The sequence below is a fragment of the Oncorhynchus nerka genome, linkage group LG21 (assembly GCF_034236695.1).
Source record: "Oncorhynchus nerka isolate Pitt River linkage group LG21, Oner_Uvic_2.0, whole genome shotgun sequence".
Classification (NCBI taxonomy): Eukaryota; Metazoa; Chordata; class Actinopteri; order Salmoniformes; family Salmonidae; genus Oncorhynchus; species Oncorhynchus nerka.
The window spans coordinates 7,332,012-7,620,369 of NC_088416.1; the positions used below are offsets into that span (position 1 = coordinate 7,332,012).

At 43.6% G+C, this 288,358-nt stretch overlaps 13 protein-coding genes, 1 non-coding gene and 2 pseudogenes across 25 annotated transcripts in view; 9 read left to right on the forward strand and 7 right to left on the reverse strand.

Moving 5' to 3' along the window:
• Positions 1-5,650: 5,650 nt before the first annotated feature.
• On the reverse strand, positions 5,651-16,449 carry si:ch211-69b7.6 (neuroblast differentiation-associated protein AHNAK). Its single transcript, XM_029624640.2, has 5 exons — positions 16,316-16,449; positions 14,443-14,476; positions 14,001-14,121; positions 13,423-13,595; positions 5,651-13,307 (listed from the first exon to the last, which is right to left on the reverse strand). The coding sequence occupies exons 2-5, from the start codon at positions 14,443-14,445 to the stop codon at positions 7,419-7,421; spliced, it is 6,186 nt and encodes a 2,061-aa protein (XP_029480500.2). The 5' UTR covers positions 14,446-14,476; positions 16,316-16,449; the 3' UTR covers positions 5,651-7,418.
• A 655-nt stretch (positions 16,450-17,104) lies between these two features.
• Positions 17,105-31,754, reverse strand: LOC115103743 (ATP-binding cassette sub-family C member 10-like). Of its 5 annotated transcripts, none has more exons than XM_029624642.2 (23): positions 31,663-31,742; positions 30,927-31,128; positions 29,275-30,643; positions 28,787-29,014; positions 28,403-28,559; positions 28,095-28,246; positions 27,909-27,988; positions 27,624-27,795; positions 27,281-27,379; positions 26,905-27,094; positions 26,714-26,791; positions 26,336-26,521; positions 26,108-26,240; positions 25,872-25,940; positions 25,211-25,400; positions 24,185-24,528; positions 23,776-23,945; positions 22,897-23,015; positions 22,319-22,572; positions 21,959-22,104; positions 18,701-18,798; positions 18,437-18,549; positions 17,105-18,272 (listed from the first exon to the last, which is right to left on the reverse strand). In XM_029624642.2, the coding sequence occupies exons 2-23, from the start codon at positions 31,115-31,117 to the stop codon at positions 18,113-18,115; spliced, it is 4,698 nt and encodes a 1,565-aa protein (XP_029480502.2). In that variant the 5' UTR covers positions 31,118-31,128; positions 31,663-31,742; the 3' UTR covers positions 17,105-18,112. The 5 variants fall into 5 exon arrangements, with proteins under 5 accessions (XP_029480502.2, XP_029480501.2, XP_029480504.2 ...); XM_029624641.2 differs by having other exon boundaries at positions 22,897-23,057; XM_029624644.2 differs by lacking the exon at positions 30,927-31,128 and having other exon boundaries at positions 22,897-23,057; positions 31,663-31,754.
• A 6,457-nt stretch (positions 31,755-38,211) lies between these two features.
• LOC115103745 (transcription factor Sp2-like) lies at positions 38,212-52,567 on the reverse strand. 2 transcript variants are annotated; one of them, XM_029624647.2, is made up of 8 exons: positions 52,489-52,567; positions 51,275-51,351; positions 44,699-45,400; positions 44,203-44,400; positions 43,185-43,470; positions 42,739-42,919; positions 41,089-41,282; positions 38,212-40,594 (listed from the first exon to the last, which is right to left on the reverse strand). In XM_029624647.2, exons 1-8 carry the CDS (start codon positions 52,556-52,558, stop codon positions 40,494-40,496), a joined length of 1,809 nt encoding a protein of 602 aa, XP_029480507.1. In that variant the 5' UTR covers positions 52,559-52,567; the 3' UTR covers positions 38,212-40,493. The 2 variants fall into 2 exon arrangements, with proteins under 2 accessions (XP_029480507.1, XP_029480509.1); XM_029624649.2 differs by having other exon boundaries at positions 52,467-52,529.
• Positions 52,568-56,241: 3,674 nt separating this feature from the next.
• LOC115103744 (suppressor of cytokine signaling 7-like) lies at positions 56,242-63,466 on the reverse strand. Of its 2 annotated transcripts, XM_029624645.2 has the most exons (9): positions 61,563-63,466; positions 61,273-61,334; positions 61,016-61,120; positions 60,169-60,300; positions 59,381-59,529; positions 58,877-59,045; positions 57,655-57,783; positions 57,319-57,454; positions 56,242-56,944 (listed from the first exon to the last, which is right to left on the reverse strand). In XM_029624645.2, exons 1-9 carry the CDS (start codon positions 63,092-63,094, stop codon positions 56,824-56,826), a joined length of 2,535 nt encoding a protein of 844 aa, XP_029480505.1. In that variant the 5' UTR covers positions 63,095-63,466; the 3' UTR covers positions 56,242-56,823. The 2 variants fall into 2 exon arrangements, with proteins under 2 accessions (XP_029480505.1, XP_029480506.1); XM_029624646.2 differs by lacking the exon at positions 60,169-60,300.
• A 2,141-nt stretch (positions 63,467-65,607) lies between these two features.
• On the forward strand, positions 65,608-84,905 carry gpr179 (G protein-coupled receptor 179). The gene is made up of 12 exons (XM_029624650.2): positions 65,608-66,838; positions 66,987-68,100; positions 68,797-68,905; positions 72,979-73,063; positions 73,370-73,596; positions 76,089-76,157; positions 77,625-77,734; positions 77,957-78,195; positions 78,529-78,667; positions 79,237-79,339; positions 79,425-79,574; positions 79,999-84,905. Exons 2-12 carry the CDS (start codon positions 67,073-67,075, stop codon positions 83,383-83,385), a joined length of 5,646 nt encoding a protein of 1,881 aa, XP_029480510.1. The 5' UTR covers positions 65,608-66,838; positions 66,987-67,072; the 3' UTR covers positions 83,386-84,905.
• mrpl45 (mitochondrial ribosomal protein L45) lies at positions 84,816-91,254 on the reverse strand. The gene is made up of 8 exons (XM_029624651.2): positions 91,003-91,254; positions 90,209-90,410; positions 89,784-89,901; positions 89,319-89,417; positions 87,038-87,086; positions 86,211-86,360; positions 85,533-85,706; positions 84,816-85,172 (listed from the first exon to the last, which is right to left on the reverse strand). Exons 1-8 carry the CDS (start codon positions 91,063-91,065, stop codon positions 85,074-85,076), a joined length of 954 nt encoding a protein of 317 aa, XP_029480511.2. The 5' UTR covers positions 91,066-91,254; the 3' UTR covers positions 84,816-85,073.
• A 1,263-nt stretch (positions 91,255-92,517) lies between these two features.
• Positions 92,518-112,099, forward strand: LOC115103749 (puromycin-sensitive aminopeptidase-like). 4 transcript variants are annotated; one of them, XM_029624652.2, is made up of 23 exons: positions 92,518-92,882; positions 96,001-96,091; positions 96,293-96,370; positions 96,575-96,696; positions 97,115-97,222; positions 97,548-97,748; positions 97,898-97,994; positions 98,093-98,126; positions 98,383-98,497; positions 98,634-98,798; positions 98,971-99,075; positions 99,260-99,320; positions 99,449-99,558; positions 99,691-99,754; positions 99,910-100,049; positions 101,194-101,328; positions 105,731-105,971; positions 106,443-106,585; positions 107,076-107,132; positions 107,568-107,675; positions 107,986-108,141; positions 109,571-109,618; positions 109,756-112,099. In XM_029624652.2, the coding sequence occupies exons 1-23, from the start codon at positions 92,589-92,591 to the stop codon at positions 109,900-109,902; spliced, it is 2,820 nt and encodes a 939-aa protein (XP_029480512.1). In that variant the 5' UTR covers positions 92,518-92,588; the 3' UTR covers positions 109,903-112,099. The 4 variants fall into 4 exon arrangements, with proteins under 4 accessions (XP_029480512.1, XP_029480514.1, XP_029480513.1 ...); XM_029624654.2 differs by having other exon boundaries at positions 105,731-105,950; XM_029624653.2 differs by having other exon boundaries at positions 96,001-96,085.
• Positions 112,100-112,269: 170 nt separating this feature from the next.
• LOC115103750 (UPF0669 protein C6orf120 homolog) lies at positions 112,270-116,650 on the forward strand. Of its 2 annotated transcripts, none has more exons than XM_029624657.2 (3): positions 112,270-112,354; positions 112,713-112,888; positions 113,682-116,650. In XM_029624657.2, exon 3 carries the CDS (start codon positions 113,746-113,748, stop codon positions 114,301-114,303), a length of 558 nt encoding a protein of 185 aa, XP_029480517.1. In that variant the 5' UTR covers positions 112,270-112,354; positions 112,713-112,888; positions 113,682-113,745; the 3' UTR covers positions 114,304-116,650. The 2 variants fall into 2 exon arrangements, with proteins under 2 accessions (XP_029480517.1, XP_029480516.1); XM_029624656.2 differs by having other exon boundaries at positions 112,271-112,354; positions 112,713-112,837.
• Positions 116,651-117,051: 401 nt separating this feature from the next.
• On the forward strand, positions 117,052-127,509 carry LOC115103753 (WAS/WASL-interacting protein family member 2-like; annotated as a pseudogene).
• A 2,579-nt stretch (positions 127,510-130,088) lies between these two features.
• On the forward strand, positions 130,089-134,768 carry cdc6 (cell division cycle 6 homolog (S. cerevisiae)). The gene is made up of 9 exons (XM_029624658.2): positions 130,089-130,201; positions 130,925-131,222; positions 131,442-131,696; positions 131,893-132,092; positions 132,371-132,525; positions 132,712-132,818; positions 133,093-133,333; positions 133,702-133,924; positions 134,283-134,768. Exons 2-9 carry the CDS (start codon positions 130,967-130,969, stop codon positions 134,511-134,513), a joined length of 1,668 nt encoding a protein of 555 aa, XP_029480518.1. The 5' UTR covers positions 130,089-130,201; positions 130,925-130,966; the 3' UTR covers positions 134,514-134,768.
• Positions 133,389-133,459, forward strand: LOC115104423 (small nucleolar RNA SNORD58). The gene has a single exon (XR_003859728.1). It is a non-coding gene; the product is annotated as a small nucleolar RNA SNORD58 (small nucleolar RNA).
• A 7,641-nt stretch (positions 134,769-142,409) lies between the features above and the next one.
• On the reverse strand, positions 142,410-171,492 carry LOC115103754 (junction plakoglobin-like). The gene is made up of 15 exons (XM_029624661.2): positions 171,359-171,492; positions 151,095-151,150; positions 150,497-150,667; positions 149,997-150,250; positions 148,003-148,241; positions 147,626-147,827; positions 147,106-147,250; positions 146,836-146,939; positions 146,302-146,640; positions 145,584-145,736; positions 145,332-145,451; positions 145,066-145,216; positions 144,041-144,162; positions 143,653-143,695; positions 142,410-143,337 (listed from the first exon to the last, which is right to left on the reverse strand). Exons 2-15 carry the CDS (start codon positions 151,105-151,107, stop codon positions 143,207-143,209), a joined length of 2,187 nt encoding a protein of 728 aa, XP_029480521.1. The 5' UTR covers positions 151,108-151,150; positions 171,359-171,492; the 3' UTR covers positions 142,410-143,206.
• A 6,363-nt stretch (positions 171,493-177,855) lies between these two features.
• On the forward strand, positions 177,856-222,388 carry LOC115103755 (trafficking kinesin-binding protein 1-like; annotated as a pseudogene).
• A 136-nt stretch (positions 222,389-222,524) lies between these two features.
• On the reverse strand, positions 222,525-223,566 carry LOC115103756 (cholecystokinin-like). 2 transcript variants are annotated; one of them, XM_029624668.2, is made up of 3 exons: positions 223,271-223,382; positions 222,893-223,168; positions 222,525-222,737 (listed from the first exon to the last, which is right to left on the reverse strand). In XM_029624668.2, exons 2-3 carry the CDS (start codon positions 223,164-223,166, stop codon positions 222,667-222,669), a joined length of 345 nt encoding a protein of 114 aa, XP_029480528.1. In that variant the 5' UTR covers positions 223,167-223,168; positions 223,271-223,382; the 3' UTR covers positions 222,525-222,666. The 2 variants fall into 2 exon arrangements, with proteins under 2 accessions (XP_029480528.1, XP_064862317.1); XM_065006245.1 differs by having other exon boundaries at positions 222,669-222,754; positions 223,271-223,566.
• A 7,263-nt stretch (positions 223,567-230,829) lies between these two features.
• On the forward strand, positions 230,830-241,029 carry LOC115103757 (keratin, type I cytoskeletal 19-like). The gene is made up of 9 exons (XM_029624669.2): positions 230,830-231,228; positions 232,381-232,509; positions 233,596-233,678; positions 233,908-234,064; positions 234,426-234,587; positions 234,842-234,967; positions 235,279-235,499; positions 236,159-236,247; positions 236,367-241,029. The coding sequence occupies exons 1-9, from the start codon at positions 230,920-230,922 to the stop codon at positions 236,471-236,473; spliced, it is 1,383 nt and encodes a 460-aa protein (XP_029480529.1). The 5' UTR covers positions 230,830-230,919; the 3' UTR covers positions 236,474-241,029.
• Positions 241,030-285,070: 44,041 nt separating this feature from the next.
• Positions 285,071-288,358, forward strand: part of LOC115103759 (keratin, type I cytoskeletal 13) — a 3,719-nt gene continuing 431 nt past the window's right edge. The window contains exons 1-7 of the mRNA XM_029624671.2: positions 285,071-285,664; positions 286,146-286,228; positions 286,552-286,708; positions 286,946-287,107; positions 287,232-287,357; positions 287,681-287,901; positions 288,163-288,358. The exon at positions 288,163-288,358 is cut by the window's right edge and continues 431 nt beyond it. Of these exons, the coding sequence (XP_029480531.1) occupies positions 285,140-285,664; positions 286,146-286,228; positions 286,552-286,708; positions 286,946-287,107; positions 287,232-287,357; positions 287,681-287,901; positions 288,163-288,334 (1,446 nt within the window). The 5' untranslated portion in view covers positions 285,071-285,139 and the 3' untranslated portion in view covers positions 288,335-288,358. The remainder of the gene's footprint in view (positions 285,665-286,145; positions 286,229-286,551; positions 286,709-286,945; positions 287,108-287,231; positions 287,358-287,680; positions 287,902-288,162) is intronic.

Below are 288,358 nucleotides of genomic sequence, written 5' to 3' on the forward strand. Positions count from 1 at the left end.
TCTCTCTGGGAATGGCTTTGATCACAGAAATAAACTCTCTCTGGGAATGGCTTTGATCACAGAAATAAAGTCTCTCGGAATGGCTTTGATCACAGAAATAAACTCTCTCAGGGAATGGCTTTGATCACAGAAATAAACTCTCTCTGGGAATGGCTTTTATCACAGAAATAAACTCTCTCTGGGAATGGCTTTGATCACAGAAATAAACTCTCTCTGGGAATGGCTTTGACCTCCGGCGCCGACAGAGATGGCCGCCTCGCTTCGCGTTCCTAGGAAACTATGCAGTTTTTTGTTTTTTTTACGTGTTATTTCTTACATTAGTACCCCAGGTCATCTTAGGTTTCATTACATACAGTCGAGAAGAACTACTGAATATAAGATCAGCGTCAACTCACCATCAGTACGACCAAGAATATGACTTTCACGGAGCGGACCCTGTGTTCTGCCTTTCAACCAGGACAACGGAATGGATCCCATTCGGCGACCCAAAAAAACGACTCCGTAAAAGAGGGAAACGAGGCGGTCTTCTGGTCAGACTCCGGAGACGGGCACATCGTGCACCACTCCCCAGCATTCTTCTCGCCAATGTCCAGTCTCTTGACAACAAGGTTGATGAAATCCGAGCAAGGGTAGCATTCCAGAGGGACATCAGAGACTGTAACGTTCCTTGCTTCACGGAAACATGGCTCACTGGAGAGACGCTATCGGAGGCGATGCAGCCAGCGGGTTTCTCCACGCATCGCGCCGACAGAAACAAACAACTTTCTGGTAAGAAGAGGGGCGGGGGCGTATGCCTTATGGCTAACGAGACGTGGTGTGATGACAGAAACATACAGGAACTCAAATCCTTCTGTTCACCTGATTTAGAATTCCTCACAATCAAATGTAGACCGCATTATCTACCAAGAGAATTCTCTTCGATTATAATCACAGCCGTAAATATTCCCCCCCAAGCAGACACATCGATGACTGAACAAACTTTATTTGACTCTTTGCAAACTGGAATCCATTTATCCGGAGGCTGCATTCATTGTAGCTGGGGATTTTAACAAGGCTAATCTGAAAACAAGACTCCCTAAATTGTATCAGCATATCGACTGCGCAACCAGGGCGGGAAAAACCTTGGATCATTGTTACTCTAACTTCCGTGACGCATATAAGGCCCTGCCCCGCCCTCCTTTCGGAAAAGCTGACCACGACTCCATTTTGTTGATCCCTGCCTACAAACAGAAGCTAAAACAAGAAGCTCCCACGCTGAGGTCTGTCCAACGCTGGTCCGACCAAGCTGATTCCACACTCCAAGACTGCTTCCGTCACGTAGACTGGGATATGTTTCGTATTGCGTCAGACAGCAACATTGACGAATACGCTGATTCGGTGTGCGAGTTCATTAGAACGTGCATTGAAGATGTCGTTCCCATAGCAACGATTAAAACATTCCCTAACCAGAAACCGTGGATTGATGGCAGCATTTGCGTGAAACTGAAAGCGCGAACCACTGCTTTTAATCAGGGCAAGGTGACTGGTAACATGACTGAATACAAACAAGTTATTCCCTCCGCAAGGCTATCAAACAAGCTAAGCGTCAGTATAGAGACAAAGTAGAATCTCAATTCAACGGCTCAGACACAAGAGGTATGTGGCAGGGTCTACAGTCAATTACGGACTACAAGAAGAAAACCAGCCCAGTCACGGACCAGGATGTCTTGCTCCCAGGCAGACTAAATAACTTTTTTGCCCGCTTTGAGGACAATACAGTGCCACTGACACGGCCTGCAACGAAAACATGCGGCCTCTCCTTCACTGCAGCCGAGGTGAGTAAAACATTTAAACGTGTTAACCCTCGCAAGGCTGCAGGCCCAGACGGCATCCCCAGCCGCGCCCTCAGAGCATGCGCAGACCAGCTGGCTGGTGTGTTTACGGACATATTCAATCAATCCCTATACCAGTCTGCTGTTCCCACATGCTTCAAGAGGGCCACCATTGTTCCTGTTCCCAAGAAAGCTAAGGTAACTGAGCTAAACGACTACCGCCCCGTAGCACTCACTTCCGTCATCATGAAGTGCTTTGAGAGACTAGTCAAGGACCATATCACCTCCACCCTACCTGACACCCTAGACCCACTCCAATTTGCTTACCGCCCAAATAGGTCCACAGACGATGCAATCTCAACCACACTGCACACTGCCCTAACCCATCTGGACAAGAGGAATACCTATGTGAGAATGCTGTTCATCGACTACAGCTCGGCATTTAACACCATAGTGCCCTCCAAGCTCGTCATCAAGCTCGAGACCCTGGGTCTCGACCCCGCCCTGTGCAACTGGGTACTGGACTTCCTGACGGGCCGCCCCCAGGTGGTGAGGGTAGGCAACAACATCTCCACCCCGCTGATCCTCAACACTGGGGTCCCACAAGGGTGCGTTCTGAGCCCTCTCCTGTACTCCCTGTTCACCCACGACTGCGTGGCCACGCACGCCTCCAACTCAATCATCAAGTTTGCGGACGACACAACAGTGGTAGGCTTGATTACCAACAACGACGAGACGACCTACAGGGAGGAGGTGAGGGCCCTCGGAGTGTGGTGTCAGGAAAATAACCTCACACTCAACGTCAACAAAACTAAGGAGATAATTGTGGACTTCAGGAAACAGCAGAGGGAACACCCCCCTATCCACATCGATGGAACAGTAGTGGAGAGGGTAGTAAGTTTTAAGTTCCTCGGCATACACATCACAGACAAACTGAATTGGTCCACTCACACAGACAGCATCGTGAAGAAGGCGCAGCAGCGCCTCTTCAACCTCAGGAGGCTGAAGAAATTTGGCTTGTCACCAAAAGCACTCACAAACTTCTACAGATGCACAATCGAGAGCATCCTGGCGGGCTGTATCACCGCCTGGTATGGCAACTGCTCCGCCCACAACCGTAAGGCTCTCCAGAGGGTAGTGAGGTCTGCACAACGCATCACCGGGGGCAAACTACCTGCCCTCCAGGACACCTACACCACCCGATGTTACAGGAAGGCCATAAAGATCATCAAGGACAACAACCACCCGAGCCACTGCCTGTTCACCCCGCTATCATCCAGAAGGCGAGGTCAGTACAGGTGCATCAAAGCTGGGACCGAGAGACTGAAAAACAGCTTCTATCTCAAGGCCATCAGACTGTTAAACAGCAACCACTAACACTGAGTGGCCGCTGCCAACACACTGACTCAACTCCAGCCACTTTAATAATGGGCATTGATGGGAAATTATGTAAAATATATCACTAGCCACTTTAAACAATGCTACCTAATATAATGTTTACATACCCTACATTATTCATCTCATATGAATATGTATATACTGTACTCTATATCATCTACTGCATCCTCATGTAATACATGTATCACTAGCCACTTTAACTATGCCACTTTGTTTATATACTCATCTCATATGTATATACTGTACTCGATACCATCTACTGTATCTTGCCTATGCTGCTCTTTACCATCACTCATTCATATATCTTTATGTACATATTCTTATCCCCTTACACTGTGCATAAGACAGTAGTTTTGGAATTGTTAGTTAGATTACTTGTTGGTTATTACTGCATTGTCGGAACTAGAAGCACAAGCATTTCGCTACACTCGCATTAACATCTGCTAACCATGTGTATGTGACAAATACATTTGATTTGATTTGATTTGATCACAAAAATAAACTCTCTCTGGGAATGGCTTTGATCACAGAAATAAACTCTCTCTGGGAATGGCTTTGATCACAAAGCAGAAGCAGAGCAGAAGTGACAACATTAAGATGGCGTGGAAGAGGATGGCTGACGTTTTACATACTACTAACCAATTGTGCTATTTTGTTAGTTTGTTTGCGTTATTTGTAACTTTTTTATTTTTTTATTTCACCTTTATTTAACCAGGTAAGCAAGTTGAGAACAAGTTCTCAATTACAATTGCGACCTGGCCAAGATAAAGCCAAGCAGTTCGACACATACAACAACACAGAGTTACACATGGAGTAAAACATACAGTCAATAATACAGTAGAAAAATAAGTCTATATACAATGTGAGCAAGTGAGGTGAGATAAGGGAGGTAAAGGCAAAAAAAGGCCATGGTGGCGAAGTAAATACAATATAGCAAGTAAAACACTGGAATGGTTGATTTGCAGTGGAAGAATGTGCAAAGTAGAGATAGACATAATGGGGTGCAAAGGAGCAAAATAAATAAATAAATAAAGTTATTTTGTACGTAACGTTGCTGCTACCATCTCTTTTGACCGAAAATAACTTCTGGACATCAGAACAGCGATTACTCACCATGAATGGGAAGAACCTTTTTCCTTTAACAAGTCCGATGAGAAGGATATACTGCTCTCCCGGGAACAGGCCCAAATCCCCATAATTTGCTTGAAGAAAAGACGGAGGAAAAGAGGATGCAGATCGGACTACCTTCTGAGAATCCGTAGGCAAGCGAGTAAACTCCCAGTGCCATCCATTCTACTTGCTAATATGCAATCATTGGAAAATAAAATTGATGACCTACAATTACGATTATCCTACCAACGGGACATGAAGAACTGTAATATCTTATGTTTCACGAGTCGTGGCTGAGCGACGACATGGATAATATAGAGCTGGTGGGATTTTCCATGCTCCGGCAGAACAGAGAAGCTACGTCTGGTAAGACGAGGGGTGGGAGTGTGTGTCTTTTTGTCAATAACAGCTGGTGCGCGTTGTCTAATATTAAAGAAGTCTCAAGGTATTGCTCGCCTGAGGTAGAGTACCTTATGATAAGCTGTAGACCACACTTTCTACCAAGAGAGTTCTCATCTATATTATTCGTCTATTTCCCACCACAGACCGAATCTGGCAGTAAGACCGCACTCAACCAACTCTATAAGGCCATAAGCAAACAAGAAAATGCTCACCCAGAAGCGGTTCTCCTAGTGGCCGGGGACTTTAATGCAGGCAAACAAATCAGTTTTACCAAATGTTTACCAGCATGTCACATGTGCAACCAGAGGAAAAACAACTCTAGACCACATTTACTCCACACACAGAGATGCATACAAAGCGCTTCCGCACCCTCCATTTGGCAAATCTGACCATAATTATATCCTCATGATTCCTGCTTTCAAGCAAAAACTAAAGCAGGAAGTACCAGTTTACGATTAGCCTCGTTATTTTTATGTTAATATGTTACTTTTTACTTTAGTTTATTTGGTAAATATTTTCTTAACTCTTCTTGAACTGCACTGTTGGTTAAGGGCTTGTAAAGTAAGCATTTCACGGTAACGTCTACACTTGTTGTATTCGGCGCATTTGACAAATAAAGTTTGATTTGATTTGATTAAAGCTTGTTGGGGAAACCTAGCCAATTTAGCAGGTAATCTTTCAGGAATATAATTACATTTCAGTAAAAATTGAAGACCTCCCAATTTATTAAACACATTATTTGGAATGAAATACCAGAAAGGTTGTGAGGTGGTGCAAAAGATACTGTACTGATGACGTTTATATTGTGTAAAGTCAAGCATGATAAGACTACCACCGAGCGGTGCGGAGGTGAAGATCTCTAATAGGTGAAGCAATACTATAATTTTTTAAATCAAACGAATAAAGAAATAGTTCTACAAAAATAGCAGTTGAGTTAAATGTTTTATCATACTTGACAGAATTAATTTTCCAGAGGTTATTTCAAATGCAAAAATATGGAAAATAAGGCCTACTGTTAATACATTAATATAAAGATAAAACAAATGAGTGTAAAACAGCAAGTGTACAGTAAAAACACATTTTCAAATAGCTTTTCATCCATTTTGTAAAACCAAAGACAAAATGAGAACCCTTTACACATACATTTTCAACATGTTCATAACAAACACCAATCAATTTACATAAAAAGTACAAATAAGTGCTAGTAACAGAAGTTTTCTGCATTATGTTTCAACAGAAGATTGTGATTCAAAGAAGCCTAAAACTAAATTTAGTCAGTTGTCTGAATGCTATATAAGCTTGGTAAGCTTTGACCCTTTTAAGTTCTCATCTTCTGGAACTTCAAGGTCCACATTTGATGCACTGAAATCGAGACATCTGAGTGTTTGAGATCTATGGTTTGACTCTTCCTTGTGCCGATTTCTCAGGCTCCCAGTTCCGTCTGGTACATCCCCTTTGACATGTTTGGGAAATACTGTACAGCGATGAAATATTATTGATCTTCAGAAATTTGGGGGTTTGAATCACGAGTCAAATTTGTCACAGACTACAATTTTAGACTGTTTTGGACTTTTCTTTTTATCTGCCGGTTTCACCAGTTGGGGCTTTCAGATTGAAACCACTAATCCACACTTTGGGGTGGGAATATAGGGATTGAGGTGTTAATACTGGAAAGACTTGAGTCTATATCTGGTATTCTTGTATAACTACCCAATTTAGAAGTCTTGGATTTGGGAATTTAGAATTTCACTGTGAGGTCGTCAAGGTTAAGGTCTGAACCTCTGATATCCACACCAAACACTTGGTAATCAACTTTTGGCAAGTCAATATCTGCAATGGGATAACTAGCCGTACCTTTGACCTTCCTAGACTTCCCAACAGGCACTTTTATATATACTCCACCTGGCATTCAAAATCTTTTATATGCGCTCTACCTGGGATATCAGATCTGCGTTTACTATGGGATGACACTTTGTATTCTGGGCCTCTGATATCAGCTTTGGGTAAGCTCAGGCTGACATCTGGGTGACTAACTTTCAAGTCTGGTGCTTTTAGATCCACTTTAGCTTTTGGAGGAGAAATGTCATTTGTTTTCATAAAGTCCATAGCTGATACTGCTCTTCAATTGGGACTTCCAAACTGAGGCAATTTTAACAACGGCAGTTTGAATTTTCGAGATTGTATAGCAACGTTACTGTCTGGCAAATTGAGATCAGCTTGGGGGCCTTTGAGGTTACCAGAGGGAACATTTATGTCTAAATCTGGACTACCAATCCCTGTGTTTACTTTCAGGGTTGACAAGCTCAGGTCCGGTCCCTCAATGTCTCCATCTATTCCAGCATCTGGACCTTTCAGACCAGAAAGGCCCGCATTTAGGCATTTGAGGTGAGGAATTTTGAATTTCCAAGACGGTGAGCCAATGTTAATATCTGGAGTGTTTAAATCTATGTTAGGGGCTTTTAAGTCAATTGTAGGTAGGTCCAGATCTGGTGAACCAATCCCACCTTTCATCTTTGACAATTTAACCTAGGTCAGCACTGATATCATGATCTGGTCATTTTGGTGTAGACAACCCAAATGTAGGCATTTTGAATGTAGGAGTGTTGATGTCAAAATCTGGGGCTTTGATGCTACCATTTGGCCTCTCTATGGTTGGAACTCTGAATCTACCCGAGGGCATATCTGGAGCATTGAGGTCTAGTTTGGGCTTTTGAGATGACCCTTAGATATTCTCAAATCCGGGGGACTGATTCCCCCTTTTAGCTTTGGGGCTGAGAGGTCAATATCAGGTAAGTCATAGTCAGATTCATCTACATTTGGCCCAGATAGCCCAAAATCAGGCATCTTCAAATCTGGAATTTTTAGACCTGTTTTGGGACCTTTGAGGTTAGCTGTGGGGGAATTTATATCTATATCTGGGCGGTCTAAGTTTCCAACAATGTCAACATCTGGTCTCTTTAGGTCGCTGAATTTAAGCATTTTATATTTGGGCATTTTGAATTTCCCAGAGGGTTCATTGATGTCAAGATCTGGGGCATTCACATCTAGTTCAGGGGCTTTGAGGTCAGCATCTGGTAAATTCATGTCTGGAACATCAATTCCCCCCTTAATGTTTGAAGCTTTGAGCCTCAAGACTGGGGATTTTGACATTGTACCAGGCAGCAAGAATGTGGGCATTTTCAGGTGACCAGAGGGGCCATCGATGTCCATATCAGGAGCATTCAGATCAACCTTTGGTTTCTTCAATGTAGGTACTTTGACTTTACCTGAGGGCATATTAAAGTTTACATCTGGTGCATTGAGGTCTAGTTTGGGGCCTTTGAGGGCAACATCTGGCAGATCCAAATCTGGGTGACTAATTCCCCCTTTAAACGTGGGGGCTGAAAGATCTAAGTCGGGCCCCTTAAACTTTGGTCCAGATAAACCCAAATCTGGCATCTTGAAAGTTGGCATTTTGAATTTTCCTGATGGACTGTCAATATCAGCATCTGGAATGTTGAGGTCTGCTTTGGGACCCTTGAGTTTGGGAGATGACAAATTCAAGTCTGGTCCCTCTATATCTCCATCTAGATCACTATTTGGCCCTTTCATTCCAAATTTAGGCATTTTCAGATTGGGCATTTTGAATTTCCCTGTGGGTGAATGAATGTCTATATCTGGAGTGTTTACATCTAATTTAGGGGCTTTGAGGTCATTGTCTGGTAGATCCACACCAGGGGCATCAATCCCACCTTTATTCTTTGGCATTTGTAGACTGAACTTTGGTGATTTCGCACCTGCATTTATGTCCACATTTGGTCCTTTTGGCATTGTACTTGAAAGCCCAAATTTGGGCATTTTCAGTTTACCAGATGGAGCATCAACATCAAAATCTTGAGCATTGAGATCTAATTTGGGCCCTTTGAGATTACCCTTAGGTAGTCTCAAATCTGTGGGATTGATGCCCCCTTTTAGCTTTGGGGCTGAGAAGTCAATATCAGGTAAATCATGGTCAGGTTTATCTACATAAGGGCCAGATAGCCTGAAATCAGGCATCTTCAAATCAGGCATTTTTAGACCTGTTTTGGGACCTTTGAGGTTAGCTGTGGGGGAATTGATATCTATATCTGGGCCCTCTAAGTCTCCATCTATGTCAACATCTGGTCCCTTTAGGCCTCTGAATTTAGGCATTTTCAATTTGGGCATTTTCAATTTCCCAGAAGGTGCATTGATGTCAAAATCGGGGGCATTTCCATCTAGTTTAGGGGCTTTGAGGTCAGCATCTGGTAAATTCAAGTCTGGGGAATCAATTCCCCCCTTTATCTTTGGGGCGTTGAGATTAAGTTTTGTGGATTTTGGCATTTTACCAGACAGCCCAAATTTGGGCATTTTCAGTTTACCAGAGGGGCCATCAATGTCCAGATCAGGAGCATTCAGATCAACCTTTGGTTTCTTCAATGTAGGTACTTTGATTTTACCTGAGGGCATATTACAGTTTACATCTGGTGCATTTAGGCCTAGTTTGGGGCCTTTGAGATCTGGCAGATTCAGATCTAGGGGACTGATTCCCCCTTTCAACTTGGGGGCTGAAAGATCCAAGTCAGTCCCCTTAACCTTTGGTCCAGAGGAACCTAAATCTGGCATCTTGAAAGTTGGCATTTTGAGTTTTCCTGATGGACTGCCAATATCAGCATCTGGAATGTTGAGGTCTGCTTTGGGACCCTTGAGTTTGGGAGATGACAAGTTCAGGTCTGGTCCCTCTATATCTCCAACTTTGTCAATGTGTGGCCCCTTCATTCCAAATGTAGACATTTTCAAATTCGGCATTTTGAATTTCCCTGTGGGTGAATCAATGTCAATATCTGGAGTGTTTACATCTAATTTAGAGGCTTTGAGGTCCATGTCTGGTAAATCCATGTCAGGCGCATCAATTCCAGCTTTTATCTTTGGCATATTTAGACTGAACTTTGGTGATTTCGCACCTGCATTTATGTCCAGATTTGGTCCTTTTGGCATAGTGCCTGAGTGTCCAAATTTGGGCATTTTCAGTTTTCCTGAGGGAGCGTCAACATCCAAATCTGGATCATTGAGGTCTAGTTTTAGGCCTTTGATTTTACCTTTAGGTAGTTTCAAATCTGGGTGATTGATGCCTCCCTTTAGCTTTGGGGCTGAGAGATCAATATCAGGTAAGTCATAGTTCGGTTTATCTACATTTGGCCCAGATAGCCTGAAATCAGGCATCTTCAAATCTGGCATTTTTAGACCTGTTTTGGGACCTTTGAGGTTAGCTGTGGGGGAATTGATATCTATATCTGGGCCCTCTAAGTCTCCATCAATGTCAACATCTGGTCTTTTTAGGCCTCTGAATTTAGACATTTTGAATTTAGGCATTTTGAATTTCCCAGAGGATGCATTGATGTCAAAATCGGGGGAATTTCTATCTAGTTTAGGGGCTTTGAGGTCAGCATCTGGTAAATTCAAGTCTGGGGAATCAATTCCCCCCTTTATCTTTGGGGCTTTGAGATTAAGTTTAGTGGATTTTGGCATTTTACCAGACAGACCAAATTTGGGCATTTTCAGTTTACCAGAGGGGCCATCAATGTCCAGATCAGGAGCATTCAGATCAACCTTTGGTTTCTTCAATGTAGGAACTTTGATTTTACCTGAGGGCATATTACAGTTTACATCTGGTGCATTTAGGCCTAGTTTGGGGCCTTTGAGATCTGGCAGATTCGGATCGAGGGGACTGATTCCCCCTTTAAACTTGGGGGCTGAAAGATCCAAGTCAGGCCCCTTAACTTTTGGTCCAGAGGAACCTAAATCTGGCATCTTGAAAGTTGGCATTTTGAATTTTCCTGATGGACTGCCAATATCAGCATCTGGAATGTTGAGGTCTGCTTTGGGACCCTTGAGTTTGGGAGATGACAAGTTCAGGTCTGGTCCCTCTATATCTCCATGTTTGTCAATATGTGGCCCCTTCATTCCAAATGTTGACATTTTCAATTTGGGCATTTTCAATTTCCCTGTGGGTGAATCAATGTCAATATCTGGAGTGTTTACATCTAATTTAGGGGCTTTGAGGTCCATGTCTGGTAAATCCATGTCAGGGGCATCAATCCCAGCGTTAAACTTGGGGGCTGAAAGATCCAAGCCAGACCCCTTAAACTTTGGTCCAGAGGAACCTAAATGTGGCATCTTGAAAGTTGGCATTTTGAATTTTCCTGATGGGCGGCCAATATCAGCATCTGGAATGTTGAGTTCTGCTTTGGGACCCTTGAGTTGAGGAGATGACAAGTTCAGGTCTGGTCCCTCTATATCTCCATGTTTGTCAATATGTGGCCCCTTCATTCCAAATGTTGACATTTTCAATTTGGGCATTTTCAATTTCCCTGTGGGTGAATCAATGTCAATATCTGGAGTGTTTACATCTAATTTAGGGGCTTTGAGGTCCATGTCTGGTAAATCCATGTCAGGGGCATCAATCCCAGCTTTAAACTTGGGGGCTGAAAGATCCAAGCCAGACCCCTTAAACTTTGGTCCAGAGGAACCTAAATGTGGCATCTTGAAAGTTGGCATTTTGAATTTTCCTGATGGGCGGCCAATATCAGCATCTGGAATGTTGAGTTCTGCTTTGGGACCCTTGAGTTGAGGAGATGACAAGTTCAGGTCTGGTCCCTCTATATCTCCATGTTTGTCAATATGTGGCCCCTTCATTCCAAATGTTGACATTTTCAATTTGGGCATTTTCAATTTCCCTGTGGGTGAATCAATGTCAATATCTGGAGTGTTTACATCTAATTTAGGGGCTTTGAGGTCCATGTCTGGTAAATCCATGTCAGGGGCATCAATCCCAGCTTTAAACTTGGGGGCTGAAAGATCAAAGCCAGGCCCCTTAACCTTTGGTCCAGAGGAACCTAAATCTGGCATCTTGAAAGTTGGCATTTTGAATTTTCCTGATGGGCGGCCAATATCAGCATCTGGAATGTTGAGTTCTGCTTTGGGACCCTTGAGTTGAGGAGATGACAAGTTCAGGTCTGGTCCCTCTATATCTCCATGTTTGTCAATATGTGGCCCCTTCATTCCAAATGTTGACATTTTCAATTTGGGCATTTTCAATTTCCCTGTGGGTGAATCAATGTCAATATCTGGAGTGTTTACATCTAATTTAGGGGCTTTGAGGTCCATGTCTGGTAAATCCATGTCAGGGGCATCAATCCCAGCTTTAAACTTGGGGGCTGAAAGATCAAAGCCAGGCCCCTTAACCTTTGGTCCAGAGGAACCTAAATCTGGCATCTTGAAAGTTGGCATTTTGAATTTTCCTGATGGGCGGCCAATATCAGCATCTGGAATGTTGAGTTCTGCTTTGGGACCCTTGAGTTGAGGAGATGACAAGTTCAGGTCTGGTCCCTCTATATCTCCATGTTTGTCAATATGTGGCCCCTTCATTCCAAATGTTGACATTTTCAATTTGGGCATTTTCAATTTCCCTGTGGGTGAATCAATGTCAATATCTGGAGTGTTTACATCTAATTTAGGGGCTTTGAGGTCCATGTCTGGTAAATCCATGTCAGGGGCATCAATCCCAGCTTTAAACTTGGGGGCTGAAAGATCAAAGCCAGGCCCCTTAACCTTTGGTCCAGAGGAACCTAAATCTGGCATCTTGAAAGTTGGCATTTTGAATTTTCCTGATGGGCGGCCAATATCAGCATCTGGAATGTTGAGGTCTGCTTTGGGACCCTTAAGTTGGGGAGATGACAAGTTCAGGTCTGGTCCCTCTATATCTCCATGTTTGTCAATATGTGGCCCCTTCATTCCAAATGTTGACATTTTCAAGTTGGGCATTTTCAATTTCCCTGTGGGTGAATCAATGTCAATATCTGGAGTGTTTACATCTAATTTAGGTGATTTCAGGTCGACTTTGGGTAAGTCCAAGTCAGGTGCATCAAGTCCACCTTTTATCTTGGGAGCTTTGAGATTTAGCTTTGGTGTTTTTACATCATTATCACATTTGGGCATCTTCAGTTTACCAGAGGGGGCATTCACATCAAAATCAGAAGCTTTGAGTTCTGCATGTGGTTTCGTTAGTTTGAATTTACCTGGGGGTATGTCAATATCTGGACTATTGAGGTCAGGCAAACTGATATCTGATACACACATCTCATCCACTGAGAGGTCCAGGTCTGGATTCCTAAATCTTGGTCCAGATATAGCAAAGTCAGCCGTACCAAGACTTGGTGTTTTGATCTTCCCAGATGGGATGCCAATGTCTGAATTTGGCAATTCTAGATCTATTTTGGAACCTTTAAGGTCTACTGAAGGTAAATTGGAGATATTGACATTAGGATCAGCCTCTATAGACCCATTAAATTGAGCTAGGAAGAGATCCCTTGTATTCATGTTGGCATTAGGCAACGAAAGTTCTCCACCAGGAGTATTGAGAGTCACTGTAGAGTCTGTTCCTCTGACATCAGGCTTGGCCCAGAGAGGTCTCGGTACCTGCGCGTTAGGAGAGCATCTTTCCCCAGAAGCTGTAGGTTGTCCAGAGCTGTCCTCCTTCATGAACCTCTTTATTTTGGCATTGAGTCTGTTATAGGAATCCTTCAACATCTGCAAAGAGAAGCAATCCAATAACAATGGATATAATTGATCTAACAACCTTTTGAAAATGGACTTAATTTGTTATTCAGCTAATTCTGTTTAACTTGAAATGTATTCCACAAACCTCCTCTGGTGCTTTGATGCTGTCCAAGGTCCCCATACTCCTGCGCAAATGATTTTTCGTCAGAACTTGAACCTTCTCATCAAATCCATTATCATCCATCAGCTTCAGTATTTTCAACACATCGTCTTTCGACAGTTGGTCAAAGTTGATTGTGGCACCCACAATTTCATCTCCTGAAAAAAACAGTTCAAAGTATAGTGACTGAACATTTCAATGATTCTAAATGTGTCTATGTATTTTATGTCATTTTTTCTTCACTGTTACACTGTGTTTTACTATTCAACAAAATTCAGACAACCCCAAATGTGAAACCTTACATTTTCTCAAAGAAACATAAGTACCTCAACAAAAATGGTATACATTACAAACATTTCTCAAAGTGAAACACAGTTAAAGCATGGTGACTGAATATGTCAATGATTCCAAATGTGTCCTTAAAAACAGCTATGTATTATACTTATGCACAAATGCCTGAGAAAAATTCCAAGAGTGAAATCTCTAGTTTTTTTGTTTTTTTTGGGGAGCTTTGAGACTCAACAACATTTGTATGTATTAAATAAGAGACTCAAAAGTCATACCTTCTTTCAGCCCCTGATTGGCCAAGGAGCCATCGACAACACTGGAAACGACCAATTGTCCTTTCTCTGATTGCTCCAGCATCAGCCCATCAGAGAGCCTCCTCCCGCTGCGGACACCAGGCTAAAAGCAGACATACAAACATAGTTATAAGAAATGTGCAGACAGGCGTGTGGCCTCAGTGTTGGTCATGTTTCAATAACCCGAACATCAAATGCCAACAATGAACAATAAACTTAAAAATACATGTTATTTACAATAACTTTCAAATCTATAATACAATCACCTTTCTAAATAGACGTTTTAAATGGCATACACTTCTAGAAAGTAATGCTGAGGCATAGGTGTTTTTCAAAAAGTACATTTCCTGTTGCTTAGCTTATTGTGCTGGAATATGCTTGTTATTACTATCATCATGGCTGATGGATGAATGATCTCACATACCATGATCCTTTATGAAAAGCTCTTCTGTCTAAATCTGTTGAGGAGGACAGAATCAGTTGAAAAGAAATGCTCAACTTGTTTTCATGCTATAATAATAAAATCATGTAGGCCTAAATACTGCAGCATACTTTCATAGCCTTCAAGAGTATCAAATGTAAAGAAAGAACATAATTAGACAATAATGCCACAGCTCATTTTACCCATTTGAACATAAAACACTAAATCAGCTGATACCATAACTAAAGGGGGGCTATGGGGGATAACTTGTTTACATATGTAAATTGGCAGATGGTTGACACCCAGGTAGCTGCCCATTTGAGGTATTCGAGGTATGGCCTTGGGACATGGAGGGAACAACAGGTTTGTCCAGATATATATATATATATATATATATATATATATATATATAAGTGCACTACAGTCGGGTGTAAACTCAGAAATGACCACACCCATCAGTTTCTATTATGAAAAGCTTGCCGTGGCAGGGGCTCAAATAAAGCGATTTGTAAAACAATCGCTTCTAGTATGTTCTTTCAAGTCCTGTAAGTGATTTGTGTCACATGCTTAGCGAGACTGCTGCTCTAAGAACAATAATTTGTTCCACAATTATCATAATCATCATCATTAACTTCATCATCAAATACTGTACATCCAAAACATGAACATGTACAAATATTAATCACTCAGACTTATTAAACGGCAGGGTAGCCTGGGGCGGGTAGGCTAGTAGCCTAGTGGTTAGAGCGTTGGACTAGTGACCGGAAGTTTGCAAGTTCAAACCCCCGAGCTGACAAGGTACAAATCTGTCGTTCTGCCCCTGAACAGGCAGTTAACCCACTGTTCCTAGGCCGTCATTGAAAATAAGAATTTGTTCTTAACTGACTTGCCTGGTTAAATAAAGGTTAAAACATTTTTTTTAAACTATGTGTTTCAGTATTCCCCTATTGCTTTTAAGTCCGCCATAATGTTTTGAATTAAATAACTTAAATCAGGAGCAGAGATTGAATGTAATTATGCCACACACCCAACAATAACTACAGGTAACTGCCAAAATAATTGAAACACTTGAATAAATAAGGGTATATTGATACAAAGTATGCTTTGTAGGCCATTAGTTTGCCCATTATTTTGGCTACCATGGCTATGCCCCCATTTTGGCTACGCACCCATAAGATGACAATGCCCCCATCCACAAGATGACAATGCCCCCATCCACAGGGCATGAGTGGTCACTGAATGGTTTGATGAGCATGAAAACAATGAAAACCAAATGCCATGAAGGGGCGCCTGAGACAGCATTTTACACCAACTTCAACAAAACCCCAAATTATGGAATTTCCAGTGGAAAACTGGTGTCGCATCCTTCCAACAGAGTTCCAGACACTTGTAGAATCTATGCCAAGGTGCATTGAAGCTGATGTGGCTCATGGTGGCCCAACGCCCTATTAAGACACTTTATGTTGGTGTTTCCTTTATTTTGTCAGTTACCTGTATATTCACTCATAAAGACGAGTGCACTGACAGTAAGCTAAATGCTGCAATCATATTTCATGAAACATGGCACGTTATTAACATTTACTCTGTTCAAATAATTCCTATTGTTTGACATTCATTTACATTGTGCAGAGCTGTAAGAGATTAGAGGCCGACTGAGATTTTCCCCAAGTCAGCCCCCTGCACCTCTCTGATTCAGAGGCGTTAGGTAACAAGCGGAAGACACATTCCAGTTGAATGCATTCAGTTGTACTGACCCTTACAATGACATCATTGTGGACTTTGTAAACACTACAATAGTACCTGGCACCATATAGTCTGGATGGAGTACTTCAGCAAAGGTTTCAAAATGTAAATAGACAACAAATCAAAATCTTACCTTAGTCTCCATTGGGTTGTTTTGACCGTGCAGTTTCTTGTTACTCCGCCACCGAGGAGTTTTACCAGCGATGTGAGAATGTTGTGACAGTGTTAGCAGTCCATGCTGTTCCGTACTCCTGTAGGACTGCCTACCCCTTGCCTCACTCAGCGAAAGCATACCCTCCCCAAAGCAAACAAACTGGTTCCACCTTCGGCATGCCTTCCAGGTGCCTCACTCAGTGAAAACAAACCCTCCCCAAAACAGACAAACTGGTTCCATCTTCAGCATCCCTTCCCAGCCACAAACCGTCACACACATTCTCCAGTCCAGGTAGGCAGGGCGATCACTGAAACCTGGCCTCCCGAGATTGGAACTGTGAGATGGAGAGTGCTCTGTTTTTCTCTGACATACCAAGACAGGTGGAAGATAATATTTGTCTGTTGATATAACAAAAATGCAGGTGTGCCAAAGAGTTGTCCTGTTTCAAGGGAGGGGCTGCTAGGCGTTCATTCATGACTCATGGTAATTATAAGGCACAACAATGAAGGTGTGGCATGATCTAGGGATTACGACTTGAATAGAACTGATTTATGAGACATCACATTCTTACTGTGTAACCATACCTTTAAGGTGGGGCTACTCCTTCCAATTACCATTAAATGACAATTATGTAATCGCACTGACATTTTGATCAACCCAAACTCAACAAAACAATAACATGAGATGTGTAAATCATAGAAATATGACGATTATCATAATGATGTTCAAGCAAACTCAATAAATCTAAAAAGTGACCAGACGTGTAAAACCAGTGCAGCCATTTTATTTTGAAAATGTTACACCTTCATATTACTGTACATGAGAGTACTGACCACTACTGAAAACGCTGCATGTAAAGGCGATTCTCCCTGAGATGTTCTCTCTTACAGTATATTACAAAACAGAAACATTCTCAAATGACTGATATACAGTAGTTCTGCTACAGAATGGCTTGAAATCCTCAGACGTAACAATACTATATTCCAAACAAATGTGCTCTGTGTGAATGGTAAACAAATAGAGAAATAGCTACTTTAAATTGTCTTTATTTATCACAAATTATATTCGTCTGTAGCATGTCCGTACAGAAAACAGTGTGTAAACATGTGTTTTATCTATGTGAAGAATGTCCATTATTGTGCACTCTAGCTATACAGATCATACTGCCAACAGACCAGGTGCAAAAGGAATCTCAGACATTCATAAATGATTGACGATGCTGCAAAGTGAATGACTGACTTGTCTAGGAAGACAACTTTTCAGTCCAAATCATTATAGCGCTATAAAATACTCACTTCATACAAAAGCAATTCAAGTACTTTTTCATTGTTTCTTCATTACCTCTGTGCCATTGACACATCGTCAGTTCTTTCGTACCACATTAACGTGTTTCATGAATAAAAAGCAGAGAAATTCCACATGATGCCCAGGTTAGAAAATTAACCTGACTTCCTAAAATGTAGTAAAAGAATAATCTCGCTCGGGTTGGACTATTCAGACCTTACTCTCTGAGGTCAAATGTCAGTCGGTGGACCTCAAGGCAGAAGTCGCCGCCCTTAACTACAGATCTAGGATCAAATGACCCTACACCAAATCCTAACCTTAACGATCATGGGGATAAAAAAATATATAATCTGACCCTGGACCAGTAATTATTATAGTGCCAACTTCTACCACCTCCATTGGACGGGTGGTTGGTTGGTCCACAGAGTCTGACCACCACTGGCCTCCTGTGGGGAAACAGAGAGAGATCCCCATTGACATTTCCCATTGTCATTAGTCCTCTGATAGCTTCTCTTCGTACTCTCCCCTCCCACCAACCAGCTTGCAGAAAATGGAGTCGTCTCTTTGGCACAGATCAGCAGGGGTATCAAACTCCACCACCTTCCCAGAATGCATCACCAGCACCCTGTCTGAGTCCATGATGGTGTTGATTCTGGTGACAGAGAAAGAGAAAATCAAGGTGTCACTTTATTAAACTAGGACATCAAATTACGTTAAAAATTGACCATAAAAACTCAAGTTATGTATAATTCAGTATAAATGTCTACTAAAGCACTTAAGATCATTATGTAAAGTTGTGTTCACTGAATAATTTACCTATGGGCAATGGTGAGGACGGTCTTGTCTTGAAACTTCTCTCTGATTGTCTGCTGTAGCAGTTTGTCAGTCTTTTGGTCAACGCTGGCTGTAGCTTCGTCAATGCACAGAATCTATAGAGAGGAAACAATGGTTGAGAAATAAAGCCATGCTAGTAATTGATACGGATGGTTGAGAATTCAAAGCCATGTTAGTAATTGGTATGGATGGATGAATTCAAAGCCATGTTAGCAATCGATATGGATGGTGTGGGCTGGTTCTTACATTAGCTTCAGTCAGCAGAGCCCTGGCCAGACACAGCAGCTGTCTCTGTCCCAGAGAGAGAGACTTGCCCCGCTCTCCCACCTCAGCACCTAGACCACCTAAGATACACAAATACACTCACAGAGGTTAGTGAGGCCATCTGACCCAACTCTTACAGACACAAACATGAACTAATTACTACCTTCACTCTCTTCCTTTCCTCACTCTCCTTTACTTCCTTGTTCTTTCACTCTCACTTGGTTTGATACCAGGAGTGAAAGTAGAATTCATTTCTTACCGCACAGGACATACCACGTTTTTAACATTTTTAAATGGGTCTAATCTAGGGCTGTGGCGGTCATGACATTTTGTGATTTTAAAGCAAATAACTGCCTGTCTCACAGTAATTGACCGTTATTAAACACATTTGGCATCTCCTGGCTTCCACACCGATGCAGACCTTTGGAACCTCTACATGTTCTAATAAGTCTATGTAATATAACCTACACCATCACAATAAATCCATTATTTATTTTAGACAGGTCTAAAGAGACATGGTATTAAGAAAATGTAGTCTATTTCAGAAGAACAGAATAGCATACTCTGAGTTGTCATTATGTTAGGCCCTGATCTGGCGATGCCATATGACTGTGGGCTACACTAGTTCATTTAGCAGACAAGATTTGCTTAGAATTCCGTGGCATTATTTTATAGTATGAAGAATTCAATTGAACATAGCTGAATAAAATAGAAAGGATGCTTTCTCCAAACGATTTCTAAAGGGAGTACACGGCAGTAGGCTATAAGCACGAATGTTCCAAAATGCAATCAATTAGCGGGAAAACGCCATTCTCAAAAGTGACCATAATGCGATTATGCATGTAATTCTTTATTAGAAAAGGTGCATTTTTATGGTGAAAATGATTTTCCCCAAATGTGTAACTCACGTACTGCCTATGTATGTACGTTAGGCTCTACACCGGTTGTAAAAACTGATTAATGAGCTTAAATTTTAAGACGTTATTTGGCCACTTTAGTTGTGATTCAAACCTTATCAAAACATATAGGCCTATGGGCTAGGCTACAGGAGTTGTTTCTTGCCTTAATGCACACAAGTGGGATCATTCACAAATGAAGGGCTAATAATGTCACCCATTAGACTATTCTTGAGTTAATCTTGCCTTTACCTATACTAAATAATATGTGTCAAATTAGTTTTCATTTATAATGGACCATTATCATGGACCTGTCTCGGAACAGGGGCAGGGGGAAAAATACATGTAATCTATGCGCTTAAATAGCGAATGGAGTTTTCCTGTGGTTAATTTTAATACCAGCCAGGTAGGCTATACTTCTGTTTTAAAGCAAAGCAATGTGTTTAATATTAGGAAAGCCTAGCCTATAGAAAGCTGATGGCCTCTATTAAAAAGAGGATCCCATCTGGTGGCCACACCAGATACTAAGTACTGCAGTCCATCTCCTCTTCATGGACTGCACCAGATTTGCCAGTTCTTGCTGTGAGATGTTACACCACTCTTCCACCAAGGCACCTGCAAGTTCCCGGACATTTCTGGGGGGAATGGCCCTAGCCCTCACCCTCCGATCCAACAGGCCCCAGACGTGCTCAATGGGATTGAGATCTGGGCTCTTCGCTGGCCATGGCAGAACACTGACATTCCGGTCTTGCAGGAAATCAGCCACCCTGCTCGTTCTGTGCGTGGTGGCATTGTCATGCTGGAGGGTCATGTCAGGATGAGCCTGCAAGAAGGGTACCACATGAGGGAGGAGGATGTCTTCCCTGTAACACACAGTGTTGAGATTGCCTGCAATTACAACAAGCTCAGTCCAATGATCCTGTGACACACCGCTCCAGACCATGACGGACCCTCCACCTCCAAATCGATCCCGCTCCAGAGTACAGGCCTCGGTGTAACGCTCATTCCTTCAACGATAAACACGAATCCGACCATCACCCCTGGTGAGACAAAACGTGACTCGTCAGTGAAGAGCACTTTTTGCCAGTCCTGTCTGGTCAACCGACGGTGGGTTTGTGCCCATAGGCGACGTTGTCTGGTGAGGACCTGCCTTACAACAGGCCTACAAGCCATCAGTCCAGCCTCTCTCAGCCTACTGCGGACAGTCTGAGCACTGATGAAGGGATTGTGAGTTCCTGGTGTAACTCGGGAAGTTGTTGTTGCCATCCTGTACCTGTCCCGTACCTGTCCCGTGTGATGTTCGGATGTACCGATCCTGTGCAGGTGTTCTTACACGTGGTCTGCCACTGTCTCTCCTGTCTCCCTGTAGCGGTCTTAGGCGTCTCACAGTACGAACATTGCACTTTATTGCCCTGGACACATCTGCAGTCCTCATGCCTCCTTGTAGCATGCCTAAGGCACGTTCACACAGATGAGCAGGGACCCTGTGCATCTTTCTTTTGGTGTTTTTCAGAGTCAGTAGAAAGGCCTCTTTAGTGTCCTAATTTTTCATAACTGTGACCTTAATTGCCTACCGTCTGTAAGCTGTTAGTGTCTTAACGACCGTTCCACAGGTGCATGCTCATTAATTGTTTATGGTTCTTCATGGTTCATTGAACAAGCATGGGAAACAGTGTTTAAACCTTTTACAATGAAGATCTGTGAAGTTATTTGGATTTTTACAAATTATCTTTGAAAGACAGGGTCCTGAAAAAGGGACGTTTCTTTTTTGCTGAGTTTAGATGCATAGATTACATATAGAATCCCTATTAACTTTGTTAACCAGTCATGAGGTTTTCATTTGATTGTGAAACAATCACTTCAAAAGGCACTCCTGTTGGCTACCCACGCACGTTTGGCCACTCACAATATAATTCCAGCATCCACAGTGCACCTGCAATTTGCTGAATGGAAAGACAAATCTGCTACAAAAAAACTAAACGTGTAATGACATTCGGCGATTGTCATTAGGCCCACTACACTTGTATCCCGAAATTATTTCCTTTAAATTATTGCGATGGGTCACGTTTTACTGGTACGGCGTACCACCACTATTTATTTTGTTGGTACCGGAATGTACCGGCTTACTTTCACCTCTGTTTGATACCCGTCTTCTCTCCATTGGGCTCTCATTCTGTTTGTCTGTTTAATTCAATTACTCTTCCTATTTCTCATCTGCTAGATCACCCTCTCATTTGCATGATTTTTCATCATCTCCCTTCTATCACCATCACAATCTCCCTCCTCTACTGTCCTCAATCCTCTCTTCCCCCTCTCTTTCTCTCCCACCCTCACTCTCTCTCACCGATGCGGTTGATGACAGGGCTGAGGTGACAGTGTTCCAGGGCCTCCAGTAGCCGGGGGTCAGGGTGACGTCCACATGGGTCCAGGTTCTCTCTCACTGTCCCGCTGAACAGGAAAGGGTCCTGGGGGATGATGGCCAGTTTGGACCTGAAGGGGGAGCCACAAATACAGAGTAAAAAAAATGGATCCGTCAACTACTCTAGAGTCATCGATTTTTTTGTAGTTCAAAATAAGCAGACATGCTTGATGAATGTCATCACCTATAAAGAGCTTTTATTACAGATGCACAGATCCCCATCATCATCAGTAAAAAAAAAAAAATTAAAATCATATCACCACCATCATCTCTTAATCCTCTCACCTGAGCTGGGCCAGTCCCACCTGGCTGGTGTCCACTCCATCCAGTAAGATCTGACCCTGGTTCAGCTCCACCATGCGGAAGAGGGCCAGGAACAGGGTCGACTTGCCTGAGCCCGTCCGGCCTACCACCCCCACCTTCTCCCCAGGCCGGACCACCAGGCTCACCCCGTCCAGGGCGTTGGGCAGCCCCTCTCTGTAGGACAGCACGGCCCCACGGAACTCCACCCAACCCTGCTCCGGCCACGAGGTGGGCACCTATGGTAAAGACGGAAGTAGATGGGTCCTCAGTCATGTAACAAACTTACTTGTTTTCTATTCCCCTGAATGGCCACTTCAGTAAGAAGTAACTGACCAGGCTAAAATACCCAAAGAACTTGAACAAATAGATTTAGTAATTTTAGAAATAACACCTATCCAACACCTCATAAAGACAACCACTGAAAACCTGCCACATAACCTTCTAAAAAGGTCTACAGAGTGGCGTACACTTCTGACATTGAAAAAAAGGAATTATGAAGCCTCAATGGGGTGCAACTGAGTAGCATGCTATAAGACACACGTCCTCACAGGACTCCTCACCTGTGGGTTGCTGTGTTGTGGCTCAGTGGGCAGGGTGGTGGAGTACTCCTCGGTGCGCTCCACACTCACCAGCTGCATCTCTGTCTGGGTAAAGTTGAAGATGAGGCCTGACAGCAGGCCTGTGATGGACAGAGCATAGGACAGGGACAGACCCACCAGACCTGGCAGGGAGAACAACCATAGGACAAACAGTTGTTATTAAGGCCTAGGCACAGCAAACAAGACATACACTGAGTATACTCTATACAAAACAATATTGCCCTCAGAACCGCCTCAATTCGTCGGGGCATGGACTCTACAAGGTGTCGATAGCATTCCACAGGGATGCTGGCCCATGTTGACTCCAATGCTTTCCACAGTTGTGTCAAGTTGGCTGGATGTCCTTTGGGTGGTGGACCATTCTTGATACACACAGGAAACTGTTGCGCGTAGAAAAACCCAGCAGCGTTGCAATTCTTGACACAAACGGAGCACCTGGCACCTACTACAGTACCCTGTTCAAAAGGCACTTAAATATTTTGTCTTGCCCATTCATCCTCTGAATGGCACACATACACAATCCATGTCTCAATTTTCTTAAGGCTTAAAAATCCTTCTTTAACCTGTCTCCTCCCATTCATCAACACTGATTGAAGTTGATTTAGTGACATTAATAAGGGATCATAGCTAACACCTGGATTCACCTGGTCAGTCTACATCATGGAAAGAGGTGTTCTTAATGTTTTGTATACTCAGAGTACATGTACTGATACTACTTCTAGATTCTCCTCTACAGCAGCCTCAACAACTAGTAGACATCAACAGTGTAATCGAGGCCTGTGTTGTGCTAAACCTGTGCTGACTATGGGACACATGTTAACATGCTAGCTGGGTGCTCACCCGGGTCGATGGATTTGAACTGGTGCTGGACGACGGCGATCACGCTGATGCCCGTCACCACGACAACGCCGATCATCTGCAGGCGGATGTCCAGCCACTGCATGGCGGCGTTGCTAAGGAACAGACAGCGCTGGTTCTGCTCCAGACGCCTCTCGTTCTCCTCCTCAAATCTAGAGCCACAACAGACAGACGGAGAACATGAACCTCCTTCCAAAAAATATATATATATATATATGTTTTGGGTTGGACCTTGGACTGGTCCTAGAGGTACAAGTTGAGCCGGCTTTTGTGCCAGCTCAGCACTAACCGCTAACACCCCTGATTCAACTAGCCAAATCAAGGTTGGTAACCACCAGATCTAGAGTGGGTCCAAAATATAAATTCCTCATTCTAACTTTACCGTCCTCACCTGGAGGCACTGGAACTTGCTCGGATGGTACCGAGGCCACTCAGCGTCTCAGAGAAATGTGAATACACCGGCGAGAGGGTGAGGCTGCACAGACGCTTCAGGTCTCTGGATGTGTGTCGGTAGAAGCGCTGTGTGAGGTGGTAGAGCAGGCCCAGGGGAAGCAGGGCCACTAGGAACCAGGGCAGGCCGTAGCTCATCACTACCAGCATGCCCAGCAGGCCGAAGATGCTAGCCAGCAGGATGTTGAGGAAGAAAGGGAGAGTGTCATCCACGCTGTACAGGTCGGAGGAGAAGCGGTTAAGGATACGGCCCAGCGGTGTAGTGTCGAAGAAGGTAACTGTAGCCTGGATTGATATAGAGAGAGGCGGGTCAGGGTTAGTTAGGTGTGTTTGTACTCCATCATGGCAATGTAAACAGTAAACACTACAAACACGTGTATTAAGGTAGTCTAGCAGTCTGAACCACTGCCTTCAGATCATATATATGGCTGCAGCATATATATGGCTGCAGCAAGACCAATGCCTTTTCAGCCTAAAACTATCTTTCCCACTGTCTCACCTCTATCCAATAAAGCATTTTTGTTTATGAACAAAAAAATATACCTTTAAAATAAATACTACAAAGTGTATAAAACATATATATTAGTTTTTTTTACAAACAGTACCCAACACTAGGAATGTGTGGACAAAACAAGTACACTGTAAATTATCTACAGAACATCAACTCTCACACAGTAGAGGCTGGAATGGATAATGGTTGGAATGGAGTGTTATCAACCACATGGAAACCACGTCTTTGAGATGTTTTATACCATTCCATTGACACCATTCCAGCCATTACTATGAGCCATCCTCCCCTCAGCAGCCTCCACTGCTCTCACAGCATGAGTTGAACCGTGATAATTTTTCCGAAAAATCATAATTATGCTATAAAATGTAAAATACATCTTTTACATGATTGAAACCATGACCATGGTCATGACTAAACCAGTTTCCCGAGGGGTCAACTGAACAGAAGACGCTCAACCTTGAGGACTGTGTCAAGCAGCCTGTTGTGGACGACCGATGCTGCACGGATGCCTCCAAAGGCGAAGAGGAAGGCTCGGAAGGCGGTGAAGACCGTGTTGGCACCCGCAATGGAACAGTAAACTGTCAGATAGAACTTCACCTCCGAGCTCATGTTGGCGAAAGCTGTCGTTTCAATATTGACAGGGAACCTGGGGATAAAACACACATTTGAATCAATCTTGTCATGAGTGTGTGCTGCATCATGGAAGTCTCTGCGATTTGACACCTAATCCTTTTACTGCACAATCTAAAGGATTTAGATTTAGAGGCTCTGTAATATCAATGGAGAGTACCTAAGTATGACTTAAAGCAGTGTGGAGTCATAAGTGGTGATGGGTTCTGACTCCTAAACTTGAAATATGGAGTACCATAGTCTGGTTTCTACACCAGAAGTAAATGGTTATCTGTAGCAGGAATGTATATGGTGGAATGTACTGAGTAAAGGAAAGGCAATCACATCGTTGCAGTCACTGATAAGGGTGGAGAGCTGTGGTTTAGTGAGGAATGTGGGGCAGAGGTCAGGTCAGATTAAGGGAGAAGGAACTGTTTATTGCCCGCATCACTTAACTTCCTGCCTAGCAATAAAGATGTCATGTTTAGAGAAGAGGAGGATACTTCACCCAAATTGGGGTATATATACTCGTGCTGGGGGAAACTCGTGCTGTTTTTGTCTGCTCAGCTGTCCAACCCTTTGGGTGAATAAACTTAGTTTGAGCTTTTATAGTTGTCCATCAGTTTTTGCCATGTTATTTAGAACCTAACAGTGGATTATATAAGAGGAATGACACTGCACATTCTGAGTAATTGAATCTAATCCAGTGTATCAGTCTCAACGTTGTAACAACCTCTAACTTACATTAGTCCTCCAGGAGAGAATAGCAGCAGGTGTGGTGAGCTGTAGGCAGGCATGAGAACACTCTGGGCGGAACCATTGTTCTTCAGGTTAGAGATCCAGTGGGACAGCCACCAATCAGACACATTCTTAGAGGCTGAGACAGAGACAGCAAAATGTAAAATTCATAAACAATCCAGCAAAGCCAACAGAAGTGTGATGTCATATTAAGGCGCCAGGTGGTAGCTGTACCTTGCATGAGGAGTAGGGACAGCAAGATGGAGACAGCCAAGGGCCCTCCTACCGCTCTCCAGTAGGTGTGGTAAACCTTCCAGGCCAGCCCGCCCACCGCCTTCTGCTCCTCCCTTGACAGTGTAGACTCCTCCTCCGCAAACAGCTCATTGGATGGACCCTGCTTCTCCTCTCGCTCAATGACATCTGTTTCAAGTTAGAACGGAAATAAAAACACCTGCCAATTTTTCCATGGAGTAGTCCATCACTCAATTCAACAACAAGGTGTAGAAAATAATCAAATGGACTTTCATTCCTCTGCATCAGTGATATTAGCACTGTGTTGCAAGCAATATATTCCAAAACATAACGCTAAGAGACATAAATGACTACTGGTACCTTTCTCCTTTGCATTACTGTCATTCTTCCGGTTCTTGGGCACTGCTTCTACCAAAGGAAGGACCTCTTCAGGTGTACCTATTTAAAACAAATGAGAAGGACAGAGAGTTTATTCAGACATATGCATTTACACAGAAATGTAATTCATTATTCCATTATCAGTTGACGAACGTAAGGCCAGAGTTCACTACCTGTTTTAATAATTGTTCCATTGTCCATGAGAATCACCACATCAGCTTTGTCCACAAACTCTATGCGGTGGGTGCATAGGATTCTGGTCTTGCTCCTGAGGATCCCCATGATGCATCTCTCCATGAGGTGATGGGCCACGTCAGAGTCTACTGCTGCCAGTGGATCGTCCAGGAGGAAAATGTCTTTCTCCTTGTTCGTTTAAAAGAGAGATTGACATTCAATACAAAAAGCAAATGATTTAATGTTTTCTGCCAACCATACTTCTAACCTGGCAAAAGTTTGCTTGTTAAATAAAGTTGGAGAGTCACTGATACACAGTCTCTGTCTTTTCTAGATGGCTGTTGTGTTACCATGGATTCTGGTGAGGACTCTTACCATGTAAACAGCTCTGGCCAAGGCCAGGCGAGCTTTCTGTCCTCCACTTAGAGTCACTCCGTTCTCTCCCACCTCGGTCCTGTCCCCATTAGGCAGAATCTGGACAAACAAGACAATTCAGTCAAATATTTTCAAATGCACTGAGTTTGGAATTTGTGTTTATTAACATTCGTTGGATATATAACAAATATATTAGAGGTTGGTCAAGTAAAGTTTGGACTTGGCCAAAATAAAAATGGAACAAGGGATAAAGCTAGCATTGAGGTTGTCTATGAGGATAAGAGAGATTGAAGCAGAGAGAGAGAAACAAATAAAGAAAGTGAAAAAGAGAGGTGAGTCTCACATTGAGGTCGTCCGTGAGCGCACAGGCCTCCACCACGGCCTGGTAAAAAGAACTGTTGTAGTCCTTGCCAAACAGGATGTTGTCCCGAACTGTTGCATGCTGGATCCACGGCTCCTGAGCGGCTAGACCAAACCCATCCTCCCTGCCCTGGACGTATACATCACCTCCACGCCTACAGAGGGAAGTAACAACTCAACGATAGATCCAAAAAGGTCATTGAAATAAACCAACAAAACAAATTTACTTGAGCTTTGTAAGCTTAGTAAATGAGGCGGTGAGCACTACCGGTTGAGTTCTCCAGTGATGGCTGCCAGTAAGGAGCTCTTCCCACAGCCCACCTTGCCCACCACAACAACTAGGGATCCCTGGCAGACAAGAAAAAAAAATACTACATCTTTGCTGTGATAAGATGGTTGACCCCATGATTTCCAAGCTGTATAGGTTACATAGTTTGTGATGCAGGGTACACACCTTAGTGATGGATAGGTTGAGGCTATGGAGCATCAGACTTCCTTTGGGGGATTCAGTATCAGAGCTTGTGGGGTGGTCTGGCCCCCCAGGCCCCTGCCATGAGAATATGCCCTGACTCATCACAATGGTGTCCTGGGGGTCCTCAGGGGCCACTGTAAGTTGGAGCCACAAAGTCAATGAAACACATTTCATGCACATATTTGCATATCTCACTTTCATAGACACAGTTATTGCACATGTATTAATTAATAATGTATGTACAAGCAAAATGTACTTTATTTATGCTGAGCACGCACACACACACCTACCGAGACTGAAATATGCATCGAGGTCCTGGTTGGGAAGCTTGAGGAAGCGTTGGATGCGGTCCAGGGACACCTTGGCCTCCAGGATGCCATTGAGGACCCAGGGGAAGCTGTTGAGGGGGACGATCAGCATGCCCACTAGGGCCAGAGTGGTGAACACCTGCAATGGAGGAGGGAAAGTGTCCCTATTCGAATTAGTCTCATGCAGCCACATCATCATTGTGTTCCTGGGTATCAGTTAGTAGATCTTTCAATAGCTAGTATGTCTGTTCCAATGTCCATTCAATGGAACAGATTGATTGCAAAATATTTTGCTCACTTTTAAGTGGTAACTACTATTGGATGAAGCACTCTAGTTTCACAAATTGAAATATGGACCATGCCTACCGTGGCTGCAGTGAGCTCATGGCCGAGCAGCACGTATGTGACAAAGGTGATGATAGATATGACTATGGGTAGAGATCCCCAGGTGTACACGCACACAGCATCCAGGTACTTAATGGCCTTGAGGTGGGACAGCTCTTGCCTCCGAAAATCTGCTATCTTCTGGGCAAAGTAGGCCTCCCAGTTGTAGAACTTGATGACTCGTATTCCAAAGAGGACCTCTGTCATTAGCTGGAAGGCAAGGACAGGGCAGACAGGCGACATTGTTGAGCTCACATCTTTAGGTGAAACGTCTGCAAGCAGTTTCGCAGCTTGACATCGAAGACTTCTAATATAAAAGCTATAGAAGTTGTATGTTGTAATTACTACTTCATTACTACTTAATAGCACTGCTCTAAACAATAAAAATAATAGCATTCATATAGGTGTTGCTATGGTTGGAGTGTTAAGATAAAAGTAAAAGATAGTCAAAGCCATAGAGAATTTCTCACCTTGACACGACTATCCTTATGTGTGAGCATGTGCTTGTTATTCTCCATGATCTTCGAGGCCAGCACCTTATTGAGCGGCACCAGCAGCAGAGCCACACCCAGTCCTCCTAGGAAGGCCACACCCACCTGCAGGTAGAGCAGGTAGAGGGCAATGGAGAACTGGAAGGGCAGACTCCACACCTCGTGGAAATTGTTGAAGAAGTTGATCACGTGGTCCGTGTCCGTGCTCATGAAGTTGACCACCTCGCCCAGGGTGAACCGCGCTGCCAGGCTGCCGCCGCTGACCCGCAGTGCTTTCCCGTAGATGGCTGAGATGAGGGCGGCGCGCGCTGAGAGTGAGACCTTCGAGACTTCGAAGGAAAAGATGTTCCGGATGAGGGCAGAGAAGAAGGTGCTGAAGAAGAGGCCCGTGGCACACCAGGCCCCCTGGCTGACGGGGGCCCCATCCTCTTCCATGTAGTGCACCAGGCTGCTGAGGAGCAGGGGTCCTGCGAAGCTCAGCATGTTGCCCGCTAGCTTCAGCACACCAAGCAGGTAGTAGCGTAGCCCGAAGGCTTTGTGCAACACTTTTAACAGTCCTACCTCCTCCACTGCTATACCCTCCTGGAGGGGTGAAGTCCATGTTCTGTTCTGTAGGCTCTTGTTTGCAGGCCTGGGTGTAGTGTTCCTTCTCTGTGTTGCTGCCCTCTGTTGGCAGTCCTCCCAGCAGCGGAGGAAGTGTCGGCGCACTGCGCTGGTGCGGAGCCTCCGGGGAAGGAGATAGACATTGCATGGCCTCTCCAGCTCCCCACGCCGGCCGCGCCTCAGTAGAGGGTTCAACCACAGGTACATCAGGCGGGAGATGAAGCTACTGCCATCCTCTGCCACCACCTCTCCAGTGTCCTGGTAGGAACTCTCTGGGATGAGGAGAGAGCTGTCTGCATCATTGACGGACATGGAGGTGTAACTCCCTTCACCGACACAGGGAGCAGCGAAGGCCAGGAGGTAGACAAGGAGAGAGAGTCCTCGGGTGACTGCGAGCACCAGCCGTGCCACTCTAAAGGGCTCCGCCAGGTCCAGGTAGGTGGCCTCATGGGCGTAAGCCAGCAGGGTGACCACCAGGTTAGGGATAGGCAGCAGGACCAGCAGTAGTAACACAGAGGGACCCCTGGTTCTTCTATAGATGGACCTCTGGAGGACAAGCAGGGCCCCAAAGTGGACCAGCCATGCCAGGATGGCACATCCATCAGCCAGGACGTCCAGGTACATGTCCCCCCGGTGGAGGAGGACCACCAGGACCAAGTCCACCACGAAGAGCAGGGTCACCAGCAGGGCTGAGGCCACCCTGAGGCCCCAACCACACGGGGGAGAGGACCGGAGGAGGCTGCATCTGTGTAATGCAAAAGGATAAAATGGTCGATGAACTGTCTGAAATATGGCCTGGCTAGATATAATAAAGATGCCAATCTACAGAAAGGGATCTAGTACAGACATGAACTTACTGTTCTGGAGGTAGAAATCAAACATCTTTATTTTACCTAGGTACACGTAGGTACAATATGTGGGTCTGTATCGCATACTACTGTATGTGCTGTAGGATTAATAGTGGCCAGAATGTTTTAGCCTATGCCTTGTGATTTTGTGAGGGGCCTGACTGTGTGACCTAACGTTACCTCTGAGCACTCAGGTAGACGGCACTGAAGACGGCCACTACAGCGTGAGCCAGGGCTCCCAGAACCAGCTGGTTAAAACAGGGGCTGATGGCTCCATCCCGCCACACTGGGAACGGGTCAAGGGTGTCCGTGTGGCACAGGCCAGAGAACAACTCACTGGGGCCAAAATCAGCCACCACACCTCTCCCCATTCTCCAAGCATCTAGGGAAACGTTTATAAACATTGCAGATATCTATACTACTTCTGTAATTCGTTTTTCAACCTGTCTGATCAAATCTGTCAGCAACACTTGCAGTTGACTACAACCAGGCCTACCGGTGTTTAGCTCGTCAAACAGGTTGGGCTTTTAAGGGTGAGTTCACATAGGCTACAACACAGTTCTGTACTAGCTAGTTACAGTACATATGTAGCTAAATGTTTTGTTTAGGCTGGTCATAAGAAATGTGTTTGTGTCTCTATAAGCAGTCTACATCTATGATTCAAGCAGTCTACATCTATGATTCAGTTGCACATGGTGTAGCTAGCTAGCTGTCACTGTCACTAGTCAGCCACACTCGCTTAGGGGGACATTTGTAAACATTGGAATGAGTGGCTAGCAAATCTCTCACCAGCGGCGTGTGTTATTGTTCGTCAAGTTAATGAAACATTTCCTTTTGCATGATATAAAGCGTATATATATAGCAAGACTCTCTCTGCAATTTGGGGTAACACAATTGTCAAGATAAATTGAAATACCTGTTCACAGCTTTGGATTCATGGGGGAACGTAACATCAGCAGTGTTACAACTTCCGGTCACGCGCCACATGTATGTTTTCTCCAAAGCACAGGGCGCATTGAATTCAATGCACTAAATATTGTATCTCTAAATGACAGGGGTTTACGAACTATAACTAAAAGAAAACCACTTTCTTATTTATTCTGTAAACACTCTAATGCAGATTTCATTCTACTCCAGAAGACTCGCTCCTGCGATTCAGATTCTAGTTTTTGGATATCACAATGGGGAAATACTGTTTATTATAGTCACGGGTCTTACCACTCAGCTGGTACTATGATATTGCCTCATAAATTTAGAGGTGATATTTCAGAGTCTTGTATGTCCAAAGATGGGAGATGGGTTATATTGATCTCCAAACTAGATACGTGTTTTTTATTATATGCAATGTGTATAGGTACAACTCTTACCTCAAATAAGACTGATAAGCTTACTGAGCTGCAAAACAAGTACACAAATGCATGGCTTATAATAGCTGGAGACTTTAATGAAACACCTTATAACTCTTTAGATATATTTCCACCTAGAATAGCGCAAAGATCTCAGAATAGTGACATCATAACCTAATTTTGCAATAAACTGACAGTGATTGATGCATGGCGCTTCTTTAATACACACTTAAGCGAACACACCTGTGTACTAGGTAAACGATGGTCAAATCCACAATCTCATTTCTCCCCCACTTTTACAGTAGGTACAAGAAGTAAGCCATAAAACCTGCTCCTTTGACTGATCATAAAATTATAGTATTTAAGTTAGAATGTTCAGGAAAATCCAGTGGCGTTCGAGGATACTGGAAATGTAATAATTCACTCCTAAATTATCCAGTCTTGAACAAGAGCTTAAAGAACTTGATCATAGACTCGTTTAATTTAAATGATTTTAGAACCAAAACATGGAAGTAGATGGGAAATATTTAAATTCAAAGTAAGATCTATCGCCATTACACGCAGTAAGGAATTCAAGTAGCAAAAATGTTTGAAAGAATATGAGTATATGAATAAATTGAATGTTCTTTTAGAAAAGCGTATCCCTTCAGAAAAGGAAGAAACAGATCTGAATACATCTCGAATAGAACTAGATCAAATGTAAACTGATTTAGCTAAAACCGACTTTATTAGATCAAGAGCAAAATGGGTTAGAGGGTGACAAAAAAGTAACTTTAAGAGAAAATATATTTCTGCCTTAAATATTGACAATACCTTGTGTAAAAACCCTAAGTATAAGGTTCTGTATTTATTTTCTTAGTCAACCGTGTGTTCTGTTTCTTTGTATTCTTGAAGGTAGCCCTGTCTTTAATTTGTGTTGATTGATTTCACCTGTGTTCGTTACTCACCTGGTCACATCAGCTCCTTATTTAGTTCAGTTGATTCTGTTTGTGCCTTTGTGAGGTATTGTTCGTTTTGACCCTACTAAGACATTTCCTAGCACGTGTGTGAACCAGTTATAGCCTTCAGTCCTACTTTTGATTCACCTGCCTGTTTGCCTACCTGTGTATGAACATTGCCTGCCTGTGACCACGATTCCTGCCTTCTGCAAGGGCGAAATATAAATTTATAATTTTAGCATATGCTAATAGACTTAAAATGGGCCTAAACCGGCGTATTATTGAAACCCAAACTGGTTTCATGAAAGGTCGCCACATCAGCTGTGACATTGGGTTAGTTTTAGGCTTGATTGATTCAGTTGACCCCGAGGCTATTATTTTATTCCTCGACTTTTGTGAAGCATTTGATACAATTCAACACAATGCTAATACTTTCGATGTGCACTTTTAGTTTCGGGACTAGTTTTGTCTCTATCAATATGTTTTATAAAGATATGAAGTTACGATTCATCGTAACACATCTCAAATATTTAATTCACCGCAGCCATGGTTGCCCTATTTCAGCTTTCTTATTCATTTTAGTTGTAGAATTACTATCTATTAGCATTTTAAACAACCCTGAATTAAAGGGTATTTCAATATTTGGAAAATAAATACATATCTCAATTAGCAGACGATAGTGCTCTGTTTCTAAAAGACAAGGGTCAAATTGCTTTTGCACTTAATGTTATCAAATCATTTCATTTTGCTTCTGGTCTGGAATTTAAATAATTGCAAAATATTGTCCCTGCATAACTCAAATGACCAATCTAATGAGAATATTCCAGTGAAAGATGCACATGGCGAAAAACCATATTGTCTGTCAACATCTCAATTTCTTTCAGAGATGAAAGAAAACGAAATCCATCTTTAATAACTGGCTCCAACATGACCTCTCTATTATTGGAAGGGTTTTATTGTTCAAAGCAGAGGGTATGTCACGTTTTGTCTACCTGCTGTATCCCTATTTGTAGCTGATCAAACCAGCAAGGATATCAAGAAAACTTTATATGGAAAAATAAACAACACAACCTTAAGAAGTCTGTAATATCAAACCAAAGAGCTGATGGTGGGTTGGAAGTACTAGATTGAATTGATATCAACAATATCTTCAAAGTAAACTGGATAAAAAGAGGTATGCTTAGCTCTGAATCTATATGGTACTTAATTCCCTGTCATATTTTTATGAAATTGGGTGGTCTTTAATTTTTTTGGAAGTGCAACTATTCTCCAGCAAAATTACCCATCAAACTGTCCAAATTTCATAAACAAGCCCTTTTAGCCTGTCCACAACTTCTCCCCACACAAGACACTTCTGTGGAACAACAAAGATATTTTTGTTAAAAACAAGTATTTGTTCTTTCCTAAGTGGTTTGAAATAAATATTAGATCTGTGCTTGATTTATTTGATAGAGAAGGAAATATACTCTCGTATAGAAAGTTATTACAAACATTTAACTTCCCAATACATTATAAATAATGTAATGCTATATGCAAAGCAATTACCTTCAGGACTTACTCAATTAATTCAATGTAATTTATGTTTTGGAGAACATGTCAAGATAGATACACAACTAATGTTCGAGGTTGCCCCCTGCTGGAAAATAAATGTAACATTCATAAAATAACTTTTTAACTCCAAGGACAAGATCTCTCCTAGAGCGAAATTCTTCTTGAATGCATATATTACTGAAATTGAATGGATGAATGCTTGGTTGCTCCCTCACAAATTTTGTATGTCAAAAAAGTAAAAGCAATCCACTTTAAAATCTTGCACAAGATATACCCTTGCAATAACTTGTCTAAATTCAAGGACTTAGAGGACTATGCCTTTTCTAAAGGGAAAACTTCTTTATATGTGTGACTGTGAAATTATTTTGGAGCGAGTTAAGTATTTACATTTTTTATTTAATCAATAAGACCCATGTATTTACAATTAATTATATAATATGTTATTATTCAAATGAAAACAAAACTACTGAGTAAGTCGTTAATTTCTTCATTCTCTCTGGTAAATTGTATATACACAAAAACAAATATTTTAAATCTGTCCCCAAATGCAATATATTTTTACTTGAAATCCAATATTTAATAAATCTCTAGAATTAGTCAATAACACAAAAAAAACACTGTATTCTTACAACTCTATCATAGGTTTGTACAACTGTAACCCCTGACCTTCTTACAACTCTATCATAGGTTTGTACAACTGTAACCCCTGACCTTCTTACAACTCTATCATAGGTTTGTACAACTGTAACCCCTGACCTTCTTACAGCTCTATCATAGGTTTGTACAACTTTAACCCCTGACCTTCTTACAACTCTATCATAGGTTTGTACAACTGTAACCCCTGACCTTCTTACAGCTCTATCATAGGTTTGTACAACTGTAACCCCTGACCTTCTTACAGCTCTATCATAGGTTTGTACAACTGTAACCCCTGACCTTCTTATTTTATTTAAGGTACTTTAACTTTTGAAAGTAAATTGTTGTGATTTAATTGTTTTACTTTTAATGTTATGTTATGTTTCTTCCGAGAAAATATACGTGTAGTGATGTCCTATGTTTTTTTGTTGTTATTGTATTGTAATTAGAAATGTTATGATACGATTTTTTTTAAATACCCCAAAAAGTATATATTTATTTACAAAAAAACAAGGAGCGTTCGCAATTGTATGCAGTTGGTGAAGTCTTCTTCTTCGGTGGGGTTTATAGGCGGTTGGCATCCAACGTTATGGTGCATTACCGCCGTTTACTGTACTGGAGTGTGGGCCAGGTACAGGAAGAAACTAAATCCTACCTGCCAGCTCCGTTGCTCTTGAAAAAAATAACATATTTGAGACTATATCTAACGATGTTCTACTCAATATACTCTTTAAACTAATTTCCTGTATCCCCTTCTACCTCATACTAGATCTCAGCCTCTTTCCCTCTGATAATATCCACACTGTGGCAAAACATGCTCCGCTGTCTGTTTCCGGGCAATAACCACACTTTCCTGTTGGATGCTTTCCTATCACATTTAAGGATTCTTTCGAACCTACTGTGTCCCAGCCTCTCTTCAGTCGGGGAAGTCGATATTATTGTAATAAATTAAATCTTTGTTTATATTGTTGTAAATTCATTAACTAATTAATCTGAATCATCTACTGTGTACTGGCTTCGTGAGATTATTGCAAAATTGCTACATTTTTTAAAGATTAGAATGAAGTTACAATATCTTTCTAGATTAGAAATCAAAATGAAAAACATATTTTCAGCAAATCAATTAACAAATGTAATCAAAAACAACATATTAAAACGCTTAGATTTTTCAGGCTACACCAAATCAAATCAAATTGTATTTGTCACATGCCAAATACAACAGGTGTAGTAGACCTTACAGTGAAATGCTTACTTACAAGCCCTTAACCAACAACTCAGTTTTAAGATAAAAAAATAAATACAAATAAATAAATAAAAGTAACAAATAATTAAAGAGCAGCAGCAAAATAACAATACCGAGGCTATATACAGGGGGTACCAGTAGAGTCAATGTGCGGGGACACCGGTTAGTCGAGATAATTGAGGTAATATGTACATATAGGTAGAGTTATTAAAGTGACCATGCATAGATAATAACAGAGAGTAGCAGCAGCGTAAAAGAGGGGGGAGTGGGGCAATGAAAATAGTCTGGGTAGCCATTTGATTACAGTGGTTCTTCCTGTAAAAGTTGCGTCATACTGCAGCACACCTTGCGGGCTGACGCAGAATTCTATGGCAAGTTATTTAACTGTCAGCCATTGTTGCCATTAATGCTAGTTAGTGCTAGTTTGACCACCAGAGGTCATCTTTGAGAAGCATTTGACAGTCTTCAAAATTGTCTGTACTAGAGAATTTAAAACCTTTTTTGTAAGAACATACTATATGGGATTAATTTTAAGTTTATCTTAATTAAATTGATTAATATTATGGTGTTTCTATTCCAGGAATAACAAAACCCTCAGGGTTTCCGTTAGGAAAATATGCTCTGTACAACGTGACCGGTCGGGAGTAGGCTACAGTACTAAGACCATAACATGTCCACACCCTAATTGTAGTCTAACCAATACCCAAACGGAGATTCAGTGATCATAAAAATCTCTGATTTATCAAGACCTGTCCCCATGCTTGTCTCAGAGCAGCACAAAATGGTGCTGAAATAGTTGACCACACGCAGGTAGGCTATTGTTTAAAATCCTATTACTTCTAACTTCAATATGCTTTAAATGCCACAAATAATTTAACACAAACAATTCTTAAAACTCTAATGCTTTACTATTTAATCATTTCTGCCCTCCAAATTGATATTCATTATTTAAACACTGAACCCCCTAAGCAACGGGACTGGAATTGGTCAAACTTTCAGTTTAATACATGTCAAAATGATCCTCTTTCCCTAAAAGCATAATGATCATTACTTTTTTATTTTATTTTTTATTTTACATGAAAGGGGGAGGTTAACTTGGCCCCGCAGACAATCGATCTGAACTAGACTTAAGTTTCCTTTAACCCTAAAGAACATTATATAGCAAACACACTTTTTTTCTGAAAACAACTGTCCAGACATCAAGCCATTGAAGGGGATACAGCACTGAGACCCTATAGCTCGGAATCACTCAATCTCTTCAAGAAATGATTTCATTTCCTCATTAGCCATGTACATTTGGCATAGGGTTTCCCAAGCTCGGCCAAAGTTTTTGTTTTTGCCCTAGCACTACACAGCTGATTCAAATAATCAAAGCTTGACGACGACTTGGATATTTGAAATCCGCTGTGCCGTCCTGCACTCAGGGCTGGGCCCCAGGGCCGAGTTTGGCAAACCCTGATTTAGCGGACCCTCTTATCCAGAGCAACTTACAGGAGCAATTAGGGTTAAGTGCCTTGCTCAAGGGCACATCAGATTTTTTCACCTGTCAGCTCAGGGATTCTAACCAGCAACCGTTCAGTTACTGGCCCAACGATCTAAGGCTTCCTATTGCCCTATGTAAAACAAATGACAGCCAGGTAAATACTTGTACACAAACACACCTTTTTCAAAAAAATTCATCCTATGGTTCTCATTGAGGGCAATCTCTTGTGAAGGCTGATGGGACCTGGACGAAGAAGGACAACCCAGAATACAGTTTGAATGCTTTATTGGAGGGTTGAGTGACTGTAAAAAAGGAGCAAGCACCTGTAGTAAGTGCCTTAATACAAGTTATAAAAGATGGGCAATAGCTGGATATCTGAGGACTCCTGTTAAACAAAGGAAGTCTGAAATGGCACCCTATTTCCTATATAGTGCACTACTTCTTACCAGAGACCATAGAGCTGTGGTTGAAAGTAGTGCACAATATAGGGATTAGGGTGCCATTTCAGACACACACAGGATCTGAATCTATTACTGTGGTAGATCAGGTTTAGAGAGGGAAAAGCACCTGGTTCACTGAGACCAACATTAGGACCTTTTCAGTTTAGGTAAAAACTCATCCACTGATCATTACTTAAAAATCAAATAAAAATCACACATTTTCAACCTGGGCTCAAGTCAGTGCACATAAACATCGACATTGTGTAACATAAGTTAGACAAAAATAAAAGGAACTCTACAAATGCCATTCCCTGGAAATTAGACAGAAATCTCTTTAAATACTGGGTGCAACTGTCTAAGGCAACTTTAAATTCGATAGAAAAGGGATCATCTAGAAGTAATGGTGTACAAAGCAGGAATGAAGCTATACAACGTCACATTACACATTTTCCTTTCACACTGTACAGAGTCCGCTTCCTTCAGCTCTGACCAGGCCGGCCAAAATACAAGGCAGTGTAACTTTTTTATCCTACATTTTACTGTGTCTCCCAGACACATTGTATATACACATTCAGGACATACAATACAAACATAAATATGAGCAGGACTTTCTTTCCGTCCCCAAGGCCCAGTTTAAGGCATCCAGACATACTGGACACGATTTTTCTATTGGCTATTCAATGAAATGTTGATCTCATTTTAAAATGCATGAGGACCATTTTTTTTTGGGGGGGGACATTTATAAATCTTTCCGATTAGTTATGCAGTTAGCTACATAAACAGTCAATATGTATTAATTGAACAGAACTTATTGTAATACTACGAGTAAAGGTTTAGCTCTGGTGTCCTTCCTTGAGTGTTCAAGGAATCGAAACACCAGAAACCTTAGATAAATAATAGTAGATAGCTTGTCAATTTTTTATGTCACACTAATCAGAAATGTTCTATCAAACATATTTGCCTCAGACGGATCTTAATGTAGATCATAATAAACAAGTTATGACAGGCCCGAGAAAGCATTTTAATGTTGATTATGTGCATCTTGTGGCATGATTGTCATGCCAGACCAATATTTGGAACATATTTAGTTAATATCATAATGATATACACATACCAATGCACTACATTTAAACTCATTAGGATGGGGTGTGTATTCAAAATAAATGTGTAACTCTTCACTCAAACAAAAAAAATGCCATCTTTGATATAAAAAAAAACTCCCGAAAAGGGTATTATGTCTGAACACCATAAATATCTATATTTGCCCATGTATGTGTGAATGTATGTTTGTACGCACATACACAAACTCTTTTGCCAACTTGGGTTTTCAGAGTCTGGAACTGTGTAAGGTTTCAAAGTGGTCACCAAGGCCTCACAGATATGTAGGTTCATTCCAACCAAATCATTTATTTGTTGAAAAATCCATAATAGTACTTTGATATTGAATAAGAATAGAATTACAAATACCATTCAAACCATGTAACATGATATGCATGTAGTGCAATTTACTGAATAGGATTTGTTTGACTGAAAAAAGTACCTTGGATACCCGTGGGGCTTGAGGATCAACTTTGAAATAAAACCTATTCTGGAGCTTCAACAACAATAATATTTGTTATTATTAACATTGAAAAGAATACAACATGGAAAAACAAGAAGGGGCAAGAGTGGCTGGAGTCTCCTTTGGGCTCGGGTACTTTGGTAGACTAAATCTATCCGTTTTTCTCTCATTCCTCCCTCAGGCCTCATGACTGGATATGGTGCTCAGAGCATGAGGTCATCAGAACACAGCAGCCACGCTTGCCTATCTTTCTGGGAGACCGCCTTTCGCTGTTCTACGCATTCTGCCTACGTAGGTAAGCCTGCTGTCCGTAATTATATATATATATATATATTTTATCATTAATAAATTGACTGGAACAGTTGAGTCTGTGGGGGGAGGATTGGTATGTACACCAGGCTACGAAGCCCCTGAGGGGGGAGTAAGGAGAACAGGGCGTATGGGGCCTTTTTGGGGTTTACCCATCATGAGACTACTCTCTTGGTATCCTCTCCTGCGGCCCTCTATGGGGTTTAGTTCATCAGGACATGTCTGTGTATACAACACAGCTCACAAGTTCTTGGTGTTTATGTGTGTTTTGTAATGCTTCGTGAGATGGTCGCTCCTCATGAACCGTTTCTGACACTGGTTGCACTCGAAGCGCTTGTCTCCTACAAGGAAAAGACAGAATAAAATCAGTGGTTTAATTTTCCTGCATAACACAAAACTATGAAAGAGCAATACCATCCTTCTCTGCTGCAAGGGAATCTCTGCTACAAATCTGAGTGCCTGCTTGAGTCCTGGAAACTTCAGCAAAACTTAACATACTGTATGTTAATGTACTGTTAAGAGTCCTGACATATGGTGAACACAATGGTGTATCAGAATGTTTTGGCATATGGAGTATTGTCGACTGACTTGTGCTAACCTTGCTGTGTACGTACCTCCTGTGTGTGTGTCCTGGGGTGTGTTCAGTAGGTGGAAAACATTTTGAAAACAGGGGCGGTACTATCTGAACTTGTCCAATAAGAACACAGGATTGTCATTATCCATTGCAAAACGTTTTGCTACGGTGCTCCTTACTGAGCATGACCCAGTGTGTGTTGCAGACTGACCTACATTCACGCTACAGTGTGTATCAGCGTGTCTCCTGCGGTGGACAGACCTGTGTGTGTCCTGGCGTGCCGCTGCAGCTCGTCGCTGCGCGTGAAGCGTTTGCCGCAGAAGACCCAGTTGCAGACGAAGGGCCGCTCGCCAGTGTGCAGGCGCACGTGGGCCCGGAGGAGGGACGTTTTCCGGAACGTCTTCTCGCAGCCTGGGATGTGACAGATGTGCTTCCTCTTCCCTACCTCGCCGGGCCTGCACAACACAGAAAACACAAACTTAACTACACTATATACACACAAATGTATGTGGTCACCCGTTCAAATTAGTGGATTTGGCCATTTCAGCCACACCTTTTATTGACAGATGTATAAAATCAAGCACACCGCCACGCAATCTCCATAGACAAACATTGGCAGTAGAATGACCTTACTGAAGAGCGCTGCGACTTTCAACGTACCACTGTCATAGAATGCCACCTTTCCAACAAGTCAGTTCGTCAAATTTCTGCCCTGCTAGAGCTTCCACGGTCAACTGTAAGTGCTGTTATTGTGAAGTGGAAACATCTAGGAGCAACAACGGCTCAGCCGGGTAGTGGTAGGCCTCACAAGCTCACAGAACGGGACCACCAAGTGCTGAAGTGCGTAAGAAAATCGTCTGTCCTCGTTTGCAACACTCACTACCAAGTTCCTCTGGAAGCAACGTCAGCCAAGAACTGTTAGTCGAGAGCTTCATGAAATGGGCTTCCATGGCCGAGCAGCCGCACACAAGCCTAAGATCACCATGCGCATTGCCAAGCGTTGACAGGAGTGGTGTAAAGCTCACCGCCATTGGACAATGGAAATGCATTCTCTGGAGTGATGAATCATGCTTTACTCTCTGGCAGTCCAACGGACGAATCTGGGTTTGGCGGATGCCAGGAGAACGTTACCTAACCCAATGCATAGTGCCAACTGTAAAGTTTGGTGGAGGAGGAATAATGTTCTGGGACTGTTTTTCATGGTTCAGGCTAGGCCCCTTAGTTCCAGTGAAGGGAAATCTTAACACTAGAGCATACAATGACATTCTAGACGATTCTGTGCTTCCAACTTTGTGGCAAAAGTTTGGGAAAGGCCCTTTCCTGTTTCAGCATGACAATGTCCCCATGCACAAAGCGAGGTCCATATAGAAATGGTTTGTCGAGATAGGTGTGGAAGAACTTGAGCCCTGATCTCAATCCCATCAAACACCCTGGGGATAAATAGTTACTCCGAATGCGAGTCAGGGCTAATCGCCCAACATCAGAGCCCGACCTAACTAATAATCGTGGGTGAATGGAAGTAAATCCCCGCAGCAATGTTCTAACATCTTGTAGAAAGCCTTCTGAGAAGAGTAGAGGCTGTTATATGAGAAAAGGGGGGGGGGGGAGACCAACTCAATATTAATGCCCATAATTTTGGAATGAGATGTTTGACGAACAGGTGTCCACATACTTTTGGTCATGTAGTGTATTCGCTTATATTTCTGAGGATGGAAAGTCGTTGCTTGCAATCGTGGTTGTTTCTCTGCCCCAATCTCACAAACGGGTACACTTTTGCCATACAGGTATCAGTTTGTATCAACCAAGACTTTCCATTCTGGCAAAATAATATATGGTTTAATACTGTATATAATGCTTTTTCCCCACCAGATGCTCAGGCCTGTCTCTAGTTTGCTAGTAAGAGCCACTTGCCTCTTCTCGGAGTCCTTACAGTTGGGGCAGGTGCAGGCCATGCGGCGTTTCTTCTCCCCAGGCTGGCCCTGCAGCTCCAGAGCCAGAGTCTGCTCCATCTGCACCTGGTGGCCCTGGGAGGTCACGCCGCCCAACTGGAGGGCCCCGCCCTGCACCGTCTGCACTGTCAGGTGCTGCTGCCCTGAAAGAACAGTAGAGACATTTTAACATCTTGCACATGTATAATAAACATATATTGTACATATATAAAGCTACTTTACACAGACATGCACACCCCAATCCACACACACATACTGACACATGACCACTGACACACACATGCAGGCCTCCATTAGCTTGCTAAAAGTCCATTTGAATGAAAAACGTTTTTAAAGGAAGACAGTATGGAAATAGAGTGGATATGGATATGGTCAAGCACTTTTTATATTTGTCACGAACACACACACCTCCTGCATTGGTGATGGTGACGGGCACTCCTTGCACCTGGACCCCGTTAATGTTTATAGTCTGCACGGCCTGGCCCGCCGAGGAGAGCTGGGCCGCGTTCAACGCTATCATCCCCCCCGCCGGAGCTATTTTTGGTAGGGTCCTCTCCTTCCTGCCCCCCGCCAGTGTTCTCTTGGTGGCCCCCACGGATGACAGGGTGGTGGTGACCATGCTGGAGGGCGTGGAAACTGTGGTTTCCTGGAGCTGCACAGTCTGCCATTCGCCTGATGCTGTTTTGATCAGCAGCTGAGAGGAGCACAGGGGTGTCAGACTAACATGGAACAAGTCTGATTAGGACACATTTCTGTATTAAAAGGCCCACTTCCACTTTTATGGTTTCATTACATTTCAGCTGTTTGGAAAGCGCATGTGCAATCAATCAAGACTCAATCATGGACACTCTTACTGACAGCTGTGGCTGCTTCCCGTGATGTACTGTTGTCTCTAACTTCTTGCCCTTTGTGCTGTTGTCTGTGCCCAATGTTTGTACCATGTTTTGTGCTGCTACCATGTTGTGATGCTACCATGCTGTTGTCATGTGATGTTGCTACCATGCTGTGTTGTTGTCTTAGCTCTTTCTTTATGTAGTGTTGTCTCATGTCGCGATGTGCGTTTTGTCCTTTACTTTTATTTTTAATCCCAGCCCCCGTCCCCGCAGGAGGCCTTTTGCCTTTTGGTAGGCCGTCATTGTAAATAAGAATTTGTTCTTAACGGACTTGCCTATTTAACAAGGTTACATACACATAAATGAAAAGAATAAACATGTGGGTAGCCTGGAGTGAGTGTAGAGAGGTGGTGTGCATGCAGCATCTGTAAGAGTACTGTGTATGTGGCCTGTGTGCATGACGACATTGGCAACTTCAGACTGACCTATCTACAAATCACCTCGCATCCTAACTAACTACTCTGAGTAACCCCTATATCTGTCAGTTTGCTGAGAGAGCTACATTGACGATCTATAACAACTTGTGTGTGTACCTGAGTGGGCTCTGGTTGCAGGCTGGGTGCAGGCTGTCTCTGGGGGACCTGAGGCAGGGTGGCGGAGGCGGCCTGCACCACCTTCAGGGCCTGCTGGGGAATCTGGACCATCTGCTGCTCCTGTTTCTGCTGCACCAATTGCACCAGCTGCTGCTGGCCTGACCCGGTGTTCTGCACGATCAGGAGCTGGTTACCCGCCTGGGGAGAACACCGGGAGGGCAGCAATGAGACACAGACCTAAATCTGTCCAACACTTACTCATACAGGGACCCCAATACTGGAGGTTGAAGGGTTGATAGAGTAGGATAATCCTCATGTAAAGCATAGCACTTTGAGTTTGAGAAATACAGATTAAATCATTACTCATTTACACTCACTCACAAGCATTTTAGACATATTCAGTAATTAGTACCCATTTGTAGCCCAATCAAGCAAGTGAACTAGTCCACAAGTCTTGGTTGACCCTACACCAAATGCAGCAGAACAACAAACATACCTGAATAATATTCTCCCCGGCTTCTAACAATATCGTCTCCATCTGCTCGGGGGGCGGAGAGGTGGTCTGTGGTGGAGGGGCTGCTGCCACCAGCTTCTTCCTTCCTCGTCTGCCCTTCGTTGGAGGGGGAGGAGCTGCCGCTGGCTCCTCTCCGGTGGCTACGTTGAGGGGCAGCGTGAGCCCGCTGGGCAGCCGCACCACGTTGGCTGCATTGGGTTTCCGCCCCCTGGGGGACGGCTTGATGGCCACAGTCTTCTGCGGGGTGATGGGCGCGGTAGCGGGCTGCGGCTGGGGGACCGTCATGGGCGTGGTGATGATGGCCTGGTTGGTACCCGGGATGAGCTGGATCTGTCCGCCCTGCTGCATCATCTGGATGGTCTGTGTGCCTCCCAGCTGCGGCATCACCTGGTACTGGATGTTGGATGTTTGATTCGAGCGGCCAGGGCTCTGCTGGATGGTGAGAACGATGGGGGTGCCGGGGCTGTTGGAGCCCAGGCCTGCTGGCAGCTGGATCACATTTCCTTTAGCGGACAGGAAGCCCAGGTTTTTGGGAGGGGCGGGGGCGATGGGGGCGGGCTTGATGGGGAGGAGACGGCGAGGTTGGGGTTGGGCAGGAGGGGCGCTGACAGGGGCCTGAGCGGCAGGGGGGCCGATCTTACTGCAGGTGGCGGCCAGGAGGGCCAGTGGGGAGGGCTGGGAGTCCTGTACAGGATGAGAGAGAGAGACAAATGGTTCAGGGTGGAACAAGTTGGACACAAAGGATTTACTGTTGATACCAGACCCGGGCGAAATCCCCGTCATTTGCATGAAGAAGCGACGCCGATACAGGGGACGCAGGTCCAGGTGCCTTGTGAGAATTCGCCGGTGAGTGGGTAACCCGCCTCTACCATCCGTCCTATTGGCCAACGTCCAGTCATTGAAGAATAAACTGGATGAGCTCAGTTCAAGACTATTCTACCAACGGGACATTAAAAACTGTAATATCTTATGTTTCATATGAGTCGTGGTAGATCGACGACATGGATAATATACAGCTGGCTGGGTTCTGTGCATCGGCAAGACTTAACAGCTGCCTCCGGTAAGACAAGGGGTGGCGGTCTGTCTATTTGTCAATAACAGCTGGTGCGCAAAATCTAATATTAAGGAAGACTTGAGGTTTTGCTCACTTGAGGGTAGAGTATCTCATGATAAGCTGTAGACCACACTATTTACCAAGAGTTTTCATTTATATTTTTCGTAGATGTCTATTTACCACAACAAACCGATGATGGCACTAAGACCGCACTTAACGAGCTGTATAAAGGCCATAAGCAAACAGGACAATGCTAATCGAGTGGCCGGGGACTTTCATGCAGGGAAACAAATCCTTTTTACCTCATTTCTACCAGCATGTTACATGTGCAACCAGAGGGGGGAAAAAATCTAGACCACCTTGACTCCAGACACAGAGACGCGTACGAAGCTCTCCTTCGCCCTTCATTTGGCAAATCTGACCATAATAATATCCTCCTGATTCCTGCTTACAAGCAAAAACTAAAGCAGGAAGGACCAGCGACGCGTACAATACGGAAGTAGTCAGATGACGCAAATTCTACGCTACAGGACTATTTTGCTAGCAGACTGGAATATGTTCCAGGATTCATCCAATGGCATTGAGGAGTATACCACCTCGGTAATCGGCTTCATCAATATGTGCATTGATGACGTCGTCCCCAGTAACCGTACGTACCTAGCCCAACCAGAAGCCATGGATTACAGGAAACATCCGCACTGAGCTAAAGGGTAGAGCTGCCGCTTTAAAGGGAGTGGGACTCTAACTCGGATGCTTATAAGACATCCCGCTATGCCCTCCAACAAACCATCAAACAGGCAAAGGGTCAATACAGGACTAAGATTGAATCCTACTACACCGGCTCCGACACTCGTTGGATCTGGCAGGGCTTGCAAACTATTACGGACTACAAAGGGAAGCCGCGAGCTGCCCAGTGACACAAGCCTACCAGACAAGCTAAATGACTTCTATGTGCACTTAGACACTGAAGCATGCATGAGAGCAACAACTGTTCCGGACGACTGTGATAGCCAATGTGAATAAGTCCTTTAAACAGGTCAACATTCACAAGGCTGCAAGGCCCGACGGATTACCAGGACGTGTACTACAAGCATGCGCTGCGCTGACCAACTGGCAATTGTATTCACTGACATTTTCAACCTCTCCCTGACCGAGTCTGTAATACCTACATGTTTCAAGCAGACCACCATAGTCCGTGCCCAAGAACACCAACGTAACCTGCCTAAATGACTACCAACCCGTAGCACTCACGTATGTAGCCATGAAGGGCAGTGAAAGGCTGGTCATGGCTCACATCAACACCATCATCCCAGAAACCCTAGACCCACTCCAATTTGCATACCACCCCAACCGATCCACAGGTGACGCAATCTATATTGCACTCCATACTGCCCTTTCCCACCTGGACAAAAGGAACACCTACGTGAGAATTCTGTTCATTGATTACAGGTCAGCGTTCAACACCATAGTGCCCTCAAAGCTCATCACTAAGCTAAAGACCCAGGGACTAAACACCTCTCTCTGCAACTCGATCCTGGACTTCCTGACGGGCCGCCCCCAGGTGGCAAGGGTAGGCAACAGCACATCTGCCACGCTGATCCTCAACACGGCGGCCCCTCGGGGGTGCGTGCTTAGTCCCCTCCTGTACTCCCCATTTACCCACTACTGCGTGGCTAAGCATGACTCCAACATCATCATTTTCCGAGGACACAACAGTGGTAGGTCTGATCACTGACAACAATGAGACAGCCTATAGGGAGGAGGTCAAAGACCTGGCAGTGTGGTTCCAGGACAACAATCTCTCCCTCAAGGTGATAAAGAAAAAGGAGATGATCGTGGACTACAGGAAAAGGAGGGCTGAGCACACCTCCATTCTCATCGACAGGGCTGTAGTGGAGCAGGTTGAGAGCTTCAAGTTGCTTGGTGTCCACATCAACAACAAACTAACATGGTCCAGTCACACCAAGACAGTCGTGAAGAGGGCACGACAAAACCTATTCCCCCTCAAGAGACTGAAAAGATTTGGCATGGGTCCTCAGAAGGTTCTACAGCTGCAACATCGAGAGCATCCTGATTGGTTGCATCACTGCCTGGTATGACAACTGCTCGGCCTCCGACCGCAAGGCACAAGGCGTGTAGTGCGAACGGCCCAGTACATCACTGGGGCCAAGCTTCCTGCCATCCAGGACCTCTATACCAGGCGTGTCAGAGGAACGCCCTAAAAATTGTCGAAGACTCCAGCCACCCTAGTCATAGACTGTTCTCTCTGCTATCGCACAGCAAGCGGTCTAGGACCAAGAGGCTTCTAAACAGCTTCTACCCCCAAGCCATTAGACTCCTGACCATCTAGTCAAATGGCAACCCAGACTAATTGCAGTGCACCCCCCACCCCCTCTTTACACCACTGCTACTCTCTGTTGTCATCTATGCATAGTCACTTTAATAACTCTACCTACATGTACATACTACCTCAACTATCCGGTGCCCCCACACATCGACTCTGTATTGGTACTCCCCGGTATATAGTCTCACTATTATTATTTTACTGCTGCTCTTTAATTACTTGTTACTTTTACCTCTTATAGTTATCCATATTTTTTTTCAAACCGCATTGTTGGTTAGGGGCTTGTAAGTAAGCATTTTACCCTAAGGTCTACCTACGCCTGTTGTATTCGGCGCATGTGACTAATAACATTTGATTTGAAACACAACAGACCAGCAAAATTGATAAAAAGTTGTGGTGGCAGTAGAAGGAACAGCGGCAACAGGAAAAACCTTGGTACTTTCACACTAATAGATGGTAAAGAATGCAAGCGACTTCAATGGCTAATTTCTCTGAACATACCTCTGAAAACACCTCACACACCTCCCACTCCTCTTTCTACTCAACTAGTCTAAAGGCCAGTTTTATTGCTTCTTTAAATCACAAGTTTTCAGCTGTGCTAACATAATTGCAAAAGGGGTTGCTAATGATCAATTAGCCCTTTAAAATTATAAACTTGGATTCGCTAACACAACGTGCCATTGGAACACAGGAGTGATGGTTGCTGATAATGGGACTCTGTATGCCTATGTAGATATTCCATAAAAATACAAATCAGCCGTTTCCAGCTACAATACAGTTGTGGCAAAAAGTTTTGAGAATGACACAAATTTTCACAAAGTCTGCTGCCTCAGTTTGTATGATGGCAATTTGCATATACTCCAGAATGTTAGATCAGATGAATTGCAAAGTCCCTCTTTGCCATGCAAATTAACTGAAACTCCAAAAAACATTTCCATTGCATTTCAGCTCTGCCACAAAAGGACCAGCTGACATCATGTCAGTGATTCTCTCGTTAACACATGTGAGTGTTGACGAGGACAAGCCTGGAGATCACTCTGTCATGCTGATTGAGTTCGAATAACAGACTGGAAGCTTCAAAATGAGGGTGGTGCTTGGAATCATTGTTCTTCCTCTGTCAACCATGATTACCTGAAAGGAAACACGTGCCATCATCATTGCTTTGCACAAAAAGGGCTTCACAGGCAAGGATTGCTGCCAGTAAGATTGCACCTAAATCAACCATTTATCAGATCATCAAGAACTTCAAGGAGAGCGGTTCAATTGTTGTGAAGAAGGCTTCAGGGCGCCCAAGAAAGTCCCGCAAGCACCAGGACCGTCTCCTAAAGTTGATTCAGCTGCAGGATCAGGGCACCACCAGTAGAGAGCTTGCTCAGTAATGGCAGCAGGCAGGTGTGAGTGCATCTGCATGCATAGTGAGGCGAAGACTTTTGGAGGATAGCCTGGTGTCAAGAAGGGCAGCAAAGAAGCCACTTCTCTCCAGGATAAACATCAGGGACAGACTGATATTCTACAAAATGTACAGGGATTGGACTGCTGAGGACTGGGGTAAAGTAATTTTCTCTGATGAATCCCCTTTCCGATTGTTTTGGGCATCCGGAAAAAAGCTTGTCCGGAGAAGACAAGGTGAGTGCTACCATCAGTCCCGTGTCATGCCAAGAGTAAAGCATCCTGAGACCATTCATGTGTGGGGTTGCTTCTCAGCCAAGGGAGTGGGCTCACTCACAATTTTGCCTAAGAACACAGCCATGAATAAAGAATGGTACCAACACATCCTCCGAGAGCAACTTCTCCCAACCACCCAGGAACAGTTTGGTGATGAACAATGCCTTTTCCAGCATGATGGAGCACCTTGCCATAAGGCAAAAGTGATAACTAAGTGGCTCGGGGAACAATACATCGATATTTTGGGTCCATGGCCAGGAAACTCGCCAGACCTTAATCCCATTGAGAACTTGTGGTCAATCCTCAAGAAGCGGGTGGACAAACAAAAACCCACAAATTCTGACCACCTCCAAGCATTGATTATGCAAGAGTGGGCTGCCATCAGTCAGGATGTGGCCCAAAAGTTAATTGACAGCGTGCCAGGGCAGATTGCAGAGGTCTTGAAAGGGAAGGGTCAACACTGCAAATATTGAGTCTTTGCATCAACTTCATGTAATTGTCAATAAAAGCCTTTGACACTTATGAAATACTTGTAATTATACTTCAGTATTCCATCTGGCAAAAATATCTAAAGACACTGAAGCAGCAAACTTTGTGGAAATTAATTTGTCATTCTCAAAACATTTGCCCACGACTGTATTCATTTACAACATTAACAATGTCTACACTGTATTTCTGATCAATTTGATGTCATTTTAATGGGGTAAAATTTTTTGTTTCTTCCAAAAACAAGGACATTTCTAAGTGACCCCAAACTTTTGAACGGTAATATTATATATTAGAAACGTTGAAGAAACAATACTCCAAGCAGCAGCTCCATACTACTTGTTAGAGCTAGAGAACTGATACCGTATACTGGTTGTTGGGGTGGGCTTGGCGTAGGGGGGTCCGTGGGTGGCTTTTGATCATTTTAATGGATTCCTCATGTCTTACTCATTGTTAGGTAGACTTAAGGTCCAAATTCAATGTTAGGTACTATAATTATTGAAGATATGAATCTTATAAATTAAAATGCCCAATTTGGGTGCCATCAAATCGGCTTTACATATCAGATATCAAATTATATTGCAACAAAACGTTTCAGGAATGCTAATCTTATCCGTTTCTAACTACAGAAATGATTTCTGAACAATCGGAGATGGTGGGTTTCAATGCTCTTTCTTGTGCTTTTTGAAGTAGAGTGACTCTTGTGCAACAAAGCTTGGAGAAAAGTTTTTTTTTTTTTTAACAAATAGAAAGTTATCATGAATTTCACACAGCCCTAGGTGGAACACATTTTACATACAGGAGGTTAAGCTACATCTCACCATTGGCAACCAATAAAATACATAAACTGCCAACTTCAAAATTCACAATAGGATGGCATTGCTGGACTCAGTATTCACGCTTTAGTCAAATAATGAACCCCTTGGTTACTTTTAAGACACCACTGGTTGATATTTACACATCCGAGAACCACCGAGTACAAGCAGGAAGTAGTCTAACTGTGACTCACTTGAGAGGAAGTGGCAGAGGGTTGGAGATACTCGCTGGGACTGACAGCAACAGTGGTGGCCATACTGTCCTGTTGATCTGCAACATACATGGAAACACACATTGCATATACTGTAAATAGTCTAACACATTTCAAGTACCAAAAATAATGCAGGTCACTGTCAATACGTCTGCTGCAGAGATTCTGGAAATTATTAAATCCGAGGGAGCTGTTTTGCCCTAAACGCATGCAAAGTCATTTAAATAAGACACAGTACACAAAGGAAAATGGACACTGCAACTCTAATAGATTAGTTGTGGCTGGCTAGCTACCACCCCGTGAATGCCAGTCACATCAGACTTTGGTGTAAATTGCGTGACCTTTAATCCGTACTAAAAGTGCGGGTCTGTGCCAATAAAAGATGGTCAGACTCATGCATTGCTAACTACAACTCCTAGTCTACAGAATACAGAATTAAAAGGCCCTAAAAAAATACAGTATGCTAGCTAGCAAATGGGCACAGCAGAGAGCTACTACTTGTGTACAGTGAGTTTGGTGGCTACTGTACCTGAATTCTCACGCAATCTCACAAATAGCTCAAGCATGATAATGTATCGCGAGAGTATTAATACAACAATTGGACTGTACAAATAATATGCACTGTGGATTATTGGGGTCAGTTGCAATCATGACCAATGTGACTGTCTCTTTAAAAACGGATATTTCATGCTTAGAATATTTTTGGAGCGCGGCCTGAAAATAGCGCCGCCATCAAACGTACACAGATAGCTTCTTGCAAGCGAAATGGTTTGCTGGCTAACTGGAAGTCAAAAATGAAACAATTTGCAAATACTTTCTCGTGCAGCTGACTTTTCAAAGTGAGTGGAACAAACAGCCCATTGCGATACATGCATGTGGAATTTGTTTTAATGTGAAATATAGAAAATGATTATCATCAATGTATAGCTAACAGTAGCTGGAATTACAAACAGGATTCAGCTTTTACTGGCTAGTATATGCTAAGCTAGATACGCGTAGCAAATCAAACTCTTTGATACTGGAAAAAAGGCAGCCCTTTTCCGGAAGTGCATAGCTGGCTTGCACAATGCTCCTACTCAACAACAAACATAAGGAATTTACAGCACAAACTGTTCGATGTGTTTTCTTTAACATAGACCAAATTGTTTTACGAAGTACAATGTAATATAAATACCAATGTTTTAATTCCTACCCACCGCTCATGACGACACTCGCTCTCCGTGAGCCTTCAAGAGCAAGCCCCTGGAAGATTCCGCCCACGCTCATGGACCAATCCACGCGCTATTGTTGAATGAAGGATGCCCAGGCCAGCCAATAGACACGAGCTCTCAATGTGATTGAAATTCAATTTTGCCAATGAAAAACATGAAACCTCACACAACCGTCGATGGACGCTATTTTAACCAATGGAGTATATCGATTATGGTCAATGGGGTGGGTTTTAAGGGAAAAGGTGGACCAGGCAAAGGGCCTATTATACTGGTTTTACATTTAAATGACGTCTATAATGTCCAATAAGAGCTCTATGGGACAAATCGGTCAAACTCAGAATGACATCCATTTTGATCAATGAGCTTGTTGTAAGCCATTTGAATCAGATACTACCTACGACAAAAGCACAGATACAGTATGTTATTAGAATGGATAGGCTATACTTAGTCTGTCATAGTCAACCCACAATAAGGCGTACGGATGACGAGGTATGAAGGCAGTGCTGATAAGGGCACAGGGCAAGCTGTTACAAACTCGTTTCTGTCACTCAAACTAAATTACAGCTGATCTGTAGTGATGTAGATCCTCAGGTAATCTATAGTAATAACATGTTTTCTAAATACTCACCTACACCTATGTGAATATCCCAGTCATTAGTCATCTTTTACAGGTGTAGTAGCGCGATCATTGAGTGCATGCATAATAGGCTTATTAATGCACGATTGTCAAGCTTGCAAAATTATGTCTAAGGGAACTATCAGACGTGTATTTCTGCTTATTAAAACATTATAGTACCACTTTGCACTAGCACCTGGTGGCCTACCATTTTAAGGCTGATTTGATATATGACATGGATAATACGCCTATAGAGAAGGTGTATTCAAGTCTTACCCTACAAGGTCCGGAAGCCTGCAAGTGCTCTGTTCTACCCGATCATTCATTTTACCACCTCATCTAAATCAGTCCCTGATTAGAGGTGAACGATGAAAACAAGCAGTGGAACTGGCTTCAAGGTCCAAAGTTGAGTTTGATGGGTATAGAGTATGGGCAAGAATTTGAAACCAGTCAGCAACAAGAGACCAGTTCATGGTTAGGGTCATTTCCATTTCAACACAATCAGTAAAATAATTACACAAAAAAATTCAGCTCAGAATTTAAAAGATCAAATCATTAAACCCTTAGTGTAGACCTGCTGGACCTTCTTATCCAATTTCCTATTCCAATATATAATCACAAACCCATTTACACAACTGGATTCTCTCTATAGAGGCAAATCACCAATACTGCTGGCATAGTTAGATGCCAAGTTCATGTGTTGTCCATCCATTAAGTTGGCCCCCAACAAGCATGTGTGTTTGAGCAGTCCTCATTCTCCTAAAATCATCCTTCCTGTGTGTGTGTGTGTGTGTGCGTGTGAATATGATCACAATGAAAAAGGGGCACAATGAAATAAGCATATGTTTGGTAGGGGGGGAACTAAAAAGCAAAGCAGTCAAAATTACAGGATGAGTTGATGTTTTTGTCAAGTGCAATCTTAAATATTCTGTGTTAAGATTGACATTGCCATTATGCTTTGCATGCCTCTTGTCCCGGAGATTATACAACAGGGTGTGTGTTGTCATTGGTAGTTTAGTTATTAAGAGTGTATGATGGAGTAAAAACATTTGACCTTGATGCTATTTACACTACTACTTAATTATTACATCAGTCTGTATGGATTGAAAGGGCCATGTTCATCATTACCGTAAAAAACGCCCACATGGGGAATTGACATACACTGAGTGTCCCAAACATTAGGATCAACTTCCTAAAATTGAGTTGTGCCGTCCCCTCCCCCCTCCCTCATGAAGGCCTGCATGAGTGTATCAGTGGTCATGTGTCACTATGTACAGTTGAAGTCGGAAGTTTACATACACTTAAATTGGAGTCATTAAAACTCGTTTTTCTACCACTCCACAGATTTCTCATTAACAAACTATAGTTTTGGCAAGTCAGTTAGGACATCTATTTTGTGCATGACACAAGTCATTTTTCCAACAATTGTTGACAGACAGATTATTATTTCACTTATAATTCACTGTATTACCATTCCAGTGGGTCTGAAGTTTACATACACTAAGCTGACTGTGCCTTTAAACAGCTTGGAAAATTCCATAAAATGATGTCATAGCTTTAGAAGCTTCTGACAGGCTAATTGACATCATTTGAGTCATTTGGAGGTGTACCCATGGATGTATTTCAAGGCCTACCTTCAAACTCAGTGCCTCTTTGCTTGACATCATGGGAAAATCAAAAGAAATAGACCTCCACAAGTCTGGTTCATCCTTGGGAGAAATTTCCAAACGCCCGAAGGTACCACGTTTATCTGTACAAACAATAGTATGCAAGTATAAACACCATGGGACCACACAACCATCATACTGCTCAGGAAGGAGACGCGTCCTAGAGATGAATGTATTTTTTCCCCCCGAAAAGTGCAAATCAATCCCAGAACAACAGCAAAGTATATTGTGAAGATGCTGGAGGAAACAGATACTAAAGTATCTATATTCACAGTCAAATGAGTCCTATATCAACATTTCCTGAAAGGCCGCTCAGCAAGGAAGAAGCCACTGCTCCAATACCGCCATAAAAAGCCATATTACGGTTTGCAACTGCACATGGGGACAAAGATCGTACTTTTTGGAGAAATGTCCTCTGGTCTGATGGAACAGAAATATAACTATTTGGCCATAATGCAAGCCAAAGAACACCATCCCAACCGTGAAGCACGGGGGTGGCAGCATCATGTTGTGGGGGTGCTTTGCTGCAGGAGGGACTGGTGCACTTCACAAAATAGATGGCATCATGAGGCTGGAAAATTAGGTGGATATATTGAAGCAACATCTCAAGACATCAGTCAGGAAGCTTGGACGCAAATGGGTCTTCCAAATGGACAATGACCCCAAGCATACTTCCAAAGTTGTAGCAAAATCACTTAAGGACAACAAAGTCAAAGTATTGGAGTGGCCATCAAAAAGCCCTGACCTCAATCCTATAGAAGATTTGTGGGCAGAACTGAAAAAGCGTGCGAGCACGGAGGCCTATAAACCTGACTCAGTTACACCAGCTCTGTCAGGAGGAATGGGCCAAAATTCACCCAACGTATTGTGGGAAGCTTGTGGAAGGCTACCTGAAACGTTTGACCCAAGTTAAACAATTTAAAGGCAACGCTACCAACTACTAATTGAGTGTATGTAAACTTCTGACTCACTGGGAATGTGATGAAAGAAATAAAAGCTGAAATAAATCACTCTCTACTATTATTCTGACATTTCACATTCTTAAAATAAAGTGGTGATCCTAACTGACCTAAAACAGGATTTTTTTACTCAGATTAAATGTCAGGAATTGTGAAAAACTGAGTTTAAATGTAAATTTCCGATTCAACTCTATGTGTGGATTGAGGTGTGCATTGCCCTCAGAACAGTCTCAATTCGTCGGGCCATGGACTCTACAAGGTGTGAAGCGTGTTCCACAGGGATGCTGGACCATGTTGACTCCAAAGCTTCCCACAGTTTTGTTAAGTTGGCTGGATGTCCTTTGGGGCGATGGACCATTGTTGATACACACAGGAAACTGTTGAGCGTGAAAAACCCAGCAGAGTTGCAGTTCTTGACACACTCAAACCGGTGCGCCTGGCACCTACTACCATTTTATTTCAGTCAATTAAAAATGATTGTGCAAAAGAGGGAAGCCATATTTTTTCTCTTTTACTGAAAATGCTGAGCCTGTGGCCAGCTTGGGGTACGGAGGAACAGAATGATGAGCAAGTTACAATCAGGGATTTTTTGACAATTAAAACCAACAAACAAAGATCAACCATGGCCTCCTGTGGGCCAGTCCACAACAACCCTCATAGCAACAGGAGGGAAGAAAACAAGGAAATTATGATAATTGGAAAAAATAGCAGTACAAATGGACCAGTGCATCAACTTCAGTTCATAGGTACAGTGAATATCTGTCTAGGGATCGATTCAAAGTCTAGGTTCAAGTTGTTGTTTTTTTGTTTTCAGGTTGTTTACAGACTAGAAGAGTCCGTTCTCCTGTCCGTTCTCAATGAGGCTGTGTCCTTTTTTGTCCCTGCCCCATGTGTGCCCGCCGTATGGACAATTTTCCAGCATTCCACTTCTGTCCCTTTCTACTCTCATTGGTCAAAGTCAAGAGAAGGCATGGTCATCTGGATCCCTTTGACTGCAGCTGACTGGATACAGAGGGTGCCCGAGGACTTTGATTGGCTGATGCTGGAAGACTGGCAGACCAGCAGACACCTCTTCCAGTTACGTCTGAGACTCGGCCTCTTGTTCTACTCCAGCCCCTGGTCGAATGCTCTTGATTGACAGGTACATCTCTTCCTCTGCATCGTAGTAGTAGAACTTCCTCAGGTACATGATCAGTGGTCTGGAGAGGGAGAGGTCAAATGCAGAAAGATGCCTTTACATTATGTTTAGCATGCGAGGTCGTATTCTCCCTGTGTATAACAATCTCCGTAAAAGAAAGGAAACTGATGAGGATGATGATGGATTGCATTAAAGTACAGCTGCTTTTTATAGCACTTTTCACTTGGTCTCAAAGCACATCATCCATGTCTAGTCTGTCAGCAATCAAGGATTATTTCCTTGATTTATTTATTTAGACTAAAATAATATGCTGAGGCATTTCTGTCAAAGCTCGGGAGAGAATGCTATTTCACTAACAACTATTTCCAAGAAAACAAATACAAGGTTAAAATGAATGACTAAATAAATATTTGGGTAAATTGAGTATGGCAGTACTTGGGCAGCGGCAGCTCCTGGATGTGGTCGATGCGGACCATTTGTCTGATACAGAAGCGGCAGAGGTGCTGCAGGGACTTGACGTTGCTGAACCGGGACACTGGGTAGAGCAGCTGCACCGGGGTAGGGGGGAGCCCTGGAACACACACACACATTCGATGCACACACACACACACACACACACACACGAATGAGCACAAACAACCAATACAGATGCTCGTAACCTCTCAGCAACCTTGTATGCTATGCTTACTGTCATTCCAACCACTACACTATGTGGTAGTTCACATAAACATCTAATTGGTTTGGCCGTGTAGGAATGGGGGCCGTTTTTACCTGGCACACGTGATCGCAGGAAGTAAAGGAATTTTCCATTCTTGGAGTGCATGATGGCTCGCTCGATAAACTCCACCACAGAATGACATCGGTCCTCAAACTTGGGGTGACACCACAAGCTGAATGTCCCTATAGATGGAGACATGGAAGGGACACACCACTGAAGGTTACACTGAACACTCACACATACATACCATTTAAAGGGGAATGAAATAGAACCTTGTGGTACCACTTTATTTAAAGTGTTCAGGTATAACGCTTTATTACTTGTTATAGGCACGTATTATATCATATATCACACTTGTTTTTCTCATCTAACCCATGGGTTGGGTGGCTGATATGTGCTGTATGTGTAAAAACATAAATAGAATTAACTGCATGCTTTCTGTCTGTCATATATTTACACTGCATGATGAATGTGTCTGTATGTGAGTAAATCCCGTTAGAAGTGCTTTATGCGTATGCCATGTATATATGCGAGCATGTCTTTGTCGTTCACCCAATTTGTGTGCGGGTGACTCACCATGTTGCTCTGTGTGCGTGTGTGTGTCTGTGTGAGTGCACGTGTGTGTGTGCCTGCCTTCGTGTGTGTGTATGTGTGTCAATAAACATACTGACTGAGTGAGTAGCTACAACATTTATATTTGTGTGATTGACTGACTGTGTGCGCGTTTCTGCGTATTTACAGCACACAGGACTCACCCCTGTAGTGCTCCATGCGCGTGTGGTGTGTGTAACTCACCCCTGTAGTGCTCCATGTGTGTGTGGTGTGTGTAACTCACCCCTGTAGTGCTCCATGCGCGTGTGGTGTGTGTAACTCACCCCTGTAGTGCTCCATGAGCGTGTGGTGTGTGTAACTCACCCCTGTAGTGCTCCATGAGCGTGTGGTGTGTGTAACTCACCTCTGTAGTGCTCCATGCGCGTGTGGTGTGTGTAATTCACCTCTGTAGTGCTCCATGAGCGTGTGGTGTGTGTAACTCACCCCGGTAGTGTTCCATGCGCGTGTGGTGTGTGTAACTCACCCCTGTAGTGCTCCATGAGCATGTGGTGTGTGTAATTCACCTCTGTAGTCCTCCATGCGTGTGTGGTGTGTGTAACTCACCCCTGTAGTGCTCCATGCGCGTGTGGTGTGTGTAACTCACCCCTGTAGTGCTCCATGCGCGTGTGTTGTGTGTAACTCACCTCTGTAGTGCTCCATGCGCGTGTGGTGTGTGTAACTCACCTCTGTAGTGCTCCATGCGCGTATGGTGGGTGACTCCCTGGGAGCGGAAGCTGAGGCTGAGGATGTAGCGGGGGTCAGAGCTGTCCCTCACCAGGAACGCCCCGTCAGGCTTCCCCTTCAACTTCATCTCTGCATCTTCCCAGTTCATAGGACCCCAGTACCAGCCACACTGGGGATAGACATGTAAGTGATTATGAACAAATATCATAGAAACATACACACAGGCGCACACACACCCACCCACACACAGGCGCACACACACCCACCCACACACACACACACACACCATCCGTAGAATCGAATATAAACGTAGAACTGAATGAATGTCATGAAGAAGTTTTCATCAATTAAAGGTTTGTTATCACACACCCACTAACACCAAGGCAGTTATCATCAATTAAATATTTGTACCTATTTGTTAGTATGTAACCCAATTGATTAGTAGTGAGTCTATATTCAGTCAGTATGTATGTGTATGTGTATCGTTGAGTGGGTCGCAATTACTTTTTCCAGCTCTCTCAGACTAGCAGTGAAGTTGCTGGCCTCAGGCCGCCTCAGAGGACAGAGCCTTGGGGGCGGGGCCAACCTGGAAGAGGGAGGAGCTGAGAGGAGCTGTGAAGAGGTGGAGTGAGGCAGGGCCCGGAGGAATGCATCTGAAACAAATAGAGAAATATTCAGCTAGACACAATGATATGAATGTGTAGCCCAAACCATTACATTTGGCATAAATGGGAGTTGCAAGAAAGTTCAAGTCACACGCATAGATCTCAAGTTAGGACTTGTTACTAATAGATGATAACGGTGTTCAATTTGAGCAAGACTGCTTAGACAGACCAGGTACCACAAATACTAATTCTCAAGACATATAATAAAAAGATCAGACAAGCATTGGTTCGCGACCGCACACCTTCACGATTCATTTCCACGCTGATTGGTCTGTATAGTCTTTCCTGAATACAAGCACTTACAGTATTTGACCTGAGGGCAAATATACAACCTTCACCCCAACACGCGAGTGTCACAACATATCACTCTACGAACTTAGGCATTGGCCGACAGGCATACAGGTTATATGTTACCTATATATTCATAACTGCAGATGTTATACATGTTTATGATTACTGATATATTCACACATGTTTATAAATACAGCATTATAAATATATCATATTGGTACTGTTTTGTATTATTATTGGTCTTTTCAGAGTCTTAGCTCTGGCCATTACGTGCTCTATTACGACACCGTCTGCCCGTTTGCCCCATGCACAGCTCCCAGCTCTCTGGTGTCTTACCATTGAGGCTGATACTATGCTGGATGGTGGCATGGGAGGGATGAGGAGGAGGAAGAGGCAGGGGGAGGGACTGTAGGGAGGCCCCCATAACACCCACTAGGAAAGGACCAGGCTGCGGCCCACCTATGTCATCTGGAACAGAGCAGGGGGGGAAGGGGAGGTTTCAGACCAGGGAGGGGTCTAGATCACAGGCTTTCTCAACTCCTCTCCTCTGGACCCACTGTGATGTGAAGTTTTCATCTCAACTTTTTTTGCACTGTTTGTTTTTTGATACATGTTTTTATTTATTGAAATGTACTCCTTGAAGTATTATAGGGTAATTAACTAATCAAAACGACATCCGCTGTAATTTTATATTTTTAGGTTGTCAGAAATGGGTGATTCAACGTGACATTCAGTAAATTGGTTTGTCCTTGTACCACTGCTTGGCTGAACATTCAATTCTGATAGGTCGAGAGGGTGGGTCCCCAGGATCGATGTTGAGAAACGCTGGTCTATAAAGGCCACAATACAACAGTCCCTCAGACTTATGGCTGTCGATGTGAGTGTTGCCGTGGGGATCAGAGATGGTGTAAAGCTATTAGGCTCTCCATCACCATAGAACAGAATGGGTATGTTTACATACTGTGATATTGCTTTCAGGGGAGGGAGGTAATACGGTGGCTATAGGACAGTAGGGTGATTGAGGGTGTGCAGGAATCATTTTTAGTGTTTGCGTTTGCCTTCAGGTAGAAACATAGGCAAAAGAGATGCGTGCAAGTAAGGGAGAGACACAGAGAAAGATAGACTACTCTACAGAGACACACATGGAGAGAAAGAACAGAGAGAAAGAAAGGAGGTAAAGTACCTAATAGACTGAGACTTCTGCGTGGCGGAGGTGGAGGCGTGGGAGGGTGCCGAGTGTTCGCTCCTCTCCTCGAAATATCCACATCCACCAATGAAACAGTCTCACCTGCACCCAGAAATGGAAAGAAGGAAAGAGAAAGAGAGAGAGAGGGAATGTGAGACAGGAAATGATAGAGGAAGAGAGTGATGCCACTAAAGAGACATGAGTTCTTGGACCAGAGTTTGCCTCTTCAGCCAAGAAATGGCAGAGCCCCTTACCAGTGAAAGGAGCAAAGGAAGCAGAAGAGAAGGCACTTTGGGCCCTGGTCATTCTGGGTTGGCTATGGCAAGAGAAAGACAGCAAAATAGGAATGAAATAAGTTATAGAGGGATGGAATATAGAGGTGATCGGGTGAAAAATAGATATTAGCTAGGTAGCCGAGATTTAGAAGAAACAAAAACAGATTTTGAAAATATTCTGACAGTTATGGGTCTATAATATCCTGATATAAATTATAGGCATATAATCAGTAATTACTAACGATGCTTAAAAGTGTTGAAGTCCTTACCTGTCCACGTCATGCTCCCCACCACCTCCACTGGCCATGTCCGTCAGACTTCCAGCGGAGGAGATTGAAAAGGCCACTGATGGCCTCTTATCCAGAAGGCTATTGGAACCACTACAGCTTTTAGTTCTGAAAAGTTTACTCAGGCGTATTTTAAGTGAGCCCTTTCTGGACTTCCCTGGAACTTTTAGTGTTTTCTCTCCGTCGCTTCCCCGACCGTTTGGAGTCCGGGGCGCACTGACGCACTTGTCTGCCCGCTTCCGGGGTGTTGATGCCTGGCTAGGGTTTGGACTGACAGGTCGGTCCGAGCTTGGTGTAGCCGCAGAGGCCCCAGGTAATTTCGACACCTCCGGATTCTGTTCTGTATCTCCCGGGCTCGGTTGAGTTGGGTTAGGTGCGTTTCCATGCAGGCTACATACTTGTGCGTCACCGTGCGCCGACGGACAAGGTTCTCCAGCCACCCCTTCCATCTGTCTGGTCAACTCTGCTTGAAAGCTACTGAGAGAAAATGCACCGGACATCTTTTGAACTCGACGTGCTCGACTTTCATCCGAATCGTCGTCCGGGCAGCCAGTGATACCCAGGCTGGCCACGTCCCCAGTCCCCAGCCCCTCCAGCACCAACAAAGCATCGCTAGTCTCAGTCGGGTCATCCCCATGCCCCATCCCCGCCGGTGCCGGCCCATGTGCACCCTGACACGAGCACTGGGGCATCTCCCCGTCCTTGAATAATATCTTGGGTACCGCGCCGAGCCCCAGCTCCCCGAACCTTCTGGCCAGGTCGAACACTGGGCCGTTGGGCAGTTCCCCGGTTGTGCACCCCCATTTCGACTCTATCATGGTGAGAGGATTGGATTTATCCGATAAGGGAGGCCAGTCTAATGGGTTGGTGATCAAACGGTGCCGATGACATAGCTCACCTCCCTCGATATCGGCAGCAACCGTGGATAATGCCACCCGGGGATGCAGACCCCAGCTCCGGGACAGATGGTTCTGCTGTTGCGTGTCGCCGGCGCTGAGCGTATTGTTATTGATGCCTCCGCTTATGTCGGAGACAGAGCCGGAGGTCTTGTCCAAACCAATATGTTCCCTCGACTGATTCCGACCGTCGGATTCACGGTCTAAAATCTCCTCACCATCCCTTAATATGTTAGGAAACACAAGGAGCTGAGGCCGTAAGCCGCCTCTGTGAGCGAACTCAAAGCCCTTGGCCTCCATAGCGCTCTGTGGAGGAAGAGTAATAGACATCGAAGGTCTAGTTGCCATCACCCCGGTGTCAGGTGCAGCCGTTCCGCAGCTCTGTTGTGCATTGTTCAGCGAAGAGAGATGCCCGGAATGCGCGAGGCCTGTCTTGGGATCTCGGGAGAATTCCAAGCCCCCTTTCATGTTGCTATGAGCCAAGACCTCTTTACCGAGTCCTGCCACCACTCCACCCGACGACAGATTCCCATTCTCCTCGTCTAAGCGGTCATCCTCGGCCGCGGAAACCAGGCGCATCAAGACAAAATCGGGAGACATATCTTGCGCGTTGTTCATAATTATTCCTCAATTCACGAAAGGGAATAAACGATTTCAACGCTTCACATAGCTACCGCCGTTTGATGGATCCCCGTTGTCATATAATGAAGAAAGGCCAAAGCGCTATCTACCATAAATAGGCTACGAGCGAATAAACTATTTAAAGCGTTCTTTCATTATCGCACAGATAAGCGCCTACAAAAAAACGACATCCATTTCTATTCTAACGAAGACCGAGCGAGTGGACGCATAAATATATCCAGCTTGCTGTTGTAAGCAGTCGAACCCCGGGGTCAAACATACGGTCTCATTTGTTAGAATAAAAAGCCTCACAAGTCTGACCACTCTCTTTCTCTCGCTATCTCTATCTCTCTCATGTTCACAGCGAAGCCCCACCCGCTCCCTCACTTCCGCAAATCCTATGCGTTCGTTCTGTGTTCAGTGTGTCCCTAGTCTCCCTCTCCCTCCCCCCATTTCTCTCTCCCTGTAGCGTGAAGTGATGAGAGAGAGAAATCAAATAAAAGTTTATTGGTCGCATACACAGATCTGCAGATGTTATCGCAGGTGCAGCGAAATGCTTGTGTGTTTCTAGCTCCAACAGTGCAGTAATATCTAGCGATACAAAAAAATACACACAAAATAACACAAATAATTAATCATTTCAGAATGCTGGGCTACTTTGCAATTAGTGACATGCATAGTAGCCTAAATATTACAACATCCAAATTGTTCCAATTATTGACATTGATTGGGGGAAATTAATTCAATACAAGACTACATTTGTTGTTGCTGAATTTTATTGATTGATGGCTGTATAATAGGCTGCGGATTGATTAGTTGCAAGAATCAGCATGGTAATAACACCCCTAATAGCTTAGGCAATAATAAACATTTAGTATTCAAGGCCTATTTTGAATTCACTGCACGTCTTAGGAAATGATAGGACGACTTCAACAAATTAGTCCATTATTTTCAATGGCTGTGGGCAGTGCTGGGCACCTGATCTGCTCAGTCTGTTCTTGGCATCTCACCGCCCAGTCTTCGCCAACTTAAAAGCTGTGTCAATTTCAGTTCAATTTGGCTCGGGAAGAAACAATCTAACATTGTGCTATTAAAGTGACTAAGGAAATAAGGGGAGGAAAAATAAGAAATAAAGATTCGGAATCTATTCTATTCCAGACTGTGCCACATCATCAACACTTCCTGGACGAGAGTCATCACACAGGCCCTCACACTCTGGGACTGCACTTGATGTGACTGCACTTACAAATATACATCTGGTGATTCAGCAATCCACGTGTCACTTATAAAATGTAATGTCATAAGAATAGAACAGGATATAATCTAAAGTCCATCAATTAATTTGCAAAAGATAAATCATCAATGCACAGGCATTTATAATTAGACCTCCCCTATATCATAACCATTTGACTTCCACTTGTAGCTTGCTAGATTCAGAGGAGTGGCCTCCTAGACTGCACTCATTGTTCCCCAATGAAAGTGATAAGACATGATTTGGGAATTCTAGAGCCTTCCATCAAGAGCGAGCAGCACTGTTCTGAGATTGACAACCTACATTTCAGCAATGCCTATCTGCCCTTGTTGGATACCCCATTTCGGATTTCAGGATGCTATCCATTTCCTCCACTTGTCATATACAATACATACCACCTTGCAGACAAAGGATGACAAAAGGTTTTCACCCATAAATCATGACTCATTCAATCCGTTGTAAAAAATATTGTATTTTTTATTTACATCTCTCAACCAGAAGGTGGTGCTACAGGCCACCAATGATGGTAAACCCACTGAAGCCCAGTTTAATACAAATGATCATCGTAGAATGGATGGACAGACATTTCATTCTTGATGGTGCTAGCTAGTATGTAAACACATATATTTAAGTCAATGAGATGGTGCAGGGTAATGCATTATCATGATCACAGATAATGTTTAATTCAAAAGCTGCTTATACAGGTAATGTTGGGCAGGGCTGGCAACACAAGGGGCTGAAAATGCACATATGCACAACGATGAAATGGCTTGCTTATCAAGGGTCATTTTAAACAATTGTGAGATTTGCATTGCCATTGAGTCCCAATTGTGAGATTTAAATGGATGTATACATAAACACAGACTATGCACGGATCATTTGGTATCAACATTTACAAGCAGGCTTAATTCTGTATTACTATGAACAAACTCCCAACTACCTACAGTAAAAGCACAGGCACATGTGAACACACAGACTATACACACTTAAATACACGCACACACACACACACACACACACACACACATCTGTGCAGCCTCATTGTCTTTCCCACACCACTGCAGAACCTCCCCTGCTCTGCAGTCCTGGGTGGGGGTAGGCGACCCACAGGAATGGATGAAAATTCTCAGAAGCCCGTTGCCATGGCACCGAAACAAGGATGTGCCTGCATCACCCAGAGCCTGGAGTTGTCTGCTCCATCACTGAGATATAAGAAGGAGTGGGAGGTGTCTCTCTCTCTCTCTCTCTCTCTCTCTCTCTCTCTCTCTCTCTCTCTCTCTCTCTCTCTCTCTCTCACTCCCTCTCACACACACAAACACTCCCTCTCTCTCTCCTTCTCTCCCACACACCCTCCTTCCCTCATTCTTAGTGATGATGAATACTGAATCGTATGATAAGGGAGATTCCCATTTTATAGCCACACATGACGACACTCAATGTGAATCTATCTCCACCTGTTCGCCAAATAGACACCGGTAATCTATTTGTGAACACACCTCATACAGCTGAAAGCATCATCATATCTATAGCATCCCTGACTTCCCTGGCAGTGTGTGTCACTGTGTACATATTCCTGGAGGATCAAAGAGCAGCCTGGTCCCTCGTCCACTCTCCTGGCTGACCCCGCTGGAACACCAGGGGTTAATCCATCGAGCGCACGATTTTGATGGATGCCCAAATACAGGCGGATTAACCCTCATCCCGCATCATCCTCTCTCCTCTTTGCGCTGCAGACACACACACACACTAAAACACACACAGAGACACACGCAGACATACACAGCAGTCCCTGCCGCCAACAGATGTGCACTCTCATCACTCCACAGGCACAACAGTTACATTAGCATCTCCAGCAGCATACCGAGGGGGAATCACAGAAAGAGAGAGAGGGAGAGAGAGGGGGTAGAGGTTGAGGAGCAGGGGTAATCACCGTCAGTCAGAAAGAGAGAGCGAGAGAGAGAGAGTGGACAGTGAGAGCGAGAGATGTTTTACAGAGGAACTGTGGAGCGAGCAAGAATGTAACAGGCAGACAGAAGGAGGAGTGCAGAAGAGAGAGAGAGAGACACAGAGGAAAGCCGCTCTTTTTCTTTCCCCTTCCACACACTACTACACCTGCTCTCTCTCACCGCCCCACCTTGCCTCAGACCCTCAATATTGGGCTGTTCCCTCACTCCCCTCCTCCCTCTCTGCCTCCTCCTGTCGTACACGCTAGCGCTTGTTTCGGGCTGGGAGTGTGGCGCACCTCTCTCTCTCTAATCTCGGTTGGTTTTGTCTCTCACTGCTCTGCTGCTGCTCTCACCGGGGACCCGTCGTCGGGAAACGGGAATACAAACATGGGAGTAACAGGCAGATTGACTGCGGACATGATGGGAATGGTAGTGGGATTGAGCGGGAACGCCACTGGATTTTCCCAACAATTCCCTCTCCCTCCCACTGACATGCAGGATTAACCAGGAACACAAGTTGGATTCCTCCAGTTCCCATCGGAGGTAGAGAGTATGATTTTTATCCGTGTGTGTGTGTGTTTGTGTTTGTGTGTGTGAGGAGTGTGTGATTATGAGGCACAAATGAGCACGGTGTGTTGTGTGTCTGACTGAGACAGTGCTACAGATGATCGACTCCCCCTTGTCGTTACAGTAGACACCTGCTGGAGCACCTCAGCCTGTACGACTACAACTGGAGAGAAGGAGAAGAGACATAAAGAGAGATGAGAGAAGAGGCTTATGAGGCTTTCCAAGCCTCGGCCAAAATGTGACATTTATTTGAGGATTTTGAAAAAGGTCAAGACTAGAGATTATAAAAGAGGGAGGTATTACTATATGGCCCCCCCAACGGGAGTGGATTTGAGAATGGGCCCTGTTTGGCTCCTCTTGTTGCTGCTCACACCCCTTCTTTCAGCACAGGTTAGCATAGTTTCTGAATTGGGGACTACAGCCGAGTCAGAGGACCCAACGTCATCCGTTGTGAGCGCTACAGGGGAGTCGGGCACCCCCTACAGCCCTGATCCCTCAGGGTCGGTCACGACCCCCTCGGAAGCCCCAGAGGAGGACTGGACGCCGGCAGAGGCCTTTCTCTACAGCGGGGACGACTCCGTCTTGGAGATAGTGGAGTGTGACCGGGCGTACAGTCTCACGGGCCAGAACGGCCCCCTGCCACGAGGGTTCTATGGCCCCCTCCGACCGTCCATGGACGCCCTGGCCAACACGGCCAACTTCCTCAACATGATCCTCCAGGCCAGCGACCTGCGAGAGAGCAGTGTGCGAGAGGACATGGAGTGGTACCACGCCATGGTGCGCGCCCTTCTGGAGGCCGACCCCCTCATCCGGCAGGCCCTCCTCACCTTTGACGCCGACCCAGCCTCCACCGCCCCCCAGCTCGTGCTCCGCGCCTCCCGGAACCCTGCACCCCCCAGGTACCAGAACATCCTCCTCCAGGACCTCTCTAGCCAATGGGAAAGTCTGCACCTCCCGGCCCCCGCACCCGACGACACCTGGTTCAGCAGTTTCAAGTTTCCCGCCTCTTCAAACCAGCCCACCTCAGCCCTATCTAAAAGAGTCCTCCTCAATGACCTCAGCACCCTGGACACACCCAAATGGGGGCAGGGCGATAGCTACGTGACCAATCGCAGCGGGGTGCGCTGGGCCAACGGGCCATTCCTAGAGTGTGAGGACGGCCGCTTCCTGCCGGGCTGGCTGCTCACCCTATCCACTTCCTTCTACGGCCTGAAGCCCGACCTCAGCCCTGAGTTCAGGTCAGTCAGGGCCCTGGCTGTGTCTAAAATGGCACTCTATTGCTTATATAGGTTTTGACCAAGTGTCACCCTATTCCCTATATAGTGCACTACTTTTGACCAGGGCGAGTTGGGCGAGGGCCCTGGTCAAAAATAGCACACGACATAGGGAATAGGCTGCCATTTGGACAAACCCATGTCTCTCTCTGTGTCTCATACTGATGACCTCATTTGAGGTAGATAGGTTTAGTACCATCATCAAGGACTATGATGGCTCCAACCCACTACTCCTTCCCCCAGTAGGCTATAATTCACGTTTCGTGCCTGGCTCTAAAAATATCTGGCCCCAGCAGTACTAGGGCCTATAGTAGTAACCAGAGAGCCACACTGGAGATACTTTGATAAGCATTTGAAATAGCAGATATGATTGAATTACCCATTGCTGGATACGATCTGACATTTCAAAGTAAGGCCCTTTTAAAGGCCAAAGAGGTTGATCTAGAGAAAATGTCAAGCTCCAGGCGATAGAGTTGAATACGGATGATTCAATTACAATAATAATATATTTGTTCCCATAAAAGGTCCTGTTGTTTATGTTGCTATTTGCTATTTGTTTGTGCCCAGTTAGTTTCCAGGATATTCTCTTTTACTGAAATGGATGTGTCTCTTTGTGTGTGTGTGTGTGTGTGTATGTGTGTGCGCGCGCTCTTGTGCCAGGGGTGTAATCCGTGTGGATGTAAACGTACAGGGCTTTGATGTGAACCAGTGTGCCACGGGGGACGCTTGGTTTGCCAACACACACCAGTGCAACCGCACCACCATGGAGGTAAAGAGACTCTCAAAACATTTAAGCCCTGGAAAAAAACGTAACTGGAACCTCAAACTGTTGTTGAAGAGTTACAGAACCTCTTGTCTCTGACCAAGGCCTAGATTCAATCAGATCAAGCGTTAGCCGGTGACAGCGTTGGAGCTGTCAAATCGGTGAGCAGCTGCTCTTGATCATTGCCACGAAGCCACACCCATCCCATCCGCATTACAGTGGGTTTTTGACCAAAGGCCACACCTTCTCTTGATAATGCTTCGCTTTGATTGAAGTTTTTATAAAGTAGAGCAGAGCTCAACTTTTTTCTACCGCTCGGCTAGCAGGGTTCTCGCCGCTCACCTTCTCACCATCCCCCGCCCGTTTCTCTGCATGCCCTCGGTGAAAATGAATGGGGGCACAACTTCTCCTGCTGAATTCGTCGTTGGTGAAACCCCTGCATTAGAAGTTGAGAACGAGAAAGTGTAGCCTACATATACATAATTACGTTCAAATTGAAAGTCGTTCAACAAAATTATGAGGATTTCTATCAGCCTAATCGAGGTGTAGAGCTCACATTCCACTTGTGGATTTGACCGCTCTAACGCACTTCCACCCCCGATAATGCCAAAACAACCGCTATGCGGATGTCTGCTAAAGCGGATCTGATTGAATTGAGCCCTAAATCTCCTAGAACCAAACATTGAGTGGGCTGGCCAGCTACTCTGTCACAAGAGACGGCAAAAACCCCTAACTGGCTAAACTCAACTCCACGATTTACATTGGAGTTGAGGGTACTGGAGCTCCGACGTCACATAAAATGTTGATTTGATTTGATTCAAAACTGCTGATTAAATCACCCAACGAATAGCCCACAGTTACACAGAACAATGTATTGTGTAATTGCGGGCTATTCTTTGGGGTCTAAAAACTGCCGTTTTTGAGCCATCCACACTAGTCACCGCGTAACTCCATCGTAAATGGTGGAGTTGAGTTGAATAAGCTACAATACTCCAAACCCTAACCTATACACTTTTGTAAGTCACCATATAGGCAGTATTTAAATAGTAGTAATGGGTATTGTGACATCATATGATTCATATAAATGCATTCATCAACCCGAAACGCTTTAAATAGCGTTACTCTCTCTCCATCTCCATCCTTCACCTGTTACTTCATTTACATTTTTATCCTCCACTCAACCCCTCATCCATTCATAGTTGTCCTCCTCTGCTCCTCCTTTACCTTCACCCCCAATTTATTCCCCTTCTCTTGTTTGATCATCATCTGTCCTTTCCGACACAATCCTCTCCCTCTCATCCCACCGTTCTGTTTAAAGATAGCTGTGCTGGGTGGTGGAGGGATGATCTGCAGGATTAAGATGATAATCCAGCCATGAACGACAACCTTCCCCCAATCCCCATGCACCCATCACTCATCTGACAGGCAGAAACAGAACACAGGAGCACGCCCATATCTCAATCTCATCAGCATCATCCCCTCTCTAGTCTCATCCTGTCCCCTCATGGAACATCCAGACACAGGTCAGAGGTGGAACAAGAGAGAGATTGATTTCCAGGTAGAAGGGGATGTTTTATTAGAGATTATTTAATTTCCTACAAAAGGAGTTCATTGATTCATGTTTAATTGCGGGCTAAGGCCTCTTTTAAAAGGGGAAGCGATGACTTGCATTAAAACCTATTTAAAAAAAAAAATGTAATACTGTATTTAATCTATATGATTTTATGATCTAGCTACACTTAAATCAAGTGATTTGATACCTTTATCAGTTTTTTTCAAAAGGCAAACAGATGTGTCTTTCACTTTCACTTTGTACTTGAAGGTAGGTAGACGTGTGTGTGTGTGTGTGTGTGTGTGTGTGTGTGTGTGTGTGTGTGTGTGTGTGTGTGTGTGTGTGTGTGTGTCGTCCTACGTGTGTGTGCATATGGGATTTCACTGGTAGAAAAGGGATAATGCTCTTGGTAGCGAAGCATTACATATCCATTTAGGATATGTACATCATGAGGCTTTAAAGTGCAGGTCCATGCTATGTCTACCAACCGGCTGACTTATTAATTACTTGTATGCCATCTCCATCTGAGAATGAAATTACCTTCATGCCTGAGTTCAGTTAAATCCATGGAACAAACAAATATTTAACCCTTTAAGTAGAAACGCGTTTACCCCGCCCACCTGAGAATTTGTCTTTTTCAGGCATCTATTTCCTGTGTTTGAGGGGTGCCCCGCCCACCTGAGGATTTGTCTTTTTCAGGCATCTATTTCCTGTGTTTGAGGGGTGAAAATCCACTTGTCACTTAATTCTCGCTGGATTGATACCTTTCATTTGAATCCCCCGACTCTTTCATACTCTTGCTTGTGCCTGTCGTTTTTTCCCCGTTAACGTTACGACCGTGGAAATGTTTGTTCTGACCTGTCAAACACACCCCGGCAATGGCTGTCATGGGCTCAATGGGATACATTGTCTTTCTGTTGAATCTAAATGAACGCTAAAGCTTCGTCAGGGATTTAACACACCGTCTCGACGCTTACATCACAAGAAAGAGAAGAAAAATAACCTTATTTTGATGGGTGTTAATTGTTTGTGGAATTGAAAAAAGTAATAATTTAATACAGTTGAAATGTTTACAAATTAGATGCGCTGAAGTGAAACCAACTTCAGAAAATGAAGACTCGAATTATAGTGATATTATGTCTGATCTCGCCAACAATGTAAAGTATGTTTAGATACTGTAGGTGTAATCTAGAGCCAAGCGTGTTTATTTTTCATCTACGGGTATCTTGCTATTATCACACTTGTTGAATTATGCAAGAGAACGTGACAACAACAGTAATAAATGAGGCGGACAGTGCAGGTAGGGTTGACAGAGCAAGTGTCTGGTGGTTGCAGCCCTGTTCCTCCCCTTTTGTGGTAATTTATTCATATCTGCAAATACGTCTGGTGTATTTATGCAAATTAGGTACATATAATAATAAAAAAATACCTGATACTATAAGTAAATGTATATGAATGAGTGCATTCTAAGAAAGAAAAGTGAAATTTGACAATAAAATGGAATACCTGAATTCCCACCAAAATCCCTGAACTCTAATTCAGTCAATATCTCACGGATTATACAAACTCAAAACATTAGGAGTATCTTCATCCATTGTCCAACTGTTGCATTTATTATAATAGTTTTGAAACCTTTTAACAGTTTAGATGACCGTTGCTACTTTGAGCAAGCAATTAGGTCTGTATTGACCTGATGTGGGATTGCACATGTACTTGAAGGTAGACGTGTGTGTGTGTGTGTGTGTGTGTGTGTGTGTGTGTGTGTGTGTGTGTGTGTGTGTGTGTGTGTGTGTGTGTGTGTGTGTGTGTGTGTGTCGTCCTACGTGTGTGTGCATATGGGATTTCACTGGTAGAAAAGGGATAATGCTCTTGGTAGCGAAGCATTACATATCCATTTAGGTTTTAACTTAGATTAACACGGAGGCGAGAGGCGAACGTCCAAATGGGTGTTTCCTTGACTGAGTGCAGCTGTGCTGGGAACCATCATGGTGGAGAAACTAACACCAGGCTGGCTGAGAGAACATGTGGAACACACTCCATCTCCATTAACTCGAGAACAGCCAAGCATGTCAGTCCAATCAGGCATAGGCAAATACAGTCACCTAACTGTAACAATTCATACCAACAAAGCCCTATTTATCATAACAAGAGAACAGTGTTTTTTGGGCCATTTTCACACAGAAATGCTGATATTACAGCAGCAGCAGATAATGATGCCTTGGTTGTGTTGGTTTTTCTGACGTCCACAGCTGTTTACAGATGGAAACATTGCAGATATGCCAAAGAAAAACTATTACTTGCAATTGAATTGTTTTTCATTCCTCTAGGAGCTCCCCTTTCAGGTGTGGAGTGGGGATATTGCAATAATGATAAAGTCCTCCTAATACAGACATGTCAAACTCGACACCTCACGGACCCTATTCATCCTTGGTATCAATCAGGGACAATGATTGAGCAAAATCCAAACTACCCTTGTCCTTGTACTATGATGTGAACTTTAATCCCCACTGCTTTTACTACCTTCCAGTGTGAGCCAATCACAGGCCAGGGATTCAGATTGGGCCAGTACTGCTGTCGCTGCAAAGAGGGATACTACAGCCCCCCAATGGACGGTAAAGTAGACACACAGGTTGCATCCCAAATTGCACCCTATTCTCTTTATAGTACACTACTTTTGACCAGAGTCCACAGGGTAGTGCACCCTGTGGGGAAATGGGTGCCATTTGGGATGTATTCAAATAATCAAGAACACTTCTATTCAATGTTTGTCTAAGAACTTTACTTTATATAAGACCCTGGTCAATGTGATGTAATCTTTTGACTTGTAAGCCAAAGACAGCTCTAAGACAATACTTAAAGATTCATTGTCGTCACTGTCCAGCTGTCTTTGTTTCTATCCCCGTTCGTGTCTAATACAGAAGGTGGTGCCCTGAACGGCAGCGGTGAGGAGGGGGGTGGCGTGTGTTACCCGGCCCTTCCCATCTGTCTCCCCTGTTGGCCGGGCTGCAGGCGCTGCGAGGACGGCTCTCCCTGTTGGGTAGAGGAGGACTGGTTCCTCAGAGCCGGGGTGCTGGCCGTCCAGGGCTTCTTCATGCTGCTGGTGTTCATCAGCATGCTGGTGGCCTACCAGTTCAGATGCAGCAAGGTGAGTGAGTTCTAGTGGGTGAGAGGGTCATATTCATTAGGGTACACTGTAGCAAAATGTATCGCAACGGAACATTTAAATGAGTGCTTCTTGTTGGACAAGTTAAGGTAATCCCTCGCTGTTGCATTATGCTTTCTTCCGTGTGGTGCCTAATCAATACACCTCTGGAGTAACTCTAACAGTTAAGGTTAATGGTAGAGAAATATGATTCTAGATCTGTGGTTAGGGGCAACTTCTACAACAAGCCATCATTGATGGTTAACTGTTTGTTTCATCATGAAGATCTCACTAGTCTTCAAGTTTCAATGTTTATTCGCAGTGCTACTTGAGTCGATAATTAGAAGGAAATTGATATGAAGCTCTGCTAAAAGTAACAATTAAGTTGTTCCCTCATTCTTTTGAAACACTGTCAGTGCTAGAATATTGCTTCCTTGCATATAGAATATGCTGAAACTCTGCTCTGTGGCTCTATCATAGCTAATCTAGTCATCTTGACGTCTTCTGTCATTACTCATCATAGTCGTTGTCACTCTAGATAAGAAACGTGGAAATACCTAACTCAGGGCTCTGAGCTTGAATTTAAAAAACGTCTCAAAGTAGGAGTGCTGATCTAGGATCAGGTCCTCCCTGTCCATATAATATTATTCACCACGATCTATAAGGCCAAATTGATTCTATATCAGCACTACTCTAAGAATCCTTCTGAATATGAGCCCTGAGTGTTAACATGAATTGAAAATCTTAAGCCATGTTCTATGTGACAGCTTACGAATGAATACATTTATCCAATATCAGATACAGTAAGGCCAACATACAGGTAACTGCCAAAATAAAGGGAATTGGCAACATAAAGTGTCTTAATAGGGTGTTGGGCCACCACGAGCCGCCAGAACAGCTTCAATGCACCTTGGCATAGATTCTACAAGTGTCTGAAACTCTATTGGAGGAATGCGACACCATTCTTCCATGAGACATTCCATAATTTGGTGTTTTGTTGATGGAAAACGCTGTCTCAGGCGCCGTGCCAGAATCTCCCATAAGTGTTCAATTGGGTTGAGATCTGGTGACTGAGACACACACACACACACACACACACACACACACACACACACACACACACACACACACACACACACACACACACACACACACACACACACTTTAAACCCCCTATACTCTTTTGATACCCCTCTTTCAAAGTCACTGAGATCTCTTCTCGCCATGGTAACCAAACTAATGGCCAACTGGGCATTTTATACAAGCATGATGGAATGCGGGTACTATTTAATGAAGCTGCCAGTTGAGGACCTGTGAGGAGTCTGTTTCTCAAACTAGACACTCTAATGTGCTTGTCCTCTTGCTCAGTTGTGCACCGGGGCCTCCCACTCCTCTTTCTATTCTGGTTAGAGCCAGTTTGCTCTGTTCTGTGAAGGGAGTGGTACACAGCGTTTTACGAGATCTTCAGTTTCTTGGCAATTTCTTACATGGAATAGCTTTCATTTTCAGAACAAGAATAGGCTGACGAGTTTCAGAAGAAAGTTATTTGTTTCTGGCCATTTTGAGCCTGTAATCGAACCCACAAATGCTAATGCTCCAGATGCTCAACTAGTCTAAAGAAGGCCAGTTTTATTGCTTCTTTAAACAGCACAATAGTTTTCAGCTGTGCTAACATAATTGCAAAAGGGTTTTCTAATGATCAATTAGCCTTTTTAAATGATAAACGTGGATTAGCTAGCTCAACGTGCCATTGGAACACAGGAATGATGGTTGCTGATAATGGGCCTCTGTACGCCTATATCCCATTAAAAATCAGCCGTTTCGAGCAACAATAGTCATTTACAACATTAACAACGTCTTCACTGTATTTCTGATCAATTTGATGTTATTTTAATGGACAAAAAATAAATGTGCTTTTATTTTAAAAAACAAGGACATTTCTAACTGACCCCAAATTGTTGAACAGTAATGTGCTTGTACCCCTCATTTGCTCAAGTGTTTCCTTTATTTTGTCAGTTACCTGTATAATCTTCATGTATCATCACATTACAGCAGGGGCATTAGTATAATTGTACCTCCCCCTGGCCATTCTTCCTCTCTAAGATAGTGCTCCACGGACCTAGTCTCTGCATACATCAACACATGTAGAGCTAAATGGTTAAACGTGGAGCAGCAATGGTCCACAGAGACATCGGAAATCAAAGCACTATAAGATAAGCACATCATACTGAACCAATCACGTTTCCTCAATTCCTCCCCCCCCCCCCCTCCCCTCACTTTCAATCTCCATTTCCACCTCTCTCTCCCTCATCCACCCCTTCCCTCTCCACCCTCATCAACTGCATCCTTCTCGCCATTGACCTCTACCTTCCCTCTTCTCTGCCCTCCCCCATCTCTCCCCCTCACCCTCCCTCTCCCCACATCCATCCCTCCTCTCTACCCCCCTCCATTTCACCTTTCCCCCTTCCCTCTGTCTATCTCACCTCCCCCTATAGAGGATTCGGGCATCGGGTCTCCTGCTTTTGGAGACCATCCTGTTTGGCTCTCTGCTCCTGTACTTCCCGGTGAGTGAGATAATATATGAGCGAGTGAGTGTGGAGATAAGAGCGCTCTTTTCAGATCACTGCGTTGGGTTGGGGATTATATCGTAATGGAGGATTTAGATTGGTGGTGGGGAGGGGGAAAGTTGCATCCCAAAGGCACCCGTATAGGCCCTGGTCATAAGTAGCGCACTATATAGGGAATAGGGTGCCAGTTGGGAAGCAGCCAATGTATTCATTGCATAATTCTGCTTTACTCGATGGCCGGCAATAGGTTATCAATCACTTGTGTGATTCATTATCCCAATTAAGTAGTCGTTGCTGTCAGAGTGTGCGCAACTGGTCGAAGGAAGTCAGGTGCAGGAGAGCAGAGATGAGTGAACAGGCACACTTTAATCAGGCAGAGGAAAACAGCCAGACGCAACTGTGTCACAACACTCCGGCCCAAGGAAAAAAAACGATAGCGCACAAATCACACAAATAGATACAAAATAACAAAACCACGGGTTACAATACCCGGCGCAAACCCAGCCTGTAGCGTCACGCATGTAACGAACTAACAAAACCACACTCAGACATGGGGGGAACAGAGGATAATCTACACATAGAGTAATGAGGGGATGTAAACCAGGTGTGCGGAAAAACACAACAAAACAAATGGAAAATGAAAGGTGGAGCGGCGACGGCTAGAAGACCGGTGACTTCGACCGCCAAACGTCGCCTGAAGAAGGAGAGGGACCAACTTCGGCGGGAGTACTTGACAGTTGCACAACTCACTCACACATGTATCTACCCTGAATCATTGATCAAAGTATCCCGTTCAAGCCAATGGTAAATGATGGGGGCATTGTGATCATATTACTTCGCTCGCTAGAACACAAGGTTGAGTTACATATGTGCGATATACACATATTAATGTGTTCCCTTCCTCCGTTCAAAACGGAGGAGCTTTGCTGTGTTCCCACTTCACTACGCTATCACAGATGCACTAAAGAAACACATATGGGGGATTCAGACGCTAAAAGGCCGACACAAAGGTGAAATTCCTTTCAATCTGCTGTAACTGTGGAGCGTTGGCCCAGACAAAAGGGCAACCGAGGGACAGGTTCTCTCATCTCTGTAGGGCATCACCTGGGGGGGGGGTCACACATCGCCCCCTTTAGCCCTCCAGCCATTTGATCTACTGTTGCGGCGGTCACCGACCTAGAGCACACATACAAATCCACTCATGTACACACACAGTCCTGTACACTGCGCATTTCTGTACACGTTCCTGATTACTAAGTGCATAAGTGCATAATGTGTCTCTCCACTGAGGAAGGTAGAAATGTTCTATTTAAACACATTCTAATCAATTATGGTCCTGTATTATTTTTATCCACAAAGCCTGTTACCTATTGTAACTACAACGACAAGGTAAACTAAGCTCACAGGGAGTGATTTTGCGCGATAGATCATCTGCTAATGCCTCTCTCTATCTCTCCCCCTCAGGTTTTCATCATGTACTTCAAGCCCAGCACCTTCCGATGCATCCTGCTTCGCTGGGTGCGACTTCTGGGCTTTGCCATCGTCTATGGAACGGTAACCCTGAAGATATATAGGTCTGTACTACCGCACTCTCTCACTACTACATTTCACGTATCGTCAGTATCACCGCACGGGTATCCCCTCTCTATAGTCAGGTCGCTCAATGTTATGAGCTCTTTCCCTGAACTCAGATCAGTTTGTATGCTGTAATGTCATTCAAAATGTGTCAAAAAAGTGTCTGTGTATGTTTATCTCTGAGGAACGAGTAACATCAAGTCAACTTCCCACACATACAGGGTTCTCAAGGTGTTCCTGTCGCGCACAGCCCAGAGAGTGCCCTACATGTCCAGCATACACCTGCTGAGGTTGCTGGGAGTCATGGTTGTGACCGTCAGCTGGTTCCTGTGTGCGTGGACCGCGGGCGTTCTTCAGAACCGTGACCGCAACGTTCCGTTACTGATCATGACGACCACGTCGGATGGTCAGGGCTTCAGCCTCTGTGACCTAGACCGCTGGGACTACATGATGGCCGTGGGTGAGTGGATAAATCTAATTGAAAAAGAGGGTTGTTGGTGTTTTCCAGGTGATACAGAGAAAATAATCTATATTTAAAAGATAAACTCCAGCACACGGGCATTCTTGTGTAGACCTAATGACCAAAACCAAAAATCCAGTGAATGTTACTGTTATCGATTTGGCTTTTTCTGTCTGGCTACAAATCACATTCCTGATTGAGGTCAGAGGTAAAAATCAATTTACAAACATGATTTTGAGCTCAACAACCCAGACAAAATAACACATTACTGCCTGACACTACTTGTGTATGAGAAGAGTATAAACGTTATGCCTGTCTCTTTGTCTGACTCAGCCGAGCTGATGTTTCTGTGCTGGGGCAGTTTACTGTGCAGTGCAGTGAAGCCAGTGCCCTCAGCCTTCCACGAGCCTCGCTACATAGGTATCGCCATACACAACGAGCTGCTGCTATCCTCCATGTTCCACCTGCTACGGTAACCAGCGTACATGATCCTCGGCTCTAAACAGAGGCAGTAAACCGGATAAAGCCAATGATTTATAGTATATAGGCCTACACTAGATGAGTCACAGGGGGCGCTGTTTTGAAGCCACTGCACCTCCATCTTGGCACTCCCCCACCGTTGTGAAAAATATTTTGAAAGCTGTAGAAATGTATTTATTCATGTCTTTTGTACAATACGTTTATTTTATTACAGACACAATGCATACTTTCAATTATATTATGTGAGCTAAACCTTTAAAAAATAAAATAAATAAATAACATGTTCCTTAATAAATTATCATTTTTGTAAAGTTCTGTTACTGTTCCCACTACAACAAAAAATACCTACATTCATGTAATTTTGTCCTTGAAACATTTAATTCCTATGGAGGACTGCTTCTTCTGGGGAGTGCCAATATGGCTGACCGGTGGCTTCAAAGCCTCTGATTGGCCAATACATAGCATCAGCAATCCGGGGTTTATATACATCATTGGATAAAACATGCTTATTCACCACGAGAAACGCATATTGTATGTCTTCCTGTTTTATATTTTCCTTAGGTTTGTCATGCCCTCTCTGCATCCTGACTGGATGCTGTTGCTGTTCTTCATCCATACGCACGTCACCATCACTGTGACACTTGCCCTGCTCTTCATACCCAAGGTACATGGCAATTTTCTTCCACAAGCAATGTAAGTATAAACCTGTGTCTGACACATAATAACTACTCTCTGTGTGTATTCTGTAGTTCCTCCATGTGTCGAGGGCGGGGAAAGAGGAGATTGCAGAGGAGGTGTATGAGGATGAGGTAGACTTGCGGCGATCCGGCTCGTACCTCAACAGCAGTTTTACCTCAGCAGTTTGGAGTGACCACAGCTTGGACCCCGATGACATTCGGGTAAACTCCCTTTCTGCCCTGGACCCTTACTAAGTGACCATTTCTATTCAGGCACTGTCTAGGCCAAGACGGGAAGAAATTATTAAATAGAATTTAAACCTTAGTAAAATAAAACAATTATAAACATTGAATTACTGCTATAACCATTTGTAGGATTACTTTATACTAATTTAAAACCAATTCGACTTTCATTATAAACTTATTATAAACCTGTGTGTATTTCACAATATATGGCCTGGCATAGACCTGACCTGTTTTCTCCTCCGCCTGCCCCTTCTCTTCTCCCTAAACTTGCTCTCCTTGTCCTTAACAATAACTCTTCCCCAACTTACTGTTCCCAATGGTTTTCCCTCTGCTCACTCATACCAATACCCTCCCTAATTCCCTTTATCCTTCCTTCTCTCTTCCTTTTGACCTGCACCAGGATGAGCTGAAGAAATTGTATGGTCAATTGGAGGTCCACAAGACCAAGAAGATGACAGCAAACAACCCCCACCTGCAGAAGAAGCGCATCTCTCGGCGCGGGCTGGGCCGGTCCATCATAAAGCGTATCACTGAGATCCCAGAGTCCATGAGCCGACAGTGCAGCCGTGACGGCAAAGAGGTCAACTTGGGCAGCAGGGATGTTACGCACTCCGAGTCCTGTAAGAGAGCGCCAGATACTTTTAGCATAAATTACAAAGATGAATCAGTAAAGCAGCCTTCACCGGTGCTGCGTAAATCTCAAAGTGACTATGACTATGTAACCGATAAAGACCCCTCCTTGCACGACACCATGTTAAGGGCGAATCTAGCTAAGAGATGCTCACAGCGCTCTGAGACAGACTCGCTGGACATCGCACCATTGGTCTGTAAGTCGGCCAGTGCCCAAAACCTTACAGTCGATAACAATCTCCTGCTTCCTGGACCTACAAAGCTACACAAGTCACAGAGTTTAGCGTCCAGTAAAGCCCACAGTCTGGAAGACACCTACCGGGTAGGCAGAAATACTCCAGGCGAGCAAAGGCAGTCCCAACAGGATATCGCTATCAAGGACCAGACCTCAAGTGCCCTTGTGCAATCCCAGTCTTATGACAAAGCCGAAGTGTGTCCCTGGGAGCTGACGGAGGAACGCCCTGCCAATAAGAACCAGCCACACGTTACCTTTGCTCCCTCCGAGGAAGAACCACAGAGCCCAGAGAGTATATCATCACCAATACTGAAACATATTTGCCCCTGGGACCATTTACCAGTTCCTAACCCAGCAGAAAGTCCTGCTGGGGATTCACAAGGGGGAGAGGCAGATTGCGAGTCCCCGAGACCCCAGGCTCCCATCTCCACTAGTGTACCTGGGTCCCCAAAGGCCGCAAACGACATGCGGGTCTTCTCCTTCCGCACTTCCACCCAGAAATGGCTCTCTGTCAAATCTTTCGTAGGATCTGTGGATACAAGCATCAAGGAAAAGGCCAAAAAGGAGACAGCAGGAGATACGGTAAAGAAACAGGACTCAATATCACGAAAGACCCAGGGGAGTGTTGCCGCCATCGCCGTCATCGCAGCATTAAAATTAAAAACTCCAAGCACTTCAAGCGCAGAAGCAAAATCGCGAAGTGTTTCAAACTTGGAGAAGAAATGTGGTGTTTCAAGCGTAGACAAGAGGACACAGCAAAAAAGAAGTATGACAACAGGAGATGTGAAACCTGTCCTCGTGAAACAGGCTGCAATCAGACTGTCCTCAATTGATTCCTCTGAAAGAAGTCCTAGGAGAATAGTGGTTGTACAGTCCACTGTCTATCCCTGGGACTCAGAGGACATGCAAAAGGACAGTGTGTATGAAAACGTGTTCATCTCAAGGGAAAACACTGCACATAGCACAGCTAAGACTCCTTCCACTCACAGAAGAGGTAGCCAAATTAGGCCTGCTCTGAGTTTTTCCCAATCAGAGATTTGCCCATGGGATGTTCCTGCTTCCTCCCAGCAGGCCCCACAGAGACAACAGAGCACCACAGCAGACATCTGCCCGTGGGAGGTGGAGGAACCAGAGGAGGATCCAAAGGCGCCTGCACGTGTCAGTGTATGTCCTTGGGAATCAGAAGGAGTATTTAAAAGACAGGAGAGTGTCCGGGGAGATGTATGCCCTTGGGAAGCTGATGTTTCCGCCATCCCAATTACCTCCAAACAGTCTGAGAAGAAACCAGAGGGTCTGAACAAGAAAGCAACAGATGTATGTCCTTGGGAAACTGATGAAACCCCACAGATTTCTCACGGCCTGAAACCCCAAAAGAGTGTACGGGTTGATGTCTGCCCTTGGGATGTGGGGGATTCCTTCCCTGAAAAAGTAAAGGTGCCGATAATTTATGAAAATGTTAATCCACAGGGGGACAAGGGATTACGTAATGCGCCACCAAAATGCCAGGAGTCAATACATGCCAATGTCTGTCCATGGGAATCTGAAGAGACACCAACATCCCAAGACGGTGAACGGGAGAATGTCTGTCCTTGGGAACCAACAGACACGGCAAGCATGGGGAAACAAGATGTACAAACAAAAAGCACAGAGCAAGCTAAATCTGCATCTGAAAAACTAAGTGTCCCCTTAGCAAAAGCATGTCCATGGGAATTCCCTGACCCACAGAAAGATTTGACAGTACTTTGTCCTTGGGAAGAGGAGAGTACAATGCCACCCATAACCATAAAGATCACCAAAAGATCATTTTCCCAGGAGACCACTGTGGCAAAAACAGACATTTGTCCATGGGACATTGGTGACCAAGAAAAGACAGATGGAAAAGACAGCCCTTGTACAAATGTTTGTCCTTGGGAAACTCAAGGCAGAACTCAAGCTGATCCAAAAAAGACTGACAGCGTCCGAGTAAATATTTGTCCTTGGGAGACTGAGAAACCAGAGAAAACAGAGCAGCAAGACAGCAGTCCGGCTATTGTCTCCATAGAAACAGGAAAGACTAAAAGACAAGACAGCCTTCTAGCAGATGTTTGTCCTTGGGAAACTGGGGCAAATGATGAGCCAGACAAGACAAAAAGACGAGATGGCACTCAAACGGACGTTGGTCCATGGGAAACTGAGGAGCCAAAAAAGACAGAGGAGAAAGATGGTGTCAAAGTTGATGTTTGTCCTTGGGAACCTGGTGAGACTGACAAGACAAATAGACAAGACAGTACTGAAGCAGATATCTCCAAGGAAACACAAAAAGAGAAAAGACGAGACAGTGTTCGAGTTAATATTTGTCCTTGGGAAACTGATGTCCCCGAAGAACCTGAAAAGATGAAAAAGCAAGACAGTGTTCGGGCAGATGTTTGTGTATGGGAAACTGGTCCAGCTGAAGAGTCAGAAAATACTCAAATCCAGGACAGCACCAAGGCAGACATTTGTCCATGGGAGACCAGGGATCCTATAGAACCAGAGAAGATAAAAAAGCAAGAAAGTGTCCGAGAAGACATTTGCTCATGGGAAACTGATGAACCAGAAAAGTCTGCAGAGAAAGAGGAAACTATCCTTGCCAGTGGCAGACAGGACGTCACAGAGACCCAGGGTGCACTCTCTATGGAACAGGGTGACGCTGCAGAACCTGCAGCCGGCAGCACGCAGGGGGCAGAGGCAGCCAAAGCTAACGTGCCCCTGGCTCGGCGTGACGCTATGTGCCCTTGGGAGATGGAAGAGACCAAACCACCATCATCCCCCTCATCCATCACAGAACACGACAATAACTCTGACATTTTTACATGGGATCCTGAAAACATTCCTGAAGAGGAAGAGGAGGAAGACGATGCCGAAAGTGCTGCAGAAGCCTTCGTCTTCCCATCCGACTTGTAAATGCCAGGCCTGTCAGTTACTGGCTGGAACAAGAATTTCTCAGTGGGTGGTTACACCTGATTCACTGACTGGGTCACTGTGCAAAGATGTCCTATAGCAGGGGGTAATGAATCGGACATGACCTCTGCACACCTGAATGTAGCAAAGGCGCCCTGGACTGTCCATCCATAACACTCCCCAGAAAGACACTGCTTCACAAGCAATACACCCCTGGGCCAGGATCTGCAAATGCTCTGCCCACCAGAGGTACACCCCCCCCCCCCCCTCCCAGGTTCTCAATCAGAGGAAGTATCTGGATGCAGTCCCTCTTCTTCTTTCCACTTTGACCAAATTTTAGATAATGAATATTGTTTTGTGTCTCTGTGTGTTTATAAGTGACAATGTGCTCTTCCGTAATCACACAGTTAAAACCCCATCGCCATGGCTGTAAAAGGTTGACAACGCGTTTTAAAAAATAACAGCCCGAACCTTACGATAACTCCTTATAGACACACGGGGAAATAATCTACACTAGACCAGTGCTCCATCAGCTTAACTGGGAAGCACATCCAGCATTTTTGGGAATCACCGATTACAATGGTGGTGATGCATGTCCTTTTTGTTGCCTGCTATAAACACATTCCAAACACGTTAAGGACAGCTTTCCAGCTGTAATATAAATCTGTGCTTTTTCAAAGTCAATTGTGTCAATTAGACAGTCGTGGCTACAAGGACATCAAATTTAATGTCAGTCCTGTAGATCAACAACATGATCACGTCCCCACAGGCACAGTGCTAATATTAATAATATAACACATCGAACTTTAACAGAGAACTTAAAATCTTTCTAATTCAATACTGATTGAGCTATAATCTGTTATTTTGAATAATTTACAATAGCAATTTTAGTGAAATAATAAATACATATTTAAAAAAAATACGTGTGTGCATTTTGAAGATGCACGACCCAAACTTTTTTCACATTCTTTTTTTAAAACATACAACTCAACTTGGAAACAGTTGCCCTAAAAACAACTGCACCTCAGTATAGTCCCATTAAAACTGTACATAAGGCCCTTGTCATTGATTTATTCACCATTTCCATGCTTTATTTACCAAATGTATCCATCCATCCATATATCTCCTCATTCAGTGAAAATGAAAATTTTGTGCAGTGGTAAGATCGTCTTCATGCTTTGCCTCGTGTTATCCGCAATGGACCAACTTCGTTTTGTGAGTGTTTTTTTTCTGCATGCAAGGTGTTTTTTGAATGGGTGTGCAATGTCTTTTTGTTAAATAGAATCAAATACCATCATCATTACACAATGCATCCTTTTTGTATGCATGTTGAAAAGTATTTCTGTTGATTTCAGTTATTTTTGTATGTATTGCCGATGAAAAATACAGATTATTCTGATATAAATGTACATTCACTGAAATCCAAAAAGGTATGAAAAAAGAGATGGGACATTTTATTTTTGTATTTTTTTAAATTAACATGTTATATATTCACCATTGAAATAAACCATACAATCTCTACAGATCTGGACAATGTGGATTATTTGAAGTGTTTGAGATATACAAGTGTAAGGTGTAACAAACAGTGTATTTTTATATAAAAAGGCAGAAAACTAAATGTAGCTTCATGGTTTCTGAAAAAAAAATGAGAACATATGTGTTGGCCCAGAATTACAGCTCCCAACTGTGGTCTATTTGTGCCACTGCACAGCCTTAGGCTTGGGCACTTCATAGTTGAGCTCTTCAAATTCCTCGCCTGGCTTGAGCTCCGGGCCAGGGATCATAACAGTCTGAAACAGAAGAAACAAAAGCCAGTGAGCAGGAATTACAACCACAGACAAATGGCCTCTCATATTCACTTTTGTGTACCATACAAGTTACTGAGAAATCTAAGGCCAGTTCTAAAACTGTCTTGAGACAAAACACAGATGGTAAATAACAGAGATTCAGTACATTAAAAATCATTTAAAATCCGTTCAAGTAATGAACTGAAAATGTACTCAGGAATTTCATTAGTCGTCTAATTATTTTCTAATCAACCCTTTGGTAAACAGTGTTAAAGGGGCACATCGCCACTTTTTAACCACATTAATTTGTGACATGCCCCTTTAAAATCAGTAAACTTGCTATAGACTCCTATGAAAGGTCACCTTGACGATGGGTTCCTTCACTGGGGCCCAGGCTGGTACTATCTTGCCATGTAACCTCCACATGCCGTATGGGTTGACGAGGTGCCTCTCCAGAACCAGGTACTCCAGCACATCCCTGGGCTCCTCTTCGCTCCCCATCATCAGTCTGCCGAAGCGGTCGTAGACAGCCAGGGTCTAACCACCAGAACACACAAGTTAACCATTTAGGAATGATGTTAATTCAGGTAACACAACAAGGTAACACAACCCTTACTGAGGATAATGGTGAAACGATGATGTAAACAGAGTGGTTACATTCAGCCATAAGAGTGGGACAGATTCAGGGGGCAGGAAAAGGTAGGGGGGGGGGAGAAAAGAGAATGAGTTAAGAGAGAATTGGTTCACTCATTACTAAATTGGTTCACTCATTAGTAATTGGTTCACTCATTAGTAATTGGTTCACTCATTACTACTATGCTAATGCAATGTGAATGTTTGAGTCTATAAATAAATGCAGACCCTTATAGCTAAAGCTAAGCGTAGCGCCATTGTCTCCTTTTAACGTTTCAAAATGTGGGATTCCATAGTACCCAACCTGTGTGTTATATACTTGTTTAAAGGCTCGTGGTGACAGTATTCCAACATGACGACGACCATTTGCGGAGTGACAGACCGTGTGTTTGCGACTGTCTGTCTCACCTGTCTGGAGTGCATGCGCACCGTAACCTGCCCATACAAGTTGCCTTTGCTGACCATGTCTGGGCAGCGGGCGTGCACCACCTTGGGCGGCTCCAGGGACTCCACGAAATGCCACCGCAGCGTCTTGTAGCGGTTCCCCCTCACCATCTCCTGCACAGGATGGACAGACAGCTTAGATGGCATTAGCTCACTAAAAGAGCATCCCAAAGACAAAACACAACAAGTAACTTGTAGGTTATAACATAGGTTACAAGTATAATTAACATTTGATCATACTATTTCTTTGTAAAATACCTGGTTAATTCTGTACCGTAAAATTAAGTACAATAGGCTTGGGCCCATGTGAGGTCGGTATGTGCTAGCCCACTACTTATAACTAAGAAATGTCAAAGAAATGATATCCAAGTCAGGGCTGCAGCTATGCATTTGGTTTGCTAACTGGCTAGATGTCATCAAGATCAAGCTTCTTGCTTACAGCAGAGACATTCAACTCCCTCCAGGATCAAGAGCCCTGTTGCCTAAATTGTTTTGAGCGTTTAAAAACAGAGCGTCATGTGTACACTTATGGTAACACCGCATACCCCAGTACGGTACAGAAACGGTATGACAATCTATATAGCGCACAACCCTAAAGTGCAACACACACACACACACACTATTTGCAGCAGCAGCAATTTTCATGACATGATAACACTGGGATTGTATCAGTGCAAATAGAACTGAGAATAAATATACATGGTGAAATAAATAGCCTGTGTATTGTATAAACAATAACAGTTAAGCAAGTGTACTGGTGATGATGACTGCCTGAAGGAGAGAGAACTCACAGGGTAACATCTTTCTGTCACAAGGGAGTGAAGTCTCTCCTTGTTAAACCTGAAAACACAGACAGAAGAAGGGTGATACACTTAAGAGCGACTGTCCCTAAAAAGCCACTTCCTGTTTTGATAGCGACCTGTGGCATCGATGGCAAAAACTTTATTCTGGTGTCAAAATTTACTACAAAGTGTAAATAGGATCATTTTGGTCATCAAGTAAGTCTCGACCAAAACGGAGATTTGCGAGATAGCATTTTTGCTATGTCATTGAATGAATGGGACTGTAACAGTTTTCCTTGGGTTGTGTTTACTTCAAACCTGCCCACATGCCAAAAGCTGGCAGCACCCAAAAGTAACCATCAATTTGGAGCGCAGCTGCACACGACCAGATATTAATGCCCATGGTAATTTCAAAAAACCATTTGATATACCTATGGGGCTAGTTAGGGACCATCGGTAAAATACACACTGTACAGTGCATTCGGAAAGTATTCCGCCCCCTTGACTTTTTCCACATTTTGTTACGTTGCAGCCTTATTCTAAAATGTATTAAATGCATTTTCCCCCATCAATCTCCACATAATGAGAAAGAAAAAACAGGTTTAGACAGTTTTGCAGATTTATTCAAAATAAAAACCTGAAATATCACATTTACATAAGTATTCAGACCTTTTACTCAGTACTTTGTTGAAGCACCTTTGGCAGTGATTACACCCTTGAGTCTTCTTGGGTATGATGCTACAAGCTTGGCAAAACTGTATTTGGGGAGTTTTTCCCCATTCTTCTCTGCAGATCCTCTCAAGCTCTGTCAGGTTGGATGGGGAACGTCGCTGCACAGCTATTTTCAGGTCTCTCCAGAGATGTTGGATCGGGTTCAAGTCCGGGCTCTGGCTGGGTCACTGAAGGACATGCAGAGACTTGTCCCGAAGCCACTCCTGAACTGTCTTGGCTGTGTGCTTAGGGTCGTTGTCCTTCTGGAAGGTTAACCTTCGCCCTAGTCTGAGGTTCTGAGCGCTCTGGAGAAGGTTTTCATCAAGGATCTCTCTGTACTTTCCTCCGTTCATCTTTCCCTCAATCTTGACTAGTTTCCCAGTCAGAGTGACCATCGGGTTCTTGGTCCTGACCAAGACCCTTCTCCCCCGATTCCTCAGTTTGGCCGGGAGGCCAGCTCTAGGAATAGTCTTGGTGGTTCCAAACTTCTTCCATTTAAGAATGATGGAATCCACTGTGTTCTTGGGGACCTTCAATGCTGCAGACATATTTTGGTACCATTCTCAGGTCTGTGCCTCGACACAATCTGGTCTCAGAGCTCTACAGACTATTCCTTCGACCTCATGGCTTGGTTTTTGCTCTGATATACACTGTCCACTGTGGGACCTTATATAGACATGTGTGTGCCTTTCCAAACCATGTCCAATCAATTGAATTTACCCCAGGTGGACTCCAATCAAGTTGTAGAAACATCTCAAGGATGATCAATGGAAACGGGATACACAGGAGCTCAATTTCAAGTCTCATAGCAAAGGGTCTGAATAAGGTATTTCTGCTTTTTATGTTTTTGCTTTGTCGTTATGGGGTATTGTGTGTAGATTGTTGAGAAAAAAAGAGTATATAATCCATTTTAGAATAAGGCTGTAACGTAACAAAATGTGGAAAAAGTCAAGGGGTCTGAATACTTTCTGAATGCAATGTCCATGGGACAATATTTTAAATGTCAATAGCTCCTTATTTCAATGACAAACTATAAATTGTAGAAATTGATACACAAATATTGAAAGCATTTATTGAGACAACTAAAAGATACACAAAATGAAAATATTGTCCCATTTACATTGTATAATTTATTGACGGTCACCAACTAGCCCCAGGCTATCCAATGTCAAACCAACTTCGCCACGGTCACACACTAATCAGCTGAAGCTAATTGGCGAAAGAAGGTGGCTAGCACTAGCTAGCCTAGGCAACTTCAAGACAAGACCTGGTTAGACTGTTTCAAGTTACCGTTGAATTTTCTTAATGAGCCACCCGAAAAACTAAGCCAAATCAGGTAGTTCAGATTTACAAACAAGATGAGCCTAAACAGACTTTCACAGCAAGCTATATCAGTGAAAGCAATATATCCATCATGAGCACAGTGAGTCACTATCTCACTTCCATTAGAAATGCCTCACTGGAATAACTGGGGACACCACTCACCCCTTTCACAGATCATCTTTGCCTGGTAGCCAAGAGTGTAAGCAGGATAGGGAGCAGTTGATTTGGGTCATATGAGAGTGAGTGTATCTCTTACTGTGTGAGAGCGTTGTGCGCGTCAACGAAGATCTCCTGAGCTTTCACTGGGAACGCCTTTGTGGTGAACTCAGCGTCATGCTCTTTGATCTTGCGTATCCTGCAGTGGAGAGAAGGTTTGGTGTTCCCACTTTAAATGAACTACAACTTTTAAGCCTTCATAAACCCTTTATTAGGCTTTCATGAATGGACTATAAAGCCTTTATAAAAGTTTGTTTAAAGTGTAACCGGGTTTGTTTCAATGCCAAAGACGTTAATGCAATATAAGAGACAAATAGGTACTCATTCTAAGTCTAATACTAACAGAGAGTAAGAATATCTAAGGAGTACATGACAGACAGTCTTTGCTAGCTGGGAGTATTTGAGTGTGTGTGAAAGATAAGGAAGGATCACTCAATATCCTACAAAAAGATAAACAATGGGGCGGCGGTCAATGTTAGAGTGGGACACAGGAAGACTGTCTCACGCTAGCTGGGAGGCAGCACCCTGTTTGATCTGCTCTGTGCGCTGTTTCAGACCCTCTTTGGACAGACTGGAGAGACGAGCATCACCTTCTGGGGGGATATAGGGGTCAAACACTCCCGCTGTGGTAGTGGAAAGGAGAGAGATGTTGTTTATTGTGACTATGTATATTATTTGCTTCATTGTAACAGTGGCAACCCTCATAACTTTGATTCTGTGTACAACAAACTGAAGGTTGGAACTTTAACATGACCATAATGTATATGCTAATACTGTACTGGTCTAGCTTGCTTTTAGAACAAGTCTGCAACATGTATTCTCAAAATGGCTCATAAGTCTTACACTACCGCTGATATGCAGTCATCAGCAGCAGTGCCAGACTGTCTGACATTTTGAAAAGTGTATGAATGCACATAAACAGGTCTGTACCAGTGCAGGCGATGTTGATGGCTCTCTCCATGTACTCCTGCCTCAGGACAACACCTGCCGCTCTGGCTTTGGCCTCCTGGTCTGCCGCGACTGCCGCCTTCCCTTTTATCCCCACCGCAGGGGGAATGAAGTAGCGCTTCTTGGTCCTTACCGGGACAACAAAGGGCAGGGGATACCGTACCTCCAGCGAAGCCTCTGCATTCTGCACGAGGGAAAAGCAGGTGGATTAGATAAGAAACTATGGAGTACCAGTCTATGCATAAAGGTTATAGCACACTTTGTTCATGTGGTTTGCAATTCATGGAGATAAGAGAATTGCACATCATTATCAATTGGTTATTATTGCATGGTTAATATCATACTGTGATGGCACATTCGAGAACATTTTCGTTTATGCATTTAGTATAAACAAACAACTTGGTTTTGGACATAAATACAAAAATCTGATGACGCTAGTCAAAGAGACTGAAGAAAACAGTGTTATAAAATGCAATTATGACATCTTATTGAGTTACACGCGTTTTAGGTTAGCTACGGTGATTGATGAATGAGTATAAACTAGCGAGGTAGCTAAACTGGTTTAAAACTTAGTCAGTTGAAAAATTGAGTGTTTTAGCAAGAGTTGCCTTCTAAAAAGATCTGCTTGCTGGGTTTAGCTAGGTTAGCTAGCTAGCTACTGCTGATTATAAACCTACAGCTTTTTTCGGTGCCATTTTCTGGGGCTGAGCAGTCAACATTTCAATGAATTATGTGTAATTTATAGCTAATGTAATCCACATTCTCTCAAATAATACCTTCAAATTGCTGAATCTCATCCGATGCAGAGGCAGTAATGCCCTCCTCATGGACATCGCCATATTTGCTGTCAGACTCAGTTTGAGGTGTGTTCAAGAACAATATATCTGCGCTGTGCTGCGTATTGTTACGATTCTTCTTGCAACGTTTTGGGGGTCACTTTGGCTATTCTGCCTTGCTCTGCATTTTAGAATAAACTATTACTTGTTTAGGTTTTTTTTAATCATGAGAATCTGCTTTCAGTTATTGTTGATTTATAGATCAAAGATGTTTAGATCAGAAGACAAAAAATCTACAAGGTGTGGCCAAATGTTTAACTGTTGTAACAAGGCAGAGGGCTCCATTTAGCTCTGCATTGACATGATTGGTTGATGGTAGGTGAGGGCGGGCGGTCCTGTATAAACACAAACTCACCTACTTGACAATTTCCTTCACAACAGCTCTACGCTGCCCCGTAAAGCACAAGAAGTATGACTGCCCTGACTTGCATAGCCGGTAAATGCTGATCGTAGTGCTGCGCTGCCAATGCAGACGTCAGAATGACCATGCAGCCAGCGCCTTTGATATGGCCTCTGCAGAAGTCAGTGCATTCATAGTTTTTGCGCTTCCCTAAGCATCTCAGAGCTGCTCTGAAATAAGTTGTCAAGTGAGTTTGTATTTATGCAGGACCTCATACCCGCACCTACCATCAACTAATCATGTCAATGCGAAGCTATATGGAGCCCTACTCATTGTTACAAAATTTGAGGCGCACAGTGCAGTACGGAGCGCAATTTGGCCACTGCTTGCCTCTTGAGGCTTCTCAATTGCATCACACCATCCATACGCCTCCGACCACATTTTTGGATCAAGCATAAGTTGGTTCTTATGGATGCAGGCTACAGCACCAGTTACTTAGCCGTTGGACACAGATAATAAAGAGTTACATGGGTTTAGATAGTGGAATTGTCTCTTAAATTGGTTGCTTTTTCATGACATGATCTGAAGATTTGAGCAGCAGCTACTTCGAACACCTTCAGTGGCTGTGCACGTCTTTTTGGCAGGAGGATTCTTAAGCAAACAAAATATAGTTGATAAAGAGATGTCTGCAATGACCTACATGAGTCATGTGAGTAGCTAAGCCCTCTACTTGTTTCCATAGGTGATTTACACACACTCACTACTAGGCAACAACATAGACAATCATCAACACTTTCACAACATAAAAAGGTAAACAACCTGTTTTTTTAATGCAAATTCTTACTTGTTTTCAGAGAGTGCAGAGATGACTTAATGCATTATTGTTTTTTTCTACTACTATATACTACTACTAATAAGGAATGCTACAAACAGAAAGCATGTAATTGTCAATTATGATTTATGTCAAATATTTGACATAACATAGCTATATTTTTGGAGAGAAAAAAGGTTACTGCAATTGACAAACTAATTCAAAACCAAACATATTGAACACACCCCCTTGTTCCAGTGTTCCTCCGCGATGACGCTGTTTCCTCGTCATACTGCGCAGCTACACACGTTGTTACGGTGGATTTGAAGTGAGAGGGGAGGACCCTAGCTGGTAACATTTCTAGCTAAGGATTTTATGTTGCTGGTTCTCGGCCGTCGGGTTTCGCTGTCATTCGTAAAACGAGTAATTCCCCAAGATCCAGTTTTGTTGTCGAAGCCCATTTTGCAGAACTTCAGAACTATCAAATTCCGAGTAATACACAGCAGCACCGTCTTCGCAATCGCCACCAGACAAAATACAGACACCATGCCTGAAAGGAGGCCCTTCGTAAGGTTGCCCACTGACGTCTACCCTGTCAACTACGGGTTGTGCTTGAAGCCCGACCTCATCGACTTCACTTTCGAGGGCAAGCTAGAGGCGATTGTGGAGGTAGGTGAAGTAATTGAAAGACAATTTGTATCGTACTTGGTGCATGGTTATGTAATCTATTTTGCCTAATGTACAACGTTCGAACGTCAAAATGCTAACTAGCTAGCTATCTTGCCAGCTAGCGAACCACAAACTAACGTTATCTACTAACCCATGATAGTAGTGGCAAATAGCTAGCCTAGCTCACTTTAGTTAGGTTGAACATATGTATTCAATGTAGAAAATATTGTCCTGAATGGTACTGTCCAGAGTAACTAGCTAGTTGGCTACCTACCTAGATGAACCGTCATTCGCTAGTTAACTGCTAATACTAGTTAGATAGCTAAGCACAATAACGTTAGCTCGCTGTAATTTTTGCAAATCGTTCACTGGCTGATAGTCACTACTACATACTTCTCACTTTAAATGAATGTATAGTATGATCAACGTCAATGTAAAGATGTTGATTTAGCTTCAATGCTAACGATAGTTGCATGTCAGCGCACCCAGTTAGCATGCGCGCTAGTGCTAACTGAGCTAATGTTTGCTAAATCATAGCTAGTAAATGTCTTCCTGCTAGACTTCCCAGCTTCCGTCTGTGTTAACCTATTTTGCAAGCGTGTTGCTAGCAGACCATTTCAATGATAAAACACTAGACATTCAACACCCATGATGTATAACATTCAGAACGGATCTTGTTTGATGATAATGACACTTTAAGAAATTTTGTTAAATGATTCATAATCTGTCAGTGATTGGGAAAATGGTGTGCAACCTTGCGTACTTCCCATTGCCTGTTGGTATGTTGATGGTGTAAACCAATTACTCCATACGGATGGGCATTAATTCTCAAACGGACGTCAAAGCTCGATCTAACTAGAGATGACTTTTATTTATTTTGTTATACTGTAAAACTATTTGGTGGAATGTGCCTTGGCTACCCGTACAGACAGTTTACATTTAGTCTTAAAGACAACTATCCTTTCACTTGCTGGGCACAACAAAAAAGAAACCAAGCCCCCCCCATTTTACCCCTAAATTCACTTTCCCCTCCATGCCTCATTAGCTCAATGGCCTTCTGACTGCTCCCTACACACACAGGCGTGCTGAGTGTGCATCACAAGCTCCCGTTAGGGCTACAGAAATAAATGCCTATAAAAACGTTATCTGGCTGATGGATACACAAACTACATTCCTTGCCAAATGATGACAGTTTTATCACAAATTATAAATGGACTGGTTGAAGTAGGAAAATGTGTTCCAACAACAAGCAGCAGTTTGGGAATAATTGTCTCCAGCCTATTTTCTGCTGGGTTCACCTAGACCTAGACTGACCAGGTTAAAAGCTATTATTCCTTATTGATGTCACTTGTTAAATCCACTTCAATCAGTGCAGAAGATGAAGAGACCGGTCAAAGAAGGATTGTGAAGCCTTGAGGCATGGCTTTTGTATGTGTGCGCCATTCATATTGTGAATAAGCAAGACAACATATTTAAGTGCCTTTTAAACGGGGTATAGTAGTAGGTGCCAGGCGCACCGGTTTGTGTCGAACTGCAAAACTGCTGGGTTTTTTGCGCTCAACTGTTTCCCGTGTGTATCAAGGATGGCCCACCACCCAAAGGACATCCAGCCAATTTGACACAACTGTAGGAAGAATTGGGGTCAACATGGACCAGCATCCCCATGGAACTCTTTCTACACCTTGTAGAATCCATTCCCTGTAGAATCTTGGCTGTTCTGAGTGCAAAAGGGGAGGGGGTTTAACTCCATATTAGGAATGTGTTCTTAATGTTTTGTACACTTTCTGTATGGGGCAATTAGTATTTGTTATCTGTAATACTTGAGTATGATTTAGTTTTTCCCCCAATACGAGTACTGCAACTGTCAAATGCCCATCCCAAATACTACACCACATGTGTATTACAGACTTGCTTGCTTCAATTGATTAGTTTCTAATGGATGTCATATTTGGTGACACGTGGTGCGTAGATTCCTCTCAGATGTTTGCATACACCATCTTCATCTCAGAACACAGGCTAGGAACACAAGTTACTCGTCAGCATGGGGACGTAACACTGGCTGTGTTACAATGACACTTAAAACGCCAGGCTAAACTATTTTAGTACTTTACACACAAACATTGTCTAAATCGAAAAGATTACGGTATGGGTTATCTATGTGCCGCTGATCTATGTTTGGTAGCCTATCCATAGGGGGATGGCACATTGTTTTACGCAGTTGGTGAACTGCATTTGCCAAAGAAATTAGGCTATATGAAAGGATTAGGCTACTCTTTGCATTTAAGTCACAAATACAGTTGTCAAGTATGGCATTTTTAACTGCAATACGTGGGCTATGTGTTGTTAGTTGCGTGGCTGCTATTTGTATGCACAATCTATAATTTCATTAGCCAAGTTAATGTCAACGCCAGCCCATGATTTAAAAGTGTACAGATAACCGCACAATAGCCAATAAGACTCATAGCGATGTGGCACTGTGCCATCACCTAGCACACTCTGATTACAGCCCTGCCTTCTTGGTTACAACCTCCCAGCTCTCTGAGTATCAAAATAAACAACGGCAGCACCCAACCGTCAATAAATGGGACTAGCCTACTCTCTCAGAAAGCCGCATCTGAGTGTGCCGCTGGGTTCCGCCCTCAATAGGTCGACCGTCGCATGAGCCGCTATCACATTGCATTCTAGTCAGAAGCCCTATAGGCTGTCTCTTTCTTTCCCCCTCTCCAAACCTTCTTTCACTCCCGTTCCGCTCTCCCTGTCAAGCCACAATTGTTTTTCACGGTGACACTGATTCACTGTAGGTTAAGCCTGCTTGGCCTACAGTAAGTTGTTTGATCCCTATTGCTGCTATCTGACACAGTTCAGATTAGATTCACCCTTAATGGTGGATTTGCTTATGGCAGAAAAACAAATATCCTAGTAAGTATTATTATATCCTGGAAGTATTATATCGAGGGAGTATTATCGTTGAGGGACTCTAGAATGACTGCCAAACATTTAAAAAACATTTTTTTACACTAATTAAAAATATGGTCTTCTTATGTCATCCCAGGGATTTATACAAGGGTGTGCTAGGCCCCGATTTGACTTAGTAGTCGTGTTTCTGTCATTTTCCCAGGTCAACCTGGCCACTAACCAGATTGTGATGAACTGTGCTGACATCGACATCATCACAGCATCCTTTGTACCAGAGGGAGGGGAAGGTGAGGGTGAGATTCTGTCAATTGTCTTTTCATATTTCTCTTAAATATAGACAAACTATTATATATATATTTTTTTAATTCGATATATTTCTTCTATTTCCTGATTAGACCTGCCTTTTTCAGGCCTGTAAGGCACATTTGTATATTATTTTCATTATTATGTTATGGCAGCGAATATCAGCCTTGCATTTTTTTCCTACTCTTTAGAAATTAACGCGACAGGATTCAACTATCAAAATGAGGATGAGAAAGTAACTCTATCATTCCCTAGTGCTCTACAGAAAGGTAAGTCAAAGGACTCGCCGTTAACCAGAATGGTCTCCAGGGTTTTTTAGGTTTATGCTAAACCCTCCACTCTCTGCCATTCACTATTCTTCCTGGTGTTTGACACCATGCCATGTCTTTTTGTTTGTAGTTGACATAAAAACAAACCTCTTGTTGTAGTAAAGGCTGAATAAACACACGTTGGTTTTTGCACCTGTTTCCCAGGATCTGGCACTTTGAAGATTGACTTTGTTGGGGAGCTGAATGACAAGATGAAAGGTTTCTACAGAAGTAAATATGCAACTCCTGCAGGAGAAATCCGCTATGCTGCTGTCACACAGTTCGAGGTACAGTAACTAGGCGCTCCTCCTGTCCTGCAACACTTCTTGGTACAGTAATGAGTACATTTTCTCTCGGCAGCAGAGTTGATTTGCTTAACCCGTGTTGCAATAGTGTTTGAGGGTTGTCACACCCTGGCTCTAGGCTGAATGTTTTAGAAACCTTTGTTGTGGATTCTTGATAATGCAACATTGTTATCTCTTAACTTTAGAAGAAAAAAAATGTGGGGAGGGGAACGACATGCCTAGCTGCTATATAAGGAATGTTGTTATTTTCAACTTTCGCTAGAGGTCATTGGAGTAGCTTTATTATAAAGCATCCCTCTGACACCCTCCAGGATGTTGGCCTGACATAACACGCTGTGAAATGTGTTGAAAGTATCTCGCCTAACCTCCCATGGTGTTCCCTCCTCTCTTCTCTCCTCAGGCCACGGATGCTCGCCGGGCCTTCCCCTGTTGGGACGAGCCAGCTATCAAAGCCACCTTTGACATCTCTCTGATAGTTCCCAAGGACCGAGTAGCCTTGTCAAATATGGTACGTGTCACACTCGAACTCTTCCGCCTGGGGACGCAAGACCCCAAACAGCTTGAGTCACATTTCGCCGCTCTGTTTGCGCTCTGCTAACATTGGCTTATGTAACATAAGACAGTGTTGTTGGGTCACTGCATTTCCCCCTCATCTAGCTACAAGAGTAAGTCTGCTGGCATTCAAAATGTAACCGAGTTAGTAGGTTTTTCCAAGATGGCTGCCCTGTGGACTGTTAAAGGCTATGAGCTCATTCTTCAAAAGCATTGCTGACTCTGACTTTCTGATTACATTTTCTGTCCATACTAATATGCCCTTGTCCTCAATGACACAGAATGTCATCGATCGAAAGCCACATCCAGAAGATGACAGCCTTTTGGAAGTGAAGTTCGCCACCACCCCTATCATGTCCACGTACCTTGTAGCGTTCGTCATCGGCGAATACGACTTTGTGGAAGGCCAATCGTCGGACGGCGTGACCGTACGCGTCTACACGCCTACCGGAAAGGCGGAACAAGGGAAATTTGCACTAGAGGTGAGTTGTTTTTACCCCTTTTTAAACCTGGATACTGGTTAGACCAGTACTAAACACTAGTCATGTGTCACATATTGATGAATGACAATTGGCATCAAGTGTAAAATAGAAAAAAAACTAGATATAATTTCCATCGACTTTTCTCACAGGTTGCTGTAAAGACCTTACCGTTCTACAACGACTACTTCAATGTTCCTTACCCACTGCCTAAAATTGATCTAATAGCGATCGCTGACTTTGCTGCTGGTAAGTACAATTCAAATGACTCTATTTCAACTATTATATTGTGACGAAAAATAGGAATTATAGTCCAGATCTAACACGCTTGGTGCTGCCCCCTCCAGGTGCCATGGAAAACTGGGGCCTTGTTACCTACAGGTAAATCTAAAGTAATGTTGCTAAATTTGCAACTAATGAGAGGATGCACAGTTAGCCTGCCAATCATGTTATTCCACACAGATTATTTTGTTACCACTGGTGGGAAATGTATGTGATTTAAAAAAAAAAAAAAAAAAAATATGCAATTTATGTTTTTGTGTTAATGCATATTACCACTAGGGGGAGTGTGAAATTATTCGCATTTTGCACTTGTTTTTCTTTGAGTTGACCTCGCTGTGTGACCTCATTGTCCTAGGGAGACAGCGCTGCTGATTGACCCGAAGAACTCGTGCTCGTCCTCACGGCAGTGGGTGGCCCTGGTGGTGGGACACGAGCTAGCTCACCAGTGGTTCGGAAACCTGGTCACCATGGTAAACAACCACTGCACTCTTTACTGCTCATGTAGAAACCAAAAACACTCTGCTGGTCAATGACCGAAGGACATTATCATGAAAGATATTACATTAATTGGCTTTAGTCAATAAGATCCCCCCCCATGCCTTGTAGGAATGGTGGACCCATCTGTGGCTTAACGAGGGCTTCGCATCATGGATCGAGTACCTCTGTGTGGACCACTGCTTCCCTGACTACGACATCTGGACACAGTTTGTGTCTGCCGACTACACCCGCGCCCTGGACCTGGATGCGCTGGACAACAGTCATCCCATCGAGGTGTGTTGGCTTTAAGTTTGTAAGATGATATATATATACATGCATACATACCATATGTTCTGGACCGAAGTTTTTCAAAAGATGTGAATGTACGTGAGGTATCTCTGTCAGATGAAAGCGAACCTCGCACTGTGTTTTGAAAGCATGAACTGATTGATCCCCTGGGCTGCAGGTGAATGTGGGCCACCCGTCGGAGGTGGATGAAATCTTTGATGCCATATCCTACAGCAAAGGAGCGTCTGTGATCCGTATGCTGCACAACTACATAGGAGACGAGGTGAGGAGCTGCCGCCTGGGCACGCTGCCATTGTTGTCCATTAATTAGTCAAGCTCTCTTTCATATGCTAGCTAAACGGGTATTGCCTGTGTCTCTGTTAACTATTTGTATGTTTTCATCTCCAATGTTTTTCTTGATTTTTCTAGCTTTCTTTGTAAACCTATTTTGTTTCTTCTGTCTCTAGGATTTTAGGAAAGGAATGCATTCCTATCTGTTGAAGTTCCAACATAAAAATGCAGCAACAGGTAACACTGTCAAGTCTCCTATAAATCTCCTGAATTTATAACGTCTTGTCTGGTCCATTTATAACAAGATGTATATTTGAGCATTGTAATTGGTTGGTGACCACCTCTCTCCCCACCACCAATCCCAGAGGACCTATGGGACTGTCTGGAACAGGCTAGCGGGAAACCCATCGCCCTGGTGATGAGCTCCTGGACTAAGCAGATGGGCTTCCCTATAATCGTAGTGGACCAGGAGCAGGTAAATAGACCACAATGGAAATAGTCTTTGGACAATATGAATGTTCTGTGTTTATCCTGTGAGAGGGGATCTCTCTGTTTTGGATATAGCTGTTTGTGTATTAAATAATCACATGCATTTTTTTGTTTGTAGCAAGGGGATGACCGCATCCTCAAGATATCTCAGAAGAAATTCTGTGCCAGTGGACCACATAATGGTAAGATAATATTTTCCAATAACTCAACACAAAAACAAACAAAAAAAGCCAGGTACAAATCGCTGGTTCCCTATTTGTCACTTATTAGCTACATGAGACACGCATCCTACTTTGCTTCATCTCATTGGGTCTTGCGTGTGTCAATCATCCACCAGGCGAGGACTGCCCTAACTGGATGGTACCAATCAGTATCTGTACGGGTGAGGACCCCGGCTGTACCAAGCTCAAGGTGCTGCTGGACAGCCCAGAGACCACCATCACGATCAACAACGTCAGCCCTGACCAGTGGGTCAAGGTGAGGAGAACCAAATTCCACCTATTACGTCTGTCTAATATAGAATTGAGTTGAAAACCAAGCCCTGGGGCCTTAAAATGTGTACTATAATCCTTATACAGAGTTGCATGTTTAGGGAAATAGAAAACTGTCTAATAATAGCGAAATGGATACAAAAATGCTCGCTTCAAGAGCCATGACCTTGAAGGTCTGCTTGCTTGGAGAATTATACATTTTTGTGAATGGGCCGTTACGTTCATGATTCTGAGACGGTAAATACTAAACAAACGGGTGGGGGATCATTGAGAGTTCAGTAAACCAATCACCTGACAAAAAGGGTCGACGAGAGGTTAAGCCAACCATGGCCCTTGAAGGTCTTTGAAAGGGGTCAAAAGGTCACACAGAGGGCTGTTGAGAGGGGTCACTAGATGGTAAGGATTTGTGAATGGACCATAGAAATTGCTGTTCACTGAAACAACATCATTAGTAATGTCAAAGTAAGTTCGGGGAACTGAGAACCATTCAAAAATAACCACTTGATTGGGACTAATGGTTGCTTGAGCAGGATTATAACCTGTCTAGTCCCTATCTAGTTAGCGATGCTAAAGAGGATCCACAAGGCCAGTGGTTCCCAATCAGGGGTACTTAGACCCATAGGGGTACTTGGCCTATCCACAGGGGGTACTTGTGAAGACTCATGAGACCATCGGCTCACTGGTAAAATGAACAAAGGGTTACTTCGGGGGTAGTCCGGGCAGAGCAGAATTCAATTGGTGGTACTGTAACCCAAAAAAGTTGGGAACCACTGCACAAGGCTATGGTAGGGAGAGTGAAACTACTTATGCGTGTGCCTTTCAGAACAGAATTATCCATGTACTGAGTTGATCAAAGGGTTAGAAAATATCTCTTCCTGTTTCCTTAATGCTAAGCTGTACTTTTTATGGCTAGAATAGAACGTTATTTTGTTCATTTGTTGGGTGGGGTCACTCAAGCATATAAGGGCTTTCTTCCACGCTTGTTAGGCAGATTTATTTCCGCTTTAGCTAACAAATTTGGAACAGCAAATGGTTTTGCATGACACCGACAAAGGAGTGGAAGAAAACAGATTGGCAACAAGGCTACGGTCTTTGGCTGCTGTTCAACTGTCCTCCTCCTCCCTCTATAGATCAACCCAGGAACAGTGGGCTTCTACAGGATCCAGTACAGCTCGGCCATGTTGGAGAGCCTTCTGCCTGGTATCAGAGACCTCACCCTGCTGCCTGTGGACCGTCTGGGCCTGCAGAATGACCTCTTCTCCCTGGTGAGAGAGAGACGACCGTCAACACTACACCAACATGCCCTTTAGCTTGACGCTAACGTTCAAGAATACATTTGATATTTATGATATTGGTGCTTGTTTTTAAAGTCAGTCATGAACAGGCAAATGGTCAGTTCCTGTAACAATCATATTCATAAAAAATAATTCCTTTCTGCCTCAACCCTTAGGTTCTTTCCCCTTCCATATAGCAAGGCCCCGTCTCTCTAGTCTAGCGCTACAGTGGCAAAGAAACAGAACCTTCAGTGTATAAACAGATACTTTTTGAGGAAGCCCAGGGTCAAAGCTTCCCCTAAAATAAACTCTAGCAGCTCAATGTTGTAGATGTGGAATCCACACAACATAAAGTTAAGGGAACCCCAACATAGTATCAAATGTTATTTGTCACATGCGCCAAATACAACAGGTACAATTTCACCTTACAGTGAAATGCTTACTTAAAAGCCCTTAATCAAGTTTTAAGAAAATAAAGTGTTGGGTAAAAAATAAAATTTTAATTTTGTAATTTTTTATATAACACCCAAATTGACGCGTGCGCTCCTATGGGGCAGAACAGACAGGGTTGGTTTAGACTGACATGAAAACTATATTTAGTCTCCAAATGTTTAATAGAAAACAAATACATTTTCACAATGAGCACTTGTTGTCTCTCAAATAGTTGTTGGTTAGATAGCTAGTGAATTTGAGCCATATTAGTATAGACATGACATCAGTCAAAACAAGATACAACTTGCTGAAACGAACCACCTACGATTCCCCACATGGTAGCTTCTTGTCATTGTTGCTAGCTATCTGACCGTTCAGAATCATAACAACGCATGCCTTCTTCCGGACTCATTGTTGCTAGCTATCTGACGGTTCAGAATCATAACAACGCATGCCTTCTTCCGGACTCATTGTTGCTAGCTATCTGACCGTTCAGAATCATAGCAACGCATGCCTTCTTCCGGACTCATTGTTGCTAGCTATCTGACGGTTCAGAATCATAACAACGCATGCCTTCTTCCGGACTCATTGTTGCTAGCTATCTGACCGTTCAGAATCATAACAACGCATGCCTTCCCGGACACATCGACACATGTTGTCAGCCAACCGGTCTATAGCTGTGGTAGCCAAAATAATTCTCTGCTCAGCATTTTTATACATTACCCTAATCATGATGATGTTAATTGCTTAATTTACTCAGGAACCACACCTGTGTGGTGGTGGTAAATGGGTCATCTGCAACCGCCCAACTATGTATTACAACAAAAAAACAAGAGGCCAGCACCTAACCCTAATCCGCAAATTTAGAGACTGAGGAATGTTTTTTTGACAGGGGTGCAGGATTTATTTTTCCCTAATTTAGATGCATTTCTGATAAATAATGTCTGATATTTTGGTAAGCTATTTCGAGAGCTTGACAGGGGTGCAGTCTGTACCCGACCAACAACAAAATAAATATTGGTCTACCGAGATTCAATTTTAATGTATTTTTTCATATAGACACACCGTTTGTTTTACTAAAATCAACTATGTTGGTTGCTGAGCTTGTCTGGTGCTTTAAGCTCTGCGATTTAAAAATTAAGACACAAATGATTTGAGGGAGCCAGAGATCAATATAGCCTAACCAGAATTGTTTTTTTTCATGTTCCCCCCTCCTCCCGCTGGGTTTGCAGATTCTGCCATTATGCTCCTGATGTTGCCGGTAATAGGCTACACCATTTGGAGTGCCAATTTATCGTACTATTTCTACTGATATCCGTGCCACTTATGATTTTCATATGCACATTTTAATCTACGGTAAATGAAATGAATGAAAATGATACAATTCTAAAAGTAACTTCTATTGCCAATATGTAAAAATTGCCTACATAAAGCCCAAAAAATTACATTGCAACCTGCAGGTAGAAAATATCATGATAAAAATAAATATCCTATAAATCCCATTGGCTTTGCCTGTCTGCAAGGATGTTGAAACATGGTCTAGCCAGAAGCGGGTGCTTACAACATATTCTGGGCCCTCAGTTTCCTGCACCAGTGAGCTCCTGACAGACACAGCTGTAGGCTATTTGCGCAAGGAATAAGAAGTAATCAGGAAGGCATGTTTTATGACGGTTCCACTGGATCGACACTTTACTTTTGTTCCCCTTTCATGCTGAGTGGTTATCGATATAGGTTACATTGAGGAATTAATGTGCGTCTCAATGGATGTAAAAACAGACTTTTGTTTAATTGCTGTTTTGAGGTGACGAAATTGCTTTGACAAGCTCCACAGTGATGGCGAGTTAAGACAATCAGAAATGGTCTCAGATCCTCAAATGGGCACACTTATAGGCTGACATTTGCAAGTAGGCCAGGTAGCCTAGTCCTACTTCTATGTGTAATCAGTTGCGTGTCCTTACTCCAGAATTAACAGGAGCGCTTCAAACAAAAGACAACGAATAGATTGACCACTTGTAAATGGAATGAAATAAACCCTAACTTTCTTACAAGTGTAGCCTAGGATGTGCGCTCTGCAAACAACGTGCCCACTCCTAGAATGCGAACGGTAAGACTGTAGTAATAATAATATTGAATGCATTATAACAGAAATAACCGTAACCAAACATTGTAGATTAGAAATTATGGGAATTAACGGTAAATGTACCACTGGTGATATTGGTATGCCATCCCCTCGGCCTCCTGCAATGGATTAGTCCACTGAGGCGTGAATCAGACATGTTTCTCGTGTGCCATAAAAAAATCTATGTATGTTTGTGTGCGACTGCTCGAGTACAAAAAAAATCTTGGTCGATCAACAGCCTGTCGACTAAATGTAGTCAGCCAAACCAGTTATTGACTTGTTTTGTTTAATGGTCTCTACCTATATAGTACTCTAAATACCCCAATTCATGTTAAGTTCAAAAGAATACAGGATCAAAAACGTACACCATTTAAACCAATGAAGGTTTGTAACTTTAAAGCCCTGTTATCTCAGAATCCTCTTTTTCCAGATGGAAACCTTGTAGACCCAAGCTCTCTGACGTCGTTTTGACCGGTTGTAAGAAAACTGAAAACTGTGAAATACGACCCAACATGTTTCTGATAAGATTTCAGTTCGGCTTGGACACATTTTATGTGGTTAGGAAATATGATCAGCTTTTATCATGCTGATTTTAAAGATGGCACCTCTACAGACTGTCCCCTAACTACATTCGCATTCTCTCAAGATGCTGAAAGAAATCCTATTATCCCATATATTTCAAAATGTGCATTTGGTGTATAATTTTGCTGAAAGAAATGCTTAATTCTGCAGGAGTTAATATTAAGGCTATGCGAGAGGATATAGACTAACAGTCGGTGTCCGGATTTCCCTTTCCATTTAATCCATCTGAACGGTAGGCTAAAGTTCCCGGTCTTGTGACTGTCGAATATCTATAGCGCCCCAAACATTACTTTTCTGGCCCTCCCTTCTCTTTATTTTCAACTCCATTTCGCAGCATTTCTCTTATTTAATTCAACTCCGACATTGTCCTTTTTTCCTCGGTGGATCGACATCCACTGTTTTCTGTCCGTTCCCAAAAGCATTTGGCGATTGGCATGTGGGCTATTTGGGGCTCTGTACAGTTAGGACAAATGCCAGAGAGCCTAAAAAGAATGAAAGAACCTCTGTAGCCTATAGATGTATGAATTAAACATTTATGGATTATTTTATGCATTTTCTCTTTATTCACCTGCTCTTCATCTACACACTATTTAACGAGCCGAAAACCCGCCCCGCGGATATACCCGCGGGGACTGCGCCTTCTGAGTCAACCTGCACATCACTACAGTGTGGAAGCACCTGCTTTCGATATACTTTGTATCCCTCATTTACTCAAGTGTTTACATTATTTTGGCAGTTACCTGTACATGTTATTGTTGTGTGTTTTGTGGCCATGTAAACGTAACTGTTACGGTTCGATAACGATACTTCTCCTTTCTCCCTCTGTACCCATGAGTATTAAGCTCTTTGACTAAGATATTGTCATGTGAATTGTTAAGCATAGATTCTTCAGCCTTTTTCTCACCAAAGCCTCTTTTTGAAGATGTTTACTGTAGATGTTGGATAAACAATGTGTAATCTAATCTGCTTGTTTTCCTGCTTTATCCTATTCCTCAAAAGCGTTGTTGTCCCATTCATTCAGGGCTCAATTACAAACACTGTAGATAACATCATAATACTGTGACTCTTAACCACATTTCCCCTGCTCTTACCGCTTCTATTCCTCTTACCTCTTCCCCCTCATTCTTCATATTCCTTCTCTTCCATTCCTCTTTTACCTCTCCTTTATTTTCCTCCTCTATTCTCCTTCTACCCCCCACCCCCATTCCTTCTCTTCTTGTCTCCCATGTTCATCCTATTAATCATCTTCATCTTCCTCAGTCGCGCGCTGGCATGATCAGCACGGTGGAGGTGCTGAAGCTGATGGAGGCCTTCGTCAACGAGCCCAACTACACTGTATGGAGCGACCTGAGCTGCAACCTGGGCGTGCTCTCCTCCCTGCTCTCCCACACCGACTTCCACGAGGAGATCCAGGAGTTCATCCGGGACCTGTTCACTCCCATCGGCCTCAAACTGGGCTGGGAATGCAAGCAGGGCGAAGGTGAGCCCCCTGGGGCCGGTGGTAAGCGTTACGAACTGAGCTGCCGAGTCATTCCGAGTCAATCCTCAGCTTTTAGCCCCAAGTCACTTGATGTAGCTCTGATTGGGTTGGATAGGTATAAGAGAGAGGGCAATCTGTCTACATTGCACTCTTGATAGGCTTGGGGGGATTTATTTTTTTGCTATATTGCTAACACCTACCTATACAATCCTTTCAGTTCTGCTCAAGTGGTTAGGGGCTACGGGTCAGGTTTGGAATTAGGCAAGTGTTTTGTGTAGTAGGGGTATCAGCCCAGAGCTGGTGATGTATGGATTTACTGGCTCCTGGATTGACTAGCAGTAGATAAATTCGGTCCTTTTGGATGAAGTTCAGTGTGTCAAAGCATTTGTGTTTTTAACGTGTTTGAGACTGACTGGTGTTTTCCTTTCTTTTTTTCCCCCTTCTGTTTTCTGGCCCCGGTTCTTTTATTCTCTCCCCCCCCCTCTCTCTCAGGTCACCTGGATGCCCTGCTGAGGGGCCTGGTTCTGGGGAAGCTGGGGAAGGCGGGACACAAGCCTACGCTGGAGGAGGCCCGGCGGAGATTCAAAGACCATGTGGAAGGCAAGCAGATCCTCTCTGCAGACCTCAGGAGCCCAGTAAGCTGTTCTGCGCGCCACACACACACACACACACATTTATTCATAGAGAAACACATGTGTTATTAACATGTAGTTACATAAACAAAGGCCCCATTCCAAACTAACCTTTGCCCTCTAACCCTAGGCTCTTGATGACTTTCCGTCATTAATGTTTAAAGGATTTGATTGGTCAGCAATTTGATAACGTCTCCACCTAGGCCTCTGGTTGGCTAGTTTGAAGCGTCGTCAGTACTGCTTTCACCTGTCCATTTATTTCAATCAGTTGTGGTCAACATTTCAACAATGGGCCTGCAATCATGTTATTGATCCTACTTTCCAGCAGTGACTTCTCATTTGTAGATCATTTCTAAGTGCTAATGATAGTTATTTAGTACCACCATGACTTGGAAGTAGATGCCATTTATGAGACGACGACATAAAATGATTGTAAAATCAAGTGATGAAACCGTGTTGAATGCCCATGTGTATGGTCTTTGTTTCTCTCCAGGTGTACTTAACAGTGCTGAAGCATGGCGACAGTGCCACGTTGGACACAATGCTGAAGGTAAGTCACACCAGCTAATGGTGTATTCACTAGTGCACACCGTAGAAAAATGTTTTGCAACGAAAACAAGCATTTCTTATTGGATAAATTCAGATTAGTCCCGCCCTGTTTCGTCACATTTGGTTCCTAGACAATACACCCCAGCCAGGCCAGCTGGTTGGTGATCAGTCTCCTCAATAAGCATGAGTCATATATTGTAAGCGTGAATGATTTCAATTACATTTCCTCAGTCAGATGAAGAGGATTACCAGCTCCTAGAGTCCTAGACTCTCGTTAGAGCCTCACCAATAATCTGTGACACATAAAGCTTTAATCACAGTCAACTGATGAGAATTGATATCATTTGATTTCATCCCATAAATGTCACACCAAAGGTAAAATATTAATATCTTTCTCTCACATTATCGCTCTCTTAATCTCTCCCACCCTTTTCAGCTTCACAAGCAGGCTGACATGCAGGAGGAGAAGAACCGCATAGAGAGAGTGCTGGGAGCCATCTCTGCCCCCGACCTCATCCAGAAAGTCCTCACCTTTGCCCTCTCGGTATGTACACACAACCATTCCTGCCCTGGCATCTGGAGTGTGTTTCTTGCTCCTGCTATTTTGTCAGGAGAATATGAAAGACGGAACAAAAATCCCTAGAAACATTCATATTTCCACCTCGTGTTCTTTTGGTCTCGCTTTTATGGTGTTCATTCTTGAAAATAACCGGTGCAATTGTTAACACTGGTGTTAACTAGCTTCGTAAATGTAGCCCTCCTAGTTCTTTTGGTCGTACGAGTTTACCTATAAGATGAGCATGATGAATTCATGGCAATTGGCAAAAACCAACCCCTCTGTCTCCCCTGCTCAGGAGGACGTGCGTCCCCAGGACACTGTGTCAGTAATCGGGGGCGTGGCCGGAAGCAGTAAGCATGGAAGGAAAGCCGCCTGGAAGTTTGTCAAAGACAACTGGGAGGAGCTTCACAACCGCTACCAGGGCGGCTTCCTCATATCACGGCTCATCAAGGTAAATGTTCCGCTCTGAAGGCTCTGAAGCATTGTCGTGGAACCGTTCTTATTCTCATGTTTTCCTCAGAGGGCACTGTATACGGTGCATTTAGACTTTTTCCACATTTTGTTACATTACCGCCTTATTCTAAAATGGATTAAATAAATTTTAAAAAATCCTCATCAATCTACACACAGTACCCCATAATGACAAAGCTGAAAAAGTTTAAATTTTTTAATATGTTTTTAATGTTTGCACATTTTATTAAAAACAACAAACAGAAATACCTTAATTTACTTAAGTATTCATACCCTTTGTTATAAGACTCAAAATTGAGCTCAGGTGCATTCTGTTTCCATTGATCATCCTTGAGATGTTTCTTCAACTTGGAGTCCACGTGGTAAATTCAATTGATTGAACATGATTTGGAAAGGCACAACTGTCTATATTAAGGTCCCACAGTTGACAGTGTATATCAGAGCAAAAACCAAGCCATGAGATCAAAGGAATTTTCCGTAGAGCTCAGCGACAGGATTGTGTCGAGGTACAGATCTGGGGAAGGACAACCATCTCTGGAGCACTCCACCAATCAGGCCTTTATGGTAGAGTGGCCAATCCTCAGTAAAAGCCACATGACAGACCGCTTGGAGTTTGCCAAAAGGCACCTAAAGGACTCTAACCATGAGAAACAAGACTCTCGGGTCTGATGAAACCAAGATTGAACCCTGACACCATCCCTACGGTGAAGCATTATGCTGTGGGGATGATTTTCAGCGGCAGGGACTAGGAGACTAGTCAGGATTGAGGCAAAGATGAACGGAGCAAAGTACAGAGATCCTAACGAAAACCTGCTCCAGAGCACTCAGTACCTTCGACTGGGGCGAAGGTTCACCTTCCAACAGGACAACGACCCTTAGCACACAGCCAAGACAGTCCAGGAGTGGCTTCGGGACAAGTGTGAATGTCCTTCAGTGGCCCGGCCAGAGCTCGGACTTGAACCCGATCGAACATCTCTGGAGAGACCTGAAAATAGCTGTGCAGCGACGCTCCCCATCCAACCTGACAGAGCTTGAGAGGATCTTCAGAGAAGAATAGGAGGAACTCTCAAAATACCTGGTGTGCCAAGCTTGTAGCGTCATACCTAAGAATACTTGAGGATGTATCGTGGCCAAAGGTGCTTTAACGAAGTTAAGATTTCTAAACCTGTTTTTGCTTTGTCATTATGGGGTATTGTGTGTAGATTGATGAGGGGGGGAGGACATTTAATCAATTTTAGAATAAGGCCGTAACGTAACAATGTGGAAAAATCAAGGGGTCTGAATATTTTCTGAATGCACTGTATATTCTGTATATATTATAAGAGGAATGTATTATGGAAGACTGGTAGCTTTTGCATGTGGCCCAATGACCTAAGCCAACTCACTTGTGTATTCACCCCTCTTCACAGCTCTCTGTGGATGGATTTGCCATTGACAAAATGGCTGCTGAAGTTAAGGTGAGCAATCATATTGGTTTATACCTCTTTTAATAGTGTTGTCTCACTCAATGAAACTGTTAAATGTTCACTAAAATAAGTATAGCCAACTTCTGTCGTTTTTAAAATTCTAAACGTGGCCATTTTGTATCTTCCAGAGTTTCTTCGAGAGCCACCACGCGCCGGCGGCCGAGCGCACGGTGCAGCAGTGCTGCGAGAACATTCTCCTGAATGCCGCCTGGCTCAAGCGCGACGCCGACGACATTCACCAGTATCTACTGAAGCGCAAAGCTCCCCCGGTCTGAACAACCCAATCTCCCTTCCAGCGCGGACCTCCCTGCATCATAGCTGCCTCGGCCCCCCCTTCTCAATCCATAGATGGAGAGCGAGCATACTCAAAGCAGGCTTAATGTCTCTAAAAGGAAAAAAATACATATGATGACGAAGTCGACAAACAAGCCAAGAATTTAACCAAGCGTTGAAAAAGAAAAGAGACTATTATACATAAATAACAAAGCAAATTCATTTGTCTGACAAAGAATGTAGTTACCCCCATTCTGCCCATTGGAAGATGATACATGAGTTAGGTTACTGGGGTTTAACACTCCCAGATATGATTTGCGGAATGGCTATCCCAGTGTGTCCCCCAAATGACACTTCTCTATTAGTGCACTATTTTTAACTTGAGCCAAATGGGCCCTAGTTAGTGCACTTTACAGGGAATAGGGTGCCATTTGAGATGCATACCCAATTCTGAGTGCATGCTCACACTCCCGTACAGTTACCACACGCAAAACATAAACACTTGCATACACACACAACCTTGCATTGTAGTTTGAAAACTGTGAATTTCTTTCTTTTTTTCTCATCTCACTCCTACTCTATGGAGAAAAAAAAAGCATGAATAATATAATATATCCTGTGTTGCTGTTTTTGTTCACTTTGTTTGTTTTCTGTACAAACAAATTATTTTCTTTCTTTTTTTTCCCCCGCCATCGGCGTTTCGTAGTTGCTGGTTTTTACCCAACAGGTGTTGTGATTGGGTAAGAGCTGGGCAGAATGGGGTTAATATAGCGTGTGATGTTTTGTTGGCGGTAGTTAAATGAACTCATGGCACTGATCTCCATCTCTACTAACGGTTAGGACAAAAGGCGAGCAGCGCTAGCATGGTACTACATGTATACTGTATAATGCAAGCATTCTTGCAAAGACGTTCCACAAATCTGAATAGCGATGTTCATCGTTACCTTACCCACCCCTCTCTTCCCCCTCAATCCCTCTCTTCCCCCTCAATCCATCATTCTACTCTGGCATTTGATACATACCGCCCCAGTCGCCTGTATTCTCAGCCCTCTGTAGTGTTACAGAATGATGTATAGTATGGCAAACGACAAACATGCATATTTAAATTGTTTCTTTATCTGCCACGTTATATACAAAATTACATCTTGTTTTCAAAAACCTGTTTTTATAAGATGCAGTGATTTTTATTTTAACGTTGAGGAAAAACTTTCATTTATTCTAAAGAATTAGTAAAACACTACTTGGGCCTTTTAGTGCAGTTAACACCAGGAAACTTTAGTGTAAGAACCTTAATGATGTACTGGCCCAGTTTGAACTTGGAAATGATAGGATTTACTTAACACTGCTATTGAACTCCAAAGCCTTAAATTGGTAAAGTGGTTTGCAATAATTACACTGAAGTGGGTGAAATTCCACTGCAAAGTAAAAAAAAAAAAAAAAAAATGTTTCTAACATGACCGATCTACACACACTTGTTGAACGAGTATATCTATATAGAATTTGATGTGGCTTTGAAAACATTTACCGGAGAAGATCATCAAAATAATTGTCCCTCTTTCCCTGGAACATTTGTTGTGCTTTTGTTTAAAAATACAGTTGGTGTTCATTAAAGTAAAGAAAAAAAAAGACTTAAACAATATGAAACTAGTACAGTTGATTTATGATTGTGGTGTGTGTGTGCATGCCTGGAAGTGGAAACCAGTTTGATATGTAATTGAACAATTACTAATACAATTTAATACAATTTTGTATGATCCTAATAAGCAAAAACATGATCATAAATAGATTACAAATGGTTCTAGTAAAACCTGCAATAGAAATGAACGCTGTACATAATTAAAGTTGACCTAAATGAGAATAAAGGAAATGGGTATGATGTGTCGATGGAGGGAAGTAAAATTAGACTGTACATGTTGTTTCACAAGGTGTCTGTAAACTTGCGGTGGTGGATTTTGGTATGTCTGAGATTTACCTGCTGTTATATTTTCATTGCAGTATTACGCTGCAGGCCAACGCGTTGTGGTAGTGGGTGGAAAAAATGACTCCGTTTTTCAAACACTGAATGATCAAACTTAGTGTTGAATGTCGCATTGCTGCCGAGAAAAATGGGGGGGGGGATGTATTGGCAGGACGGCTGTGACGCTGGTGTTGCCAAAGCAGAAATTAAGATGCAGTACAATAAAGTAACGTGGTAATTAATATCCTTCACTATGGGAGATTCTTTCACCTTGGTTTACAGTACCTTGATCTGATGATGCATTGATATACTGGTGAGTCTTCAATTCCAGTTTTTTTAAAACTTTTTTAAAACTGTTTTTTTTTTACACCTTTCTATAATCCTACGCACAGTGCTTGGGAACTGTAATACTACAAACCTGATCTTGTCGGCTGTATATAGCGAGGTTGGGGACCGCTGGTCTAAATGCACTTCGTGGATTGAGCAAACACTAATGTGTAGGTATATTCTACAAAGTAATAATGCTGACATAATTCGATTAATGTGTAGCCACATTTTTTCTCTTTGTAGGCTCCTAAAATGTTTTTTTTTGGGGGTGCAGAGCTCCTTTAGCAACTATATTACTGCTGTGTGAAGCGTACAACCAAGTCTCTTGAGGGGTGTGGGAGTGAACTTGACAATAAATGGATCGGGTTACTGTAAATAACTTATAGAGGACTGGTTAGGGTCACATTGTCTATTTATATATCAGTTCCCATATGTATATTTGTAGGATGATGTGATTTTAATATAGGCCCAGTGTTACTTGGTGGTTTGTGTTCAGTTAAAGAATGTGCTACTTTCTCTGTACTGTAGGCGGCGCCAGTGGATAAGTGTGAGAGACCCCGGAAAACGGAAGAAGTGAACTTGACACTGACTGGTTCGTTAGTTACTGGCAAAACAATAACCATTACTAAAGTTGTGCTCGGAACAATGTACAGGTGAGGAGCTAATGTTCTTGTTCCACAAACCTGCTAAATATTGTGATAACCGTAAGTGTTGCTTCTCGTAGCCCCGGAAAGTTATTTGTACTAGACTACCAACATTAGCCAGCTATGTAACGTTAATTTAGCGTAGCCAGTTAGCAAGCTAGCATGAACGCTGGCAGCAGTAGCTTGCTTCTTGCAAGGCTGATGAAATGTAGCTATGTTGTTCGTATCAATCAATCTATTTTCATATGTGTTTGTTAAATGTATGTATTTTGCATATAGTTAATAACGAGCCACCAGTACAATACTCGACGTTTCGCTATCTAGCTAAAGTGTCCACATCACGGCCACGCGCTGTCAAACAATTGCTTTAGGACTACATTCTGCGTTAGCGCATAACTGAGTCTAGCTTTATAAGCTATTTTGTTAATGGGATTAGCCAGTCTGTGGCTGCTCTAATAACTAATTCACAGGCCAGCGATTTAGACGGACATGTGTAAGTGAGCGGTTAGCCAGAAGTCAATGCAAGGCAGACAGACAGGGTGGGCGTAACGTCTTTACAGATGGGCTACTCAAGAAGAAGCTGCTAAACATGTGTAGTATATTACAAGGTTGCAGGGGTCACAATGCTAGTCTTTAGAAGAAGCTAGCTTGATACTGTATTTATAGAGCAGAGATATAGTGCAGGGCTTGTATCCAGATCAGTGATCTACAGGCAGGAGGTGTCCGTTTCTAAACATCCCTTAGAAGTCAACTGGCTGAAGACCATATTGCCCCCTTGAGGATTTGCCCAGTACAAGCTTTATCAGGCTTATACTGTACTGTAGGTAATGCATTTGTTTGTGTTGCCCTTCAGGTTATCAACAGATGGTAGACGGTGGGTGTTGTCCAGTCAGTGACTCTGACTATCCATCTCCATTATGGTGCTGTGCAGCAGCATGCTGGCTGTGGCATTCCTCTTGTCTCAGGCTGGGGGGTTCCTGCACTCTTTGGAAGAGGATGCCCTTCCTAAGGAGTGGGTGCTGCTCCACATGGTGCAGGGCCACATCGGGGCGGGCAACTACAGCTACCTTCGGCTCAACCACGATGGCAAGATCATCCTGCACATGCGCAGCCTCAAGGGTGATGCAGACCTGTACGTCTCAGACAAAACTCTGCGGCCCAGCTTCGACACCTACAAGCTGCAGTCGGTCACCTGCGGCCAGGACGTGGTCGTAGTGCCTGGAGACTTTGGGAGGCCCGTGGGGATTGGCATTTATGGCCACCCGTCGCACCAGGAGAGCGAGTTTGAGATGAGTGTGTTTTACGATCAGACTTCCCTCCAGGACCCGTTTGATAAAAGGTCGTACCCCTCAGAGGAGGACCGGGGGAAGCAGAAATACTCTCCAGCTCCAGAGGATGAATTCCAGGAAGAGGAGTCCATCTTCTGGACTATTTTAATTGGGATTCTGAAGATTATACTTGAAATTTTGTTCTAATAAATGTGTGCTGCTGCTCTCTGCCATGTGCATTTTTAGAATGAGGACACTTGTGGTGTAGTCGAGCTGAGCGCATGATGTTAATCTATCTGAGCCCGGTTTCCCAAAAACATTTTAAGGCTAAGTTCATCTTAGACCATAGGATGCTTTTGGGGAAACCTGGCATTGGTGATCTGAACATTGGACTGAAATTAACCTGAAGAAGCGGAAAAGCAAAGGGAATATTATTTTTTATTTTCGTAATTCAATTGAGTGATTATCTTTTGATTAATGACAAAGGCAATGCCTCAATATGTTGCTTGTCAATCAACCTCTTGGCTGAGGCTTACCTCTGGAAAAAATGATTGAATCAAACCACTAGTATTTGCATATCTATATCAATTATGCCATCTGATTAAATGACTGGGTTATGGTGAATGACCACTGCTCTCCAAGCCAATACCATGGCCTAACAAACAATGGAAGTTTATTTGATTGGTAGTGCCTCACTGGATGGACTGATAGCACTTCTTCATGGAAGTCGTGCAATGAGCCTGTTCACTTGAAGTCATGTAGAGTTTAGCCGACCTGGGCCTGGTTTCCTGATAGCAGAGACACTTAGGCTTACAAGTGTTTAAACAATGTATCTTTCCTACAACAGCCTAAGATGTAACATTTCAGTGATAATGCCAGTGAAGCTGGTGTTTGGAGGATATATTGGCACGGATGTCTCGGGCTGGCAAACAGTGCCAATATATCCTCCAAACACTGGCTTTGAGGACATTATCACTTTTATACAATGGGTTACCAAACAAATAATGATTGACATTTTCATAAACATTTTGAATTTATTCATACCATTTCATCCTTCCACAAGATTAATTCTATTGGTCATTAATTCTATCGGTTGCCAGAGACGCGACCTAGTCGTTCACTCTTTTTGTTCTGTATCTATGGACGCAACTCAGTTCTTTCTAAAAAGTTACCATACTGATTTCTTTCAGTTACCATACTGACTGGCAACATTATTTTCCCTCGCTTGCTAGCCAACTACGGCTAACTTAGTCACGTCAAACATTGCAGCCAGAATAACAGCAAAGTAGCTGCATTTGCGTTTGTTTAAGCTGTTTTCCAGAGACTTTTCTCGTCAGGACACTGTTCAGACGAATTAGCCAACAACACAGCTAACACAATCCCTCGAAAGACTGCAAACTAGCTGCGTTTCGTTTGACCTGTTTTCTATTGACATTTCATTGTGTAAATCCATAAAAATTATGCCATTTGATTCATGATTTCGACTGGCTGAGAAAAGCTGTCTGCCTTTCTTGTCCCAACTCCCCGAAACGTTCATTATTATAGGACAGCTAGAAATCGAATTTCAATTTTGAAACAATGTTGGAAATGTCGGAGACGGCAAGATTTAGACAAATCTCCGCTGTTGAATATCAAGTGTTTGTCGAAAATAAATGGGAGATGGGCATTTCAATGCCATAGCTTTAGCCGGTGGTCATTTTTAGAATAGACACTGGCTGGAATGCGGTTTTAACCAATCAGCATCTACGATTAGACCCACCCGTTGTATAATTCCCAAAACACTAGGCAGAGAGAACATTCGCCAAGTGTGTCGTTGAGGCCTGTGTCGATACAGACAGGATCGGAATAATGGCAACGCTGCTCTCTGATCAGCTTTCCGTTCAAATCTTACTTTAACATTCTAATTATTCCACGATACTGACGATGGATCAGCTCATAGAAAGATCACATGGCTAAAATATTAGGCAAATCAAGATTTGGCACATCATGAAATGACAAATTACAGACGGTATCATACAAGAAGCAAAATATAACTCAATTTCTTGAACATTAAACGTATTTCAATATGATTGAAATAGGCCTATAGCTTACTTACTCTAGGCTATATTTTAATGCAGTCATCTCTGTTTTATTTTGAAGCGTGTTTTTTTACGTCGCTCAAGTCCAACGATGGTTTTGGGAAACCGCTCAAATGATGCGCCTACAAAGGTTCTAACGATGAACTTTGCCTTCAGATGCTTTTGTGAAACCGGGCCCTGTTCAATAGGTTCTAAATGGGAACAAATTACTTGGAGGCGGCAGGCACTACCTGAAACTTGCGTTTCCATTTGAAAACGTTTGCTCCCATGTGTGCCTAATGAACAAGACCCAGGTCTAAATTGGTGTCCTGGGTCTGAATTATGCAACAACTAAATATCAGTACACCAGTGAGCAGAGATGTTCAACAGTGCCTTTTGATCTGTCATGTCTTGGGTGAATGGCAATGCAACATCTCATGCAAATGGAGTCATTTTATAAGATTTTCAAATAAAGATGTGATTATCTTTGCAAAATACCTAGTGTCTGATTGTCTATGTCTGGGATATCCACAATATTTTTGTAAAATTAATTCAGATTCACTAAGTGCAATGATTTCATCACAGTTTGTTTACTTGACTCTACAAGTATACGACTCATTGAAATGCATATATATGTGTTCATGCATGCATTCATGTAAAATATAAAAATATTGCTCTTACAAGCAATATTTTACATGCATGCCATGAATGCATGCATGAACACATCTAACATGAGGCAAAAGCAAGAAGAGGACCCTGCTCCACACACTCGATGGTGTTCTCACAAGAGTTTCTAAACTAATTATAGCTCGTTTCTCGCGAGTATCCTACAGGTTTCATTCCATTTGAGGTCGCTGTTTTCCCAGTTGATAAACTCGTCGGCGGTGATCCTGTTACCTGCCTGCCTCCATTTTGTGTTGGACGGCCCAGTTCCGGGTTTCCGAGAAGCGACAGAAACAGTTGTTAAGCGAGAGTCTCGCTTTACTTGCTGGTCAAGGGGAGAGCAGAATAAAAAGTATATGGAAATAGGATATAAACTGGAGTTACGCGTACCTCGAATTAGCTTTTGCACCGACATAACTTGTTTACAGCCATAGTTAAGACGCCAGCAAAATTTCACTTGACAGCTGTCGCGAGTAAACAGTAACTTAGCTAGCAAGCTAACTTTGGGTATTGGATTTAGTTGATTTCGCTAGCAAGCTAATTTAGCTGCTAGTGTCCCCCAGTTTTTATTAGATTTTCTTCGCAAGTAACCAAGAGAGCTGCCTGGGATTGTGTTGACTAGCAAACTTGCCACAACTGCAGTTTCCATTCATGTTGTTATTGAAGACGAGACACACAATCCTTCGAGACAGGGTAAGTCACTGCCAATCCACCCAGCTAGTTAGATCAACATGTTATCCAGATAATAACTAGTTGACTCACTTGATATACATTTTTACCTAGATTGTTACATTAATTCAAACAATGTCCAGTTAGGTAGTTCAACTTTTAGGCCAAGAGGAAGGAATTGCATTTTAATTTATTTTATTTTATAACTTACATGTTTTTGGGCTCGCTCACCTGGCACCTATTGTAGATTGACAGAGCGTGCGTAGACATTGGCTAGCGACCCGAGACCATTTCTGATTTGGAATGTTACCTTATCAAATCTGTGTGTACATTTTCTGCATATCAGAAAGTGAAATTCAAGTGACACTTCTGACTCGGGCCTGCTCGTTTTAGGGTTGCTAGTTTGTGTTTAATATGACGTTAGGCCCAAAATAGTTACTGACATCGGCACTTTTTTACTCCTAGTTTATTTCCCCGTCCACAAAACCATCAAACTAACTCAATTGGTCACATATTAGGTTAGAGAAGGAGCTGAACACCTCTCCTACCCTGCAAGAATGTCATAATCCTTTGTCTGAGGTTTTAACATTATAGTCCATTGGCAATTCTCCAAGTAGGCGCATGCACAGGTGGTAACTACCAAAATAATGAAAACACTACAGTAAATCAGGAATGCAAAGTATATTGAAAGCAAGTGCTTCCATACAGGTGTGGTTCCTGAGTTAAGCAATTAACGTCCCATCATGCTTAGTGATGTACAAAAATGCTGGGCATGCCATTATTTTGTTGACCATGGCTATGGATGGTCGACAAAGGATGACCATGCCCCGTGTGGAAGCATGAGTGGTCACTGAATGGTGTGATGAGCATGAAAATGATGTTAACCATATGCCATGCCTGCCTCAGTCATCAGATCTCAACACGATTGAACATTTATGGAAGATTCTAGAGACATTTTGATTGACATAAATGGTTGGCGCCGGTAGTGCAAAAAAACAATAACATCAAATCTTCTCAATGGATGAAATATGAAGTGGTGGGCTGTGCTGTCCACTCTTGGTTTCTCTCACTCGAGGTAGCAACTTACAATGGCTGCTGCATTTCTGTTCCTTATCGCCTCATTGGCAAGCTCACCTGATGACATTCCATTTGTTTTCCTCTTCTGTGAAAACCTGTTCAAACACTCTTAACAGGTAGCTTGTGGAATGGAGTTTAGGGTGAGTGAAGGAGGGTGGGGTTTGCTGCCTAGCTGAACGTGCTGTATGTCTGTATCCACAATGAGCTCAGCCCAGCCAACCAACTGGTTTTGGGAGCTCTACTGAGCTGAATCATTCTAGAGTGAGTATATGCATGTAGAATTAGAGAATAGTTGTTTTTAGTGTGGTCCATGCCACCATTGTAGTCAACAGCTACAAATAGAGGTGAATTTGTAATGGTCTTTGAACAGATGTTCCAATGATATCTTGACTCACCTGAATTCAATACAGTCCACCAATGTCAAACATGACACTACGAGGATGTACAATTTTACTCTGACCCCAGTTTAGTTCAGGAGTGTATATTTTTGACCTTGTTGTGTGTATTTGACTGAGCCCGAGTCTCTCCTCTGTCTTGTTTCGCAGGAGTTTGAGAGTGTACCCAGAGCTGAGACGGTGAACAAACCTCCTCCCCAAGGTGCCCACAGAGGGACAGGATGCCCGTTCCTCCTCCTCCCCCTCCTCCTCCAGGTCCCCCTCCTCCCCCCACCTTCAACCAGGTCAGTCCAGCTCCTAAACTGATGTTCAAAACATGACCAAACTCACAAGTCCTCTGAAGGGTTTCCAGAGATTCATAACTGCATGATAAAATAACTGAAGTCACTCATTATTTGCTGTTGTGTTGTTAATAAGGATGATTCGACACCAGCTGGTGTTAGATACTATGCCAAATATGTTATTATGCCCACATTTCCCAAAGTATGATTTCTAGGGTTGCTATGCCGTGTTTATAAAGGATGCTGTTTTTACATTTTAAACAAATCCAAACACAAACCAAAAAATGTCTGCACTGACCAAACACACACCCATGCAGGCACCATGTGGATTACTATCAACTTGCACCATAATGCTGCATTGCCATCTATTGTATCTGTTGCTATAACGGCGGTACCTTATGCAGTTCATGTTATTATCTTTGGCATGGTCAACCTAACTAACATGGTGGTTTGCTCATATCCTTTCCTCAGGCGAACACTACAGCACCTAAGTTGAATCGGGATGAGGCGAAGGGGAGAGGAGCGTTGCTCTCTGATATCTCCAAAGGAGCCAGGCTGAAGAAGGTTGGAGTGGTCCATGACAGAAGTGCACCTGTTATAGAGAGTAAGTAGCATAGGAAACCTATAGGGGATAGAAACTAACTTTTGCACTCTCCTCATTTCCTGCTGAGATGCGCACACACACACACACACACACACAGACTATACATGTACGTGTATGCATACATACAGTACCAGTAAAAAGTTTGGACACACCTACTCATTCCAGGGTTTTTTATTTTTACTATTTTCTACATTGTATAATAATAGTGAAGACATCAAAACTAAAATATAAATGTATTTCAAAGTAGCCACTGTTTGCCTTGACAGCTTTGTGCTCGCTTGGCATTCTCTCAACCAGCTGAGGTAGTCACCTGGAATGCATTTCAATTAACAGGTGTGCCTTGGCAAAAGTGAAGTTGTGGAATTTCTTTCCTTAATGTTTTTGTGCCAATCAGTTGTGTTGTGACAAGGTAGGGATGGTATACAGAAGATATCCATCTCTATTTGGTAAAAGCCCAAGTCCATATAATGGAAAAAACAGCTCAAATTAGCAAAGACAGTCCATTACTTTAAGACATGAAGGTCAGTCAATCCGGAAAATGTCAAGAACTTTGAAAGTTTATTCAAGTTCAGTCTCAAAAACCATCAAGTGCTATGATGAAACTGGCTCTCATGAGGACTGCAACAGGAAAGAAAGACCCAGAGGATAAGTTCATTAGAGTTACCAGCCTCAGAAATTACAGCCCAAGTAAATGCTTCACAGAGTTCAAACAACAGACACATCTCAACATCAACTGTTCAGAGGAGACTGTGTGAATCAGGTCTTCATGGTCGATTTGCTGCACAGAAACCACTACTAAAGGACACCAATAAGAAGAGACTTGCTCGGACCAAAAAACACAAGCAATGGATATTAGGCCGGTGGAAATGTGAGTCCAAATGTGAGATTTTTAGTTCCAACCGCCGTGTCTTTGTGAGATACATAGTAGGTGAATGGATGAGGACAATGACCCAACACACCTTCAGGCTGTGTAAGGGCTATTTGACCAAGAAGGGGAGTGATGGAGTGCTACATCAGATGACCTGGCCTCCACAATCACTCGACCTCAACCCAATTGAGATGGTTTGGGATGAGTTGAATTGCAGAGTGAAGGAAAGCTGCCATCAAGTGCTCCGCATGTGTGGGAACTCATTCAAGACTGTTAGAAAAGCATTCCAGGTGAAGCTGGTTGAGAGAATGCCTTGACAGCTTTGCACACTCTTGGCAAAGGCTGGCTACTTTGAGGTATCTCAAATATAAAATACTTATTTTTTTTATAAAACACTTTTTTGGTTACTTCATGATTTCATAGTTTTGATGTCTTCACTATTATTCTACAATGTAGAAAATTCAAAAAATAAAGAAAAACCCTTGAATGAGTAGTTGTCCAAACTTTTTTGACTGGTACTGTACATGCACAATTCTTTGCCACAAATGGCTTTCAACAATGTCAATGCAATCATTATCAGCACAACAGTGTAACAAGGACATTCGTACCTCTGCTTTCCCCAGAACCAAAGGAAAGTGGTGGAGGTGGTAGAGGAGGTGGAGGAGGGAGCAGTGGTGGGCCAGGGGGAGGCCTTTTCGCTGGGGGCATGCCAAAACTACGATCAGTTGGAGCTGGAGGTAAGCAGAACTCACTACATATGATTACAATGTAAATGGGGCCCTGTAAACTCAGCTTTATTTTTTGCCTGTTTCTGTTTAGTTTTTAAATGTGTTTCTCCAGGCCTCCCGAGTGGCACAGTGGTCTCAGGCACTGCATCGCAGTTGCTAACTGTGCCACTAGAGATCCTGGTTTGAGTCCAGGCTCTGTCGCAGCCGGCCGTGACCGGGAGACCCATGGGGCGGCAAACAATTGCCCCAGCGTGTCGTCTGCATTAGGGGAGGGTTTGGCCGGCAGGGATGTCCTTGTCCCATCGCGCTCTAGAAACTCCGGTGGCGGGTCGGGCTCAATGCACGCTGACACGGTCGCCAGGTGCATGGTGTTTCCTCCGAGACATCGGTGTGACTGGCTTCCGGGTTAAGCGGGCATTGTGTCAAGAAGCGGTGCGGCTTGGTTGGGTCGTGTTTCGGAGGGCGCTTGGCTCTCGACCTTCGCCTCTCCCGAATCCGTACGGGAGCGATGACACTGTAACTACCAATTGGAAATAGGGGAGAAAAAGGGGTAAAAAAATACTTTTTTCTTTTTCCACGTTTCTGTTTTTCCACATTTATTTTCAAGCTTTCACGCTCAAAATCACACTTTAAATGTGCACAATGCAGAAATAGGTCTGCCATTTCCCGCTTGCTACGATTCTAATAGTCAAATCTAATTTTATTTGTCACATGCGCGGAATACAACCTTATCGTGAAATGCTTACATACCAACAATTTAGTTCAATAAATAGTTAAGAAAATATTAACAAAATGATTGCCTAATTTCAAGCAAGTATAGTGTAGAGAATCATTGTACCATCTAAACTGCTGTGAAATCTTTTCCATTCCCAAAAAGATGGTGTTTGAAGCTGGTGTAAAATACTTAAGTTTTGTTTTTAAGAACAGGAAGCATAGAAAGATCTACCACTTCATAGACTTGCTTTCAATGAGAATGACATATCTATAACTCACATTTCTATGTGAATTTGGTCAGGTGGCCCCCAAAAAGTTACATATTGCAGATTCAATAGAAAAACAACCAAATTAAAATGTCTAAGTCCACAGCAATGCTTATTTAGATTTTTTGGTGTAGTTTAATGCAAGTTCGCACCAGCAAGAGAAGGTTAGCAGCTTTTCTGTTGTGCTCGTAATTTGAGTTTGCAAAACAAATGGCCACTGGATTGATGCAAATAATCATGATATCATTCTGCCAGATAGGCATAGGCTACTTTGTAGTTCACTTTTAATTGAGATCTCTACCAGAAGAAGGTTATCATTAGCATCATCGCTAACGGCTACACAAAGTGTAAACACTTACGGCCATTTCTGTGTCATTTCAGAAAGTTACATGAAAATACAAATCACTGGTGCATTTTTTTTTCAGGTCTTATGATTAACTTGGGTAAATTTATGACTAAGTTCAATACATTTAGTTTATTTCCAACTAAGTTCAATACATTTTTGAATATTGTTTAACTCCATTTTGTCTGGATTCCGTGATTCCGCCCGTGTTCTCTACAACATGGATTTCATTGGGCACTATATAAATATGCTACTATAAATATACTGCAGAAACAGACTGGCACCCAGGCTACTGGATGTTCTACATTTGCCATGAAGCTTGATGTGTGTGGGTGAAAGTATGTGAATGGGTGTATTTATGCATAGTGTTCTAAAATGTGTGTTTCTATGCTTTCCTTCCAGACGCCTCAGTGGGCAGATCCGCCCTGCGTCCCCCAGGCTCCAGACCTGCAGCCCCCCGGTCCACCCCAGGCCGATCTACCTCCCCCTCCCCAGGAGACAAACCCTCCCCAGGAGACAAACCCTCCCCAGGAGACAAACCCTCCCCAAGAGACAAACCCTCCCCCCCGGAGCCCCAGCGCTCACACCGCCCCTCTCTCCCCGACATCTCCCGCCCCCCAACCAGTGCCAGCTCATCCCACTCCTCCACTGGGGGCATGAAGCACAGTACTTCAGGCTCAGCTCCGCCCCCTCCTTCAGGCATGAAACACAGCACATCAGCCCCACCTGCTCCACCTTCTTTGACAGGGGGCTTGAAGCCCAGCACATCCGCCCCAGCTCCTCCCCCGCCGTTTAACCGAGGTGGTTACCGCAGCAATGCCCCGTCAACCCCGCAACAAAAGGCCCCAGTAGGCCCCAACAACAGCCGGGAGAAGCCCCTCCCCCCCGCCGCCGCAAAGAGGCCCAGCTCCGCCCAGCTCTGGTCCCCCTCCTTCATCGAGACCGCCTCCTTCCTCCACGCGGCCACCCACTGGGGGGTCCTCGGCGCCCCCTCCGCCCCCGCCTTACAGGCAACCCTCTGGGGGCTCCTCCAACGGCCCCATGGGGCACCCTGTTGGAGATGGGGCTCCGAAACTTCCCCAGAGGCACAACTCACTGCACAAGAAGAACTCCTCAGGCGGCAGCTACGGCGGACGCAATCATGCACCTCCTCCACCCCCCTCGCCATCTGCAGGACCTCCAGGGTTTGGCAGACCACCCCCACCTGCCAGGGAGCCCCCCAGCAAGAGATCAGGTACTAGAACACAGCTCAATGTTTGTATTGGGGAGCCATTAGTCTTATCAAGGGACTGCTGTCACAAAGGGTAATGACCTTTTCCAAACCAATCCTTTCTTCCACACACAAGTTCATGGTCTGAAAGGAAAGGATGGGTAGTAGCCATAGTCTTAGACATGTCAACATTGTATATTTCCCATTATGATGTCAGAGCATGGGCAGTGCCATTGAGTCAATTTTCTTCTACTACTTCTATGAGTTGGCAAACAAACTGAAAGGGGGCATACTGCTATCTTTAGTGTGTTGTTGGAACGGGTATGAAGCCAAGGTTGCTGATTTACTGCCACCTGCAGTTATGGAACGTTTGCTCACAAGTATGCAGTGCATTCGGAAAGTATTCAGACTCCTTGACTTTATCCACATTTTGTTATGTTACAGCCTTATTCTAAAATGGAATTGAATTGTTTTTCCCCCCCTCGTCAATCTACACACAATATCCCATAATGACAAAGCAAAAACAGGTTTTCAGAAATGTTTGAAAATTAATAAATTTAAATATCAAATTTACATAAGTATTCAGACCCTTTACTCCGTACTTTGTTGAAGCACCTTTGGCAGCGATTACAAAGTATTCAGACCCCTTAACTTTTTTCCACTGTTACATTACAGCCTTGTTCTAAAATTGATTCAATTACAATCTACACACAATCTACACGCAAATGTATTAATAATAAAAAACAGAACTACCTTATTTAAATAAGTATTCAGACCATTTGCTATGAGACTTGAAATTGCACTCCGGTGCATCCTGTTTCCATTGATCATCATTGAGATGTTTCTACAACTTGGAGTCCACATTTGGTAAATTCAATTGATTGGACATGATTTGGAAAGGCACACACACCTGTCTATATAAGGTCCCACAGTTGACAGTGCATGTCAATGCAAAAACCAAGCCATGAGGAATAGGAATTCAAAGGTATAGTCTGCAGAGCTCAGAGACAGGATTGTGTCAAGGCACAGATCTGGAGGAGGATACCAAAAAAACATGCGCAGTATTGGAGGTCCCCAAGAACACAGTGGCCTCCAATCATTCTTAAATGTAAGAAGTTTGGATCCACCAAGAATCTTCCTAGAGCTGGCAGCCCAGCCAAACTGAGCAATTGGGGGAGAAATGCCTTGGTCAGGGAAGTGACCAAGAACACAACGATCACTCTGTCAGAGTGATCTCTGTGGAGATGGGAGAACCTTCCAGAAGGACAACCATCTCTGCAGCATTACACCTATCAGGCCTTTATAGTAGAGTGGCTAGACTGATGCCACTCCTCAGTAAAAGGCACATGACAGCCCACTTGGAGTTTGCCAGAAGGCACTGAAAGACTCTGACCATGAGAAACAAGATTATCTGGTTTGATGATTCTTGGCTTGAGTGCCAAGCGTCACGTCTGGAGGAAACCTGGCACCATCCCTACGATGAAGCATGGTGGTGGCAGCATCATGCTGTGGGGATGTTTTCTGTGGCAGGGACTGGGAGACTAGTCAGAATCGAGGGAAAGATGAACGGAGCAAAGTACAGAGATCCTTGATGAAAACCTGCTCCAGAGCGCTCAGTACCTCAGACAGGACAACTAACCTAAGCACACAGCCAAGACAATGTAGGAGTGGCTTCGGAGCAAGTCTTTGAATGTCCTTGAGTGGCCCAGCCAGAGGCCGGACTTGATCCCGATCGAACATCTCTGGAGACCTGAAAATAGCTTGAGAGGATCTGCAGAGAAGAATGGGAGAAACTCCCCAAATACAGGTGCATCATTCCCAAGAAGTCTCGAGACTGTAATTCGCTGTCAAAGGTGTTTCAACAAAGTACTGAGTAAAGGGTCTGAATACATATTATATATTTTTTTACAAATTTGCAAAAATGTCGAAACCTGTTTTTGCTTTGTTGTTAGGGGGTATTGTGTGTAGATTGATGAGAGGTGGGGGGACAATTTTTAATACATTTTAGATTAAGGCTGTAACGTAACAAATGTGGAGAAAGTCAAGGGGTCTAAATACTTTTGAATGCGCTATACCACTTCCGTTTACTGTAGAGTACAGTACATACATTTTCAGAAAGCTACAGGTTGAAAGGGATATTTTTGCTCCTTAATTGCTGCTATGAGATTATTTTAATCAGGCATCATCATGGTCTTACTATTGCGTGTGTTTGTTTGCTACCGATGCAGCCCCTTCTGCACCCAATCCTGGGTCACGAAACGGGGGTGGTGGGCAAGCCCCTCTTCCCCCTCCCCCCTACCGGATCCACAGTGCTGTCACTCCCAACACCACCTCCTCTGAGCCACCCCACCACACCCGGGGGCCCAGGCCCCCTCCACCCCCTTCATCTTCCTCCCGCACCGGACCCCTGCCGCCTCCCCCGCCCATCCGCAACGGACATTCCTCTTCTTCCAAGTCCAATATAGGTGAGTCAGGACAGGCTCGTTTCCTCCCGTCTCCCAGTCCTGGTCGTCAATGTCCCCTGTACATTCTGGTTTTCATGCAAGTCCAGTTTTTGAGCAACTGTCACTTTGTTTGATTAATATGATGTGATTGCTGGCTTTTCATCACTTTAGAATCTATCTTGTGTTGAGTATTGGCCTCAACAGCCCTGAACACGGTCTACTTTGGAACACTATGGCCATTTGTTAGTTCTCAAACCAACAGACAGGTTGGAGACACTAGTAGCCTAGTTGTTGTTGGTAGTAGATTGTCAGGTATTATAGCCCCATATTCAAATGCCAGCTCAGTAATGCAAATGTTCCTCTTGTATTGTGACCAACCCAGAGCATTCATAGAGTTCATAGATTGCACAGTCAAATTAAAGTTTCCAGGAGAACTGACCATTGTGCATGGCATTTATTCATGGAAATGGAAATTACTAGAGCAAGCTCGAGAAGTCAAAAATACCTGACTTCTAATGAGTTTATATGCTGGACCAATGTTACTGTACTTTATTAATTCTAATACTGTACTAAGGTCTTGGCCTTCATTTTTTCCTAGTTTAGTGTTATCCTGATTTACAATGTTGTGTTGACCCTTTACCTTTCTGAACCCTCAGAGGATTTTGAGTCCAAGTTTGACTTCCACCCAGTGGAGGACTTCCCACCCCCTGAGGAATATAGGAATTTCACCAAGATCTACCCTAGCAAAAGCAATAAACCTGGACCAGGTACAGGCTTAGGCTTAATTAATTCTCCACACCACTGTTTTTGGAGTTAAGAACTGACCTGATGTACCCTTTTTGTTTCCTCTACGCCCTGTAGGCATGTTCCGGGGAGTACCTCCAGCGCCACCAGTGGCAAGGTGAACTATGGAATTCAGGACCAAAGGACTTTAATAAGTCACTCGGTCTAATCAGAGGACGTTCAGGGGAGTGGCACGACACTTGAAACACACACTAGCCTAAACATAGACACTTTATATGACTAGCCGGAAACAAGTCAACCCCCAAACACTATAGAAAGTTCACTAGTCTTGTTCGACGCTACTTTTTTTTTACAAAACCCTACACTACCAGTCGCTCTCTTTTCCACAAACACTTCAGACACTTCTGTTTCAGCATGATCGAACAAAACCACTGAGGTGCTGAGGAACTGACCTGTTTGACTGTGCTGTGGTCACAAGCCAATCTTTCTGCAAGATGGGGGGCGTTGATTATACTTTATAGCAGCAGGACCAACTGAATTCTGCATTCCATCTTTTGAAATGTGTGCATAATCCACGATGATGATGATGATTTCCTGCGATATATGAATGAATGTTTTTGTAAATGTTCTATCGTTAACCGCAGTAACTGTGTCGTCTGTAGGACAATATAGGGGACACACCAACATCTGCAAAAATGCGTTGGGTGTCAATTGGTATCTATACTATGTGGTGTGTTTTCTATAGTTTTTTTTTAAATGCCGTGCTTCCAAGTGCCCTGAGGAGAAGGTGTGGAATAGAATTCTCTCCTACCTTGATGTGCCAATAGTTGGGTGGAGTAGAATGAGGGGCCTCTCACACTTAGGGAAGCTGTTGTTTTCGTCACACAGAAATGGCTTAGTTTTTTTTTGGTATGAAACAGGGACAGGAGAAATTACTTGAATGCTTGTCATGTTATGAGAGGGCGAGTCTTGCTGACAGTGCGTGACACAGTGTAAAGACTGTGAGGGGCATTCCCAATTAGATCTTTTTTTGTTCTTCCTCATGGCATTGCTCTGTGGCAGCATAACAGCTTAACTGTGGCCCCTGTGAATACCATGTTTTTACACTAGAGGAGAACAGAAAGTGCTGCTCTGATCGGTTGCAGTCTAGATTTATCTGAAAAAAAAAAAAAATGCATCTTCGTTTCGTCAACGCTACGACATTTTTCAGGGATCCATAATGCCGCTCCTCTTTAATGATCGTTAGCTGCCAAAGCTCCTTTACTTTATTGATCAAGGAAGGCATTTGAGAGTAGTGTATGAAATTCTACTTTCACTTTATTCAATGCTGTTCCTGTTTCTTGCCACAAGGGGGGCGATCATGGCTAAATTATTACCCTCATTCCTTTCTTTGGACCAAGGGTAGCTTTGCAGGGCTGTCAGTCATTCAACCCTGTCTTTCTGAAGTTCCTTCAAAGAACAAAAAAAATGTAATGTATTTTTTTGAAACTAGAATATTTGATTTTACTGCTGGTGGCCCTTTGGAATGGACTGTATCCTGGCCAGAGGGAAACCATAATGCTTGAGTTTTTAATGCATTCCTATGCAAGGAACGATTTTGTTTGTATTCTCACTTCTCATTGGTAGCAACTAACCAAAAAGGAAACGCCTAAGTGCCAGAAGAAGGTTGTAGGGTGAAGATGCTCCTAGGTGCTGATTTGGGGTCAGTTTTGTATTTTCCCTACTCATGTTTTAAGGTTAGGATTGGGGAAGGGAATCTTATCCTAGATCTGTACCTAGGGGAAACATCACCTGGAGCACCAGGGAACTATTTGGGCAGAGTAGGCCCCAGAAATGTCATCATGGTGGATTTATATATATATATATTTTTTGACTTAGGAGCTTCTTAATGCGTGATACCTAAACTGTCATTACATTGTAGCTTTGTGATTTCTGTTATGATTCCACTACCGTGAAAGAGAACTACATAGACCAGCTACATGACAATAGATTCATTTTCTCTTCTCCATTCCTTTTATGTCGTCCTCAGGCTGGTTGTTGCCTTACACATCTATTGTCATACTTATCGGTACCAGTGCGTTTGATAAAAATAAAAGTGAGTCTATTAAAAATGCAATAAATAATGTATATTTACATAAAGTATGAGAAGTATGGTAATTGTAGTTATTGATATATTTTAATGTTTGTAAAAAGCTTGTAATATAGGGAGGAAATTGATTAAAAAGTTTAACAACAGTCCAGTTGTGGGCTTTGTCTGACAGCCAGAGAGACGGGTCTCTTTGCAGCACTTCTCTGTATGTCTGATCACAGGTGGTGACTCATTGACTGTGATTCTCATGTTCTCACCCTGTTCGTTCCTGCCATGGTCATTTCACTTGTTAATCAACCATGTTTTATCATTTGAAATAAATATATGCTTTTGGGGGGAAAAGGGATACGGGATTATTTTGGTGTCCATTGTATTTTACTCTTTATCACCATCTCTATCATCCATCTTTTAAGCTTCTTGCAGATGTAATTTATTGTGGAAGTTAACAATAATGATTGAAATAGCTTACACAGAAACATAAAGAACTAATTTAGTTATTCATATCATTAAAAAAATATATATTTCGATACGTATGCCAGAGCACATATGCAGAAGTTTTAGTAATTCTCTCAAACTGCAACCAAGTTACTAAGGACACCAGAGAATATTGTGTTAAATGTTTACACCAGACAATGCTGAATTTCCCGGGAGATTTCCAGTCCGCCAAAATATATATTATTGAAACTCCCGCCACCGTGTACTTGTGTGACGTAAACACTGACGCTACCTAACTTTCGAAGATGAACCAATGAGAGCCTGGGAAATAACAAAATGACACAAGAAGGACAAATCAGACCTTAGCTGCGGGAAGTCCAGCTGATTGGGGGAGGAGTTGTGGAGACATTTGGCGCAAGTTTTGTTTCTTAAGTCAGTCAGACTAGAGCGCGCCAGAGACCACATGAAATCCATCTAGACGACTAGCCGAATACCACTTAATCAATAACTGAAATAAGGTAACACTACCTTCAATACATGTTTAAAACGTGTGAACTTGTAGTATTACGTTGGATTTGACGAGATAGTTTAACATTTTTTTGTCAGAGTTGGGGGGGAGATATATTGCGAGCGAGTTTCCGTAGCATACTGGGGGGATTATTATCAGTCAAGTTTAACTAGTTAGTCAGATACAAAAAAAACAGTTTGTCGAAAACCGCAATACATATACTTCCTGTTTTCTTTGATTTGTGGTATTTTACGCCATTTCAGTGTTTTTAATCATATTTCTGCTGTTGGCGCCACAAATGAGGACACGTATAGTTGTCGCCATTGAGTCTGCAGATACAGTAGTTACTGAGAATTCACACCATTCTGATGGCCCCGGAAAATGACAAGTTGTTTGTTGCATTGTCAGTATACAATCGAACATTCGGGCTAACCTTTTGTAATGTTGATTTACAACAGTGCCACAACGGCACAAAGATCGCATACTCTTCTAAATCGTGGGAGTCATGCTTAGCAGTTATAACAGTAACTTGCGTGGAAAATACCGGAACTACTTCGATCAGGGTAGGCCTGATAGCTAGGATGGATGGTATCATTTACTATTAAGCGGTTCTGTACCTCTTCTGTGTTCACTCATTTCAAATCACTCTTGAACATAAGACAATTGTTTTTCTTGCAGTCTATCTATTCATGGGTGTTGTCACAATGGCTGACCTTATCTCTTCCCCCTTCAGTCTTTTGAAACCGGACTGGACTCTAAAGTGCTCACAGGGAAGATGCCCAGCACACGTTCCCAGGCTCAGCCTATCCTCCAGTTCCCCAGACGCAAGTCCTCTGGGGTTGACTCAAAAAGCACCCCCTCCAAGAGCACATCCCAGCTGAAGGAGACCAAGTCCCTCTGCTCCGTGGGGGCTTCTAAACCGCAGTCCCTTCCAGAGAGGGCCCAGCTAACGCCCCTCTCACATGGGCCCGTGGCCCTCAAAGACATAACTTTGTGCCCAAGAATACCCCTCAGCCCTCGCAAACGCACAGGTATGGGATTGCTATTATACATCACTTTGAAAGTGTTTCACTGTCTAAAACTTTAGGCAGTTTGTGATTTTTACATATTCTGTGCAAGGTTTAAGCTGATAAACCACCGTGCTCAAAATCAAGTAGTTATTTCAACTCTTGATGCGAACGTAAGGTGCTATCGAAAAGACCAGATATGTTGTTTCTAACCTAACCATCTGTCTTCTGTGTGTTTCTCAGGAGATGAAAATGGCTGTAACCTCAGTGCCACCCTACTGGGCTCTCCTCCCAAACAGCCCTGCCTTAACCTGGGCTCCCCCCGCAAGCTGGGCTTCGATGAGAACGCCCCCCTTCTATCCCCGAGGAGACTACTGACCCCCCTCTCCCCAACCTCCCGCCCCAGGGCCTCCCCCAGCAGACTGCACGAGACCCCCAGTGGGAGCCCATCATGTCCCCGATCAGAGAAGACCCCTGGGGTCCGCCTCTTTGCTGAAAGTAAGACATGTCTCTCACGCTCTCTTCTTTTCCCCTCCCTCATGTTCTCTTCCTCGTATCTTTTTCTCAAGTGCAAATGAAGAGCGTTAAACTCCAAAGACAAAATGTGTGCCTTTATTTGATTGGCTCATTATTCTAAATGTTCACGTCATAGACTTAAGGCAGAGTATTAACCCATCTTCCGGTCCCTCTCCAGAGTCTAAGTTCCACAGTGTGAAGCAGGCCCTCCACACTGCTGTCCCAGAGCGCCTGCTATCCCGGGAGGCCGAGAGGTCCTCCATCCGCTCCTTCCTGGAGGACAAGGCCCTGAAGGCCAGCCCGGCCAGCCTCTACATCTCTGGAGCCCCCGGCACCGGCAAGACTGCTTGCCTCAACTGTGTGTTGCAGGAGATGAAGGTTAGCGCCACTGTTTGCGCTTGCCTCCACTTTATTGGTGATGGGCTAATTGTTAGCCTTAGCCTAGCATTGGAGTTGTTGCCTTGACAGGATTCCAACATTCATTAGCCTAATGTTGGTCCTTGAGTGGAACCCAATACTCTAAAATGACCTTACAGCTCTACAATGAGGTGTAGAATCACTTAATTCCACCCTTTGTGTACAGCCCTGAACCCTGTGTAAATTGAACCTCATTGATTTCTCTTACATGAATTTAACTATTTCCTCTCTTGATCCAGGATGAGCTGAAGGAGATTCAGACGGTGGTGTTGAACTGTATGGCTCTACGTAGCTCCCACGCCATCTTCCCCTTGCTGGCAGAGAAGCTGGGGGCCTCCGGGGGCCACACCGACACCAAGCTGCAGAAACTGCTGACCAGCACAGGGCCCACTGTGTGAGTATCTATAGCCCTGAACTAAAACTTAAATAACTTTTGCAAAGTTGCGTTTCGCTCTGAAGTTTTCTTCATCCATATATTCTGAATTTACAGCCTAAAAAACAACATATATTTGAGAGAGGATTTACATTTTGCTGACTGATACGTTTTCTCGCTTAACCTCCTTTCTCCTTCTCTCCCCAGTCTTCTAGTCCTGGATGAAATGGACCAGTTGGACAGCAAGGCCCAAGATGTTCTCTACACCATCTTTGAGTGGCCCTACCTGCCCAAGTCCCGCCTCTGTCTCATCGGTAAGAACCCCCCGAATATACAGTGTTACACAATATACACTGTCTCTGTTATACACGTTTCATTGGCCGTTACAATTTCTATGTTAATATCTTAAGAATTAATCTGAAGATTTCACCCTAAAACCCTCATACACACACACACACACACACACGTCTACCCATTTCTATATTTAAATTCCATCCAGTCAACTCTCTCATAGCCACTTCCTCATACGGGCTGTCCTTAGTCCTCCTGTATGCAGGCAGGTGTAATGACGGTGTCGTCCCATTCTAGGTATCGCCAACGCTCTGGACCTGACCGACAGGATCCTCCCCCGGCTGCAGGCCCTGCCTCGCTGTCGCCCCCAGCTGTTACACTTCCCTCCCTACAGCCGCCAGGAGCTCGCCGCCATCGTGCAGGACCGACTCGCACAGGTGTCCGGAGAGGGGTTACTGGACGCATCGGCCGTGCAGTTTTGTGCCAGGAAGGTGTCTGCTGTGTCGGGAGACGCACGCAAAGCTCTGGATATCTGCCGGTGAGGGAACGACTTGACTAAATAAACACTGTGTTAATACTAAATAACATGTTGGTTGCAATGCTGATGACTCAGGACACCTTTGGCTTGGCCATGAAAATAAATGTAAGATCAAATATGAGCAACCCCCCAAAAAAATGTGTGTTTCACTATGGCTAGTTATAGGTGGTCTTGGGAAGGAAGATACCTCGTCAGTTGTTTAACTGAATGCATTCAACTGAAATGTCTTCTGCGTTTAACCTGACCCCTCTGAATCGGAGAGGTGCGGAGGGCTGCCTTAATCGCCGTCTGGGGAACAGTGTGTTAACTGGTTGAGGTTTTGTTTGAGAACAAAGTAGTGGCATGACGCCGGTTCCTCTGTGTTACAGGAGAGCTGTAGAGCTTGTGGAATCTGACGACCGAAAGAAGGCCGCAGAAACGACAGCGTCTCGTGTGAGCGTGCCCCAGGTGGCCAGGGTGCTGTCGGAGGTGTACGGGGACCGCATGTCCTCCTCCGAGGGAGAAAGCTTCCCCCTCCAGCAGAAACTCCTGGTCTGCTGTCTGCTACTGCTCACCCGCAACGGCAAGAACAAAGAGATCCCACTGGGCAAGGTGAGAGAGGGGCACTGCATTGGCGCGAACACGATACGACCACCCAAGTTTGTAAATTGAGAGCAAACATTTAGCTTTTTGTTTGTTGCTTTTAATCATTTTCTAATACACCTTGATATACACAGTGTACAAAACATGTTAGAACATTTGCTCTTTCTTTCCATGACAGACTGAAGGTGTTCCTAATGTTTTGTACACTCGGTGTGCATTTAACATAAGTCTAGGTAGCTAGTCAGAATGAAAAGTGAAATACAGTCAATGTTTTCTCTTACACTGACCTGGTTACCACTGAAGGTCATTGGGTTGCTGAAGGTCAGTACCAATTCTTTCTCAAGTCTGACTCTTCTCTAACCCTCAGCTCCACGAGGTGTACAGCCGCCTGTGTGCCAAGAGACAGGTGGGCGGCGTGGGCCAGGGCGAGTGCCTCTCCCTCTGCGGTCTGCTGGAGAGCCGGGGCATCTTTGCCCTGAAAAAAGCCAAGGAGGCTCGCCTCACCAAGGTTTCTCTGAAGATTGAGGAGAGGGACGTGGAGAATGCTCTGAAGGATCGCACCCTGCTGGGCAGCATCCTGACCTCTGGCCTACCATGACCTCTCACCCCAATGATATCAACTGACCCAGATTTTATGTTTTGGGATTCTTTTTTTTTTTTTTTCAGAACTGAAATGCAGCGATTTGTTACATTTTTATTAACAGATGATGAACATGGACTAAACATTTCAAATGGTCAGCCAAACTGACTAGCTGCTTTTAACTTGAGTTTAAAATGCTCATTTTATTTTTTGAGGGGGTGAAAACCGTATGTACATTTATGTTGTAATAAATGAATGTACAAACTTTTTAAACAGTTGTTGCTCTTATTTTAATTCGGCAAGAGGCCTACAGTTTTTGTTAAACATGGTGCATCGAAAAAGAAAGTCAGAAATAAAAACGATGCTCTTGTAAACTGTAGGCATACCCATCAAAATAATGAGGAAATATAGCCTTAGTCCTTTTTCCTTAGTCAAAATAAATTAAAGGTCTGCCTGCTGCCAATGAGCTTTCTGTGAAATGCAGTTCACAAAAACGGGTGCAATGACCACGCACGTGAAAGTCCAAATATCTCAGCCAGCAATAACACTGACAACCAAACAGCCGGAGGAAGCAAACAAGGTAAGTCCTTCGTTAACTAATTTAATACACTGTCCACGTTAATTGCAAGTGCACTTTCAATTGTTTAAGCCGAGGAGTTGCAATTTGGAAACTATCAACACACAGATCAAGTTGTCCAATATTGTGAGTATTTATGTACAGTTGAAGTCAGAAGTTTACATACACCTTAGCCAAATACATTTAAACTCCGTTTTTCATAATTCCTGACATTGTAATCAAAGTAAAAATTCCCTGTCTTAGGTCAGTTAAGATCACCACTTTATTTTAAGAATGTGACATTATTTATTTCATCATATTCCCAGTGGGTAAGAAGTTTCCACACTAATTGAGTGTATTTGGTAGCATTGCCTTTTAAAATTGTTTAACTTGTTTCAAATGTTTTGGTTAGCCTTCCACAAGCTTCCCAGAATAAGTTGGGGAATTTTGGCCCATTCCTCCTGACAGAGCTGGTGTAACCGAGTCAGGTTCGTAGGCCTCCTTGCTCGCTCACGCATTTTCAGTTCTGCCCACACATTTTCTATAGGATTGAGATCAGGGCTTTGTGATGGTCACTCCATTACCTTGACTTCGTTGTCCTTAAGCCATTTTGCCACAACTTTGGAAGTAAGCTTGCGGTCATTGTCCATTTGGAAGACTCATTTGTGACCAAGCTTTAACTTCCTGACTGATGTCTTGATGTTGCTTCAATTAATCCACAATTTGTTTTCCCTCATGATGCCATCTGTTTTGTGAAGTACACCATCCTGCAGCAAAGCACCCCCACAACATGATGCTGCCACCCCTGTGCTTCACGGTTGGTATAGTGTTCTTCAGCTTGCAAGCGTCCCCCTTTTTCCTCCAAACATAATGGTGGTCATTGTGGCCAAACAGTAATATTTTGGTTTCATCAGACCAAAAAGTACAATCTTTGTCCCCATAAGCAGTTGCAAACCGTAGTCTGGCTTTTTTTTAATGGCCATTTTGGAGCAGTGGCTTCTTTGAGCAGCCTTTCAGGTTATGTCGATATAGGACTCGGTTTACTGTGGATATAGATGCTTTTGTACCCGTTTCCTCCAGCCTCTTCATAAGGTCCTTTGTTGTTCTGGGATTGATTTGCACTTTTCACACCAGTTCTTTCATCTCTAGGAGACAGAGCGAGTCTCCTTCCTGAGCGGTATGACTGCTGCGTGGTCCCATGGTGTTCATACTTGTGTACTATTGTTTGTACAGATAAATGTGGTACCCAAGGATGAGCCAGACTTGTGGTGGTCTCCAATTATTTTTTCTGAGGTCTTGGCTGATTTCTTTTGATTTTCACAAGGTAGGCCTTGACATACATCTACAGGTACACCTCCAATAGACTCAAATGATGTCAATTAGCCTATCAGAAGCTTCTAAAGCCATGACATTGACTTGAATTTTCCAAGCTGTTTAAAGGCACAGTCAACTTAGTGTATGTAAACTTCTGACCCACTGGAATCGTAATACAGTGAATTATAACTGAAATAATCTGTAAACAATTGTTGAAGAAAAAAAACTCGTCATGCACAAGGTAGATGTCCTAACTGACTTGCCAAAACCTACAGTTTGTTAACAAGAAACTTGTGGAGTGGTTGAAAAACGAGTTTTATTGACTCCCAACCTAAGTGCATGTAAACTTCCGACCTCAACTGTATTTCCTCCTTTGTGGTCCTTGTGAATAGCATGCGGTTTTTGTAGTCAGTTACATAAGATGCCTACTATTGGAGGTGATGGTGTAAAGGGTGTTTTATTTCTTCTTCTGGATTCACACTTCAGCATTGGTACCTCAAGGCAGCCAAAGCCTATAGCCTGCAAAATGCAATGTCCTGTAACAGATCCATGGTTATTGGTAGGTTTCTGTCTGAACCAAATGTAGCCTAAATGCCTTTGTTCATGACCATCGGATCTGGATCGCGATACCTTTTACTGTATCCCACATGGCAGTCAAATGAAATGTAATGGTGAACGACATGTGTGTTTATAAAGCGGGTGAACATTGATGAATCACCGGACTGCGGAAAGCTGTCACGCAAAGTTGGTTGGCGATTTCCTGTAACGTGTTCTACGCGGTTCGTGTGACACGGCGGAAATTCCATTTCAACATGGGTGAAAACCGCCTGCTTGCCAACACTAAGAACAACTCAAATCTAATGCAGTGCAGCTTTTATTATTCTTAGCAGTTTTCATAAGCAATGCCATATGATTGAACGCCTCTGACTGTATTCGCTTGGATAGTTACACCGCTGAAATTCCCATTTGAACGTGATTTATTAAAGTAAACCAGGTGCTGAGCTGCCACAATGTTTTCCAAATAAAGTGGTGGGCCTGTAATTGTCTTCACAATTCTGTTCTCTGCACCGCATGAGCACACTGCCTCTAAAATGAGACTCTCTGGGGAGAGAGTAGAGGGGGGCAGTGCCTCCCCCAAAAATGGCACTCTGACGGAATTGACACAACACCTTCCAGCTTCATTGTATGTATGGGACTGAGACAGATATGCTGTTGGGAATCTATCACAAATGTTGATAATTGTAGAGCTCAAAAGTGATATTACATCATACGGCAGAAGTAGCCTGGGTTCCAATCTGTGCCATCATGTCACTCCTTGGCATGCAAGGAATGGCTTGATGGCACAAACAGATCGGAACCCAGGCTAAGGCAGAAGATATTCTAGACCGAAGATCTGTCTCTGTGTTGAAGCCAAATCCAGCAGGAGAGACCAGTCTCACCTGTACCCAGCTCTCTGTCCATGCGAACAGACATGTCTGTTGATCCTCCTTTCAACTTCCAAGACAGAAAAAATATCTACTGATCAATAGTTCTGCTCATTTGTTTCTAATCAATATTTTTGAAGCAAAGAGTAAATCACCAACTTCCTGTAGTTTTATGAGTTACACGGAACGTGCTTCTTTACAGGGCCCAGCATCAGAGACCATACACAGCTGTCTGTCCAAGAACAGGGACCAGTCAATGGAACTTCAAGAACACTTCAGGAATGGGAACCCTTGGGCATGCGTAAGAATTTATCACGGTTCCCTCTTTTATCGTCTTTATGTCTCCACATTAAAGCATGAAGTCGGGACTCACTTATGTTTGACTGTAGGTCTAAGTTGTCTGCTGACAGGATCCAACAGGAGACAATACCCCTGGACTTTAAGAGGGACTGATCAATGGCTCATCCTAAAACACAATTCAGGGAGGAAGGCATTTCTACCGATCAAAGGTGAGTGCTTTAGATCTTAGAGCTAGACAGACAATTGCTGTATTCCACCATGTGCCAGATGATCATCGATAAGGTAGCACTTGTGATGCGTGTTATGTCATGTGTGCAGAGATCAGAGTCAGACATTCCCCGTGGCCAGTCCACGGCAGACGTGTCCTCCATATTCAAGGTGAGCTGGCTCATGTCTTACAGTTAAAAGTGAATGGATAGTTGTTTGATATCTTTGTGACCTTTAACCTCTGTAGTATTTAAACCAAGGCTCAAGGTCCAACCAGGAAATACAAATGATTAAATGTTCAAATAAATAATGTTCTTTACATATTAAGACCTATTCCAGTTGGTTGAAGACCAAGTCATCACATTTGTAAAGAGTGAATTAAAGTCCAAATCACCCAGAATGCTCTGACAGTCAGGAGGTGGTGGTGTACAGTGAAGATGAGAACCAGGAGAGCAGTGCCAGAGAGGGGGCTCTGAAGATCACACTGCACATCCTGAGGAACATGAAACCAGAACGAGCTCGCTGAAACAGTGGAGAACAGTAAGATCTTTAATGTTCAATTTTAAAATGCCCACAAAGTTGGATACAAAAATACGTAGTGAAAGTACTATGCCTTTATTAGTATTCTTCAAAGTACATTTGTCATTTTCAGATCGTTTAGGTGAGCTTGTGGTGAGTAAACTTTAAAAAAGGAAGTTTGAATGTGTGTTTGAAGGAATGGCTACACAAGGAAACCCAACACTTCTCAATAAGATCTACACAGAGCTCTGCATTCAGAGGGTGGAAGTGGAGAGGTCAATAATGAACATGAGGTGAGACCGATTGAGACAGCATCCAGGAGATCAGCAATACAAAAGAGACACCGACCAAATGCCACGACATCTTTGAACCCTTACCTGAGCAAGACAAACGCATCAGAACTGTCCTGACCAAGGGAGTTGCTGACATTGGCAGAACAGTCTCTGCGCAGAAGTTCATTCTGGACTGGGCTGAAGGAAAAGCCATTCAAGATATCCAGATGATATTTTGACTTCCTTTTCGAGAGTGGAATTGGAGTCCAATCTCAGACTTCAACAAGTACAAAGTACTGTTTGTCTTTGATGGTCTGGATGAGTGTCGACTTCCAGAACAACGAGATCTGGTGTGATGTTACAAAGTCGACCTCAGTGGGCGTGCGGCTGACAAACCTCATTCGGGGGAATCTGCTTCCCTCTGCTCACATCTGGATAACCTCCCAGCCAGCAGCTGCTAGTCGCGTGTTGACCAGGTGACAGAGATGAGGCTTCAATGACCCACAGAAGGATTTACTCCAGGAAGAAAAATCAGTGACAAGAGACTAGCCAGCAAAATCATTACACGCCTGAAGTCTTTCAGGAAGCCTCTCCATCATGTGCCACATACCAGTCTTCAGTTGCATTTCAGCTACAGTTCTGGAGGCTGTTGCGTGAAACAGAGTCCAGAGATGCTGAAGGCCCTGACTCAAATGTATTCACACTTCCTGAACTGTAACATATGGCAAAAAAAAAAAAAAAAAAATATCCAAAGAGACCAGATAATGCTGAGACATATTCACAACTGGGAAAAGGGCAATCGGATCTCCTATGAAGGAGACCTGGAAGAATGTGGCATTGCTGTTACAGAAGCATCAGTGCACTCGGCCCTCCGGAGAGGGGTGCGCCCTCGGCCCTCCGGAGAGGGGTGCGCCCTCGGCCCTCCGGAGAGGGGTGTGGGTTGTTCCAGGAGAAGGTGTACTGCTTTGTGCATTTCAGCATCCGGAAGTTTCTTGCCACTGTCTGTGTTTGACATTCAACAACGAGAATGTCAACCTCGTGGTTGAACAGGAAACGAGCAGAAATCTTCTGACATCTGAAGAGACGCCTGCAACCATCGTCCACAAGAAAGCAGTGGACAAGGCCTCGGTGTAAAAATGGACACCTGGACTTGTTCTTCTGCCTCCTCCTCCGCCTCTCACTGGAACCCAACCAGACTCTCTTACGGTCCCTACTAACAAAGACTAGAATCGGGTCAGAACAATGGAGGAAACAGTCAAGTACATCAAGGAGAAGCATCAATCTGTTCCACTGTCTGAATGACCATTCTCTAGCGAAAGGAGATCCAAACCTACCTTAGCTCAGGAAGTCTTTCCGAGGCCAAACTCTCACCTGCCCAGTGGTCTGATTTGGCATTTGTGTTGCTGACATCAGAAGAAGAGCTGGATATGATTGACCTAAGGAAATACTGCAAATCAGGTCTTTTGAGGCGTTTTGACTATGATCAAAGCCTCCCGAACAGCTCTGAGTACCTGGTGATTTTAAAAGCTCTTCATTAGATATGATACATTTCCAACAAAACAAAAGGTACATTTTTATTGCATGGAGAGTGTACCACCTCACCTTCCAATGGATTAAAAACCTACAAATATTTTTGTTGATCATGTAAGTAATTCCTCTTCAAACTGAAAGGATGTAACCTCACGGAATGATGCTGTGAGACGCTGGCCTCCGCTCTCAGCTCAAACCTGAGATAGATGGATCTGAGTGACAATGACTTGCAGAATTCACGAGTGAAGCTGCTCTCTGCTGGATTGGAAAGTCCAGACTGCAAATTTGAGACACTCCGGTTTAGGAAATTCAGTTTGACGTTAAAATGACTAAAGTGAACTAACTCACATTTTAAGCATCAAATGGTTTGTTACCATCTTTTCACTCAGCGTGGATCGAGACGGACCTCGAATGGGTTTTGAGAAGGAGACGGTGTGGATCATGATGCAGAACACTGGATAAAATCTGGCCTAAGAAAATGTGTTGAATTTCTCTCTTGAAAGCTGCACACACACAAATTACTCAGTGAGAATACTTGAAAATGTTTTCGTTGGATAGAAAGATTAAATGACAGTGATTAAAAATACTAATCGTGTCCTTCGGTCTCTCCATTAGATGCCTGTGTAAAGAGGGTCTGAATAGACACAGTTATTGAGAAGAAATGGGAGTGACGGAAAAAAATCGTCAGGAGTGGAGCGGTTGGGGACTGTTGGCTTGGACGTAATGACAAATCCCGGAGTTTGCGATGCTTTGACAAGTTACGTCGCCTGCCATAATGCTAGTATTGCTTTCCCTGCTACCTCGTCTTATTTGAACAGAGTAGGAGTGTACCTGGACTGGCTGGCTGGCACGCTGTCCTTCTACAGCGTCTCCTCTGGTACACTGACCCATCTGCGTACATTTTCTGACCCTCTTTACCCAGGGTTTGGAATGACAGCGTGTGCGTGTCAGGTAGAGCAGCCTCCCATTTGTAACTCAGGCCAGAATTCCATCATTGCAGGTAGTTGATTTTTGCATTGCGGTTTTATAAGTAGATTTGCGTTGCAGAAATTATACAGAAATCAGTAGTCCCGTACTACCTAGTTTTAGCTGAAGCTCTGGTAGGATGTTTTGACCGTTACCACCCCTTCTATATTTATCTGGAGAATTCCTTTGGTCGTCATTGCTGTAACACAATTTCAGTGACCGTAACCAATTAAATAGCATTCATTTTTTTCTGCTCTGCTTCACCTACAGCAAATACAATATTTGGTTTTGTTCAATTTAGGAGTTAAGCGTCCTGAGTGAGACAATTGTAATAATGTTTATCTGGAATACAATTCTAAATTGTGCCCAGACCACAGCCTTAAATGACACCCGTAATTTAAGAAATCATTTAGGGTACATGTTGCACATTAATGTAGGCTAATTTAGTATTATAAAATCACGTGCTATAGCCAGGTCTCTGGGCTTGTTGAACATGTTGCATGGGCTCCGGGTTTCTCAGCAGACCACTAGATGGAGCCACAAACCATTTTATGCAGTGAAAATTCCTCAAAACAATGTGACCGTTTTAGGCTGAGAGACTACTGAAAATGTTCTCGCTAGATAGTGATGCAAGTAACTCCTACCGTCCCATGAAGAGTGGCGGTTCTGACTTCAGCAGAACTAGCTATGTATCATCATTGGATAAAGAGTACTTTCCCTAAATTTGGGTAGGAAAGATTTGCTGTACAGAGCAACAAAAAAACAGTATGGCATTGCCCCAGATATACAGTATTTCCCAGACAGTAAAATCAATACCCAGCCTGCCTGTACTTTAATATATTCTTTATTTTCTTAAACAAAAATTGAAGTAAAAACCTTTTCTGTAGAAAGACAAATTCCCTGTCAGTAGCGTTCCACCTAAGGTTCTTGATTTAGGGCCAGTAGACTCCCCCTATTGGCTTCCCTTCTACTGTGAGTCAATATAAGTATATTACACCACTGAGTCAGTATTAACTCCTTACTAGCTCATGAATTAACTCATGCAGACTTTCGAGAAACACAGTTGGAAAAACGTTAACAGCAAATAGTATTAAAAGAAACCGTTACACAGAAAGAAAGCATGTGAGCAGTACAATACACATTGTCCAGTCACCTCTGGCAGTGTTTTCAACTAGCTTTGAAAAAAACATTTAAAAAGGAAGCTACATGATTATCGTCACAAAATAAAATCTCTTTGGCATCGATTACCCACCGAAAAGCGCACAACAACCTTGAAGCGTCCTCGACTAAAAACCGGTGCATCATCAATATTATGCTTAGAAAACAGATGGCAAGCCCTGTTAGATTCGGAGTCCCACAAGTCAGTGATAATTGCATATACTACATCGAGGTGAGCGGAGACCGATTGACATCCCTCCATTTGAAGGTTCTGTGTGATTGCTTCTTCCTCCCTTCAGTGGTATGTAGAGAGAACAGCATCTTTATTTTTAAAAAGTGGTGTGACTTGTTTTTAGAATAATAGGTGCATGTAACTAAAGGCTGCTCGGTCTTTCGTGTATCTGCGCGCTTGACAATAAGGGCGCGTGTACATTTGTCTATTGGCTGTATGCACGGACCGTTGTCCTAATAGCGCTCAGCATATCCCGGTTGCCTCATGCCGCCGTTCTGGTACTCGACATCGGACATCCCCATCTCGCCTTCCATGGGCATGTCAGCAGGGTAGTCTACATAATGGGGGTAGCCTGCATCCAGCTCTGAAACACACACACACACACACACACACATACTTAGATCAACACTTTACAAAACATTAAGTTATCTGGAGATGATACTCTTATTTCAATCATAAAACAGGGGGGGGGCTCACTTTTAACATGGTTGAAGTTACATAGATCAATTGCTTTCTCTCTCCTTAATACAGTATAATCATGCCAGAAATTCAAATATAGCAAAGCAATACATTTAACTTTATAGTGACCATCTGGCACATGAACCCACAGAGCCACAGCCAGCGTTCTGTTCTGCCCCATGTCAGTATGAGCACCTTTCTGCCAGAGTGAGTTACTCACCGTCGGCTGCGTAGCCTGCCTCCATGGGGACAGCGTTGTGGGCCTGGGGAGGGGGTCACGAGAGGTGAAAGGTCAAAGTCAAGTCAGCGAGTTGCCCATATATGGACGACAGAAACCGTGTCAAACTGCCAACACTGTCACCTGTTTTCTTAACCTGCATTATCTACCTTTCTCTAAATACAAAATATTACACTGCCATTTTACAGAAACTAAAATACTTCACATGTAAGAATCGCCGAAAAATGTAATATATGCATTTTTATCAATGTTAAATTACCGCTCGAAGCAAAGCATTTTCTTCAGTTAAACCGCAATTTGTTATTAGATCCTGCAGTGGCTCCCTCCTCGCCACAGAGGGCGCTAGAGGCCGAGCATAGCTCCCACTCACCATTTCCCAAGCGGCGGGGTCGTGCTTGAACAGGGAGTGCGTGAGCTCCACGGACACACGCTTCTTGTAGTCGGAGTTCTTGTCCTCGGAGATGCGGAAGAGAACGGCGGCTGCGTAGGTGGCTGGGGGGGAGGAGCAAGGTTATCACACGGACATATTGATTGGCTGACACAGTAAGTCAATCTACTCCCAAGTTCTGAGAGGATGTATCAGGGGGAATCAAATGGCTGCAGTGTGCAATGCTACTTCTCAATCCTGGTGTCATTCAACAATTGAGTTAAGAGATCAGATATGACCCAGACTCAATAATGGGTCAATTAAGTGCGAGAGAGATGAAAACCAGCAGAGACTTACACCCGTTGAGGTTCCACTGGTTTATGGAAATGTAGCCCATTACACAGTCAGACAACAACAAAAAAAGCATTCTCTTCCAGGTAATAACTACCTCTCAAATGGAGCCAAACAACGACCTCTGAATCTATCTGCAAGGCCCTCCAGCGGGTGGTGATGACGGCCCAGTGCATCACTGGTACCGCGCTCCTACCTATTTAGGACATCTACTGGAAACGGTGCCCGAGGAAGGCATGCAGCGTCATCAAGGACGCCACAAATCCCATCACGAGCTGTTCTCTCCCTTTCTGTCCAGCAGACGGTATTGGATCACGAGGTCTGATGCCAACAGGCTCAGAGACAGTTTCTAACTACAAGCCATCAGACTGCTGAACACTTGAACTGGTCTGAGTCTCCGCACCCCCCCCATCCCCAAAACTTGTAAATATTGGACTATAGATTGCGCCTTCCTGTATTTTACTTACGCTAAAATGTTTATTCTACTGAACCATTTACTTTGTTTGTATTCGTATTGTTGCTGCATTGTAGAGAAGGAACCCACAAGTAGGCATTTCGCTGGACGATATCTGCCATTCGTGTACCGTACAACTAATAAAAATGTTAAAACGTGAAACTAGTGACGCATCTATTGCAAATCCTGATTTTTGATGTGGTTTTAAGAGAAGTGGTCTCACCGATGCCCTCGTTGTTGGAGTGCAGCAGCTCCATGAGCGGCGCGGAGGCTCCCTCTGCGTCGATCATCTCCGCAGACTGCTTGTCCAGGGCCAGCTCACACAGAGCCCCCGCTGACACGCGCTTCACGTTCTCCACTGGAGAGTACAGCAGCTAGGTAGGAGGAGGGAGACGATGGTTAACACACACAATCTACAGGAGACATAAGCAGCAACAGAGATATTGCCGTCTTAAAAGCAAGAAACGTATGAGATTAAAAAAAGCTTACCTGTACAAAGAGTGGGATGGTCTGCATGCTGGCGATCTCTCCCCTGTTGATGGGGTCTCTGGCCATGATGTGCAGGGCCCCTGTGCATCCCTCCACGATCTCCTCCATCCTCACGCCATCCTGAGAGAGTGCGAGAAAGCAAGAGTCAGTAACAAAAAGAGACTAGGGAGGTTAAGAATAACGGTTGGATACATTTATTTATATACATATATATTTATTTTTTAAAGTCAATAGATCTGTTTCTACATCTACCTGGTATGTCTGCTGTGCGGCGGAGCCGTGTTTCTGGGCGTCCTGGTGGGCTTTGAGCAGCAGATTGACCAGGCGTGGGATGGCCCCGGCGTCTCTCAGAGGGGTCTGGTTGTCTGGGCACAGTGCCAGGTTACGGATCAGACCAACCACAGCCTGAGGACAAGAGAGAGGCGGGGTTAGAGAGATGCCATTTTGATTAGTGAGCACAAAGAAAGCAAAAACAATTTTGGTTAGAGACTGTTAGTTTTACAAAGATCACCCATCTCATCATCGTTTACAGTTTCTCTCGCGATGCCATTTCTCTCCCTCTCCCCGTTCTCTATGTAGCTTCTTCCTCATCCCTCATTTTCCTTCTTCCATCACAACCTTGTCTTCCTCTTTCCATCTCTCCTTAAGCCTCCTACTTCTCACCTCATAGCGAATTAAGCAGCCGGTTATGTGAATGGTTAGCCCTCTCCCTGGGCAACCATCTGTCAACTATTCATCTCTCTATCCCACAACCCCTCACTCTTTCTCCCCCGCTCACCTTGGTGACAGGCCAGTAGTAGGGCTGGTTGTCCCTCTATACACCCCTCCATCCTGCCTCTCACCTTGATGACAGGCCAGTAGTAGGGCTGGTTGTCCCTCTATACACCCCTCCATCCTGCCTCTCACCTTGATGACAGGCCAGTAGTAGGGCTGGTTGTCCCTCTATACACCCCTCCATCCTGCCTCTCACCTTGATGACAGGCCAGTAGTAGGGCTGGTTGAGCAGCTTGACGATCGCGGGAATGCCATAATGCATGCGCACGGCATTCTGGGCCACCTCGGCGTCGGAGTGGCGCGACGTCAGGTGACGCAGGGCGCACACGGCCGGCTCCGCCACGTCCTCCTTCTCTCCCGCCCTCAGGACGGCGTGGATGAGCGCCTCGATGCCGTTGCCCTGGGTGACCATGGCCTTGTTGCGAGCGTTGTTGCAGGTGAGGTTGGAGAGGATGCCAGTGGAGCAGGTGAGCATGTTGACGTCGTCAGAGCTCAGGAGACCAACGAGAGTCTGAAGGAGACTGTCCAGACCCTCCTAGAGAGAGACAGAGAGTTTAGTTCATCTGTAGTATATTAGTGGTTCTTAAACACATGGCTGTTGCAATAAATAAGAACATTTACAGTAAATGCAAGTGAGGTTAAAAGGTCAAAGGTTAGGACAAGTGAGAGAAGCAGACAGCAGGGTGGAAACAGTCTATATGGCTCTAGGTTGGAAGGTAGGAGTTCTCACCTGTTTCGTGGCGGCGTCAGACAGGTTCCTCAGGGTCCACAGACAGTTCTGCATCAGACGCTGACTGGAGCCTGTCAGGTGCATCCCCAGAGCCTGCATCCCACCTGACAGAGGGAAACAGAGAGAGGGATAGATAATCTCTTTTCTAACTCCTTTAACTGCAAAATATGTACATCCTTCATAATCTCATAGCATTACAACTGAGGGGAAAAAAATACAATTTCTATTAATTAAAACCAGTGTCGCTCGTTGCAAATCTAATACACTTACCAGCATCCACGATGGCAGGTTTGTTGCTGGGGCAGACAGAGAGAACTTTGAGCACGCGGCTGGTGGTCCACAGGAGCTTCTCATAGCTGTAGTTCCTCATGATGTGGACCAGGCCCTCCGGACCACTGTTAGCCAGGATGATCAGCTGAGAGAGGGATGATGGGGAAAAATGGAGTTTAAACCATATGAATCAAGCAATAGCATTTCTATGAGCAGCAAAGTGTGGACATTCACTTTTAGTCCAGCTCGTGACATGTTTGGATGTGCCCAATTCCTCGTTTTTCCAGTAGGGGTTTAGGCATTACAAGGTTAACATCTTCAAAAGGGTCAAAATGTATCACTCCTGTCCAAACATGCACTTACCCATTAAACCACAGGCAAGACATCCCTACCGGGCCACACCTGTCTCATATCCACACATGCTCATAAGCGTGCAGTCACAGAATTACTATGGCAGCCACACCCATGCCAACACAGGGCAATCATTCAAACACACTGTCATTCACCCCCACACACACACCTTGCTCTCCTGGTTGCCGTAGGACAGCAGCTGCAGGCAGTCGGTGGTGATGGCCAGGAACTTGGGGTTGCTCTTCTTCAGCAGAGGCACCATTCGCTGCAGTCCGTCGGCCAGGCGCACCGCCATCTTGGCTCCCTCCTGGTGCAGTAGCAGGTTGTGGAGGGTGGTGATGGCATAGAACAGCACAGACTCCATGGGAGAACTGACAGAGGGTGAGAGTTACCGTAAGGATTTCCAGAGATGAACATAGTAAGACTCATAATGAACTGTTAAAATGCTTTGTCAATAGAAGGCCACAAAATAAAAAAAGGCCACAAAATAAGGGAGTTGCGAGAATGAGAGGATGCACTCCCACACGCAGTCCATCAGACTCTTACCTGAGCATGCGGACCAGGGCAGGGATGCCCCCGCACTTGAAGATGGAGAGCAGGCCCTCTCTCTGGTGGGACAGGTTGTGGAGGATGCTGGCTGTAGCCCGGGCTGTCTCCATGTCCCCGGTGTTCTGCATGGCCCGCACCACCGCCGCCACCATCTGGGGGGACGCCATCAGCGCCCGGCGAGACGCCTCCTTGCGGGTCAGCTGGTTGACGATCAGGGAGGCTTTGTTGACTACCACCTGGAAGACCGTAGAGGGGGGTTTGGTTCGTTTGAATGGAGGGAAAAATGCAGAGATATTGACTATTGGAGAAGTACAGCAATGTGAATGAATGACAGCCAGGTTGACTACCACCTGTGATTACTAGTGGTAAATAACATGAACGAATGAGTGATTGAACGAATCAATGTCTAAATGACAAGGGTGGATTGATGGCTAGATGCCGAGGGTAGATAAAAGAAACATGCATAGCAGGGTTGTGCTCTTTTCAGAATTGAAAATTCTTCAAATTCCAATTCAACTGAAGTAGTAAACATGGTTCAGAATTGCAATTCAAACGAATTCAAGGAAATTGAAATTAAATAATGGCTCTTCTATTCTATAATGGTGTAGTCAAATATACAGTTGAAGTCGGGAAGTTTACATACACCTTAGCCAAATACATTTAAACTCCGTTGGTCACAATTCCTGACATTTAATCCTAGTAAAAATTCCCCGTCTTAGGTCAGTTAGGATCACCACTTTATTTTAAGAATGAAACGTCAGAATTATTTATTTCAGCTTTTATTTCTTTCATCACATTCCCAGTGGGTCAGATGGTTTCGTACACTCAATTAGTATTTGGTAGCATTGCCTTTACATTGTTGATCTTGGGTCAAATGTCTTGGGTAGCCTTCCACAAGCTTCCTACAATAAGTTGGGTGAATTTTGGCCAATTCCTCCTGACAAAGCTGGTGTAACTGAGTCAGGTTTGTCAGCCTCCTTGCTCGCACACACTTTTTCAATTCTATTCACAGATTTTCTATAGGATTGAGGTCAGGGCTTTGTGTTGGCCACCGATACCTTGACTTTGTTGTCCTTAAGCCATTTTGCCACAACTTTGGAAGTATGCTTGGGGTCATTGTCCATTTGGAAGACCCATTTGTGACCAAGCTGTAACTTCCTGACAAATGTATTGAGTTGTTGCTTCAATATAGCCACATACTTTTCCTGCCTCATGATGCCATCTATTTGTGAAGTGCACCAGTCCCTTCTGCAGCAAAGCACCCCCACAACAGGATGCTGCCACCCCCGTGCTTCACGGTGTTCTTTGGCTTGCAAGCCTCCCCCTTTTCCTCCAAACATAACGATGGTCATTATGGCCAAACAGTTCTATTTTTGTTTCATCAGACCAGAGGACACTTCTCCAAAAAGTACAATCTTTGTCCCCATGTGCAGTTGCGAACCATAGTCTGGATTTTTATGGAGGTTTTGGAGCAGTGGCTTCTTCCTTGCTGAGCGGCCTTTTATGTCGATATAGGACTCATTTTTACTGTGGATATAGATTATTTTGTACCCGTTTCCTCCAGCATCTTCACAAGGTCTTTTGTTGTTGTTCTGGGATTGATTTGCACTTTTCGCACCAAAGTACTTCATCTCCAGGAGACAGAATGCGTCTCCTTCCTGAGCGGTATGACGTCCACGTGGTCCCATGGTGTTTATACTTGCTTACTATTGTTTGTACATATGAAAGTGATACCTCCAGGCTTTTGGAAATTGCTCCCAAGGTCTACAAAAACATTTCTGAGGTCTTGGCTGATTTTTGATGTCAAGCAAAGAGTTTGAAGGTAGGCCTTGAAATACATCCATTGGTCCACCTCCAATTGAGTCAAATTATGTCAATTAGCCTATTAGAAGCTTCTAAAGCCATGACATCATTTTCTGGAATTTTCCAAGCTGTTTAAAAGGCACAGTCAAAGACGCAAAGACAGACGTATCAAACAACCCGTACTGTACCTGGTCCTCATCATTGAGCAGCTTGGTGAGCTCGGGGATGGCGCGCGTGGCCAGCTCGGCGTCGTCCTGGTAGTTGATGAGGTGGACGATGGCCGTCTTGAGGAGCTGCGAGGGCTCAGCCAGCCGCTGGACATTGGTCATCTGGGACGGGTCAGTCTGGGTGGACAGGATGGTCGTGCCCTCCATCACAGTCTCTGGGAACATGGCCGCCCGGACACGCTGGGCCCGGGTCAGGGCATACTGAGACTCCACTTCTACAGGGAGGGGAGAATGCTGTGGTTTGTATTTTTAGATGTTGGGTTTGAATGATAGTTTAGTATTAAGCAGTAATAAGGTGTGTGTGTGTGTGTGTGTGTGTGTGTGGTGTGTGTGTGTGTGTGTGTTTTAACTCCATGGTCCTAAGTGACACAGTGCATGTTAGCAGCAGGTTGTATTTTTGAATGTTTGTTTATGTCAATTTGAGAGTGTGTATTCAAAGCACTAAACTGCGCGCGTCTCACCAGCAGGGTTCTCTGAGACGACGGTGGTGGTGACGGTGCTGTACTGCTTGGTGCTGTACTCGGTCCCGTCGTCATCGGTCCTCACTGTGGTGGCTCCTGACTGGATCCCAGAGTCCCCGGCGTAGTAGGTCTGCTGCCACTCTTTCACCTTCACCCTCCCGTCATTGCCCACTACGGAGGGAAGGAGGGCAGAGAGGTTAGACTGGAAGTGCACTTTGAAGTTATATATTATCCATGTTCAACACACTTGTTAGTGCCCTCAGGGCGCGCCCACTACAGAGGGAAAGAGGGGAGATCTGTGGGGTTATTATGGACTGCACTTAGAATAATAGCTGACACTCTTGTTAACGCACTAGGAGGGAGAGCACAGAGGGGTTACTAGAGACAACACTGCACTTGGAAGTTACCTATTATGCATCTAACATGCTTGTTAATTGCACTAAGGGGAAGACATTGTGTTCAGTTGAACAAAGGAGAGGAAGGAATATGAGGGAGAGGAGGAATTAAGAGAAGAGGAAGAAAACAAAGGAAGAAATCTAAAAAATAAAAATAAAGGTTGTGTAAGGGGGAGAACAATATAGTCAGATTATGAACCCACTCTGCATTTCCATGGTGGCCTCCTGGGCTCAAACCAACAACAATGGAGGAGAAGACCTGAAAGACAAAAAAAAAAAGAAGAGAACATTTAGGTAATTCTTTTATCTTCCACATTTTGCCTCAAATTACAATCATACCACTCAATTATTTTACAGTTTGCCATCTTTATTCTTCTAACCTGTCTTTAAAAAAAAAAAGAGGTAAATATGAATTATGCCGTTAGTTAAAATACATCTTATTTCATACTCTCTCCCCCAGGTAAGAGTACAGATAGGTGAATGAATGCCCTCCCTCTGAACAGTGCCAGAAATGACAACACCGAATCAAAGGCTGCTGGGATAGGAGCGGAGGGGGCAGAGAGACAGCTGCAGGACAGGAATGCCAACTGCTAAGCCCCCGCGGCCTTTAACCCCGGGCTGAGCCTCCGCCTATACATACGGCTGTGGGAGCTAGACACCTGCCTGCCTGCCGACTGACAGTACCAGCTCCCAGAACCCGCTAGACGGGTTTCTCATGTGTGAGAAAGTAAGTAGTCATTCATACACACCCTATTCCTCCTAAGACAACAACCTTTATGGTGAACACACACGCACACACAATTCCTCCTCAAAATGCCACACCTTCTTCACCTGTAAATACAGGCCCAATGGTTTATGGCCATTTATCACTGGCTGATTTAACCATTTCAAAACACTCCCACCTCAGTTCTTTTTCAACCCTTATCAAGTCATTTTTCCCGGCAGTACCTGTCTCTTATCTCCATTCTGCTCTCTCTCTCTCTCGTTGTGACCATCTATCATACACCTTGGCGCCGAAGAGGCGGATGCCCATTAATGCAGCCCTCCGCACCTCTCGGATTCAGAGGGGTTGGGTTAAATGCGGAAGACACAACTGACTAGGTATCCCCTGTTCCCCTGTTCCCTCCTGAAGTATCGTCATACGGATAAAGTGCATTCCTTCTGCCGTGTTGGTTTGGACCCTACCTACTCTTCCCCACTTAACTGATCCCTCAGTTGGCCCAACATGGTTTATCATTATGAAACCATTTAAATGCCGACTCATTCTGTTGCAGCCATGCTAGCTCTCCATTAACATTACATGGGGATATTAAAACCAATGCTATCTAACTGAATGTCTAGAATTAGACCAATAATCATAAAAGTTTCTTACAATTAAATGCATTTTTAAAAACTTTTTCTGTTTGGAGCCATTTTCCCAACGAGCAAAGGCCAAAGTGAGAGTGAGTGTGTCTCACATTGCACACATTCCTAATTCTGATGGTCTTCAGACTCAAAATAACCTCTGGTGCAGGAGAGAGCTGGTTGGAGGATGACCCACATCCACTCCTCAATATAAAACACTCAGTTTCACTGTGAACAAAACGTCACGACTTCTACACTCAACCCACCGCTCACTCAACACATGATCAATGATGGCTCGCTCATTGCAGTTAAATGCGATGGGAGTGGCACGTGATGTTAGTGGCCACTCTACAATGTCACCAGTGTGTGGTTCAGATGTTTGCGGTGATGGGAGTTACTGTGACTGAAGGGATGGGATTCTTTGCTGGGCACAGACATTACTGACATGCTGTGTGTGTGTAAACTGGATAGGATTGTGGGAGAGTCCGTGGGACGCATGCATGATACAAGAGTCAGGCTGTTTAGAGCCATTCTCCCAAAGAGCAAAAGCCAAGTGTGTGAGAGTGTGTCAACGTGTTCACACGTTTCTGTTTACGCGAATCTCATTTTTCATATGCATGAATGTAGCAGCTTGAGACGTCACACGATTCCACACGAATGCGCCATTCGTCCAAGATCAGCTAAGATGAATGATGCAGAAATCTTTTTTAAGTCGATGTTGCACTGCTATTTCTTACTCATACGAGAGTGGGTATTCATTTGACGCTTTTAAACCATTAGATTTACCTGCCTATTTCTAGACTCAGGCCGAAAATACATACAATATGAAATACTTCCTAAGGGAGGCATGACAGAGAGTCGCCTACAGATTCACTTGATATTGCCGTCACCGGAAAAGACTGACAAAATGTGTTTGTTTCCAAATATATGCAGCTATGGAAATGAGGTGGAGGGTTGAACTGACTACCGTACGGCAGGATGACAGGAATGAAGGAAAGCGGATCTACTTCCCACCTTGTAGTAGCTAGGAGAGAATGTGGCGAGCCGTGACAGCATGTTGTCCCCCGGGCGTGTTTGCACATGATGGGCGGATGCACTAACATTCCTGGCTACGGCTGCCTGTCCTCGTATGCAATCCAGGCATCTCCAGGTACTGCATTTGCATACATGTGATTATGACCTAATACAGTAAACAGTCAACATGTATCTATGAGCGTTACTATGCAAAAGCATATTCGTTTCATCTCATATAGGACTTTGTTTTAGACATCTAAATTGTCATCCCTCTGGAAATCACATTTAACTCATTGTTATTTTATGCCGCTCCGAAGTATTTTTTTTTGTACGTGCGAGAGAGTAGCACTACTGTACCAGCGTGCATAATAATCCTGGTCTGAAATGAGCCTGGAGCTGCTCTGTGGGTCTGTCAAGCCGTGAGCCTGTTACTGATGTGAGTGATCGTAGCACACCCTCCTGTGTTAGCCCCGGGGCTCAGAATGGGGGATGTGTGTGTGTGTGTTTAATGTTTCAATCTCTAGAACTGGAGAGTTGTCATGTGTTTCCCACAGAGACCAGGAGTGTAGTGGAGATGCCCGTATAATTGTGTATTTCTCACTAATGACCTTCCTGCGTTTTTCCCCCCAGGGTTCAGAGAGAAATTAGATTTTTGTGTGTGTCTGTTATTCTAGACCCTCCACCCAGAGAGCCCTCATGCATACTTATCTCACTAGCATTTGGAACAACAGACTGGTGAGTCACAGAAAAGTCACCACGTTGCCATGGGAGTGTCAGTGTGTGTGTAGTATGCATAGGTCTCACTCTAGGCCCTTAAGGAGGTACTGTGCCCATCTGAGCTCCATTGAGAACAGTCGAGTCACAGCCCAGTCAGCAAGCTACCTGACCTATGGGGGTTCACAGTGAACGGGGCGTTGGCCAAGAGGCATTTCTGTCTGAGCTTGCAGCTACACGTTACAGCTACAAGCTTACTCATCATGGACACAGAACATGTCTCCCACCTCTCCTACTCCCCATTTCTCTCTCGCTCTGTGTTAAAATAGAGGTGTGGCACGCATTTCTCCTTTTCCCAAGCTTGGGAGTGTCTTGTCTTTTCAACTGTACCAATTACCATTAGATAATAATGAATTAGATGACATTGAAAAAATAATGTCAAAATAGTAGGTATGCAGTCTATCCTGGTACCACACGCTTATATATATATATTTTTGTGTGAATCTGTGGCAGTGTTCTCCTGGGCAAGGCAGTGGGTTCAGACAATGAGTTCCGATTTAATTGTTGCGCTGTTGCGACACACCCCACATCGCCTTAGTAACAAAGACTTCAGTCACTCACACACACACTATACTGTTGACTATCTAGTCTATCAACTCTTCCTGGTTGTCCAATCAATCTTATTCTCACTTGCGTTTTTTGTAACACTGCAAACAGCCTCGGCAGTTTTGACCCTGACGGTACCAGACTGTAGATGGCTATGGTGATAAAGTTATGATATGATAGCAGAGAAGAACAGATAGGAGAGAGAGCGAGGGAGGCATGTTGAGTGTGTTTCTACAGTGTTCTGGGTGCTGGTAAAACATCAACAGACCTAGAACTTGTGGCTCCTTCACCAAATCCCCCCCATTAGGAAATGAAAAGTACAGATTCCTTGAGCTGTGTTGACCACAAGTTAAAAGTGGTAGTAGTATTGCAATATGTCGTCGGCTGACAGAACGACACTGTGTATACCTGAACACTGTTGCATCGTGGGTAGTGACCAGGAACTGCTGTTGGATTGCATGGTGTGTACATCGGGGTGGACTTTGCTCCTCGGCCCTGCATTCTAAGTAGTGTGGTTAGGTTAATGACCAATGGACTCACTCCCTCACTTCCTACTGTACCTTGATCCATTATTATTCAGCGCTGTACTAGGAGCTATTCTTTCCTTTTCCAAACCCCTGCCCTGGCCACCCCCTAACCAACTGGCAGGTGTCTTCACTGACATTTTCAACATGTCCCTGATTGAGTCTGTAATTCCAACATGTTTCAAGCAGACCACCATAGTCCCTGTGCCCAAGAAGGCAACCTGCCTAAATGACTACAGACCCGTAGCACTCACGTCCGTAGCCATGAAGTGCTTTGAAAGGCTGGTAATGGCTCACATCAACACCATTAACCCAGAAACCATAGTCCCACTCCAATTTGCATACCGCCCAAACAGATCCACAGATGATGCAATCTCTATTGCACTTCACACTGCCCTTTCCCACCTGGACAAAAGGAACACTTATGTGAGAATGCTATTCATTGACTACAGCTCAGCGTTCAACACCGTAGTGCCCTCAAAGCTCATCACTAAGCTAAGGATCCTGGGACTAAACAACTCCCTCTGCAACTGGATCCTGGACTTCCTAACGGGCCGCCCCCAGGTGGTGAGGGTAGGTAGCAACACATCTGCCACGCTGATCCTCAACACTGGAGCCCCCCAGGGGTACGTGCTCAGTCCCCACCTGTACTCCCTGTTCACCTACGACTGCATGGCCAGGCACGACTCCAACACCATCATTACGTTTGCAGACGACACAACAGTGGTAGGCCTGATCACCGACAAGGACGGGACAGCCTATAGGGAGGAGGTCAGAGACCTGGCCGGGTGGTGCCAGAATAACAACCTATCCCTCAATGTAACCAAGACTAAGGTGATGATTGTGGACTACAAGAAAAGGAGGACCGAGCATGCCCCCATTCTCATCGACGGCACTGTAGTGGAGCAGGTTGAGAGCTTCAATATCCTTGGTGTCCACATCACCAAACTAGAATGGTCCAAACACACCAAGACAGTCATGACAGTCTAATAAGATTTGGCATGGGTCCGGAGATCCTCAAAAAAGGTTCTACAGCTGCAACATCGAGAGCATCCTGACTAGAGGTTGGCCGATTAATTAGGGCCGATTTCAAGTTTATAACAATCGGTAATCTGCACTTTCGGACGTCAATTACATTGCATTCCATGAGGAAACTGCGTGGCAGGCTGACCACCTGTTATGCAAGTGCAGCAAGGAGCCAGGGTAAGTTGCTAGCTAGCATTAAACGTATCTTGTAAAAAAACAAATTAACCTTCACATAACTAGTGATTTAACTACACATGGTTGATCATATTACTAGGTTAACTAGCTTGTCCTGCATTGCATATAATCAATGCCGTGCCGGTTAATTTATCATCGAATCACAGCCTACTACGGCCATCTTTGGATGCTTTCACAAAAGCGCAAATGTTGCACGAATGTACCTGACCATAAACATCAATGCCTTTCTTAAAATCAATACACCGAAGTATATATTTTTAAACCTGCATATTTAGTTAAAATAAATTCATGTTAGCAGGCAATATTAACTAGGGAAAGTCGTCACTTCTCGTGTTCATTGCACGCAGAGTCAGGGTATATGCAACAGTTTGGGCCGCCTGGCTCGTTGCGAGCTAATTTGCAAGAATTTCACATAATTATGACCTAAAATTGAGGTTGTGCAATGTAACAGAAGTATTTAGACTTAGGTTTGCCACCCGTTCGATAAAATATGGAACAGTTCCGTATTTCAGAATAAGAGTTTTGTTTTCGAAATGATAGTTTCCAGATTTGACTATATTAATGACCAAAGGCTCGTATTTCTGTGTTTATTATATTATAATTAAGTCTATGATTTGACAGAGCAGTCTGACTGAGCGGTGGTAGGTGGCAGCAGGCTCGTAAGAATTCATTCAAACTTTACTGTGTTTGCCAGCAGCTCTTAGCAATGCTTGCTTCACACAGTGCTGTTTATGACTTCAAGCCTATCAACTCCTGAGATTAGGCTGGCAATACTAAAGTGCCTATTAGAACAAAATGGTGTAGAGATAAATAGTCGACGCGTCATAATTCCTATAATAACTACAACCTAAGACTTCTTAACTGGGAATATTGAACCACCAGCTTTCATATGTTCTCATGTTCTGAGCAAGGAACTTAAACGTCATCTTTTTTACATGGCACATATTGCACTTTTACTTTATTTAAACCTAATTGAGCATGTTTCATTATTTATTTTTGAGACTAAATAGATTTTATTTATGTATTATATTAAGTTAAAATAAGTGTTCATTAAGTATTGTTGTAATTGTCATTATTAAATTATATATATACACACACGGCCAAAATTTTGAAAATGACAAATATGAATTTTCAAAGTTTCCTGCTTCAGTGTCTTTAGATATTTTTGTCAGATGTTACTATGGAATACTGAAGTATAATTACAAGCATTTCATAAGTGTCAAAGGCTTTTATTGACAATTACTTGAAGTTGATGCAAAGACTCAATATTTGCAGTGTTGACCTTTCTTTTTCAAGACCTCTGCAATCCGCCCTGGCATGCTGTCAATTAAGTTCTGGGCCACATCCTGACTGATGGCAGCCCATTCTTGCATAATCAATGCTTGAAGTTTGTCACAATTTGTGGGTTTTTGTTTGTTCACCCGCCTCTTGAGGATTGACCACAAGTTCTCAATGGGAATAAGGTCTGGGGAGTTTCCTGGCCATGGACCCAAAATATGGGCCACTAAGTTATCACTTTTGCCTTATGGGAAGGTGCTCCATCATGCTGGAAAAGGCATTGTTCGTCACCAAACTGTTCCTGGATGGTTGGGAGAAGTTACTCTCTGAGGATGTGTTGGTACCATTCTTTATTCATGGCTGTGTTCTTAGGCAAAATTGTGAGTGAGCCCACTCCCTTGGCTCTTTTCTAGATGCCCCAAACAATCGGAAAGGGGATTCAGAGAAAAATGACTTTACCCCAGTCCTCAGCAGTCCAATCCCTGTACCTTTTGCAGAATATCAGCCTGTCCCTGATGTTTTTCCTGGAGAGAAGTGGCTTCTTTGCTGCCCTTCTAGACACCAGGCCATCCTCCAAAAGTCTTCACCTCACTGTGCGTGCAGATGCACTCACACCTGCCTGCTGCCATTCCTGAGCAAGCTCTGTACTGCCCCAATCCCGCAGCTGAATCAACTTTAGGAGACGTCCTGGCGCTTGCTGGACTTTCTTGGGCGCCCTAAAGCCTTCTCACAACAATTGAACCGCTCTCCTTGAAGTTCTTGATGATCCGATAAATGGTTGATTTAGGTGCAATCTTACTGGCAGCAATATCCTTGCCTGTGAAGCCCTTTATGTGCAAAGCAATGATGACAGCACATGTTTCCTTGCAGGTAACCATGTTTGACAGAGGAAGAACAATGATTCCAAGCACCACCCTCCTTTTGATGCTTCCAGTCTGTTATTCAAACTCAATCAGCATGACAGAGTGATCTCCTTGTCAACACGCACACCTGTGTTAACGAGAGAATCACTGACATGCCAGCTGGTCCTTTTGTGGCAGGGCTGAAATGCAGTGGAAATGTTTTTTGGGATTCAGGTCATTTGCATGACAAATAGGGACTTTGCAATTAATTGCAATTCATCTGATCACTCTTCATAACATTCTGGAGTATATGCAAATTGCCATCATACACACTGAGGCAGCAGACAGCAGAACATTTCCATTTGTGTCATTCTCAACTTTTGGCCACGACTGTATATATTTTTTAAATGGTCCTCCAATAATACTACCTCAATCAGCCTGACTAACCGGTGTCTGTGTGTAGCCTCGCTACTTTTATAGCCTCACTACTGTTTTTCACTGTCTTTTTACTGTTGTTTTTATTTCTTCACCTACCTATTGTTCACCGAATACCTTTTTTGCACTATTGGTTAGAGCCTGTAAGTAAGCATTTCACTGTAAGGTCTGCACCTGCTGTATTCAGCTCACATGACTAACTTTTGATTTGAACCCCACTATTCTTCCTGAGCTACTGGGATAGTTTGGAGGATTCTGATCTTGGGTCAGTTTTGCATTTCCCCCCACTAATGGTTAAGGTTAGGATTGGGGGAGGGGAATCTAACTCTAGAGCATTCTGGACTGATGGTCTGGCCTTCCAGGAAGCACAACACAATGAGGGTAGGAATGTCTGACTGTCAGAGTGCCCCCAGTAGACGAGAGTAAAAGAGTGAGATGAATGCGGTTTGGCGCCAATCGCTCGAATCCTGGTGTGACATTCCACACTAGTCCCATACATTTAGCCTCGTTCAACACACACTTTCCCGCTGCGAACATCAACCAAAATAGTCCTGAGCTGAAAACGCCGTTTCACCCTCTCGCTCTAACCATCTCATCCTGTACGGGCGAACAAACACCATCCCCTCCTCTCAGACAAACAGGTCTTAGCTATTGTCATACATCCAAACCATCCCTTCCTGACTAAACGGGCTCACATAGACGTTGTGAATACTGCTCATCATCTCCAGCCTCCACTCACAGGCATGTCAGACTGGGGAGTGTCCTCATAACCCTGGCAAGTTGTGGCACTGTGCAGTGTGTGTGTGTGTGTGTGTGTGTGTGTGTGTCTTTGGCTCCTATCTGGCAAAACACACCCATGGAGAGTATAAACCTTAGCATTGCTACATTTAAATTGGAACCTCTTGTTTATTTGACCATTATTTTAACAGGTAAGTTGACTGAGAACACATTCTCATTTACAGCAACGTCTCTTTACAGCCCCATCCATTTATACACCGACTTGAATCAAACCCTATCCATTCATTTTTTATTTTTTTATTTCACCTTTATTTAACCAGGTAGGCAAGTTGAGAACAAGTTCTCATTTACAATTGCGACCTGGCCAAGATAAAGCAAAGCAGTTCGACACATACAACGACAGAGTTACACATGGAGTAAAACAAACATACAGTCAATAATACAGTATAAACAAGTCTATATACGATGTGAGAAAATGAGGTGAGATAAGGGAGTTAAAGGCAAAAAAGGCCATGGTGGCAAAGTAAATACAATATAGCAAGTAAAACACTGGAATGGTAGTTTTGCAATGGAAGAATGTGCAAAGTAGAAATAAAAATAAATGGGGTGCAAAGGAGCAAAATAAATAAATAAATAAATAAAATACAGCAGGGAAAGAGGTAGTTGTTTGGGCTAAATTATAGGTGGGCTATGTACAGGTGCAGTAATCTGTGAGCTGCTCTGACAGCTGGTGCTTAAAGCTAGTGAGGGAGATAAGTGTTTCCAGTTTCAGAGATTTTTGTAGTTCGTTCCAGTCATTGGCAGCAGAGAACTGGAAGGAGAGGCGGCCAAAGAAAGAATTGGTTTTGGGGGTGACTAGAGAGATATACCTGCTGGAGCGCGTGCTACAGGTGGGAGATGCTATGGTGATTAGCGAGCTAAGATAAGAGGGGACTTTACCTAGCAGGGTCTGGTAGATGACATGGAGCCAGTGGGTTTGGCGACGAGTATGAAGTGAGGGCCAGCCAACGAGAGCGTACAGGTCGCAATGGTGGGTAGTATATGGGGCTTTGGTGACAAAACGGATTGCACTGAGATAGACTGCATCCAATTTGTTGAGTAGGGTATTGGAGGCTATTTTGTAAATGACATCGCCGAAGTCGAGGATTGGCAGGATGGTCAGTTTTACAAGGGTATGTTTGGCAGCATGAGTGAAGGATGCTTTGTTGCGAAATAGGAAGCCAATTCTAGATTTAATTTTGGATTGGAGATGATTGATGTGGGTCTGGAAGGAGAGTTTACAGTCTAACCAGACACCTAGGTATTTGTAGTTGTCCACATATAAGTCAGAGCCGTCCAGAGTAGTGATGTTGGACAGGCGGGCAGGTGCAGGCAGCGATCGGTTGAAGAGCATGCATTTAGTTTTACTTGTATTTAAGCGCAATTGGAGGCCAGGGAAGGAGAGTTGTATGGCATTGAAGCTTGCCTGGAGGGTTGTTAACACAGTGTCCAAAGAAGGGCCAGAAGTATACACTGACTTGAATCAAAAATGTCTATTAGCTTAAGCCTTGACACACTAAAAGAGATCCAGCGGACCTGGTTTACCAAGATAAGGTTGACTAAACCACGCTAGCCTAAGCTACACCCCAAAAGGAACGAAGAGGATAAATGACAGAGAGGAAGAACCCCAGATCTAAGGAGATAAAAAAAGAAGAGGCTTCAATCCGTTTCAAAAGCCTGATGGGGAAAAAACAGTGGTGGAGGTGTGGCTAGAGGCATCATAGAACCTTCACAGTCTAAAACCATTGTGGGTCTCGAAAGCCATACATCTACATCTGAGAGCAGCGATACAGCGTGCAGAATTGATTTCTGGTCTCGTAGACAGAGGTTTGTTTTCTTGATCCTGGCCACATGTGCTGCTAAACCAGAGTTAGACTTGTTCCACAGACAGCCATAAGAGACAGAGGGATCAAGAGACAAAAGACAGCTGTGACAGAGTGTGTGTGTGTGTGTGTGTGTGGGGGGGGGGGTATACAGATCAAGCAGATTTAAGTCCCATTAACCACACATCTGTAAAGCTGCGTTCACTATCTGTGTATAAGGCGGATCTGCCTCCCCCCACCAATGCACACACATCAACACGTACACGCTGAGGGAACTGGGTTAGCGAGATTAAGAGATTTTCCGTACAAACCTACTTCCTGTTTCCCGGGATAAATAACTGAGAACAGCATGATGTGAAACAGAACTGTTCATTTATAGTGTCATGCCTAAATCGGTCTTCTCTACAGACCCTTCTGCATGATTGATCAACACTCAGGCCGGTGACAGACGGCGCATTTTATGGAGAGCAATTCACAATGCAGGTCTTCACTCTTGCGCAATACTCACCGGCCCTCCGCTGGCCTCTCCCCTTAACTCTTGTGGAGTCCCGGGAAAAGCTAGACTAGAATGTATTATATTTGTGGACGAAGAGGGATGCAAGCGTGCTCTTGATTGCTGAATGTTTAATGCAATGGCAATAGACTACAGCAGTTATTTATTCAGACCCATAGCCATTCAATCTCGGCGAAGAGAAGCGAAATCCGTCTGCATCTTATTCTCGTATGTCATTACAATGAAGGCCAACGAAACATTTTATTTAACTGATGTGAGCAAGGAAGAAATTAAGCCACGAGAGGTAATACCCATTACTCACGTCGTACAACATTAAGGGAAATATTATGAAAGGTAGGCTAATGAGTCAGCCTACTAATTATGCAAATGTAAATAGGCCATAGGGGTGAGGATGGCGATTTTTTCAAATACTGTTAAATGTGTTAGGGTTTCAGGTGATTTCAGAAAAGATGGACGGGGACTCTGCTGTCCTAACTTCAGGGGGGTGGCTGGTTCTGCCATTGGGGTGCCAGGACAGAGACGAGCTTGGTCCTGCGGAGTCATAGCTGTTTGGAGTTGCTGAGAAATGCCGGGTTACCCAGGAGAAAAGTGATTTATTCTCAGGATGGAACATTTGTAAAAGACCCCCCCCCCAAAAAAAACCTCCACATCCCTGCCAATTCTCTAAATAGATTTGCAGCTCCGCTGCTAAGAGGCCATGGTCAGTAAGTGCTCCCTAGACACAGTTCACACACAGCTGTGTGACCCCTGTGTGCGTCTGGTAGGTGGTTTTGGTCCAGCTAGCCTGCTGAGAGAAAGCTTAAACCCCGCCAGGACCCGCTCACCACCACCTCCCCCTCTTATTCACACTCTCCCACTCACCCGTCACTTTGTCCACTGTGGGACTACTGGAAGAAATAGGGGTTAATTGGCCAACTGTGGAGTATAAAAACCGACACGGGAGGATGTGCAGCGGTGTGGAGCGTGATGCTAATCGATCGACTGTGTGGGCTACAGGAAGTTGTGGTTATTCTATGGTCAGACCAGGCTATGACTCAGCAGCACCGGGGGTCTGGATTGTCGTTTCCCCAGTCAGAGGGATAGGCTCAACGACATTTGCTACACAGAGATAATTGTTTCCCGTGTAGATACAACCACATCAAAAACTAGGTTGGGACAATATCTAGTTACAGTTATCAGTCAAACCTGAAGGTGCAGGAAACTATCTGTGAATGTTCACTTAGAAGGTGAATGCTTCCCACTTGAGCGTGGGCTACACTCCATTTAAACCAACTTCAGTGGCCCTCAACCTAGATCAAGACAACCTCTCCCTCAACTTGAGCAGGACAAAGGAGATGATCATGGGTTAGAGAAAAAGGAGGGCCGAACACACCCCCATTCACATTGATCAAGTTCCATCGTGTCCACATCACCAACAAACTATCATGGTCCAAACACACTAAGACAGCCGTGATGAGGACACAACACCGTCTCCCTCTCAGGATTTGGCATGGGGTCCCCACATCCTCAAAACGTTACACAGCTGCACCATTGAGAGCATCCTGTCCGGTTGCATCAGTGCCTGGTATAGCAGCTGTTTGGCAGCCGACCATAAAGTGCTACAGAGGGTAGTGCGTATGGCCCAGTACATCACTGGGGCCAAGTTTCCTGCCATCCAGGACCCATATACAAGGCAGTGTCAGAGGAAGGCCCAAAAAATTGTCAAAGACTCCAGTCACCCATGTCATAGACTGTTCTCTCTGCTACAGCACGGCAAGCGGTACCAGAGCACCAAGTCTAGTTCCAAAAGGCTCCTTAACAGATTCTACCCCCAAGCCATAAGACAAGATAAGAACAATCAAACTATACTAAACCCAAACTATTTGCATTGACACCACCCTCCCCCTTTTTGTTTTTACACTGCTGCTACTCGCTGATTATTATCTACACAGTCACTTTACCCCTACCTACATGTACAAATTACCTCGACTAACCTGTACCTCCGCACATTACTTGGTACCGGTACCCCCTGTATACAGCCTCATTAGTTATTTTATCAAGTCAAAGCCTCATTGTTCTTTAGTTTATTTAGTAAATATTTTCTTAACCAATAGCGCAGTTAAGAAAATGGAGTTATGGGGCTTGTAAGGAAGAATTTCACGGTAAGGTCAACATCTGCAGTATTCGGAGCATGTGACAAATAAAATTTTACTTGAGGTTAGAGTCCAGGTTGTGAGTTCGATCCCCGGCCGAGTGTGACCAAAGACTGCAAAAATGGGACCTGATGAGTGTCTGATTTGCACTCAGCACTAAGGAGATAGATTAGAGGTAAGGCCCTGCGATAGACCAGCATCCTGTCCAGAGGGTTCACTCATCTACGATAACCGATCATTTCAATAAGCATTTTTCTACGTCTGGCCACGCTTTCCACCTGGCTACCCTTATCCCGGCCAACAGCTCTGCACCCCCTGCAGCAACTTGCCCAAAATCTGGATCCCTTACAATCAGCTGGGCTAGACAATGGACCCTCTCTAAAATTAACCGCCAAAATTGTTGCAACCCCTATTACTAGCCTGCTCAACCTCTCGTTTCGTCTGAGATCCCCAAAGATTGGAAATCTGCCGCAGTCACCCCCCTCTTCAAAGGGGGAGACACTAGACCCAAACTGTTATAGACCTATATCCATCCTGCCCTGCCTTTCTAAAATCTTTGAAAGCCAAGTTAACAATCAGATCACCGACCATTTCAAATCCCACCGTACCTTCTCCACTATGCAATCTGGTTTCCGAGCTGGTCATGGGTGCACCTCAGCCACGCTCACGGTCCTAAACTATATCATAACCGCCATCGATAAAAGACAGTACTGTGCAGCCATCTTCATCGACATGGCCAAGGCTTGACTCTGTCAAATAACCGCATTCTTATCGGCAGACTCAATAGCCTTGGTTTCTCAAATGACTGCCTCACCTGGTTCACCAACTACTTGTCAGATAGAGTTCAGTTAGTCAAATCGGAGAGCCTGTTGTCCGGATCTCTGGCAGTCTCAGGGTTCATTTCTCGGGCCGACTCTTTTGTCTGTATATATCCATGATGTTGCTCTTGCTGCTGGTGAATCTCTGATCCACCTCTACGCAGATGACACCATGCTATATACATCTGGCCCTCCTTTGGACAAACCTCCAAACAAGCGTCAATGCCATACAACACTCCTTTAGTGGCCTCCAACTGCTTTTAAATGAAAGTAAAACTAAATGCTTGCTCTTCAACCGATTGCTGCCCGCACCCGCCCGCCCGACTAGCATCACTACTCTGGACGGTTCTGACTTAGAATATGTGGACAACTACAAATACCTAGGTGTCTGGTTAGACTGTAAACTCTCCTTCCAGACTCACATTAACCATCTCCAATCCAAAATTAAATCTAGAACCGGCTTCCTATTTCACAACAAAGCCTCCTTCACTCATGCTGCCAAACATACCCTCGTAAAACTGACTATCCTACCGATCCTTGACTTTGGCGATGTAATTTACCAAAAATCCTCCAACACTCTACTCAGCAAACTGGATGTAGTCTATCACAGTGCCATCTGTTCTGTCACTAAAGCCCCATATACTACCCACCACTGCAAACTGTATGCTCTCGTTGGCTGGCCCTCGCTACATATTCGTCGCCAAACCACTGGATCCAGGTCATCTATAAGTCTTTGCTAGGTAAAGCACCGCCTTATCTCAGCTCACTGGTCATCCCCAAAGCCAACACCCCCTTTGGTCGCCGTTCCTTCCAGTTCCCTGCTGCCAATGCCTGGAACGAATTGCATTTCTTTAAAAAATAAATAAAATAAAAAAGGCACTGAAGCTGGAGACAAATGTCCCTCTCTAAGCATCAGCTGTCAGAGCAGCGTACCGATCACTGTACACAGCCAATCTGTAAATAGCGCTCTATTGCCTTTACCTCCCTAATCTTCTACGTTTGCACACACACTGTACATAGATTTTTCTATTGTGTTATTGACTGTACGTTTGTTTATGTGTAACTCTGTTGTTGTTTTTGTCGCACTGCTTTGCTTTATGTTGGCCAGGTCGCAGTTGTAAATGAGAACTTGTTCTCAACTGGCCTACCTGGTTAAATAAAGGTGAAATACATGTTCAAAAATCAACTCATAGGCTCCTGTCCTACGAGCTGTTCCAGCTACTTTCTTACAGTCCATTTATCAGTCCACCGATAACAGCCAGTCGATGGAACTCCCCTCTCGGCTCCACTAGCATACCAAACCCCCACTACAGTCAGGCACATTGAAAGGCTTAAGTACACAAAGCAGGGCCCTGCTGGCAGGATCGCATGTGAAACAGAGCGCAAGCACACATTCTCCAACTTGAAAAGAGGGGACGATATCGGATTCTAGGAACATCCACGTCTAAGAGAACCCGCGTGTCAAAGACATTTTACGTCTGTTTATAATATGCTTTCAAGAGTCAAAGCATGAAGCCTCTCGGACTTTCAAATTGAGGATTAGGGCCTAGTCTTGAGTTTTAGAGTTTGGCTTACTGGACTTGACGAAATGATTCATTACCACCCTAGCTAAATACAGTGACAGCAGTAGAAAACAGTGGACAGTTCCAAGACGGTAACAGCATGGTTTTACATTACAGCAGCTACATGGTGTCATTAGCAGTGATTCATCGGGAGAAATGCAATGCCTTAGCTAATGTTATTGTGTTAATTGACAGCCTGGAAAACAGCCTGGAAAACAGCTAGCAGTCAACTGGCAAATAAAAAGAAACGATGACTTGCAAGTCATTCAACAAGTCAATGTAGGTTCTATTTGACCGTGTAACACAATAATGTCTAACCAGTAACTGATTAAATAACCATTAGATGTGTCGAAAGTGTATCACACCAGACCAGAGGGCATACAGTTGCCGCAGACTGGGACGAGCTAGTTGGGTAATTCATGTTTTCCCCCCTGTACGCTCCTCGCACTAGGAATTATAGGAGGTCAGTGTTGTCTCCGAGGTGTGGAAGTGCAGAGTTGGATCAGATTACACAGAGAAGGGAAGCAGGGAAGGAAGAAAGTGTGTAGCGGTAGAACTAGGCCTTCGTGTCTGCGTGGCTTCTCTGATGTAACAACGACAGTGTGTTTCCCCCGTCTCCATTGTTATAGAGCCCTCAAACTCAACTCTGGACCCGAAGCCAGTTCCACTGCCCCCCCCCCCCCCCCCCTCCATTGTTCCCCTCTAACCAAGGACCGATTTAGACCTGGGACACCAGGTGTGCGCAATTAATTATCAGGTAGAACGGAGAACCAGCAGGCTCCGGCTCTTGTAGGGAGTAACGGGAGGCTGTGTTGTCACTGCAAGGAAGGACGATGCTGCAGGAACTCTGATGTAACATGCTGGGCTGCTGTCCACAATTACTCTGTATGAAGGAAGAATGGACAAGGAGGCTTGTGTCACAATATCTAGGGTGAATGGGAGGACGTCAATGGGAGTGAATGGAAATAAGTATTTTTATAGTGAACTCAGTTTCTCAGTACATGAGGGGACTATACAAGAGTTTTGCACAGAGCAACTAGAATGGATGTCGTCTGTCATGGTCTGGACAGCGAGGTTCGCTTGGTCTAAAGCCCTCCTTTAGGGTTAGTGGGGAGGCTTCGCCTGCTGCAGCGTGGATACTGGATATATGCATGGCTGTACTGGTGAGCATTGAGGCGATACGACAGATGATGAATATTTCAGAAAGATCAGAGGCGCGAGGGGAGGCTAGGGAGAGCAGGGAGGATTCAATTTGAGGGGACGCTAAAGAATACCCCCCCCCCCCAGAAGAAGTTAGTCTGACTAAGCCTGTACCAGACATCTTTGGAGGGGAAGCTGGAGTATTTGCATTTACCTGCAGTGTTTAGGCTGCCACTTAAAAAAAAATGTTCTTCGTGTAAACCGTGACCAACACAAAAGACGTCAGGGGACTGAAGCACGGAGGGAAGAATTACAAATAACCTTCTTCTTTCTTTCCTTGGTGTAGTGAGGTTATTGTGAGGCGTTGCTTCCATAAAGGTCACCTACACGCCACACGTCAATCCTGGCAACAGACACTTCATATCTGTGTGTGAATTATAGTCACTCCTCTAGAGGAGGCTGATGATTCTCTTCTCTGATACGGCGTCTCGACGGGGAAGAATTCCCAGAGTCGCTAGCGTTGCTTTTCCACCGCACCCGCGCTTCCTCCATTCTCCTCTCCCTGCTCATTGGAGTGCAATTAAACGGATGAGTAGGAAGTGGGAGATGAGAGAGCAGGGTGAAGAGGGACACCACGGCAATGACGAGGAGTAATCATCCAAGTCGACTTACTGAGAAGCACTGCCGAGTGTAGGCTAAACGGACCTGAAAAACTGTAAAACCTGTGTTTAAGGCACCCATGGATTCAGGAATCCAGTCCACTCCCTCCCTCCCTTGTGAAACTGTGTCAGGAATGAAAAAAAAAAAAAAAAATCAAATGGTAATATATTCATAAAAGAAACAGACAGTAATGGATGCAGCTATTTCCAGCATGCCGTCAGCAGATGTGGCCTGGTGGTTTATGAAGAGCTGTCTGATAGGAGCCGACTTGAAAATAATACAGTTGGCAGAGTAGTACCAGACTTCCAGAGCACCGAGTGATGGGGAGAAACGGTTGTTAGGCCTCCCCGGGAAAAAAAATGTATTGAGTGAATAACTCATATTCATGATGGTAATAGGAGCACAGCTGTGTTGGTCGCCCGGGCGATGCCAGCTTGGATGGAGTCTTTCATATCGTGCCACCTCTGCCACTCCATTGATGACTGGGTTCCAAGACGCTTTGGGCCTCTCTTGCGTGCTTCAATCATAGCATTCTCCAAGTTAGAGGCTCAGGCGTCAGACCTACCTGCTGTTTTGCAGGTAGGTCTTCATATCTTCTGTTCTGCCCTTGTGTAAATGTCCTTGACATTTGCAACAGCCGTCCAATACGGAAGTCGCCTTAGTCTGGGGATAACATATCAAAAGATAGTGATTTTTGTCTTTGTTCTATGCCAATCTTTTTAAAATGGTGGCAAAGGGGAGGGTAGAAGTCAGAGTAAATCTGCTTTGGGTTGATAACAGCATTGTCTGAGAAGAGATCTTAAGCCCCTGTCCGGTTGATTTAACCCTTCGGAGATTAGGCCGCTATCGCCCCACCTCCTCTTTAACCCCAGATAGAAGACGAGTCCATATCATGGCTGACCAGAAAAATAATCCCAATCTTCCACCCCCATATGTAGCCTACACATGCACGCAAACACGCTCAACCTGGATACACACATTGGCACCGGGCCTGGTCCCCACGCGTGGTCCGATTAGGTTCTGCGGCGTAACGGAGCTCTCTGTGGTGCTCAGGCGCCACCGGGGAGGGAGGGCATGGGGTGAGGAGAGAGACTGAAGTCAAGAAGAGGGAGGAGAATTAGGCAGGGAAGGGTCACATTTGAGAAGTGGCAAACGTGGGACCAAGTTAGAGACGCATGGAACAAGACAACATGATGGGGGGAATAAGATAGGAAGGAAAAGAAAGACGAGGACAATATTGTTGGACAATATCAAGGAATTAAGCAAGGGGGAGGATTAGCGCCAGTATGACCCCAGCTGCAGCTGAAAATCTCAGCCCCCCCCCAGATTCAGGACGCTGTTGAATGCCAAAAAAATGTGGTTGTTTTGATGCCATTGTTCTTGGTTGTTTCTGGTCGTTGGAATGGCATGATCATGACTGGTGTGAGAGGAGGGAGCTCTCCATTTTGACAGACATCTGTCCAGCTCTAATGCCAGGCTGTGCCATGTCAAATATGACTTGGACAATTATTAAAAGTTGGTCTTGGGAGTCTTTGAAAAGACTAAACCGCGTAAGATGAGCGAACGAGATAATGTTATTTTGGGTTGCATGTTGAAAGTGGATTTACTTGTGAAATAAAAATGAGAGGATCTGTGCTCTGTTATCGCAGTGGCATAGAGTGGGGTAGTAAAGCTCCTGTAACTAATGGCATATGGTTCCCTTTGGTCAAGGATGAAGTATGAGGCAACAGAGGTTCACTGGTATGGATAATGTCATCAGCCTGAACACCTGGTTTGTGTCCAATGGGCCTTGATCAAAAGTAGTAGTGCACTATATAGGGAATAGGGTGCCAATTGGGACAAAGACCTGGACATTACTGGCACTGGTTCCCTTCTGGATCTTAACTGCCCTAAAAGAGAATGTATTGTAGGTGTGAAGGTCTTGTAAGGACATTTTGGTATCAATGCCTCATTGTTGATCAGTATTATTAATCCTAACCCATGATGCATGTATGAACCATGCAGGCACTCATCATGTCATGCCCCACCCCCAACTCACTGGGGTTGTCAAAGCCCCCAGCAGAACCCTTGAATAGAGATTACATACTAGGGGCTCCCGAGTGGCGCAGTGGTCTAAGTGCAAGAGGTGCCACTACAGTCCCTGGTTCAAATCCAAGCCGTATCACACCCGGCCGTGATTGGGAGTCCAATAGGGCGGCGCACAATTGGCCCAGTGTCGTCCGGGTTTGGCCGTCATTGTAAATAAGAATTTGTTCTTAACAGACTTGCCTACTTTAAAAAAACTTTTTTTTTTTTTAATGCTGTATAGCCTTCTGTATGACACAGCTTTGGCCCCGACTAGGGGGGCAGTGGATTTGACAATGGATGAGGGGTAGACAAACTTTGACCGTCTCTCACTCTCTGCTGTGTACTGTCACACCACGAATGACTTTCAGCTCTATTCTACTGAAGGATAAAGGAATCCGCACACTGCTCTTGTTAGTATCACTGATCTTTAATAAGCTTTATTCTATTGAAATTTGCATGATGTTAAGTTGATCAATAATAGTTTGCCCCAAAAAAATGTTGGCACATCTATTTGGCAGGAACAGAGTTGGACAAAACCTTGTAGCGGCAAACTAAAAACATTTGCTCTTAATCAGGCAGGAAGGAGTAAACAGTTTCTGTTGCATAACGTTTTGTAACAGAGGAAACGTTTTGCAACGGTATCGGCGTAATGAATACACCCACGATAACTAAATGTCCGACTTTAACGACGTTTGGGTGGCGACTAGACACTTGACAATATGAAAGGAACATTACGCTATTCTGCCATCAAGTTCAGAGACAAATACAAAAATTGAGGGGAGACAGAATGTCAGAGACAGGCTACATTGTATCCAGACCGGGAAGAACATTTATGGAACGCTGGAGAATCGTGTTTCCAGTTTAGAGACAAGCGCAACACAGGAATGGAGAAACTGTGACTATCCTATCTCACTCGACTCACTTGACACGAATTTACTCTCTCTCCGAAGACTGTCAATACACGGGAATGTGACAATAAATACAGATCTTTCTTACCTGTCAAAATACAATAAATTGTTTCGAATATTCCAAAGTCTACGCAGGTCCACAAACAGACTTTACCAACGATATACTTTGTCCTCTCTGCCTCACCTCAACTGCGGTAGGATGATACTCAGAACAATGAGTAAAAAGCCTAACACCAGCGACTCCGCCTCTCTTACCATAGTGTTGTCGACCCGACCCGACCCCACCCTTCACTTCTCCACAATTTGGAATGTAAACGCAATTGGCCAGAACAAAACAAATGTGGCGTTACATGGGTCTATACAGTAATATGAATATTAATGTTGTTTCCCAAACGTATTTTTGGTCAACTACATTACTAAAACATTGTTGTTTGTTTTCGAATTTACAACGAAGGATAAAATGTTAGTGGTTAGCATGGCCTGCTCACACACAGGGCATTAGTCTACCTGTGTGAGAAAGTAGCCCACAGAACGGCCACACCTTGGGCTACGTCATGAAACTTGCCAAGACAGAAAGGTGAGTCACATGGGTAGACTAGCTTTTATGTCGCGAAGTGGTGGCATAAAATCGTATCACATTTTTATAGAGAAGACAGCCCACAGCGGTGGAAAAAGTAAAGACACCTTAATAGAAAAATACTAAAGTAAAAGTGAAAGGCACCCAGTTAAATCACTACTTGAGTAAAGTCTAAATGTTTAGATATACTTAAGAATTCAAAGTAAAACTATTAATAATGTACAATTCCTTTTATTAAGCAAACCAGACGCCACCATTTTTTTGTTTTTAAAAATTGATTTACGGATAGCCTGGGCACACTCAAACACTCAGACGTAATTTACAAACAAAGCATGTGTGTGTCGTGAGTCCGTCAGATCAGAGGCAGTAGGGATGACAAGGGAGGTTACCTTGATAAGTGCATGAATTTGACAATTTCCCTGTCCTGCTATGTATTTAAAAATGTAACCAGTACTTTTGGGTTTCAGGGAAAATGTATGGAGTAAAAAGTACATTACTTTCTTTAAGAATGTAATGAAGTCATAGTAAAAGTTGTCAGAAATATAAATAGTGAAGTAAAGTACAAATTCCCCAAAAAGCTACTTAAGTAGTACTTTAAAGTATTTTACTTAAGTACTTTACACCACTGCACACAAATACACTCCACAAACGTCTGTGACTTTCACCATGGAGACAGCCCACACAAATACACTCATACAAACCACAAACATCTGTGACATTCACCATGGATTTAATGTAACCAGGCACTTTTGCTTTGTTTTTATTGTCAGCTTTTTCTGCTTTTTTTCCTGAGGAAAATCACACAGACTTCATCCAAGACCGTGAGGATGGGGTGTTGTTCCTGCTAGACACCCATCTAAGGTCATGAGATAGGGAGAAGGAGAAAGTGCAAGAGACCAGATAAATCTGGATCCATAATTTTAACTCACATTCGCGCTCTCTTTTGTCTTTTTGAAGAAAACAAACTTTCTCAGTGGGCACGGAGAGAGTTTTAGTAAGTTGTGGATAACAATTCAAAGTGACATCCTCCATGGTGTTAGGAGTCTCGAAAGGATAGAGTATTCGGTTACGTGAGGAAAGTGACAGAGAGAAGGTGAGCATGTGGAAAGTGTTTCTCTCTCCAATGCTGTATGACAGACTGAAATAGGTCAGTCCATATCCTGCCTCGGGGTGTATTGTTGTCAGGCTAGCAGCTAGCTGTCCATTGTGACAGCCATATTCTATACCCCTAGCCTGGATGAGACAGGGGCCAGGGCCGGTGGCACGGCATATTGGGTCAGTGCTGCTGATTATATAGGCCATGCGTCTGGGTGTAAAAGCATGTGTGTGGTTGACAGACGAATGTCTGAAAGCATTAGGGCTAATTGACACTTCTCGTCACAAGCTTATTTACTTTGTGTCTGTGTTGCCTAGCCTACTCTTAGTAAATTGCCGTTGTGAGTGAACCTATTAGAACCTAACATGTAAACCTATTAGGAAGAATGTATCGACAACTTTCTGGTTAGGGAACCTGCAATTTCTCCCAAAGTTGAGATCTGGCTTGACCGGTCCATTCGTGAATCAAAACTTAGACTTTGGCTCAAGAGTTCACATGATTGTTCATATCACAAGAACTCACTTTAAATTCATTCTGATGCTGTGTAACATGATTACAATTGTGTATTACAATAATAAAATGCCCTTCATTTGTTTCAAATCAGTTCTATATCATTAACTCTGCTAAGCTTTCTTTACAGATTACTGGATATTGTGGATAAGTGGCCGTAGGATTTTCAGTGAGATGAATGGTCCTATTGTTTAAACACTGCATGCCTTGTCCTTGAATATTAGCCAGGAGGAATTAAAGTGTGGGGTTCATGTGGGTTTCTGACTCTGTCTTGCCACCTGTTTTGGGGCCTTCAAATACGGGTATTGACTCTTTGTTAAAATGCGACCATTGAGGTAGAGTTTCAAAAGATTTTCTCCAGAATCAAAAACAGAACATCCATTTGGTTTTCTTGTATGGGCAAGCATAACACACCCTGTTCCTCTGTCCTTTTTCTCTCTCTCTCTCTTGCGTTCACACACGCATGCACACACACACACACACCACAATGCCTCCTTCTACGCGATATCACAGATGTATTCATTGGCTTGTAGTAGGGCTTGTAACTGCTCTGAACTTTCTACACAGGGGGTCATCTGAACATTCTGATGACTGCATTTGGGTGCCAGTGACCAATCAGCCCTCTCCGACCTCAAAGCAAATGGACCAATGAATCTCAGTGTATATGACTGAGTCAGTCTTTCACTCCAAGGTCATGGCTGGCTGATATGATGTCCTGCCTCACAATACTCCACTGTCTCTGCTTTTACACCCGACAGGAAATGGCCCCATTGTCCTTGGGAGAGGATGAGGCCGCCAGTCCAGGACCGGACCAGCCCCATCGGCTCACTGGCTGGATTGATGGAGAGTGTTGTAAATTATTAATGGCTGTTTCCCCAATGTGAGACACTGTAGTCTTGTGTTTAATGTGGAAGAATGGACAGTGGGAAGCGATATAGGATCTCACCCCACAAGACAGAATTAGGCTACTCTGCTACATTAAAACATGTTCAAGTGATTATAGTGTAGAGAGGTTCAAGTACCAATGATTTTTTGGGTGGATTAATATGGATAATAATATTGTCTATAAATCGGATTGTTTAACATGCAACAGCTATGACAGAGTACGTGTGATAAATCTGTAATGTCCTTTGTAACTCCGTTGGTAGAGCACGTTGCTGGTAAAGCCAGGGCAGTGGGGTTGATCCCAGTGCCAACCATATGTCAAATGTATGCATGCATGACTGTTGCTTTGGATAAAAGCATCTGCTAAATGGCATATTATACACTTCTCAAAAAAATAAAGGGAATAATACTCATCCTAGATCTGAATGAATTAAATCTTTTTATTAACTACTTTTTTCTTTACATAGTTGAATGTGCTGACAACAAAATCACACAAAAATGATCAATGGAAATCAAATTGATCAACCCATGGAGGTCTGGATTTGGAGTCACACTCAAAATTAATGTGGAAAACCACACTACAGGCTGATCCAACTTTGATGTAATGTCCTTAAAACAAGTCAAAATGAGGCTCAGTAGTGTGTGTGGCCTCCACGTGCCTGTATGACCTCCCTGCAACGCCTGGGCATTCTCCTGATGAGGTGGCGGATGGTCTCCTGAGGGATCTCCTCCCAGACCTGGACTAAAGCATTCGCCAACTCCTGGACAGTCTGTGGTGGATGGAGCGAGACATGATGTCCCAGATGTGCTCAATTGGATTCAGGTCTGGGGAACGGGCGGGCCAGTCCATAGTATCAATGCCTACCTCTTGCAGGAACTGCTGACACACTCCAGCCACATGAGGTCTAGCATTGTCTTGCATTAGGAGGAACCCAGGGCCAACCGCACCAGCATATGGTCTCACAAGGGGTCTGAGGATCTCATCTCGGTACCAAATGGCAGTCAGGCTACCTCTGGTGAGCACATGGAGGGCTGTGCGGCCCCCCAAAGAAATGCCACCCCACACCATGACTGACCCACCGCCAAACCGGTCATGCTGGAGGATGTTGCAGGCAGCAGAACGTTCTCCACGGCGTCTCCAGGCTGTCACGTCTGTCACATGTGCTCAGTGTGAACCTGCTTTCATCTGTGAAGAGCACAGGGCGCCAGTGGCGAATTTGCCAATCTTGGTGTTCTCTGGCAAATGCCAAACGTCCTGCACGGTGTTGGGCTGTAAGCACAACCCCCACCTGTGGACGTCAGGCCCTCATACCACCCTCATGGAGTCTGTTTCTGACCGTTTAAGCAGACACATGCACATTTGTGGCCTGCTGGAGGTAATTTTGCAGGGCTCTGGCAGTGCTCCTCCTTGCACAAAGGCGGAGGTAGCAGTCCTGCTGCCGGGTTGTTGCCCTCCTACGGCCTCCTCCACGTCTCCTGATGTACTGGCCTGTCTCCTGGTAGGGCCTCCATGCTCTGGACACTACGCTGACAGACACAGCAAACCTTCTTGCCACAGCTCGCATTGATGTGCCATCCTGGATGAGCTGCACTACCTGAGCCACTTGTGTGGGTTGTAGACTCCATCTCATGCTACCACTAGAGTGAAAGCACCGCCAGCATTCAAAAGTGACCAAAACATCAGCCAGGAAGCATAGGAACTGAGAAGTGGTCTGTAGTCACCACCTGCAGAACCACTCCTTTATTGGGGGTGTCTTGCTAATTGCCTATAATTTCCAACTGTTGTCTATTCCATTTGCACAACAGCATGTGAAATGTATTGTCAATCAGTGTTGCTTCCTAAGTGGACAGTTTGATTTCACAGAAGTGTGATTGACTTGGAGTTACATTGTGTTGTTTAAGTGTTCCCTTTATTTTGTTGAGCAGTGTATATATATATATATATATATATATATATATATATATATATATATATATATATACTGAGTGTACAAAACATTAAGGACACCAGCTCTTTCCCTAACAAAGACTATCCAGGTGAAAGCTATGATCACTTATTGATGTCACTTGTTAAATCAACTTCAATCAGTGTAGATGAAGGGGAGGAGACAGATTAAAGAAGTATTTTTAAGCCTTGAGACAATTAAGATATGGATTATGTATGTTTGCCATTCAGAGGGTAAATGGGCAAGACAAAAAAATCGAAGTGCCTTTGAACGGGCTATAGTAGTAGGTGCCAGGTGCACTGGTTTGTGTTAAGAACGGCAATGCTGCTGGGTTTTTCACTGTAGCTAATGGTAAGTTTCCCGTGTGTATCAAGAATAGTCAATGCATTGCTATGTGTTTTTACTGTACATTTCTGTACATGACTTTAGCCACTAGAGGTAGACAGTAGCCTACGCATCAAAACACTGCACATTCAAATACTGCTTTACTCCATATATCAGCGCCGCCGTGTGTGTGTCAGTGGAGGCTGCTGAGAGGAGGACGACTCATAATGGCTGGAATGGAGTCGATGGAATGGTATCAAACACAACAAACACGTGGTTCATTCCAATCCATTGACTGCATTCCAGCCATTATAAGGCGTCCTCCCCTCTGGTGTGCGTGTGTGTGTGTGTGTGTTGTTTAGGGTCAGATGGATGCATTCCCTAAGGGGTTTGGTGGTTCTCTCTGGGGGTTAAAATAGTCTATCATTTGTTGCTCCAACTCAGTGTAGGCATCTTAAGGAGTGTGGGAGAATCTAGATATAGAGTAGGAGAGAGATGAAGCCCATCTTCAGAATGGGAGAAACATCAAGCCCAAAAGTGTTCCTGCTGTTTTGGGAGGAGTGGTACAATTGCACAGCAAATGGGTCTTTTACAATATTCTCACAATATATATCTGTACCCATTTGTACCCTTGAATATGATTAAATCCTTCCAATCTTATCTTTCAAAAATAAGTATGAATATAACCATAAATCATATCTAAGAAAGTCAATAAACAGCATCAACATGTCATATAGGAAGTAGGTCAAGCTTATTCATAATCTTCATGCTTGTAATCTGCAGCCTTCAGGTTGACTGTCTCCTTTAACCACTAGATGAATGCCTGATATGTCAGATATATTATCACCAAAATGATCCATAGAGCAGCAGGACATGACTAAAATACATTTCATGTGACTGCTGGTTTGGACTGCCTCTAATTTGAACATGGCTGGGCTGCAAACTGCAGGGGGACTTTTTAGGTGTTGTGACACTGTCCTCAACTGGGTTGCTTTTCTATCATATTTTTTTGTCTGTTGAAATCAAACAACATGGTCTGTGTGTACATCATGTATTTACATTTGGGACACATTCTGAACACTGACATTTGTAATACATACAATTTCACAAAATATTTGTCAAATTTGCGCATGAATGCGGAATTGTTGTGGTGTTCATCATGTCTGTTAATGTTCCTGGGGGCCACTGGTTCAAAGTATTCTAGCTAAGCAAGGAGGTTACACGTGAGACTACATGTGCCATAATGCTTCGCTTCCAAGATGACCAAATACAGACGGACCCAGCGCTTTGACAGATCGAAGTCCGGAGGAAAAGTTCCTGTCAAGTTTTGCCGACAAACGACCTTGAAGAACTTGGGTAAAAGCAAATGCGTAAGTCTCTATAAACTTGTTAACTTGTTTATCTCATCTCTGTTGATAGTTGTATTTTGGTATTTATCTTCTTCTAAACAAAGGAAAGGGTGACCAACTTGATGAAGCGATGTTTCCATAGGCTCACACAGGGTGGGATCAAATGGTAGGATCCCTGCCCCTTTTGTTGTCGGTGGAAATGCAAAACGCCTGTGCTCTTTGCCAATGTTCTCAAAAGAAACACTTTATTTACCTCAATGAAGTAGGACAAATGAACTCATTGTACACGACTGTCACCATTTTCAGTTGCAGCATAGTGAATGAATTATCAGCAGAAAAGACGAAGAGAGATGTAACGTTAGCTGGTCAACTGGAAAATTGGCTGAGGCAGATCGGATCGTATCACGACAACAGTATCTAATCTTTGTTAGGCCTAATTGACAAATGAATCGCACCCATCCGGTTGCCGACAATTCAAGTCGATAATTAACGTTTCCCTTTTACCCCAAACGTGACATTTTTTTAGTTCACATGTAATTGATTCATAGTGGACGAAAAAATCACAACGGGATATAGGCAGAGGGCAGATAAATATTGACTAGGATAATAGTCTATAAACAGGACTGGTCATGTTTCTGTTTGCCACATTGTTACGGTTTGCGACACCATTTTTGCAACAATGTTTCAAACAAACAGTAACGTTGGTCTTTGAAAATCCCCTGCTGGTGTAACTATAGTGGGCTACAATTTGATGGGTACAGTCCATGTGTCCTGTAGCGGTGCTTCCCTACCAGTAAATGTGGTCATGTGGCCATGTTTTGAAAAAATGTGTTTATCAAAATAGGTGTATATGACCCTATTCTATCATCGACTGCATTTTGATCTTGTTAAACAACTGATGTTGGTCCTTGGAACCATCCAACACCACCCTTGACACTGACTATACCAACCCTTCATATTGATGGGTGTTTGGAATATACTATAGCACTTAGATACAGATACAATCAAAAAAGTCACTGTATGTCAGATCCAGTCACCTCACTCTTTGAACGTCATTGTCACTGTAGCCTAGGCTGGCTGCATCCTGTTGTATTAGCTCGGGGACACAACAGGAGGTGGTGCTCTCACCACAATTTTTGATGACTGAATAGAAATGCCCTTATATGGCAGCCCTTATTACTCAGAGCTGTAACTTAGAACATGCCTTTTCTAAGTTGTGATACTTTTCCATAAATAGCCTAACAGTTCATGACCAGACAACTGGTTTAGAGTCTGTGCCAAATAATGAAGCCTCTGTGTTCACAGATCTATGATGTATTCATGCATTTCATATTCAGTGCCTTCCTTTTATTGAGCATAGTCTGATGTTGGCCTACCATATGCCATCGGCATGTAGCCGAAGTGTCCTAGTTTTCCGGTTAGTTTAATTGTCAAACTACAATGGATAATTGTTTCTAAAAGCTATAAGCCGGATTTAGAGAGCATTTTGGGACCAAACAACAGGAGCTAAGTTTATCTGCTGACTGTTGGTTGCACGTCACCGGTTTGATTATGACCCGATTTGAGCATTATTGATTGTTAATCCGGTATCTTCTACTTTTTAGAAAAACACATTCATTATAATAGCTGTAGGTATGTTGAACTGTAGCGTAATAAACTAGTGCCTGAGTAAGGCATTTGATTTGGCTAGTGTACGGCTGTGTGTAAAGCAGAAAGTGAGATGTCTGATTTGACTGACGCAAATGAATGGCTCTGACCAGAGCACCAGACTGAGCCAGATAGTATGACAGAGAGAGAGAGGGGAGAGGGAATTCCTTGCCTGCAGCTGCAATACAACAGCGTGTACAAGTGCTGACTCACAGACTGTCTTCCACTCTCATTCTCCCTCTCTCTCTCACACACACACACACAATCTCTTTGTCTGTCACACACACCCTCTCTCGCTGTCCCTCCCCCACCTCTCTCTCCATTATAACCCCACCTCCTCCTGCCTTCCCTCCCTCCCTCTCCCTCTCTCTCTCTCTCCCTCTCAGCCAGGACACCACACTGGATGAGGGCTAAAGGTAGCTGACAGGAGAAGCAGCAGCTGTAGAGGCCATTGGTTTTTGACTCGGGCTCACTCACTCTCAAGGAGAGACTGTCCTAGCAACGGCACCTGCGTCCAATCAATGCAAGGATACTCCTAGCAGCACGGTAAGTAACTGTCATTTACAACAGTAAGTGTTATACTCAGTTAGTCAATAAAGCTAATAACCTAATGTCATCAGCATTATCAGCATGCCGTCTCTGTGTCTATTGCTGCTGTAGTTAGCCTCGGACTCAGTTTGCGTTCGTTATCCCTGAGAGAGCCGGCAACGAGGACTTCTGTGTTTGTTCTTCTCCCCTCCCTGCAACTTTGTAATGTCAATACATTCGGGGCAGACTAAACAAATTGACTGCAAACTAGAGAAGTGTGTGTGTGTGTTTCAGAATGCTTTCAGTCGAATGAAAACATTGCAAACATTGACCAGAAGCACAGTAAAGAGGTCTGTTATTTTGAAGATCATAGAGGTTCACTTCATAGCTGATGTATTGTGTCATCGTTTGTGTATTGTTGGCCTTAGCTAGGCTGTGTAAGAGCCCGTCAAAAGGCCTGTAGGCCTGTTGAACCACAGTACTTGCAAGATGGGGCTAACCTATACTAAGGTTCAATATTTCACTAACTGATGCTGTGGTTGTACTTTATCAACTGTTTAGATGTTATTATGATGGTATGGTTTATCTATCCTAATGTTGTGACTATGTTATTATAACGGCATGAGTTAGCTAATGTTGTGAGTATGTTATTATAACGACATGAGTTAGCTAATGTTGTGACTATGTTATTATAACGACATGAGTTAGCTAATGTTGTGACTATGTTATTATAACGACATGAGTTAGCTAATGTTGTGACTATGTTATTATAACGGCATGAGTTAGCTAATGTTGTGACTGTGTTATTATAACGACATGAGTTAGCTAATCTTGTGACTATTTTATTATAACGACATGAGTTAGCTAATGTTGTGACTATGTTATTATAACGACATGAGTTAGCTAATGTTGTGACTATGTTATTATAACGACATGAGTTAGCTAATGTTGTGACTATGTTATTATAACGACATGAGTTAGCTAATGTTGTGACTATGTTATTATAACGACATGAGTTAGCTAATGTTGTGACTATGTTATTATAACGACATGAGTTAGCTAATGTTGTGACTATGTTATTATAGTGACATGAATTAGCTAATGTTGTGACTGTACAGGTGCATGTCACCTGTTCTCTTTCCTTGGAAGGCCTATATAGAAAATATTCAATATATAGAAGTGTAGGGAAATATGTGTCTGGTGTGTGAGAGGGCAAATGTCTGAAAGGATTTATAGCTTACCTGGCGTGGTATGACTGACAAACAACTGAAGGAGCTTTTGGCCAGACAGGGCAGATGTGGATGGCAGCCATTGCAGAACATGAGGTGCTGTGTGTGTGCAACACATGCATTTCCATTTGTGTGTGGCCACTTTGGGTTGATTTATTGACCTGTGATAACTGTCTTGTGAGCTAGCAGAGTGGTTTCAATCAGTAATACCGTCTTCCTGCTTAAAAAAAAGGGCGAGAGAATGTAACACGGTGCAGTCGTCCAAGGTATTTGTGTAGAGGCAAGTTGACCTGAGTTGAATTGCATGTTGTGTGAAAGTCTCTTTTAGCCATGTCGCAACCGCAGCAATTCACACCACCGCAGACCAAATGTGTGCATGATAAAGGATACAGTGTGTGCATGATAAAGGATACAGTGTGTGCATGATAAAGGATACAGTGTGTGCATGATAAAGGATACAGTGTGTGCATGATAAAGGATACAGTGTGTGCATGATAAAGGATACAGTGTGTGCATGATAAAGGATACAGTGTGTGCATGATAAAGGATACAGTGTGTGCATGATAAAGGATACAGTGGGGGCATGATAAAGGATACAGTGTGTGCATGATAAAGGATACAGTGCGTGCATGATAAAGGATACAGTGCGTGCATGATAAAGGATACAGTGTGTGCATTGGCGACTCCCAACTACCCAAACCATCTGTGTACTCTCTTCAAATACAACCATATGGATACAATAGCAACTCTCTGTCTGTTAGCATATTAGAGGTAGAATGCCACTCTGTTAGGCTTGAACGGTCCTTACTTGTCTTCTTAATGCCGAGTTGTGAATGACATTACGTTTGATGAGAATTACCACTTGACAGACATAATGATGACAGTGTTCGACTCTCAATCCTTCAACCTCTCCTCACTTGTAGCTTTTGCTCACAGACTCTTGTGTCTATCTTACAGGGTGTGCAGGCTTTTGCTGCAGCCCAACATTTAAGTCAACTAATTCAACCGATCAAGGTCTTTGTGAGTAGTAGATTGGTCCGATCACAACAGCGGGTATGTTAGATCTGGGCTGGAACAAAAAATCCTGTACACCGTTTAGCACATTTGCTCTGTAGGAGCAGGGCTAGTAACCTCTGGTCTGCACAGAGAATCAGCTGAGACCGCGAGTGTGTTGGTATTTAGGTTTAGGTATATAAGGCCACTTTCTATTCATACTGTAGTTGGAGTCCAGATATAGCTGCTCCAGTTGTCTGGGTGACTAGTGGGTTGTAAAAATAACCGGTCTCTGTCCAAGTAAAGGTTCTCCTGATACAGTGCTGTTCTGTCTGTCTGTCTGTCTGTCTGTCTGTCTGTCTTTCCTCTTCCCCCCCCCTCTTTCTTTCTCCACTTTCCCATGCCCTATAACTGCCTCTGTATCATAGCTGTATTCATTAGCTTGTAACAAAACTTCTGGGCAGAGGTCATTTTAAAGATAGATGCTGGTGGCTGTGTAGTATCTCTCTCTAGCTTTCTTAAGATTTCTCTCTCTTTCTCTCTCTCATCCACTCTCCTGTTTTGTCTTTCTCTCATACTATACCAAGTGTTTCCATTTGCTTTGTGGAGTGTTTATCTCTCAGCTCATATCCTGCCTTTTGTCATGACTCATGACAGGCTTGGGGATTTGCATTTTGCCTTGGTTTGTACCTGATCGAGGCCCGATCAGGTACAATAGTACCCGTGGCTTCATCTCTAGATCCAGAGGCTTCAATGTTTTTATCCAGACTTTGGTTTCGTCTGTACCATCCATATGATCTAAAGGAGCCAAACTGTCATAACAACAGATGGCAAAAAGACATCACACGAGTCATTCTCAAAGCATCCAAATAGTGCGTATTGTTAGATAGGCAGAGCCACGAGAATAACTGAAATGTCACATTGGAAATGGACAAACGATGATCTTCGAAATGCTTTGTCGTACTCCTTTCCCCCTCTATTCCCGTGCCAGAGTTTAAACAATATACATTTAAGAGACGCCACACCTTTATCAGTGAGGTGGTTGATAGACTGGGTCTTTATGGGAAATAGTACAACAAGGAAGTTAATGGTTAACCAACCAGTGCTCCCAGTTTGAGTTAATGGTGACCGCAGGTTGCTTCATAGGAATGAGAGCGAAGTGTCTGTTAGAGGACCTATGTGGAGACAGGGTGTAATAGATGTGGTGTCTGTTGGGATGGTACCTGTCAGTGGGTCTTCAAAGGGCCAAAGACGTTCATTTATTTATGTTTGTTATTTAGCAGACGCACTCATCCAGCGCGACTTACAGTTGTGAGCTCAAACATTTTCACGCGGGTCCCCCGTTGGAATCGAACCCACAACCCTGGCGTTGCAAGTGCCACGCGCCACCAACTGAGCCACCCGGGACTATATGTCACGGCAGTCTGTTTCCAGGGTCGATGGCTTTGTCAGTGGTTTTGATCCGGTTCGCAATAGCAGGGGGAAGCTTCTTGCAGCCACGGCGGCTGATGACTGGGGAAAATATTAAGCTTTGAGGGGATTGGGAGGAATTTGGAACATATGTCACTTTCCTCGTCCTCTGAGAAGCTTGAATTTGTTTTATTCTGGACTCAGGAAACTCTGCTTACTTTAAAGGTAGACTCAGCGATATGACTGACGTACATGCAGAAAGTAAACAGCATAGTGGGCCAATTTCCGCAAACAACTGAGAGCGTTGAAGTATGAGGCTCAACTTCTCTGCTGTTTTGGTGCCCTGTCCACCACGCTTTAACAGCGCGAAGTGAACCCGTGCACATGCTCAGATACTGTGTGAGAGCGAAGTCTTGCGTCTCACTTATCTCAACATCTGCGGCGCTACTCGGCGGCGACGTCATTTCGCTGAGTCTGCCTTTTTTAAGTTGAGATATCATTTAGTCGTAATTGCCTTGTGACTTGATGAATCAGGTTTGTAGTGAAGGCAGTTCAGCCATGGTGTGTGCAGAAAGTCTCGTAGGCATTATTTATTGTTTGGGGAGTGAACACTGTGTCTAGATACTCAACTGATACAACACAGCAAGCTTATCTCTGAACATGAGACAGTGGCTAAGGTCATCGCATTAGCTCAGCTGTTTGAAATGAGACTGTAGTAGCTACATGTCTCCATACTCCTCACCGACTTCAACCCATGTTGTCTGGCTGCTTGGCTCCAGAGATGCTTATAGTATTTACATACTTACTCAGGCCTTTTACTCCTCCTGGATCATAGGCCATCAACTATTTTAATAGTTAATTTCCTGCTTTTTATTAGTATAGCGTGTTGCCTAATTCTTGTCTTTTCTTGGTGGGTTTTCAGTATCTTTCCGCAATTTAGTTTGAAGGCCTACCCAGTAGGAACTAATGTTACCTGTTCTATTTTGGGGGACCCCTCTCTATGGTCGTGTCTACACTTGACACTTTACATGCAACTTCTGCTATCAGAATACGAAGATCGTATTGAAAAGACGGGTCTAGATGCATTGTGGTCTGATAACTTCAGGAGGTGGTCAGGGATGCATTGTGTGTGTGTGTGTGTGTGGGGGGGGGGGGGGGGGGGGGGGGTTCGCCTCAGTCCGGATTCAGTCAGGCTACCAAAAGCGCACACAGTGGGTGACGTCATCAGCACTCCGCTATGAGTCTCCAGAGAATGTGTGTTTTGGGACCGAGATGCACATTTTCATTATAACGTCTGAGAAAATACATTCCTAGCGTGTGTGGAATATATTTTCTGGCCTCATAAATGCTATCCAGCTAGTTCATATTTAGAACAATTATTTTGTGTTTGGCTAGGGTTATGCTAACCCTTTTGCAATTTCATTTTGCTTGCTGGCTAGCTACAGAGGTTAGCCGGCTAGTTAGCTACAGTAGTTAGCTACTGCCATCAGTTGTTGTTGTGTTATTATCATATTTAGCCTATTCTATCGTTTGCAGAATGCATACTGGCATTTTAATATAGTGCCGGAAAAGGGAATCCGGACACAATGTGCACATGGTGGACACATTTTAAATGTAGGTGTAGACGCGTGATGTGTTCGGAATTCCATGATCAGAATACAACAACTACATTAACTGTCAAGTTTAGACACAGCCATATGGGAGCAACACTCTTATATGAGGCCACTATAATTAGCCTGAACCCCAATCATTAGAAAGGCTCTTTATCTCGTCACCCATAACTAAATCTAGTGTGCATGCTGGCCTGGTCAGCTCCTTGATTTAAGCCTATCAGGAGAGACCATATAGGCTGCTATCTCATGGTAGTGTTAAATAATGAAATGGAAGGTATCATTCAAGCACTAATTTATCTATCTGATCTCATTATCCCATAGTGCCTCGCTGCCCCTCCCTGGCCACCATAGTAGTGGACAGTGTGGCACCACTTGAAGTAAATGAGGCCAGTTATGGGGTCAGTTACACCCTCAGTGAAAGAACGCTGAAGTTGTTGGATGGAAGCCCTGTCTGGGTTCAGAAAACAAGTTTCATCACTGATGCATTGTATATTAGCTTGTGTGGGGCGTGATCTGGCTTAGATTTACTAAAGCGATCTTAAAGGTTTACTTTCCTCTTTCTTGTTGTTATGTGGATGTCTTATATTGTTTGACTTTGATTGTCCTAGCTCTTCCTGTTCCGTCTGGGAGGGGGGGGGGGGGGTGCAGATTTCGCTCTAGTGCAAAGGGTCTTGTAAATCTTGCCCAATTTTAGTACAGAGCTTTTCTCTGGTTTGTGGATAAAGTACAAGCTTCTACCTTGAAGTTGAATAATTATGTACTTACCATTTGAATAAAATCCCTACTGGCAGAGTCACATGACCAAACTGTTGCCCTGGCGACCATGGGTCCAGAGTCCTTGGCCCTCAGCCAATTAGAGGCGAGATTTTCATTTGACAAGCTTCTCCTCTCAGCCGGTTTGCAAATTCTGATTTGTTATTCAGTCTGGTGGTGACAGGCTAAATTGAGTGTGACCCATTCATCTCTTTCTTCCCTCTTTTCCTAAGTACCCTTCTCTCAAGGGCCCCTTTCCTCCCTCCTGTGCCCTCTCTCTCCAACTCAGTTTGCCCACTCTTTCCTACCCCCTCCCTTCCCACTTTCCTAAGTACTGTACCCTGCAAGTGTCCCTCCTCACTGTCTGTTTTCTACCCCTCCCGCCCTCCCTCGCTTCTTTCTGTAGCACTCTCGTCTGCCCTTCCTTCCTCTCTCGTTCCTGTGTGACTCCACACACGTACACACCCCTTCTGAACGGCCAAAGAGCACCTAAGACGGGCTCTTCCAACTCGGCATTGACGAGTTCAACGTTGAGTCCTCTGGAAGGTCAGTCAGCCTCAGAATGACATCCATTAGAGTTTGAGAGTTACACTTATACCTGACTTACTATTCCTTTACTTTTGGCACTGCTCATCTTGGATGAACGTGCCCTTTGCAACTATAACACATTAAGGTAACGTTTTAACTTCTCATTTACATTAGGAAAGTAGTTTGCGATCCTTGAAATTCAGATTGAAGTAACTTTCCTTGTTTGAGTTAAACCACGTAGCATACTGCTGTGCATTCCCACATTTCTCAAGAGCAACTTGTGTAGGCTACACAGAAAATAGCCTGCGTGTTTGATTATATCCTTATGGATGTACTGTACAGAACACATCCTCAGGGATGTTTTTGGCTTTGTCCTTAGTGGCCCAGCCTTCCGCACCCCACTGTGTGTTTGTCTAGGGAACCGGACAATTGTTTTCTCACAGCTCCTGTGGATTCTCTGGATTGTTAATTTGCTGGCTGATCTGGCGAGCGAGGGCCTGGTGGAGCCCAGGGTTGTACAGTGGGCACACTGGGCAGCGTAACGGGGTCTTTCTCTTGGCATTCTGCCTGGCCCAACGACAACCACACAGAGAAAGAGACAGGGGGAGATGGCCAATAACCATGCCTACTGGTGACCCCCTCTAAATGGGATTACAAGACTGCGCTTGGCTGGGTAGATAATAGACCCACAATGTGACGACAATACAATGCCTGCCAACTTGGCCTCGGAAGCATGTAAATATGACAGATAAAGAGATGATGTGTCTTTGTTTGTGTGTGTGCGCATGGGCACGCTCCATTTATTTTGTGTGTGAGACTGTGTGCTGCAGGTTAGTTTGTGTGCCATTACCAAATGCCAATTGATTCCCCTCAATATCTTTTTATTTGTCCTTTAAGGCGTGGTAGTAAGACATTTATAATTGTATAATAACATGATATTTTGGACTGCATCCACGCACCCTCATTTTGCATCCTAGTGAAAACACAAGTGCTACTTGTCATTCTAGTCAGTAAGCACGACATGCTACAGGACTACCAGACATTATGCATCATGGTGGTGGGGGGTGGATACAGTAAAAGCCAGACCTAGAGTATGTATACGACCCTGCTGCTCCCTCTGACAGCTGTAAGTGGCGAGAGTGGACGGATGGATGTGGCAGGAGTGACCAGAGCAATACACTCAGTTAATTAAGGGGGTTGGAGAGGGGGAGGAAGGAGGAGGAGAGATTGTCATTCTCATCTGTCTCATCTGTCTCTTGAGTGGGTGTGTGGCAAGCTGCGTGTGTGCGTGTGTGTGTGTGTGCGCGTGTCACATGTTTTGTCTACCCACATGCACGGTCAGTGCTTTGTTAACCCAATAGTCCTCATATAATATGTCCTTGACTCAGACTCCAATGCATAGCTAATGTATTGTATGATATCCACTGTCCTTTACTTACTGGCCTTGATACTGCGGAGGTCTGATGTATCCAAACACTAACAACCACAATATGACAAAACTGGATGTGACAATTGTTTAGAGTTCCATCAATAAACTAAGGCTACTTTGCTGCCCATTGTTAGAATGTCCTGAATCCCCCCCCCACCTAATTTTCTCTTTGGATTACGTCACTAGCCAGGCTATTCAGTTACAGAACGATGGCCCGCAGCATTTCCTGGCGGACATGTAGGTGAAAGTGATATGCCTTATGAAGAGGGACATCATTCTGTAACTGAATAGCCTGTCTAGTGACGTAATTCAAAGAGGAAATTAGGTGAGGCATAATAAAAGTACTGTACATTCCAACTAGGACCGTGTGCTAAGGCTAGCTGTTTCTCTTTGCTTTCGTAAACAGAAAGAATGAGCATTTACTCTAATACAGGTTGCAGCTAGCCTTAGCACACGGTCCTAGTTGGAATGTACAGTACTTTTACTATGCCTCGTAAAGCTTTGTTTAGTAACGGTGTTGGTTTAAATGTCATAAGGTGGTGTGTTGTGCTCCGGGTTGTAACTTGATCTGTGTGTAGCTAGGGTAACTAGCTTTCTGACCCTAAAATCTCTGGGGAAAGGCCAAGCCTAGTGAGACAATTGGGAGCATGCATGACACACTGTACATGGCTTTAAAAAGATGAATATGCTTGTAAAGTTGTGGTTCATGTGTCTAAAGTACAAAAATAATGATCTTAAACTTGACCTATATCTGTATGTCTTTTCACCAGGCTGTTATAGAAAACGAGAGCATCATTTCAGTATCTCACCTGGAAAAACTGGTGAAATACATTTCAGTAAAGGGATGAGAGTTTTCTTGATACGTTCATATTTGATGGCATTCCCATGTTCAAAACGTAAAACGGCATTTAATGTTATGCCATTTCGTACTAAAACGTCAAATACTATGATGATGATGAATTAAAGAAAGTCGGTTTGAATGAATCTTTCTAACCAGGTTTTCGTCCAACCTTTTTATGCGAGTAAAGTACATGTTGGATAAAAAAATAAATGTAATGACAAGACTGATGGAAACAGAAAATGTTTCAGTAAACTTTCCAAAAATAAACTAGACAAGGTGGGATCTTTTTGTGTCTGCAAAATTAATTATGCGCGAAATGTCGTTTGAAGCGCTTTTATGCAAATATTGATATAATAACCACAATGTCAAAGTAAATTTGGAGTCACGCATGGAGTTTATTAGGCTACAGATTAAACAAGGTATAATGAACTTCACAGGGTGGTGAAAGTGAAAAGAAATGAGCTTTCCAATAAATATCAAGGGTCTCATTCTGGTGACATGATCATCAATGCTTGACTTCCGTTTCACAAATAAAAATAATCTTACCCTTTTGTCGTAGATACAGTATCTGCGCCCTGTGCGGTGTTGGCTAGAGTGCACGTGCCAATACCAGAGTTGCCACATTCGCTATTTAACGCAATTTTGTTTAGTGATAAACCCATCAATAGAGTTGAAAATGCGATGGAAACTCATTTAACTGGTATTTTTTATTCAGTACATGGGAACTTAACTGCAAAATTTATTTTGATGTGCATTACGTCATCACACACCTATCATCTGCAACAAGTCAATTTGATGGAAACACATCTTTGCTGGGAACATGTTTTCATGCAGATTTTAGAATATTCGCATGAAAATCTGTCACAAATTGGATGGAAACCAAGCCACACTCACACTTTTTTTTTCTCACTCTCCCTCTCTCAGACCAGCCCTGGTACCAGATGTGCGATCAGCCAGCTGTTTCTCCCTGATCCACCAGGGGGCCTCAGTCCCTCACAGGGACCAGCCCTGAGTCCTCCACCCTCACCCTGAACACCCCGGCCCCAGTCAAGCTGTCCCACTCTCATCCCTCTCCCTCTCCTCCTCATCTTTTCTTCTGGCCCCCACATTCCCCACTGGACCCCCTGTCGACCCTCTCCCTTTATGGGGGGCAGGGGGAGGCGTCTGGGGGCCTCGATGCAGAGACCCTGCCCCTATATGAGGGCCTTAAAATGGAGTGCGACCTCCTGGAAAGAGTGGATAGGGGAAGCCATGATGTGTCCACCCTCACAGGTAGGTCACAGTTAATGAATGTAGTAGACGGTTTATAAGGGATTGGATAATGGATTCACTTTCATGTTGGACAGCACTTGTTAGAAGCTAGTGGGGAGATGGGTCTCTTAGAAGCATTGCAGGGACATTAGATTGGACTATCATCCTGCATCCAGGAACAGTGTTCAATTACATGTTTTTAATGTAATGCATTATAATGTGGTGAGTGGGAACTGTGTCATCCAGTCAGTGCCTCAGGGGGGCAGCAGAGACTTGTATATTTCAGAGCGCTCAATCCAATGGGATGAATGCTGTCTTTTTGTTCTCCCATATCTCCCCTGCCACACCCTCATACACCTCCCTCCCTCCCTCCTTTTCCACGGTCAGAACTTTGTTCAGGTGGCGACAGTGAGGTGGAGATAGTGAGCCTGCTGTCTGAGGGACTGCCTAACTACACTCTGCGGGCGGACTGCATGTTTGGCTACGACCACGACGACTGGCTCCACACCCCTCTGCTGCCCCCGGAGGTCGCCCTGGGACTCACGCACGATCAGATAGAAGAGACGCTCAAGTACTTCTGTAAGTTCACCACTCTGTCCACGCTAGGCATCGAACACAGGAGAAGACTCTGGTACTGGTGTGCCAAATGTACTGCACCTGTTTTACTAGTTAATCACCTCACCAACTTAGATTGGTGGGAATCAACTTCTTAAATACAATGATGAGTTGACTCATGTGGTGCAGCCGCTGGCTTGAGTTTTAGGTGGTCCGGTAGGGTGTCCCAGCAAAATAAATAGTGGGAGTACTTCTTACCGGTAAGAACATGAGCCTATTCAATAAAATGTCAAGAAAACTGTAGGCTATATTACACCATTATTTATCGTTACCACATGTCAGAGGCATGAAATATTTGCGGATGGACTTGAAAATGTCTGGAATAGCCTACGCTCCAAATTGCGATGTGATTTGACGAAAACATAGACATTTTTCCAAGGCAGTCATGAGTGGCTGACACCGAGACGCACGTGGACAGCAGTGGACGCTTAAATTCAGGCTAATGACAAACGCCAAATGTTATTATACTTTTTTGGTGTTTCTTGTAACAGATGTTTCTTCCAATTCACCACTGTTTGGAGCTGGAAATATGTTACCAGTGGATAAATGTTCACAGGTAGCCTAGAAAAACAGTCCTTTGAAGCAGGGCTGGATTAATGCAGGGGTTTACCAGGGCGGAAGCCCCAGGGCCCAGGACCATGGTTGGCCCAAGAGGCAAAACAAAAAATGTATTTCAAAAATTAAAATATATACAGTGCATTCGGAAAGTATTCAGACCACATCTCCTTTCCACATTTTGTAACATTACAGCCTTATTTTAAAAAATCTCATCAATCTACACACAATATCTCATAATGACAAAGCGTAAAAAGGTTGTTTGAAATTTTTGCAAATTTATAAAAAACAAAAAACATTTACCTTATATACATAAGTATTCTTCAGACACTTTGCGACGAGACTCAAAATAGAGCTCAGGTGCATCCTGTTTCCATTTATCATCCTTGAGATGTTTCTTCAACTTGATTGGAGTCCACCTGTGGTAAATTCAATTGATTGGCCATGATTTGGAAAGGCACAAGGTCTTGACAGTGCATGTCAGAGCAAAAATCAAGCCATGAGGTCAAAGGAATTGTCCGTAGAGCTCAGAGACAGGATTGTGTCGAGGCACAGATCTGGGGAAGGGTACCAAAAAATGTCTGCAGCATTAAAGGTCACTAAAAACACAGTGACCTCCATCATTCTTAAATGGAAGAAGTTTGGAACCACCAGTACTCTAACTAGAGCTGGCCGCCCGGCAAAACTGAGCAATCAGGGGAGAAGGGCCTTGGTCAGGCAGGTGACCAAGAACCCAATGGTCACGCTAACAGAGCTCCAGTGTTCCTCTGTGGAGTTGGGAGAACCTTCCACAAGGACAACCATCTCTGCAGCACTCCACCAACCAGGCCTTTATGGTAGAGTGGCCAGACAGAAGTCACTCCTTAGTCAAAGGCACATGACAGCCTTCTTGGAGTTTGACATAAGGCACCTAGGACTCTCAGACCATGAGAAACACGATTCTCTGGTCTGATGAACGGCAAACGTCACTTCTGGAGGAAACCAGGCACATCTCTACGGTGAAGCATGGGGGTGGCAGCATCATGCTGTGGGGGTGTTTTTCAGCAGCGGGGACTCGAAGACTAGTCAGAACCGAGGGAAAGATGAACGGAGCAAAGTACAGAGAGATCCTTGATGAAAACCTACTCCAGAGTGCTCAGGACCTCAGACTGGGGCGAATGTTCACCTTCCAGCAGGACAACGACCCTAAGCACACAGCCAAAACAATGCAGGATTGGCTTCGGGACAAGTCTCTGAATGTCCTTCAGTGGCCCAGCCAGAGCCAAGACTTGAACTCGATAGAACATCTCTGGAGAGACCTGAAAATAGCTGTGCAGTGACCCTCCCCATCCAACCTGACAGAGCCTGAGAGGATCTACAGAGAAGAATGGGAGAAACTCCCCAAATACAGGTGTGCAAAGCTTGTTGCATTCATTCCCAAGACTCAGGGCTGTAATCACTGCCAAAGGTGCTTCAACAAAGTACTGAGTAAAGGGTCTGAATACTATGTAAATGTGATATATACACTACCGGTCAAAAGTTTTAGAACACCTTCTTATTCAAGGGTTTTTCTTTATTTTTACTATTTTATACATTGTAGAATAATAACCAAAAACAAATCAAAATATATTTTATATTTGAGATTCTTCAAAGTAGCCACCCTTTGCCTTGATGACAGCTTTGCACACTCTTGGCATTCTCTCATCCAGCTTCACCTGGAATGCTTTTCCTACAGTCTTGAAGGAGTTCCCACATATGCTGAGCACTTGTTGGCTGCTTTTCTTTCACGCTGAGGTCCAACTCATCCCAAACCATCTCAATTTGTTTGAGGTCGGGGGATTGTGGAGGCCAGGTCATCTGATGCAGCACTCCATCACTCTCCTTCTTGGTAAAATAGCCCTTACACAGCCTGGAGGCGTGTTGGGTCATTGTCCTGTTGAAAAACAAATGAGAGTCCCACTAAGCCCAAACCAAATGGGATGGTGTATCGCTGCAGAATGCTGTGGTAGCCATGCTGGTTAAGTGTGCCTTGAATACTAAGTAAATCACAGACAGTGTCACCAACAAAGCACCCCCACACCATAATACCACCTCCTTCATGCTTTACGATGGGAAATACACATGCAGAGATCATGCATTCACCCACACTGCGTCTCACAAAGACACGGCGGTTGGAACAAAAAATCTCCAATTTGGACAATAGACCAAAGGACAAATTTCCACCGGTCTAATGTCCATTGCTCTTGTTTCTTGGCCCAAGCAAGTCTCTTCTTCTTATTGGTGTCCTTTAGTAGTGGTTTCTTTGCAGCAGTTCGACCAGGAAGGCCTGATTCTCAGTCTCCTCTGAACAGTTGATGTTGAGATGTGTCTGTTACTTGAACTCCGTGAAGCATTTATTTGGGCTGCAATTTCTGAGGCTGGTAACTCTAATGAACTTATCCTCTGCAGCAGAGGTGACTTAGGGTCTTTCGTTGCTGTGGCGGTCCTCATGAGAGCCACTTTCATCATAGTGCTTGATGGTTTTTGCGACTGCACTTGAAGAAACTTTCAAAGTTCTTGAAATGTTCTATATTGACTGACCTTCATGTCTTAAAGTAATGATACACTGTCGTTTCTCTTTGCTGATTTGAGCTGTTCTTGCCATAATATGGACTTGGTATTTTACCAAATGGGGCTATCTTGTATACCACCCCTACCTTGTCACAACACGACTGATTGGCTCAAACGCATTAAGAAGGAAAGAAATTCCACAAATGAACTTTAAGGTGGCACCTCTGTTAATTTAAATGCATTCCAGGTGACTACCTCATGAAGCTGGTTGAGAGAATGCCAAGACTGTGTAAAGCTGTCATCAAGGCAAAGGGTGGCTATTTGAAGAATCTGAAATAGATTTAGATTTGTTTAACAGTTTGTATGGTTACTATATGATTCCATATGTGCTATTTCATAGTTTTGATGTCTTCACTATTATTCTACAATGTATAAAATAGGGAAAAATAATTGGGTATTGTGTGTTGATTGATAAGTGGATTTTTTAAAAATAAATAATTTTAGAATAAGGCTGTAACGTAACAAAATGTGGAAAAAGTCAAGGGGTCTGAATACTTTCCGAATGCACTGTATATCTTTTTGTTTTTACTGCAACCGCCAACCAAAGGAGGACTCAGGAGCCCGCTGTCAATGAGTGTAGACTGCCTGCTGCTGCTCTGCTAATCGTCAGATGTGGGGAGGAGAAGGAGGTAGGGGGCCCATGTGGGTAACAGGGGGGGTCCTGTCTTGATTGGTTAACTGCTTAATCAACTTTTTTTTAAACTGCATAATAAATCAATGTTACTGGACAATTGTGTGAGTCAGGTGCTGGGCCGAACCCTGTTGGAAGCCCAAGAGGCAAACCATTTTTTACAATGTGCCTTGGCATAGATTTTTACAAGTGGACCTAAAACCATGTCAGAAAAATGCACCCGACAACACCATAACATACTGTTTAGTTTTTATGCCTCGTAAAAAAATACAAAATAGTCCCGTGGCTTTATGATTTCTTCCTCCAGCCCAGCTTTGAAGTCATTGTTTGACAATCAGATCAAAACATCATGACTGGTTGTGTTTATGCCACAATAAAAGGTCGTACATTTTTCAAGTTAAATTACAAATCTTTATGACTCGGCCCACAAAGATCATTTTAAATTGATTGGGATTCTATATTTAATTCTATGTTTAGGCCCATACATTTTTGGGGGACAAATGCAAATGCATGCACATATAGGAGGTCCCATACCGGGAAGAAATTAGTTCTACTTTCAGCCCTTACGGGAACTGATGCTTAAAAATACTCAACTTGATGTACTGTACCTGCGCCATTCAGCACCAGGGCTACCTACTCCCAAAGCTATTGCATGTACCTCTTTGGAGGCGTGTCTTATATTTCAGGGTTGAGAACATGCTGTCCTCTTATCTAAATCAAATCAAATTTATTTATATAGCCCTTTGTACATCAGCTGATATCTCAAAGTGCTGTACAGAAACCCAGCCTAAAACCCCAAACAGCAAGCAATGCAGGTGTAGAAGCACGGTGGCTAGGAAAAACTCCCTAGAAAGGCCAAAACCTAGGAAGAAACCTAGAGAGGAACCAGGCTATGTGGGGTGGCCAGTCCTCTTCTGGCTGTGCCGGGTGGAGATTATAACAGATCATGGCCAAGATGTTAAAATGTTCATAAATGACCAGCATGGTCGAATAATAATAATAAGGCAGAACAGTTGAAACTGGAGCAGCAGCACGTCCAGGTGGACTGGGGACAGCAAGGAGTCATCATGTCAGGTAGTCCTGGGGCATGGTCCTAGGGCTCAGGTCCTCCGAGAGAGAGAAAGAAAGAGAGAAGGAGAGAATTAGAGAACGCACACTTAGATTCACACAGGACACCGAATAGGACAGGAGAAGTACTCCAGATATAACAAACTGACCCTAGCCCCCCGACACAAACTACTGCGCATAAATACTGGAGGCTGAGACAGGAGGGGTCAGGAGACACTGTGGCCCCATCCGAGGACACCCCCGGACAGGGCCAAACAGGAAGGATATAACCCCACCCACTTTGCCAAAGCACAGCCCCCACACCACTAGAGGGATATCTTCAACCACCAACTTACCATCCTGAGACAAGGCCGAGTATTGCCCTCAAAGATCTCCGCCATGGCACAACCCAAGGGGGGGCACCAACCCAGACAGGATGACCACATCAGTGAATCAACCCACTCAGGTGACGCACCCCTTCCAGGGACGGCATGAGAGAGCCCCAGTAAGCCAGTGACTCAGCTCCTGTAATAGGGTTAGAGGCAGAGAATCCCAGTGGAAAGAGAGGAACCGGCCAGGCAGAGACAGCAAGGGCGGTTCGTTGCTCCAGAGCCTTTCCGTTCACCTTCCCACTCCTGGGCCAGACTACACTCAATCATATGACCCACTGAAGAGATGAGTCTTCAGTAAAGACTTAAAGGTTGAGACCGAGTTTGCGTCTCTGACATGGGTAGGCAGACCGTTCCATAAAAATGGAGCTCTATAGGAGAAAGCCCTGCCTCCAGCTGTTTGCTTAGAAATTCTAGGGACAATTAGGAGGCCTGTGTCTTGTGACCGTACGTAGCGTACGTGTAGGTATGTACGGCAGGACCAAATCAGAGAGATAGGTAGGAGCAAGCCCATGTAATGCTTTGTAGGTTAGCAGTAAAACCTTGAAATCAGCCCTCGCTTTGACAGGAAGCCAGTGTAGAGAGGCTAGCACTGGAGTAATATGATCAAATTTTTTGGTTCTAGTCACGATTCTAGCAGCCGTATTTAGCACCAACTGAAGTTTATTTAGTGCTTTATCCGTGTAGCCGGAAAGTAGAGCATTGCAGTAGTCTAACCTAGAAGTGACAAAAGCATGGATGAATTTTTCTGCATCATTTTTGGACAGAAAGTTTCTGATTTTTGCAATGTTACGTAGATGGAAAAAAGCTGTCCTTGAAATTGTCTTGATGTGTTCTTCAAAAGAGAGATCAGGGTCCAGAGTAACGCCGAGGTCCTTCACAGTTTTATTTGAGACGACTGTACAACCATTAAGATTAATTGTCGGATTCAACAGAAGATCTCTTTGTTTCTTGGGACCTAGAACAAGCATCTCTGTTTTGTCCGAGTTTAAAAGTAGAAAGTTTGCAGCCATCCACTTCCTTATGTCTGATACACATGCTTCTAGCAAGGGCCATTTTGGGGCTTCACCATGTTTCATTGAAATGTACAGCTGTGTGTCATCCGCATACACCAAAATTTACAGTGGATTTGTCAGAGGACAAACCATTCACAGAGACAAACTGATATCTTTCCGACAGATAAGATCTAAACCAGGCCAGAACTTGTCCGTGTAGACCAATTTGGGTTTCCAATCTCTCCAAAAGAATGTGGTGATCGATGGTATCAAAAGCAGCACTAAGGTCTAGGAGCACGAGGACAGATGCAGAGCCTCGGTCCGATGCCATTAAAATGTAATTTACCACCTTCACAAGTGCCGTCTCAGTGCTATGATGGGGTCTAAAACCAGACTGAAGCATTTCGTATACATTGTTTGTCTTCAGGAAGGCAGTAAGTTGCTGTGCAACAGCCTTTTCTAAAATTTTTGAGAGGAATGGAAGATTCGATATAGGCCGATAGTTTTTTATATTTTCTGGGTCAAGGTTTGGCTTTTTCAAGAGAGGCTTTATTACTGCCACTTTTAGTGAGTTTGGTACACATCCGGTGGATAGAGAGCCGTTTATTATGTTCAACATAGGAGGGCCAAGCACAGGAAGCAGCTCTTTCAGTAGTTTAGTTGGAATAGGGTCCAGTATGCAGCTTGAAGGTTTAGAGGCCATGATTATTTTCATCATTGTGTCAAGAGATATAGTACTAAAACACTTGAGCGTCTCTCTTGATCCTAGGTCCTGGGAGAGTTGTGCAGACTCAGGACAACTGAGCTTTGAAGGAATACGCAGATTTAAAGAGGAGTCCGTAATTTGCTTTCTAATAATCATAATCTTTTCCTCAAAGAAGTTCATGAATTTATCACTGCTAAAGTGAATGTCATCCTCTCTTGGGGAATGCTGCTTTTTAGTTAGCTTTGCGACAGTATCAAAAAGGAATTTCGGATTGTTCTTATTTTCCTCAATTAAGTTAGAAAAATAGGATGATCGAGCAGCAGTAAGGGCTCTTCGGTATGCACGGTACTGTCTTTCCAAGCTAGTCGGAAGTAACCTGGTGTCCTAACCTGGTAAAATGAAGTCAATACACGACCTCGGTTGAATATGAATGCCGCAGGGCTATTCCTGTAGGGCCGAAAACACTTCTGTTTTGCGCCCTCTCTTTCTAATTAGGGACTAATTCAGACCTGGGACACCAGGTGAGTGCAATTAACTACCAAGTTCAAACAAAAAAACAAAAAATGTTTCGGTCCTCCAGGACCGGAATTGAACAGCCCACTAGTGTTTTATCGTCAATGTTTTAGCATACAGCAATTCCATCTTAAAGTCCTACTGTGAATTGACCCCTCACATATGCTTTGGAATTGGTCAATGGAAACTTGTACACAGATTACACATATCCTTTAATCACTAGGCTTTATAGTACAACAATGATGGGATAATCTCTCTCTCTTTTGCCATTATCAGGTCATCCATATGGTGTGGATCTGAAGAGCTTGTGGTCTGACTCCTTGCCTGTGAGACAAACACAATTGGGAGAAATAAGACGTCTCAACACAGAGAAATGAATTAGTAGTGTCCACAAGTGAAGACATTGATTGTGAATGTAGCAATATGTCCCGCAATAATATATCTGATATTGTACCAATTTATCCTGGTGTGTTTAAGTCACACTTGAAAAGCACACTCATAATAGAACCACACAGGAGCGGTGACTAAATTATTGGAGTTGGATGGGGTGGAATGGGTCCAAAGGGCTTGGTTGGCGGCACGTTGCCAACAGGAAGTACCGTATATAACAACCATGGTAAACTCCTGCTAGTTTATCAAGAAACTCTAAATCTGAGGTGAACGTTCTTCCTATCGGTCTGACGCAGAATCCCGAGTTAAGGTCTGTCTGAAGATGATATCTGTTTCAATTGTCCTTTCAACAAAGTGTTTTCGCTTGACTCTCCTACGTAGATGTGGAAAAACAAATCTAATGAGATTTGTGAATGTTTTTGCAATAATATTGTGATTGTTTTAATGGGGTAATGTTATAAAAGGTAAATGCTCAAATATGAGCTGGAGACAGATATGGGTGAAATTGATCATAGTCACCAGATCGTCTGATTCTATGGAGAAACAATTGGTTCGGTACATGGAAGCCTGCATACTGTATCCCTCAATCTAACGTAACAAACACTGAGTTTACCCAAATCCAACACTGAACATGATCATGCTGCCGACTGTTACAATGCTACTCCACTTGTCATAATCACCTTAACGGGACACTATAATATCCGAATCTCCATTTATCAGTACAGTACAATAGTACACACATGTATGTATGGTCTGTTTAGTAGAGGAGCTAACAGAAGCTCCTCGCCCTCCTCCCTCTGGTGACTTTAGGGGAGGTGTCAAATCCTCTAGCCACATCCCTTCCCTTGATGCTTGGGGCCACAGATGCCAAATGCCAATAAACCGATTAGCCTCTTAGCTGTAATCAGTTTCCTTCTGCACCTCAGGTTCTGAACTGACTTTAACAGTAGCCTTTCACAAAGGGCTTGGCCCCGAGCACTGACTGCTCTTCAGACGTCGCGGCGGCAGTGACCGTACTCTCGTCACTGTGTAGGACTTGGTCGTCTTAGCCACCCACCAGTAGTGCACATTTGAAAGATATCTTTGTTAACGTAGTCGAGAGCAGAGAGGTGTAAGATAGGTGACAGGTTGAACGCGCAGAGATTGGGTTTGCTGTGTGTATTTGTGGCCTTTGGTGTAATCTTTAGAGAGACACCCCGAAGAGGTTATTAATTAGTGTGAAAGTCAGAGGTCTCAAATAGAGACGGGCGTTTAAGATTGGTTGAACATTTTGCCCAGGTTTTACCTCAATGAGACAGCCTGGTGACATAAAGGTTGAATAGATAAAAATATACGTTGCCATGCATTTGCAAAACAAAACAAGTGGGCGCCGGCTAAACAGGCGATATGCCAGTCTTGTCTGACATTATGATATCATCAAATATGGCATTTTCTTGTATCTGATGCGGGCTATGTTATTAGGAAAGCATACAGAGCTTGAGTTGGGCACAGCGACCGGATTTCACGTGTTGACATTCGTTTCACATTGGCACAGAAGTCTGAATTGGTGTTAACCTTTAGTGTTAGTTAAACATTTTCAACTTCTGACCTCATCAGTGCAGTACTAGGGTTGCCAGGTTTCCATAGGATTCCATGGCTAACTCCCCCATTAGGCAGGATAGGCTATACCGTCCTTTCACTAAAGTAGAGCTGGGACGATACCAGTATTGCAATATTTAAAAACCTGCTGTATGTAAAATATTGTGCTATAGCTTGGAAAATAAATACATGTGACTCTGGATGACACCATAATGATGTTTGTTTCCAACATTAGGACTGTTTTCCTAAATAAGTTAAATCCGCTCTGTGTTTTGTTTCCTTGCCAAGATACTAGATACTAACGAGTATCGCGAGACAGGTTTTGTCCCGGCCCTACGCTCAAGCCGATCGTGACTAGGGGTACGTTGCCATGTAGGTTCCCATAAGATTGAATGTAAGACAGGATAGACTGTACTCTCCTTCACTCAAGCCAATCGTAACTGGGGGTACACTGCCAGGGATACTAGGGTTGCCAGATTCCAATAAGATAGTGAGAATAATCCCCCATAAAGCAGGATAGACTACTCTCCTTTCATTCAAGGTGATCGTAACTGGGGGTACACTGCCAGGGATACTAGGGTTGCCAGATTCCAATAAGATAGTGAGAATAATCCCCCATAAAGCAGGATAGACTACTCTCCTTTCATTCAAGGTGATCGTAACTGGGGGTACACTGCCAGGGATACTAGGGTTGCCAGATTCCAATAAAATAGTGAGAATAATCCCCCATAAAGCAGGATAGACTACTCTCCTTCACTCAAGCCAATCGTAACTGGGGGTACACTGCCAGGGATACTAGGGTTGCCAGATTCATTACATTTACATTTAAGTCATTTAGCAGACGCTCTTATCCAGAGCGACTTACAAATTGGTGCATTCACCTTATGACATCCAGTGGAACAGTAGTGCATCTAAATCTTTTAAGGGGGGTGAGAGGGATTACTTTATCCTATCCTAGGTATTCCTTAAAGAGGTGGGGTTTCAGGTGTCTCCGGAAGGTGGTGATTGACTCCGCTGTCCTGGCGTCGTGAGGGAGTTTGTTCCACCATTGGGGGGCCAGAGCAGCGAACAGTTTTGACTGGGCTGAGCGGGAACTGTACTTCCTCAGTGGTAGGGAGGCGAGCAGGCCAGAGGTGGATGAATGCAGTGCCCTTGTTTGGGTGTAGGGCCTGATCAGAGCCTGGAGGTACTGAGGTGCCGTTCCCCTCACAGCTCCGTAGGCAAGCACCATGGTCTTGTAGCGGATGCGAGCTTCAACTGGAAGCCAGTGGAGAGAGCGGAGGAGCGGGGTGACGTGAGAGAACTTGGGAAGGTTGAACACCAGACGGGCTGCGGCGTTCTGGATGAGTTGTAGGGGTTTAATGGCACAGGCAGGGAGCCCAGCCAACAGCGAGTTGCAGTAATCCAGACGGGAGATGACAAGTGCCTGGATTAGGACCTGCGCCGCTTCCTGTGTGAGGCAGGGTCGTACTCTGCGGATGTTGTAGAGCATGAACCTACAGGAACGGGCCACCGCCTTGATGTTAGTTGAGAACGACAGGGTGTTGTCCAGGATCACGCCAAGGTTCTTAGCGCTCTGGGAGGAGGACACAATGGAGTTGTCAACCGTGATGGCGAGATCATCACGATTCCAATAAGATAGTGAGAATAATCCCCCATAAAGCAGGATAGACTACTCTCCTTTCATTCAAGGTGATCGTAACTGGGGGTACACTGCCAGGGACACTAGGGTTGCCAGATTCCAATAAGATAGTGAGAATAATCTCTCATAAAGCAGGATAGACTACTCTCCTTTCATTCAAGGTGATCGTAACTGGGGGAACAGTGCCAGGGATACTAGGGTTGCCAGATTCCAATAAGATAGTGAGAATAATCCCCCATAAAGCAGGATAGGCTGTACTCTCCTTTCATTCAAGCTGCTTTGGACTGGGGGTACAGTCAGTGCCAGAGTCGCAATGTCCCCATAGGATTGAATGGCTTACTCCTTCATAAGGCAGGATAGGCTGTACCCTCCTTTCACTCCGTCTTCTTTGCAGAGCACAGGTCAGACTGGTACACAGCCAGTCGGCCGACACACAGCTGTGCCTTAAAGCTGGTCCCGTGTTGACATTAGCTTCTTAGCCCGCGGCACGTGCCCTAAACCTCTGTACATCTCTTATTTGGTTGTCCTTCTTCTGGCAATCTACCTTGGTGCACACCTGTTCTGATCTAAGTCTGTTCCCTCCCTCCTGCTTTTGCTCCCTGTGCCATCTGTGGGTTGACCCATTCACTGCGTCTCTCACTTTCTACCCTCCTCTAGCTAGTCTCCTTTTATAGCAATTCAGTGTGTTTCTCTTACTCCCTTTTCTCTGTTATTTCCTGCTCTTTCATGCACCTTCTGTCTCCTGACTTATTTTTTTCCCCGCCTCTCTCTCCATCTCTGTCATCCTTTTTTAAGCGATTCAACTTCATTCCAGTTACAGACGTATTAGTAAGTAGTCCTTTGTATCTGGCTCCGTTGCGTAGAAATACCGGTTCAGCTTACAGTCTTAACATAACTGGCATGGATATGGGTGGGTGCCCATGGAAGTAAAGGAAGCTAACCCCTATGACAAACAACCCATATCTCTGGATGCATCTGAAATGGCATCCTATTCCCTGTGTAGTGCACTACTTTTGACCCGGGCTCTGTTCAAAAGTAGGGCACTAGACAGGGAGTGTGGGGGGTTCGGATGCAACCTTTGTGTTTTGCGGTTGCGCTGGACGGCTGACCACTTCAAAGAGCAGAACGGGACTGATTCCACTCTTCATATGTCGTTGTTGATCAATGCGTATCTAGCTATGGGATCACTTTGTAGTGTGCTTTACACTGGCTCAATCGCTCTTTATCTGATCAGTGATACCGAGCTTACGGTGTTGTTTTGCTCTGACTGTGATTCCACGTAAACCACAGGCGCCCATAAAACTATTTGGCCATTGACCTCTAAGGGGGTGTGTTCTTTCCATTGGTTGATTGCAAAGGAAGTGATATCAGTGCAAAGTGGTTTCTTGTGTCAATATTGATTAGGAACTTGTGTTTTTGTCCATATCTGCGGAGGCAGAACGGATTTGTCCTTGAATTAGTATAGCAGCTCTTGGTAACACTTTTCTTGATCCTTCCACTGTTATTAGCATGGTATTACATAAGTGACATCATTTTATGTCAATATAAGATTGTCAGGTTGCTTGCAGTGCTATTTTTATGCACACTAACAATGGCTAGGCTGGAGTGGAGTGTGTGGGGGGTCTCGGATGGTTGAGGGGCAGCACTTGGGGAACTGTGTGTGTGTGTGTGTGTGGGGGGTGGCTGACGGATCGCTGGTTCAGGTCCCCGTTTTTGATCTTGTGGGAGATCTGTCGACGTGCCCTTGAGCAGGGCGTTGACCCTGGTTGCTTCTGTGTGTCGCTCTGGATGGGAGTCTGTTAATTGACTAATGTGATGTGGTGTGTCGCTCTGGATGGGAGTCTGTTAATTGACTAATGTGATGTGGTGTGTCGCTCTGGATGGGAGTCTGTTAATTGACTCTGGATGTCGCTCTGGATGGGAGTCTGTTAATTGACTAATGTGATGTGGTGTGATGGGAGCTCTGGATGGGAGTCTGTTAATTGACTAATGTGATGTGGTGTGTCGCTCTGGATGGGAGTCTGTTAATTGACTAATGTGATGTGGTGTGTCGCTCTGGATGGGAGTCTGTTAATTGACTAATGTGATGTGGTGTGTCTCTGGATGGGAGTCTGTTAATTCTGTGATGGGAGATGGGAGTCTGTTAATTGACTAATGTGACTAATGATGTGGTGTGTCGCTCTGGATGGGAGTCTGTTAATTGACTAATGTGATGTGGTGTGTCGCTCTGGATGGGAGTCTGTTAATTGACTAATGTGATGTGGTGTGTCGCTCTGGATGGGAGTCTGTTAATTGACTAATGTGATGTGGTGTGTCGCTCTGGATGGGAGTCTGTTAATTGACTAATGTGATGTGGTGTGTCGCTCTGGATGGGAGTCTGTTAATTCTGGATGGGAGTCTGTTAATTGACTAATGTGATGTGGTGTGTCGCTCTGGATGGGAGTCTGTTAATTGACTAATGTGATGTGGTGTGTCGCTCTGGATGGGAGTCTGTTAATTGACTAATGTGATGTGGTGTGTCGCTCTGGATGGGAGTCTGTTAATTGACTAATGTGATGTGGTGTGTCGCTCTGGATGGGAGTCTGTTAATTGACTAATGTGATGTGGTGTGTCGCTCTGGATGGGAGTCTGTTAATTGACTAATGTGATGTGGTGTGTCGCTCTGGATGGGAGTCTGTTAATTGACTAATGTGATGTGGTTGTTGAGCGGCTTCACTGCGAGTATATTGGATGTTTTAAATATTGGATGAAAAAACAAAACAATGGCTAGGTTGGCAATAGTCATGACTGTGTCAATTTAGTCAGCTAAGTATGACTGCTTAGTGCTTATGGTATCTGTTATGTCATGCCTTTGCAAAAACCTCAGGTTTGAGATAGATGTTGTGAGGGAAATGTTACCCAACTTTACTACTACACACGTTTTAATGAGCTTTGTGTTGCTGCACTTTTTATTGGAGACAAAGGGGCTGACACTGTGTATTCTGTACTGTGGCCTTCTTTAGCCATCTTGGCCCTAGCTTCATCTAACTTTCCATTGTCTTTCTAATACTGTGACTCAACAAATCCTATTGTAGCAGCGACCTGTTTCTGTTAACGGAATTAATCGGCTAGGTTTGGAAGGCTAAGGAAGTCCAATTGTATTGGATGGGCTGGGCTGGTATTTTCAGGGAGCTGGCAGCCTCCGTTTTGTCCTGGCCGGCTAATGCGTTGCGTTGGGGCGCTCGCTAAACAACCCTGGTAGGAACGCGACGTGGATGGAGGGATGAAACGGGACGGGGGGGCGTAAAGAGAGGAAGGAAAAGAGAAGGGGGAGACGGTGAAAGTTGTGTCCCAGCCGCCCCTTGCCTGCCGCACTCGACCAGAAGGAAGCTGTCTGCGGGTGAAACATTTATGAAGGGGAGGTTAATATTTGATTTGGAGAGGCCACTTGCGTGCCAGGGTAGCAACAGGGAGGGGGCACTGGGTGGATGAAGTGATGATGATGATGGTGGTGATGAAGGCTAGACTTCAGGGGTGTGTTTTTCTCTATACTATGTTGTTATATGTCAATAAAGCATACCTGGCATATATCTGATATATTGTTTTGACACGTATCAGTTGATGTGAAATAAGCAGCCTGTACTTTGGGATAACTTTATTTGAACTCCGTCAATACAGACCATTAAATGGAAAACATGAAAACAATGGGCATCTCTCCAGTTTGTACGTTCGCTGTTCATGTGTATAAATTCATCAAGTGTATTTGCATTGAGGATTGAGGAACTATTGTGTTTGCATTATTTTACTGTGCATGTGAGGATTGTGCAGTGCTAATACACTAAAGAGTAAATCGAGAGGCCCTGCTGAAAACCCAGCTTGACATCAATTCATATATCACTTTCCCTCTCCGACACCTCCCCTCTCTCCACACAAACAGCAACAGTCCACACAAACATCAACAGTCGTTTTACAATCTCAGTCTGTGTGTACAGTGTCAGTGTTCCTCTCCCTCCAGAAGGGGGTGTGGCTCAGTCTGCACCAATATTATGTGTGCAGGGAGACAACAGTCATGGCCTTAGCTGGGAACGTACCATCTTACTCTGCTTCACGGGGGTGCAGGGACTAAGTGCATTCTCTTGCTAAACCAGATTATAATTGGAATTGAGTTTTATATTAAAGCCTTGCATTTCTATATGTATAGTTCTTAGGCAAAGTTAGGTATGATCTATTTGAGCTTTTATGCGTTGTTTTGGTCTCAAGCTACCTCCGACACCCCTCCTCCTCTTTCTGTGCTCCCACAGTCCAGTGTGGCCAGGTTGATATAAACAGGAGGGTAACGACAGATGGACCTCCCAGTCAGAGGGATTACGTATTAATACTAAGGACAGCTCAGTCTCCTCTCACACACGTAACACACGCCCACACAGTCACAGGGACACACAGAGGAGGATACTGTTTTGGACACGCAACAGAGCATCGGTTTATTGGGACGGGCGTAGAGCTGAAGCAGGGAACAGAAGAACAAGAATAAATAGAGAAATATAACAGAAGGAGGGATGGAAGAGGGCTTCTGTCCGGTCACCATGGAGGTGTGGAGTTCCTCTGCTTCCGAGGAGGAGGAAGAGAAGGAGAGTGGCCACGGGAGCCAGGAGGAGGAGGAAGAAGAAGAGGAGGTGGAGGAGGGAGGAAAGCCACACAGCAAAGAGAGTCTGTGCAGGGAACTGATGCAAGGTGAGGGAGTAAAGGGAGGATGAGAGACGGACAGAGAGAAGAGAGGGACTGAAGAGAGGAGCAAGGATCGAGGGAGCAATGGAGGAGGTTGAGAGAGGGGGGGGGGGGGGGGAGTTGCAGGCGATCAGGGTGATTCTGCAGCCATACATCTGTCTTGTTGGCAGCGTTGCTGCGCTGTAAACGTACTGTCGCGTCTGTGCAGCTTACAGTCAAGCTAAGTGAGTGATGGTATGGCTGGGAAGGTGCTTATGCATGGATTCGTTGTTGTATGAATGGTTCGTTCTGCTGTGATTTCATTCACGTACACTAACACGTGGTTAGGTTATTGACTGGCTGCACACGTGTGTGTATATGAATATCCGAAAGCCTGATCTGTGTCTCTACTTTTGAGTCATTGAAGTCACACATGCCAAGTGTATAACTTACCTCCAGTGAACACGGACTGAGCTTGCAGTTCTCCCCATTGAGTGTGAAGGTCACTGAGCCACAGTGTGTGTTCTTAGCAGCAGTTTGTGTGTTTTCCGTCAGCAGCTGCTGTGTTTTCTGTGGTGTATTGTCTCTGTGCCTTTTGAGTGTCATTGACTTTGGGCTGCAGGAGACAGACTGGCTGGAAAAGATTTGTGTGGACTTTTAGGACTCAATATGAAGGTCAAAAACATGGAGATACTGGCTACCCACTGGGCACAGATGTCAGTTCAACGTCTAGTTTTGATTTGCCTTTGGTTGAGTTGTTAACTAACGTGAATTCAACGTGAAATGAGAATGACGACATTTCACGTTATTGGATTTATGTTAAAGGTTGGGTGTCTAAATGCCCTTTACGCTGATGACTTTTTGCAAATCTAATTCATTTTCCACGTTGATTCAATGTCATCACATAGATTTGTTTGCGGTTGGAATTGCGGGGGAAAACGTTGACTCAACCAGTTTTTGCTCAGTGGGGATGTTCTCGTACTGTCCATTTGCCCTGATGAGAACGATGTTTCGTAAAGGTGGGATCTATCATATCATCTTAACTACATTGAATTAAGAAATTGAACCGACCCCTCATGTTTGAATTGGGTAATTGTCCATAATTGTTTCAGTGGGCATTTAATAGAATTTTCAATTCAAACCCTAAATTGGTGAAATGATAAGCTGGTCCCAACCATGCTGTTTTGTTATGGTCCTTCAATGTGGCAGGTATCATGATGATGCCCTAGATTCACATCCTAGTTAATTGTCTTCACTCAGTACCTCTAGCAATACTCCATATGCTGGGTTACAGTATAATATACACTCAGTGAGTGGCCCGTTTATTAGGTACACCCCCCATTCACGAAAATGGTTCTCTCCTACAGACAGTGAGTCACGTGGCCGTGGCTTGCTATATAAAGCAGGCATCGAGACATTCAGTTACTGTTTGATTGAATGTTAGAATGGGCAAAACGAGTGACCTAAGCCACTTTGAGCGTGGTATGATCGTCGGTGCCAGGCGCGCCGGTTCCAGTATCTTGGAACACACAACTCGTCGGTCCTTGTCGGGGATGGGCTATTGCAGCAGACGACCACATCGGGTTCCATTCCGTTCAGGCAAAAACAAGAATAACTCATCCTGCCTGGTGTCAACGGTACAGGCTGGTGGTGTAATGGTGTGGGGAAGGTTTTCCTGGTGCACGTTAGGTCCGTTGATACCAATTGAGCAACATGTCCATGCCCCAAATAATTCAGGCTGTTCTGGAGGCAAAGGGGGTCCGACTCAGTACTAGATGGGTATACCAAATAATCGGGCCACCGAGTGTATAATAGTGATACTACTATAGTATAATACTGAGTATATGAAATAAGAATACGGCAGATTATTCATTCTACCTCAGAATATTCTAGATTGATTCTTTGCAATGTAAATCAGAAATGATTGTACCCTATCAAGGGTTTAACTTGCAGATTAAAGTGGCACACTGCTTTGACACACAGATATATAGTTGCTAAGAAGCAACCTATTTCAGCTAGAGAATGTCTTTCTTTTCAGCCTCCATTTGGCCCTTTGTCTGAACGGGCAGCGTGCTGGCTGGCTGGCACCTTTTCTGTCAGTGTACTGCGACACTGGCATAGATGCTGGCACAGACCCAGAAAACGAACAGACTTTTCTAGAAAATCTCTGGCTATAGATGACTCTTACACGATGGCTAAATAAAATTGGACGAATTATAATATTTCATTACACAAATACAGTACAGCTGTAATCTGTAGGCACTGCTACTCAAGGGATTTGACGCAAAGGATTTGATGATTTGACGATGATGTTATCTGGGCTGCCTACACCACAGACGGGCAGAAACTTGAACCTGGGTGCAGTTTATGGCACAAATTATGATTTATTATCTCCCTTGTCATCATTTAGTATTACATGGAATTAACTAGGCTAATGCTGTAATCATAAATTATGTAACGCTAGAGGCTGGATATATTTGTCTCAGACTAATATTTCATACCAAATAGTCAATTGGGCATTTATTGTTTATAGACCCAAGTTCAATCTTGAGATTCACTGGCTCTTTACTGCCATTCTGCCTTAAAGCACATAGTAGGCCTCAATGACCCTATTGGTGTATTGGCTGTCTCTTTCTCCCTGACCCCTGCACCACACAGCAAAACGGATCAGGGCAGGAAGATGGAGGTATTGTGATGTCACGTGCAGGTACAATGGCCTGCCTTGTATTAGTAGCCTAATACCTCAGAATGGGCGTTCCAAGAAGATCGGTAGAAAGGCTTATGATAATGTCTGTAGGGATGCGAGAAGACTGACAGAGGACAGAGTTGAGCTTGTGGGTTTGATCCCTATGGATCCCTGTTAATTCCGTAGGCTGCTATGTACTGTACAGGATCTACTCTCAACCGTCTTGGTTAGGGTACAGTCAGCTAAGAGCCCCCATGAGACCATCTGTAGCGGGGTCTTAGACGGCAATATAGTAAGCCTTTTTATGTATTGCACACACAGTCAACTGTACTGTACTGTGGCATAGCTTTTAAAGGGATAGTCCTCTCCGATGTCATCATTCTAGAAACATTTTCTTTCCAAAGAAATCGATCAAGCTTTGCACTGTGAAAAAAAGAAAATAAGTTGACAGCTTGATACAAATTCAGCATTAGTTCTTCTCGATAGTCCAACGCAATATTCTGTCTGCAGTGTGTCTGTATTTAAATACCTTTTTCTTGTCTGGAAAGTAGTCCAGTCTATAATGTTTTATTTTTAGCCTGATTTCCAAAAAGGATAACTTCAGCTTATAAAGATTGAGAAGCTATTGGGGAAGCTAAATGGGGATTTAGCATTAGCATAGGTATGTACTCCCAGTAAATTACCATGCAACCGTCGGATTTTCAGGACGTTAGCCAGTTAGTTTGTTAGATTCACCCATAGAACAAAAGCTATTTTGATAATAGTACAATTAGGAATTGTTACATGGATAGAGCCAATTGTAGTGACCTGATTTTATAATGAGTCTTTGTTCTAGGAAGCTACTTTAATTGAAGTAGGCCTAGCCGTATTAGACAATGTGCCTTTTTGTTCTATGGAGGAAGCTATTTTAATTATAATTCCAGATGGGAACATTAGCAGTTAGCCCATCCCAGTTAGTTATTGAAAACTGGACACTCTTGCTCTGCTCTACCATTGATACTTTTACTGCAATGTATTGGCACTTCTTTTGGTGCATAAGTAGCAGATCTGTCTGTCTGCAGGGGTTAAGTTGGCACTGTAGCTGCAGTCTGCTAGTGCCCGTGCCCAGTGCTGCGGGAAGCCGTTGGATCCAACTCTCTTCTGTGGACCGGTCTCAGTATCCTAGAACAAGATGTTATTTCTCTTTCTCTCTCTCACTCTTTCTTTCCCCCTTTCTCCTTTTTATTTCATTCTCTGTTTCTCTCCTTCTCTATTTCTCTCCCTAAATCTCTTTTTTTCCACGCTGCAGACCCCCCCCCCCCCATCACCTCTGAACAAGGACACACACTATTTTGTTAAAGGGTTGAAAGGATTAATGACTGTAGGCATACAGTAGATCCGGCCCAGGACCATTTCATTCCATTAGATAATTGGCTCACGGATACTGTTACACAGTCACCCCGTTTTCAGCCAAATGCTGCCCCTCACTTTAATTATTTGAATCTATTGTACAATCTCCTTGGCGCCAGCCAGGTTTTTGATCAAAGGGGGGTCTGAGTGGCTGATTTGAACATAGGGGTATGTTACTGCATGGACCTGAGACTACGTCTGCAGGATGTATGCTGATGAAAATAGTCCCGGCTGGTCGGGATAGAAACATATGTTTGGATTATATGGAGATGAGGCCTTGCACAGAAACCATGGGTCCCACTTCTTTAGGTCACCGGAATGGTTACTATGATGAACAAAACATCAACTGTAACTCCATGATGGCTCGGCTTCCAAACAGGTTGAACACTATTCACCCACCCATCAGTTCTGAACAGGGTCGCAGTGTCCGTTCACCAACCAGTAATCTAACTGACCTGTTTAGAACCAGACCGCTCTAGAATCACTGCCATAGACATCCAGCCTAACGTCCTACTGGGGGTCAACTGTCCTCATTACAGTGTCCTACAGCAGCTTGTGCTGAGGTGTATTTCTATCAGAGGGGAAGAGCGAGATGGGTCTTATCCCTGTAATGAGGATCAGGCTAAGAGGATAAGCTCTGACTGACTTGGCTACGTGGTAATGTTGTGGCCAGCGCCCCGGGTCTGTTGCCTTTCAACTGCTGTTGACCGTGAGTCATTCACAGGAAGTGAGGGGATAAGAGAGGACATGGTTGCGGGACAATGATGACCTGGTCCCCCGGGCAGTTAGCTTTTACCTGTCCAAAGTTTTATTTCCCGATCTCGTGGTCAAATGAGCTGAATGGTGTAGTCCGTGTACGCCAGGAATGATCTTAGCTCCCGTGACCAATTAAGTCTCTAACCAGAAAGTTACTGTCTCTATACTGTCCGAATAATTCACTGTCCAATGGCCCTCTCCTACTTTCCAGTGAACTGTATATTAACCAGGTATTTTTCTTTTCTCCCTCCATTCCCCATCTCCCCCCTACAGTGCTGTGTTCAGAGAGAGTGGGCCAGGTCACTAAGACGTACCATGACATCGAGGCTGTCACCCACCTACTGGAAGAGGTAAGTAAATATAACGGGATTGTTTTCAAACGTAAACCCTTAATCACCCCCAGGGACGAATGAAGTTGTATTGAATAATGTGCAACTGGGTATATTATCCATTTTGTTTGAGCAAGTCACGATAGTCATCAGCCATACGCATGTTGCTAGAATGGTAAACAAGTCTTCTGCTAGAAACTAGACTGTAACTAGATTCACAGAATGAAGATCATCAAACCGTTTTGTCGTCTGGCAGAAAGAGCGGGACCTCGAGTTGGCGGCCCGGATCGGCCAATCACTGCTCAAGCAGAATCGGGATCTAACGGCACGGAATGAGTTAATGGACGAACAGCTGGAGATCGCTACGGAAGAGGTACGAGACCATCACTGTAGCCCTACTTTGATATATCTCACCTATTACAGACAGAATACAGTAGTACTGGAGCATATAGCATTTAGCGAGAGAAAATACACACTTATTTTGGTCCTGGAATATGAAATTTACAGTGTATGTAGTCTTTTGTTCCAGCCCGGCATTAACACAGCTGGTATCACACCTTGTATCATTGAATCATTGCATTAATGCTAGGCAGGATCAAAAGCCTGCGCACCCGGTAACTCTCGCCCAGACCAGGAATGGCGACCAATGTACATGATAGATCCTAGTTCAGTACTCTGACCCTGGTTCCTACTTCCTGGTTCCCATTCACCAGATAGCCCAGCTGCGACATGAGCTCTCCATGAGAGACGACCTGCTCCACTTGTACGCCAGCACAGAGGAGATCGAGAACGCCTCCGACTCACACACACTGTGAGTACACGCGCGCACACATACACTGCAGGGTACACATACACATCGTACATCCCCTCAGGCATATCAACACAACATTGGCAGGTAAACGTAAGGCTTAAAATCTGACCGCCTTCTCCCTCTCTCCTGGTTTTCAGAATGAAGAGGAACAAGTCGTCTAACTCCCTCAGTAACTTTGTCAATTATGACTTCATACAGCAGAAACTCAAAGGTCTGGAGGAGGAGAACCTCAAACTGCGCTGTGAGGTGTGGAACACTGACTACTTCGAAATACCTGAAGTCATTGAAGTGGGTTGGAAACTTGTTCATGCTAATGCCATCGATGTTGTCACTCCACAGGCCAATGAACTGACGTCAGAGACCGCTAACTATGAGGAACAAGAGCAGGAGCTGATGATGGTGTGTGTGGAGGAACTCAGTGAGTATACTACAATGTACTACAGTGTAATACTATACATATTTGTTCATGTATACGGTATTACTGTGTTCCTGAGGGGAGAGGTAATTGGTGAGTGGGTGAATACAGTGAAAACAGTATGTGTTCGTACTAACCCTCTCCGTCTCGCTCCCTCCTCTTTTTCCTCTCTCTCTCTCGTCTTCTCTCCCTCAAACTTTTTGTTCTACCTCCCTCCCCCAGCCTCTGTGAACAAGCAGGTGGTGGACCTGTCTGATGAGTTGGCCCGTAAGGTGGAGGACACTCTCAGGCAGCAGGAGGAGATCAGCTCCCTGCTCGCGCAAATAGTCGACCTGCAGGCACGCTGCAAAGCGGTGAGGGATCACAGACACAAGGAGGCAAACGCATACACACACCTAAATACATACACACACCTAAATACATACACACACCTAAATACATACACACACCTAAATACATACACACACCTAAATACATACACACACCTAAATACATACACACACCTAAATACATACCCACACACACACACACACACACACACACACAAACATGCAGTGCACGGACACAAAAACACATGGAGTTGACATGGCACTCTCATGCCTTGAGGTTCCACAAGGACAAAGAGACTCAAGACTCACCCACACCGAATGCTTCTATAATGGAGTACATTAAATATTTACACGTGCACTTAAGTTGGTATCTGCAGTATTAAGTTGGTATACAGTATCACTGACGCGATCATGGTATTAACTCTCCACTCTGTTCTTCTAGCTCACCACTGACAATGAAGAGCTGACCCAGCACCTGAGTGCCTCGCGGGAGAGCCAATCACAGCTCAAATCAGAGGTAAGACACGCCCTCAACACTCTTCCCACAATCCACAACTCATTACCCTCCAATGAGCTATCTATAACTAGTAGGATAAAGTTGCTCTTTAACACGGATCTAAGGTCGGTTTTGTTAATTGTTAATGCATTGATTTGGGGGAGGCTAAGCTGATCCTAGATCTGTCCCTCAAATGCAAGCTTGTACATAACCGCAGTAGCAGTGTGTATGTAACTGACCTCTGGCACTCCCCGGCTGCAGCTAAACTACCTGCAGGACAAGTACTCGGAGTGTGAGGACATGCTACGGGAGGCCAGAGAGGACATTAAGAACCTGCGCAACAAGAGCCTGCCCAACAGCACGGTGCAGCGCTACAGCGCCCTATCAGCCGTGTTCCCCATGGACTCCCTGGCAGCGGAGATTGAGGGCACCTTCCGCAAGGGCCTGGACGTCCCCGCCCCTACCGAGTACAAGTGAGTGAGGATGTCACTGTGAAAACATAAAACACCGGTGACAGTGTGCTTTTTCCAACCTGTTAAGCTCAGTTGAATGACAATACCGGTATGTATGTCTGTTATGTGCCAGAGGTGAAGTTGTTACCAAGTGTGTTTGATTGAACAAAGACAGCGTGACATAACAAAGCACATCTGTCAATGAAAAATATAGAGTAAGTCAAATACAACGTTTAAAATGTTTCCAGAATTACACTACAGAAGATCGAATATTCAAGCAGAAATACACTGACGTAAACATAAATGTTAGACTTGCTACCGGGCACTTTGTCACCATCCCTAATCTCTATGGTTTATCTATGGTTGCCAAAGGAACCACCCGTGGCGCGTGTTTGAGACTGTGAAGGTGGCGAAACAAGCGTCGAGGCTGCGGTCGCGGTGCCACTCCCCCGGCCAGGTGCCCGGCTCCAGCCCTGTGTCGCTGCGCTCCAGCTGCGCCTCCACCCCTCGTACCAGCTACTACGGCTCAGACAGCGCCAGCCTCACCTTGGAGGACAAACCACCTAGTGCCGTGTCGAGACTGGCAGAGGTGGCACACACTGAGGACAACAGGTGAGACTGGCAACAGTGTGTAAATATATACTACCGGTTAAAGGTTTTTTGAACACCTACTCATTCAAGGGTTTTTTCTTTATTTTTAGTATTTTCAACATCGTAGAATAATAGTGAAGACATCAAAACTATTCAGTAACACATATGGAATCATGTAGTAACCAAAAAATGTGTTAAACAAGTCAAATATATATTTTCTATTTGAGATTCTTCAAATAGCCACCCTTTGCCTTGATGACAGCTTTGCACACTCTTCGCGTTCTCTTAACCAGTTTCATGAGGTAGTCACCTGGAATGCATTTCAAATAATAGGTGTGCCTTCTTAAAAGTTAATTTGTGGAATTTATTTCCTTCTTAATGTGTTTGAGCCAATCAGTTGTGTTGTGACAAGGTAGGTGTAATATACATAAGATAGCGCTATTTGGTAAAAGACCAAGTCCATATTATGGCAAGAACAGCTCAAATAAGTAAAGAGAAACGACAGTCCATCATTACTTTAAGACATGAAGGTCAGTCAATCCGGAAAATGTCAAGAACTTTGAAAGTTAATTCAAGCCCAGTCTCAAAAACCATCAAGCGCTATGATGAAACTGGCTTTCATGCGGACCGGCACAGGAATGGAAGACCCAGAGTTACCTCTGCTGCAGAGGATAGGTTCAGTAGAGTTACCAGCCTCAAAAATTGCAGCCCAAATAAATGCTTCAAATTTCAAGTAACAGACACCTCTCAACATCAACTGTTCAGAGGAGACTGTGTGAATCAGGCCTTCATGGTCGAATTGATGCAAAGAAACCACTACTAAAGGACACCAATAAGAAGAAGAGACTTGCTTGGGCCAAGAAACACGAGCAATGGACATTAGACCGGTGGAAATCTGTCCTTTGGTCTATTGTCCAAATTGGAGATTTTTTGTTCCAACCCCGTGTCTTTCTGAGACGCAGTGTGGGTGTACAGATGATCTCTTTATGTGTATTTCTCACCGTAAAGCATGGAGGAGGAGGTGTTATGGTGTGGGGGTGTCACTCCCTGACCATAGAGTTTTATTCTCTATGTTAGTTAGGTCGGAGTGTGACTAGGGTGGATTATCTAGGTGATTTATACATCTATGTTGGCCTAGTATGGTTCCCAATCAGAGGCAGCTGTTTATCGTCGTCTCTGATTGGATATCATATTTAGGCAGCCATTTCCCGTTTGTGCTTTGTGGGATCTTGACTATGGATAGTTGCCTGTTAGCACTTTTGTTAGCTTCACATTTAGTTTGAGATGTATTGTTTTGCTGTGAGTTTCACTTAGTAATAAAAAGGTGTGGAACCCAGATCACGTTGCGCTTTGGTCCACTTATTATAACGAACTCCCTTGACAGAGGGTTCTTTCAAGTCACACTTAACCAGCATGGCTACCACTATCACGTTTCAGGTATGACCCAGATGCAGACGGTGTCGAAAGAAAACAAAAGTTTATTTCTGAAACGGGGGCAGGCAAATGACAGGTCAAAGAAAGGCAGGGGTCAAAAATCCAGAGAGGGTGCAAAGGTCCAGAATGGCAGACAGTCTCAGGGTCAGGGCAGGCAAGGGTCAATAATCCAGTAAGGTACAGAACGGCAGGCAGGCTCAGGGTCAAGGCAGGCAGAATGGTCAAAACCCGGGAAGGACTAGAAAACAGGAGCAAGAAACAGACAAGAGCAGGGGAACAAACGCTGGTAGGTTTCGCAAACAAAACGAACTGGCAACAGACACAGAGAACACAGGTGTAAATACACAGGGGATAATGGGGAAGATGGGCGACACCTGGAGGGGGGTGGAGACAAGCACAAAGACAGGTGAAACAGATCAGGGTGTGACAACCTTCAGCGATACGCCATCCCATCTGGTTTGAGCTTAGTGGCACTATCATTTGTTTTTCAACAGCACAATGACCCAACACACCTCCAGGCCGTTTAAGGGCAATTTTACCAAGAAGGAGAGTGATGGAGTGCTGAATCAGATGACCTGGCCTCCACAATCCCCCGACCTGAACCAAATTGAGATGCTTTAGGATGAGTCTGACCGCAGAGTGAAGGAAAAGCAGTCAACAAGTGCTCAGCATATGTGGGAACTCATTCAAGATGTGGGAACTCCTTCTCTCAGCCAGGTGAAACTGGTTGAGAGAATGCCAAGAGTGTGCAAAGCGGTCATCAAGGCAAAGGGTGGCTAGTTTGAAGAATCTAAAATCTAAAATATATTTTGATTTGTTTAACACTTTTTTGTTTACTACATAATTCCATGTGTGTTATTTCATAGTTTTGATGTCTTCACTATTATTCTACAATGTAGAAAATAGTAATACATTTTTTTTTTAAACGTTGCATGAGTAGGTGTTCTAAAACGTTTGACTGGCGGTGTACATGGGAATTTCTGGGTATATGTGTGAATTACATGAACTCTCATACAGAGTCTACAGACATCAGACACACAGAGTATTTACTTTTCAAATCAAATGAATTTGTATATGTCACATGCTTCGCAGACAACAGGCGTAGACTAACAGTGAAATGCTTTTCCATAGTATATTAATGGACTGTCCTTCATACATGTTCAAACATACAGCTTCCATTTCTCTGGTCTATGTGTACTAATAACAGCAGTGCATTTGTATTCCAAACCTATTCTACCTCCTCTACTCTGAGTGTTAGGGCATCAACAGTGTACAGTATATCATTAGCCTGCCTTTATTTCTGTCTGATCTCAGTGTGAGTGGCCGTAAGCGTCTGGGTATGCCAGGCATGCCTGGAGGCCAGGACCTTGCGGCCGCGCTCCGCTGTTTATCTGACCGCCAGCAGAGCCATGCCTCAGAGCGCCCCTTCTTTGAGGTGGAGCGTGAACGCAAACTCCGCACCCTGGCCACCGCCTGTCAGGGGTGCAGCGAGGAGGGTGAGGAGGTGGGCGAGCTGGGCTCCAGTGGTTTCCTTACGCCCAACGACAGCCTGGTGTCCAGCTCGGTGGCGTCGACAAGCACCAACTACTCCAATGGCAGCTCGCTGCACTCCTCGGCCGGATCGGGGGGCTCACGCTCCTACCTACCCGACCGCCTGCAGATTGTCAAGCCCCTGGAAGGTGAGGATTGACGGGGAGACCCTGTGTGTGTTCTTAGCTGAGATATTAGGTGTGTGGTAACTCGACTGTTAGTTTTACGGTAACTTGCCTAAGGTTTCTAGACTCAATTACAAGTGAAACTATGAATGTAGACTCTAAAAGCTGAAAATAGACACTCTTTACAATTGTTTTCTTCTTTCAATATGAAACATATGCATGATTAGAGAAATACAGGTTATTACATAAATAAACAAATGTGTTATTCCCAACATATATCGCCCTTCCTCTCCACCCCAGGCTCAGTGACCCTGCACCACTGGCAGCAGCTGGCCAAGCCCAACCTGGGTGGTATCCTGCACCCTCGCCCGGGGGTCCTCACCAAAGACTTCCGGGAGCTGGAGATCGACCTCCAACACGTCTACAGCCTCAATGACCTTGAGGAGGATGACCCTGACCTATCACAGCTCTCCCACGGCCTGGCTGCCGGAGCCCACGGCACCATGGGTAAGAAAAGAGGCCACAGAGTAGTGTTTAGTTGAGTTCAGTAGATACGGTTGATAGGGTCTCAATTGTGAGTGAAAACATTCACCCACAGTGCACACTCATTCCTCTGGTCCCTCTAGTCTGGTGTGGAAATCTGATCGTTTTCCCTTCTCTCTCCGACGGAACTCTTTAGGTCCGTCAGATTGGGTAAGGGAGAACGATCAGGCATTGACACTGGAACCTTCTATTTGGATAACGTGTCTACTGTGGTCCTTATCCCCTAAGTTCACCTGTGTGGTAGGTGTGATGTTACTAAACAGTTTGTGTCATTCCAACTCATACTGTCGTTGTGTACCGTACATTCTCCCATCCGTGGTGGGTGGCTCTGGGATTTTCCTCATCCATTGTGAGTAGTTATGTAATGTTGTTGTGTTTGTGTGTAGTTGTGTAAAGTGTGTCCATCACCCACAGTCACTCCTCCATCCTCCGGCCCCAACCTCCCCCAGACCCCTCCCACCCACACCGTCACCACCTGTCGGCGCCACCACCCCTCCCTCCTGCTCCCCTCCTTCTCCACCAGGTAAGATCTGCGAGTCCCTCACACACACCCATTCAATGGTTACACTTTATTTTACAGTCCGGTTTCACATTTTATTTTAGGTATGATTTATTTAACCTGGAAGGCCGTTGAGATATTTGTTTAGAAGGAGACATGGCCAAGAAAGCAGCGTACAGTCAAGTGCAGAAAGTGACATGTTTTTTTTGTCTGGTATTTACTAAGATCGTATTTATGGTGACAACGAATACTTCCTGGAAGGTTCGTCAAAGACGTCGAAATAATAGGAAACCTGGTACTAAATGGTATGGTACTAAATGGTATGGTACTAAATGGTGTTTGAAATGAATAAGTAATTACCAGGTAGTGGACTGTTGAAGGCAGACTGAACTAAATCTACTATTAAATTCAATTTGCATCTGAATGGAAGTGTGAAGAGACTTTTCCCTGTTTCTCCAGTTTTGGAATTTGCTTCCAGCACCATCACTAATCAGTTTTGTGTGTGCGATAGATTCTGCCTGTTATCCCCAGGTAGTGGACTGTAAAATAAAGTGAAATCCATTTATTTTGAATTAATTTGCCTTTTGGTATTCATTCATTCAATCAATCATTAATTAATTAATTAAACCAAATCCCAATATTAGTAATGACGTGAAAAGGTATTTACGATATGACTACAAAAGACCACACCACTCTCAAAACAACAGCAGCTTTGCTGTGCTGCCCCATTTTTCTCCTCAAAAGTACCTTGCTACTTTGTGTGTGTGTATAGCAGTCCTCCTCTCCTCCCTTACTCAATCCGTCTCCCCTTACCCCATGTCTCTCCCCTCAGTGGTAGGAAACGCTGGTCCAAGCACTTTCTCCAGCTCTAAAGTGGGCTTCCTAGGCAAAGTAAGAGCCAACAGGCATGGACAGAGTGGGAATGATGCCGGAAAATCCCATATTTATCCCCTAACTTTTCTAAAACATGCCCCTTCTAACTCTGACCCCACCCAACCCCTAAGTAAAACTATTGAGCATACCCCACACTAGAGCCTTAAACAAACACCACTACAAAGCAACGCAAATGAATGCACTCGCAGCTACGACAATGCTTCAACTTTCCATACATAAAACAAATGGATGTTCTTGTGTCTATTTAAATTACTTTGAGGTTTAGTATTAGTTTAATTGGGGCCAAATCCTAATCTAAGATAACACACACACATAACTCAAACTTTAATACACACAGGTCTCCCATTCCAACATCTTAATGCCTGCTTCTCTATTAAGGATTTGGTCGGTTATCTTGAATGTCACACACTTGCTTGGCATGCTAACTTGGACACCACGGCCCATGTGCACATCTTAACAGTTCTGATCCCTTCCAGATTCTTCCAGGTAAACTGTATGAACAAACAGAAATCCTATTTTCAGTTCTCAGGCTGACTAACTAACGGACTAACACATTCTCTAACCCACCCTTACAGGCGTAATCCATCACTGGGAGCAACTACACTAACTAACCACTCTTATTTAATGGTGCACTGTTACTAATGCTGCTAAGCTTCTAGCTATGTATTTATTACATATAACAGAACTCCTGAGTCTGATTGGTGTTTTTCTCTTTTCCTGTATATACAGCCTTTTCTCTCGCAGCCTGTCCCCTTGTGGGAGCTGTGAGCATCTGAGCACCACGTCGCCCTCCTCCTCCAATCAGCAGCACTGTGTGCCAACCTTTGACCCTAGCCAGGGTGGCGGCCACCACTCCACCTCCACCACAGCACCTCCACTATCACTGGGACTCCTGAGGCTGCTGGAGGAGCAGGGCATCTCTGCCTCCACCCTCCCCTACCCTTACCACCAACTGACCCCGCACACACCCCACACACACCCACAACGGCAGAGGAAGTGCGGGGTGGAGGAACTTGCACTATGGAGGAAGAAGGGAGAAGGAACATTTTCAGCTTCAACCTGGTAGAGAAGCTGAGGCGTCTGGGACTTCACAAGGTGGCAGACCGAGGCGTGGTGGACTGAAGAGAGAACGGAGAAGAGAGAGAAGCAATCAGGCATTACAGACATCCGCCTAGAGTCTGAGAAAGACTGGGAAAACTCCTTCTCCCCTTCCTCCTTTATCGTCATTGACTTCAATCCATATACTGACTATGCACCGTACCGCCATTTTGTGTTTTGGGCCCACAGCAATACATCGTAAAATGGAACCTCAGGAGAACCATAGAGCCATACGTTGAGTTTCTGTTATGTGTATAGTCACTCTTTTGTTTGTAATGGACTCATGTATTGTAGATACTAGGTCTCCACGACAATGTGTGACATCATGATCATTCTCAGGAGAGTCACCTGATCACTGGTCCGGCTGGCTTGAACACGCGCAAGGTTTTCTTTTTTTTCAATATAAAATTAAAAGATGAGGAACATCAAAGAAAAACATGCGTTTCTTTTTTATACCTGTGTTTCGTGGGTTTTACACGGTATGAAAGAAAGAGAAGGCTTCTCGTGGTGTTTATTTTAAATTTGTATTTTTGAAAGACCCCCACCACTATGCTTTTTTAATATATATTTTTTTACCATTAAATACAATCACATGACCTTTTCATTACTTTGGGAAAGGTTCAAGGTATGGTTATTTAAGAACCACCAAGCTGACCACAGTTTGTCACACTTAAAACACCCAAGATGCACTGGAATTCAGTATGTCCTTTTGCATATTAGCTGCTATTAGAAAATGAAGCATTTGTGGGAATTAACCACATTCACTTTACTGTGGTAAAACTACACTTCAATCACTCCCCATTACAGAATGGTAGAGAGATTGACACACTGACTGAACTTCCTGAAAGTTTGGGACATTATTGACATTCGCTGAGGTATACTAATCTGCTCTTTACCCAAACGTCCTCATTTAGCACTCGTGGTACTGTGCGATTGCATGGCATCACACATCACCTGCTGCAAGTCACTGTAAAATGCTTTACTTCGAAATGCTGTCAATTATGTCAGTCATTGTAAACGTGTGTATTTAGTCGTACCTCACCAAAACCATTCAGGTAGTCTACCATGCTGTATCAAAGACACCTGAAAGTGACTGTAAAAGGTCTCGGCACTAGTCTATTGTGCCGGATCTGTGTTAACAGACCTTAAACTAAAGTGTTGTTGGGACAAATGTAATTCATGTCATCAGGAATAATGAAAGTGAGCTGTACGAAATTGTTTAGATCAATTGATCATGGACTGCATGCTTTTTGTTGGATACTGGGTGTCGGGACAATCAACTGTAGATAAAAGGTGTAGGATACTGCAGATCAAAAGGGGAAACGATAGCAATTATGACCATTTGAATTCAGAAGAAAATGAACCAAACGGCACTACATATATTTCAGATGTTCAAATGGACGACTCTTTGCGGTATTTTATGTTATGATCACTGAGATGCATGTCTGTATAAATTGTACCGCCTGTACATTAAAACGTACATTTGTATTTCCATCAGCCACACATGCATGCGTGTTCTTTTTCTACTCAAAGGGCCGGTTTCCCGGGACACATTAAGCCATTAAGAACACTTAATGTAGATTCTACAACCGGCCCCTGTCCTAAATGAAGTCAAGAATTGTCCGTAGACATAGATACTGCAAACATGTTTATTTTGACACTTGGATAAAAATCAATATAAGCAAATTAAAATATATACAATCTATTTCAAATAGGGATGTATTCCTGAGTAACGCCAGTGCAGGCAGACGTTCCTCAGTTGGCCTTTGGTACGTCTCTACTCTGCACTCCGCCGTCCAAAGTCGACCCATCCTTGGTAGTCCCGGCCCGGACACTCGTTCATCAACTCTGCGAACAATACAAACCTACATGAACCAAACAGAAAAGTTCAATGTGCATTTAAAAGAGAACGACGATACACTTCACATTTGTCACGGTAGATGTTGGCATCTCTCTCTCTTTCTCGCACACACACAAGCACTTGACCCGACACCACCACATACCTGAGATGGCCTGCTTGATTTGCTTGGACATGAACTCGCGCTGGTCCTCCGACAGGTGCGCCGTCCTCGCCATCCGTGCCATGCTCATTTGAGTGTCTTGCTCCCGCTTAGCGACGTTCTCCGCAGCATTCCACACTGCCTCCCTCCTGGCCAGTAGCTGTGGCAGTATCCCACCCTGTTTGGTGTTGCCATCCGACTTGGATACGGGTGATGTCAAACCAACACCCACTAGCGCCGCCATGAGGACGCACACCAACAATCCACCCATTGCCATGCCTGGACGCAGAAGAAGAGTTTTCTTACAATATAGCTTTAGATTATTAAAAGTAGGGAATACAAAAAATGTTTTTTTTGCATGGAAGTGACAGTGGAAATTACCTTAAAAGAGAGGTGACCGTATGTGACAGTCTGTACAAAACGAAGTCCGCAAGTGCGAATGATATTGCCAGTTGTCTGTGTCAGGTCTTTTATACACCGAGGTCTATCTAACCAATATGGTCAAAGAGCAATGTCTGATAACAATGTCCCAGATAGATCCCTTGATTGATTAAAAGAGACGATGGAAACGCCATGCGTAATGGATGCTCGGTGCCAGAATGGGGCGCATCAATATTCTAATCGTTCACCTGGAAATGTGAGACAATAAAGTATAACTCAGACGTTCAATAGTGGTTGTGGTTACAGAAGTCTACAACCCTGTCATAACACCTGTATCCAAGGCCAAGGACCACCAACTCTAACTTCCACTTGCATTGACATGCAAGAAAAACCATGAATCGATCATTAAAAATGCCATGGGATAAAAATGGCAAGGTGTCGTCTATCACTGAGAATCACATTTGAAACACAAAGGCACCATATCATTACGGATGTTCTTAACTATAGAACTAGTTGTAAAAGGATTATGACAGCGATATCATTATGGCGTAACCTAAACAACGGATGAGGAAGGGTTTTAAGTGATGACGTACGTCCTCCACTCCACTTATCTGGACTAAAGAGAGAATCATTGACTGGAACCAACATTAGAGTTGTGTACCTATATATTTTATAAATGGTTAAGGAACTATCTTGTGTAAATATTATAGTCTTTAAAAGCTGTTAAAAAAAAGATATGATATCCATTTAGAATGTTGTAAATGAAGCTTGTTAATATATCTTTTTTTAAACACTGGAATTGTGGTCAGGATACCACAGCCAAAGTGACATGCTGTTATGGAAATAGGAAACAAGAGATAATGGTTTAACATGGACCTGATGTCTCTTTTCATTGTGCACTTCACAGTAATGTAAAGTATCAACTCATTTATATAGCAAAACTGGAAGCCAGTCTGTCAGTTTCTGGCAAGGATGATGAGAATGGATAGCGGGGCTCTTTCCTAGGAAGATTAGAGGTGTGTGTGTGGTAACTGGAGTAATTGGGTTGTGTGTGAGATGTTGTTCATTCAGTTCTGAGATGTGGGTGTGGAAGAGGGTGTATTGTAGAAACGGATCGTTAAAGGGAAATTAAAATGATAATTGAAAGCAAAAAAGCATGTAAGATTGTTGATGTCCTAGATTAGAAATAAACCCATTTCGTTAGGGTCCTTCCACTTCCAGCCCTCTAAATTGTGCTGGCCCAGTCGGTGCTGTGTCCATCTTCTTTACTAGGTGCATGTAACTTCCTGTAAAAGAGGTATACCACTCCCTTCCATACTTGCTTTATCATAATAGCCTAGACACACAGGCATTCCAGCTGACATTTGGAAGCAATCGCACATAGGCTAAAGACATATAGGACTCACCCTTTCGCTTTTGTTATTGTCTTACCTAATAGAGGCAGAACATCTCTACTTGTGACAATACAACCAAAGAAAACAGTAGAAATAACAGAATGCCTGCCAAGTGATTAGGCACGCAATGGTGTCTTGGTTTCCCAGACATACCTCGGACATACCTCTTGTCACACGGTGCCAAAGAATAGTCAAGTCAAACACTTCCTTTTAACCTTTAGTGTCACCAGAGACTACATAGATGCCATCAAGTGTGTGAATGATTTGTACTTTGGGAGGTAAAAAAAAATAAATAATTGTCTGCTTACAGGGCCTTAAGAAAGTATTCACACCCCTTGGCTTTCTACACATTTTGAGTTACAGACGGAATTGAAAATTGATGCAATGAACATTTTGTGTCACTGGCCTACACCAAATAAACCCATAATGTGAAAGTGGAATTATGTTTGTATTTTATAATAAAATGTGAAACGCTGAAACGTCTTGAGTCAATAAGTATTCAACCCCTTGTTATGGCCTGAATAAGTTCAGGAGTAAAAATAGCTTAAAAAGTCACATAATAAGTTACATGGACTCACCCTGTGTACAATAATAGTGTTCAATATCATTTTTGAATGACGACCTCATCTCTGTCCCAGACACATACAGTTATCTGTAAGGTTCCTCTGTCAAGCAGTGAATTTCATACACAGATTCAGCCACAGAGACCAGGGAGGTTTCCAATGCCTCGCATAGAAGGGCACCTATTGGTAGAAGGGTAGAAATTTAGAAAAGCTGAGCACGGTGAAGTTATTAATTACACTTTTTTATCAATATACCCAGACACTACAAAGATACAGGCATCCTTTCTAACTCAGTTGCCGGAGAGGAATGAATCTGCGCAGGGATTTCATGAGGCCAATGGTGACTTTAAAACAGTTACAGTTTAATGGTAGTAACAGGAGAAAAGTGAGGATGGGTCATTGTAGTTACTCCACAACATTAACCTAAATGACAGAGTGAAAAGAAGGAAGCTTGTACATAAAAAAATAATTCCAAAACATGCATCCTGCTTGCAATAAGGCACTAAAATAAAACTGCAAAAAATGTGTCAAAGAAATTAACTTTATGTCCTGAATACAAAGCATTATGTTTGTGGCAAATCCAACACAACACATCACTGACTACCACACTTCATATTTTCAAGCATGGTGGTGGCTGCATCATGTTATTGGTATGCTTGTCATCGGCAAGGACTAGGGATTTTTTTTAGGATAAAAAAAATAACTGAATAGAGCTAAGCACAGGCAAAATCCTAGAGTAAAACCTGGTTCAGTCTGATTTCGTTTCAGTCTGACACCGGGAGACAAATTCACCTTTCAGCAGGACAATAACCTAAAACACAAAGCCAAAAATATACTGGAGTTGCTTACCAAGACAAAATGGAATGTTCCAGAGTGGCCTAGTTAGTTTTTTTGTGTGCTTATTTTGGCTTGAAAATCTATGGCAAGACTTGAAAATGGCTGTCTAGCAATGATCAACAACCAACTCGACAGAGCTTGAAGATTTAAAAAAAGAATATGTGCAAATATTTTACAATCCATGTGTGTACAGCTCTTAGAGACTCTTAGAGCCAGAATGACTCATAGCTGCAATCGCTGCCAAAGGTGATTCTAACATGTATTGACTCAGAGGTGTGAATACTTATGTAAATGAGATATTTCTGTATGTCATTTTCAATAAATGTGCAAACATTTCATTCATTTTGTCATTATGGGGTATTGCGTGTATATGTGTGATATGTATTTTTTTAAATTCCATTTTGAAATCAGGCTGTGACACAAACATGTGGAATAAGTCAAGGGGTGTGAATACTTTCTGAAGGCACTGTATCTGTGTGCTATTCATCAGTGATGATATTTGTTCAGGTGAAATGGCCCTGTGGATGTGTCTGTTCATGCTCTGAAAAGGTCAAACTCATTTATCATCATTACATGAGAAGAGGCAGGGCTCAATTCAGTCTAACCTGCCTTGCAGTGCTTACACAGCAGCTCATTTCCCCCATGATCAAATAAAATCCTAGAATGGTTTTCACTACAGTCAAAATCCAACTACAGACTCCTCTAACAGGTTGATGCTTGATGGTTTCAAATCAAATCAAATCAAAAATGTATTTGTCACGTGTGCCGAATACAACAGGTGGAACCTTACAGTGAAATGCTTACGTAAGGCTCTAACCAATAGTGCAAGAAAGGTGTTAGGTGAACAATAGGTAAGTAAAGAAATAAAACAACAGTAAAAAGACAGGCTATATACAGTAGCGAGGCTATAAAAGTAGCGAGGCTACATACAGACACCGGTTATTCAGGCTGATTGAGGTAGTATGTACGTGTAGATATGGTTAAAGTGACTATGCATATATGATGAACAGAGAGTAGCAGTAGCGTAAAAGAGGGGTTAGCGGGTGGTGGGACACAATGCAGATAGCCCGGTTAGCCAATGTGCGGGAGCACTGGTTGGTCGGCCCAATTGAGGTAGTATGCACACGAATTTATAGTTAAAGTGACTATGCATATGTGATAAACAGACGTAGCAGGAGCGTAAAAAGAGGGGTTTGGGGGGGGCACACAATGCAAATTGTCCGAGTAGCCATTTGATTACCTGTTCAGGAGTCTTATGGCTTGGGGGTAAAAACTGTTGCGAAGCCTTTTTGTCCTTAGACTTGGCACTCCGGTACCGCTTAGGTCATAGGCCCAAAAAGTTTGGGAAGCCCTGTGTTATGAGAAGGTTGTATGCTAAATAGGCATAGGGCAACCACACTCTCACCAAACTCGAAGAAACATGTGGTTCTCAGAACGTTATGTGCTAGTTGGGATGTGGTTGTCTCACCTACCTAGTTTGAAATGAATGCACTTTCTGTAAATCGCTCCGGATTAGACTATCTGCTAATGACTAAAATGTAAAATGTAAACATTCACATATAGATGTCATATTACTATATTGACTAACTTTTTTGTAAATTTTTAAAAATATTGATGTCACAAATGTATCATTTTACATTTTTTATTTGTTACATTTGACTGTGTGAAACCGAACAGTAGTAACAAATACATGTCTGTCATTGAACAACCTCATTAGATAGTGAAAAAACTATTTTTGCTCGCGTTGAGGACAATACAGAGCCACTGACACGGCCCGCTCCTTCACTGCAGCCGACGTGAGCAAAACATTTAAACGTGTTAACCCTCGCAAGGCTGCCGGCCCAGACGGCATCCCCAGCCGCGTCCTCAGAGCATGCGCAGACCAGCTGGCTGGTGTGTTTACGGACATATTCAATCAATCCTTATCCCAATCTGCTGTTCCCACATGCTTCAAGTGGGCCACCATTGTTCCTGTTCCCAAGAAAGCCAAGGTAACTGAGCTAAACGACTACCGCCCCACCCCGTAGCACTCACTTCCGTCATCATGAAGTGCTTTGAGAGACTAGTCAAGGACCATATCACCTCCACCCTACCTGACACCCTAGACCCACTCCAATTTGCTTACCGCCCCAATAGGTCCACAGACGACGCAATTGCAACCACACTGCACACTGCCCTAACCCATCTGGACAAGAGGAATATCTATGTGAGAATGCTGTTCATTGACTACAGCTCAGCATTTAACACCATAGTACCCCCCAAACTCGTCATCAAGCTCGAGACCCTGGGTCTGGACCCCGCCCTGTGCAACTGGGTCCTGGAATCCCTAACGGGCCGCCCCCCAGGTGGTGAGGGTAGGTAACAACATCTCCACCCCGCTGATCCTCAACACTGGGGCCCCACAATGGTGCGTTCTGAGCCCTCTCCTGTACTCCCTGTTCACCCACGACTGCGTGGCCATGCACGCCTCCAACTCAATCATCAAGTTTGCGGACAACACTACAGTGGTAGGCTTGATTACCAACAACGACGAGACGGCCTACAGGGAGGAGGTGAGGGCCCTCGGAGTGTGGTGTCAGGAAAATAACCTCACACTCAACATCAACAAAACAAAGTAGATGATTGTGGACTTCAGGAAACAGCAGAGGGAGCACCCCCGTATCCACATCGACGCGACAGTAGTGGAGAGGGTAGTAAGTTTTAAGTTCCTCGGCGTACACATCACAGACAACCTGAATTGGTCCACCCACACAAACAGCGTTGTGAAGAAGCCGCAGCAGCGCCTCTTCAAACTCAGGAGGCTGAAGAAATTTGGCTTGTCACCAAAAGCACTCACATACTTCTACAGATGCACAATCGAGAGCATCCTGTCGGCCTGTATCACCGCCTGGTACGGCAACTGCTTCGCCCACAACCGTAAGGCTCTCCAGAGGGTAGTGAGGTCTGCACAACGCATCACCGGGGGCAAACTACCTGCCCTCCAGGACACCTACACCACCCGATGTCACAGGAAGGCCATAAAGATCATCAAGGACAATAACCACCCGAGCCACTGCCTGTTCACCCCGCTATCATCCAGAAGGCGAGGTCAGTACAGGTGCATCAAAGCAGGGACCGAGAGACTGAAAAACAGCTTCTATCTCAAGGCCATCAGACTGTTAAAACAGCCACCACTAACATTGAGTGGCTGCTGCCAACACACTGTCATTGACACTGACCCAACTCCAGCCACTTGGTGGAAATTGATGTAAAAAATGTATCACTAGCCACTTTAAACAATGCCACTTATTATAATGTTTACATACCCTACATTACTCATCTCATATGTAAATGTATATACTGTACTCTATATCATCTACTGCATCTTTATGTAATACATGTATCACTAGCCACTTTAAACAATGCCACTTATTATAATGTTACTTACCCTACATTACTCATCTCATATGTAAATGTATATACTGTACTCTATATCATCTACTGCATCTTTATGTAATACATGTATCACTAGCCACTTTAAACTATGCCACTTTGTTTACATACCCTTCATTACTCATCTCATATGTATATACTGTACTCGATACCATCTACTGCATCTTGCCTATGCCGTTCTGTACCATCACTCATTCATTTATCTTTATGTACATATTCTTTATCCCGTTACACTTGTGTGTATAAGGTAGTAGTTGTGGAATTGTTAGGTTAGATTACTCGTCGGTTATTACTGCATTGTCGGGACTAGAAGCACAAGCATTTCGCCACACTCGCATTAACATCTGCTAACCATGTGTATGTGACAAATACAATTAGATTTGATTTGATTTGAAAAACACCAATCTCTTTCATAATTTCTGGAAACAATAAAAGATAATTGACCAGCATTTCTGAAAATGGATATAGAGCATTTTGGAATGAAACTGTTCAATTGATTCAGGCTGTTGTGTGGCTGTTTTGCATATACACATGCCCCTTGAGTAAAACACACTATCCAAACCAACATCTGAGAGAAAGTACTGAGTAGGCTAAATGTGAGGAATGTGAGGAATTATGAGGTTTATTCATATTTCAAATAAGGGTATAGTTACTGAACAGGACATCTGTGAATTCAGAATCAAAGAATGAGAATATCATCAGAGTGACTGAGGGCAAAATAGTAAGAAAACCTAATACACATCTTTGACAATGATTGAACACACTATTCAAACCAACTAATCTGAGAGCAAGTAGACGGAGTAGACAAAGTAACAACATTGAATGTGTTGAATTTATGAACAGTTTATAGTGGTTCTACATCTACACTTCAAAAAAGGTGACTGTTAATGACCATCTTTTCAAATGGATAGAATGATGAAAAATCATCAAATGTAAGTGACGGAGTGACTTGGTGCAACATTTTAGTTTGGCAAAATAATAACACATACAATATTTAGCCTACAAATCCTTGAAAATAATATATTTTTAAAATATATAAAAAAAATATAGCCAATTTCAGTAAACAAACCAAAATGTAATTGAAAATGGATGTCTGCAACCATGGAATGCCAGCTTTTACAAAACACATTTAGTAAAGCTGTCTGACTTGCCAGTCTATACCTGTCAAACACACTGCCTTTCATAAGTCACAACATTTACTGAACCATTCATTTCCTTAGTTGTTGTAAGCCCTGTATCCACCCACTGAACAAAACAATTAGATATACCTTCATTCCAAGGAATAATGGTGACGCAGTCAATCATTCTTAACCCAACTGTATAAAACGCTCGAGGACACAAAAGGGGTTATTTTTACCTGATTCCTCAACTACGAAGAACGCACTTTAACCTCCCAGGACGCATCGCCAGACTATCTCTCGCCATGTCCATTGTAGCCAGTCGCAGTAGTAGCCTTAGATACAGCTCAGGTAGCGGTGTCGTTTCGAGTGGCCTCAGTTCGTCCGGTGGGATGCCGTTTTCCAGCGGTTTGGGATACGGTAGGTCCCGTATGAGCGTGTCCTCTGTTGGGAGCAGTCGCTCGCCGAGTGTATATGGAGGTGCCGGGGGATACGGCACCCGTATCTCTCAATCTTCTTTCTCTACGGACGGGCCAGGTCAGATCACTATCGGTGCCAACGAGAAGCATACCATGCAGAATCTGAACGATCGTTTGGCCCGCTACCTGGAAAAGGTAAGGAAGAATGATGGAGATGTGGATAGAGATTAGGCGCGCTGCGGGATATCACGCACAACCCAGATTATGGAGACCGAAAGACAAGGCCGAGTGATAACTCTTTTCAAAACACTACATAGTCGATGATACAGAATGGGTTTTATTAGAAAGTGAACTTTAATCTTTGTTAGAAAGCATTTTTGTTTTAAACAACCCCTTTCATCAATACTATCCACAATGTTCAGTTAAATGGGATAATACAGTAGGCTACAGTAATATGTACATATTTAAACAACGTTTACTTAACTTGTAACTTTTTAAAAACGATTTATTCCATCATTGTTTCTGATTGTAAAATTGCTATTGAGAAGAAACAGTAAGCTGTAATTTGCTGTAAAGCTCCAATGAAAGTCTCCAGTACAAGTCCAAGTCTTTGGTTGTATATATACTTCGGTATCAAAAGAAAATGAAATTGGTCAAATATACTTTAGTATCAAAATTAAAAGTGGAAATCCTTTCACATTCCTTATATTAAGCAACCCAGACGGCACAAATATTTATTTACATTCTTTGTACTGATCGTCAGGGGCACACTCCAACGCTCTGACATCATTTACAACCAAAGCATGTGTTTAGTGAGTCCACCAGTTCAGAGGCAGTAGGGATGACCAGGGATGTTCTCTTGATAAGAGTGTGAATTTGACCATCTTCCTTTCCTGCTTAGCATTCAAGGTGTAATGACTACTTTTGGGTGTCAGGGACAATCTATGGAGTAAAAAATACACTATTTTCTTTAGGAACGTAGTGGACTAAAAGCAACAGTTGTAAAAAATATAAATAGTAAACTAAAGTAAAGATACCCAAAATACCTACTTAGGTAGTACTTTAAAGTATTTTTACTTAAGCACTTTACACCACTGATAAGTACAATGACATAGCAGGATTTGATCATTTATTTTAAATTCCATTATGTTGGCGATTATCTAATGGGAGTGCACAGATTCACATAACGTGATGGGATGCGCCCCAAATGGCATCCTATTCCCCATGTAGTGCATAACAGGGCCCATAGGGCTCTGGACAAAAGTAATTCTCTATATAGGGAATATGGTGCCATTTTCGGATAGACCCATGAATTTAACTGATTCCTTCCACTCTCTGTGTACACAGGTGCGCTCTCTAGAGGCAGCCAATAGCAAGTTGGAGTTGCAGATCAAAGAGTTCTACGAGATGAGATCACCGACTCACAAGAAGGACCTCAGTGGGTTCTATGCCACCATCACAGACATCCGCAACAAGGTACTTCTGGGTAATGGGGCGGCAGGGTAGCCTAGTGGTTAGAGTGTTGGACTAGTAACCGGAAGGTTGCAAGTTCAAACCCCAAAGCTGACAAAGGTACAAATCTGTCGTTCTGCCCCTAAACAGCCATCACTGAAAATAAGAATTTGTTCTTATTGTTCTCATGAGGACTTGCCTAGTTAAATAAAGGTAAAAATTTAGTCTTAATGTAGCAACACACTGGTTGAATCAATATTGATTTCAATGTAATTATGTTGAATAGACGTTTAATTGACATCTGTGCCAGTGGGAAGGGAGGTGGGGATATGATTTAGAGGATGCCAACAGAATGAATTACAGTGCATTCGGAAAGTATTCAGACCCTTTGACTATTTCCACATTTTGTTACGTTACAGCCTTATTCTAGAATTGATTAAATCGTTTTCCCCCCTGTCATCAATATACACACAGTACCCCATAATGACAAAGCAAAAACAGGTTTGTAGATATTTTTGCAAATATATAAAAAAATAGAAAACTGAAATATTATATTTATATATGTATTCAGACTCTTTACTCAGTACTTTGTTGAAGCATCTTTGGCAGCGATTACAGCCTTGAGTCTTATTGGGTATGACGCTACAAGCTTGGCACACCTGTATTTGGGGAGTTTCTCCCATTCCTCGCTGCAGATCCTCTCAAGCTCTGTCAGGTTGGATGGGTAGCTTCGCTGAACAGCTATTTTCAGGTCTCTCCGGAGATGTTCGATCGGGTTCAAGTCTGGGCTCTGGCTGGGCCACTCAAAGACAGTCTGAGATCCTGAGCGCCCTGGAGATGGTTTTCATCAAGGATCTCTCTGTTCTTTGCTCTGTTCATCTTTACTTCGATCCTGACTAATCTCCCAGTCCTTGCCGGTGAAAAACATACCAAAGCATGATGCTGCCACCACCATGCTTCACTGTAGGGATGGTGATTTACAACCAAAATTGTTGTATATGAATGAACAGTAGACATGAACCTGATATGCTGATCTACACACATGATATCCCATACATAGTTGACTCTGATATTACATTCCATTGACTGTGGCTGTCCTCCTGTTCCTAGATCCATGCCAGGTCTGTGGAGAACGCTCAGATGATCCTGCGGGTGGATAATGCCAGAGTTGCAGCTGATGACTTCAAGATGAAGTAGGTGCACTTCCTGTTTGTACTGTACACAGCCTCTGTGAGTGTACTGTTTCTATTTGTAGCTTTGGCCTATAGGTTTGAGATTGAGTAGATCCAATCCTCCCAGATCTACAGAAATGCTTATAGGGGTATGCAGGAGCTATGGATCAGTTCATGGTTGGGCAAGTTGTATCTTGGTTTGTTGTGAGAAGGAACTAATCAAGCCCTCTGCTTTCCTCAACCCCTGTAGGTTCGAGATGGAGGTTAACATGCGTATGACCTTGGAAGGGGATGTTGCTCGTCTGAGAGGAGTGCTGGACAGCTTTACGCTCGCCAGAGGAGACCTAGACATGCAGATTGAGGGGCTGAAGGAGGAGCTGGTCTACATCAGGAAGAACCATGAGGAGGTAACCTCCTCATTTCTCCTCACACACTCAAGTCTTAACGCTTGTGCTGTTGGCTGAAGTGCCAATATGCCAGGACAGCCACATGTGATTTTTCATTTGGACACAATGGCTTCCCCTGTAGTTTTTGTAATATTTTTGCACTTGAATTTATTAATTAATTCTCAGCGAGTTTAAACATTTCCATGTTTGGCCCCAAGGGGGCAAAACCCACACACAACAAATCTAGGTCAACTTCTCTGTTATTTGTCCTCAAAGTTACAGTATCTGATTGTTTTCGGGTGCTTTTGCCCTTCCCTGTGTATACGTGAACTAGACATCCCAGGTATTATAGCTCAATTTGTCCCCCTTTTCCTGTTGTTAGGAGATGCATTTGATACGGACACAGCAGTGTGGTGCTGTGAATGTGGAGATGGACTGTGCTTGCTCAGTGGACATGAGCAAGGTGCTGGAGGAGATGAGGACCCAGTATGAGGGCATGGTGGCGAAGAACCAGAGAGATGCTGCCAAGTGGTTCGAGAGCAAGGTGAGACGACCTCTGAAAATAGGACAGGGGGCCTCGAAGGGTGTGGGCCTGGGTCCCTAAATGTGTTTTGTGGGAGGCACAATTGACATCTATTTTGTGAAGTGGTACTATACTTTTGACTAATAGGTTGTGTGTGTGTGTGTGTGTGTGTGTGTGTGTGTGTGTGTGTGTGTGTGTGTGTGTGTGTGTGTGTGTGTGTGTGTGTGTGTGTGTGTGTGTGTGTGTGTGTGTGTGTGTGTGTGTGTGTGTGTCAGGTGGAGGTGCTTCAGAGCCAGATCACCACCAGCACCACAGAGGTGAAGACCTCTCAGTCTCAGGTGACCGACCTGAAGAGGACCTTCCAGAGCCTGGAGATTGAACTGCATGGCCTGCTCACTCAGGTATGATGTCAAACCATCTTAGTGAATCAGCATCCCTAAACATATAGCATTTCTCTTTACCCTATGTCTGTTCCTAAAGTGTGGAATTCCATTAGGTTTTTAAAGGAACATTACACTCCAAAATCAAAGTTTCTTAGATGTTTTCCGACCTCCCCAGTGGTCTAATGTGAAGGTGTTCTAACACCTTCATGCACACCAGACTAACTATCTCTGCCCTTCATCTCCCTCTTTATACATTTCTACTACCCTCTCCTTCCTTCCTTCCTTCTCCATTTCCTTCATCCCTTACAAACATAAACACATTCCTGTAGAATGGGTACCTGGAGCAGAGCGTCGCTGATATAAATGGCCGCCACGGCTCCCAGCTCAGCCAGCTGCAGGTTTGTATCAACAGCATGGAGGAGGAGCTGCAGCAGCTCAACGTCAGCATCCAGCAGCAGGCCTCCGAGTACCAGATCCTCCTGGACATCAAGATGAGGCTGGAGATGGAGATCGCTGAGTACAGGAGGCTGCTGGACGGAGAGGGATTCAGGTGAGAGGGGATAATGGAGGGGCAGGAAAGAGAGGGAGGAGGAAGGGATGGGATGGGGGGGAAGACAGCTGTTTATTGACACCTCACTGCAAACAGTGGTGGAAAATTACCCAACTGTCATACTTGATTAAAAGTAAAGATACCTTAATAGAAAATGACTAAAATAAAAGTAAAAGGCACCCAGTAAAATTCTACTTGAGTAAAAGTCTAAAAGTATTTGGTTTAAAATATGCTTAAGTATTTAATTTTAAGCAAACTAGATGGCACCATTTTCTTGTTTTTTACATTTACGGAAGGCCCGGGGCACACTCCAACACTCAGACATCATTTACAACCAAAACATGTGTTTACTGAGTCCACCAGATCAGAGGCAGTAGGGATGACCAGGAATGTTTGTTTCATAAGTCTGTGAATCGTACTATTTTCCTGTCCTGCTAGGCATTCAAAATGTAACAAGCACTTTTAGGTGTCAAGGAAAAGTACAATATTTTCATAAGCAATGTAGTGAAGTAAAGGTAAAAGTAGTCAAAAATGTAAATCCTTCTGTACAGATACCCCCCAAAACTACTTAAGTTACACCACTGATTGCAAACTAGTAGATAAAGATGTGTGTTGGTGAGTTTAGCTGACCGTAAGTGTTCTTCCCGTGTGTCTTCCAGTAAGCATGTGGAGACCAGACAGGAGGTCAGGAAAGTGATCGTGGTCGAGAAGGTCCAGGAAGTACAACAAGTCCAGGAAGTGGTGGAAGGTGAGCAAGCAGAGAATAATTAATCAAATGAATGAATCAATGAATGAATCAAGTGTTGTTCCCCATAATACACACAATTAACGAATGAATGAATTCCTGTTTTGTGGCCCTTTCCACAGAGTATAACCCCCACATGCAGAAGCGGGTGAGGGTGATCGTGGAAGAGATGGTGGATGGGAAGGTGGTGTCCACCTCAGTTGATGAGAAGGTCCAGGATTTGAACTAACTGAGAAGGTCAGATAGTTCTGGAATCTGGTGAAGCAGTAACGGACCACACATACCCCTGGACCACACATACCCCTGGACCACACATACCCCTGGTGACGGGTGTTCAATCCCCATCTATATATATATATATAAATAATGTCATGGTTGCATACTGTAATATTTCCCTTCTTACAGGATTGCATCAGCTGAATGATAACTGATGTAATTTACTCGTGTTACCTTATAACTCTTATATGTCTCTATCATGTGGCAAATTGAATATTATTTCTCGTGTGCTTTTTTTCCATTTGTGGCCACCAGGTGACGTCTCTCATTTTAACATCTTTGGCCAGTGCAATTAAAAGTGAAAATGGTTGTGTGAAAAGTGGAAACAGATTATTCCAGTTACATAAGTGACATCAGGGAAAATATGACTCACGTCATCAGCCATTATAAAGCTATTTTAGCTCCATTATATCCTCCCAGGACCACAAGCCGTGTATGTTCTCTGGACTCTATGACAAGGTTAAAGTTCATGTTCTGTAGGCCTACGACACTGACACCACATGTTACATTTGGCTGTTGATTAAATATAGATGTCAATGCATTTCAGGGCGCTGATATCATAATTGAGGGTGCGTTGTTGTCCTCTAAAAAGCTGAGAAGAAACACCTTTACAGCAGTAGCAGCCGGTGCCGTTTAAGATGAGGGAGGACGACAATTGTTTTTATAAGCTTGGCCTTATTTCTATTGCACCATATTGGATGACTGTCATTCATATTCCATTCACCCAGTTCAATGTAACAATGACAGGTTTAGGCTTCCTCATGATTCTCACATTTTCCCTATAAACGTCATGAGGTAGCTACAAGATCGTCTATGAATGAAAGTTTACAACGTAGGTGCACGAGAGAGAACATTTGAGGGTACAGATAGTGGCACATTTAACTTGCACACTCTTGCCTGCATCTAGCTGATCTAGGGTGTAATCATTAGACCAACAGTTGCAAACAAGCGTTTCTACTGGCCAAATTCAGGTATGTTTATCCCCGTTTTGTTCGCTTCCGCTTAAGAAAGGTTTTTCAACAGAATCGGCAGAATGATTCCCGAGTGGCGCAGCGGTCTAAGGAACAGCATCACAATGCTAGCTGTGCCACTAGAGATCCCATACCTGATGGGTTTGAGTCTAGGCTCTGTCGCAGCCGGCTACGAACGTAAGACCCATGTGGCGGCGTACAATTGGCCAAGCGTCGTCCGGGTTAGGGGAGGGTTTGGCCGGCAGGGATGTCCTTATCCCATCGCGCACTAGCGACTCCTGTGGCGGGCTGGGCGTAGTGCACGCTGACACAGTCGCCAGGTGTACAGTGTTTCCTCTGACACATTGGTGTGGCTGGCTTCTGGGTTAAGTGGGCATTGTGTCAAGCAACAGTGCTGTTTTGTTGGGTTGTGTTTCGGAGGACTCTCGACATTTGTCTCTCTTGAGTCCATACGGCAGTTGCAGCAATGAGACAAGACTGTATGTAACAATTGGATATCATGAAATTGGGGCGAAAACAGGGTAAAAAAAAAAATTGTAATAAAAAGAAATTGGTGGAATGAATACACTCCTGATCATGTGAAAACACAGCTCAATTTCATAGCAGCCACATTGCATTCCTTCTCCTTTCCTCCTCTCACCTTTTCCCTTTGCTTGTGGACTTGTGGACTTCAATGCACAACACATCAGCTGTCTGGGACCAGGAATAAAAAAACAGCCTACATCGTAGTCACCATATTAGGTGAAGTAACATCATAGCCAACATAGCTAATAGAAGTAATGCGTTAGTAAACCCGCAAAAAAATAAGCATTTGGTCTTCCCCTCCCTCCTCTGAGGAGCCTCCACTGATTGAAACAAAGCATGTGCAGAGAATCAGTCGGTAAAGTTTCAGCAGAGAAAGTTTTAGTTACATATATATCAGTTTAAACAGCTAAGAGTATGACATGGAGTAGCTCTGGTCCAGGGCGTTTCATGCAGCTTGAGCCATCAAGGCTCAAACCACATATAAGGCCTTGGACCAGAGCTAGACAACCTAAAGGCAGGTTTGTCATGCAGAGATATATTGGGCTTTAGAATTTCCCCACAGTGGTAGTAATTGAATCCATAACTGCAAGGCTTGATTACTTATTCAATTTCCAGTGTTTCAACAATCTTTCCTCTCGGTCAACAGGTGATACATAAGCACAATTACATTTTCAGCTAACATCTGTATGTACCTGGTCCATTACTTCAAGCTTAAGTTAATTTAACAGAATGGTCCGTGGTCAAAAGTAGTGTACTATATAAAATAGGCTTTAATTTGTGATGTAGCCAATGAGGGTTGTCTGAAAGCAGAGGTGTCTTCTGGTCCTAGCTATATCTTCCTCATCTGAGCCATCAGCTCCTCTAGACTCTGTTCCATCTCCCCTAAGAGGAAAATGTTTTGTGGTCCAATACCCATTCTAGCATTCTAAATAGTAGGCATTTTGAGTATGCAAAAATAGAACGTTATATAAAATCAGCAAAAAAGAGAACGTCCCTTTTTCAGGACCCTGTCTTTCAAAGATAATTAGTAAAAATCTAATTAACTTCACAGATCTTCATTGTAAATTGTTTAAACACTGTTTCCCATACTTGTTCAATGACCCATAATGAACATGCACCTGTGGAACGGTCGTTAAGATGGTAACAGCTTACAGATGGTAGGCAATTAAGGTCACAGTTATGAAAACTTAGGACACTAAAAAGGCCTTTCTACTGACTCTGAAAAACACCAAAAGAAAGAAGCCCAGTGTCCCTGCTCATCTGCATGAATGTGCCTTAGGCATGCTGCAAGGAGGCATGAGGCCTGAAAATGTGGCCAGGGCAATAAATTGCAACGTCTGTACTTTGAGACGCCTAAGACAGCGCTACAGGGAGACAGGACGGACAGCTGATCGTCCTCGCAGTGGCAGACCATGTGTAACAACACCTGCACAGGATCGATACATCCGAACATCACACCTGCAGGACAGGTACAGGATGGCAACAACAACTGCCTGAGTTACTCCAGCAACGCACAATCCCTCCCTCAGTGCTCAGACTGTCCGCAATAGGCTGAGAGAGGCTTGTAGGTCTGTTGTATGGCAGGTCCTCTCCAGACATCACCAGCAACAATGTCGACTATGGGCACAAACCTACCGTCGCTGGACCAGACAGGACTGGCAAAAAGTGTTCTTCACTGACGAGTCATGGTTTTGGCTTACCAGGGGTGATGGTTGGATTTGCGTTTATCGTCGAAGGAATGAGTGTTACACCGAGACCTGTACTCTGGAGCGGGATCGATTTGGAGGTGGAGGGTCCGTCATAGTCTGGGGCGGTGTGTCACAGCATCATCGGACTGAGCTTGTTGTCATTGCAGGCAATCTCAACGCTGTGCGTTACAGGGAAGACATCCTGCTCCCTCATGTGGTACACTTCCTGCAGGCTCATCCTGATATGACCCTCCAGCAAGACAATGCCACCAGCCATACTGCTCGTTCTGTGCGTGTTTTCCTGCAAGACATTGTTCTGAAATGGCCAGCGAAAAGCCTGGATCTCAATCCCATTGAGCATGTCTGGGACCTGTTGGATCAGAGGGTGAGGGCTAGGGCCATTCCCCCCAGAAATGTCCGGGAACTTGCAGGGGCCTTGGTGGAAGAGTGGGGTAACATCTCACAGCAAGAACTGGCAAACCTGGTGCAATCCATGAGGAGGAGATGCACTGTAGTACTTAATGCAGCTGGTGGCCACACCAGATACTGATTGTTACTTTTGATTTTGACCCCCCCTTTGTTCAGAAACACATTATTCCATTTCTGTTAGTCACATGTCAGTGGAACTTGTTCAGTTTATCTCTCATACAAATATTTACACATGTTAAGTTTGCTAAAAATAAACGCAGTTGACAGCGAGACGACGTTTCATTTTTAGTATGTTAAATTTCAGAAATGTTGTATGCTTTAAATTCCAGGATGTACTGAATTTGGCTTTTCATCTAGTAGAATTTACTGCTCACTACACAAAAAAATAAACGTACTTTGAAACCTACATACTACAGCTGATAATCATAATGGCGGGACTCAACTTAATTGATCATTAGATACGCCTTTGCAGGATGGATGAGAATAGTATGTTGATATTTGTTGTGTACTTCATTTGTTTTTACTAAGCAGTGCATTCTAAATAATATGCAGTTTAAGTAAGTACCCAGCTACTCTAGCACAGTGGATCTGGGACGATTCCGGCTGAGAGTTGGGGCACTCGGCTGAGAGTCAAACTCGGTGAGGTCATGTGGCCCGAGTCTGGACCGCCTTTGGCAGTATTACTTATGGCTAAGACGCGGGATTGAGCTCGGGACGATTCTGGTGTGAGTTATCTGGCCTAAATGTATTACTTGGGGCAGGGCCGATTGTGGCTCCTCTCTGGCAGATGATTACATGGGCTGCTTCATATAATTAACATTATATTATTTATTTATTTTACACATATATTGTCATTGTTTCTGTGATCAAATAATAAAATGAACATTTATATTAAATTCTTTGAGTCTTAAGTAGTATTTTAGTATTTTGATACTTTGTGCAAATTGATCAGCATTAAAAACGTTATGTATGGGGCCTCCCGAGTGGCGTAGCGGTCTAAGACACTGCATCGCAGTGAAAACTGCGTTGCTACAGAAGCTGGTTCGATACCCGTGCCGGCTGCAACCTGGAGACCCACGAGGCGACGCACAATTGGCCCATTGTCGTCCGAGTTAGGGGAGGGTTTGGCCGGCATGTCCTTGTCCCATCGCGCTGTAGCGACAGCTGTGGTGGGCCAGGCGCATGCACGCTGACAAGGTCACTAGGTGTACGGTGTTTCCTCCGACACATTGGTGCTGCCGGTTTCCGGGTTAAGCGTGCATTGTGTCAAGAAGCAGTGAGGCTTGGTGGGGTTGTGTTTCGGAGGACGCACGACTCTCGAACTTCGCCTCTCCCGAGGCCATACAGGAATTGCAGCAATGGGACAAGACAACTGAGTATGACGAAAAGGGGTTAAAATAATAATCATAATTTAAAAAAAATTGTGGATGGGTATAATTTGTATGTATAAAATGTATAATAGTAATATTTAAAATTTCTAAATTGGGTAATTTTGTATGCATTTATTTAAAATTGCATCGCCGCTTCTGGGGGGGATTCTGGTAAGATGTCGGCTGAATTCTGGTTGATGGAAACGGGCCGATTCTGGGCAGTCATTCATGTTGATTCGGGGCCGAGTCAGACACCCGAATTCTAGGCCGATTCAATCGGTTTCTGGCCCCCCGGCAGAGGGAAGCTTCTGGGCCGATTCCTCATTGCTAGCTGGGAATTGGCATATCTCAAGCAGGTTCAATTAACAACAGCCTTACCTGAAATCTGGCTTTTCTACTACTGGGACAAGTCTCTGAATGTCCTTGAGTGGCCCGGACTTGAACCCGATCGAACATCTCTGGAGAGACCTGAAAAAAGCTGTGCAGCAACTGACAGAGCTTGAGTGGATCTGCAGAGAAGAATGGGAGAACCATGGAAAAAGTCAAGGGGTTTGAACACTTTCCGAATGCACAGTGCCATTTTTCGCATTTTGTTACGGTACAGCCTTATTCTAAATGTAATTTAATTGTTTTCCCCCCCTCATCAATCTACACACAATACCCCATAATGACAAAGCAAAAACAGGTTTTTAGAAATATTTGCAAATTTTTGAAAAGTAAAAACATAAATATTACATTAACATAAGCGTAGTGGCTAAATTGTCCAATATAATTGTCTCGATGCAAATTGCTTTCTAATCATTTAGCCACAATTGAGAGTGGTGAAATGTTAGTCTTGACACATACAAATCCAATGTCCAGAGTTTGATTCAAGTTGAAAAATAATAATACATTTGTTGTTCTTCTGGATACAAAAATGTATATCAATCTACCAAAACTAATTCTGATCATCTGGGGTCTGTTGTTTCAGGACGGAATGGAGCACCTGGCGAATCACCCGAAGAGCCTTTCCTAGACTCCTCCGTGGTGGGACGCCCCAGGGTGATTAAAACTCTGTTGTATTCCTTCCTGAAGTAGAGCATCCTGGATCTTGCCTTGGTTTAAAGCATATAGAGCTTCTCTGTGTTCTCTGTCAGTACCAACAAAGTTAGTTCCATTATCAGATCGTACGTGTTGTACTTGTCTTCTTCTGCACATAAATATTCTTATGGTGTTGATACACGAGTCCGTGTCAAGAGAGTAAGCAATTACAATGTGTATTGCTCTACTGGACATGTAAAGATCACTCCCTATCTTTTAACATTTCCTCTTCCTCTTTTGATTTCTATAGGACTAAAGCAATCCACAGGTATATTGGTAAATGGTGGGATGTCTGGCATGATCCTTTCAAGTAACTAATCTGCCATCTTCTGCTCACCAATCTGGCCTCTTTGACTTCTGCACACAACACACTCTGAGATGATCTTCCTAGCTGCAGAGTTTGAATTGGTGATCCAATACCTTTGACGGAGAAGTGAGAGCATGTGATTCCTTCCACCATGTCCTGTTTGTTGATGTATGTGGCGGAGGATAAGTGTAGATATGTCAAGGTCTTTGGAAAGAACGACAGGCTGCATAACTTCTTCAGACATCGCTGCCTTACACAGCCGTCCTCCGACTCGGAGAACTCCATCCACCAACACTGGACCCAACTCATAAGTGATACTTCCTTTGTTGACTGTAGATGGCGTCATTGTCAAAGTCAAGAGCTCCTCTGGGAATCTTTGTCTTTGGGTGAAGCAAATGATCGCCTCCTCTGCTTTCAACGGTTCGTCCAAACTTACAGTTTGACCACTGAATGTTGTCCTGTGGGCTCGACTCTTGTCTTTCACCATCTGGTTCCGTGAGCGTGTGTGTATGCTGGTGAGATTGAGATTTAACTGGATGTATTTTCTTTCCCGTACAAGTGACAAACACTTTTTTCACTTACAGGAACCAAGCAACTGCAATCTTCAACTACATCCAAGTGGAGAAATAAGATAGCAGCTTGTTGGTGGGATTTTCAATCTCATTGACAGTAGCACTGCACACAACAATAGCATTTTTAATCTCAGGGTCAGCAAATGTGAGGGAAACTGAGTTCATGTGTTCCAGGGGACACTGCACTTCTGGTTTCCAAAGAAACGTTGGGCCATGGATCCACCTTTTGCTCTCCAGAAACTTGATTCCACTCAGTCCTCTAGATGCATCATCAGCAGGATTTTGCCTAGTATCCACATACCTCCACTGTGATACAGATGTGCCTCTCTGATAACAGAGATCCTTGTGTCCACAAATGTTTGAAACCTTGTACGCTCATTGGCTATGCACTTGAGCATTGACTGGCTATCTGTCCAGAGCACAGAGTCGTCCAGCTTCTGCTGTAGCTCTGTACGCAGCATCTTGCCCACCTTTGCACTCAGTACTGCAGCAGCCAGCTCCATGCGTGGGATGGTTATCTCCTTCAGAGGTGCAACTCTGGCCTTCCCCATGACAAGAGATACACGAACATCACCCCGTTGATTCGTCAGTCTCACATAGCTTACTGTTCCATAACCTAGCTCACTGGCATCTGAGAAATGGTGCAGTTGAGCTTGAGTGGGTGACCCAAAGTTATTTGGCTTAAAACACCTTTCAATCTTAAAGTCTACAATTTTTCCCAGATCCCGAGTCCATTTCATCCCCTTTTCAGAGAAACACCTGGGGATATTCTTATCCCAGCCACAGCTTCTTCTACACAGCTCCTGTAAGGGGAGTGGGACTAAGTCAGGTAGGAGACCTGAGCCAACTCCCCGTGGCACCGTATTATGCTGTGAGGCGCACGCACGGTGTCCCCTGTGCGCAGCATTGCCAGGTGCGTTACATCGCAGCGCCTCGTATCGGCCGGGCTAGAGTACTTTTACTTTTACTTCACTACATTCCTAAAGAAAATAATGTGCTTTCTACTCCATACATTTTCCTTGACACCCAAAAGTACTCGTTACATGATATGCTTAGCAGGACAGGAAAATGGTCCAATTCACGCACTTATCAAGAGAACGGGTGGTCATCCCTACGGCTTCTGATCTGGCATACTCACTAAATACAAATGCATTGTTTGTAAATGATGTCTGAGTGTTGGAGTGTACCCCTGGCTATCCATACATTAAAAAAATACTGGTGCAATCTGCTTTTCTTAATATAAGGAATATGAAATTATTTATACTTTTGCTTTTGATACTTAAGTATATTTAGAACCAAATACTTTTAGACTTTTACTCAAGTAGAATTTTACTGTGTGACTTTTACTTGAGTAACTTTCTATTAATGTATCTTTACTTCTACTCAAGTATGACATGTGGGTACTTTTTCCACCGTCTCCAACTACACAGAAGTCACCTTTACTTCCCCCAGTCCTCTCCTGTGTGCTGCCCTTCTGGCAGCTTTGTGGGGCTTGTACACCTGGTGAGCAATCACGGTCTCCCCCTGGTGGCTGACCTGCTGTACACACACTATACGGTCAACTTTTACTTAACTTGTAACTTTTTAAAAGCGATTTATTCCATCATTGCTATTGAGAAGAAACAGCAACCTTTTGTTTGCCTGTAAATCTCCAAGGAAAGTCTCATTATTATTATTATTATTATTAAAAGACACACCTGTATTACTATTATAAACGCACGTTCCTAAATACATAATGAGGACCAGTGGTGTAAAAACTACCCATAAAGATACCTTAATAGAAAATGACAAGTAAAAGTGGAAGTCATGTAAAATACTACTTCAGTAAAAGTCCAATAGTCTTTGATTTTAAATATACTTAAGTATCAAAAGAACATGTAATTGCTCAATTATACTTAAGTATCAAAAGTAAAAGTGTAAATAATTTTACATTCCTTATATTAAGCAACCCAGACGGCACAATTATTTATTTACATTTTTTGTACTGATTGTCAGGGGCACACTCCAACACTGACATAATTTATAACCAAAGCATGTGTTTAGTGAGTCCGCCAGATCATAGGCAGTAGGGATGACCAGGGATGTTCTCTTGATAAGAATGTGAATTGGACCATTTTCCTGTCCTGCTAAGCATTCAAAGTGCAATGAGTACTTTTGGGTGCCAGGGAAATCTAAGGAGTAAAAGGTACACTATTTTCTTTAGGAATGTGGTGGAGTAAAAGTAACAATTGTCAAAAATATACATAGTGAAGTAAAGTACAGATACCCAAAAAACCTAATTATGTAGTACTTTAAAGTATTTTTACTTAAGTACTTTACACCACTGATGACTACAATGACATAGCAGGATTTGATAATATATTTAAAATTCCATTATGTTGGGGATTATCTAAATGGGAGTGTGCCCCAAATGGCATCCTATTCCCTATGTAGTGCATAACAGGGCCCATAGGGTGGGGTTATATCCTGCCTGTTTGGCCCTGTCCGGGGGTATCGTCATATGGGGCCACAGTGTCTCCCGGCCCCTCCTGTCTCAGCCTCCAGTATTTATGCTGCAGTATTTTGTGTCGGGGGCTAGGGTCAGTCTGTTATATCTGGAGTATTTCCCCTGTCTTATCCGGTGTCCCGTGTGAATTTAAGTATACTCTCTCTCACTCTCTTGCTCTCAGGACCTGAGCCCTAGGACCATGCCTCAAGACTGCCTGGCCTGATGACTCCTTGCTGTCCCCAGTCCACCTGGCCGTGCTGCTGCTCCAGTTTCAACTGTTCTACCTGCGGCTATGGAACACTGAACTGTTCACCAGACGTGCTACCTGTCCAAGACCTGCTGTTTTCAACTCTCTAGAGACAGCAGGAGCGGTAGAGATACTCTGAATGATCGGCTATCAAAAGCCAACTGACATTTACTCCCGAGGTGCTGATTTGTTGCACCCTCGACAACCACTGTGATTATTATTATTTGACCCTGCTGGTCATCTATGAACATTTGAACATCTTGGCCATGTTCTATTATAATCTCCACCCAGCACAGCCAGAATAGGACTGGCCACCCCTCATAGCCTGGTTCCTCTCTAGGTTTCTTCCTAGGTTCTGGCCTTTCTATGGAGTTTTTCCTAGCCACCGTGCTTCTACACCTGGATTGCTTGCTGTTTGGGGTTTTATGCTGGGTTTCTGTACAGCACTTTGAGATATCAGCTGATGTAAGAAGGGCTTTATAAATACATTTGATTGATTGATTGATAGGGCTCTGGTCAAAAGTAGTGCTCTATATAGGGAATAGGGTGCCATTTTGGATAGACCCATGAACTGAACGGATTCCTTCCACTCTGTGTACACAGGTGCGCTCTCTAGAGGGAGCCAATAGCAAGTTGGAGTTGCAGATCAAAGAGTTCTACGAGATGAGATCACCGACTCACAAGAAGGACCTCAGTGGTTGAATCAACATTGCTTCCATGTAATTTCAATGTAATTATGATGAACCAAAGTGGAATAAATGTTGAATTGACGTCTGTGCACAGTGGGAATGGAAGTGGGGATAGGATTGAGAAGATGCCAACAGGGTTGTGAAAGAAGAGAGCCACTAGAATTAAATAGATAAGCGCTAGATTAGAGGTGTAATTCCTATAGTCTTTCAGTATTTATCTTGTTGACTGTTGAAAAACGGTGTCCTGTTGTATATGAATGAACAGTAGACATGAACCTGATCTGCTGATCTACACACATGATATCCCATACATAGTTGACTCTGATATTACATTCCATTGACTGTGGCTGTCCTCCTGTTCCTAGATCCATGCCAGGTCTGTGGAGAACGCTCAGATGATCCTGCGGGTGGATAATGCCAGAGTTGCAGCTGATGACTTCAAGATGAAGTAGGTGCACTTCCTGTTTGTACTGTACACAGCCTCTGTGAGTGTACTGTTTCTGTTTGTAGCTTTGGCCTATAGGTTTGAGATTGAGTAGATCCAATCCTCCCAGATCTACAGAAATGCCTATGGTGGTATGCAGGGACTATGGATCAGTTCATGGTTGGGCAAGTTGTATCCAGTCTTTCCTGAACCCCTGTAGGTTAGCGACGGAGGCTAACATGAGTATAAAGATGGAAGGGGATGTGGCTCGTCTGAGAGGAGTCCTGGACAGCTTTACGCTCACCAGATCTGACCTGGACAGCTTTACGCTCACCAGAGGAGACCTGGACAGCTGTACGCTCACCAGAGGAGACCTGGACAGCTTTACGCTCACCAGAGGAGACCTGGACAGCTGTACGCTCACCAGAGGAGACCTGGACAGCTTTACGCTCACCAGATCTGACCTGGAGATGCAGATTGAGGGGCTGAAGTAGGAGCTGGTCTACCTCAGGAAGAACCATGAGGAGGTAACCTCCTCATTTCTCCTCACACACTCAAGTCTTAATGCTTGTGCTGTTGTCTGAAGTGTCAATAGGCCAGGACAGCCACATGGGTTTTTTCATTAGGACACAATGGCACCCCCTGTAGTTTTTGCACTGTTTTTGCACTTTGTTAATTCTCAGTGGGTTTGAGACCCTTCAATATTTGGCCACATGGGGGCAAAACTCACCCACAACAAATCTACGGCAACTTCACTGTTATAAGTACTCAAATATACAGTAACTCATTTTTTTCAGGTGCTTTTGCCATTCCCTGTGTGTGAGTAAACTACAAATCCCAGGTATTATAGCTCAATTTGTCCTCCTTTTCCTGTTGTTAGGAGATGCAGTTGATGCGGACACAGAAGTGTGGTGCTGTGAATGTGGAGATGGACTGTGCTTCCTCAGTGGACATGAGCAAGGTGCTGGAGGAGATGAGGACCCAGTCTGAGGGCATGGTGACAAAGAACCAGAGAGATGCTGCCAAGTGGTTCGAGAGCAAGGTGAGACAACCTCTGAAAATAGGACAGGGGGCCTCGAAGGGTGTGGGCCTGGCTTCCTAAATGCCTTTTGTAAAAGAGGCACAATTTACATGTATTTTGTGAAGTGGTACTATACTTGACTAATACAGTGTGTGTGTGTGTGTGTGTGTGTGTGTGTGTGTGTGTGTGTGTGTGTGTGTGTGTGTGTGTGTGTGTGTCAGGTAGAGGTGCTTCAGAGCCAGATCACCACCAGCACCACAGAGCTGAAGACCTCTCAGTCTCAGGTGACCGACCTGAAGAGGACCTTCCAGAGCCTGGAGATTGAACTGCATGGCCTGCTCACTCAGGTATGATGTCAAACCATCTTAGTGAATCAGCATCCCTAAACATATAGCATTTCTCTTTACCCTATCTCTGTTCCTAAAATATGGAATTCCTTTAGGTCTTTAAAGGTACATTACACTCCAAAATCAATGTTTGTTCGAAGTTTTCAGACCTCCACAGTGGTCTAATGTGAAGGTGTTCTAACACCTTCATGCACACCAGTCTAACTATCTCTGCCCTTCATCTCCATCTTTATACATTTCTACTACCCTCTCATTCCTTCCTTCTCCATTTCCTTCATCCCTTACAAACATAAACACATTCCTGTAGAAGGGGTACCTGGAGCAGAGTGCTGATATAAAGACAGCTGTTTATTGGAAAAAATACCCAACTGTCATACTTGAGTAAAAGTAAAGATACCTTAATAGAAAATTGCACAAATAAAAGTAAAAGTCACCCAGTAAAATTCTACTTGAGTAAAAGTCTAAATGTATTTGGTTTGAAATATGCTTAAGTATCAAAAGTAAAAGTGTAAATCATTTCAAATTGCTAATTTTAAGCAAAACAGACAGCACCATTTTCTTGTTTTTTATTTATTTACGGAAAGCCCGGGGCACACTCCAACACTCAGACATCATTTACAAACAAAGCATGTTGGTTTAGTGAGTCTGCCAGATCAGAGGCAGTAGGGATGACCAGGAATGTTCGGTTGATAAGTGCGTGAATTGGACTAGTTTCCTGTCCTGCTAAGCATTCAAAATGTAACGAGAACTTTCGGGTGTCAAGGAAAAGCACAATGTTGTCTTAATGAATGTAGTGAAGTAAAAGTAGTGAATAATATAAATAGAAAAGTTAAGTACCTTTGGAAATACCCGGACTTCTGCATAAATTGGTCATAAAATGCTATCTGATCTTCATCTAGGTCACAAAAATAGACAAACACAGTCTGCTTCAACTAATAAACACAGAAACAATTAGAGGTTTTCATGGCTTTATTAAACACACTGTGTAAACATTCACAGTGCAGGGCAGGAAATGTTTGTGAACCCATGGATTTTTACAACTGGTTGACCCTCCTTTGGTAGAAATAACATCAATCAAACATTTTCTGTAGTTGCGGATCTGACCTGCACAACGGTCAGGGGGAATTTTGGACCATTCCTCTTTACAAAACTGTTTCAGTTCAGCAATATTCTTGGGATGTCTGGTGTGAACTGCTCTCTTGAGGTCATGCCACAGCATCTCAAATCGGGTTGAGGTCAGGACTCTGACTGGGCCACTCCAGAAGGCATATTTTCTTCTGTTGAAGCCATTCTGTTGTTGATTTACTTCTGTGTTTTGGGTCGTTGTCATATTGCATCACCCAACTTCTGTTGAGCTTCAAATTGTGACCAGATAGCCTAACATTCTCCTGTTAAGTGTCTTGATAAATTTGGGAATTCATTTTCCCGTCCATGATAGCAAGCTGTCCAGGCCCTGAGGCAGCAAAGCAGCCCCAAACCATGATACTTCCTCCACCATACATTACAGTTGGGATGAGGTTTTGATGTTGATGTGCTGTGCCTTTTTTTCTCCACACATAGTGTTGTGTGTTCCTTCCAAACAACTCAACTGTAGTTTCATCTGTCCACAGAATATTTTTCCAGTTGCGCTGTGGAACATCTATGTGCACTTTTGCAAACTTCAGACGTGCAGCATATTTTTTTTGGACAGCAGTGGCTTCTTCCATGGTGTCCTCCCATGTACACCATTCTTGTTGAGTGTTTTTCGTATCATAGACTCGTCAACAGAGACGTTAGCATGTTCCAGAGATTTCTGTAAGTCTTTAGCTGACACTCTAGGAGTCTTCTTAACCTCATTGAGTATTCTGCGCTGTGCAGAACGGCCACTCCTAGGGAGAGTAGCAACAGTGCTGAACTTTCTCCATTTATAGACAATTTGTCTTATCGTGGACTGATGAACATCAAGGTTTTTAGAAATATTTTGTAACCCTTTCCAGCTTTATGCAAGTCAACAATTCTTAATCTTTGGTTTTCTGATATCTCTTTTGTTCGAGGCTGTCACGCCCTGGCTATAGAGAGGCGTTTATTCTCTATTTTGGTTGGACCAGGGTGTGACTAGGGTGGGCATTCTATGCTAATTTTCTATGTTTTGTTTTTCTTTGGTGTTTGGCCAGGTGTGGTTCTCAATCAGAGGCAGCTGTCTATCATTGTCTCTGAATTGAGAACCATACTTAGGTAGCCTTTTCCCACCTGTGTGGTGTGGGTATGTATTTTCTGTTTAGTGTGTTTTGCATCTGACGGAGCTGTTTCGGTTGTCCTTTTGTTGCTTGTTTAGTGTTCAGCTTTACCATTAAAATGACGAACACGTGCTGCGCTTTGGTCCTCACCTTCTTCCACCAACGGCCGTTACAGAGGCGTGGTTCACATCAGGCAATGCTTCTTGTGAATAGCAAACTCTTAGCAAACTCAGTTTTTTTATAGGGCAAGGCAGCTCTCCAATCGCGTCTCATTGCTTGTACTCCAGGTTAGCTGACTCCTGACTCCAATTAGCTTTTGGAGAAGTCATTAGTGTCATTAGTTTAAGCACACCATGTTTGTCTATTGTTGTGACTTCGATGAAGATCAGATCAAATTGATTTGATGACCCAATTTATGTAGTAATCCAGGCAATTCCAAAAGGGTTCACATACTTTTTCTTGCCACTGTAAGTAGTACTATAAAGTATTTTTACTTAAGTACTTTACACCGCTGATTGCAAACTAGTAGATAAAGATGTGTGTTGGTGAGTTTAGCTGACCGTAAGTGTTCTTCCCGTGTGTCTTCCAGTAAGCATGTGGAGACCAGACAGGAGGTCAGGAAAGTGATCGTGGTCCAGGAAGTACAAGTCCAGGAAGTGGTGGTAGGTGAGCAAGCAGAGAATAATTAATCAAATGAATGAATCAATGAATGAATCAAGTGTTGTTCCCCATAATACACACAATTAATGAATGAATGAATTCCTGTTTTGTGGTCCTTTCCACAGAGTACAACCCCCACATGCAGAATCAAATCAAATCAAATGTATTTATATAGCCCTTCGTACATCAGCTGATATCTCAAAGTGCTGTACAGAAACCCAGCCTAAAACCCCAAACAGCAAGCAATGCAGGTGTAGAAGCACGGTGGCTAGGAAAAACTCCCTAGAAAGGCCAAAACCTAGGAAGAAACCTAGAGAGGAACCAGGCTATGTGGGGTGGCCAGTCCTCTTCTGGCTGTGCCGGGTGGAGATTATAATAGAACATGGCCAAGATGTTCAAATGTTCATAAATGACCAGCATGGTCGAATAATAATAAGGCAGAACAGTTGAAACTGGAGCAGCAGCACGGTCAGGTGGAAGTTGAAACTGGAGCAGCAGCACGGCCAGGTGGACTGGGGACAGCAAGGAGTCATCATGTCAGGTAGTCCTGGGGCATGGTCCTAGGGCTCAGGTCCTCCGAGAGAGAGAAAGAAAGAGAGAAGGAGAGAATTAGAGAACGCACACTTAGATTCACACAGGACACCGAATAGGACAGGAGAAGTACTCCAGATATAACAAACTGACCCTAGCCCCCCGACACATAAACTACTGCAGCATAAATACTGGAGGCTGAGACAGGAGGGGTCAGGAGACACTGTGGCCCCATCCGAGGACACCCCCGGACAGGGCCAAAACAGGAAGGATATTACCCCACCCACTTTGCCAAAGCACAGCCCCCACACCACTAGAGGGATATCTTCAACCACCAACTTACCATCCTGAGACAAGGCTGAGTATAGCCCACAAAGATCTCCGCCATGGCACAACCCAAGGGGGGGCACCAACCCAGACAGGATGACCACATCAGTGAATCAACCCACTCAGGTGATGCACCCCTTCCAGGGACGGCATGAGAGAGTCCCAGTAAGCCAGTGACTCAGCCCCTGTAATAGGGTTAGAGGCAGAGAATCCCCGTGGAAAGAGGGGAACCGGCCAGGCAGAGACAGCAAGGGCGGTTCGTTGCTCCAGAGCCTTTCCGTTCACCTTCCCACTCCTGGGCCAGACTACACTCAATCATATGACCCACTGAAGAGATGAGTCTTCAGTGAAGACTTAAAGGTTGAGACCGAGTTTGCGTCTCTGACATGGGTAGGCAGATCGTTCCATAAAAATGGAGCTCTATAGGAAGAGGGTGATCGTGGAGGAGATGGTGGATGGGAAGGTGGTGTCCACCTCCGTTGATGAGAAGGTCCAGGATATGAACTAACTGAGAAGGTCAGATAGTTCTGGAATCTGGTGAAGCGGTAACGGACCACACATACCCCTGGACCACACATACCCCTGGACCCCTGATGATGGGGGTTCAAACCCTCTCTCTATATATATGTGTGTATATATATGCGTGTGTGTCTATATGTGTGTCATGGTCACATACTGTAATATTTCCCTTCTGACAGGATTGCATCAGCTGAATGATAACTGATTTACTCGTGTTACCTTATAACTCTTATATGGCTCGATCATATGGCGAATTGAATGTTATTTCTAGAATATGTATTTCCTGGTGTTCCATTCATTGCCACCAGGTGGCAGGTCTCATTTAAACATCTTTGGCCAGCCCAATTAAAAGTGAGTAAAGTGGAAACATAATATTACAGTTACATAACTGACATCAGAGAAAGTATTACTTGTGTCATCAGCCATTTATAAAAGCCATTTTACTCCCTGGACCACAAGCCATGTATGTTCTCTGGACTTGTCATAGAGTTCATGTTGGAGCGGCAGGTAGCCTAGTTGTTAGAGCGTTGGACTAGTAACTGAAAGGTTGCAAGATTGAATCCCTGAGCTGACAAGGTAATAATCTGTTGTTCTGCCCCTGAACAAGGCAGTTAACCCGCTGTTTCTAGGCTGTCATTGAAAATAAGAATTTGTTCTTTAACTGACTTGCCTAGTTAAATAAAGGAAACAAATGTTCTGCAGGCCTATGCCATGATACATGTTCTGTAGGCCTAATACATTTGGCTGTTGATTAAATACAGATGTCAATGCATTCCAGCACACTGATATCATAGTTGAGGGTCTGTTGCTGTCCTCTAAAAAGCTGAAAAGAAACACCTTTGCAGAGTGGATGAGGCCAACACACATACTGTGCCCTACATTACACTCATGGGAATTTCACTTACTCCAACATGTTCTCAGAGCAGAACGGATTATGATTGGTTGCATCAGACAACCAATGGAGGAGGTGGGAGGAGATGCAGTATCCCATCATTCAGGTCATGTGGGGCAGACCTGTTTTGTGACCCACATGTTTTGCTTGCTAGTAAACCATTTTGCTGCTCTAAGGGAAGTTTGAGTCAACTGGGTCTTCTGCTGCTCTAACAGCAGAACTGTCAGTACTGGCCATCAACACAGTCAGTACTCCACATTCCTCTTCCCCCATTTTCCTACATTATTTTATTCCCTATTTATGATGTTGTGAACTTGTGACCCATGTGAAATCCACTTAAAATAAAACTCTTAAAATAAACACGAGTACTAACATGTCATTATTTCCTGACTGTAAAACATTCATTATTGAGTTGGTGAAGATCAGATGATGTACGTTGGGTCATCTTTTTTCTCCTAGGCATGTAACGAGCTGGGTCAGATCTGGATGTAGTCAGGTGTGAGTGAGCACGCCGTGTTTGAATACATCCAGCTCATCATACAGAGGTTTTGTGTAGATATGGTGTAGTTGTGATCGGTAGTAATTCAGCAGCACTCTTTCATTAGGGAGACCGCCTGCTTCGACTGTATGTCACAACACACACTAACTCTATAAGCAATTGTTTTCTATTTAATCTGACAGATTTTCAGAGGATCTGCAGAGAACAATGGGAGTAGGATTCAATCTTAATCCTTTATTGACGTTTTGCCTGTTTGATGGTTCGTCTGAGGCCGTAACAGGATTTCTTATAAGCGTCCGGATTAGTATCTCGCTCCTTGAAAGTGGCAGCTCTAGCCTTTAACTCGACGCGGGTGCTGCCTCTAATCCATAGCTTCTGGTTGGGATATGTACGTACGGTCACTGTGGGGACGTTGTCATCAATACACTTATTGATGAGGCCGACGACTGAGCTGGTATACTCCTCAATGGCATTGGATGAATCCCGGAACATATTCCAGTCTGTGGTAGCAAAACAGTCCTGTAGTGTAGCATCCGCGTCATCTGACCACTTCGGTATTGAGCGAGTCACTGGCACTTCCTGCTTTAGTTAGGAGGATATAATTATGGTCAGATTTGCCAAATGGAGGAAGAGGGAGAGATTTGTATGCATCTCTGTACGTGGAGTAAAGGTGGTCTAGAGTTTTTTTCCCCTCTGGTTGCACATGTGACATGCTGGTAGAAATTAGTTCAAACGGATTTAAGTTTGCCTGCAATAATGTTCCCGGCCACTAGGTGCACCGCTTCTGGATGAGCATTTTCTTGTTTGCTTATGACCTTATACAGCTCGTTGAGTGCGGTCCTCTCCGGCGCCATACTCGCTACATCCAATGATCTTGATCATGTTGTTATGTTAAACTGTGTTTCCCTACTGTGTTTTCCATGGCAGCCAAAGTGTTCCTGACTGTGCCCCTCGAAAACCTAGCTGCCATTCACACTTACGAGATAGTAAGAGACTGCAGAGTACGAGATAGCCCTGAACAGCAGGATGAGAGCTTGGACCCCCCCCCCCTGGCCTACACCCTCAAACACCTGGGCCTGATGGTACATTTCAAATCAAGACGCCATGGGGATGTTGCATATAATCCCATTAAGGCATATCCTAGATGCATTTTTTTTACATGTTAAAGTAAAAGTTCACACAAATCTGTGTTTTGGATGTAAATGACATGCTATAGAAGTGAATAACAGAAATAGAAGTGTACAGACTGTTATAGAAGTGTAGAAGTGTTTTGAGAAGCTTACCCCAACCAGCGATGCACTTCCTCATCATCGTTGTGTGGTATGGGGGCACCGGAAAAAAAACATGAACAAAGGCTCAACATCTGCATTAGTTGCTGTTTGGGGTTTTAGGCTGGTTTTCCGTATTGCACTTCGTGACATTGGCTGATGTAAAAAGGGCTTTCTAAATACACTTGATTGATTAATAACACCCAAATATGTCCTCTTACAACGGAAACACTCTCACTATAGTGATGCAGGTCTTTAGATGTTGTACACATGAAATTGTGCCATTCTGAACTTAAACCGCAAAGTTACACCATTTTTTGTGACTTGAGCCATTTCTCCTGTCCAGCTGTTCTATTCTCAGTGTAGCCTGCTGCTAGAATGGACGGAGAAGTATCACTATAGTCGCAACATAATATTGCGGATAAAGTTCTGAATGACACCATTTCATGTGTACAACATCCAAAGACCTGTGTCAAAATACTGAGAGCTGGGCTTTCCGAGTGGCGCAGTGGTCACTAGAGATTCTGGGTTCGAGTCCAGGCTCTGTTGCAGCCGGTTGCGACCAGGAGACCCATGGGGTGGCGCACAATTGACCCAGCGTCGTCCGGGTTAGGGGAGGGTTTGGCCAGCAGGGATATTCTTGTCCCTTTGCGCACTAGAGACTCCTGTGGCGGGCCAGGTGCAGTGCAAGCTGACGCAGTCGCCAGGGGTACGGTGTTTCCACCGACAAATTGGTGCGGCTAGCTTCCGGGTTAAGTGGGCATTGTGTCAAGAAGCAGTGCGGCTTGGTTGGGTTGTGTTTCGGAGGACGCATGGCTCTCGATCTTTGCCTCTCCCGAGTCCGTATGGGAGTTGCAGCGATGAGATAAGACTGTAACTACCAATTGGATACCACAAAATTGGGGAGAAAAAGAGTTTTACCGTTTCGCAAAGGAAGTATTTGGGGGATTTTGGAGCATTTGTTTATGTTTATCCGCAGCCCCCATACTGCAGAGCGAGCAATGGGGAAGTGTGTCGCGGGTGGGGTACCAAGTGAAATCATAAAAAAGTGTCTGGACCCTTCTATAACATATCGTTTATATACAAAATAGAGATTTGGTTCAGAATACATGAACCACTCCTTTTAATATTGTTAATGATTTTACAGACCCAACAAACAAAGTGAACACCACACAATGCTCCATGCCATGATCAATTAAACACAAAAAATGTAAAGACAATGGAATAAATACTTTGGTCAAGTCCTCCTCTAAAGAGAGCATACGTTAAAATTGCTTTTAGTCCACTCCAGATGTTGGCTTAATCTGAGTCTGTGCAACCGTCCAATGTCTGGAAGTGTTATGGGTATTACTGTTTGGCAGTTAGCCTAGAGACCTTGAGTTCTATTAGCTTGTAGCGTGTGCTATCCTGATTTGTGAAGGTGACAGAGGAGATGTGTTGTCCAGGGGGAAACTGGAGAAGTCTGTTCCTTTGCATGAGCTGGCTTTGGACCCAAACACCCCAGTATGGTCACAGCATTGGTCAACCTGGCTGGCATCTGCTGCCAAGTGCTGAGAGGACCAGCAATGCTTCAGTTCAGTTCACTGCATACCAGACACGGGTTCAAATCCTTTCAAATTCTTGAGTTTTCTTGAGTTTGCCTGGAGTGCCGGGAAAACTCAAACAGGGTTTTCAGGTTTGGAACTTGTTTTGGTTTATTAAGCCAGGCAAGCTCAAACAGGCACAGATAAGGAGCTTGAAATGATTTTTCACATTAAACCCAGGTCTGCTGCATGCATATTAGGGAAAGATGGGAACTGCTGGAAAGCATACAGCATGTGTATGGTTTGATTTGATTTCCCAGCTTAATTGGACTTCAAATGGAAATTCAGACTGTTTCTCACAGATTCCGTCTGTACATTGGTCTGACTGTGTGTTATTGTGTGTCTGACAGAAGAAGCAGAGTGAGGCGCTGCCCCTGTATAAACAGGCTATGAGAGTGTATGAGGACAGTCTGGGATGCTCACGGGTCGGAGAGAATCTGAAGAACCTAGCTGTACTCTATTGAGTACACACACACCATCTTATTGTTAATATACATACAGTACTATAAGCTGAACGATTAGTTTAATCATCATTATCATCAACCCATTTGTTTTTGGTAGTTACAGTCTTGTCCCCTCGTTGAAACTCCCATGCGGACTCAGGAGAGGAGAAGGTCGAGAGCCGTGCGTCCTCCAGAACACAACCCAGCCAACCCGAGCTTCTTGACACAATGCCTGCTTAACCCGGAAGCCCGCCGCACCAATATGCCGGAGGAAACACCGTACACCTGCCGACCGTGTCAGCGTGCATGCGCCCGGCCCGCCACAGGAGTCACCGTTGCACGATGGGACAAGGACATTCTGGCTGGCCAAACCCTCCCCTAACTCGGACGACGCTGGGCCAATTGTGCGTCACCCCATGGATCTCCTGGTCGCGGCCAGCTGTGACACAGCCTGGAATCGAACCAGCATCTCTAGTGGCACAGCTAGCACTGCAATGCAGTGCCTTAGTCTACTGTGCCACTCGGGAGGCCCATATCTCTTTCTAAACCTTGTTTTCTCTCTTCTCTGTCCATCTTCCTCTCCTCCCTCTCTTTCCCCCAGCTGTGCGGAGGGGGTCTTTGAGAAAGCAGCGGAGCTTTACAAGCGATCCATGGAGATCAAAGAGTCGGAACAGTCTCTGGTTTGTGGAAGGCCCCGTGTCGACACTAGTCCTGTAGGGACATGTTTAGCCTGCGAGGGTCCACACCTCTCCCACATGCCCCCAGGTGACCCCTCCCTCTGCCGCCCCTTCAAAGAACACAGGTGGTGGATCTCATTTTGTCTTTCATTGATCCTGTGTGTCGATTTTCTTGTGTTCTTCTAGAAATGCATTGGTGGAGAAGGTCAGAGGGAGGGACCTTGCAGAGACTGGAAAACAGCTTCTATCTCAAGGCCATCAGACTGTTAAACAGCCATCACTAACATTGAGTAGCTTCTGCCAACATACAGACTCAATCTCTAGTCACTTCAATAATTAATAATTGGATGTAATAAATGTATCACTAGTCACTTAAACAGTGCCACTTTATATAATGTTTACATACCCTACATTACTCATCTCATATGTATATACTGTACTCTATACCATCTACTGCATCTTGCCTATGCCGTTCGGCCACTGCTCATCCATATATTCATATGTACATTAATCATTCCTTTACAGTTGTGTGTATAAGGTAGTTGATGTGAAATTGTTAAGATTACTTGTTAGATATTACTGCACGGTCGGAACTAGAAGCACAAGCATTTCGCTACACTCGCATTAGCATCTGCTAACCATGTGTATGCGACCGATACGTTTTTGATTTGATTTGCATCTTCTCCTCTAATGCATTTTGAGAAGGAGAAAGTGGAGAGGACATGAAGAATCAAGGAAGTACAATTGAAGGCCATCCAGGGTTCGCAGCCTGCATTCCTGAGAAGAACAACGTCCATCACACTCTGAATCGTTTGTTATGCTGCTTTGGGATGGAACAGTGTAGTGGTGTCACCTGTCAAGAGTACTGTAGCTATCTTTTGAAATATGAAATACACTTTATTTCATGTCTGTTCAATGGCTGTATTGTTAAGTGTTCAAAAAATAAATACATATTATTAATGTAATCATGAAATGATGTCAACACCGGTTTATGAAGGTTTTTGTTGCATATTCAAATGTTTCCAAATGACCACTGCTGTCTATGGAAGCATATATCTGTCAAAATTCAATTTCAATTGTATCATGATAATCTGATAATGATAAATCAGTATGACCAATATCACAATCGACTACAAATCGCTCTGGCTAAGAGTATCTGCTAAATTACCAAAATGTCAATGTAAGTTGCTTTTTGCAAATATATTTGCCGCAGACAGTGAGCTCCAAAAGTATTGGGACAGTGACACATTTTTGTTGTTGTTTTGGCTCTGTACTCCATTAATTGGGACAAATACAATTATATGTGTATTAAAGGGGTCAAAGGTTGAATATTTGGTTACCATGATGATTACGGATAACCCTGAATGAATGGTGAATAATGATGAGCGAGAAAGTTAGATGCACAAATATACTATCCGTAATCATGGTAGCATCCACATGAATGTAGAATTGTATAGAATCATATTCTATTCTTATGTACAATTAAAGGGATTCCAAAATGACACAATACATTATTTACCCTAAATTTCTATTGGGCACAAAATAATCTGAAACACAACCAAAACAAACAGCAAACAAGTTTGTAGAGTTACAGTAAAACCGCGATTTAATCATCGGGTACTAGGAAGGCGGGACCAAATACTAAATGTTTGACTTCTTTAATACACACTTGAATTTGTCCCAATACTTTTGGTCCCCTAAAATGGGGGGACTATGTACAAAAGTGCTCTAACTTCTAAATGGTTCACCCGATAGGGATGAAAATACCCTCAAATTATTATCATTGCTGGAGTACAGAGCCAAAACAACAAAATATGTGTCACTGTCCCAATACTTTGTCACTGTATATGCTTCCATAACTATTGGATGCATGATGATATAATACAATGAATCAGAGCTGTATTGATAGAGAATACTGAGGTACTGTGTTAATAATATAATCAGTGCCAAGTCTCCATGCAGTACAGGAATAGATATGAATGCATACTGTATTTCAGTCATGTAAACTATGACATACACCTGTTTCGAGATGGAACCTCAGTCTCATACATATAAAAATTTGTAAATCATTGAGCAGTGTTTCAAATCTATTTACATCACCAGGTCAAATATTGGGGTTCAAACCCCATTCCATAAGTTTGCCACCAGAACTGAAAGTGTTGGATCGCTCACAACATGATTTCACTGTTTATCACCGTTTCATTCCGTTTGCTTATGTTTAAGAAACGTTTTTCAACAGAATACACCCCCGATCACACGCAAATGCCTTTCACTTTCATAGCAGCCACATACAAACAGCATAATCCCTTTGATCGTTGTATAATTCCTTCTCGTATCTACACACTCACCCTTTCCCTTTGCACGTGGACTTCAGTGCACAATATATCAGCTGTCTGTGACCAGGTGAAAAAACCTTTCCAAGCCAAACCTTCATATCATAACCTCTAACCGCTACACACAGTCTACATTGTTGTCACCATATTAGCTAAAGCCATAATCAACAGAGCTACTCGAACTAACGCTCAAGTAAACCCGCTACAATCATGCAGTACAGCAAGCAGTTTAGCAGTTACACCTGCGGGCCCCACTGGTAATAAATTAATCAAACCAAAAGCTTACCTTCACTTGGAAGAGTTCCAGTGTTGGATAGCCATAGCCAGCTAGCTAACATTGCATCCCTCTCTGTTTGAGCCAGGTGCTTGAGTAGGCTAAACTAGTTAGCTGCATTTGCTAGCTAAGTAAGTGAAAAATAAAGTACTATGAAATATAGCTAGCTAGCTAGCTCCATTTTTTCTCCTGAAATTCACTGAGGAGGATGTTCCTCCCCTTCCTCCTCTGAGGAGCCTACACTGATTGAAACAAAGTGTGTACAGAGAATCCGTCAGTAGTTTCAGCAGAGAACGTTTCAGTTACATACAGTATGTCAGTAGTGGTACTTAGAAAGAATGACATACTATGTACAGCACATTGAGACAATATCAAAGCTGTAGCTCACCCCAATTGTACTCCTTGTGAACTACCTCCTCCTAAACCTCCTTCTACAACACTTTCTTCTGTGGGCCGCAAAGCACACAACACAATCAATTAAAACTGTACTTGATCATATACATCCCCTCACACAGAGAGTGAGACACAGAGAGAGAGATAAAGAGATAAAGAGACACTGTTTCCTGCAGTGGAGGTCATCACAGCTGGGGTTGGCCTTCATGGCCATAGCGGGGAAGAAGTCCTGCATAGTGTGGTCGCCCAGATCCAAACTAATGCCATTCAGATCTTACTTGATCCCTGAGCTGATGCCGACTCTAGCAGACTAGGCCATGCATGTGTGCCAGGGTCTGTGGCACTAACCACACAAGCCACCAAATCTTGTGTCGTGAGTGAGTTTACAGACATTTATTTAGATTAAACAGGAAACAACTGCTTAAAGAGTAAGTGTGTGTTGTAACATGTTGCAAAGCAGGCGGTCGGTCTCCCTCATGAAAAAGTACTACTGATCACTACTACACAATATCTAATCAAAACCTACTACCTACTACTTGACTGCTATTGAGATGTGTAGTAAACCAGTAGTGATTTATGTAGTGATTTAAGTAGTAATGTGTGATAAATTGGGACGTTTCACTACTGGTGAACACTAGAAACTGTCTTTCCTACTCAAATGTAGTGTTTGGTTATCTACTACGTAAAACCTCCACATTCCTGCACAATTCCTCCATGTTCATCAAAAAATAAATAAGCGTACACAAACATAAATGCATTTTTATTTTTTTAACATGAATTACATTCATTAATTAAACCTTTAATCCAGTTGAGGCCTTGTCCTCATTCAGCGTTGACTTAAATATCTTCATATCCTCTTTTGTTGTTGCAGACCCATTTCTCCACCACGTAACCTTGAAGAAAATAAAGACAAGCACAAGAGACAACCAATTATAACTTCAGCCATTACCAATCATCTGCAAACAGACTTACAGAAGACAAGGTAGAAAAATATTTGATAAACAATGTTTATCTTGCTGACAATGGTCTCCAGTCTTATGTTGAGGGCGGTTTTGAAGCCATGGGACATTTTCTTTTGCAACGTGACCCAAATGAACTCCCTTCCAGTGCATGCCTTATAATATTGGCTGAAATAGTACTCACACATGACTATTTAATATTTCTAAACAATTTCTGTATCCAAATCAAATCAAATTGTATTTGTCACATACACATGGTTAGCAGATGTTAATGCGAGTGTAGCGAAATGCTTGTGCTTCTAGTTCCGACAATGCAGTAATAACCAACAAGTAATCTAACTAACAATTCCAAAACTACTGTCTTATACACACAAGTGTAAGGGGATAAAGAATACGTACATAAAGATATATGAATGAGTGATGGTACAGAGCGGCATAGGCAAGATACAGTAGATGGTATCGAGTACAGTATATACATATGAGATGAGTATGTAAACAAAGTGGCATAGTTAAAGTGGCTAGTGATACATGTATTACATAAAGATGCAGTAGATGATATAGAGTACAGTATATACGTATACATATGAGATGAATAATGTAGGGTATGTAAACATTATATTAGGTAGTATTGTTTAAAGTGGCTAGTGATATATTTGACATAATTTCCCATCAATTCCCATTATTAAAGTGGCTGGAGTTGAGTCAGTGTGTTGGCAGCAGCCACTCAATGTTAGTGGTGGCTGTTTAACAGTCTGATGGCCTTGAGATAGAAGCTGTTTTTCAGTCTCTCGGTCCCAGCTTTGATGCACCTGTACTGACCTCGCCTTCTGGATGATAGCGGGGTGAACAGGCAGTGGCTCGGGTGGTTGTTGTCCTTGATGATCTTTATGGCCTTCCTGTGACATCGGGTGGTGTAGGTGTCCTGGAGGGCATGTAGTTTGCCCCCGGTGATGCGTTGTGCAGACCTCACTACCCTCTGGAGAGCCTTACGGTTGTGGGCGGAGCAGTTGCCGTACCAGGCGGTGATACAGCCCGACAGGATGCTCTCGATTGTGCATCTGTAGAAGTTTGTGAGTGCTTTTGGTGACAAGCCGAATTTCTTCAGCCTCCTGAGGTTGAAGAGGCGCTGCTGCACCTTCTTCACGATGCTGTCTGTGTGGGTGGACCAATTCAGTTTGTCTGTGATGTGTATGCTGAGGAACTTAAAACTTGTTCTTCACTACTGTTCCATCGATGTGGATAGGGGGGTGTTCCCTCTGCTGTTTCCTGAAGTCCACAATCATCTCCTTAGTTTTGTTGACGTTGAGTGCGAGGTATTATCCAGACAAAGTGTACTGCTATGGGATCCCTCTATGGCTCCTAACTATGCTCATTTGTATGTGGGTTACATGGAGAAACAGTCCATTCTCAATCCTCTCAAAAACATTTTTTTTTTACCTAACATTATTATTTGCAAATGGTATATTGATGATATTTTTTTTTCCACCTTTATTTAACCAGGTAGGCAAGTTGAGAACAAGTTCTCATTTACAATTGCGACCTGGCCAAGATAAAGCAAAGCAGTTCGACAGGTACAACGACACAGAGTTACACATGGAGTAAAACAAACATACAGTCAATAATACAGTATAATAATACAGTTTAATGGAGGGGTGATGCAAACCAGCTCCAGGTGTTCCATGCTTTCACTAACTCTTGTTCTGAGCACCTGAGGTTTACTATGTAATCTGACACACATCAAATCAGTTTCCATGATCTTCTGATTTTGTGTGAGGATAATGTTCTATACACTGATCTTTACAGGAAACCTACTGATCCTAACAGTTTGTTGAAGGCTGATAGCTGTCACCTGCTTCCCTTGAAAAACTGTTTGTCCCACCTCCAATTCTGTCGAATCAAAAGAATCTGCAAAAAAACAGATTTCGACAGAAATATTGGTGAGGTGCAAAGAAAGTTCAAGGAGAGGGGGTACAAAAATGGTCAGACCGATACTGCCATTGAGAAAATCCCAAACAAATTGAGACATGATCTAGCAAAAATAAGCATTATTGCTCTTTCACGACGCTCTATTCAAAATGCTCTGAACAAATGAAGGGAATCGTTCACAAACATTGGCACATTCTAAGATCTGATAACAGTATCGGCAATGTGTTTTTGGACCCTCCCTTGGTCGTATTCTTGCGGGGCAGAAATCTCAGCTACCAAAATACCCCTGCACAACTTCTATTGGAACCTCTACCGGATGGAAACTACAAGTGTGGTGGCTGTGCTCAATATAATGGCATTTACAAATGTGAATCCTTCAAACACCCTCAAACATGGAAACAGATCCCAATCAAAGGTGTCATCACGTGCTCCACTAAGGCAGTTATTTATCTTATAACTTGTCCTTGTAGTAAAAATTATGTGGATAGAATTAAGCGCAAATTAAAAGTAAGAATCTCTGAGCATTGTACAGTAGCACCATTAGGTGCAAAAACTCGACGTAACCTAATTGCGGGCCGGACACACGTTTTGGAAGCTAACCACTCTATTTCGTCCCTTCGCTACATCGGCATCGAACACGTCACTCTCCCCACCCTCCCTAAGGGGGTGACCTTGAGAAATTATTGTTAATTGTTCATTTAAAGACCCTTGCTCCCTTCGGTCTCAACGTATAATTTCGTTGTACTCCCTGACGAAGGCCATGCAGCCAAAATGCGTCTGAATTTTAAAACTTTGTTTCCATTGAACATGCCATACAAATAAACACATTTTAATTAATTATATGAAGAGTGCCTTGGTCCTCCTTTCTTTCTGAGGTCTCAACGTCGACTTTGATCTGAAGCCATTCATATCATTGTTGTGATTTTGCTATCCATTGTAAATGTTTGTTGGCCCATTTAGCTCAATTGTATCTATGATCGTATGTTATTCATTCATGCTTTTTACATTTGTAAATCAACCAATGAAATCAAGCCAAACCTGGACGTGATTACAGACACGTGTGTGTCCTTTGACACTATATAAACTAGTGACCCGCAGTGTTTGTCATTAAACACTGAGGAAGTCTGTTGAAACGTTGGTTATAAAATGATTGAATCTGAGCTCCTAGAGTGTGAGGCTCTCCTTTTCTTTTTCAGAGTCTCCTTGGCAACAGGTCAAAAGAGGTAAGAAGAATGGGTAAGTATACTAATATGAAAATACTGTACGTTTGCATAAAAACACATACTTTTTAGCTAGCATGATGAAAACAGAGGCTACATAAGTTACATCAACATTTCAATGACTTGAAATGACATAAAACGTAAAGCAAAGTTAAACTTCCAGATGGTGCCAGTATGTATAAGGGCTGTGAAAGACCGGATGATGAAGGGTGGAAGATGATTACATTCAGGATGGTCAAACAGTAGTTAACTAACAACAACCAACTACTTCCTCTTTTGTCTTTCTTCTGTGGTCACAAGCACAGGAAGTGCTGCCACAAGCTGCAAAACTCTACTGATCACTACTGCATTCCAAAACACTTAAAAGACACACCCTTTCCCCTCAGCCCTCAAATTAAGTGGACACTTCTGACACTTGCAGGGCAAGGGGTGGGAGAAGAATGAATTCATTTTAATTGGACTGCTCTTGCCTGGAGAGCAGTCTGGGCAGGAGCAGGGGCGGCAGGGTAGCCTAGTGGTTAGAGCGTTGGACTAGTAACCGGAAGGTTGCAAGTTCAAACCCCCGAGCTGACAAGTTTAAAATCTATCGTTCTGCCCCTGAACAGGCAGTTAACCCACAGTTCCTAGGCCGTCATTGAAAATAAGAGTTTGTTCTTAACTGACTTGCCTACGGTTGTGTCCTCAGTCCTCATGGAACTGTTGTGTGTGCCTTATATGCGCTACAGTCAATTATGATTCCATTTTATATCTTGGCTAGAAGACAACACATCCGCAGACATTGAATGTTAGCCATCCTACTATATCAGGTAAATCAAAAATGACAATGTATAAGTGTGATGTCAGGGAAAGTTTCCCTGACAAGTTAGCGTTTCCAAAAGCCAACCAAACAAAAACATCATTACTTTGATGATACATGTTTGAGTCGTCATGTGCATTAGTAGAACAATTTCTAACTTATTTACATTCATTTTTACTTACACTACTTACACATATGTTGACTTCTCAATATTAATGTTAGTTTTAAGTTTTGTCTGACTTTTCTTAGCGGATGTACAATCATCGCAAATTGAATTATGGGGCGTTTCAGGCCCAGAGTGAACATAACTGTACACTCCCAAACTCGATCAAAAACAAGGGCTGAGGTGCTTATGTTGCCAACTTCCCTTGCTTGGCTAATCATTTGGACCAACGGCAGAGATGGCCGCGGGGATTCCCACAAGGGCATAAGGCGAGAGGGTAAGTGGAGGAGGGTGTGTCTTTTATGAGTTTGAAACGCAGCCCTGGTGTAGTCTGCATGTACTTTTTCGGCAACTTATTCACTATACAAACAAGTAGTAAAAACTCTACCTGATTTCTACTGATAAGTCTGTATAGTAAAGCTGAAATGTTTTGACTACTTATTTACTACCAACATCAAGTAGTACAAAATCACTACCTGATTACTACACTCTTAGAAATAAGGGTTCAGAAAGACTGTTCCCTTAGGAGAACCCTTTTTGGGTCCAGGTAGAACCCTTTTTGGTTCCATGTAGAATCCCTCTGTGGAAAGGAACCAAAAAGGGTTCCTAAAAGGGTTCTCCTTTGGGGACAGCCGAAGAACCCCCTTTTAGGTTCTACATGGCACCTTTTTTTCCCAAGCGTGTACTGTAAACACTACTGTTTTCCTACTGAAAACTACAAAACTCTACTTGTCTATCTTTAGTAGTGCATAAACTACACATTGACTACATCATTTCTACAGCTGTCTACATAGTCACTACTGCACGAATAGGTTTTGTGTAGTAATTCAGCAGTACTTTTTCATGAGGGTCTCCCCCGATATGATGAGCTGGATGTGTCCAGACATGGCGTCCTCACTGACACCTGACTCCATCCAGATATGTCTCAGCTCGTAACACATCAAGGAGCAAAAATACGACCCAACATACGTCCTCTGATCTTCACTAACTCAATAATGTATGTTTTAAAGTCAGGAAATAATGAAATGTTAGTAGTAAAGTCAGGAAATAATGTTAGCAGTCAAGTCAGAGTTTATTTTAAGTACATTTCACATTGGTCACGAGTACACACTTTACATCATTAACAGGGAGTAATGTAGGAAAAGGGGGGGGAAGAGGAATGTGGAGTACTGACTGTGTTGATGGCCAGTACTGACAGTTCTGCTGTTAGAGCAGGATGGTCTAAGAGGGAAGAAGAATGGGTAAGTATACTAATAAGAAAATACTGTACGTTTGCATAAAAACACATACTTTTTAGCTAGCATGATGAAAACAGAGGCTACATAAGTTACATCAACGGCTAAACAATGACTTGAAACGTAAAGCAAAGTTAAACTTCCAGATAGTGCCAGTATAAGGGCTGTGAAAGACCAGATGATGAAGGATGGACGATGATTATATTCAGGATGGTCAAACAGTAGTTAACTAACAACAACCAACTACTTCCTCTTTTGTCTTTCTTCTGTGGTCACAAGCACAGGAAGTGCAGCCACAAGCTGCAAAACTATACTGATCACTACTGAAGAGCCGGGCTGCATTCCAAAACACTTAAAAGACACACCCTCTCCCCTCAGTCCTCAAATTAAGTGGACACCTCTGACACTTGCAGGGCAAGGGGTGGGAGAAGAATTAATTAATTTGAAATGGACTGCTCTTGCCTGGATTTTTGTCACTCGTTCATCCCACGGTTGTGTTATCAGTCCTCATGGAACTGTTGTGTGTGCCTTATATGCGCTACAGTCAATTATGATTCCATTTCATATCTTGGCTAGAAGACAACACATCCACAGACATTGAATGTTAGCCATCCTACTATATCAGGTAAATCAAAAATTACAATGTATAAGTGTGATGTCAGGGAAAGTTATGTGCACAAGTTAGCGTTTCCAAAAGCGAGGGCTGAGGGGCGGATGTTGCCAACTTCCCTTGCTTGGCTAATCATTTGGACCAACGACAGAGATGGCCGCGGGGATTCCCCCAAGGGCATAAGGCGAGAGGGTAAGTGGAGGAGGGCGTGTCTTTTATGAGTTTGAAACGCAGCCCTGGTGTAGTCTGCATGTACTTTTTCGGCAACTTATTCACTATACAAACAAGTAGTAAAAACTCTACCTGATTTCTACTGATAAGTCTGTATAGTAAAGCTGAAATGTTTTGACTACTTATTTACTACCAACATCAAGTCCACAAAATCTCTACCTGATTACTACACTCTTAGGAAAATGGGTTCAGAAAGACTGTCCCCATAGAAGAACCCTTTTTGGTTCCAGGTAGAACCCTTTTTGGTTCCATGTAGAAACCATCTGTGGAAAGGAACCCAAATGGGTTCTACCTGGACCCAAAAAGGGTTCCTAAATAGGGTTCTCCTATGGGGACAGCCGAAGAACCCTTTTAGGTTCTCCATGGCACCTTTTTTCCCAAGCGTGTACTGTAAACACTACTGTTTTCCTACTGAAAACTACAAAACTCTACTTGTCTATCTTTAGTAGTTCATAAACTACACATTCACTACATCATTTCTACAGCTCTCTACATAGTCACTACTGCACAAATAGGTTTTGTGTAGTAATTCAGTTGTACTTTTTCATGAGGGTCTCCCCCGATATGATGAGCTGGATGTGTCCAGACATGGCGTCCTCACTGACACCTGACTCCATCCAGATATGTCTCAGCTCGTTACACATCAAGGAGCAAAAATACGACCCAACATACGTCCTCTGATCTTCACCAACTCAATAATGTATGTTTTAAAGTCAGGAAATAATGTTAGCAGTCAAGTCAGAGTTTATTTTAAGTACATTTCACATTGGTCACGAGTACACACTTTACATCATTAAAAGGGAGTAATGTAGGAAAATGGGGGAAGAGGAATGTGGAGTACTGACTGTGTTGATGGCCAGTACTGACAGTTCTGCTGTTAGAGCAGGATGGTCTAAGAGGTAAGAAGAATGGGTAAGTATACTAATATGAAAATACTGTACGTTTGCATAAAAACACATACTTTTTAGCTAGCATGATGAAAACAGAGGCTACATAAGTTACATCAACGGCTAAACAATGACTTGAAACGTAAAGCAAAGTTAAACTTCCAGATGGTGCCAGTATGTATAAGGGCTGTGAAAGACCAGATGATGAAGGATGGACGATGATTATATTCAGGATGGTCAAACAGTAGTTAACTAACAACAACCAACTACTTCCTCTTTTGTCTTTCTTCTGTGGTCACAAGCACAGGAATTGCAGCCACAAGCTGCAAAACTCTACTGATCACTACTGCATTCCAAACACTTAAAAGACACACCCTTTCCCCTCAGCCCTCAGATTAAGTGGACACCTCTGACACTTGCAGGGCAAGGGGTGGGAGAAGAATGAATTCATTTTAAATGGACTGCTCTTGCCTGGATTTTTGTCACTCGTTCATCCCACGGTTGTGTTATCAGTCCTCATGGAACTGTTGTGTGTGCCTTATATGCGCTACAGTCAATTATGATTTCATATCTTGGCTAGAAGACAACACATTCACAGACATTGAATGTTAGCCATCCTACTATATCAGGTAAATCAAAAATTACAATGTATAAGTGTGATGTCAGGGAAAGTTTCTACATTTCTACAGCTCTCTACATAGTCACTACTGCACAAATAGGTTTTGTGTAGTAATTCGGTAGTACTTTTTCATGAGGGTCTCCCCTGATATGATGAGCTGGATGTGTCCAGACATGGCTTCCTCACTGACACCTGACTCCATCCAGATATGTCTCAGCTCGTTACACATCAAGGAGCAAAAATACGACCCAACATACGTCCTCTGATCTTCACCAACTCAATAATGTATGTTTTAAAGTCAGGAAATAATGTCAGCAGTCAAGTCAGAGTTTATTTTAAGTACATTTCACATTGGTCACGAGTACACACTTTACATCATTAAAAGGGAGTAATGTAGGAAAATGGGGGAAGAGGAATGTGGAGTACTGACTGTGTTGATGGCCAGTACTGACAGTTCTGCTGTTAGAGCAGGATGGTCTAAGAGGTAAGAAGAATGGGTAAGTATACTAATATGAAAATACTGTACGTTTGCATAAAAACACATACTTTTTAGCTAGGATGATGAAAACAGGAATGTGGAGTACTGACTGTGTTGATGGCCAGTACTGACAGTTCTGCTGTTAGAGCATCAGAAGACCCAGGTGACTCCAACTGCTCTAGGATTTTCGCCTAAAATGACATATCCAAATGGACCTGAAGCAAGGATATGCATATTCTTGATACCATTTGAACGGAGACACTGACATTTGTGGAAATGTCAAATTAATGTAGGAGGATATAACACATTCGATCTGATAAAAGATAATACAAAGATCAAAAACGTGTTTTCTTATTTACATTTTTTTCATATTTGAAATGCAAGAGAAAGGCCATCATATCACTTAGGACTCTAGGCACAATTTAGCAGTGTATGTGCAAAGTTTTAGACTAATACGATGAACCATTGCATTACTGTTCAAAATGTTGTATCAAGTCTGCCCAAATGTGCCTAATTGGCCAATTAATACATTTTGAAGTACATAACTGTCCACCCTCCCCAAACAATAGCTGGTATTCGTTCACTGTAAAAGCTACTGTAAAGTGGACAGTGCAGTTAGATTAACAATAATTGAAGCTTTCTGCCCATATAAGATATGTCTATGTCCTGGGAAATTTTCTTGTTACTTACAACGTCATGCTAATCACATTAACACACGTTAGCTCAACTGTCCCAGCAGTATCTAGTTGACAAAGTTCTGTTCGAAGAGCAGCAGCGCTGATAGTTTAACTGAGCTGCTTCTAGAACAGCAACATCAGGATAGCACCGTACAGTTCTGCTCTTGGAGCAACAAAATATAGGTATAGTTGAACAGCAGTGCTGCTAGTTTACCTGAGCTGCTCCTAAAGCAACAACATTAGTTAACACAGTACAGATATGTTCTTAGAGCAGCAATATCTACTGTGGTGAACAAAGTTCTGTTCCATTAGCAGCAGCGCTCCCTGTTCATTTATGCTGCTACTAGAACAGCAACACACAGTGCATTTGGAAAGTATTCAGACCCCTTGACTTTTTCCACATTTTGTTACATTACAGCCTTATTCAAAAATTGATTCAATAATCCCTCCCCCCCCTCATTAATATACACACAAAACCCCATAATTACAAAGCAAAAACAAGTTTTTAATTTTGTGTTGCAAATGTGTATAAAAAAACAAACATATTTACATATTCAGACCTTTTGCTATGAGACATTGAGCTCGGGCGCATCCTGTTTCAATTGATCATCCTTGAGATGTTTCTACAACTTGATTGGAGTCCACCTTGTGATAAGTTGAGAAAGGGAAGGGTACCAAAAAATGTCTGTAGCATTGAAGGTCCCCAAGAACACAGTGGCCTCCATCATTCTTAAATGGAAGGGGTTTGGAACCACCAAGACTTTTCCTAGAGCTTCTCCCTCGATTGCCAAACTGAGCAATCGAGGGAGAAGGGCCTTGGTCAGGATGGTGACTAAGAACCAGATGGTCACTCTGACAGAGCCTCAGAGTTCCTCAGGGGAGATGGGAGAAGCTTCCAGAAGGACAAATATCCAGAGCCCGGACTTGAACCCGATCGAAAATCTCTGGAGAGACCTGAAAATAGCTGTAGCATCATACCTAAGAAGACTCGAGGCTGTAATCGCTGACAAAGGTGCTTCAACAAAGTACAGAGTAAAGGGAATGAATACTTATGTAAATGTAATATGTTTTATTTTTAATACATTTCCCAACATTTAAAAAAAAACTATTTTTTCTTTGTCATCATGGGATATTGTGTGTAGATTGATAAGGAAAAAAACTATTTAATCCATTTTAGAATAAGGCTTTAACGTAACAAAATGTGGGAAAAAGTCAAGGGGTTTGAACACTTTCTGAATGCACTGTATTTAGCTGGCTAGTTAGCTGGCTGTAGGCTTAAATTGTTTACTAGCAAGCTAGCTTAGTAAACTAAGGCTAAAACTGTTGAGCTAGCTAACATCACTTAGAAAATAAGATTTTAACTAACTAACTTTAGCTTTCTTGCTGCTTGTTCCTGCAGAATGTTCTTCTTCCTCTTCTTCCCTCCCCTTTTCCCTCAAATGTTTTCGAATCCCATCATGTGACAAGTCTATTCCAGTCTGCTCTCAGTTTGGTATTCCCGCCTCCTCTCCCTTTTCATTGGTTGCCTGACGCAACCAATCATAATCCTTTCTGCTCCGAGAATATGTTTGAGTAAGTTAAACTCCCATGAGTTTACGTAACAGGCTAGGTCTATTGTATCAGCCAATGTTAGTAAAATGCTTTGTGTTAAGAATTCATTGGGGAATTAGATTTACTCTGCTGTGCAAAGAGTTGCCTCTTTTGATTTTGGAGTTCATGGTGAGTCATCGTTATACTGGTAAGCAGCTCCAGAAGTGTTGGGCTGTATCAAGTAGGGACGTGAGGCTCCTTTTTATACAACAATATGTAGGACAGTCAAATAGACCTGCAAAAGGGAGATGCTTCACCTCATCAAATATGAACAGGATGCTATTATACCACAACAAAAACATACCTTTACTTAATTGTTCCAGTGACGGTCAGTGCCGTTTAAGATTAGGGAGGCCGTTTTTTTGAATGAGCATGGCCTTATTTCTATTACAGCATATGGGATGACTGTCATTCATCTTCCATTCACATAGCTCAATGTAACATCGATAGGTTTAGGCTACTACATGATACTGTCACGCCCTGACCATAGAGAGCCCCTGGATTCTCTATAGTGTTTTAGGTCAGGGAGTGACTAGGGGGGTGTTCTAGAATGTGTATTTCTATGTTGGTGGTTTTGTATGGCTCCCAACTTTAGGCAGCTGGTAATCGTTGCCTCTAATTGGGGATCATATTTAGGAAGCCCTATCGCCCACCTGCTTGGTGGGATATTGTTTGTTAGTTTGGGGACTATGTATTCACGTTCTTTAAGTTTTGTTTCTAGTTTTACTTTGTATTAAAAAGATGTTGAACTCAAATGCACGCTGCGCCTTGGTCCGTTCATTTTGAAGAACGTGACAGATACAAACATTTTTCCTAGCTGCTGGAGGGTGTAATCGTTCATCAAACAGTTGCAAACAAGAGTTTCTATTGGACAAATTCTGGTAGGTTTATCCCGGTTTCGTTCCATTTGCTTCTGTTTAAGAAACGTTTTTCAACAGAATCGGTGGAAAGAATTCACCCCTGATCACCCGCACACAGTTTTCTTTAATAGCAGCCACATACAAACATCATCACTTTGCTTGTTGTATAATTCCTTCTCACATCTACAAACTCTCCTACTCTCACCTTTTCTCTTCAATGGTGGACTTTAGTGTTTGTGACCAAGCCAAACCTTTCCAAGCCACACCTACCATAACCACTTACCATGGCTGCAGAAAGATGTTTTGGGGTGGTGGTGCTGAATTTCTCCCCGTTATACTAGTATTTTGCTCTGCTCCACTCATACAGGAATCGTAAAGGCCTAGTGCATTATATTATATATATATATATATATTACAGTTGAAGTCGGAAGTTTACATACACCTTTGCCAAATACATTTAAATTCAGTTTTTCACAATTCCTGAAATGTAATCCTAGTAAAAATGTCTCGTCTTAGGTCAGTTAGGATCACCACTTTATCTTTATTTTTTTGAAATGTCAGAAAAATAGTAGAGTGATTTATTTCAGCTTTTATATCTTTCATCACATTCCCAGTGGATCAGAAGTTTACATACACTCAATTAGTAATTGGTAGCATTGCCTTTAAATTGTTTAACTTGGGTGAAACATTTCGGGTAGCCTTCCACAAGCTTCCCACAATAAGTTGGGTGAATTTTGGCCCATTCCTCTTGACAGAGCTGGTGTAACTGAGTCAGGTTTGTAGGCCTCCTTGCTCGCACACGCTTTTTCAGTTCTAACCACAAATTTTCTATGGGATTGAGGTCAGGGCTTTGTGATGGCCATTCCAATACCTTGACCTTGTTGTCCTTACGCCATTTTGCCACAACTTTGGAAGTATGCTTGGGGTCATTGTCCATTTGGAAGACACATTTTCGACCAAGCTTTAACTTCCTGACTGATGTCTTGAGATGTTGCTTCAATATATCCACATAATGTTCCTCCCTCATGATGCCATCTATTTTGTGAAGTGCACCAGTCCCTCCTGCAGCAAAGCACCCCCACAACATGATGCTGCCACCCCCGTGCTTCACGGTTGGGATGGTGTTCTTCGGCTTGCAAGCCCCCCTTTTTCCTCCAAACATAACAATGGTCATTATGGCCAAACAGTTCTATTTTTGTTTCATCAGACCAGAGGACATTTCTCCAAAAAGTACGATCTTTGTCCCCATCTGCAGTTGCAAACCGTAGTCTGGCTTTTTTATGGCGTTTTTGGAGGAGTGGCTTCTTCCTTGCTGAGTGGCCTTTCAGGTTATGTCAATTTTATAGATACTAACATAAATAGTATTCCTCTCCATTTGAGCCGGGTGTTTGAGTAGGCTAAGTAAGTAAAAAAAAAAAAATACAACTAAATATATATCTTTCTCTCTCTCCTGCTTCCCCTTAAATTTGAAGAAATTCATTTGTTCAAAATGGTTCAATTATTGTCTTTGAGTCAACTACTCACCACATTTTATGAACTGCAGTGCTAGCTATCTGTAGCTTATGCTTTCAGCACTAGATTCATTCTCTGATCCTTTGATTGGGTGGACAGCATGTCAGTTCATGCAGCAAGAGCTCTGGTAGGTTGGAAGAAGTCCTCCAGAATTAGTCATAATTACTGTGTGAGTGTATGGAAGGTGGTGAGAACCATGAGCCTCCTAGGTTCTGTACTGAAGTCAATGTTCCCAGAGGAGGGTGAAAAATGCTGTCCACCATTGTGCTACCCCAGTGAGTGTTGTTGAGGCTACTACAGACCTTCAATGCAAAACAGTGTGTTGTAATCAGTTATTTGGTGATGTGAATGTATTTAGTATAGTTTTTAAAATGTTTCAGTATTTTTATGAAATTGACTAAGTAGGATGGCCCTTCCCTTCCTCCTCTGACGAGTCTCCACTGGTGTTTTGTCATTGTATTTGCAGGATGACGGCGACTTTTGCTCAATACTAGTTTGAGTTATAGGAGAATATTAAAACATGGCCAGTTGAAAACCAATATAAAATATATTGAGATCCTCCTCTTCAGCTTTTAAGTGAACATTTGTATCTTTATACAGACTTGATTTCATTAATTCATGGTACAAACCCTCCCCAATTCACTTTCTATTGTATCTCTGCAAGTAGAAACAACCGTAGATCTGGGTGTGGCTTTGCTGTTCACATGATCAACCTCATGTTGTTGCATTCAAGAGCAGGGTGTGTCCTTGTGACTGACTGACAGACTGATGATCGCAACACAAGTAAGGTGTTAACTTGCAAAAAAAATCACTTTTTCTATGTGACATACATGCACCTAGGGCAGTATTAGCTCGTGAGTCATGACTGCAGTAAAATTCTGTGTTACTGCTGAGTCACGGTAATGTCCTCTTATGCAATCTGGACATGTGTTAGTAGTACCCAACTCGCTAATGACCATCAGGTGGCTAATGGCCTGTTACTCAGAGCTGTATTGTCCCTCTAAGAACAAATTCTTATTTACAATGACGGCCTACACGGGTCAAACCCGGACAACGCTGGGGCAATTGTGCGCCGCCCTGTGGGACTCCCAATCACGGCCGGTTGTGATACAGCCTGGATTCAAACCAGGGTGTTTGTAGTGACGCCTCTAGTACTGGGATGCAGTGCCTTAGACTGCTGCGCCACTCGGGAGCATAAGGATTATAAGGATATCTTGTCTGCTAAATGAACAAGCCTACAGCCTATGGCATGGCACATAGCCAAAGAACATATCGTAGGCCAACTCATGTTCTGTTCTTCTGAAATACATTTTCTTCATATCATATTGTTTCTGCCTAAAATAAATAATGGATTTATAGTGTGGTGTGTGTGTATATTCAATTGATTTACTTTTTAAATTTTTTTTATGTAGATGTTGCAAAAGCGCACATCAGCAGCTTGTATGTGTGGAGGCCTGGAGATGCTAAATGCTTTATGTTAATGAATGGTTAATTACCGTGAGATTGGCCGTCTTTTGCAGGACAATAACCGGCTGACAAAATGTCATGACGGCCACAGCCCTACATACAACTACAGTGTCTATAACCTGGTAATCTACATCAATGTTAATGAATAACTTGCATTCACTTTCTCCCCCTGGCTTATAAGAGTTGACTGTCTTTTCATGACTGTCTTTTAGCTTCACTGTCTCTGTCATGGCTGTCTTTGTCATGACTGTCTCTGTCATGACTGTCTTTGTCATAAACAACATCCCACCTCAAGTGTCATTATACAAACAGAAAGACATATGGAAGTCAATGTTCAACCATATAAATAGTCCTGTCGGTGTTCCAGCAGTGGTGCATTCTAATAAAGAATAGGGTTTATTAATGTGCCACGAAAGCAAACAATGATTGTGGGAAGATCTGTGTGTTCTGTATTCGTTTGAGTCTATATTTTGTACTCTGCAGCACGTTGATCTGAAACCCTTATGCCAAGCTTTATTGTACTTTTATCTCAGACTAAGGGTTCTATTCATTCAATCTGTATTGCTGAAGCGTTACAGACTGAGCAATAAGGTCATTTCAGATTGAGCCGACATATGCAGCGTTTACCGTGAATGCAGTCTCCGCTAACGCCCCGGAACATTGCCTTTCAATTTCAAGCACGCTGTAACACGGAACTTCCTCAATACAGATTGAATAGAGCTCTAACTCCCTCCTGGTTGATTTGAATTTAGATTTGTATTCACATTCACAGTGCTATCTAGTTCTGTTTGCACTCAACAGCATGTGATGCGTAATTCCATTGCATCCAGATGTATTTCGCTTTCATCCACTGCGTGCGTTTGATACCATGTGCAAAATGACGAGGTACTTGTAAGCCACACCATAATTAAAACGATTGAAATACTAAATAACTGTCAATAGTACTGTTGTGTGTGTAATCAAATGCCCATTTATTACTTCAGAATGTGACTCATTGAATGAATGTGACTCATTGCTATAAAAGCTATAACATAACCCTGAATGCAGTAACTGGTAGTAATCCCTTTGACAGTACTTTAATGAATTAAACAACAAACAACTACAGACAGTACGTAGAGGGTGAACCATTACAGCTGAACTATAATTTAGACTCGGAGCAAACATTGTTACTCTTTTAAAAATGTGTATTCTGTTTGACCTACCTACAGTTGTAGATCAAAGGTGCCTCTATAGGCTTATAGTCAGAGTCCTTTCTGGGTCAGGTAGGGTGTGGCCAGGCAAGCCAATAGCTGTGGGGCATAAACAGAAACCGCAGGAACCAGTCCTGACCATGTACACATAATACAATGGAACAGAGCCATGGCTGTGGAACCTACGCTGGCAGTGAGTCATAGGATCTTTAAACTCTATAGTGCCCGAGGGGGTAGAGTGTGAGAGTTACAGAATGTGGGAGAGAAACAGGGTTTAACTATACAATACAGCCCTGATGTCCCTCTTGACAGACTGAATAAAAGGTGTTTTCTACCAGGGTTATTCAACAGGAAGGAACAGGGCAGTTTAGTTTAGTTAGACAATACACAACATCAGTAGGCATTGTAGTTAGAGGGTGGTACAGTTAGTATTGCCAGATATGACTGTGGGAGAAATGAGAAACTCGTACAAGACTTGAAAAGTAGAGTGCTTGTAAATCACAGTCATGAATGAACATGCAGAACACAGGGTGCCCTCCGTAATTATTGGGACAGTGAAGCATTTAGTCTTCTTTTGGCAATATACTCCATAAGTTTGGATTTTAAATCAAACAATGACTACGAGGTTAAAGTACAGACTGTCAGCTTTAATTTGATGGTATTTACATCCATATTGGATGAACCATTTAGAGCTTGTGACTCTAAAAATGTGTTGGATGAATTTGTTTTGTGTTTGAGATTATTTTGTGTCCAATAGAAATGAATGGTGAACAATGTATTGTGTCATTTTGGAGTCACAAATATATCATAACCCCCCCACCAAAAATAAATGCTAATCTCTCCTGTTTTTGTAATGGTGAGAGGTTAGCATGCCTTGGGGATATGATATTTGTTTGTCTGTAACTCTTTCACTCATCAATCAATCAATAAATCAAGCAAATGTATTTATATAGCCCCTTTTACATCAGCAGATGTCACAAGGTGCTTATACAGAAACTCAGCCTAAAACCCCAAACAACAAGCAATGCAGATGTAGAAGCAAGGTGGCTAGGAAATTGTAGGCCGTAATTGTAAATAAGAATTTGTTCTTAACTGACTTGCCTAGTCAAATACATGTTAAATACAATAAAGGGAAAACTCCCTAGGAAGAAACCTAGAGTGGATCCAGGCTCTGAGGGGTGACCATCCTCTTCCTGCTGTGCCGGGTGCAGATTATTAGAGGACATGGCCATTCATTAAGGCCAGATCGTTGTTCATAGATGATATTCATAGGGTCAAATAACAATCACAGGGGTTTTAGAGGATGGGTGCAACAGGTCAGCACCTCAGGAGTACCCATAGAGGCGGGGGGGTACTACATCCGGTGAACAGGTCAGGGTTCCAACTGTTCTGCCGCAGCACAACTACCTGGACTGGGGACAGCCAGGAGTCATCAGGCCAGGTAGTCCTGGGCCATGGTGCTACAGTAGGGCTCAGGCCCTCCAGGAGGAGGGAGAGCGAATTAGAGGGAACATATTTAAGTTCACACAGGACACCAGATAAGACAGGATAATTTCACCAGATAGGTAGCCCCCCCCCCCCCCAACCGACGATACCCCCGAATAGGGCCAACCAGGCAGGATATAACCCCACCCACTTTGCCGAAGCACAGCCTCAACACTACTAGAGGGATATCAACAGACCACCAACTTACTAGCCTGAGACAAGTCTGAGTATTGTTCACAAAGAGCTCCTCCGCCGGCACAAGCCCGAGGGAGCACAAGACTGGACAGGAGGATCAAGTCCAGTGACTCAACCCACTCAAGTTGAGTATACTGTAGCACAGAAATGCCTGGCAGGATGTAACACGCCCCTCGGCATGGAAGAGCACTAGTAAGACAGTGACTCAGCCCCCGTAATAGGGTCAGAGGCAAAGAATCCCAAAGACGGGAGCCACCCAGCCAGAGACAGCAAGGGTGGTTTGTCATTCCATTGCCTTGCCGTTCACCTTCGCTCCCCTTGGCCAGACTACACTCAATCATAGGACCTACTGAAGAGATGAGTCTTCAGTAAAGACTTAAATGTCAAGACCGAGTCTGCATCTCTCACATGGATATCCCCCGAGACAAAGTGATATCTTTCCAACAGATAGGATCCAGGCCAGAAACCAGGCCAGAACTTGTCTGTGTAGACCAATTAGGGTTTCCAATATATTTAAAGGAATGTGGTGATTGATGGTGTCAAAAGTGGCACTGAAGTCAAGGAGCACGAGGACAGATGCAGAGCCTTGGTCTGACACCATTAAAATATCATTTAGCACCTTCACGAGTGCAGCCTCGATACTATGATGGGATCTAAAACCAGACTGGAGTGTTTTGTATACATTATTTGTCTTCAGTAAGGCAGTGAGTTGCTGCGTAACAGCTTTAGTTGGATTAACAAGAATTGAAGCTTTCTGCCCATATCAGATATGTCTATGTCCTTGGATTTAGTCTTGTTACTTACAACCTCATGCTAATCACATTCGCCTACGTTAGCTCAACCGTCCCGAGGGGGGGGACACCGATCACTTAGAGGTTAAAGTAATGATGGATTGTCATTTCTCTTTGCTTATTTGAGCTGTTCTTGCCAAAATATGGCCTTTGTCCTATTTGGTAAAAGATCTTCTGTATACCGCCCCTACCTTCTCACAACACAACTGAGTGGCACAAATGAACTTTTAACAAGGCAAACCTGTTAATTGAAATGCATTCCAGGAGACTACCTCATGAAGCTGGTTGAGAGAATGCCAAGAAAGTGCAAAGCTGTCATCAAGGCAAAGGGTGGCTACTTTGAAGAATCTCAAATATAAAATATATTTAGATTTATTTAACACGTTTTTTGGTTACTATATGATTCCATATGTGTTATTTCATTAGTTTTGATGTCTTCACTATTATTCTACAGCATAGAAAGTAGTAAATATAAAGAAAAACCCTTGAATGAGTAGGTGTGTCCCACACGTTTGACTGGTACTGTGTTTTAATTCAAAGGGAATGTTTGTTTCCACAAATGAGGACTTTGTGTGTTTTAAAATAATCAGTTGCAAAATGCCAATGGGCATGGGTTGAGTTTCGGCTGAATCTAGTGATTGACAGCGGCTCTCTGTTGTGCTATTGTGTTTGGCTCAGCTCTGTGTGACTAGGTTGTATGCAGCTACAAACAACCAGGAAACATTAGGACTGGTAAAAGGCCGAGGCTAAAGGTGAGGAGTTATATTTTAGTTAACACACAAACAAACTATCGCATGCTACATTTATATAAAGAATCCAACAAAAATGTTACTAAAACCGTAGACTGCATGCCACTAGCTGAATATCAGTGTAAAGTGCATTATAGCAGGAAGAATGATCAAGCTATTGTTTTACTTTTAAAAGGCGTGTGAAATGATGTTTGTCTTCTCTGTCAGTTTGAGTTCATATTGTTTTATGGGTGCACAGTAGGCACATCCTGCAATCCAAACTGAGAGGTGGGTGTACACCAGTATTCTATTTAACCCTTATTCTACCAGGTAAATTGACTGAAGAGAACACATTGTTATTTATAGCAACGACCTGGGAATAGTTGCAGTGGAGAGGTGGGGAAAGAGTCAATTGGACAGCTGGGTTAATTAGATGGCCATCCAAGATTGGGAATTTAGCTAGGACACAATCTTAGTACATTAGATTGTGTGGTCAGTCATCTTTTTGGAGGGGAGAAGACAGGCAGAGGTCACTTTACATAGTTCATGCTTCATACGTTTTCTCCTTGGGGTTACTGCATGTTCATTCCTGTCAAACGTGCACATTCTTTGCTAATTGCAAAGGAGGGACAGACATACATCAATCTAAATTGATGAATGCTGAAGTGCATACATTGCAGTCATTGTCAGGGCATGCGAAAGACACTCCTGTGGTTTTATCTGGGTGTGGATCTCTCCTTTGAAGAGAAAAGCTGCAGGGCACACAGGAACAAAGTCTCACTAACTCTCACTCACTCACTCACTCACTCACTCACTCACTCACTCACTCACTCACTTTCACTCTTTTGTAATTCAATTTCAATTCAATTTAAGGGCTTTATTGGCAAGGGAAGCACATGTTTACATTGCCAAATCAAGTGAAATAAACAATACAAATCACTCGCTCGCTCGCTCCCTCTCTCACTTTCGCTGTTGCTCTCTCTTGCTCCCTCTCTCACACTCTTTTTGGCTCTCTCACAATCTCACACTGAATCTCTCACATTCTCTCTCACACTCTTTTTGGCTCTCTCACAATCTCACACTGAATCTCTCACATTCTCTCTCACACGGTCTCACAAACACACACACTGTCTCTCTCACACTCCATCAACTCTCTCTTTCTCCTTCACAACGATAATATAGTAATGACAATGTTATGTCATAGCATCTGTTATTCTAAGTGGTTGCACAACAATAGAACAATTGAGATGTATATACATGATATGCAAATGTTTGACTACTGTAAACCAGAGGCAAAATGTTTGACTACTGTAAACCAGAGGCAAAATGTTTGACTACTGTGACCAGAGGCAAAAACCACTCCTCGCATTACTTTACTCATCTGAGTTCGACAGTAAGTAACATGTGTGCACAAAAGAAAGTGGGAACTAGTGGGATAAGAGTGGGACATGGCTATGCCATTTACCCGCCCCCCCTTCTCATTGGTTAGTAGCAGAGTTAGGTTCAATGGGTTTCTATGGCTAAACCCTGAGTTGCGTTACAGACACACTGGTAATCCGTAACCACTCACGCGAGTGAGTGAGTGTGTGTGAGCGGGAGAATCAGGCAGATGACCTCAGCTAATTCTTTTCTCACTCATTCATCTCACCCCAACTGCCATGTAACTAATACCAGCCTATATGACACACAGAGCCTGTAGAAAGTCTACACGCCGCTTGCACAATCTTCACATTTTGCTGTCATAAAATGACATCTTAAAATGGATTCAATTGGATTTGATTCCTACCGATCTACATAACCTACTCCACAAGTGAAAGAAAATGTATAGAACATTTTGTGTCTTCACACCCCAGAGCTAATACTTGGTGGAAGCACCTTTTGGCAGCTGTGAATAATATGATTCTACAAACTTCAGACAGCTCTTAGGGCAACGTTTATCCATTTTTTGGGGGGACTGAGACTGTAGCACTCAGGAATACCTTGTGGGAAGCCATTCTGGTGGATCTATGGCATAGAGATATGTAGATTTGTCTTGCTGAAAAATACACCTTTTTACCTGGGCTTTGCACCTTTTGATCTTGACCAAATCCCCAGCCCCTGCCGGTGACAGGCATACCCGTAAGAGGACTTTTCCTCTTATTTGAATGTTTGAAAATACAGAGGGTTTCAACCTGTGTTGTGTTGTCAGGATGAAAATAGATAAAGGAGTAAAACCCAGGTAAAACCTGCCCCAGTCTTCTGAAACCTAAACCTAGGATAGTTTTCTTTTTCAGCGGGACAATTGCCATTTTTCCTTCACTTTTAAAATTATGATTAGGTTGTGTATATCCATAGAGAAAAATATGAGTTAATACGTATTTAGATTACATTTTAAAGCAGCAAAATGTGAAGACTGTGCGAAGGGGTGTGTCGAAGGGGTGTGTAACTACAACGGTTACATTTTTATGTCAAAATCAAAGTCCATGTTGACTGAGAGCTAGCTAGCTATAGTGCTTTCAAACATCTTCACCAATGTCACAGTATTGCATTCTACTGCAAATCATTAACATAACTTGCATTGGCGTGAACAAATGTAAATCAACTTTTCCATGTACAAAATGTGAAATTATAACCTCTGGAGCGTGACAAGAAAAATCTGCAGGAAATGTTCTGGTTCCATGGAAATATGTAAACAAGCAATAGCATGTTCTTGCATGTTGCCGATGTCAAGTACCCTGCCAAGGTGTACAAAACCTTCTTAAGAAGACATTTATTCTTAACTGCCATAATTTCCTTTAACTATAGACTTAATTAAGAAGAATGTTAAGCAAAGTTGTTATTCCTCAAAGGTTCTTGGACATTTTCTTGGCTATGTATTGTGTTTCTCCTTAAGCAAAAAGTTAAGAAGAAATTAATATTCTTGAAAAACAGTTATTGGAAATGTTCTTAGTTCCAAGATATCTGAACCCTTGTCTTAAACTCAGGGCAGTGAGAGGAAAAAGCTCATGAAAGCAATTGAACATCTTCATTCCCTCACAAACTTCCTCTGAAAGTTTCAGTCTTGTTTATTTAAACCCAAGAACATGTTTTAGAAAAGTTCTCAGTTAGAAATATGCTAACATGTTTGCCATTGCCATTGATTTGTAAGAAGATATTTGAGAGATTCATAAGAAAATCATTCAATCTTAAGATATTGTTGAGGAATTGCACTTCCAAACTATCTAATGAACTTTTTTTTTCTTAAAAAAGCTTCTTAAGTTTTTGCATAATAAGTGTTTTGTGAATCTGGGCCCTCGCATCTGAGGTGAGATTTCCTGGGGTACGGTGCCTGGAGTAATTTCTCATCCCATGGGGACTATAAAGTGGTAAAAGGAAGGAAAAATGACTTTTGTCGGTCCTGCAGACTCCTGCAGTAGATGGAACACGCATACAGTTGAGTGAAACTTAGTATAATGGTATCCGAGTCTGTGCACAAAACCACAAAACTATCAGGCAACAATGGATTGTTGCGTTTTAAGGAATTAGGAAAGGAGATTGTCTTGCGAGATAATCAGTGTGTGAGTAAAAGACAGGTCTGTCTGGGTGTCACGTGAAAGATCATATTGTACCGTAAAGTTTCAATGAATTGCATGCACCTCTGCAACTTGTGTCTTGGTAGGATAACATGTACAGGTAAATAGGCATTCAGTGTGCCAATCTATATGCTCAGGAAACATGGCAAAGCTCACCTGTTACATCATGTCAAAGTTATACTGTGTGTGTGTTGACTGATTGATTGATTGGCCTACCTGGGGGTAATAGAAGCAGGTGTGTCCATGCTTTAAACCAGACGCTTTAACGGGAGAGGAATTCCAACTGTTTATGGGCGTGTGCACATTTATGTTTGTGATTGCCTGCAAGCACCCTGCAGGCAGAAGCCACATATAGAGTGAGATGGGGGAGAGTGGAGTTACGCAACAATAGAATATTTAAAACATTTGCATATCCACACATACAGCACATATCTATCTTTCCTCTTCAATCTTCTGCATCCAAACATGTCTAAGTGGGGGGAGGAGCCCTGCCCTTTCCCACATGAGTTAATAACTACCTGTATTCCTCCCTTCTGCCTCCCCCACCCATGTCCTCCACCCACCCACCCCCTCCCACCTTCCACCATGTGCAGCATAAAAAGGGAACAGTGGCTGGGCCGTGCACCACATTCTCTCTCCTCTTCATCCCAGGCAGGCAGACTCCTTCTCAGCAGCCATGTCCTTCTCCAGATCTAGCATGTCCTACAGCAGCAGCGGTGGTGGAGGTGGCACCATGTCCATGAGGTCTGGAGGTGGAGGTGGAATGGGTATGGGCTCCTCACGCTTCTCCTCGATGGGTGGTGGTGGTGGTGGAGGAGGTGCCATGAGGGCCGGCAGTGTGTATGGAGGTGCAGGAGGCTCTGGGGTGCGCATCTCTAGCTCCTCGTTTGGTTCCGGCGGCGGAGGTGGTGGTGGCGGTTATGGTTTCGGAATGGGAGGGGGTGGCGGCGGAGGCGGCGGTTTCGGCATGGGAGGGGGTGGTGGCGGCGGTGGAGCTGACATGAATGTGTCAGCCAACGAGAAGGCCACAATGCAGAACCTGAACGACCGCCTGTCCACCTACTTGGAGAAGGTGCGCAAGCTAGAGGCGGCCAACGCCGAGCTGGAGCTGAAGATCCGTCAGTTCATGGAGAGCAAGACGTCCCCCAGCTCTCGTGACTACTCTGCCTTCTACGCCACCATCGCCGACCTGCAGGACAAGGTACGTGACATGTCTCCTTGATAGCAAGAGCACTCAATGATGACGTCACAGCATGTCAAAACATGGTAATGTCTGCAGAGTGACAATGTTATGCTTCATTAGAGAGTACAGATACATGGTGTACACACGCCATCACCTTGTTTTTCCAACAAGTTACTGAGAGTGATATATGACAATTGGAAAATGCTCAATTATATACATTTGTTATAATTGATTCAACCAAGATGTGGCACCAAAGATAGATGCAAAGACATACTTGCAGCTGAAGATTAAGCCAATCATTGAAGCTTTGAGCCATGCTTTACAATTATCATAAAGACAACAGGTTCCCTGTAATGCTTCTATGGGATATCATTTACAGTGCGGCTGAATCTCAGAATTGAATGATTACAGTGTGGTATCACAGTTTGTGCGTACTGCATTAGTGTGAAATTCCATGCATTCCCCATCCTGAAATGTTTTTCCATCCTCCACCTCTCAGATCCAGGCTGCTACTCGTGTAAACGGAGGCATCTATCTCAGCATTGACAATGCAAAGCTCGCTGCAGACGACTTCAGAACTAAGTAAGTATTTCCAACATCATCCACATAAACAGTACACTGCTGGTGCATTCTATAAACCAAATGGAATAACCACAAATCTGTAAAAATCCTCATACTGCTTATTATTTAATTTTGTGTTGAATCTGTAAAAAAGGAAACCAAATGATATTACCCTTCCCCTCCACCATAACCACACCTTCCCAACAGACATATCAGAAGCCTGGTGTTACTTTCTGTTATTTTCCCAAAACTTAATGGAATACTAGATTCTATAACCCCCTTCCTATTCTCACAGAGGAACACATTCCGACAGTTATTTGACCTAAGCTTCCTCTGTCTCTCAGGTATGAGAACGAGCTGGCCATGCGTCAGTCAGTGGAGGCAGACATCGCCGGGCTGAAGAGGATGCTGGACGAGATGACCATGGCCAGATCTGACCTGGAGATGCAGATCGAGGGGCTGAAGGAGGAGCTCATCTATCTCAAGAAGAACCATGAGGAGGTGGGTGTGGGCTGATGGAACATATCCATACAGTCCCTTAATGTATTACATCTATTGACCATGTCAACCTGCTATGGGTCTCCACTAGAACACCACTGCTGGCTTTCAAGCACATCTGTATCAAGCAATGGTGTTCAAATGTATAATGAAGACAGAGGGCAGGTCAAGTTGTTACCATCAGCCAGAGGTTAGTAACTTCTTAATTCTTTAAACTAACCCCTATGTGTTTCTCCACAGGAGCTGCTGGCCATGAGGACACAGATGACTGGACAGATCAACGTGGAGGTGGACGCAGCACCACAGGAGGACCTGTCCAGAGTCATGGCTGAGATCCGTGAGCAGTACGAGTCCGTTAGTGCCAAGAACCAGCGCGATCTGGAGGCCTGGTTCCAGACTAAGGTAGAACCGCTAAACTATGTTAATGGTGTAAATGTTCCTTTACTTCTAGTTGGTAACGTTGTCACATTCTATCATGAGCTGAAATGTTGATTTGTTCCTGTGATGATTGACCATTGATTTACAGACAGAGACGTTGAACAAGGAGGTGGCGTCCAGCACAGAGGTTCTCCAGACCTCCAAGTCAGAGATTTCGGAGATCCGTCGCACACTGCAGGCCCTGGAGATCGAACTGCAGTCACAGCAAAGCATGGTGAGACGTAATTACAAACATCTGACCAAGGACCACAGTTTAGGGGACATTACCAACACAACCTTCTGCAACTTTCTTCAATAATCAACATTTGACTCTTTCATCATTCTTTACCATCCCTCAAGAATCTCACTTTCACCTGGTTTCTAACACTGTCCCTCAAGTTGCTATAGCCAGGCACCACTCCATTACTATAGCTAACCTCTACCTGCCTACACATTCAATTACTAGAGCTAACTTTTCAGTATGACTGTAAACATTCCAAATTCAAAACCAACTCCCACAGTTTTTGACCCATCATCTCTATCCCTCCCGGCCAATAGAAAGGCTCCCTGGAGAACACGCTGGCGGAGACGGAGGGCCGTTACTCCATGCAGCTGGGACGCCTCCAGAACCAAGTGACCAGTCTGGAGGAGCAGCTAGTGTCTCTCCGCAGCGACATGGAACGCCAGGGCCAGGAGTACAAGATGCTGCTGGACATCAAGACACGCCTGGAGATGGAGATCGCTGAGTACAGGAGGCTGCTGGACGGAGAGGCTAGCGGGTACGGCGGGATGGGATTGGACAGAGGGAGGCCAATGAGACATCTTTGTGGGATGGGAAGAGGGGTGACAGGGACCTTGAAACAAAGTGTAAATGAATTGATGTCTCCTTCAACCTATGATTTTTAAAAACAAAATCCATTTGAAGGTGACCTTTACTATGAGCCATGGTTGCTTTTGACATGAATCTACTGCTATGTAACCATTGAATAGTTACTTTTTATGATCATAGATGCTAACTAATGGTTTTCCCTTCCTCACAGACTCGTCGCTAGCTCGTCGAAATCTGTCCAAAAATCCTCGAGCTCCACTGTCAGCTCCTCCAGTTCCGTCCCCAGCTCCACCACCTCCACCACACGCAAGGTGGTGATCGTCACGGAGGAAATAGTGGACGGCAAGGTTGTCTCCACAAGTGAAACCAAACACACCACATAAGGTCCCACACACGCAGCGAGCACT

Coding starts and splice junctions, on each gene's coding strand:
- mrpl45 (XM_029624651.2), bottom strand. CDS start 91,065: ATGGCGATGTCCATGAGGAGGGCATTACTGCCTCTGCATCGGATGAGA. Junction 89,902..90,208: donor CATCAACATCGCCTGCACTG/GTACAGACCTGT, acceptor CCACTACCACAG/CGGGAGTGTTTGACCCCTAT. Junction 85,173..85,532: donor TGAAGGAACCCATCGTCAAG/GTGACCTTTCAT, acceptor CTTCTGTTTCAG/ACTGTTATGATCCCTGGCCC.
- LOC115103754 (XM_029624661.2), bottom strand. Junction 145,452..145,583: donor CCGCACAGCAGACATACCAG/GTAGATGTAGAA, acceptor GCACTCTCTCAG/GATGGCGTGAGGATGGAGGA. Junction 144,163..145,065: donor CTCCAACAACGAGGGCATCG/GTGAGACCACTT, acceptor CCTCCCCCCCAG/CCACCTACGCAGCCGCCGTT.
- LOC115103750 (XM_029624657.2), top strand. CDS start 113,746: ATGGTGCTGTGCAGCAGCATGCTGGCTGTGGCATTCCTCTTGTCTCAG.
- cdc6 (XM_029624658.2), top strand. CDS start 130,967: ATGCCCAGCACACGTTCCCAGGCTCAGCCTATCCTCCAGTTCCCCAGA. Junction 131,223..131,441: donor CAGCCCTCGCAAACGCACAG/GTATGGGATTGC, acceptor TGTGTTTCTCAG/GAGATGAAAATGGCTGTAAC. Junction 132,526..132,711: donor ACCAGCACAGGGCCCACTGT/GTGAGTATCTAT, acceptor TTCTCTCCCCAG/TCTTCTAGTCCTGGATGAAA.
- si:ch211-69b7.6 (XM_029624640.2), bottom strand. Junction 13,596..14,000: donor CAATCAGGGGCTGAAAGAAG/GTATGACTTTTG, acceptor TGTTTTTTTCAG/GAGATGAAATTGTGGGTGCC. Junction 13,308..13,422: donor GCATCAAAGCACCAGAGGAG/GTTTGTGGAATA, acceptor TTCTCTTTGCAG/ATGTTGAAGGATTCCTATAA.
- gpr179 (XM_029624650.2), top strand. CDS start 67,073: ATGAGGCTTTCCAAGCCTCGGCCAAAATGTGACATTTATTTGAGGATT. Junction 68,906..72,978: donor GCAACCGCACCACCATGGAG/GTAAAGAGACTC, acceptor ACTACCTTCCAG/TGTGAGCCAATCACAGGCCA. Junction 79,340..79,424: donor CCCTGCTCTTCATACCCAAG/GTACATGGCAAT, acceptor TGTATTCTGTAG/TTCCTCCATGTGTCGAGGGC.
- LOC115103757 (XM_029624669.2), top strand. CDS start 230,920: ATGTCCATTGTAGCCAGTCGCAGTAGTAGCCTTAGATACAGCTCAGGT. Junction 231,229..232,380: donor TGGCCCGCTACCTGGAAAAG/GTAAGGAAGAAT, acceptor CTGTGTACACAG/GTGCGCTCTCTAGAGGCAGC. Junction 234,588..234,841: donor CCAAGTGGTTCGAGAGCAAG/GTGAGACGACCT, acceptor TGTGTGTGTCAG/GTGGAGGTGCTTCAGAGCCA.
- LOC115103756 (XM_029624668.2), bottom strand. CDS start 223,166: ATGGCAATGGGTGGATTGTTGGTGTGCGTCCTCATGGCGGCGCTAGTG. Junction 222,738..222,892: donor AATCAAGCAGGCCATCTCAG/GTATGTGGTGGT, acceptor TATTGTTCGCAG/AGTTGATGAACGAGTGTCCG.
- LOC115103743 (XM_029624641.2), bottom strand. CDS start 31,117: ATGGGGAGAGGTGTGGTGGCTGATTTTGGCCCCAGTGAGTTGTTCTCT. Junction 30,644..30,926: donor GTCTACCTGAGTGCTCAGAG/GTAACGTTAGGT, acceptor TGCATTACACAG/ATGCAGCCTCCTCCGGTCCT. Junction 18,550..18,700: donor CTCTGCTGACTGAAGCTAAT/GTAAGAACCAGC, acceptor TCCTCTCTATAG/ATTCTGTGCATTGACGAAGC.
- LOC115103745 (XM_029624647.2), bottom strand. CDS start 52,558: ATGAGCGTGGGCGGAATCTTCCAGGGGCTTGCTCTTGAAGGCTCACGG. Junction 42,920..43,184: donor CACCATCACCAATGCAGGAG/GTGTGTGTGTTC, acceptor CTGTTCTTTCAG/GGCAGCAGCACCTGACAGTG. Junction 40,595..41,088: donor GCACGCCAGGACACACACAG/GTCTGTCCACCG, acceptor TTTTCCTTGTAG/GAGACAAGCGCTTCGAGTGC.
- LOC115103749 (XM_029624652.2), top strand. CDS start 92,589: ATGTTGCTGGTTCTCGGCCGTCGGGTTTCGCTGTCATTCGTAAAACGA. Junction 92,883..96,000: donor AGCTAGAGGCGATTGTGGAG/GTAGGTGAAGTA, acceptor TCATTTTCCCAG/GTCAACCTGGCCACTAACCA. Junction 106,586..107,075: donor CTGCAGACCTCAGGAGCCCA/GTAAGCTGTTCT, acceptor GTTTCTCTCCAG/GTGTACTTAACAGTGCTGAA.
- LOC115103744 (XM_029624645.2), bottom strand. CDS start 63,094: ATGAACAACGCGCAAGATATGTCTCCCGATTTTGTCTTGATGCGCCTG. Junction 61,121..61,272: donor TTCCTTTGCTCCTTTCACTG/GTAAGGGGCTCT, acceptor TTCTGGGTGCAG/GTGAGACTGTTTCATTGGTG. Junction 56,945..57,318: donor CAGGAGCTGCCGCTGCCCAA/GTACTGCCATAC, acceptor CTCCCTCTCCAG/ACCACTGATCATGTACCTGA.